The sequence below is a fragment of the Schistocerca cancellata genome, chromosome 2 (genome assembly GCF_023864275.1).
Source record: "Schistocerca cancellata isolate TAMUIC-IGC-003103 chromosome 2, iqSchCanc2.1, whole genome shotgun sequence".
NCBI classification, from domain to species: domain Eukaryota; kingdom Metazoa; phylum Arthropoda; class Insecta; order Orthoptera; family Acrididae; genus Schistocerca; species Schistocerca cancellata.
The window spans coordinates 975,619,051-975,907,408 of record NC_064627.1 but is presented as its reverse complement, the minus strand read 5'-3'; the positions used below and the strand labels follow the sequence as shown (position 1 = coordinate 975,907,408).

At 41.8% G+C, this 288,358-nt stretch overlaps 3 protein-coding genes and 1 non-coding gene across 4 annotated transcripts; 2 read left to right on the top strand and 2 right to left on the bottom strand.

Annotated features, from left to right (window-relative positions):
- Positions 1-45,501: 45,501 nt before the first annotated feature.
- Positions 45,502-49,862, bottom strand: LOC126162951 (ankyrin repeat and BTB/POZ domain-containing protein 1). Its single transcript, XM_049919786.1, has one exon. The coding sequence runs from the start codon at positions 49,537-49,539 to the stop codon at positions 48,148-48,150; it is 1,392 nt and encodes a 463-aa protein (XP_049775743.1). The 5' UTR covers positions 49,540-49,862; the 3' UTR covers positions 45,502-48,147.
- A 127-nt stretch (positions 49,863-49,989) lies between these two features.
- Positions 49,990-95,665, top strand: LOC126162952 (26S proteasome non-ATPase regulatory subunit 7). The gene is made up of 5 exons (XM_049919787.1): positions 49,990-50,226; positions 75,635-75,727; positions 85,289-85,467; positions 85,689-85,892; positions 94,867-95,665. The coding sequence occupies exons 1-5, from the start codon at positions 50,052-50,054 to the stop codon at positions 95,170-95,172; spliced, it is 957 nt and encodes a 318-aa protein (XP_049775744.1). The 5' UTR covers positions 49,990-50,051; the 3' UTR covers positions 95,173-95,665.
- Positions 95,666-116,144: 20,479 nt separating this feature from the next.
- Positions 116,145-287,756, bottom strand: LOC126160280 (protein artichoke). Its single transcript, XM_049916897.1, has 14 exons — positions 287,509-287,756; positions 267,675-267,984; positions 254,622-254,992; positions 234,257-234,425; positions 214,368-214,685; positions 200,613-200,831; positions 185,423-185,706; positions 172,862-173,041; positions 162,506-162,685; positions 140,945-141,177; positions 129,762-129,946; positions 118,732-119,080; positions 117,395-118,648; positions 116,145-117,305 (listed from the first exon to the last, which is right to left on the bottom strand). Exons 1-14 carry the CDS (start codon positions 287,754-287,756, stop codon positions 116,848-116,850), a joined length of 4,758 nt encoding a protein of 1,585 aa, XP_049772854.1. The 3' UTR covers positions 116,145-116,847.
- On the top strand, positions 163,828-163,900 carry Trnaa-cgc (transfer RNA alanine (anticodon CGC)). The gene has a single exon. It is a non-coding gene; the product is annotated as a tRNA-Ala (tRNA).
- Positions 287,757-288,358: the final 602 nt, after the last annotated feature.

Here is a 288,358-nt window from a genome sequence, read left to right as displayed (position 1 = left end):
ACTCTGCTGCAGAGTGAAAATCTCATTCTGACAACCTGCAGTTGTCTGTACCCAAAATGTTGGGTCAGTAGCGAAACCTGGAAATTTGGTACCAAGCTGGGATGTGTTTTGTTTCAAAGAAAAGAATTATGATTGTTCTAAAGAAGTGTTTTCATTTAAGTTTTACTTGTGACATGATGTAAAATGTTGTGACATGCGCTTTTTGACACACTTTTCAGTGCACTTTCTAACACATTTTTCAGTAATATAAAACACAAAGGGGACACTTTCTTACTGCAGTCACACTTTGTTACTTAAAAACATAAAACATTCTAACCAAGTACTGATTACCTTAGCCACACACCAGATGAGAGGCACGGTAAATAACATTTTGGATACCGCTAAGTTAGCAAAGCTGATCGACGAATGAAGCATAACTAGCGGCAGTTGGAATGTTTGCAATCACTAAACTTTTTTTTCAGCATCTGAAGACAAACTTTTATCTTGTGTAATATTCATAGGCACTGGTTTATCTTCATTGTTGTGAAAGGGTCATTGAACGCACCAAACAACAGTGTTCTGCAGTTGGGCCCCCTTTGAATGGAGCCACTTAGACCCATTGCACACACAGCGGATTTTTCTGCAGTGGTCAATTGACCGTCGCTGCCGTTCCAACTGTACCGTACTGAAGGTAGTTTAAAGCTTCCACATTAAGTTAAAAAAAAAGAACGAGACGCAAATTTACCGTTGACCGCCACTGCCCAAGTAATGGCGTGTGTGACCCAATGCACATTTACACACAAGGCGGATTCATCCTGTCAGTGGGCAGGTAGCCGCTCCTTCAGGATGGCCCGAGCAGGCACACGGGGACAAAGGCTTGCTGGTTATTGGGAGCTCCAACGTTAGGCGGGTGATGGAGCCCCTTAGAGAAATAGCGTACAGGGCTGGAAAGAATTCCAATGTGCACTTGGTTTGTCTGCCGGGGGGCCTCATCCAAGATGTGGAGGCGGCCTTGCCTGTGGCAATCAAGCATATGGGGTGCAGTCGTCTGCAAGTAGTTGCTCACGTTGGCACCAATGATGCCTGTCACTTGCGTTCTGAGGCGATCGTCAGTTCGTACAGGCGGCTGGCGGATTTGGTGAAGACCGCTGGCCTCGCACACGGGGTGCAAGCAGATCTCTCTATTAGCAGCACCGTTCCCAGAGTGGATCGGGGTCCTTTGGTTTGGAGCCAAGTGGAGGGTCTCAACTAGAGCCTTCATCGACTCTGTGACGGTCTTGGTTGCAGATTTCTAGACTTGTGCTATTGGATGGGGAATTGTAGGACGCCCCTAGATAAGTCAGGGGTGCACTACACAAAGGAACTGGCTACTCGAGTAGCAGAGTACTTGTGGGGTGCACATGGGTTTTTTTTAGGCTAGGCAGTAGTGCGAGGTGTCCTGATGAACACTCACCAGTCGACGTGCAGGCAGGGAAATCAGGACATGCTCAGTGTAAGACACTTCAGCTATCAAGATATTAGCAGTAAATTTTCAGAGTGTTCGGAATAAAGTTCCTGAATTTACTGCCCTCGAGGAGGCGTGTGGCGCGCAAATTATTGGTTCAAATGGCTCTGAGCACTATGGGCCTTGACATCTGAGGTCATCAGCCCCCTAGAACGTAGAACTACTTAAACCTAACTAACCTAAGGACATCACACACATCCATACCCGAGGCAGGATTCGAACCTGCGACCGTAGGGGCCGCGCGGTTCCAGACTGAAGCGCCTAGAACCGCTTGGCCATTCCGGCCGGCGCGCAAATTATTCTTGGGACTGAGGCCTGGTTGAAACCTGAGATAGGAAGTTCTGAAATATTTAGTGAGGGTTGGAATGTGTATCGGAATAACAGATTAGACACCGTAGGAGGTGGTGTCTTCATTGCAGTTGACAAAAATATTGTGTCTACTGAGGTAGAAGTAGAGTGTGATTGTGAAGTTATCTGGACACGTTTAACAGGGCTAGGAGAAATAAAGTTAATTGTTGGGTGTTATTACCGGCCACCAGGTTCCACTGTGACAATTCTAGAATCATTCAAAGGGAGTCTACACTCTGTATCGCAGAAGTACCCGGATCATGCTATATTAGTCAGAGGCGACTTCAACCTACCTAGTATAGACTGGGATGTCTATGGATTCATTACAGGTGGTACAGACAAGCCGTCATGTGAATTACTTTTGAACACATTATCTGAAAACTGTCTTGAGCAGCTAAATCAACAGCCAATGCGTAATGGAAATATTTTAGATTTGGTAGCCACGAACAGACCAGACCTCATCGATGGTGTCAGTGTTAAGACAGGGATTAGTGATCATGATGTTGTCATTACGACTATGGTTACGAAAGTTAAAAATACAGTCAGGATGGCTAGGAGAGTATTCTTCCTAGAAAGAGCAAATGAGCATCCCACTTAGTAAATGAATCGACTTTATTTGCTTCCGGTACGATGGACGTGGAAGAATTATGAGCAAATTTTAAACACATTGTAAATCATGCATTAGAAAAGTATGTGCCGAAAAAGTAGGTTACAGACGGAAAAAACCCCCAGTTCTACACACTTTAACCTTGCTGGGGAAAACAGACCAGATCATATGAACAGTATTTTACTCGACAGACAGACTAATTTATCGCCTTGGGCTCAGGCTCTGGGTTAGAAAAAAACCATTGTTGACGAATTTGTGTTACAGAATCAAACTAATGCATGGGGAAAGGAATCAAGTGACGAGAAATCTTTTTCAGATGACTGTGAAGATATGCAGCCTTTGCCCTTTTGCTACTGGCACAAGTGGAAAATGAAAATTATAAAGTAAAGTGGTAGGGTACATTTGCTTGATGCAACTTACAAAATAATGAAGTATACATTCTATTATTTTTCATAGTAGTGAAAGCTAGTGTACGCTATTTAGTGGTTGGGATATGCTTTGTTGAGGTATAAAATTTTGCAGTGGTAGAGCTTGTCACAGCTTTGTGGTCTACAATGAGTTTTACATATACACAATAACACAAGGAAAGATAATTATGCTGACAGAGGCTTGGTGGCTTCAAAAATTTTAAAACTGAACAACAAATAAGTACTGTGGCTTCAAAAGATTAAAGTTACTTTGCCTCATTGGCCTGAGAACAGTCTATCAATTTATAAAACATTTATACCGTGGCTCTGGGCACTATGGCCTTAAAAAAGCTTCTAATTCTAAAGAAATTTTTGATAATGAATACAATTGATGCCACTAGTCTCAAAAATTTACAATATATTAAGGATTGCGAGTGTTACACCTTTATATATGATTTTATTTAAATTACATATGGATCTGACTTGAGATCCATGGCCAGAAAAATTTATTATAAAAATGCACAGCTCATTAATAGAATGAGATTTTCACTCTGCAGCGGAGTGTGCGCTGATATGAAACTTCCTGGCAGATTAAAACTGTGTGCCCGACCGAGACTCGAACTCGGGACCTTTGCCTTTCGCGGGCAAGTGCTCTACCAACTGAGCTACCGAAGCACGACTCACGCCCGGTACTCACAGCTTAAGTTTGGAAGGTAGGAGACGAGGTACTGGCAGAATTAAAGCTGTGAGTACCGGGCGTGAGTCGTGCTTCGGTAGCTCAGTTGGTAGAGCACTTGCCCGCGAAAGGCAAAGGTCCCGAGTTCGAGTCTCGGTCGGGCACACAGTTTTAATCTGCCAGGAAGTTTCATATCAGCGCACACTCCGCTGCAGAGTGAAAATCTCATTCTGGAAACATCCCCCAGGCTGTGGCTAAGCCATGTCTCCGCAATATCCTTTCTTTCAGGAGTGCTAGTTCTGCAAGTTTCGCAGGAGAGCTTCTGTAAAGTTTGGAAGGTAGGAGACGAGGTACTGGCAGAATTAAAGCTGTGAGTACCGGGCGTGAGTCGTGCTTCGGTAGCTCAGTTGGTAGAGCACTTGCCCGCGAAAGGCAAAGGTCCCGAGTTCGAGTCTCGGTCGGGCACACAGTTTTAATCTGCCAGGAAGTTTCATATCAGCGCACACTCCGCTGCAGAGTGAAAATCTCATTCTGGAAACATCCCCCAGGCTGTGGCTAAGCCATGTCTCCGCAATATCCTTTCTTTCAGGAGTGCTAGTTCTGCAAGTTTCGCAGGAGAGCTTCTGTAAAGTTTGGAAGGTAGGAGACGAGGTACTGGCAGAATTAAAGCTGTGAGTACCGGGCGTGAGTCGTGCTTCGGTAGCTCAGTTGGTAGAGCACTTGCCCGCGAAAGGCAAAGGTCCCGAGTTCGAGTCTCGGTCGGGCACACAGTTTTAATCTGCCAGGAAGTTTCAGCTCATTAATAGTTACGATGAAATTCAGCAAGAGAGGAATGTGCTTTAGTAGGATAACCACAGTTAGTAAGTATACAAAAGTGGTGGATAAAGTGCAGTTTCATTAGTAAAATTCTTATACAGTCATTGAGGCACCCTCCAATCAACTGCTGTAACAGTAATGGAAGCAGTTGTACTCCCTTATTTACAAATTGTTTTTTTATCTCGCATCTTCTCTGTCTTTTACCTTCCCTTTCCAGTTTAGAATGTTTATTTTTAATAAAAATAATTATGTTCATAGGATTATCCTGAAACATTCAATAATCACTAAAATGTTTTACACTGATGCCCTCATACAGTATAAGTTATTCTAATCATTAAAATTAAAAGTGAAATAAATACTTCATTGCCATACCTGGATTTGACTCCATATTATCTCTATTTGTACATTTGTTAATAACTTTTGCACATGGGATGTGTTATTGCTGCAAAAATCTTTTAATCATTAGGGCATAAATTTTCATCGAACGTTCGTCACATCTCCTGAGAACAGTACATACAACAATATAAGTTAATTTATACATTTTTTGACTCCTGGACATACGTACCTTTACGTGATGAGGCGTGTAACCAAACTACTCTACCCTAAAAGTCTCCCAGTGCCTCTCCCTAACAGCACTTAACAAAAGCTCAGCGCCTGTACGCGTCCGATTTCGATGCTCTCTGGCTGCCGATAATAACCGCTCAGCACATTTCGCTACTGACTATAGACCTCTGTAGTAACATGCGAGACCTCCTTATTGGGCAAATAAATCCAATTTATCTTCCAATGCACTCCTGAAAATACTGCCACAGACGGTTCAATATCGCCAGAAAGTCGTCCACACAATTCTTTCTTTCTTTCTTTCTTCTTCTTCTTCTTCTTCTTACCTTCGCCCAAGGCTATAGGCATTATTACTTACTGAACAAATTTCTTGAGGAGCGAAATGTGTCGTTTGATTTCAGATTTTCGACTTATGATAGTCTCAGCCCCCGCAACAGTACTGTGGATAATTTTCCAGATTCGTTATGGCCCACAGCACGCATGGAAAAACTTATGGTTGATAAATCTACTTTTTTATAACCTTTTCCTTGTTTTCAGTAATTCTTTATCGTTCAGAAATGTCTCCAACACATCGCTCACTGGTTATTTCATAGCGGCTCATCACCTGAAACAATACAGGGTGTATCAAAAAGAATCATCTGATTTGGCACGTCTGTACTTCTGAAACTAATAAACATATATGAATTTTGTTTTTTGACGAATGGGAAACTTAAAAAGCTTTCAATACCTTTACATAGGTGTTCAGATGCCCTTTAGAGATGCACAGTGTATGTCAATGCTGTATTTAAATTATTCCACATTGCAGCTAGTGTGTCTTGAGTTACAGCTTCCACAGCTGCTGTTATGCGACATCTCAGTTCATTCACTGTTGCTGGTAACGGAGGCACACAAACAGCGTTTTTCATAAATCCCCACAAGAAATAATCACATACAGTCAGGTTCGGTGACCTTGGAGGCCAGTAACGAAAGCTGAATCATTTGGTCCAGTGCGACCAATCCATCTTTCAGTATTCCTATGATTTAAAAATTCCAGCCCTTCCAGATCCCTGTTGGGAAATGAAGTCGTTTGAGGCAGTCTCTAACTGTGGGAAAAGAAAGTTCTCAAGCATATCAAGATATGTGCTTCCTGTAACAGTTTTCTCGACAAAGAAAACGGGACCATACACCTTTTTCTATAAAAATGCACAAAACACATTAAATTTTGGATAGTCCTTCTCATGCTGTACAAATTCAAGCGGTTGTTCCGTACCACATACTCTCACATTATTACGTTCACCTTTCCATTTAAATGGAATGTTGCCTCGTCACTAAACACTAAGCGTGGAAGAAAACTCTCATCCTCCATCTTGCCAGGAACAAAATTACAGAACTCCACTTGGTGTGGCTTTGTCACCTTCACGAAGAGCTTGCAGTAGCTGAATTTTGTATGGCTTCATCTGTAAACGTCGACGCAACACACGCTACACAGACGCCAGGGGCATGTTGAGCAGTCGAGCTGCATGGCGAACATATTTCTGCAGACTCCTTGTGAAACTATGGCGGATGCGTTCGGCGTCCATGTCAGACACTCGGGGCGGCCCAGCGATTTGCCTTTACAAGAACAACCCGTTTCTCGAAATTCTTCATGCCATCGTCTAAGGCTCTGTGCTGTAGGAGGATCCACACCATATCTAGTACGAAAGTCACGCTGAACAGTTATTACTGACCCGCACTGGGCAAAACGTAGAACACAAAGCACTTTCTGTTGTCCCGACACCATATTTACTAGAACTGAAGTGGGCACATACTATTCCTACCTAGCGGGAATCATGTAAAACTCGCGAGTTTCCTCTTTCCAACAGTATGTCGTTCACGCATATATCTCAAATAACATAATAGTTACGATTTTTTAAAATCGGATGATTCTTTTTGATACCCTCTGTATTTATTTTCTGCAGACACCTACATATCCACTTTCTAATGCTCATAGCCTCCTTTAGTGCACTCGGATTTTATGGCAACTCATCAAATCAAACAAATCTTTATTTTCTGCGTTCATATGCTAATTTTTCAGTGTTCACGACTTCTTGCATTGCACATCCAGTGCTCAAAATGCTTTGTATATTCACCTATCGCAGTTACAGTCTACAAAATACTTCCTGGCTACTTAATTTCTAGACTCACGCTAACTACAACTTTTTTATTTACAAAGAAAATTCCGGCTTTTGCATTTCTTCTAATAGGAAAGTCAGATACTTGGCCATCGGCCAGTTTCGCCTCATCAGACTACAATTACACGCTGACGAAGAGAATACAGCAACTGTCATAACGCAGTATCCCAGAAACTTGGCTCAGTGCAAGAGAGGTCCAAATAAATGAACATGTCTCTAGGATTATCTGCAGACAATCGACCTTTTCTGAGAAAACGACAGTCAAAGTTTTTGCTTATTTTGACTCCTCTTCCACTGAGTTAAATGTCTGGGAAATCGCGTTATGGCAGTCGCTGTGTTCTCCTTGTGAAACTTACAACGTTCTCTGTGGAAGAATTCCGTTTTTATATCTGATTTTCTTTCAGTTGTACTCTACTGCATCCCACTGGCTGATTTCGACAGCTGAAACAAGTATGCGGGTGGAGAGACCTGTCAATAATTCACCAACATTTCTGTACACCAAAACTATGCGGTTCTTCGTATTTTCGTTACTAAATAATTCGCTCTCTCCTGGAAATTCACCTGACATTACACCAAATTTCTTACGGCAAAAAACCAATTAGTTTGCGAAATTTACATGAAGCATTAATACTGGTTCCATCTGTCATTTAGTCATTATAGGTCCCACCGCTCTTTCTGGTAACTGAACAGGCATAGCCTCAACAATTTGTTTAACTCAATCTCCATGACAGTAGTATAACAGGAAGAGAATGAGGACAGAATGTGTCACTAATGACGTCATTGATGACGTGAATGACGAGTCATGGGATTTCCCTAGCCCCACGCTGACTCAGAAAGGGCAGCTGCCTATGTATAAAATGGTGGGAATTCAAATTTTGGTGAGAAATTAAAAATTTTCGCAGCAGATTAAAAAACAGATCAATTGTGCTCGTGTGGGATTAGGGCTCTTGTCGTAAGATTGAGTTGACAGGAAATTCAATATGAAAATTATGCATTGTCGTTCTGGATGACTTGGAATAACGGGACCGGCTCTATGACTTCACAGTCCAAGACTTGGATTACTGGGACAGGCTCGGTGATGTCAGAACACATATGGCAATGCAAGATAGCCGACCAAGATAAAATATGGCTGACACAGCATGTCTGACTTGGAATACTGGCACAGGCTCTGTGATGTCAAAATCCAAGAATTGAAACACTGGGACAGGCTCTGTGACATCAGAATACAATATGAATGACCTAAATAAAATATGGCCAACACAATCCAGCCGATCTGGATAAAACATGGCTGAGATGGAAATCTTCTGCAGTCTTAGTATGTCACAACCAACCTAGAATAGTGGAGGTAGAAATCTAAGATTGGCATCAGTCTAATTATGGTATCTGAATATAAGAATGGCTGACATGGAATACTGGCCCAGAGCTGGAATACTGACTCTGGTTCTATGATGCGACAATCTTGCTCAGACTTGTTGTGCTATTTGTAACAGTGTAGAATTCTGGCATACTGCCCTGACTCGAGATACTGGGACAGGTTCCATGGCATAAGTCACATTCTAGAATACTGGCAGTACAATATCTGAGACAGAGGATGTATGTGCAGGTCCAGCCCTGTGACCTTTCCTCCTTGGCTATCATTCACTCAGAGGTGTATCGTCACTGCTTCTCCTAACTCTAAGTTTGGTTATTTTCACTTTATATCTTTAAGACCACACTGGGAGCGAAAGGATCTCACTGAGAGGCGTGTGGTTACTTACAGAATTCATCCATATTGCTCCTTCTACCTCCAGTTCCTCTAACTCGGCCTGGACTCGTACCAGCGACAGTTTCAACCACCTCATGCGAAGTGGAGGACAACGCTGCACCAACACACCTTGTCCTAAGTTTAACTCCACATGTGCTATGTTTAAAACAACTGCAATGAGTAGGAGATTAAAACTTTATTTTTGTTTAAGCAAACAAAGAACTACTGCGATCACGAAGTTTGTGGCTCAGGAATCTGCTCATGAACACCAAGAGCTGTCACCACCCACCAACACTGATGTCGGAAGTCAGTGTCCCAGCGCTCGCCATGCTATGTAAGACACGAGGGCACTGAGTCCAAGTGATGGGAAACATAAAAACAGTTGTACTTTAACTCAAGTGGCACGTAATGGGTAACTGCAGTGGGAATGAGACGAATGCAGGGTTTTACAAGGACCAGAGGGTTGCTCCAGCCAAGATTGCTCAATAAGGAATGAGAGAGGAATGTTACAACAGCTAGTGAGAAGCACCAATAATGTATAACCCACACTTACATACATACTTTCTGGATGGAAATTGAAAATCAAGAGATGCACATTCGTATTCAACCAAAAAAAGTTCATGTACCATGGTTGTAAAATTCACCACAAAATACAATGTGTCGAATGGGCAGTAGTTATTTACCGACAATAATATAACTAACACCACATAACTGTCAAATACGTGAACTTATATGCAGAAGTTATGTGGTGTCCACAACTGAGAATGAAACACGTTTACACTTCTTTACAACTCAAATCAAACTCATTAAAACGTAGGAATATAGACGATGGGAAACAGTGACACCTTACAGGAGTAAGAGACTGTACCCTTCTTATCCATGGTGTTTTACCGTGAAACACTGAACTGCCACCACCAGCAGAGTGCAGCGCGAACTGGTGGCAGATGACAGTATCAGGCATTGCACCACAGTGCATCCTGTCAGCACTGCAAGCGAATAGAACCCTCACTTATTCGTGTAACGGGGAAGGATGGCGCTCTCAGCATACTGAAGGCATGACTCATGCAGTACAGCAGGGAGCACTCGTGGCAGGCACTGACGGCCAGCAATCTGCAGGCCAACACACGGCTGCGTGAGACAGCCACTGGATTTGCCATCATGTCACAGAACTTTTGTGGTATATACCGATCTTCAGCTGCCTCGATAGGATTTCCAAACGGCGACAGGCATCATACATACAACAAGTCACTGAGTTTTCATGTCAATTTTATGGTGAAATCAACAAATAACGGTATCGAAAGTTACGCTATCCCAGGCTGTGAACGAACAGTGTGAACCTCCTACCTTTAAGAACAAGATACTATCTAAATGTTCTGTATTTTTCTCATGTTGCAACATCTTGGAACTCAACTTTAAAAATTTATTGTGTTGGTCCACTTCTTTTCAGTGTCGCAATTCTTCGTTAAATGGATTAGACAAGCTCTTGATAGGCTGAAAGGCATGGAATACATGTTGTTACTTTTTCTCCAGAGAGGACATAAGTCGCTCTCCAAAACTGAATAGCAACTAAAACTAGCGATATAGACTTTTGGTTTTATGAATCAACTCGATGTACTTCGCACATGACATTTTACATTATTTATTTATTTATTTATTTACACCTCAAGTTCCGTAGGACCAAATTGAGGAGCAAATCTCCAAGGTCACGGAACGTATCAGTAGACGAAATTACAACATAAAACTAATAACAGATAAAGATAAATGTTTATGAATCCGAAAAAAATCAGTCCATAAGTTTATGTAAATGCAATCAACAATATAAAAAGAATCAGCTTAATTTTTCAAGGAACTCCTCGACAGCATAGAAGCAGTGACCCATGAGGAAACTCTTCAGCCTGCCGGAGTGGCCAAGCGGTTCTAGGCGGTTCAGTCTGGAACTGCGCAACCGCTACGGCCGCAGGTTCGAATCCTGCCTCGGGCATGGATGTGTGTCATGTCCGTAGGTTAGTTAGGTTTAAGTAGTTCTAAGTTCTAGGGGACTGATGACCTCCGATGTTAAGTCCCATAGTGCTCAGAGCCATTTTTGAAACTCTTCAGTTTCGACTTGAAAGGACGTGGATTACTGCTAGGATTTTTTAATTAGGGTGGTAGCTTACTGAAAATGGATGCAGCAGTGTACTGCACACCTTTCTGCACAAGAGTTAAGGAAGTCCAGTCCAAGTGCAGGTTTGATTTTTGATGAGTATTAACTGAGTGAAAGCTGCTTATTCTTGGGCATAAGCTATATTGTTAACAAGAAACGACAGTAAGGGATTTGTATATTTAGAGGCCAATGTCAAAATACTCAGACTCGTGAACAGGGTTCATGAACTTACACTACTTATTGCCCAAACCGCCCATTTTCTGAACCAAAATTATCCTTTTAGAATGGTAGGAGTTACCCCAAAATATTATACCATATGACATAAGTGACTGAAAGTAAGTAAAGTAAACTCATTTTCGTGTCGAATGATCACTTATGTCATATATCATTGAAATAGTAAAAATGGCAGCATTAAGTCTTTGAACAAGATCCTGAATGTGGGCTTTTCATAACAGCTTACTATCTATCTGAACACCTAGAAATTTAAACCATTCAGTTTCACTAATCATATGACCATTCTGTGAAATTAAAACATCGGGTTTTGTTGAATTATGTGTTATAAACTATAAAAACTAAGTCTTACTGTGATTTACCGTTAGTTTATTTTCTACAAGCCATGTACTTAGGTCATGAACTGCACTATCTGAAACCGAACCAATGTAGCACACAACATTATTTACTACCAAGCTAGTGTCATCAGCAAACAAAAATATTTTAGAGTTACCTGTAATACTAGAGGGCAGATCATTTTTATAAATAAGGATCAGGAATGGCCCCAACACTGATCCCTGGGTCACCTCCCACTTGACCATACCCCACATCACAACTATTCTCCACCTTGTGAATAATGACCTTTTGCTGTCTGTTGCTAAAGTAAGAGGTGAACCAATTTGAGCTATTCCCCGTATTCCATAATGTCCAACTTCTGGAACAATATTTTGTGATCAACACAATCATATGCCTTAGTTAAATAAAAAAATATGCCAAGCGTTCGAAACCTATTGTTTAACGCATCCAGTACTCGCAGAGAAAAGAAAATATAGCGTTTTCAGTTGTTAAACAACTTCTAAAGCCGAACTGTACATTTGATAGCAAATCGTGTGATATAACATGATCAATTGTCCTTACATACATAGCCTTTTCAATAACTTTTGCAAACACTGATGGCATAGAAATAAGTCTAAAATTATCTACATTATCCCTTTCTCCCTTTTTATAAAGCAGCTTTGTTACTGAGTACTTTAATTGTTCCAGAAACTGACCACTCATAAAGGAAAAATTACAAATATGTCTAAATACAGTGCTAACATGTGCAACACAGTACTTTCCACCCTTAGTCTTTAGTGATTTAATTATTGAGGTAATCTCCCCCTTGTCTGTACCACAGAGGAGTATTTCAGACATCGGTCCCAGAAAGGCATTTGCCAAGATAGTTATATGATTCCCTGTAGAAACTAAATTTTTATTTAATTCACCAGCAATGCTCAGAAAATGATTGTTGAATACTGTACATATGTCTGATTTATCAGTAACAGAAATATTTTTACTGTGAACTGACTTTATATCATTGACCTTGTGCTGCTCACCAGTCACTCCCTTCACAACTGACCATAAGGTTTTAATTTTATCCTATGAATTTACTATTCTATTTCCATATGCCTTCCTAATAACATTTTTAAGCACCTTACAATACTGTTTGTAATGGGCTACTGTAGCTGGATTGTGATTACTTCTAACATATTGATATAATTCCCACTTTGTTCTACAAGATATCCTTATCCCACTAGTCAGCCACCCTGGCTGCCTATTAGTGCTAGTAACCTGTTACAACGTTCTAATGGAAAGTAACTCTCAAAGAGCATGAGAAATGTGTTAAGGAAAACATTATATTTATCATCTATGTTTTCGGCACTATAAACATCCTGCCACTCTTGTTCCTTGACAAGGTTTAAAAAAACTCTATATTGCTGTTGGATTAACTTTCCTACATAGTTTGTAATTATATGTGGCATTTGTAAGAGTACTAAAGCCTTTTAGTGTTAAAATTTGTGCATCATGGTCTGAAAGGCCATTCACCCTTTTATTAACAGAATGCCCATCTGGTAATGAAGAATGAATAAAAATATTGTCTATGGCTGGGCTACTGTTCCCCTGCACCCTAGTTGGATAAAACACAGTCTGCATCAGATCATATGAATTTATGAGACCTATCGACATCCTTTTTCTTGCACCATCATAAACAAAATTTATATTATGTCACCACATAAATTTAATTTCTGGTACTTCCTACAAAGTGAATCAAGTACCCTCTTTAGCTTGAGCAGAAATGCTCTGAAGTCAGAGTTAGGGGACCTATAAACAACATCAATTAGAAGTTTAGTTTAACTAAATTCAAGTGCCCCTGCACAACATATAAATATCTGTTCAGTGTTCAGATTCGTAAAACGGGTGTAGTTCTGACGTATGGTGATACTGTCCACTGAATTATCAAGTCAAGGTATTCACATTTCTGCTATAGACCGAACCTCTACAACTTGGAAGCTGAACGTTCCAAGCTGAATGTTAAATATACATTTCTGATGAGCAGTGCAATTTTTGAATCTGTAGACTATTTTTTCCTCTTTCTTTAAAATCAGGTGGCAGTGCAGAACACATAATGTGAAAGTGCTGATTGTAATTTAAGGCCATCGAACAGTCTATAAATATACATCCCTCTAGCCATCTAGCAAGATCCACACACAGAGGCCACAAACATTAAGAGGATTAAATTACAACCTTAGACGCCAAATACAACATTGATTCTGTCTGACACAACCCATTTATAGGTTCCCGAAGGTGTTGACAGCAATTGATTATGAAATTCGTATCCGATTACAGTTCAGAAACTGTGGTATGTTCACATCATCTCCTATACAATGACGATAAATTTATGTGACGAAACAGCGACGTCTTACGAGAATAATACTCTGTTCACTTCTAATCCATTACATTTCAACACGAAAAACACTCAACAGACCACAGCACAACATGTATTTAACAACTATCAGAAATCAGGAACGCTAATTTTGTTTTCCAACTAATACTGAGAACGAAATATAATAGTTTTGAGATACGCCTTTCATAGACTGAGCGTCTCCATAGCGATCCATATTGCGGAGTACATGTCGCATAGGTTCACCACAATTGAACACTTGAAGTTTCTTGAAAAAACACTTGTTCATTCTGTTACTGCTCCCTAGGCATGTGGAACAGCAGAAGGGTTCAAACCACTCATCTCTCTCTCTTTTTCTCTCTCAACGACCATGTCTACAAAACATCCATCCTCCTAGAGGTGGACCGTTTCTTTCTTACACACGACATTTCACCACAAAATACAGTTGCCAGACCACAGTGTTCCCTGTAGTTAACATCTGCCAGCAGTCAGGAACGCTAATTTTGAGTCCTAACAAATACTTGACAACATAATCGAAGAGTGTTTAAGATATGACAACCACAGATTGAGTTTCTCCATAACGATCTATGCTGCAGAGTCACACAGGTTACTTGGCAGGGGCACATATATATTCTCTGGATGCTACATATGCAGGTGCAATAGCAGAAGGGGTCGACTAGCAGCAAGAATCCAAGTCTTGGCAAATTGTCATTGGCACTGGCTCTATAACATCACAATACAGCTCAGACATGTTGGGCTATTTATTGTTGGCGTTGAGCTTTACCATGAAGTTATCGACAGGCACAGTGTGTGTGGTCACATTGCCATGGAGATCAGTGGAGGTTGATGTGTTGGTGGTGGAAGGGTAGTCTTTAAGCATCTATGCCAGATTCAAGCACTTTGTCAATACTGTGGTGGGTTTGTGTTGAGAAGTATGTCGAAGGTTATGTGTGATGCATTTTAGTACCTCTTGTGGGCTCATATAAGGAGGCTGCAAAGCAGGCCGTATAGTATACTCATGGGACATGATTTGAGTGCAATCCGCAAGCGCTTTTTGGATGAAAATCTTAGGGGGCTTGAGGTTGTGGAGGCGGAATTTTCAGGCAGGCAATAAACAGAGTGTTCAGAATAAAGTTCCTGAATTTACTGCCCTCCAGGAAGCGTGTGGCGCGCAAATTATTGGTTCAAATGGCTCTGAGCACTATGGGACTTAACATCTGAGGTCATCAGCCCCCTATAACGTAGAACTACTTAAACCTAACCAACCTAAGGACATCACACACATCCATGCCCGTGGCAGGATTCGAACCTGCGACCGTAGCAGTCACGCGGTTCCTGACTGTAGCGCTTAGAACAGCTCGGCCACTCCGGCCGGCTATCTAGCTGTTGTGCTTCCACAAACTCGCGAAAATCGATTTGTGTGGAGATAACATTGATGCATGGTAAGTAATCGGTGACAACGTCATCTGCCACCCTTAGGTGATGTACTTCTGTAAAGAACTGTGCAATGTAGTTGAGGTGTTGAGAACGTCTCAGGTGTAAGACTTATGGCGGCCGCTGTAGCTAATTAATAGTCTACATTCAGCATCATCCTTAAACTGGTAAATTGTGTCATACACCACAAGGAGTTCACAGTTGTAAGCTGACCGTTTGCTTTGTGAGGTGGTGAGTTTCTGGGAAAAGAATCTGAGTGGTTCTTGGATACCTGTACCTCTTGCTGGTGGAATCCACTGAAGGTGAAGTCATTTGCATAAACTGTTACTGACAATTGCACGTAAGGGAGTGGATGTGTTAAGGTTGTCACATGGGTTAGGAAGTCTTCTGTTTCTTCGAAATCTGTCTGGATGTCAGCAGTCCACTGCAGTTTACTTTGACATTGGTGTTTATGCCTTTAGTGCCTCTGTTAGTGGGGCCTGTATGGTGGTGCAAGTAGAAATTTATCATCCCCAGGATAATTCTTGGACATCTTAGGGATGTGGCAGTTCATGAATGAGCTCTGTTCATTGTGATGCTGGGCAGATGCCCAAGGTGTTAAGTACATGTCCCGGGAAGATAACTTCGGCTTGTCATAATTGACTTTTTTTGTCCTTCTAATGACATTGTTTTCAGAAAGAACACTGAAAACTCGTTTGAAGTGATTTTCATCAGTAGTGGATAAAGAGGGTTCTGGCGCAACTTTGATATAAAATTGATATAAAATTAATTCTGCAAATTATTTAATTGATTAATTAACTACTCTGACCCCCTGATGATGTCATGGGTTTTCCTCAGCCGGTATGTTGTTCTCCCTCAGGGAACTTCCTGCCCCCTCCTCTCCCCTTGTCCACGACATAATCCAAGATGGCAGCCTAAGGAAAATGGCGGGAAATTCTCTAAGTCTATGTTGAGCTGCTTGTCTGTGAAGACCTCATGACGGTAGGCTAATATAGCATACATAAGACACTGTTAAGTATGTAGTTTATTCATTTCTGAAATCGCAATTTCCCTCAAAATTGATGATGGGGTTTAAACAATTCAGATGATGTTAAACAAATGCAGTACGTTTTTATTCCAATAGTGTAAAGAAAGATGTAATTGTACTGCCACAGATTGCACTAAACATTTCTGAAAATTTTTCTCACACATGCTCCGACACCAGAGTCGTGCCCGCTGGAAGGAGCTATATGCCAGGGTCCAACATGAGCAGCCACAGGGCTGCGCTAAGCACTTCCTGTCGTGTGGGAAATACCCCAGCCTTCTGCCTACCTGGTGCACTCCTTTCCTTGTGGCACAAGGATTCCCTATGTCTTTGGACATGAACTGCTTCAGGAGTTATTAAATCTGGTGTTTAAGCAATGTGCAGAATATTGTCACACACATCTTTTGGAGATGTCACAAAACTCTGCAAATACTGCTGCTTCAGAGGATGTGCCATAGGAAATATTACTTAACAACTCGCTTCACAATTTGAATATATCACAAAACTACTACTCAAAACGCACCTGTACACAAAGCAATGATAGAACTGTAGTTGGAGCTGTGACAATCCTCAGACTCTGGAATAACATAGATATTTACTTTCTAAGCTATGTCAATGAGAAATGACTCATCAATCGTGAACTAATTTACCGATCCCGAATCGATTTCATCTGCAAGATCCAATTTCACACGTCAAAACGACGACATTTGGAAGTCGAAATAAATATTTCTGTAATTCTAAATAGGACGCTCACCAGTATTGGAGTTTTGACTGCTTGTTTGAACACACTGTCAGAGAGAGAAAAATTTCTGAGTCCTATAGCTGCTGTGTTGTTCATCACTTTTATGAAACGCTGAGTGGGCTTAGTTCATATTTGCCACTGGAGTCAGGGATGTTAATGCTCTTATTTTGTATTTCCATCACTTTTCGAAGCACGCTGGTGTCTAAGCACAGACAGGAAAATCAGAACAATTACATATCTGAAAGTTCATGACATACTTCGAAACCCACAACAGAGCGTGAAAAAAATGTGAATAACTGACCTACAGACGAAAAAAATGACTTGAATTTTCGATGTTGTACAACTGCTGGTCTGTTCTAAAGTCACAATGCAGACGTCATGGAACTTTCCGTAGATACCTTGCCTCTGTCTTGTTTGAACCAGCTCTGACCCCCTGCACAAAGTTTTTCCAGTCATGGAACTTCCTGTGCATGTGCCATTCTGATAAATTCTTACTGAATTTAACCGCCAAATTGCTGTTGCCAGCATGGAAGCACTGTCTGCCACTTTCTACAGACGGACAAATTACGAGAATTTCAGAAAACTGTTTTGTACAGATAGAAAAACATACAGCAGTCATATTACACTGATAGTTAAACCTGGCAAAAGTGGTCTACAGATGATAAAATACGGAAACTATTACACTGCTCTGTTACTGTTGAGGAAAGTTTCAATTTTTCGGTGTGAAACCTATCACCGCAAACGATTGTACCACTGTACCATATCGTTGTAGTAAACACAATTCGTTTCCTGCACCAAACAAAATCATCACAACTGCATCCTACATATAGCTATCGACCACCAGACACTCCTACATATACAGCAAAAACAGACAGATCCCAAAAAATCGTAAGCTCATGCACCATATATACTTGCAGCACTAGATATTTCCTGCAGGGTCGGTCAGTATTCCACCATGGCCGACAGCCACGAAGCAACTGCCCCGGCACACGCTGGCCTAATGCAAGATAAGAGCGCCCTCTGTAGACAGCAGTCTCTCTCTGAACTGAATAAAGGCTGGGCTGGATCCCCTGGCACAAAGGCGTCAGCTAACGGTACTGCTTCTGGTCTGGCCTGCTTGCTACTGTGGTTTTTGCAATGAGTTGCGATCATCTCCAGAGTCTGGGATCACATGAACATTTACATTCCGAGCAATTACTTCACCGAACTCGAAACCGATATCAGCAGCAATATCCCAATTTACACGCCAAAAAACAACACATTTATGATACTTTTATGCTGAAGTCATTGTATAGCATACGAAAATTATCAGAGTTTGATGTATTTTCACATGGTTTGTCAGTATATCATACCATTTACGCGATTTTTCTCGATATCAACCACTTAGCATATGCTGTCGATCGCTTGTACAGTATATTCCGAAGATAAAGAGTGGAAATTGTATCTCTGAAAACCCAAAACCTTAGTGAGATCCTTATGTGGGATGTACTGCAAACCACTCAGTAACTACAAACTTATCTCACTGCAAAGACCTTTATGGGAAAACTCGAAAATAGAGGAAACAAGATCCACTCGTATTTTTTTAACGAATACTGATGCCAGTGATATAACAGATTCCAGATCATCCTTGTACGTTACAAAGTCAACTAAGGTTTTGATATTTGTAACTGTATGTCTTTCTCATGTCTAAAGAACCAGCAAATATCTCTTCCAACTGTTTTACAGCATCTAGTTGCAAACAACACACCTCACAATCGATGTTCTCTCCACCAAACTACGATGGGAAACACGTAAAATTATGGTACAAGCAGTCAATCAGTCAATTTACATTTGAGGGAGTACTTGTCGAGCACAAACACTTGTCATATTGAATCTTCTCAAATATCCACATAAAAATCAGAGAATACTCCCAACACACGTGATCATGAAGGCTGTCCAACACATACTGAGTATTAGTTCGCTATTCACCTACCTTAGATGGCGACACATTAGGTAAGCTGCACTTTTGTACCCCGCATGTCCAGTTCGGGTGGCTGAGCAATGACTCGTACCTTAAGCCGGAAATGTTAATTCGTTCCAGCCACTTGTTACCTCGACACGTGGCCTGTGTGTCAAACACTGTTGTCCTAGGAAATCAGGCACATATTTATCACTGTAATTATAATTAAATATTATGAATGCAGCCCCAATCTGGTGACATTCGACAATGAGTAAAGTATCGGAAACACCGAAACTTCCTGGCAGATTAAAACTGTGTGCCAGACCGAGACTCGAACTCGAGACCTTTGCCTTTCGCGGGCAAGTGCTCTACCATCTGAGTTACCAAAGCACGACTCACGCCCTGTCCTCACAGCTTTACTTCTGCCAATATCTCGTATATCGGAAATACCCATTCCTGACAGCTGTGACTCTGGAAATATCAATATTCTCCTTAAAACTCTGCACAATATCTATGTAAAATCTTTCATACCCCTTACAGCTATCGATGCGCTGAAATCGTGATTTTCCACGTCAAATCGATACGCACCTTACAGTCGAACATACTACATAGTCAGTTTCTACGTTCTGTGATCACACCCCAACACATACTTTATAAGCTGCTGATGACAGGCAATCTACCACACATCCACTACAAAGTATAATACTTCGCCAATAACTGAATGCTGATGACACCAAACAATTCTGAGCGAAAATCTGCAGTGGATGGACATGCATCTTGCGAGTGGTACCATTGTGTTTCACGAAGAAAAACGTTATCGTTTTGTAAACAACCACGTATGAATAACCGATTGCAACGACTAATAACCTGTCACCCTGCGTAAAAAGTGATCTTGGTTCTACAGATGCACTACAGTCTCGCTAACGATATCCATGTTAAAAACTATATAAGCTTTATAAACTGAGGTATGGTATTGCTTCCGAATGAAGTGGTCTTCAGCACAAATACCGCGACATTGAATGTAGACAGTGATCGCTGAGGTATGTGTAAAGACTGGAAGCATAGGTGCATGTTGCCACAAGCTCGTAATAAGATCACCCTTTGCACTGAATTCATTAAGGAAAGTTATATTATGCCGACATTTGTAACTTCCTCATGCTTCCAATATATATTTCTCACAGTAATATTTGTAACGCATTCTATCTCAAAGCCACGTATGAAATGTAACAGAGGTTCTGTGATATATCCACTGGGTTATGGTCGAAATAGGATGGTGGTTGACTGAGATGATCATATATAGTAGATGATATGCTGTGTGACGAATCACTTTAAAAATGCAACACTAGACTTAAGTTATAAGAAATGTACAAAATCCTATGACCAGTACACTGGGTTTTCAGGTTTTGCTACTGCATTGCGTTGCATTTCCAAACTACAGTCAGGTACTGCAGACTGAAGGCGATCTGCCACCCTCAGCGTGCATTCATGTCTATCACCCAAACATTCTCTCTATCCTCATCATTTTGTACTGTCCAACATAAAAAACTACGAGCTATAAAAATTCGTTAATATCATGTGGTATAAACTTGATATTACCATGTACCTCTCTTCTGTTATATCAAAAACAAATACTATCTGCACTGACATTGAGCACATGTGACGATTCTATTAGATGTACAGGTGTTGGCCTACAAGAGCAAGTGGGCAGTGATCAAAGTCGCCTGCACAACCAGTGTAAAGTTTTGTTGCCTGTACTTTAGGACAATATTTCACAGACTATCAGTCACAAGAGAGGGTCCCTGTGTTGTTCTTTCATAATCAGCTGGATACAATGTTTTTCTGCTGTAACACATCGAGGCAGTGTATGATTACAGCTTTGTGCACCACTATCATTTTTTTCCACCATGACTTCGAGGTTTGTGTCAGGTGTTATACCAACATTAACATGTTTTGATCCACTGGCTCTGACAGAAAGCTGGCCATTGCATGATGTAAACCATGCTGCTCACACAACACCCAGGATGGTTGAAATAAGAGAGAGAGGTGATGTTTCTGATTGTCACAGCTTATGGAAACTGGAAGACTTCGTGGCATTGTGGAGCGTTTCCAAACAGCTGCTCGAAGGTGATGACTTCAACATTTAATCTCATCTTCCACAGTGACGGCGTGGCAGATGTCTCAGTGTTCCATTTTGAAGAGCTTTGATTCCTCTTATTGCACCTATGTACATGATCACTGTTATGTTGCTGGCCAACCCCAGAATATGTTGCTCCCACCAAGACTCTCTCCATCTCAAACAAGTGGTGTCAGTCAATCATTATGTGGTAATCAACAATGTACCAGTGGATGGATAGGATAGAAAAGACACCATTGATATGAGAGGAGGTGCTGTAATAAGCACCACAATTGATAGTGCGATCAATTTTAGCAATCTTACCAGCTTTCCATAATTTGAACGCCAACTAGTGACACAGCAGCATGCTACCCAATGTCTGTACCGTAGCTAAACCACCTCTCCACTACCTTGTGAGTACCATATAACACAAATGTAATTAGAAGACTGTGCAATACATCCATTCATGGTTAATTCTCGGACGTAAAGTATACCAGACAGTGTCCTTTACCATACAGTTAGCTTATCTAAATATTTCTAGTACTTTGATCACAGTGCAAAATTTATGAATATGATTGGCCATCATTCTATATGTGGATGTGAGTCATAGTGTATTCTCGTCTTCATAGGATAAAGTTGGAGATTGAAAGATGTCCGCATGTTATCCTTGAGCAGCCAACCCTGCAACACTGTCGCCAATTTAATTTGAAACTGACCAGAAATAGGAGGGTGCGATACCTGCCAAATTTCACATCTTGCGAAGGAACAGAGTGAGCTGAGTCTGTAACTGCTGTTTAACAAAGATTGTTTCTCACAATCTCATGGCAGCCATCCAAGAACACAAGATATCTCCAAATACATACAATAATGATGAGGTTAGCACCCCTTATCAGTGGATATGAGAGTATTGTGATGACATAACAGACTGTTAAGAAGAAAAGTGTGGTTTATGCATGATGGAGCTCCAGTTGGATGGAGTTTTACATAAATCAACTGTGCTATCAATTCTGAAGTACTGTTCTAGTGGCTGGGGCCAGCACTAGAAGGTATTGGGAAGAGAGGAATGATTGTAGAACATAAACACATGCACTCCTAAAGCTACACGATTCTGCACTTAAACATGTTGTTAAGCTAAATCCATACGGTTTCCGAAATTATTAGTCAAGCAGAGTGTAAGGCTCATGATATTGTAATGCAGGACATACACTGAAGCACTAAAGAAACTGGTATAGGTATGCGTATTCAAATACAAAGATATGTAAACAGGCAGAATAGAGCGCTGCAAAAAACAAATGTCTGGCGCAGTTGCTAGTTCGGTTACGGCTGCTACAATGGAAGATCATCAAGATTTAAGTGAGTTTGACTGTGGTGTTATAGTCAGCGCTTGAGCAATGGGACACAGCATCTCTGAGGTAGCGATGAAGTGGGGTTTTTCCCATACAGCCATTTCATGAATGTCCCATGAATATCAGGAATCTGGTAAAACATCAAATCTCCAACACTGCTGTGGTTGGTAAAAGATTCTGCAAGAACAGGAAGATCCTGCAGTAGCAGGACCACTGATGACTGAAGAGAATCATTCAACATGGCAAAGTGCAATCCTTCTGCAAACTGCTGCAGATTTCAATGCTGGGCCATCAACAAAGGTCAGTGTGCAAACCATTCAACAAATCATCATTGATATGGGCTTTCGGAGCCAAAGACCCACTTATGTACCCTTGATGAGTGCATGACACAAAGCTTTACACCTCATCTGGGCCCGTCAACACCAACATTGGACTGCTGATGACTGGAAATATGTTGCCTGGTCAGATAATCTCCTTTCAAATTGTTACGAGTGGATGGACATGAACAACCTCATGAATGCATGGACCCTGCATGTCAGCAGAGGACTGTTCAAGCTGGTGAAGGCTCTGTAACAGTGTGACACGTGCAGCTGGAGTGATATGGGACTGGTGACACATACGTAAGCATCCTGTTTGACCACCTGCATCGATTGTGCATTCCGACTTTGGCAATTCCAGCAGGACAATGCGACACCCCGCACATCCGGAATTTCTACAGTGGTTTCAGGAACACACTTCTGAGTATAAACACTTCCGGTAGTCACCAAATACTCCAGATATGAACATTATTGAGCATATCTAAGATGCCTTTCAATGAGCTATTCAGTAAAGAACTCCACCCTCCTGTACTCTTACAGATTTATGGATATCCCTGCAGGATTTATGGTGTCAATTCCCTCCAGCACTACTTCAGACATTATCAAGTCTATGCCACGTCGTGTTGTGGGGCTTCTGCGTGCTCATGGGGGCCCTACATGATATTAGACGTGTGTACCAGTTTCTTTGGCTCTTCAGTGTATATGTCAAACATCTGCCATACATCCACCCTGCAGCTTTTCTATCCCACTCACTACAGTGACAAATTTAAGATGTATAACTGCTTCCTAATACACCAAAGAAAAACATAGATTCTTTGTGACACATGCACAATATAGCTTCCCAGGGGCATATAGCACCCACTGTTACATCCAATAATGGTTCAGAAATTATACTACTCTCTCATCTGTCCTAGAAAATGATTGTCAGCAATATAACATTTCTCTCACAAGGAAACAGACAGATGCATAGCAACAGTGTTTGACATGTGAAATTACATGTCATGCTGCACTAACTCCATAAATAAGACAACTGCCAATCAAATGTATACATAGGGTGTGCAGAAGCTCACAAACACTTGCCACTAATTTACAATCACTGCAGTTGAAACTGAAGACTCAATTTATGTGCAAGGTGTGGGAGAGAAATGGCGTACTTCACATACATCATTGTTCATCTAGAGGAGGGTGTTGAAATAGGTTTTCCATGAATGAACACGACTGATCACACTTGCCGGAAGTCCTCTTCTGACTGTTATATGGAGATGTTTGCTGTTAATGACTGCAGTTAGATAACGCTCTACGTCACACACAATTGTATACTAGTTCACTGCGAGTTATACCATGCAACTGATGCACACTAGAGAACAATGGGAAAAAATGGTTAAATATCTGATAAATGAACTGCAGCAACATCTCCCTCTCTCTAGAATGTATCGTCAGTCTACCATTAAATCATACTCATTGCAACCCCCCTCAATCCACAACTCCATCTACTTTTTATTATCCTTTAACACAGATCAATGTCAGTTTAGAGGTACCCACCAGGTTAGCCGAGAGTGCAAACTCACTGCTTCCTGGACTCGGAGTAGGCGCGCCGGCCCCGGATCGAATCCGCCTGGCGGATTAACGACGAGGGCCGATGTGCTGGCCAGCCTGGATGTGGTTTTTAGGGAGTTTTACACATCCCGCTAGGTGAATACCGGCCTGGTCTCCATGTTCCGCCTCAGTTACATGGCTTGCAGACATCTGAACACTTTCGCACTATTCCATGGATTACACTTGACGCAGACAGTTGGGTTACACTAACTCCGTCCTGGGACGTACGGGGTGGTGGCAGGAAGAGCATCCGGCCACCCCTTAAACATTAACACGCCAAATCTGATTAACAATGGCTGACCCTGTGTAACTGCAGGACAAGGCTCAAGCAATTAAAGAGAGAGAGAGAGGAGAAGAAGTCAGTTTAGAGGCAAATGGTTCAATTTGTGAAGCGAATATTTCCTGTGGCACATCTTCTAAAGAAGCAGCATTTGCAGAGTTTTACGACATCTTCAAGATATGTGTTGCACAATATTCCGCTTAAAAACCAAATTTAATAGCTCCTGAAGCAGTTCGTGTTCAGTGACAAGGGGTATATGTGTGCCATAAGGACAGAAAGAGCATCAGGGAGGCAGAAGGGTGGGGTATTTCCCACACGACAGGAAATGCTTAACGCAGCCCTACAGCTCCCGCATGTTGGACCCTGACTGGTGCCACAAGCCCAGTGCATGGCTCTTTCCAACAGGTGTGACTCCAGTAGACAGAGTGCACGAGAAAGTTTTTCAAATATGTTTAGTGTGATCTGTGACAGTGTAATTACATGGTTCCTTTTACTATTGGAATTAAAAAAAAAAAGTACTGCAATAGTTTAACACTGTCTAAATTGTTTAAACACCAGCATCAATTTCGAGGTGTATTGCAATTTCAGAAACAAATAAACAATATTCTTAAACAAACACTACATTAGCCTACCATTATGAGGTTCTCCCAGCCCAGCAGCTTGACGCAGACTGAGCAAATTTCCCACCATTTTTCCCCAGACTGCCATCTTGGATTATGTCATGGGAGGGGAGGTGGATGGGAGTTCCCTGAGGGGACCTACACACCCACTGTGGAAAACCCATGATGTTATCAGGGATGTTGATAATTTGTTGATAAATTAATTAATTTGATAAAAATAGTGCACCACAACTCGCTTTGTCCCACTACTTGCGTGGGTGTCGTTATGTTCCAAGATGAGGATGTCACCCAGGTAAGCATAGCAAAAGAACAGCTTGAATAGGATACTGTCTGAAAACCATCACCATAGCTGCGCATTTGAGCCATATGGCATAGAAAGATATTCGGGCAGTCTGAACAGTGTAATGACAGCTGTCTTTGAACATCTTCTGGCACCTGATGATAAGCTTGTTTACAGTTCAGGCTACTGATGCACCCACAAGATAGTTAGTAAAGTGCTGGATATTGGAGTCAGATAACTATCAATGACAGTGCATACATTAAGGACTCTGTAGTTACACGTAAGTGTAAAGTACCATCTTTCTTCAGTGCAAGTCTGCCTGGTGAAGCCCATGGGTTGTCTGAGGGGTCAAATTATTTCTGCTTTTAGTAGTTCATTGACCATTGTTTTCACTTTGTGGAGTATGTGTGGGGGAAGCCAGCATGGTTTGTGTTGGTCCATGGTCCCAGTGTCGGATGACCTGGTGTACAATACTGTTTATGATAGCACAATGAGTGAGACACTTGTGGAAGGCCTGCAGTTGTGGACTGGATGTGGTTGGGTTGGAGTGCACTTGTGTGAGGAATGTGTTACCAACCTTATTGGTATGCAAAGGTTGCATAGGCGGTGGCACTTTCCACAATGCAGGTGGAGGCATGCTGTGGCTGTGTTGTGGCTGCATGGTGAAGTCATCAGCCGCTAGCACTGGTTATAGGTCTTGCAGATGAAGCTGTGCTGTGGCAAGTTCATAGGACTTTTTTGTATTGCCAGTCATAGTGTTTCATTATCCTCTTGGAGATGTAACGACTAAACAGGTTTTAATGTAATTAAACTGGTTTCGTTGAATTTGTTCGAGCATGTTGACACATTTGAGGAGATGACTGTTTCAGTACTTTGTCACTACAAGGAGATCTGTACTTCTGAGGAACGATCTGGCCAGTGGCACTGGAAACTACATGGCCAGTGCTGCATTGATGTTGTGTGTCACTGGAAAAATCCAGTAGTAACCCATAATAGTGGAGGAAATCAGCTAAGCATGGGTTTTCTAAACTCTGTGATTTGAAAGTTCCAGACAGATGTCGTTCCTGACTCCAGATCAGAGGTGCACGTTTTGGAGCCATGAGTAGTGATTGAGAATTGTTCACGGCATGAAGCTGCACAGATGTTTTGCTGTAGGCTGTAGTGGTTAGGTCAGGGGGTGCTCCACTAACATCTCAGCCTCAATTGATTTAGTAGTATTGCAGTCCAAGTTGATACAAGATATAGAGTCTGCCAGTATTCCATGTTGAAGATGCACAGAGTGAGCCATTGACACTTGGAACAAAGTGACTTGCATGGTAATTGTGAATCAGTGCACCTACTATAAGCTGCATGAATCATTTTGGGTGGTCGCAGGGCAAGCAATAGTTACACTCGGTGGCACCAATCTGTGCATGATGCCAGCAGTAGCATGGGATGGTCGCCAGTGGGATGCAGCTGCCAGCAGCTTGTTTATTTGTCCTAGCTGTGTGGGGGTAACTGTCTCGGGCAGAGGTTAGAATATCACTGTCGGCAGCAGTTGGATGGGGTCAGAACTCTTCAGCAGACACAGGGAGCAGTGCATAACACGGCTAATTCTGTTGGCTGCATGTGGTGGTATTGTTGTCAACAAAATTGTTACTCTGTCTATAGTGCATAATGGCAAAAACTGTATCTGCTAATATGAATTTATGATGTAGTAGTTCCCACTCATTGGTAATCATGAGAACTTGTACGAAGGACGAAAGTTTTTCTACGCATAATGTCCACATTAATTAAAGAGTCAACTGATGTTTGTGGTCAGCACCATAGTTGAAACAATGTTCTGTTTGTTAAACGTTCATTGTATTTTACTTGTCACAATTGCTCCTCGTGTGTCCTGGACAGATACTGCAGGAATACTGATTTTGCATTTGAATATTTACTGTCTGCTGATGTGCCAAGATGATATCACTAATCACTTCTGCGTGTTCACTGAGATCGGTGACGAATGTGACAAATTTATCTGCATCACTCATGATGATGTGGATGGCGAGCATGCTATCCACTGACAAACTATTGGAAGTGCTGATCCAGGCAGAAAGGCAGAAGTTTGGGTTGGATGCCAAATCATGAGGAGTTGAAACTGGTGTTTCGTTGAACCTATGGCCACAGGAGGTTTGCAGTGGTGGTGGTGGAGGTGAAAGTCCTATTACCATACACAGTGCAGCTGCTAACACAAGTGTATACCGCAGCATTGCACTCACAGACATACGTTGTGAACTGCAATGCATAAATGCCACACGTCGTGCATTGTGGTGTAGTATCCAGCTTGTTATTTATCAGCCATGACTCCTGATTGTCGCAGGTCATCAATGTAGGTCCAAATGCTATAGGTATCATATGACACATACATGACATGATGCAGTACAAGAATACACTTTACTTAAGTACACTAGAACACAATAAAACAGTAGTATCTGTCCTACACAAAAGCACGAAATTCACTGTCTGAGCACACAGCTGAGCCAACGATTGTCCAGTGTGTAGTGGAATCACTTGTTAGCAATGTTACATTCCCAGATTCTTATAGGTGTGCTCACAACAGAAAAGACTGGCAAAGTAACAGAAACAGATCAAGCAGTGGTCTCAGATCCCTCAGCACATGAAGTAATATTCATGCCCAACTTCATGCACCCCCAAACCTGAAACTGCGTAACATAACATATACGAATGTTAAGCATATAGATTGTGACACTCCAACAGCCAACTGGTCAAAAAAATGTGATGGCATCAAATAATTAAGAGCACCCACAATTGATGGCAAAAATCAGTGTTCTTAAGCCCATGGTCTTCTTGATTCTCACTATTTCTATTGTTAACACTACATAAGATACTTTCCTTTTCCTTTATGAGTTTGCTTGTCTATTGGTTACTCTCATCGGTGTCACTTACGTGATTTTTCTTTTGTGTATAATCACCTATTTTCTTATTTAGTGGGTCCAGACCCTCAACAATAGTTAACATCATTGACACATGTCCAGATCTCTTTCCTAACATAATATGGAAATCTATAGACTAATACTTCTTGACAATGTCTCTCTTCTGAGGGCTAATATTTTAATCTAGGGAGATGCCACTCAATATACTTTTTATACATTCTGCATGTAATACTTAAGATATAATAATTCTGATGTCAGTTCTTCCTGTTTGCTTATCGACCAGTACTTAAAGTACTGGTTAATTTAAAATTGCTGAAAATTATCCCATGATGTGAATTCCTCCAAATGGGCAGTTCCACATTCTGCGTAACCCACCAGGTAACTAGGTCTAAAATCTATTTCTCTTAGTCCTCCCTTTTTTTTTTTTTTTTGGTAATGATCTGGAAAATAGCCTTAAAAATTGGTGGGATGATCTTCAACTTATCATTTGAATTTAGGAAATTGTTTTAATAAATTCATTTCTGTCTCAAATTGCAGTTTTTCTACCAAATCATCTGGCATTTCATTACATTCTAGTTTGGTCATTTGTAATTTTTCCCACAACCTTTAAAACTCTTTCATTTTACTTCTATGTCACCCACAAAATTAGCTGTAGCACTGGCAGATTCTACATTTCCCTGTACTTGTAGCCACTCTTCCAAATTAGTCAGTGCGTGCTGAGCACAGAGTGTTTCGCTAAATCCTCCGCCCTGTTCCAGCACCTCTAGCTGTCCTCACATATTTGAGATCTTATCATTTAATATCCTATCCATTGTGTATTTCTTAGAAGTGCTCAATTACTTTGTTTCTTACTAGGTTACATAGTTTATTTACTTTAGTCTGTAGCTCCTTAAGCAAATGTGATATTATTGTTTATAAGCTAGAAATCTTATCACCTTGTGTAATAATGTTAGAATGTAATTATGTTTTAGTAGTTTTAATCTTGGTCATCAAATCCTCTAGTTTCACAAATATGGCCATTACATTCCCTTCCATACTTCAGGTGACAGCAGGCATGCAATACTGACCAAAATAAATATTTTGTTTATGAAAATATTTAAAAAAATGACACTTCATATCTACCCCTCTACGACAATTCAGTCCTTTGGGGGTTTAAACACAAAGCATATGAAATCTGTTCTGGGATGAGTAAAGCTCACTGGATGATGAAAACAGCTCCCTGCTTTACAATGCTAGCAATCAGCATACATGATGTGGTGTGTTCGTGAGCTACGCTGCAGATGGTGTGCGAGGATGAGCTGTGTCTTAATGATCATCAGTTGCTGTAGCGGCATCATGAACTGCTGAGTTAATTGTAGCCCTCTCACCCAAAACAGGAAATCTTCTTAATTAGATGACGAAATCTTTTACTGCCATGTCTAATTTGACTTGAACTCTGCCTTATCTACTGTTGTTGTCTGAGTTACTATGGACAACAAATTATAATCTCGAACTTCAATTTTTAGTTCAATTATCTTAAATTCTTCTTTTAGATACTATTTAAACTTACTTGTTTTTTTTGTACTTCAGTTTATTATGCTACACCACATACATTTATTCTTCCTTATTGATCATTGTTGACGTCGGTCGTCCTTCATAATGATATATTTTTGGCAAGTTGTTTTGAGAAATTTTGCATAAAATCTTCTTATTCTCTCTTTTTTTAGCAGCTCTAATCCATGTCCTGCACATCGGTTGCTATAATGGAATGGAACAAGGATGATTTTTTTGGTATGGCAACAATCTTACATTTTCTGTGAGTGATCTGTAACTCTTTCGTGTTAGTAACTTTATTTATTACATTTTTCTCTGTCGCTTTCTTGATGTTTGCTGAGGTGGGCCTGCTAGTCAGTTCCATCCATGGCACAACAGTCTTCACTGGACTTTGCCTGCTTGAGCATGAAGGGTTGCTGAAGGAGAGTGTTCATTGTCTTTCAAGCTACCTGAATGGCGTAAACAGCTGAACTTTAATTCGCACTTTCTCTTACAAGAACAATCTTGTATACAAAATGGGTTGACAGACCTTGATGTTGCTTTAATAAGATCAAGACAAGTAGTAGTCTCTACACAAGAAGCTCACACAGCAGGTGAAGACACTCACTCGCTGTACCACTTTAGGGACATGATGGGTTCAAGACGTTCTCCCATCTGCACATATCGTACTAGTGTCTCCCACAGTGTGATGTCCCAACCATTACTTACTACTAAACATCACAAACTATCCTTTGTTTTCATCAAGCCTGGAAGTGGGACCTGACATTTCATAAAAATGTCATGTCAAATTTCAAGTCCTGTACCCCTGGCAGGCTACCAAAGATGTGCCTCTACTCTTATCTGTAAAACTACCTCCCTGTAATTTTTTCTACACAAATTTTATACAAAGATTCAGTAAAATAAAGCATTATTGAAAAAATGTTAATTAAATTAACTGCACTGATATAAAACATTGCACATAACAAATTTACAAAAAGTTATAATAACTAAATTGCGAATCATATAACCTTCTAAAAAAACTGAAATTTAAAAAGTAAATACTACTGTTTACGGACCTACTGTACGCTGATTTTAGTATTATGTATAATGAAGAGGAGATTCGTCCACTTCCAGAAACTGAATATTCTTATAATTTTACTTTGCATTCCTCACCTATTTAGTGTTCTATCTACAAGATAATCCAATTCATCTGCTTTCACCAATAATTGAATATCTTTTATAATCTTTTATAATTTGGTGAAACTGTGTTCACAATACAGTCGCTGCCATTGTTATACATATCCTCAAGTGACACACATGTTAGATATAGAAGAAAAATTTCAGCAGGCATATATAGAATACAAAGACACAAATACAGACATTAGACCATTCTTGCATAGACCGCCAAATAACCCACAAGTCGAAGCAACAATAAAAACTATCAACACAATCATACACAACAAAATAAATGAAAACACAACTATGGAAAAGTTACAACTACTGGTTTATATAGGAGCACTCACTACACTAAATATACACACTAGGCAGAGATCAGAACCAACCAACACACAGAAGAAACCCACAAAACCAGCATCGCAACACAGGCTACAGATCAGAATAGAAATACTGAGAAAAGACATCGGACAGCTAACACAATTTATAAGAAATGAAATGTCAGAAAAAAAATGAAAAAGGTTAGGTAAAATCTCACAACAAGAAGCAATAGAGCAATTAGATGAAAAGAAGCAGAAATTACAAGCATTGGCCAAACAACTTAGAAGATACAAAAAAAGTGAAAATAGAAGGAAACAGAACCAAACATTCAACACAAACCAAAAGAAATTTTACCAGACAATAGATAACACACACATTAAAATAGACAATCCACCAAACATAACAGACATGGAACACTTCTGGAGCAACATATGGTCAAACCCGGTACAACATAACAGGCATGCATGGTGGATACAAGATGATACCACAAATGCCTGAAGTGATAATTTTGCAACATGAAGTCACCCAAGCAATTAATTCTACTCACAATTGGAAAGCCCCTGGAAAAGATAAAATAGCAAATTTCTGGCTAAAGAAGTTCACCTCGACACATTCACATCAAACTAAATTATTTAACAGTTACATTGCAGACCCATACACATTCCCTGATATACTTACACATGGAATAACTTATCTGAAACCTAAAGATCAAGCAGACACAGCAAACCCAGCTAAATATCGCCCCATAACATGCCTACCAACAATATACAAAATATTAACTTCAGTCATTACACAGAAATTAATGACACATACAACACAGAACAAAATTATAAATGAAGAACAAAAAGGCTGTTGCAAAGGAGCACGAGGATGTAAAGAGCAACTGATAATAGATGCAGAGGTGACATATCAAGCTAAAACTAAACAAAGGTCACTACACTACGCATACACTGATTACCAAAAAGCTTTTGATAGTGTACCCCACTCATGGTTACTACAAATATTTGAAATATACACAGTAGATCCTAAATTGATACAGTTCCTAAACATAGTAATGAAAAATTGGAAAACCACACTTAATATCCAAACAAATTCAAATAATATCACATCACAGCCAATACAGATTAAGCGTGGAATATACCAAGGAGACTCATTAAGTCCTTTCTGGTTCTGCCTTGCTCTGAACCCACTATCCAAAATGCTAAATAATACAAATTATGGATACAATATTACTGGAACATACCAACACAAAATCACACATTTGCTATACATGGATGATTTAAAACTACTGACAGCAACAACTCAACCAATTACTAAAGATAACAGAAGTATTCAGCAATGATATAAATATGGCTTTTGGAACAGACAAATGTAAGAAAAATAGCATAGTCAAGGGAAAACACACTAAACTACATATTGGATAAGCACAGCGACTGCATAGAAGCGATGGAAAAAACAGATGCCTATAAATACCTAGGATACAGACAAAAAATAGGAATAGATAATACAAATATTAAAGAAGAACTAAAAGAAAAATATAGACAAAGACTAACAAAAATACTGAAAACAGAATTGACAGCAAGAAACAAGACAAAAGCTATAAATACTTATGCTATACCAATATTGACCTACTCATTTGGAGTAGTGAAATGGAGTAACACAGACCTAGAAGCACTCAATACACTTACATGATCACAATGACACAAATATAGAATACATCACATACATTCAGCAAAGAAAGATTCACATTAAGCAGAAAGGAAGGAGGAAGGGGATTTATCGACATAAAAAACCTACATTATGGACAGGTAGACAATTTAAGAAAATTCTTTTAAGAACGAGCAGAAACTAGCAAAATACACAAAGCAATCACTCATATAAATACATCGGCTACACCACTGCAATTTCATAACCACTTCTACAACCCTTTAGATCACATAACATCAACAGATACAAAGAAAGTAAATTGGAAAAAGAAAACACTACATGGCAAGCACCCGTATCATCTAACACAGCCACACATCGATCAAGACGCATCCAACACATGGCTAAGAAAAGGCAATATATACAGTGAGACGGAAGGATTCATGATTGCAATACAGGATCAAACAATAAACACCAGATATTACAGCAAGCATATTATTAAAGATCCCAATACCACAACAGATAAATGCAGACTTTGCAAACAACAAATAGAAACAGTAGATCACATCACAAGTGGATGTACAATACTAGCAAATACAGAATACCCCAGAAGACATGACAATGTAGCAAAAATAATACATCAACAGCTTGCCTTACAACATAAACTTATAAAACAACACGTTCCCACATACATGTATGCACCACAAAATGTACTAGAGAATGATGAATACAAATTATACTGGAACAGAACCATTATAACAGATAAAACACCGCCACATAACAAACCTGACATCATACTTACCAATAAAAAGAAGAAATTAACACAACTAATCGAAATATCCATACCCAATACAACAAATATACAAAAGAAAACAGGAGAAAAAATGGAAAAATACATCCAACTGGCTGAGGAAGTCAAGGACATGTGGCATCAGGATAAAGTTGACATTATACCAATTATACTATCAACTACAGGAGTCATACCACACAATATCCACCAGTACATCAATGCAATACAGCTACATCCAAACTTACATGTAAAACTACAGAAATCCGTAATTATTGATACATGTTCAATTACCCGAAAGTTCCTAAATGCAATATAACATATACTGTACAGTTAAAAGGAAGTGACGCTTGATCAAGGTCTGCGTCACCTTCCATTTTTAACTAGACATAACGTCTGAGACAGGAAAGAGAAATAGAAATAATAATAATAATAATAATAGTAGCAGTAGTAGTAATACAGTACTCAAAGCAACAGTCACATATGCAAGTGAAACACTCTCATTGAATCAAAAACTAGATTTACAAGAAATCAAGAAAGTAGAGAGAAAGATTATGAGAAAAATTCTGGGACCACAATACACACAAGATGGATACAGTCTGCAAACCATCCAGACAACATAAAAAGTATCAAACATGAAAACTGACATCAGAAAGAGAGAAATGAAGTTCTATGGACACCTAGACAGATTGCCTGAAAACAAGTGGCAGTGGCAAGATGGTGGCTAGTGTTGATACACATAGTGTTCATGCGAAAAAAAGTGAAAATTACACCGATAAAAACAGCGTGAGCACGAATTGTAGTGATGAAATCAGAAAGTTAAATGACCGTGTAAGTAGTCTGCAACTAACCATTAATACTCTGATGAGCGAAGTAAAAAAACTTACGTCCGGAAAGTGTGAACCTACATCAAACTTGCCTCACAGTAACCACGAAATTCCAGGCAAAGTGAAAAACAAAGTGCCTCATTCTCAACGAAGGTTATTGTATGAGCCTAATATTGCGTTTACAAGCAGGTTCAGTGTGCAATCAACCGTGCAAGATAAGAAACATTGTGCATGTGATAAAACTAAATTCCGAGCTGAATATGAAACTACAAATACGCGGAGTGATACATCCAAAAGAATGCCTAACAACTCACTTACTGTTATGAAAGGAAATGAAACTGAAAGACCTGAACACTTGCGTGACCCAAATATCAAGTATTTGTCCAGCACCGATACTAAATTGTTTGGCCATAATGACGGTGGGCCTTCTAAACATGCAGAGAAACCTAAACAAAGAAAAGTAGTTTTGATGGCAGACAGTCATGGTCATGGATTTGCTCGCCTTCTCAACGGTCAGTCCAGTTAACAAACAATCACTTACATAAAGCCTGGTGCTTCTATGTCGGAAATTTACAATCATGTACAATCCACAGACGTTGCTGACTTATCCTCTGAAGACTTTGTCGTGCTAATTGGTGGGTCAAATGACGTATATAAAAACGAAACCCACAAAGCAAAACAAGAACTAAAAAGGTGCTTAGGACAGTTGTCACACACAAATGTTTTAGTGCTGAACATTCCACATCGGCATGACTTACCATCTTGGTCATGTGTAAATAAAGAAATAATCAATGCCAACCAACAAATTTCATTACTTTGCAAACATTTCAGAAATGTAGAACTCGTAAATGTTAACAATATTGGGTGCAGATTCCACACATTACATGGATTGCACGTTAACAACATGGGGAAAAAACTGCTCGTCAGAAAAATTGAAGAAATTATCATCAAGAGGCATCAAACACTCAAAAGCAAAATCATCCTGGATTGGCCCCCCAAATATTCAAAGGAAACAACGCCAGCAAGACCTCACTCACCAACATCAACAACAAAAGAAGGAACTAGGTGCCTCCAATATTCAGGCACAGCAACAACAATGAATGCAGTAACAACTCTACCAATTGCAGACCCAGCTCTAACACCAGCAGTAGGAGCAGCAGCTGAACAACTACCAGGGGAGCCAGACACAGAAGAAAATTCTGCTGCAGATGATAATAGAAGAATAGGTGCAGTCGGGAAAAGAAAAGCAGTACTTCCAGCACACCTGAATGATTTTTTATTGACAAGGTAAAGGTAAGTGATCAATTAAATATGCCAAAGTCTTACAATATGCCAAAGCCTAACAAACCCTTTAATTTCATGCTGATTCATCAAAATATCCAATCATTGCTAAACAAATTAAGTGAAGTTGAAATTTTATGTACTGATGAGCTAAAAAACGTTTCTGTAATGTGTATAACTGAACACTGGCTGCCTAAAGATGCAATGTCAGTCACAAAACTTGCAGACTTCAATCTTTCATCATGATTTTCTATAATTACATCCAGTCATGGAGGGTCATGTATATTTGTTAAAAGTGGCATTGATTATTGTAACATAAAACCCATTGAACTGTTAGCTGAAGAAAAAATTTTTGAAGTATCTGCAGTTGAACTCTCTGCATTAAAATTAATAATCATCTGTGTATATAGGAGCCCTGATGAGAAATTAAATGATTTCTGTCATCAACTAGAAGCAACTTTAAATACTATAAAAAACTTCAACAAAACAGTGATCATATGTGGAGATTTTAATATTGATTTTCAAGAAATCTCAAAAGACCAGCAAAGCTTGATGACCCTACTGGAAACATATAACATAAAAGCCACCATAGACTCTCCTACAAGAGTTACACCAACAACTAGCTCAACAATTGATCAGATATTAATAAACACATATGTAAATCACAATTTCTGTGCCGGAAATCTTACTACTGGCTTCAGTGATCACTATGCGCAGTTTATTGCTTTGCACACCCCAAGTGAAACAACTGAGAAAGAAGAACTTGTAAAAGAAGCAAGGAAATTCACTAACAAACCAATAAACCTTTTTGTACAGAGACTAAGTGAAGAAACTTGGTATGAAGTGTATACTTGTGAAAATACTAACAAAAAGTATGAAAAATTCATGGAAATCTTCATGTCATACTTTGAAGCTGCATTTCCATTAAAAAAGCAAAAATGTCAACCTAACTTCAAAAAGAACAAATGGATTACAACAGGTATTAGAATATCTTGTGCAGAGAAAAGAAGATTACACGATATAGCAAAGACACAGAACATGCCTCATGAATTTCATTTGTACCTGAAGAATTACAAGAGGATCCTCAAAAATGTTGTAAGGAAAGCTAAAACAATGGCAAATGACAAATACATTGAAAATTAAAAAAAAACAAATCTAAAGCTATATGGGAAGTTATAAAAAATCAAACAACAAGTGAAACTAAACAACATAAAAATATGAACTTATGTTATGAAGGACAAATGATTTCTTGCCCAACAAAAATTGCAGGGACCTTCAACAAATATTTTGCAAATATAAGTGAACAGTTGGTGAGTGGACTGGAAGAACACAACAAAATATCACCTCCATCATGCAATAGTGTGAGAAATGTGTCTACATCTTTGTTCCTTTCACCCACAAATTCTGAAGAAATTTTATTAGTTATAAAAACCTTGAGAACAGGGTACTCATGTGGAATTGATGGAATACTAGATGCAATTATTAAAAAATGCTGTCTTGCCTTAGCTGAACCCTTGACACATTTGTGCAACAGCTCACTGGCATCAGGAACCTTCCCTTCATGCTTAAAAACAGCAAAGCTGAAACCACTGTTCAAAAAAGGAAACCCAGAATGTGTTTCAAATTATAGACCAATAGCCCTACTGCCTGTATTTTCAAAAATTTTAGAAAAAGTTTTTTATAAGAGATTGTCTGATTTCCTGAATAAAAATAAAATTCTCTCTCCTTTAGGAAAGGCTATTCAACTGAAAGTGCAAATTTGAATTTCTTAATGAAATCTATACTAAACTGGATGCAAGTGAGTTTGTGACGGACATATGTCCTGATTTATCTAAAGGTTTTGACGTCTTTGACCATAATGCCCTACTGCAGAAGCTTGACCAGTTAGGAATTAGAGGTATTCCAATGAGTGGCTCAAGATATACCTATGTGGTTGCAAACAGGTGGTTGAAGTGCAATATACTGACCATAACAAAATCAGCTACTACTATTCAGGATATGAAAATGTGAAATATAGTGTCCCTCAAGGATCAGTATTAGGACCCATTCTGTTTCTCCTCTATGTCAATGATCTTATGTACAACAAGTATTGCAAAACTACCCTCCAATTTGCAGACAATACGAGCTTCCTTATTAGTGGTAAAACAGAAGAAAAACTAAAAGACTCCGCTATCCAAACAATGAACAGTGTAGAACAGTGGTTCAGCTATAACAAGCTAATTATAAACAAATAAAAGACAGTAGCACTGAACTTCTATAATGTAAAAGGAAGACACCACCCAAACATATAAATAGAACTTAGGGACAGAGTTCTTGAAAGTGTTGACAGCACTAAATTTCTGGGACTCTGGATCCAGAATAACAAAAAATGGAGGTACACATTGAATATTTGCAAAGAAAACTAAGCAAAACCTGTTACATGATACGGATCTTAAAAACTTGTTGCAGCAAAGCCAGCCTGTTAAATGTATACTACTCCTATGTGCATTCTGTAATTAAATATGGCATAATCTTCTGGGGCAATACAACAACAAATATTAAACTTTTCAGGATGCAAAAGAAAATACTAAGAATTATTGAAGGGGTAAACAATACGAAATCATGCAGACCCATATTCAAAAAACTGTCAGTTCTTCCTCTTCCTTGCATTTTTATCTACGAAACATCAGTTTTCATCAAACAATATATCGACAGACACCCAGATATCTTATTAAAAAATGAAGATATACATGCACACAATACAAGGAAAAAATCTGACCTTCATATGAAACAGGTGAGAACATCATTGTGCCAAAAAGGCACATTACATACTGGGATAAAGATTTTCAATAATCTATCTAAACATATTAAATCAATAAGTAAACTCTGTAGTTTTAAGGCTGAAGTAAAGGCATATTTAATTGATCATTGCTTTTACAGTCTGACAGAATATATAAAAGCCAAACAACAAAAATAAAGATGCATTATTAATATTCTACTTTGTATGTTGCCTGTAATGTTTGTTGTATTTATGAATCTGTGCTAAATTACTTCAATATCTAGTCCTTAGCATTGCAATACAAACTGTATTTTATCTTGTAAATACCTAACCACGTCCAATATCCTTGTATATATTCTATACATATAGGATTTGAAGGACTAAATAAAATAAATAAATAAAACCAAATGAAACTTAATGGCAGATTAAAACTGTGTGCCGGACCGAGACTCTAGCTCGGACCAAAGGTCCCGAGTTCGAGTCTCGGTCCGGCCCACAGTTTTAATCTGCCAGGAAGTTTCATATCAGCGCACACTCTGCTACAGAGTGAAAATCTCATTCTGGAAACAAACTAAATGTCTATTGGACTATGTGACATCCTTTAAAGCATCAATAACTTGGGTAACTGAAGTTAAGAAATGTTTGACAAAAGCAAAAATTGACATAACAAACACATCAGACAGGGATACATTCAGAGGTAAAATTGATAAGTTGAAGTTTTTTCCAGAGATGGAACCAAAAGCATATTGACCGAAGTGGAGAAAAGATAGAAACAAAACCTTTGGGGAGAAAATGAAGAAATACTGGGCAAATGAGAAGAACACTACAAAAGATTGAAAACCACCTGCTTATCGTTCTCCATGGGCACATTTGCTAATGCTAATAATAATAATAATAATAATAATAATAAAAGGTTTATCAATGATCCAGGGTTCATACTGAATTAAAAAAAAGGACTTTTAAGCACCTTCTCTTTACTGACAATAGTTGTAGTAATGTCAAGAGTACAATAAACATGCACAAATTGATAATAACTTCAAAATACTATCACTACAATAAAATTCAGTAGTATCAACTTCATTGAATTTAGGCACATTCTTTTAAAAACTTACCAACAATATACTTCACTGCATGTCTGCTTGATCTTTGATAAATGTTTTTCTTATTAAAGTAAGTATATCACACTTTATAGTACTATCTGCAGTTTCTGTCACACAAAAATGCAGAAAAGTAATTCCAAATGTGTAAATTTCAATGAAATTGAGAAGGAATTGTCAATAAGAAACGCTTATAAGCACTAAAAAATAAATTAAAAAAGGCCACAGTACAGATAAAAAACAGGAGATCATAAAACATTTTTAAGTTCATCAGTTTTTTGCTTAATCTGGCTGTCTGATGCTTGAACCACTGTTTATTTTCATGAGCCTTTTTCCTTAGTACATTGGACTGTGAGCAGTATGAAATGTCCTTGTTTTTTCTGCAACCTCTGAAAGTTCATCAGCTGATTTGTGCAGTGAAGAAATGTCAGAATCAAGGCGCATTGTTTTCTGCTTTAAACCTTCCAAATCCTGTTGCAATCTTTGCTTTCTTTCTGATAGTGTCTAGGTCGTCTGCATCTGTTTTTGCACCTCAAGCCATGTATTTTTTTTCCTTGCAGAAGAAGTAGATGTCAACAAATCCTTAGTAATTTGTATATTTTGCACTCTCCCACAAAATTTAAGGTGGTCTTTAACTTGTTGAAAAGCAACATTGGATCTTACTTTCAAATTACGTAGTTCTAGTCTTGATGATTGAGAATCCACTTTCTACTGTTGCCTGATCATGTGAACAGATTAAATTCTTCTTGCAAACCTTGCAGATTTCTTTGAAACCTCTTGAATACATATTCTTGTACCGGAAGTCATCTAATCTCGAAATTTTAACATCAAAATCTCTACATTCTTGATATGGAATTTGCTGTACAAAATCTCCAAACTCCGATATGGGGACTCACAATTTTCCACCAAAATGTGGTCACTTTCAACCAGACTAGTTACTATTCATTTCATCTTTTTCTTGCATCCATCTTTATTTTAAAAAATAACATTTTGATCACGAAAGGCTGAATTACATACAAAGGAATATTGTAATGAAGATTTTTCAAGAATACTTTTAACCATTTCCATAGTAAATGACTGTGCTTCATGTTTTAAGGTTAGAACATCTTTCTTGGTAATCTTTTCCTCCTTAACCATGCTATACAAAATTTTATATCCAATAAAACATAAACTTACTCTACTTAATTCATCGAGTGAAATGGTTCCATTTCGTAAGTAGCAAGCTTATCTGAGGAATCAATTTTCTTGGCGTATTCTTTCTTCAGTAGGCCTATATGAAAATTGCGAAGACAACGGTTTACTAATTTTGTGAGGTCATTTGCGGGCCATGACAACAGAAGGTTGGCGTTATATTTTTACTAACCTATTCTTTACCACTGATGAAACAATCTTATATGAATTTGAAGTTGGTTTGGTAATTTTCCCCTTTTATGCATTAGAAAGAAACAGAGAAATGTTGCCCAAAATTTTCAGAGCCCTCAGACTGCAGGATTTAACCACCTAAGGTGGCAAAATTTCAGGCCTACTTTCTTTGAATTTCAAAGTTCCGTGTATGTTTTGCAGACAAGTCATGAAATAAATAGTGGAAACTTTTGAAGAAAATAACTATGTTCCAATCACAAGTTTGAGCACCGTTTTCAAAAGAATGATGTAGGGTATGTAAGATGCAGGAGTCTAATTCCAATAATTTCTTCTCATGATCTTGTTTCATATTCTTCTGCAGCATACGAGGCGTGTTTATTAAATAAGTACCATTTTGAAATTAAAAAAAGACGTGCTAAGATATCTAAATAATTTTCAGCAAATAAACAATGTTTTCAGCCTTCAGTTGCAAGGTAATTTTATTCGTTTACCCAGGTTTCGACTCCAGTAATGGAATCTTCTTCAGAACCTATATATTAAACCACATATGGACATATATTACTCACTAAAATGCCTTATCAGTCTAAAGACTGAATAATGAAGAAATTGTGATACTTACAACAATGAAATTATTTTGTGAGCCAAACACTGGCCATATCACAGATTAAAAATTAAAACATTAAAGACGCATAATCATAAGATTATGTCAGTCAAAATTAAAACCATTAGGGCGAACGTAGACGGAGCTGCGCCGGCCATAAATCAGGACCACACGTAAGCGGCTCGAAAACTAGGCGTCGTGAGCCGTTACGCGGCGAGGCTCGGCCGCGGCCAAGCGCATGCGCAAGCGCGAGAGACAAACTGTCTCAAAATTACTTAGAGCAAATATACATATAAATAAAATGTAACTGAAAGCTGTCTTACAATTGGACATACCTATCTATTGGTATAGCAACATTAAACAATTTACCTGAGAACAAACTACAAAGCCAAGGTATAAATTTTTTTTTTTTTTTTTTTTTTTTTTTTTTTTTTTTTTTACAGTAACTAACAATTAGTGTCAAAACCATGCGTGCTGAGCATAAAATGTCTTTAACATAAAAAGGCCTTAGCAACTATGTGTCATTACAAAGCATATAAGGAAATACAAAGACACACATGTACAATCACATTATAATAAAGGGACAAAGCAGATAGGGAAACAGCATCGGCCATTCGAGGCAGACTGTGGGTCAATTTCACTGAAGTAAAGGTTGAAATCCTTCGAAATAACTTCTATTCTTTAATTGCAGCTGATCATTAAGTAAGTTGTCCCTATCAATACTAAGATGTTTAAAAATTTGCAATTCTTCAAGGGTGTCTAGCCTGCATCCCTTTACTTCATTATGCAAAAGCTCTGCGTCTTTTAGAGGCTTAGGAGCATGCGCCTTTTGGACCAGATGTTCAGCAAATGTAGATCCTCGAGTTCCATCACCGCTTTTTGTCGGCAGGTGCTCTTTAAACCTAACAGACAGGGCCCTTCCTGTCTGGCCAATGTAATAAGAAGGACATTCAGCACACGTGATTTTATATACACCTGACAGCGATGATTTATCATTACCTTTATCCAGAGAATGAACTAGGTTCTTTTTGAGGTTGTTAGTGGTAGAGTATGAAACTTTACACCCTAGGTTTTTTAATAAACGACCTACCTTATAGGATATGTTACCTATAAAGGGAACTGATATGTATTTCGTTGCCTGGTGTTGATTGTGAGTATCTGAACTGGAAAGGGTGGTAGTCTTCTTTCGCGTTTTTTTATTGAACAACTTTCTCACTATACTGGGATTGTATCCATTATTCTGAGCGATGTTTTCGAGGACTTTTAATTCGTTTTGTAAGTTGATTGGCGAAAGCGGAATGGAAAGAGCTCGATGGATACTCGAGTGAAAAAAGGCCATTTTTTTTTTTTTTTTTTTTTTTTTTTTTTTTTTTTTTTTTTTTTTTGGGCCTGAGGATGGGTGGAATCAGCTGGGATGATGATGTCGGAATAGGTTGCTTTCCGAAAAATTTTGAAATCTATTTTGTTGCCAATAATGGATAGCGTCAGATCGAGATAGTCTAAGGTCCTATCAGCTGTCTGATTTTCTTGTGTGAAACTGATTTTTTCATGTAGGTTATTGAAAGTGGTAAATAACAGTTCTAGCTCTTCATGGGAACCTTCAAACACAAACAGCAAGTCATCTACATATCTCGCATAGAATATTATATTATTTGCCAAATCTGGATAATTCCGAAAAAACATCTGTTCTATTGAGTTTATAAAAATATCTGACATGATACCAGCTAACGGGCTGCCCATAGCTAGACCACAGGGTTGCGAATATATTTTATTATTGAAAGAGAAATAATTGTACTTGAGGGTGGTGCGTAACAGAACCATTAGTTCATCGATCTCAGGGGCCGATAATTTTTTATGGTATCGCAAATTGGTTTCTATAATGTCCATCGTCTGTTCAACAGGCACATTGGTGTATAAATTTTTAATATCAAATGATACGAGTTTTGTGATGTCAGAACAGGCTAAAGTTTTAAGTTTGTTGGCCACGTCTACCGAATTTTTGACGGAGAAATTTTTTTCAAACACAAAATTCTCTTTCAATTTACGGTGCAGGAACTTAGCTAGTTTGTGGTATGCACTTTTGGTACTGTCAACGATCGGCCGGATGGGGTGGGAAATTTTATGAACCTTAAACTGGCTTCTCAAAATAGGTGGTTTCGGATTCATGTTTATAAGGCATTTTTTATAAAACTCGCCGATTAACTTTTTTGTACCGCTAAGAGCCGACCTTATCTCTTTTTGGATCACGGGTGTGGGGTCCACCTCGATTGGCACGATGCCATTTTCCTCAAAAAACATTTCCGTTTTACGGATGTATTCGCTTTTGTGGGCGATAATTAGGGAATTGCCTTTATCGGCCTTAGTTATCAGTGCTTCATTATTTTTAAGCTTAAGATTAATGCTCTTCAACGTTTGATGTACAGTAGAAACAGGATTTTGAACAGAGTAATCTTTTTGGACAATTCTGGAGTCGAAACCTGGGTAAACGAATAAAATTACCTTGCAACTGAAGGCTGAAAACATTGTTTATTTGCTGTACATTTCACAGTTGCTGACACGCTGCAATATGTTAAAGATTTCTAAATAATTTTATTTTTACATAAAATCCTGATGTATCTCCTTGCTGCTTTTGTGATGGCTTCAGAATTTGTGCCAATTTTACATTTTCAAGTGCACTTGCAAAAACAGATATTAATGCCTACACAAACTATTTTCCTGACCCTAAATGAAAATGTCAATTCTGGAGAGCAGCGTTCTCACCATTAAAGTAATGCTTACGAGATGAGAATGCATGCAACAACATTTTGCAGTTATCTTCATCTGGATGCAAATTAAAACAGTTTTTGCTCTTGTCAGCTCAATAAAACAAGCTCATGGAGACACATTTTTCCACAAAAAGTAAGTTCATGTCTCCAAAATTTATTCTATTAGGAAGTTCCAAGACTTCAAACATCAATAAATTACACATCCTCTTAGGCATTGCACAATACGAGTTTTTCTGAAAGACTGCAAGGCAACAAGAAAGGTGAGTGCTAAACAGAGCACACACACTACTGATGTTCTACATGCCATGGACAGAGAAACACCCACATGTCACACGTTGACCATATGTATGGCAAGGTTTCTGGTATATCTTGTATCCACGTCATTGCATCATGTCTTACAATGTTAGTAGTGCACCTCTTAGAGCAGACATTATCACGTACTTCATCTTGTCTTGTGGTCTCCGGAAGCACTTAAGTTATGGTATAAGTATACAATCCTCTTAAAAAATTGTTCAATAAACTGTATATCTTTCACATAGTACTAGCCAGTGTTCACCTTTTAATCTCGCTGTAAGACAAGGTTTGAGATGAAGTTAGCTTGTAACATAGTACAGTTAAGGGTGCGCATTTGTAAATCAGTGTGGATAAAAAGTTTAAGATATCCATTTACAGTGCAATGTTCTTCGAGATTGCTGTCTCATCTTTGTAAACAGTGTATAAAAAACAATATCCTATACGCTGTTCACTACCTATCCTCTCCTATTCTCATTTAACACATGTGTGTATATATGACTTATGTTTGTGTTGTTGAAGTTGATTGGATCTACACCACTGTAAAATGATTTTTACACACGCAAATTACCAATAAAACATGAAGAATATAAAACACTAAAGTGCTGTATGTGGGATAGCAGAAAACCACTGTTGTTTTTTTTAAAAACAAACTCTGGATGTTTTATAATCAATTCTACACATTTCTCCATACAGTACATCCACAGTGCCATGTAGACGTACTGAGCAGCTACTCAAATGAGATGTAGTGACTCCAAGATGTGGGAACCTGACACCCCTCCATACTGCATCCAACTGATGCCACAAAGCAGAAGATGACACAGTAGCCAGTAAGCACTGGATGGCCCATTATGGTCAGAATGCACACCTGGTATATTTCTGACATGCATTACTTCTTTCATCTATGGCAATGCTTGGTGCAAGTGAAACACATCAAGCTGCATGGTGGTTTGGATTACATTTCGCATTGTAGATGATTACATAAATAAATTCAAAGATAAAGAAGCAAGTGCATGGAAATTCTATTCTTATGAAAGCAGCACAATGTTAAAAACCAACCTCCAGACTGAGGTCAGCTTATCTCTTACAAGCATTTTTGTCCTCCTTTCAATCCTTTTGTGAAGTATTTACATTTCTTCATTTATAGTCTGTTTTATTGTTCTTGTTTTTCTACCATCTTTGAATTGCATACATATCTCTTGTATGCATTTCACACAGCATCACTGATCTGATCTAATTAGGCCACAAAATAGCAGGACACTTTACCATTAAAAAACTACGAAGAGAACCCCCTGCTTGGTTTTCAATAGTTTGTCCTCGATTCGTGTATATAATATGCATCAAAATATTGTATTAAATATGGTGTGAATGTAAACATTAGGCTATGCTATTTGAAATTCACATTTGTTGGCTTTGCCAACTAACAACCACGTTATTACCTTTCAACCCGACCTACACAGGCTATGCTACAGATTGGTCTGTCACCACAACCAAGATTTCAGAGAGGATCCAATATCACATCCTAGTCCAATTTGCCTTATTGTGATACAACAATTGCATCTTTTATCCCTTTGTGTGAAGGCCCAACTGTTTTTCTACCTCTGAAAAATGACTTCGTGCACATGTCCCTCAACATCTTGTGGTGAGTAGCAATCTATCCTGTTTCACATGGTTGTTATTTCAACCCCCGATTTTTCACTATTTAAAATCGAGAAAAATTATTATTTTTTCATTACATGTGTTACAGTTATTTCCACGACATACCATAATTCATATCAGTTGAGAGACATGCTAGAAAAGTTGTAACAGATCCAAATCCACTTAAGTGCAGAAATAGCAGAAAGAGGTGTGTGTATGTAAATTTTCTACTTGTTTACCAACACATGAAACAACATTGCTACAAACATTCACTATACAAACAATATTGCTAATAGCAGGCACTATTAGATAGACACGGAATTAAAAAAAGGACTTTGCAAAACAGCAAGTTTTTGTGCAAATTGCCTGTACCAACTGTTTTTCAAACCAAAATAATGTATTCCTAGCTGATCTCGCCAACAAGCAGCCCATTTAAAGCCACATGTCTACTACTGACAGAAACAAAAATGGCATAGGAGTTGGGGAAACTGGTTTTGCTGTATATCAGTAAAACTTAATGGGATACAGATTACAATATATTGTCCACTGAAAGTTTTGGGGTGTGCACGGTAACAGCTTCACATAAGCCACTGAAATTATAATGAGGTGACAAATAATATTCAATTTGTGAAAAGTACAGGTGGTGAAAAATAACATGGGAGAATTACTAGGTACGTCATCAGACATGTCAAAATCAAGATTGGTGAAATTTTCCATGAAGAATTTGATCACAACATAGAGATTATCGGAGGCGGTGATCTGCTATGGAAAAAGTTTCTATTGAAAATGTTCCCATTATTTCTTCTAACTTCTTAGACTTCGCACTTATGTGATGTGATTCAGTTGGTCGTTGTTACAGCAAACATTCAATTCTGTACAGCTGTTGCTGTGTGTTAGATATACGGAATAAAGTCATCAACTTTGACCAGTGATGCAGGAAACATGCAACAAACAGCATAAACAACGTGGTGACTATAACATTATATCAGTTGTGATTTTTTTCGAATGGGCTAAGCTACGATTCTTCTGTCAACACAACCAGGTTCTTTTTAACATTTGCTGGCTTCACCAACTCTCAACCACACTGCTATCTTCCAACTTAACCTAGACCTTGGGCAAAGGTACAGATCAGTCTGTCAACACAACCTGGGGTTGCGTGCCCCCCCCCCCCCCCCCCTACATTCATTGACTTTGCCAACTAACAACAAAACTGTGAATAGACACACCAAAATGTGCCTTCAACATTATCTCACTGGCCAAAGCTGATTCGTATTGAATATTCCTCTTGACCCAAGATATTAATTGTACAATGCTGAGAAACTTAAAAGAATCATCACTGCATTGAATTACAGGCAGTTTATAACCAGTACACTGAAAATTTCAAGCAAATGAAAGTTAAAGGAAACTACATAATGAGCATCCCTCTTTTTCTGGAATGCTTTGCAGAATACTTAAAACAGGGTGATGGAATCAATTTATCCACATCTGCTCAGATTTAGATGAAAAGCTTGACTGATCCACATTAGTTTATTTCAAATTAAAAATATCAACATGTTTTATAAAATAAAAATCAACAAACAAAACAACAGATACAGTTGATAACAATGACTTTGATTATGCATCCAGCCCCAAGGTTTCAAGCAATTCATCAATTTCCTTCAACTTGTTATTTGCTTCAATTGTTTCACTGATACTGGCAATGTGTGAGGTGATATGGTACCTGATGTCATCAACAATAGAAATACTGTCCGTCTCTTGTCGATGTTGAATATCCAATGCATCTTGTAAAATCATCTGATGTAATGATTTATTATTCCGCATTGTGTAAATGTTCTGTGCAATGAATTTTGCACACTGGTCTTCAAGTTGTGGTAAGCCAAGCAAACGTGCTGTGTGTAAGTATGCCATCACACATTCTGGGTTCAAATACTGACCCAACAATGCTGCGCAAGACTTTTTTAGACCTGGTAACAAATACATGTCAGCAGCATGTAGAAGATCCAATAAAAGGTCAGGAGGAACATTGACAGCATTGGTATATATATAATACAATACTGCTGCAAGGACTTCCACAGGCACTCCATTAATTCTTATCACTGGAACATCAAACTCGGTATCAATATTCACTTCATTGAAATGATCCTTTCTCACTAAGGTGCTAAAATACTCACTCCGGCCACACACAAACAATTTATGACAATAAAATGAACGCCCGTCAACGTATAAACACAAATCAGCAAAGTTTTGCGGTTCATAACAGCTTACAACGTCATCAGCCATTCTTCCAAAGTCTTCTTGAAGTTGACCGGTAAGCTCAGACGATTCTAACACAATAACTTTGACATGCATACCTGGTTTGACATATTCAGAAGAAGTAACTTTTTTAAGTGCTTTCTTCAGCTCTTCTTCCAGGACAAACAGCTTGCAATTGGAACTCAGAAGAATACAATCATCCACAGAGTCCAGGTGGGTTTCTAAACGTCCTGTGTACAAGTATTGTATCAGTGCTCTAAAAGCGTTCGACTTTACTAAACTGTTCTTAATAGTCACAACTTGTCGATCTTGCCATTTGGCTCTAAACTTGTCGCAAAAGTATGCTGATCTTGAGGAAAGTATACATTTGTGCAAATGAAACTCTTCGTCGTGAACAACAAATGTTACATCGCTGTATTCACTACACTGCAACAGGCGGCGCAAGAATTCGTCATAATAATCACGTCGCATCGTACGACTGGACAGAACTCTGTAACTTCGTAGCTTTTCAGATATTTCGTCAGTAAGTGCTGCATAAACACAACGCTCTCCATCAAAAGTATTGGCATCACAATGAGCACCATTCATTAGCAACAAGTCAACCACCTGACTGTGACCACACAGACAAGCATAATATAACGGTGTACTATCCCATTCGTCTCTAACATTTGGATTGATGTCAGTGTTTTCTAGTAAGTACTTCACTCGCGTTGCATTTCCTTGTTTACAACATCTGAACAGTTCTTCTCTCATTATCAATACGTTATATTTACTACAAACATCACTGTAAACTACACACTGTCTATCTTCCTCCTCCGATCTACTTTGACGTCAATGAAGTCAAGTGCGCATAACATCGCATTGTCAGCAGGTGTAGAACTCTAAATGACATTATTATGCTAATTTAAGAATATTTGAATGAAGTTTTGGAAACAGAGAAGTAAAGTACGTAGAATAACCTACACCAAACTGTTCTGCTCGGAATAAATTTACAGAATATAATTTACCCCTCACTATATGAAAATCGCTGGTTCAGATAAACTATGGACTACGTAAGATAATTTCAGTACTTAGAAGACAGATATTAATGTTTCTCCGGCACATATGTGCTTTTTTTAAGAAAGAAGAAAATACATTAATAATTTCAGTATACTTAGTTAACACTGACGTTGCATTTATATGAAAATGACCCAATCGCTGTACTACTCTCATCAAAGCAGAGACAGTGGTTTCTGTGGATTCATGGTTGGCGTAACGCATTCGAAATGCCGAGTCAAGAAATAGTAACCTCAAAAGTAGTAGTACACCCATTAGTGTTACTAAGTGTTGTGGACCATTTTAATCGAATGGGAAAAATTGGAAACCAGGAGAGAGTGGTGGGTGTGTTATTAGGATCATGGAGAGCGAAAGGAGTTCTCGACGTCTCCAATAGCTTTGCAGGTTAGTCATCTAATTGTAAGAAACTTGTACTGAAAGAAGTAATGAGGCCTATGATAGCAGTCATTATTATCTAGTGAAGGATCGGAGAAATAAGAGTGCGTAGAGGAATAACAAACTGCGTGTAGATACGATTCAAAAAAGTTGTCAGAATTGACCTACTGCTTACGCTTACAGTTATTGTAGGCGTCTGGAACGCTTTCTGTTCTGTTCAATCACTGGCAATCAGTTTGCTGCTTCCTCAGTCCGGTAAGGGGTAGGATGTTGCTTTCATTGCACATGTAAGCCGCAGATGTTCTTGAGTTTTGTAAGAGAGATACTCCAGTTGGTTGAGTAACGTGAAACCAAGGAACGACTTTGTCATATTACAACAGTGGCATACTATTTAAGTGGCATCACACGCTGTATCTAATGTTCTGTTTTCGATTTTAGTTTGTAGACCTAAATATTACACACAAACTATTAGTTCCGTTCCTAATTTCTTTTAGAAAACCGTAATACTTTCATTTATAACACTCAGCTGCGATTGGAATTGATTTATTGCTTCTTGAACCAGTGAAAGTAAATTAAAGCTTCCTGCTGGAAAGGGACATTATCAGTGGACCCGGCTCTAGAATTTTGCGACCTGACTACGTTAATCACAAATTTTTCCACGGGCGATGGAATCGTTTGTATTGTTTTCCGTAACCTGACGACCACAAACAAAAATGACTCTAGTCTTGGAAATTCGTTCTTTGACGGGCATTATCAACTGTTCCATGTGGACACACAGTAGCATATCAGTGACACAGATGGGATTATGAGAGAAAGGGGAAGTACACTATTGCATATGGGCTGTTTTGATATTTTAAAGGTGTATATTAAGCTGTCATATGAATCACCAGTATCTAAGTATTTCAGTTGTAATCTTAGGCTAGGACGTACATTATTTAATAACAACTCGAAATGTATAGCTTTCATTCAGGGAAAAAATTATATAGGCCTATATAATTTATGAATAGGCCCAAGTTCTGATTTAGATTTAAGATATTTTGCCCCACCACAATGCTCCCCACATTTTAAAAAAAGTTCATCCATGAGTGTTGTTTCTTCCTCTTCTTCTGGTGATCAATTTGCAGTAAAATAAATGCTAAATGTGTGATGACTGGTAAATCCTCTTGTTCCCTGTTAATATCAACTGGTGAAATTTTAGCTAAAAGACACCTTAAAACAACAAAATGAGAGCAGCCTTGACAAGTTGTCAGAACCACTGCAATTCCACAGGCCAAAACAGTTGCCCCAGTCTCTTGATTAATTAAGGATGAGAGGAGGCACGCAGATGCGTTGGCAACCGACATCAGTTGGCTGTTGTTCGTTGGCTTTCAGTGACATCCTGTGTATGCATCTTAAGACTCTGAAGTGCAGGGTCAACTGCTGTCTCGTCTGGCTCTTCAAATCATGGGGCCACATGTGCCACACCTAGTGTTGTTTCAGGTGTTACTGTTTTGCCATTGACAACGTAGTTTATTGGAGATGGCTATACAAGACCTCACTGGGAGATAAAACATTCTTCTCCAACTTCATGAGTGGGGACTACACAGGTGGCTGCCTCTCTTTATTCAATTCCTCCTCGAGTACAGTCGCTTCTGCTATCTCGTTGTTGATTGCTTGTCTGACAGCTCTGTTCAGGAGATTGTAGTCTCCGAAGGCAGTATACTCAGTTTCCCACTGTTTGCAGTTTTTTTCAGTGCACTCTGCAGTCAAAAGCCCATTAGAAGTTCTTTGTTTGTGAATGATTTTGTGATCTAATTCTTCCTCTGATCTTAAAATGATAATGAGGCAACCTCAGCTCATCTTGGATCAATAAAACTGGTTTTAGGTTCTCACTTGAGAAGACTGCATGCATTAACTTTAACCACACAGAGCAAAGTGGCACACTGGTTAGCACACTGGACTCGCATTCAGGAGGGCAGCAGTTCAACCCCGAAACTAGCCATTCTGGTTTATATTTTCTGTGATTTCCCTAAATTGCTTCAGGCAAATGCCGAGATGGTTCCATTGAAAGGGTATGGTCAACTGCCTTCCTCATCCTCTAATCTTATGGGACCATCACTTCGCTGTTTGGTCCCCTCCTCCGAATCAACCAACAACTTTAACCATCCTACCCACAAGAGATCATAATATGGGACACTGTTGCAAATTTTAAGGATGTGTGTTGTTATGCCTCAGTGATAGGTGCGGGGAGCTGATAGGTCCCGCCTCCTGCAGTGTAATAGGGTATTTGTCAACTCGCAGTTAGATTGTGGCAGTGTGGTTTATAGATCAGCCCGTATTTGCTATGCTGTCAATCATGAGGGCAATTGGATACTGACAGGAGCATTTGGACCAGATTAGATTAGATTAGTTTTTTGCTCCATAGATCTGTGCTGAGGAGATCCGGGTGGATGTGGAACATGTCAAGTTTTTTATTTTTTTTATTCTTTTTATAGCTGAAATAACAATACTAATAGTATGAATATATACAATACATCATTTGTTTCTATTAAAAAATTTGTCAATGGAGTAGGAGTTGGCCACTAGTAAGTTTGCTGGCAAATTATTGAAGATGAGTGTTCCTGAGTAGTGGACCCCTTTTTGAACTAAAGTAAGTGCTTTTAAGTCCTTGTGCAGATCATTTTTGTTCCTGGTATTGTATGTATGAACTGAGCTGTTTGTTAGAAAAAGAGATATATTATTTAGGACAAATTTCATTAAGGAGTAAATATACTGAGAGGCAGTAGTTAGTGTACCCAGTTCTTTGAAGAGGTTTTTACATGACGTCCGTGAATTTACTCCACAAATAATACGTATTACACACTTTTGGACTCTGAAAACTTTTGTTTGACTTCAAGAGTTACCCCAAAATATTATACCATACGACATCATGGAATGAAAGTAGGCAAAGTATGCAAGCTTTTTCATTTTTATGTCACCTACGTCAGCTAACACTCGAATTGCAAATACATATTTGTTAAGGCGTTTCTGCAGTTCTGTGGTGTCCTCCTCCCAACTGAATTTATTATCAAGTTGTAATCCCAGGAATTTAAGACTGTCAACCTCTTCTATCTGCTCTTCTTCATACTTTATGCATATGCTGGGTGGAAACCTCTTAGAAGTTCTGAATTGCGTAGTGTGAGTCTTTTTGAAGTTTAATGTCAGTGAGTTGTCTTTAAACCATTTATTAATATCATTAGCAGATCTTTCTAGAACTACACTTGACATACTATTTATTGCAATACTTGTCATCTGCAAACAAAATGAACTCTGCTTCTGGCAGTGTAACTGATGAGAGTTCATTAATGTACACAAGAAAAAGCAATGGCCCTAAGATGGATCCTTGTGGGACACCACATGTAATTTCTTCCCATTCTGATGATGACTGATGACTTAATTCACTAGTCCCTTGCACTGACACCCTTTGTTTCCAGTTAGCGAGGTATGACTTGAACCATTTTGCAGCACTGCCCGTGACATGATAGAATTTTAATGTATTTAAGAGGATGTTGTGGTTCACACAATCAAATGCCTTTGATAAATCACAGAAAATACCTGCTGCTTGTAATTTGTTATTTAATGAGTTAAGTACATTTTCACTGTAGGTGTAAATAGCCTTCTCGATATCAGAACCCTTCAGGAATCCAAACTGTGTTCTTGATAATATGTTATTTGTGGTCAGATGGTTGAGAAGCTGCCTGTACATTACTTTTTCTAAACTTTTTGAGAATGCTGGCAAAAGTCAAATCGGTCTGTAGTTTGATGGTGGTATCTCTTTATCCCCTTTCTTGAATAGAGGCTTAACATCTGCATATTTTAGCCAGTCAGGAAATGTCCCAGTTATAATTGACTGGTTACACAAGTAACTTAGAATTGTACTAAACTCACAAAGAGCATGACTTAATTAACTTTGTTGATATTTCATTGTATCCACTAGAATGCTTTGTTTTTAAAGATTTTGTTATGGAAGTTATTTCTTTTGGTGAAGTGAGTGACATATTCATGTACCTGAAGCTATTTGTAAAGGCTAGTTTCAGATATTTAAGGGCATTATTTACTGATCCTGACAATCCCATTCTATAAGTAACAGATATAAAGTACTTGTTAAATAGATTTGCCACACTATGCCCATCGGTTACTAATGTGTCATCTACCCTTAATGCTATTTGCTCCTGTTCCTTTCTGGTTCTACCAGTCTCCTCTTTCACTATATCCCATATTGTTTTTATTTTGTTCCCTGACATTGCTGTCTTCTTCTCGTAGTGCATTTGTTTAGATGTCTGAATTACTTTTTTTAATATTTTACAGTATTCCTTGTATTTAACTAAATCATCAGCATTGGAGCTATTCTTTGTCGACAGATAAATTTTCCTTTTTGTCTTACAGGAAATCTTTATTCCTTGTGTAATCCATGGTTTTATTATAGACATCTGTTTTATTTGAGTAACTTTAAGAGGAAAACAGTTTTCAAACATGCTACTGACATTGTTCATGAATGTGTTATATTTTTCATTCATGTCATGAGCATTATAAACATCTTTCCAGTTCATATCTTTGAGCAGTTTTCTGAAACACTCAATTTTTGGTTGACTGACTACTCTCCTGTACTCAGATCTAGCAGTCTTGATAATCTGCTTAGAATTTACATCTAAAACAAGGAGCTGCATGTCATGATCTGATAGTCCATTTATTACAGGTTTTATGATATGATTTTGTTCCTTTGATTTGTCTATAAAAATGTTATCAATGGCTGTCCTTGAGGATTTAGTGATCCTAGTTGGAAAGTTTACAGTGTTAGTTAGGTTGAAAGACATTACTAACTGCAGTAAATGTTTACAGGAAGATTGCATTAGAAAATCTGTATTAAAGTCACCAGCAATCAAAATTTCTTTGTTTCTTCCTGTTAAATAACCCAAAAGAGCTTCTAGATGATTTATGTATAGATTATAATTTCCTGCAGGTGCTTGGTAAATAGTTACTATTATATAGGATCTGTTATGGAACTCTACTTCTGTTGCACATGCTTCTAGATGCTGCTCTAAACAGAATTTATTAATGTTTAATGTTCTTGAATTTATGGCAGTTTTTAATAAATGTGGCAACTCCTCCTCCATCCATATCTACTCTGCAGAAGTGGGAGGCTAGCTTAAATCCTGAAATGTCTAACATATCTAGCCCAGTTCAGAGTCTGTGTTTTCACCACTCTGGATTTGTTGGCGCCTCCTTTTGAGTTGAATGTGCCGGTCCATCCCAGTTTTTAGTGGCTGCTCAGGAATTACCCCAGTGTGACAAAGTCGTAGGATAAATGCTAACAACTGCCTCATGGATCTGGTTATGTTGGATCGCTGATTACACAGCTAGGGACGGAAAAAATTGCCATCTTGTCATCTCTAATTGCCAAAAGTAATTTTAATCCTGATGCAGTACAAGAAAACTTATACTCCAGTTTATGTTTCCTTAAATTTTAAGTATGTCCACTGTTTTATTGTTGTTTGTGTGGATGGATCCCAAGGAAATGCTCTTGATTGTATAGCTGTTTTTCCGGGTAGGGTTTTCCAAGTCACCTTCCACAATTTAATAATTATGAGGCAGATTTATAGGATATTATGATGGCATCATAGTACAAAGTTTCTCATCTGTTCTGAATCTGACAATGCACTGAAAGTGGTCTGCCAAATACACCCAATAGACAAATTAATTCGGCTCATCCATAATTCTTTAAAGTGGCACCAACAGTGAGGCAAGGAGGTGGTCTTTTGCTGGGTATCTGGACACTTTGAGATACAGGGAAATGACATAATTGACAAAGCAACCAAAGAAGCATGTCGGGATGATGATGTATGTCGATGTACTGTCCCCCTGTATGCTTTCATCTCATTATCTGACAGAAGAACCATGCATAACTGCAAGACTGAATAGTTGGAGGTGGCAGATGACAAACTGCAATCATTCAGTTAGACCACACAGGCATGGTGAACTTTATGCCAGCCACACCAGTGGAAGAGGTGCTGCTCACCACACTGTGTATAGGAGATAGCCCTTTAGCACATGGTTTCCTCATCCAGCATGAGTGTTTTGATTAGATTGATGCAGGGAAACAAAAACAGTCCTCTTAGCCCACTGTTACCCACATGGAAATTGAGTTTATTGTTCGGTTTCGTAGCCCGTGATTCTAGCTGGTGCCCTTAAACAGTTGCAGGAGACTCTTTCCTAGTTGATTATTAGACATGATTCCTTCATGATTTATCAACCAAAATATTCTGTATCTTTTGCCATCTAGTGCTTTGCATTGGAAGATTAGGTGTGGTGTAGTTTCACCTTCTTCATAACATAGTCTATTCATAGGGGCGTCTTCCTCTGCACCCATCATGTATAAGTGTTTCTTAAAGTTCCCATGGTAAATCATAGGTTCTATCATGAGTTTAATTTGTCTCCTGTTCAAGTCCAGGATTGCAGACCTTCTCTTAAAATATGGCCCTGGTTTATTTAGTGTGGGATGGTTTTGTTTTTGGATCTTAGTCTAATATTCTATATGCTGCCTCCTGATCCAGCCATGTGCCTGTCCTGGCCAGTCTATCAGCATGTTCATTGCCACTAATTCCTGAGTGACCAGAGACTCACAGCAGGTGTACCCTGTTGCTTTCCCCTAGTCTCACAAGGGCTTTGTGGCATTCTGCAGTGATCTTTAATCTCGTTGCAGGGGCTGATAGAGATTTCAGAGCTACTTGGCTGTCTGAATAAATCTAGATGCTGCAACCTCCATAGTGCATACACAAATTCTGCTTGGCGCACACTCCACCAGGAACACTGTGGCCAGTTTCCTTAAAGACAATGCTCTCTCTGTTCTAGGCTGTATCTTGTATATTCCAGCACCAGCTCCTTCATCCGTTTTTGACCTGTCAGTGAACCAGACTGTCTCTTGAATGTTGTGGTTTGTTCTTCCACTGCTCCTTTTTTTTCCAATTATTACACTGAAAGGTTTATTGAAGCAGCTGGAAGTTATTGTACAGCCAGCCAGCATTTCCCTGACCATTCCTATATTTACCACACTCACTATATTGGTGAGAGATTCTTGATATCCTGAAGGTATCCATTTACTCTCACTTCGTAACCTGCATGCTCCTGCCACTGTCTCCACTGTAAGCCAAAGATGTAATGGGACATGTTCAGTGTGGTCTCCATTCCAGCACTGTATTTGATGCTAATTCCACCAGTTGTAGCTAAGCAGGCCAGTCTCTGCATGTTGCCAAGCTCCTCAAGTCACTTCCTGTTCTACTTTGTTCCACCTGCGGATTGAGCGTCATCTCTTTCTGGGCCGGCTGCGGAGGCCGAGCGGTTCTAGGCACTTCATTTGGGAACTACGTGGCTGCTACGGTCACAGGTTCGAATCTTGCCTCGGGCATGGATGTGTGTGATGTCCGTTGGTTAGTTCTAGGTTTAAGTTGTTCTAAGTCTAGGGGACTGATGACCTCAGATGTTTAGTCCTATAGTGCTTAGAGCCTTTTGAATCACTTTTTTCTCTGTCTGGTGACCATCATGGTCTTGCAGTGGCTGTGGTGTCTTTGTATTATTGCTCCTCTAGTACTGTTGTTGCTGAGTGTTGCCTACAGGGTGCCATACGAAAGGCACAGTCATTGTCTCTCACCCACATCTTATGATTTTCAACCACCAAGACCTGTGTCGTGCACTTCTGTCGCCATTGTATGCCCACCCACACCCAGAGCTTTACCTAGACAATCAATTACTGCTTGTAGTTAAGACACCACTTTCAAATCTTAGATTCCCACTAGCTGAGATGCAGATCACTCTACTCTTCTGTGGCTCTACAAAGCCCTGATTTTCTCCTGCCTTGATTATGGAAGTCTTGCGTATGGTTCAGCATCACCCTCAGCATTGCAGATACTGGACCACATTCATCATTGTGGGGTCCAACATGCAATAGGAGCCTTCCGAACTAGTTCTGTCAACAGTCTACTACTCGAGGCTGGAGTCCTTCCGTTACCTGTCAGGTGCCACAGCTAAATTACACTATATGCGTTAATAGCTTCCCAAGCATCCCAATTACTGTGTCCTTTTCCATGGAAGGGAACTCAATTTCCCACAACAGGGACCTAGAATTGGGTTTACAATTGCTGAATGCCTCCAGTCTGTTTGGAACTGCAACTTCCTCCACTGTTGCCATTGGTCAGGGAGACATAGCATCTACCCTAATGGTTTGTGCCATGACCTCAGATTTGCCTCAGTCTCCTTTGCTCCAAAAGATTCCATTGACCCCACAAATTTTCACCGCCTGTTCTTGGTTGTCTTTGAGAAGTATCCAGGTCTGGAAGCAGTACTCACCAGTGGCTCAACAGTCGAAACAGGCATTGCATACACACATGCACAGTATAGTGAATTCCACTGTCTGCCAAATGGCTGCAGTGTCTTCACTACTGTATTGATGGCCATTAAATTAGCCCTTAGCCATGTTCGTTCTTGCACTGGCAAGAGCATACTCTGTAGTGATTGCCTGAGCAGCCTTCAGCCTATAGACCAGTGCTACTCTCCTCACCCATAGGTTATGGCTATCCAGGATCTTATCTCCTTGACCTTGAGCAAACTGGGCAGACAGCCATTTTCGTTTGGACCTCTGGTCATGTTTTGATTTCAGGAAAAGAATGAGCTGACAGGTTGACCAAGCTGGCCACCAGGATGCTGATTGTGGAAAAGGGGGTTCCAGAGCTGGATCTTCAGATATTCATATGCCATAGATTGCTCGAAGTTTGGAACTAGGAATGATCTGCCCTGATCTCCCCAAACAAATTGAAGACAATTAAGGAGACCATGAACATGTGGCAGTCTTCCCTGTGTACTTCTCGCAGGGAATCCACCATCCTCTGTAGACTCCGCATTGGTCACACTTGACTGACCCATTACCACATTCTCAGACATGAAGAGAACTCTCACTGCCATTGCAGAGCTTGCCTGACGGTAACCCATGTACTCATAGACTGTCCTAATTTGGCTGCTTTCAGATGGCTTCTGAATCTTACAGATATGCTCCATCCGGTGCAAGCTGACGCTAACTTTGCTGACTTTGTTTTATGTTTTGCCCATGAAGATGGTTTCTATTCATTCCGGTAAGTTAGGGCTTTTTTGAGTCATTGACTGCCTATGGCATGGGTGTGGCACATCCCCTCCCCAGCTCTCCCTCCACCCCATCACCCCACCCCCATCCTTAGCAGCCCTTGCTGTGTGGCCCAGCCTACCCTCTGCCCTTTCCACCTTCTTAATCTCTCTATTCTTTTTCATTTCTTTGTTTTAAAGCCTCATCTTGACAGATCTATTAACAACTTATCTGTGCTGTTTTCATTTTCTTCTGGGCTTTATCTCTATTTTTTATTGTGTTGGTTATGCTTAGGCTTTCCAGGATTTGCCTTTTGCCTCCTTCCTTTGATGACTACTCCTGGTTTGCTACTTACTGATGACCCTGCGGTTTAGTCCCATTCATTCCAAACCAACCAACCATCCGTGGCCGCAGCTTGATCCTGGTGGCCCCTGAAGCTCCAGATCGCACCACACAATGTGTCTCAGGACCTGTGTGTCTTGATACCATACCCTCTCATCCTCCCTGGTCCCTTCATTCCCTCACGTTATTCTGGCAGCATGATTCTCTAGCGAAATTGTAGCAGTTTTTCCACCACATGGCTGCACTAGGACATCTCTTATGCTCCTCCCCTGCTTTCTGCATTGCCCTTCAAGAAACATAGTTTGCAGGAACTTCTGCCCTTCTTGGCTACCGGAGATATGTTAGGAATCGTGCCTATTGTGATAAGGTGTCAGGTAGAGTTTGCATATGTCTTTATATAGTGAACTTGGGCCTCTTGATACAAATGTGGAGACTGTGGCTTTTAGGATAAGAGCATTCAGGATTTTACCATCTGTTATGTTTGTCTCCCTTGCGATGATGGAGTACCTCACAGTGTATTGTCTACCTTGGTTTCTCAGCTCCCCCAACCTTTCCTAATTTTGGGCAACTTCAATGTCCATAACTCTTTGTGGGGTGGAACCACGGATACTGTCTGTGATAAATACATCAAAAACTTACTGGGAGATCTCAACCTCTGTCTCTTGATTATTGGTGCCTCCACTCCCTTCATTGTGGCACATGGAACCTATTTGACTAATGATCTTTCAATTGCAGCTCTGGTCTTCTCCCATCCATCCACTGGAGAGTCCACAATGACCTGTGTTGTAGCAACCGTATTTTCAGGACGCACCCTCAGCATCACTCCCCTGGCTGCCCACGTAGACGGGCTGTCCACAATGCTGACTGAGATCTTTCGTCTCTACTGTTCTGTACTACCTGCTAAATGGAAGCATTGATGAGGTTGTCCAGAATGCAGCAGCTGCTGTTCTGTCTGCAGACAGTTTGGTGATCCACTATTCTTCAGTACCCCCCAGGGGGTCCACAATTCTTCTGTGGATACGTGCGTGGCGAGCACGGGGCCCCGAGCCATTGCAGCCTTCTTTCTCTCCAAGGCTGCATTTCCTTTCCCTTCCCCTCCTTGCTCCTTTCCCCTCTCCCTCTCCTCTCCCTGTCTTGGTGTCCTTGCTTATGTTGGCCCCGCTATCCTCCTGGTTCTGTTGGTTTTCTAATTCGGCTTTGTTGCATAATCATCTCCTCCTTTTGGCATTCCTTGGTCCCCCTCTGGGGTTTGACCTCCATTACAAAATTTCTCCTCCGTAGTGTGAGCCATTTGGGGAAGAGCACCTTACCTAGTGTCTCCGACGTGCGTCCTCCTAGTACATTCCATCTTTTCTTTCACGTTGTTGTCTGATGCTAGGGTGCATAGCCAGCACGGTAGCCAGCCTGTGTGGTGGGGTCGCTATGTACCCTTTTGGTTGAGCCCCCTGAATACACAGAGATCACACTTCTGATACCTGAGCTGTGACCTCCTCATGCATGCCTTGGAGTGGTTGCTCATCCTCCTGGAGCATCGGAACTCCCGGCAATGGCCGCCGTGCCAGACGGCCCTTGCTGTGGCTGGGTGGCGCCCGTGAGGAGAGCGCCTGATTGGAGTGGGTGGTATCAGGCCGGACGCTATGCAAATGAAACACATACGGGTCCAGAACTCTGGCCATTCTTCTGCGGCCGTCTCTCTGCGTGGAACTGATTCCTCAAGTGCTGCTTCTCTTGCCCCGTCGGCCATCCCTTCCATGGCTACCCCCTGGGAAGAGGGTCAGGCCCATCGGCTAGGGGAAAAACCTTTCCCCCGTTACCTAGTTTGCACCAGGACTGATGGAGATACTTTCACCAATACCAAACCTTTATTCTTTGTGGAACACATTGAAGACAAGTTTGGCGATGTGGACTCCCTGAGCAAGATGTGGTCAGGTTCGTTGCTGATAAAAACTGCTTCAGCTGCCCAATCTGCGGCCCTTCGTGCCTGTACCCATCTTGGCACAATACCTGTGTCCATTACCCCCCCACCAGTCTCTAAATATGGTACAAGGTGTGATTTTTCACAGGGACCTCATCCTTCAGACTGATGAGGAACTTCGGGACAATCTCGGACGGCGGGGTGTTCACTTTGTTCGGCGTGTTCAGAAGGGTCCTAAAGACAATCGTATTGATACTGGTGCCTTTATCCTGGCCTTTGAAGGGGATACCCTCCCTGAGAAAGTTAAGATTATGGTCTATCGTGATGTGAAGCCGTACATCCCACCTCCTATGAGGTGTTTTAAGTGCTTGCGTTTTGGACACATGTCTTCCCGCTGTTCACAGGCCCCTCTCTGTGGTGACTGTGGACATCCACTCCATGAGGGGAGTCCCCTGTGTTCCCCCTCCTGTCTGTGTAAATTGTCATGGTAGTCATTCTCCACGTTCACCAGATTGCCCAGTATATAAGAAGGAAAAAAAGATACAGGAGTACAAGTCCCTCGATCGTTTAACCTACACAGAGGCCCGTAAGAAATATGCAAGACTCCACCCTGTGTCCATGACATCTAGTTACGCCTTGGTTACGTCTTCACCCCTTCCTCCCCCTTCCTTACCCCCATCCCGGACCCCTATCCTCCTCCCCACCCCTGCGGCTCCCACACCTTCTCCTATGGGCGCTGCTCCCCCTCCCCAGCCGGAGAAGTGTCCCACTCCTTCGGCGTCTGCTGGTCAAGGGCGCCTCTCCCGGGATGCCCCTTCTGGGCACCTTCCAGGCCAAAGGTCTGCTGCCGTGCAACGACCGCGAGATCCGCGGTCTGTCGGCCCCCAGGTCGCCTGGTCTCTTTCTGTTCCTGATCTTGCTGCAGCTGGCTCCTTCATGCCACACAGCCCTCCTCGATCGCAGCCTGAACGGAAGAAGAAACATAAGTCCCGGGACAAAGAGCCTCTGGTGTCACCGGAGGTCCCTTCCCTGACTTCACAACCGGATTCTGACCTGTCGTTCATGGATGTCGCCCCCTCCTTGTCGGTGACGGGTGGGGACCCGGCGGTATGACTGGATTTAAAGTGTTCAGCCCCCATTTAAACCATCATTCTGTGGTTCTCCAATGGAATTGTAATGGATACTATCGCCACCTTCTGGAATTGAAATCCCTTCTTTCGTCCTACTCTGCAGCTTGTGTGGTTCTCCAGGAATCTCATTTTACTGATGCTCACTCACCGACCCTCCGTGGTTTCCGTGTTTTCTGTCGAAATCGGGTCAGACCTCTGCGGGCTTCTGGTGGCGTTTGTACATTGGTCCGTACAGACATTGCTAGCACGTGGATTCCTCTTCAAAATACATTGGAAGCGGTTGCTGTTAGGGTCCACTTTGACTCTGCAATCACAGTTTGCAATCTTTATCTCCTTCCTGACAGGACTCTTACACCTGCTACCTTAACCGCCCTTCTTCAGCAACTCCCTCCTCCCTTCCTCCTCCTCAGGGATTTTAATGCTCATCATCCTTTGTGGGGCAGTGCCTTTCCATCTAGAAGAGGTCTTCTTATAGACCAATTTATTGCAGACCACGACTTGTGCCTTCTTAATGATGGCTCCCCTACTCATTTCAGTGCCGGTCATGGTACCTTTTCTGCCATTGATCTTTCTCTTTCTTCTCCCTCTCTCCTCCCTTCATTACACTGGTCGCCACACGACGACCTTTGTGATAGTGACCATTTCCCGTTGATTATCACGCTCCCTTCCCGCTCCCCGATGGACAGGTTGCCTCGTTGGTCTTTCCAACGCGCCGATTGGCCTCTATACACTGCACAGGTTGCGTTTTCTTCCTCTTTGTCGGGTTGTATTGATGACGTCCTACGTGACGTGTCTGACGCGATTGTTCGCGCTGCTAGCCTTGCTGTCCCGCGCTCATCTGGACTATTTCATCGCCGGCAAGTCCTGTGGTGGAGTACGGTTATTGCTATTGCCATCCGTGATCGCCGTCGAGCTTTGCAACACTTTAAGAGGCACCCATCTGTAGCCAGCCTTACTACCTTTAAAAGCCTTTGCGCTAAAGCCCGTTATTTAATCAAACAGAGCAAGCGGATATGTTGGGAACGATTCATTTCTTCCCTTGGTTCTACTGTCCCTCTGTCACGGGTATGGGCTACACTTCGCTCTCTCCAAGGTTGCCATCGGCAGTCCACCCTCGCAGGCCTTCACCTCTCGGATGGCATTTGTACGGACCCATTAGTTCTTGCAGAACATCTAGTGATCCATTTTGCAGTGGCATCAGCGTCAGCCTCCTATCCAGCTGCTTTCCTTCATCAAAAAAAGCGGGCTGAAGCTTCCACCTTATGTTTCACCCCTTGTGAGTCAGAATCTTACAACGAACCTTTTACTGAATGGGAATTTCTTTCTGCTCTATCTTCTTCTCATGATACGGCCCCTGGCCCAGATTCCATTCATAACCAACTGCTTCAACATCTCAGTGCTCCACAACAGCAACATCTTCTTCGGGTGTTTAACCGTATCTGGCTCCAGGCTGACTTCCCTTCTTAGTGGAGGGATAGCATTGTGGTTCCTGTCCTTAAGCCTGGTAAGAGCCCCCTATCTGTTGACAGCTATCGGCCAATTAGTTTGACCAATGTTGTTTGTAAGTTACTTGAACGGATGATAGCCCGTCGGCTCAATTGGGTCCTCGAATCTCGGGATCTATTGTCCCCTTACCAGTGTGGCTTTCGAGAGGGACGGTCTCCAATCGATCATTTACTCCACTTGGAATCCGCAGTCCGGCAGGCTTTTTCCCAGCGCCGCCATTTGGTTGTAGTGTTTTTTTACCTTCGCAAGGCCTATGACATGGCCTGGCGCCATCACATCTTACTTACCCTTCATCAGTGGGGTCTTCGGGGCCCACTCCCGATTTTTATCCGCCAGTTCCTGATCCATCGGTCATTCAGAGTCCGAGTTGGTACTGCTTTTAGTTCTCCACGGACCCAGGAGACGGGCATCCCACAGGGTTCTGTCTTGAGTGTCCTTCTTTTCCTCATTGCTGTCGATGGACTTGTGGCCTCTGTCGGTCCCTTGGTCGCCCCTGCCCTGTATGTGGATGATTTCTGCATTTGTTAGTTCCTCCTCGATGGCATCTGCAGAACGGCAGCTCCAGGTAGCTATACGGCGTGCCTCTGCATGGACCCTCTCACACGGGTTTCAATTCTCTCCTTTAAAATCGCGAGTGGTCCACTTCTGTCGCCGTACTATGATCCACCCTGATCCAGAGCTCTATCTCGCTGCACAAAGATTGCCTGTGGTACCACAGTTTCGTTTCTTGGGTCTTCTTTTCGACAACAAGCTCACTTGGCTACCCCATATCAGACTCCTGAAGGTAGGATGTTTCCGTAAACTCAATGTCCTTCGCTTCCTTGCCCACTCCTCTTGGGGTGCGGACCATTCCCTCCTCCTCCGTCTTTATCGTGCTCTAGTTCTGTCTCGCTTGGACTATGGTTGTCAAGTTTATGGTTCAGCTGCTCCTTCCACACTGCACGTGCCGGATCCAGTCCACCATCGTGGTATCCGTTTGGCCACCGGTGCCTTCCCTACTAGCCCTGTTGATAGTCTCCTGGTTGAAGCTGGGATCCCCCCCCCTTTCTGTTCGGCGGTCCCAGCTTCTGGTGTCTTATGCACTCAGTATCCGTTCCTCTCCCACTCATCCTTCCTATTCTATCCTGTTCCCAGACCATGGACGTCGCCCACCTGACTCCCGGCCCTCGGGCGGGTTTACCAGTTGGGCTGCGCCTTGCGTCTCTTTGCCGTGATTTTCAGCTTCCTTCTTTGTCCTGTCTTCCTCGCTCCCTCCCCTCTACCCCTCCTTGGTTAGTTCCTCGGCCACGAATTCGGATGGATCTCCGGCGAGGACTGAAAGATTCCATCCCCCCGGTGGTGTTCCGTTCCTTTTTCCGCCAAATTTTATGGGAGTTTCGGGATGCTGTTGTTTTCTACACTGATGGCTCTAAATCTGCTGATCATGTGGGGTATGCCTTCACGTCCTCTGTCGGAACGGAAAATCATCTGCTGCCACCTACATGTGGGGTGTTTACTGTGGAATTGATGGCAATTTCCCAGGCCCTTACCTTTATTAAACAGTCCCAACACAACCACGTTTTGTTATGTACGGACTCGATGAGTGGCCTTCTTGCTATTGACCGGTGTTTTTCACGCCATCCCTTGGTCTCTGCCATCCATGACCATCTTGCTGATATTCACCGTGCTGCTTGTTCCATTGACTTCCTTTGGGTCCCTGGCCATGTGGGTATCCTGGGTAATGAGCTCGCTGATCGTTTGGCTGGGGGAGCAGTCACTTACCCCGTTTTCTGTAACCCCTCCTGCAGCGGATTTACGGCTTCAAATCAAATCCCACTTCGCACAGTCATGGGCCACTTCTTGGGAGGCTACTCCCCTGTCTAATAAACTTCGTGGGTATCCCGGGTAATGAGCTCACTGATCGTTTGGCCGGGGGAGCAGTCACTTACCCCCCATTTTCTGTAACCCCTCCTGCAGCGGATTTACGGCTTCACATCAAATCCCACTTCGCAGTCATGGGCCACTTCTTGGGAGGCTACTCTCCTGTCTAATAAACTTCGTGCAATTAAGGTGACACCAGGCCCGTGGCGTTCTTCCTTTCGCCTCTCCCGAAAGGACTCGACCACACTGTGTCGTCTCCGCATTGGCCATACCAGGCTGACCATGGTTTTCTTTTGCGTGATGAGCCACCCCCACTATGTGGTTGTGGAGCCTTCCAGTCAGTAGCTCACATTTTGGTTGAATGCCCCCTTCTTTTGGCTCTGCGTGCTAAGTATAGGCTCCCCAACACTTTACCTTTGATGTTGGCTGACGATTCCCGGATGGTCTCTCTGGTTCTCGGTTTCCTCCGGGAAAGTGGTTTTTATTCTCAGTTTTAAGGTTTTTAATCTCTCTCTGGTGTTGGGGCAGGGTGGTGAGTGTTTGGGTGTCTCCCACTGTAAGCAGTGTTAGGAGATTCCCGATTCCCCTCCCTGACCGAAATCCTCTTTTCTTCCCCTTTTACTCTGTTTTTACCCCTTTTTTTAAGGCTTGGTTAGTCTTTCTATTCGCATACGTACTTTCTACATTCTAGCAGTTGTACCTTTTACGTCACAGGTGGTCTTGCCTATGCTGCTTCAGCATAGTGTTGGGTTCGTTCTCTTGCCGACTTCCCTCATTTTGTTTTTTACCAATGACAACATGACTGCCCTTTTACGTTTTTACCTTTTTCCATTTTATTTTTCTGACTTTACTGCGAAGTCCCATTAGCGGAATGGAGCCTATTTGAAACAAGGGACTGATGACCTTGCTGTTTGGTCCCTTAAACCTCAAACAACCAACCAACCAACTATTCTTCAGTATCCCCCCATCGGAAGGTAGTACCTTGGTGGACCTTGGAAATCACTGAGGGCCATTAGAGATCATAGGTGGGCTCTCTAATGCCATAAGCAGCATCCAGCAATTGAGCACCTCATTGCCTTTAAACGGCTCTGTGCTTGGGTCCGCCATTTAATAAAACTATGGAAGCAAGAATGCTAGGAATGGTACATTTCAACCATTGGACCACGTATACCTCCATCACAGGTCTGGGCAAAGATCAGATGCCTTTATAGACACCAGGCCTCTGCAGGTGTTCGGTATTTCATTGTACGGTGTTGTTTTCACTGACACAGGTGACATAGCCAAACATTTTGCTTTGCATTATGTTTGCACCTCTACATTTTGAACTATGTAGCCCTATAATGCTCCATTCAGTGAGTGATAATTTTTCAGTACCCTAGCTCTCTGCCCTGATATAGCCCCAGGATCAGACCAAATCCACAACCAAATGCTCAAACATCTATCACTGGATTATCACTGTCACCTCCTTACCATCTTCAACCATATCTGGAGTGAGGGTGAGGTCCAGCCTCAGTGGCGAGAAAGCACTGTTGTCCTAGTCCTGAAACTGGGTAAGCATCCCTTAGAGAGGGACAGCTATTGTCCAGTTAGTCTCACCAATGGTCTCTGTAAGTTGCTCAAACACATGATGAACCAGTGGCTGCATTAGCTTCTTAGGTCTCGGGTAATTTGGTTTTCCTAGAGTTACCCATCCAGACAGCTGTTGAGCGATGTCAGTGCCGTATTGTTCTCTTCTTCAACCTGCAAAAGGCTTATGACATCACAAAGTGACACTACATTTTGTTACCTTACGTGAGTGGGGTCTCCAGTGCATGCTTTCAATTTTTGTCCAGAGCTTCTTGTCACAATGTACTTTCTGGTTTCAAGTTGGTACTTCCCACAGTACCTCCCATATCCAAGAGAATGGGGCCCCACAGGGCTCTGTATTAAGTGTTCCTCTCCTTTTAGTGGCCATCAATGGTCAAGCAGTAGCTGTGGGGTCTTCCGTGTTACCCTCACTGTATGCCGACAATTACTGCTTTTACTGTTGTTCCTTGAGTGTCAGTGTAACTGAATGCAGCCTGCAGGGTGCCACTTGAAAGGTGCAGTCATTGGCCCTCACCCATAGCTTTCAGTTTTCCACCACAGAGACGTGCATCATGCACTTCTGTCACCATTGTACTGTTTGTCCAGCTAGAACTTTACCTCAACAGCCAATTACTGAATGTGGTGGAGACATATCGCTTTTTGGGACTGGTCTTCAGTGCCTGGGTGACATGGCTTCCACTCCCCCTCCTCTTCACCAACTTAATAAGGTGCTGGCTACACCTTAATACACTTCACTGCCTCAGTAACACTATCTGGGATGCAGACAGCACTATCCTTCTGCAGCTTTACAAAGCCCCGATCCTGTCCCATCTTGATTATGGAAGTCTGGCATGTGGTTGGGCATTGGCCCCAGCATTGCAGTCACTGGACCTGATACATCAATGTGGGGTCCGACTGCCACAAGAGTCTGTACAACTAACCCTGTGAACAGCCTGCTTGTGGAGGCTGGGTCCCTCACTACTGATTAAGTGCCAACAACGTGGTCTTTCGTCATCTGTTCCGTACTGTCCTCAATGCATTTCTGTGTTTAGAAGGGGTGTACACTGATGGCTCAATGGTCGAAGGATGAAGTGGTTCTGCATACAAACATGCAAGGTGCAATGAACTATGCTCCCTGTCGAATGGATGCAGTGTCTTCACTGCTAAATTGTGGACATCAAACAAGCCCTTGGCCATTCTCATTCTTGCACTGGCAAGATGCTTCTAATCTGCAGTGAGCTCCTTATGCAGCCTTCAGGCTATAGGCCACTGCTACCCCGTCACCCATTAGTCATGACTATCCAGGATTTTCTTTCTGACCACCATAAAGCTGGACGGCTGGTTGTGTTTGTTTGGATCCCTAGATGTTTTGGGATCGTAGGGAATGAACATGCTGACCACTTGGCAAAGCTAGCTACGAGGATACCGATTTTGGAAATGGTTCTCCCAGAACTGGACCTTCAGTCGACCCTCTGCCGTCAATTGCTGGAGGTCTGGAACTCGGAATTGTCCGCTCTGGACTCCCCAAATAAACCAAGGGCAATAAAGGAGATCACGACCATGAGCATTCTTCCATTGTGCTTCTCGCATGGAATCTGCTGTCCTTTGTCTTCTATGCACGGACCATACTTGGCTGACCCATGGCCACATTCTCCGATGTGAGGAACCAGTTTACTGCCTATGTAGTGCTCGCCTGACGGTAGCCCACATTGTACTAGACAGCTTAAATTTGGCTGCTTTTCAGTGATATCTTAACCTACCTGACACAATACCTATGGCGCTAGTGGACGATGCCTAAGCGGCTTACCTTGTTTTATGTTTCACATGCAAAGGTGGTTTCTACTCGTCTCTGTGAGATGGAACACTTTGACCTCATTGACCGCCTAAGGGGTTGGAGGGGCAACCCTTGCTCCATGGCCTGGCTTGGCCCCTACTGTTTCCACCTGCTTTTTCTCCTTATTCTTTTATATTTGCTGTTGTTAATGTTTTATCTTTCCTAAAATGTTATTATCCTATCTGTGCTGCTAATTTTTTTCAGTAACAGACCATGAGGCAGTGCTGGTGAGATGCAGAGGGTGTGTCTCGCACTGCCTGCCATGCTCCAGTGACCTTCAACTGCATTCTGAGCAGAGTGGCTCATCCAGCATATGCCCTCTACTTCCCTCATACTTCTCCTTGATTTTATCTATATGATCTCACAGTTTCGTCTCTCTCAACTCCAACAACCAACCAATCTTAATATCTAAATGGTGTCTGTGGTGAACATAACTGCCTGCAAACATGTACTGCCATGCTGTTAGTGTACCCGTCTTCATTCACAAGATATGCTGGTTTCAATTAATTTTCCAATTAAAATTTCTCACATAGAGTAATTATTAAAGTTATGATCATGAAAGTAGCTCCGTCCATGTGTCGTAACAAGACAACAAATTGAGTGCTCGATGTCTTTGGGGGATGCATATTTTAAAAGTTATTAATCACTCAGTGCATTAGTTATATTAAAATCTATTTGAGTCTGTATCTCAAGCAATGGAAAGTCCAGGGTGTAATGTGACAATATAATAAAAAGCATAGTTGCCACATCTACATCTACACAATTACTCTGCTGTTCACAATAAAATGCCAGGCAGATGGTTCAGTGAACCACCTTCAAGCTGTCTTCCTACTGTTCCACTCTCGAATGGTGCGTGGGAAAAATGAGCACTTAAATTTTCTGTGCGAGCCCTGATTTCTCTTATTTTATTGTGATGATCATTTCTCCCTATGTACGTGGGTGTCAAAAGAATGTTTTCGCAATTGGAGGAGATTTTTTAGTGATTTCCACTCCAATTCACATATCGTGTGTGGCACTATCTCCCCTGTTTTGCGATAGAATGGGGTGGACAAGTAGTCTTTTTAGTAGACCTGTTGCACCTTCTAAGTGTTCTGCCAATGAATCGCAGTTTTTGGTTTTCTCTATCCACAACATTATCTATGTTATTGTTCCAGTTTAGGTTATTTATAATTGTAATCCCTAAGTATTTAGTTGAATTTACAGCCTTAAGATTTGTGTGACTTATTGCGTAACCAAAATTTAGTGGATTTCTTTTAGTACTCTTGTGAATAACTTCACACTTTTCTTTATTCAGTGTCAATTGCTACTTTTCGCATGATACACATATCTTAACTAATCATTTTGCAATTCTTTTGGTCATCTGATGACTTTACAAGATGGTAAATGACAGCATCATATGCAAGCAATCTAAGAGGGCTCACAGCCATCCTGATTCAGGTTTTCCGTGATTTCCCTAAATCGTTTCAGGCAAATGCCGGGATGGTTCCTTTCAAAGGGCACGGCCAATTTCCTTCCCCATCCGTCCCTAACCCGAGCTAGCGCTCCGTCTCTAATGACCTCGTTGTCGACGGGACGTTAACCAACAGTAACAGTGAACCTTTGCTGCATTCACTATTTCATCTCTCAGAGCTATCCATTCATCTTCTACTGCATTCCTTTCCTATGTTTCAGTCAATCATTGCCCAATGTTCCCTTTGAAACTCTCAACAACCTCTGCTTCTTTCAGTATATCCAGGTCTCAGCTCCTTAATTTCCTGCCCTTTTTCCCCATATTCTTCAATTTTGATCTGCAGCTCATAACCAATAAATTGTGGTCAGAGTCCATATCTGCCCCTGGAAATGTCTTAAAATTTAAAATCTGGTTCCAAAATCTTTGTCTTACCAATCTCAAACTTTCCAGTATCTCTAGGTCTCTACAACATATGACATTCTTTCATGATTCTTAAATGAAGTGTTTGTGGTGATTAAATTATTCTCGTCATCGTTCATTGCTTTCCCCGGGTCCATATTCTCTTACTATTTTTGTTTCCCTTCCTCTGCCTACTACCGAATTTCAGTCGCCCATCACAGTTAAGTTTTACTCTCCCTTAACTACCTGAATAATTTCTTTTATCTCTTCACACATTCTTTCAATATCTTCATCCATGGAGCTTGTTGGTATATAAACTTGTAGTACTTTGATGGTAGCCACGATCCACCACAGTTTGTTTCTATTTTGGTTGTGATAATGTGTTCACTATGATGCTCGTAGTAACTTACCCGCATTCCTATTTTCTTGTTAATTGTTAGATCTACTGCAGCATTATGTCCACTATTATTTTTATTAATAAATTGGTACTCATCTGACCAGAAGTCCTGTTCCTCCTGCCACTGACCTCCTCTAATTCCCACTACATAGAAATTCAACCCGTCTACTTCCCTTTTAAAATTTTCTAATCTATCTACCCAATTCAGGGATCTAACAATCAGTAGAGTGACAGTTTTATTTTTACTGATTATGACATCCTTCTGAGTAGGCTCTGCCAGAGGACCTGAATGGAAGACTACTTTACCTTCCGAATATTTTACCCAAGAGAATACCATCATCATTTAGCCATACAGTAGAGCTGCATGTCGTTGAGAAAAGTAATGACTGTAGTTTCACCTTGCTTTTAGCCATATGCAGTACCTCCACAGCAAGGCCACACTGGCTGAACTGCGAGACCATATCATCCAATTATCCATATTGTTGTCCTGCAGCTACAGAAAAGTTGCATACCCCCTCCTCCCCCTTCCTCCCTTTCAGGAATCACATATTTGCTTGGGCTCTGCACAGAGACCCCTCCACTGTGGTTGCACTTACAGTACAGCTATCTGTTTTACAGAGGCACACAAGTCACTCCACTGTGGCAATGTCTGCTGTTTGTGGGATAGTGTTAAAATTTATGAGAAAGAAAATTCAGTCAAGAAAATTATAAAATTATGAGACTGACTGCCGGTCATTACTTACCTTCAGGAGTTGAAATTAGTGCTGCTGATGTTACACATACTTTAAAGCACATGGCACTGTTCTACTGTTGGAACTTTAGTTTGTTCATCAGAGAAAAGAAAAGGATATCTTAGAGAAGGCTGTAAAGGAACGGCTGGTCACTCAAACCCTAGGATGCGAGGGAACCACCAGTTATGCTCTGTCTCTTATTCATAAAATTTTTGTACCGAATTAATACTCCATTATTTTGGAAACTGGATCTGGTACATCACTACTCCTCTGGCAATATTTTGACTAAAAACCAAAACCACCCTTTCATTACCAGAGTGAGTGATATCAATTCAACACTGCAAATGATTGTTGAAAATTCATTGTGTTAGCCTACCCATCCTAAAGGTTTGTATGCCATCTCTGGTTGGCCAGAACTAGGTGAAATGGATGAGAGAGAAGGTGTTGAGTTGGAGAGGGTTCTCATCAGCCCTGCATGTCACCTTCCTGGATGTTGGCTACTTCCTCTCTGATGGATCCACTTACACCCCTCTGTCCACATTAAACCAACCACTAACTGTTACTGCATTTTGACAGTTGCCATCCTGTCCACACCAAAAAATCCGTCCTATACAGCTAGAGTCCAGTTCATGAAGATATCGTCAATGAATCTGAACCAGACCAGGAGTTTGGGGTTTTGTTCATGGCCCATAAACAGTTTGGCATAGGAGGGTGCCATGCTGGTACTCATGGCTGTGTCATGGATTTTTTTAACACCTTCCATTGAAGGAGAAGTAGTAGTGTTAGAATATATTTAGTAATTTGTATGAGGAATGAGAGAGTAGGTTTTGAGTATGAAGGACATTGGGAGAGCTCATGCTAAGGAGCTGTAAGACAATGGGCTTGAGGGATACTGGTGTATAAAGAAGTGTCAACAACAGTGATGAATAAGGGTCCAGGAAGTCAAGAGGTGGGTATGGTGGAGAACTGGTTAGTGTATTTGATATGGGGGGCTAGACTTTGGGCATTCATTAGAGGTGTTGCTCAATGAGGGCCGAAATTCTTCCATGTAGAAGGTGGGTGTGCAGGGTATCATGGGGTGAGGAGGGAAATGTATACAGCCTTCCAAAGCTACACACCCCTGGTCTGGTTCAGATTTGTTTACATCTTCGTGATCTAGACTCGGGGCCAAGACGCCCTATCCTCATTATTTTACAACCTCAATTCCTTCTCTCCCATCCTCTTCACCAGTTCTTCCACAACTCAGTGTGCCACCTTCCTGGACATTGACCACCTCTCTGTTGGCTCCGTCCACACATCTGTCCACATTAAACCACCAACAGTACTTCTTTTCAATGTCTGCCGTCCCTTCCACACCAAAAACCCTCCCGTACAACCTGGCAACCCTGGGATGGTGTATCTACAGTGATAAGGAAGTCCTTGTCCAATATGCTGAAGGTCTCACAAAGGACTTCCCAGACCTAGTCTGCAAGCAGATTTCCCATACTCTGTCCCCACACACCCTCGATCCTCCCACCACCCCAAGAATAAGACACAAAGGAGCACCCTACTGCTGCTGGTTTCTATTTTAGGTTTTTTACTGTTTCTTAAGTCCCGGACTGGGCACTAATGACCGTAGCAGTTTTGCGCCCAAAAACCACAAAAAAAAGAGCACCCCTCTTTGTCACCCAATACTGCCCCAGACTGGAACAACTGAACCACATCCTTCGTCAGTGCTTTAATTACAAGTATCTGTCATCATGCCCTGAAATGAGTGACATTCTACCCAAGATCCTTCCCATCCCTCCAAATGTTGTGTTCCATTGCCCAACCTCCACAGCAGCCTAGTCCATCCCTATGCCCACTCCCAATCCCAGCCCCTTGCCCCAGGGATCATATCCCTGTGGAAACGCAGGTGCGAGATCTGCCCATTCCACCCACCCAGCACTTCGCACTCCAGTCCTGGCACAGGCTTGCCCTACCCAACCATAGGCTGGGCCACCTGTGAAAGTAGCCACGTCATATACCAGCTCTGCTGCAATTGTTGCACAGCTTTTTATATTAGTATAACTATCAATTAGCTGTCCTCCGGGATGAGTGGCCACTGCCCAACTGTGGCCAAGAGCAAAGTCGTCCACCTTGTGGCGCAACATGCATATTAGGGTCACATGGTTGATTGCAATGGCTGCTTCACAACCCGACCCATCTCGATCCTCCCCTCTGAACTGCTGTGCAGTTAGGAGTTATCCTTACACCACATTCTCCACTCTGGAAATTATCCTGGCCTCCACCTATTGTAATGTACTGTCCACACACCTTCCATCCAACAGTTTCTGCCCCCTCTGTCCTATCACTTCCTCCCAGTTCACATCCCCTTATTCTCACTGTGTCACTTTGCTATTGCACCTGCCTTTCTTTTCCCCTTCTATCCCCTCTCCTTTTTTGGTCCCCATCCTCCCCCGTCTCTCCTCCATAGCCGCCCAATGCTGCAAGTGGCACCATTGTTCTGCCATCATCTAGTCCCTGCACACTCCACCATGCAGTGCTGACTTCTCTCCCCCCCACCCATACGGTTCTATCCCTCCCCATTGCCCTTCCACTTACCCCTTCGCCTTCCCCGCCCCGCTGCAGTTTGGTTCTCTGTACACCAGTGACAAAGTTGCATTCTGGCTGGAGTTGTCAGAGATAGAGGTCGTGTGTGTGCTATGTGTGCTTACTCATGTAAATGTGAGAGTGTTTTCCTTTCTGAAGAAGGTTTTCATTGAAAGTTCAAATGTGTAACAGTTTTTTTGTCTTGTCTGTCCGCAACTCGACTTTTCAATCTTTATGGTGAGCAGCAATCTATTCTTTTCGTCACATTGTTGATATTCCAACCTGGGCTTTCCATTGTTTAATGGTTAACAATATGTATACCACATATTTGTCTACAGACTGTAAAAATAACATTTTTGAGAAAAGTTTCCACTTTGGTTTATTATGTTTTACAGTGAATGTAACTTTTGAGAACAGTCTTTCAGATGCTGACAATGTGGCTACATGGCTCAAATATTTAAGTTTTATAATAACCCTAATGTTAGGACTGTTTCTGTTAAGGTTTGCAAATTATTCTTTTCTTTTGATATTTTGTAAAAATTCTTTACAAAGCAAACATTTATTTTCATGAAAACTGAACTCTTGATTTCAGTTCCATTTGATGAAGATGAAAAGGACAAATCCGTCTGGTTCCTTGATCATGATTACCTGGAGAACATGTACGGCATGTTCAAGAAAGTTAATGGTGAGCGCATGTTAAAAATAGTTGAGTCCTTGCAGACAAACTTATTTGTAGTTTAAAAATTGGCATTGACATTTTATTTGTCTGTTTACGTATCTCATAAATTTACTGTTTTTGTTTGCTCTTACAAGAACATAGTATAGGCAGCAAACTATCTTTTTCCATTTATTTATTTGTGGCATGTTAAATGTAATTAGGTATCTAGCCTGCACTCTGTATTCTTATTAAACAACCTGAAGTTTGTATGTCTTTCAGTTTCAGTTGGTGAATTTTTAATGTGCTCAATTGTACCTTTGTCATGAAACACTAAATGGCTATAGTTAGAAGGATAGTTATTTATTTATTTATTTATTTAGTTAGTTTCATGTTTCATTGACCATTGCTATGGTAAATTGTAATGATATGAAACAAATCATTTTACATCCAAATCACAAATTATTTTGTAAATATACTTACTAGCTGATCATTCACAGGTATGGTTATTATTATTATTGTTATTGTAGAAATTTTTGTAAAGAATTGAAGGTATTGTCCAAGAGAGAATTTTTCAGTTTTACTGTCTGTCAAACATTTTACGAGGTGTGTGTGTGAAGGAAAGGGACTGATGCTGCCTCAGAATAAGTACACATCCACCAAAGATAGCAACCAAATAACTGTGAACTGTGAAGCCTTTTCAGTAGTATCCAGCATCTCTGGTGTCTGTTGTAGACATATCAGTGTGGTTGGGGCCTTTGTGTGAAAGCTGTTATTTTATTTTGTGGGAAAGTCACACCTTGTATATCACTGGTTAAGAGACCAGAAATATTAGTTGCTGCATTGTGCACCCCTTTTTGTACTAAAGACGCCCTTAATGTGGTGTAATGAGAATCATTTTTTTCCTGGTAGTGTAATCAGTATATCATTGTTCATTTTGAACTGCAGTGGGTTATTTACAATTAACTTTGTGAGAGAATAAACAGTTACTGTGAAGCAGTAGTCAAAATGCCTAACTCCTTAAACAGATGGCTAAAGATGATTGCGGGTGAGTGCCACATAATATTCTTACAGCACAGATTTAAGTATGTGGCTTTTTTTAGGAGTTCCAAAATGTGCCTTTTCCAGTGTAAGTACTCATCAATAGGGACGTCTTAAGAGTTTTGAAGTTTCGATGCAGTTTATTATTTCCTATCATTGGTGTAGCATCCCTATATGTGCTGAACCTGAATATCTTGTGATTTTAAAAATTGAGGGTGTGAGATATTGCTTTATGTATGCTCAGATTATTACAATACTAGGGTCATCTGCAAAAAGAACTACTTTAATTCTGCTTGTTGTATATTAGATGGAAGATTGTTTATCATTTTGAGGAAGAATATCAGACCTAAGATTGAGCTTTTGGAACCTCATACATGATTTCTCCCTGTTCAGAATAATGTCCTTGGACTATATTGATTGAATTACTAAGTACAACTTCCTTAATTATGTTGATTAGATATGACTTTATACACTAGTCAGCTATACCATCAATCTCACAAAACCTCAGTTTGTCTAACAGAGTATTGTGGTTCACACAGCCAAATGCCTGAGATAGGTTTCAAAAAATACCAACTGGTGCAATTTTGTCATTTAATACTTATAAAATTTGGTGAGTAACATATAAACAGCTCTCTCAACAGAGCAACTCTTCTGTAATAAAAAAAACTGTGATTTACTGACAAGGGAACCTCTCCATCGCACCCTCCTCAGATTTAGTTAGAAGTTGGCACAGTGGATAGGCCTTGAAAAACTGAACACAGATCAATAGAGAAAACAGGAAGAAGTTGTGTGGAACTATTAAAAAAAACGCAAAATATACAAACTGAGTAGTCCATGCGCAGGATAGGCAACATCAAGGAATATGTGAGCTCAGGAGCGCCGTGGTCCCGTGGTTAGCGTGAGCAACTGCGGAATGAGAGGTCCTTAGTTCAAGTCTACCCTCGAGTGAAAAGTTTAATTTTTTGTCTTCCGACAATTATCAAAGTTCAGGCACTTACACATAATCAACTTCGCTCTCCAAAATTCCAGGACATGTTCAGGTTTGCTTGGATATATGCAGGATTTGACGGACTACACACGGAAAAATTTGAAAACATTAAAAACATATGTTTTGACACAGTACAGGGGAAACTGTGTGACTGTGAAACTGTTGCATTCATTTGTTGCAGTTTATGTGACAAACTCTTATGTTTTCATCACTTTTTTGGGAGTGATTATCACATCCACAAGAAAACCTAAATCGGGAAAGGTAGAAGAATCTTTTTACCCATTCGCCAAGTGTACAAGTTAGGTGGGTCGACAACATATTCCTGTCATGTGGAGCACATGCCATCACCAGTGTCGTACAGAATATATCAGACGTGTTTTCCTGTGGAGGAATCTGTTGACCTATGACCTTGCGATCAAATGTTTTCGGTTCCCACTGGAGAGGCACGCCCTTTCGTCTACTAATCGCACGGTTTTGTGGTGCGGTCGCAAAACACAGACACTAAACTTATTACAATGAACAGAGACATCAATGAATCAACGGACAGATCGTAACTTTGTGAAAATAAAGAAATTAAAATTTTCACTAGAGGGAAGACTTGAACCAAGGACCTCTCGTTCGGCAGGTGCTCACGCTAACCACGGGACCACGGGGCTCCTGAGCTCAGAACTTCCTTGATGTTGCCTATGCTGCGTTTGGACTACTCAGTTTGTATATTTTGCTTTTTTTTCATAGTTCCACACAACTTCTTCCTATTTTCTCGATTGATCTGTGTTCAGTTTTTCAAGGCCTATCCACTGTGTCAACTTATAACTAAATCTGAGGGGGGTGCGATGGGGAGGTTCCCTTGTGAGGATATTATTGCTGCTCAGGTGAGATACTAGTCTAGAATACATCACCTTCTCAAAAATTTTGGAAAAATATGTCAGTAGTGAAACAAGTTGGTAGTTATTGTCATTTCTCCAATCCTATTTCGTATAGAAGGGTTTAACGATGACATAGTTCAATCTCTCTGGAAAAATGGCCTGAGTCAGTGATGCATTACATATTTCAGATAACACATGGCTCATGATATGGGAACAAATCTTCAGTGTTCTATAGAAAACACCACCAAATCCAGATGGTCATTTATTTTTGAGTTAATATATAATTTACTAAATTTCAAGAGGAGAACTTGGTGAGACATTCAGATGATAAAATTTTTTTTAAAGTTGCTTTTCCGACATACTGCAGTAATTTTTCCCTCACACTATTTGGCCCAGTATTTTCTACTAGGTGTAAGAAATGATTGTTAAATACATTTGTTACCTGTGATACATCATTTGTAGCCCTTCTATTTAATTCAGTAGTGATGTTATCCTATTCCATGGATAGTTGTCCTGTCTCTCTGCCTTAAATCTGTTGTCGGACTTGCTGATTTCGGACATATTGTGCATGTTCCTTGACTTTTTATAACTTTGCTTAGCAATCTTAAGTAGTTTTTGTAGTGTGCAACTACTACGGGCTCTTGTCTTTTTCTTGCCAATAGAACCCTTTCCCTTACACAAGAAAGTGCTGAGGAGTAATGTCTCCAAATTTTTATGTGAAAACTCTAAAGCTTTTTCAATAAAACAAATGTTATTAACATTCTACATAATTATTCCTCATGTCTACATACGTACTTCTCAACATGGTCACCCTGGCAACACACATTTCTCCCAGCGAGACCAGTTTTTATACCTTCACTGTAGAATGTTTGACTTTGTTGACAGAGCCACAACCTTATCTGTGCCACACTGCTTCATAGCTATCAAATTGAAATCCTCAAAGGTGTTCTTTAAGTTTTGGAAACAGATGAAAATAGGATGGGCCCAAGTCGGGGCTGTATGGAAGATAATCAATGGCAGTGAACCCAAGGCATTGGGTTGTAGCAGATGTTGCAGCACTTGTGTGGTCAGGTTTTGTTATGCTGAAGTAGAGGGTGCTCCATGTGTGGATGAAGTGGATGAACTCTTCGAATTTGGAACTGTATTACAGAATGCTGTTACTCGCCAGCATAGTTAAGTTACACACAGACATGTTACCCACTAAAATCCAGAGCCCTCTAGCCACAGAGCACTAAAAGTCTTGCAGTAGCGATATGCACATATACGGATGGTAGTAGTATCACATGCACAAGGTATAAAAGGGTACTGCATTGGTGGAGCTGTCATTTGTACTCAGGTGTTTGATGTGAAAAGGTTTTTGACGTGGTCATGGCTGCATAATGGGAATTACCAGACTTTTAACATGGAAAGGTAGTTTGAGCTAGAAGCATAGGGCATTCCATTTTGGAAATTGTTAGGGAATTCATTATTTCCAGATCAACAGCGTCAATAGTGTGCTGAGAATACCACATTTCAAGAATTACCTCTCACCACGGACAGTGGAGCAGCTGACAGGCTTCACTTAACAACTGAGAGCAGTAATGTTTGTGTAAAATTGTCAGTGCTAACAGATACTGCCTGAAATAACTGCAGAAATCAATGTGGGCTGTACAGCAAATGCATCAGTTAGGACAGTGCAATGAAATTTGGCATTAATGGGCTGACATGAGTGGCTTTGCTAACAGCACATCACCTGCACTGCCTCTCCTGGGCTTATGACCATATTGTTTGGACAGTCAGGTGAGTCCTGGTTTCAGTTGGTAAGAGCTGATAGTAGAGTTAGATTGTGGCACAGACGTCACAAAGCCATGCACCCAGGTTGTCAACAGGTTCTGTGCAAACTGATGGCTCCATAATGATGTGGGCTTTGTTTATTTAGAATGGGCTGGGTCACTGACTGGAAACAGTTGTTATTTTCGGCTACTTGGAAACCATTTGCAGTCACTCATGGACTTCATTTTCCCGAACAGCAAATGAAATTTTTATGGATGACAATGCTCCATGTCACTGGCCCACAATTGGTTTCAAGAACATCCTGGACATTTGAGCGAATGATTTGGTTGCCCAGATCACCCGATATGAATCCCATTGAACATTTATGGGATGTAATCGAGAAGTCAATTTGTTCACAAAATCCTGCTTCAGAAACACCTCCGCAATTATGGAAGGCTCAATATTTCCACAGGGGACTTCCAACAACTTTGGAGTCCATGCCATGTCAAGTTGCAGCTTTACACTGGGCAAAAGGAGATCCAACAAGATATTTGGAAGTGTCCAATTAATTTTGTCACCTCATTGTATGTAGAAAATGAGGAATAAAGATGTAGAATGTTAATAACATTTGTTTTATTTAAAAAGCCTTAAGTGTTTTCACCTCTAGTGATCCATGGTTGTATACATGGCTGTTCAGTGCCCTTTTGGATTAGCTTATGCAGAAATCTATTTTCAAATAATTGTATGAATTCATAACGGAATAGATTAAATTTAATGGCAGCATTTGGGTCATTATAAATTTCATCCCAGGTCATCCTGTGTGAAGTATTCGTAAAATGTTTGTTGTGGAATCATTATTGTAACTGATTTCCACTGAGGAGTATCATTACTGCAGTATATTATTTATCCTAACTGTGCATCATGCTCCCCCTGTGGTATTGGGGGGCTAGAATAGACCCACGACCAGTCTTTGCCAGTCATACGAGGCAACTAATAGGAGTCTTTCTAATTAGTCATGTTTTTACCCTTATATTTTGATTATTCTTTGGACTTCTGAAGGTTTTCACTCTCTTTTGTTTTTTATTTAATGCTTTTCCCTCGCCTTTTTTTGGCTGGTCCCCATTTTGGTGTTTGACCTCCACTTTCCAAATTTTATAGAAGTGCTGTTCGTTTGGGGAAGACTGCCTTACTGAGGTGCATTAACTCTCCACTGTGCATTGTTATCTTCTGCATCTACCCCATCACGTGGATCTATCTTTGCACCAGAAATCCAGCATGGTAACCAGTGAGCAGCTACCCTGTCAGGTGGTCTTTGCCTTGGTGGGGTGATGCCCACAGGGAGAGCCCCTGATTGGAGTGAGTGCCAATATAGCGTATGATCGACAACGAAACTTAATGGTGGCCATGACAACATGCCTGTCGCTGCTGTCAGGAGCAGTGATTTACAGATTGCTGAGTTCTTGGTTTCTTTCCATACTGACAGTGAATCTTTCGCTAAAACAGAGCCACTGTTTTTTTGTTGAAAATATGGAAAATCAGTTTGGGGCGGTTGCTGCAATAGTGAAGATGAGAAACGGATCTTTTCTGATCAAAGTATGGATTGCCTACCTATCACGGCCTGTGTCGAGATAAGAGATATACTAGCCACCATTTCTCCTCCTAACAAGCTCAGTAGATTCAAGGTGTTACGTTCCATCGATACCAAACACAACAACATGAAGAGCTGTGCGCTAATCTGGCGCAACGTGGAGTCCATTTTGTTCGCCATATCTGGACGGGACCCAAGGATAATAGAGTAGGCACTGGAGCTTTTATCCTTGCCTTCGAAGGCAACATTTTGCTTGATAAGCTTAAGGTCATGGTTCACAAGTGTGATGTCAGGCTTTATTTTCCTCCTGTGGTGAGATGTTTCAGGTGCTAAAGGTTCGGACACATTTCCTCCGCCTGTACTAATGAGGCTACGTGTAGAGCATGTGGACGGGCGTCCAATGAGACAGCCTTTGTGGCCACCTCCCCACCCCAATTGTGTAAACTGTCAGGAACTGCACCCTCCTCTTTCACCGCAATGCTGTTTTCAAGAGGGAGAAGGAAATTCACAAGTATGAAATGCCAGACCACCTGTCTTATCAAGATGCAAAGAAAAAGTTTGAAATACTGATTTGGTCTAAAATTTTGAGACTTTTGTCACAGTCCATACCTCACTCAATGACAAGGTCTCGCACGACACCTCAGGGCCCTGGTCATATTCCAGGGCCTGTCCTATAGTTGGGAGAGGGAATTCAGCCAGCAGAACTATCTTAAGAATTTCTGCAGAAAAAAAAATTAACAAACATTAAGGATGTTCCAAAATTCCTGGAAACACACTGGCCAAATAGAAAGAGAGGGAAAAAAATAAAGTATCTAGGGGCGATAATCCGAGAAAATGCTTTGGAAAAATCTGCAATAGCGGAAAGGTTACATAAAGTGGAAAAAGCATGTGGTGTCACCAAAGACCTCTATAATAAAAAATGCCTATCCAAAAATGCAAAAATAAGGTGTAACAGCACAGTAGTGAAGCCAGAATGCCTATATGCAAGTGAATGCCTGGCATTAAACTATAACTTAGATAAATTAGGAGTATGAGAAAGGCAGTTTATAAGGAAAAGATAAGGCCCACAAAACACAGCAGAAAGTTGGAAATTACGAATAATGCTGACATATACCAAAATATAGAAAATATTTCATACATAATGAGAAAAAGACGACTTATGTTCTTTTGACATTTATTTTGAATGCAAGACAGTAGATTAACTAGTAAGATTGTCAAATACTTGTGAAGTCCCCAAGAAGTGTAGACAATGAACAAAAAAAGAATTTAGAAAGAAGCAATATAAAAACGGAAGACATAAACAGAGAAGCCTTTTGGGAAAAAGTATTGAAAATGGAAGGACTGCAAAAAGAATGGTTCAAAATGGTGTGAAGACTTAAAGGAGAAACACAGCAAACAGATGGAAAGCATGCTGCTAGAAAAGAAAATAACAAAGAATGAAGGGTTGAAATTAGAATGTGGTCTTCAGATGGCTTATTAAGCCACTTTGGTACAAAATGAGATTGAATTAATTGCGCTATTGGTACATCTACAAAATCATATATAAATAGCTACAGAATCTCTCTCTCTCTCTCTCTCTCTCTCTCTCTCTCTCTCTCTCTCTCTCTCTGTGTGTGTGTGTGTGTGTGTGTGTGTGTGTGTGTGTGTGTGTGTGTGTGTGTTTTTACAGGTGTTCACTATCATAACAATTTATCAACTTTTAATAGGTTTGTCAAATATTTGACTATGTAGGGCACTGTATGTTTGAGAGAAGTTTCAGTTGAAAGCAGATTTGGCATGATGGTGGACATTGCTTGTGTTGATGTTTTGCCATGCATGGTTAGCAAATAAAGAGTTTTATTACAGTTTATCTCACAGTATCATAAGTTGTCACAACTATGGAAACTGCAATCAACATAAAAACAATATAGCACTGGCAGTTACCAAAGTGATTGAGATGTTGCACCCTTCCCAGCCATATATTACACAGGAAGAGGTCAAGAAGAAAATTAATATCCTATGCACAGCATTAAAGTGGAAGTGCAATAAAATAAAAAATAAGATCTATAGTTCTTCCACAAATTAGGTATATGTTCCCACACTGTGGTACTTCAATGAACTGTCATTAGAAGACCAAGTGGAGGACCATACTTATGTCGTCTTTTTCAATGTGAGGGCAAGTTGACTCAATTGTTAAAAATTTGACTGTACATTTGGAGAAAATTGATGTAATAATCGTGTTCTGAGCGTAATTTTTTCCTTAGCTTTTTTTTTTCAGTTTTCTTTTTTGTACAAAGTACTAAAGTCAGCGCAAGAAATGTTTTGTCTGGATTAGTGGCCATTCCAACTACTGTCAAAATACTTCAGACACAAACAGTGTCTGTATAAATGCAGAGTCTCGCAGCGATAACATTGAATAAAATGTCCTCTGGTTTCCAACCGCGTCAATGGGTTAAAACTACACGAGCTTTCGGCCGAGCACTCCTTGGCCATTGTCAAGTGTTATGACTGCCTGTGGGCTGTCGGTGCGCACTTATATACGCTAGCTGCCGGCTGTGATGTCACTGGTGCCCGTGACGTTGCCATATATGGGCACGTTTTGAGTCGGCGTTCGATGTGCCCTCTTTGACCGCGCGATTGCTGGATCCCACGCAGCGCTGAGCTGTAAGCCGCCGTCTCTATTCGGGGTGTTTGTGGTAATTTTTATTGTAATAGCTTCCTGTATTAAACTGTCCCAGAAGCCGTTAGTGCGAGCCACGACAGAGGTATCGTCAAATTTTATGTGGTGACCGTTTTCTAATGCGTGCTCAGCTAACGCAGATTTCTCTGGATAGCGTAGGCGATAATACCTCTCATGTTCTTTCCGGCGATCGCACGGTTGAAGAGAGCACATCCAACGCTGACTCAAAACGTGCCCGTATATGGCAATGCCACGGGCACCTGTGACATCACAGCCGGCAGCTAGCGTATATAAGGGCGCACCGACAGCCCACTGGCAGTCGTAACACTTGACAGTGGCCGAGGAGTGCTTGGCCGAAAGCTCATGTAGTTTTAACCGATTGACGCGGTTGGAAACCCGAGAACATTTTATTCACAAACAGTGTCTGTTTCAAAAATGAGGTTAAATTGACAAACTTTGTTGGTACATATACAGGCTCGTTTGACAAACTTGTGGATAGAAAAAAGTGACTTTGACAAGCTTGTGTGATTGTGTACTGGCTGCATTAACGTCTTAAAAGTCTAAGGAAAAGAACTATTGGCATTGAACAATGTTCCTGTATTACACAAGCTTTTGCTTTGTTCAAAAATTTGGTTCATTAAATAAGCAGTCAACAATATTTACATGACAAATTTTATTTTTCTAAATCTCTTTACAGCTAGGGAGAAGATTGTTGGGTGGTACCATACTGGACCCAAGCTACATAGAAATGATGTTGCAATCAATGAACTCATTCGGCGTTACTGCCCAAATTCTGTCCTTGTGATAATTGATGCAAAGCCAAAAGATCTGGGTCTCCCAACAGAAGCATATCGTGCTATTGAAGAGGTTCATGATGTAAGTAGGAACACTAAAGTATGAAGTGATATGTTTCAGGGAATATAAATTTAATATTAATACAGTTAGAAACGTGTGTGTAATGATTTTTTTTTATTACTGATATACTTACATCACAGAGGAAATCATTGATATAAATTAATTTTAAGTAGCATAGCAATTATAATGTGGCAAACTGTCTGATGCAACAATATTACTATTTTATTAACAATTCTTTCAAGGATGGTTCTCCAACATCCAAAACATTTGAGCATGTTCCAAGTGAAATAGGTGCAGAGGAAGCTGAAGAAGTTGGTGTGGAACATTTGTTAAGAGACATTAAGGATACCACCGTGGGCACACTTTCACAACGAATTACTAATCAGCTCCTTGGACTAAAGGGACTACACTCTCAGTTGCGAGAGATACGTAATTACCTAACCCAGGTATGTGTGCCTAAATTTTATCGAACTGTGACTATCGTCTTTGCTTTAGATTTGTAGCATCACACTAAACTCGCATGATATCTGACTAGCAGGCTTTTCCTGACTAGCAGGCTTGACCGTGCAAATGTCACTTGATCTGTTTGATGCTTCAAAAAGTAAGACTTTTTCACCAACTTGTCTTAATTTTTTTCTTGTTATGTACGTGTGGGGTTCTCTCATATGGGTTTTCCTTCTTCACAGTAAATTTAAATCTCAACTGTAGTTGTCCTCTGGGCCTCTGTTTCTTTGTTGTATCTCATTATATGGAACTTGATTGATATTTGTTTGTCACTTGTTGTTGTTATAGAAGTTAGTGTATAACTGTGAAGTATATTATCAAAAAATCATTTATCTGAAAGGACGAACCATTGTTCCACAGAACCTCTGGTGTCCTGGCCCATTGACTTTGAAAACCCACTAGAGATCATGGAACTCTACCTAGGCTTCTAGGCAGAGCTGCTACAACCATAGGCACTAGCATGTCTTGTCACAATGCCACACACAATCTTCTGGCCAATTGAAGCTCACAGTCACCCTAATAAGTTCTGCCAAGCAGTGACATGGGTCTCAGTGGTGTATTTGCATTGCTATCATTTCATTATCGTAACACACCATTGGTGTTCTGTCTCCCCTTCTGCTACAGCTAACGTTTTCTCGTTCTGGATTACTTATTGGATTTCATCTATAGTACAATCACCAATTGTCCATTTTCCTCGTTGTTTGTTTGTGATCTGCTGCTGATGTCCCAAGATTGGTCAGTCCAGCCTCATTGGGTTTCTTTTAAGTTGTTCAGACATTTGGTCGAATCTGTAGCAATAATTGGTGATAAGGTAAAAGGTTAACAGAGTACCACAGAAGCAAGGCATGTGAAACTCTTGGAACAGCAGTGACTGTAACTGCAGCAGCAGTTACAATAATAATTCCAGCAGTAGTTTCAGCAACAATATCAGCAGCAAAATGAGTTACCCCATCAAAAAATCTAGCTTGTGAAGGATTAGCTGCAGATACAGGGTACCCACACAATACAGGCAGTGGTCACTTAACAGGTGGAGAGCCAAACATTCTCATTTTCCAACATTTAATGACGCTAAAGAAGATTGGGACACACATTTATAGTCGCTGGAACATCACTTTACTGCCTTTCATGTTGCTGACGACAGTCTGTAATTAGCACTTTCTTTGTCTTTAGCTTTGCAGAGATGTTTTTCTTTCTTAAGACATCATCTTCTCTCTCAAATCCAGGTGATCTCAAGTTCGAGGAAATGTGCATGTTAGTTTGTAATTATTGTTTGCAGAGATTCCCTGTGGTCACATTGTGACTCGAACTTCATCAATACCTCATATAACCTGGACATTCATATTGTTTCTGGTTGACTGATTTTTAAACTAGATGACCTATCATTGGAAGATATTTTGACAATTGCATACTTGTTTGAAATCGCACAAGCCGAAAATGAGTTCCTCATGGCCTGGCTCAAAGTATCAACCGTCCTTATAACACACTGTTCCCCAGGAATGTAAAATGCCAATAAATTACTTCAAAGACAGGACACCATGATTAATCAGTATCAGATTTATTAGTTGCTTCTGAAAAACCAGTTGTGCCCTGTTAGCAAATGGGGACTTCAGTCATCCCTAGACTGCCTCGCGGCTTACCCATCTGCATAATGTCTGGATAGTTGGGTACACTGCACCTATTGTGGAAAAGCCAGTCGCCATAAATAGTCAGAGAAGTCAGAGTTAGTTCCTTACATGCTTCAAGGAACAATGTCTAAACTTCAGGCAGTAGTACCCACCAGGCTATCCTTTCATGAACGAGCTCTATGTAAATGTCACAGTTGAGAACAAGACATAGGTTACCAGATGGTTACAGTTTTCTTGGTAGTCCTTCAAATGCCTGCTCGACTAGGTTCTCGAGGATTAACCCCACACTCCTGTAAGTTGGCAGTACATGGTGACAGTTCTGTTTTCATCTAGAGTCAAGTCACACCAGCTCAACCTGCAAGCACTATTTGTTCTCAATAAACATGCAACCAGAAACATTTTCGGTCTGGATGTAGTTTGCGTTCTCCATCAATGAGGAAGTACATGTTGCCTCTGATGTGGTACTCTCCATGAACATGACAACCTGTAAGCTGCATTTGTGCCTCTGTTCAAATCTGGCCAGGGGTGTGCCACAGATTTCCAGGCTTAGATATCTAGATGCAACATGGCCCATTCCAATCTCCATATGAATGGCTTTTAGGCAGGAACTCTGTCAAGTCCACAGGGCTGGGGTGATTGCTGTTAAAACAAGCACTGGGGCCACATTCCTGTTTATAGGTAAGAAACTCAGTGGCTCCCTTCGGCTATGTGGTGACTCTAAATTGACAGTCAGTGCTCAGGCACAAGTAGAAACCTACACCTTACCACACCCAGAAGACCTCACAGAGCTTTTCAAAGGAGAATAGTTTCCTAAGATCGACCTAGCAGACAAATATTTGCAAGTCCAAGTAGATGAGGAAACACAAAACATCATAGTTGTTCATACCCCCTCCCGTTTGTGCTAACACTTGACTTTTAGGATATCTTCCAATCGTGCAATATCTGAGAGATACCTGGAACAATTAACCTTGTCCATTTGTGCCTGCACAAACCATCTGAACAACTTAATTGTCACAGGAGCTACATGGTAAGAACACCTATGAAGCATTTTGCACACTATTTATTACATTACGTGATACATTGCTGAAGGGCTACTTAGACAAAAGTTAGTCTTTCGGAGAGCAAGTTGAATACCTCAGGCACATGCTAAACAGGTACCCTATTGCAGTGTAGCAGTTATCACTCCCGTCACCTGCACTCTAAATGAACTATATTCAAAGTCCTTCCCACAAGTGGCCCATACCATGCAACTGCTAAACCAGTTGCAGAAGAAACTTTTTCAGTACACACGATTGCTGCTTGTGAACATGTCTTCACACAGTTAAAGCATACACTGCACTTAGCAACCTTGCACCATTTTCACCATTGTGTTGACTGGTTCACACTGCAGAGGCCACTCCATATGGCATTGGTGCAATGGTGGCACATATCAGACAATGACTGTACTGAACAACTCATCACCTTTCTGTCAAAGATGCTGGTACATGCAAAAAAAAAAAAAAAAAAAAAAAAAAACCTACTCACAGGTAGAAAAAGATATGTTAGTGATTGTCCTTACAGTGTAGTAGTTCCATGTATACCTGTTTGGGACTTAAGTTCATTATGATCATGGACCGTAAACCACTGGTAGTGCTATTGACTTAGTCTTCTAAACTGAACAGCACTATGCCTCCAACATTACGTGGTACAATTATACAATTAGGTAAAACCCTACAGCACAATACACACATGGGAACACTCTATCTCGCCTTCCTGTGGGACCAGAAGGTATTATGTTTCCACATTGATGCGGAAAGGACAGACCTTGGAAGAATTTCCTTAACAGCTGCATCAGTTGCTGCAGTCACGCACCCCGACTCAATATTACCATAAGCCATGCATTATGTACTCCACGGGTGGCCCCACATACATTTCAAACACAAATCAAGAGCTCCAGACCTGGTACCACTGTGTTGCAACCGCAGCCATCCTTTGGCTACAGGTTTTACAATTACTTCGTGGCCACTAGGGAATGTTGTGGATGAAAGCTCTAGTGATATGAGGCTCTTACTGGCCAAACTTAAACAGGGACTTGGAAACAATGGTGTGAAGCTGCTCGGCTTGAGCTCAGCATCAGGCAGCATACCTGTCCCCATTTGTGGGCTTAATGCTCATATATGTTAAGTATGGAGTCAGCCACAATCTCTTTTAGTTCAGATTCTAGCTATTGAAGGCCTTGCCTGAACTATAATATTGGACAGTAGGTTTCAGACAATTGAGGACATCAATTAGTTGGCCATTTCACCCACCCTCCAATTGCAAAGCAGAGCATATGGTGCAAACATTTAAGCAGCGAATGTTGAAAGCAGTGTGAACTACCACCACTATCACCAACATCTCCACCACAACAGCAGAACTGATACTGTTCCTGAGTATGTACAGGACAACCACCACCCAGGACTAGTGTCTTGTGGAACTCCTCTGTGGGAGATGACCACAAATGTTCCTCCATCTTCTGGTACCAGGAACCGGGACCTGGCAGTCAGGGTGCTGCTCACTGGGAACAGTAATATGGGCGCACTCCTGTGGAGAAAGATGTACAGACACTGTAACAGTCTGCTACAAAATGGAGAGATAAATTAAGGATTAAATGTGAATTTTGTGTTTTGCTTCAAATTTGTTAAACTTTTTTGCCAGTATTGTTGTAAATAGTAGCGGATGATTACTTAGCTTCGTCTTTTGTTTCGTAGTTGGGGTGACTGTTAAAATTTTTCTTCAGTGTAGATAAATTAAGATAGAATTTACAGGATGTCATACGTGCACTTTAACGAAGTTTTAGACTGAATTTTGTCCGTTTTCAGGCTGTATTAAATTCTAACACCTCTCAGGTATATCAGTCCTGACAATCAAACTTGCTCCACATGCTACTTAACTGAAATAACTTGAACTAACACACTCCCATACCAACTCAATTGTACTAACTCCATATGTAATAACTTGTACTAATTTGCTTGGGCTCAGGCACCTGGTTATTCATAAAGGTAACAATGGCAGTTCTTTACAAACGTTTATACATTTAAAAATTTTAATGAAATACAATAGCACATTTTACATTAAACTGTGTTACAAGTTAATGAACAATATAATCAGAACACACAGATTAATTACACAGTCATGAAATATGTGATGTTTGCTTCAGAAAAAAACAGTTATAATCAGAAATATTATTTCTAATTACAGATGTATATGTTGAGTGTAAATATGAAATGATAAGATTTACTTCTATATGTGTCATCCTATATCATAATTTAGTTACTTTTAGTGTAAAAATTGTTTCAAATTACTTTTGAATCAGAAAATACAAATATGCATTCATTTTTAGTCCTTAAATTTTCACCTAAGGAGTATCTGAATAATAATAAACTGTTATATTCATAATTAAACATCGTAAGTAAAGGGCAAAAACATAAACTTTCATGTTTGACTGTAAACCAAAATGTGGCTAATGTAGTTTCCAAGGCAAAGAATTGATCTCTTTATTATGATGTGTCTGAATCTGCCACATTACAACACCAATAATTCTGGTGAATGCTCTTGGCCAGTCCATGATGTCAGTTCAGACACTGAAGGGTTGTTTGGAACAACATCATACAAACCAACTCTATCCATGCTTGCCACCAACAGTGATACACCCTAACCAGAAAGCCCACCATTGCCAGTCCCATGACTTCATAGATTTGACTTGTGCCTAAGAAAACCAGACACTTTTTCATTGGACACAGACATGGAGATCTCTTTGCACTCTGTTATCACAGCCAACAACACCAGCATCACCACATCCAAGCATAATGTCAGACTTTCCCACTTCCTTGCTCCAGTCTGTGGATTTAAGTGCAAGACACTATCTGTACCACCAGTTCACCTTGTGAAACATTGCCCATGACACATCCAATTGTACACACCCATTCAAGGGGGGAGATATGATACTCTTGCCCAACAACTTTGAAAAAGCCCATTGGAAAGCATGGAAATTTTTACATTGGCAACTAGGCTGAACTGTTACAGCCATAAGCGCTACTAGTGCCTGTTGTGGTGCTACCCACTGTATTTCACCAGCCAGTTTTAGCAGTACTAAAATTACCACCATGCACTGATATGGGACTAAGTGGTGCATTTGCTTCGCTGTTGTTTCATTGTCATAACGCACCATTGCTGTCTCAGGTTATCACTCTACAGATCATTCTTTGCACTATTTATCTATAGTGCCATCTCCATTCAGCCAGTTTCCTCATTGTATTTCTTTCTGTTCACACTTGGCAATCCACTGTTGATGGCTCCAGATCAGCCAGTCCAGCTCATGGCGTTTCTTTTAACTCGTTCCCGACATTTGATCAAATATTTGTCATAGTAGAACAAACAGTGATGCGTAAGGTCTGATCAAGAAACACTGTTTCAATTGATTTTACAGTGTCAGTTGCTTTACTAATAGTAAATACACACTACACTGCCTTTTACTTTGCTTCCATACTTTTTGGTTTTGAGAACAAATTTCAAGAAAAAATGTCTCACATATAAAGGGCTTTTCTTGATGCAAGCTGTTGTTTTAACTTAAGTAATGCTGCTGCTGCCGCCGCCATTGCTGCTGCTGCTGCTACTACTACTACTACTACTACTACTACTACTACTACTACTAAAAGTATTACCTAGCAAACCAAACTGAAGACCTGGCAAGAGTGACAGCACTGCCATGTTTATGCTGGAGAAACAGGGAGTGGAGGCTGTACAAGCATACTCTACAGTATCCTTAAAAATGGAGCATTGCCACATACTACTCATCTGTACATTAGTATCTAACACAGCACGACAAATTTAGACGGACACTTTTGTTTTACAATAGTCTTGACACCCACAGAATAATATGTTCGAATTCGCAATTTGTTTGATTAAACCACTTGTCACTTTAAATATGCCTCATGTTTTCTTGAAAATGTAGTGTAGTTTCCTTTTTTTAAACTGTCGCTTTGTTCATAACTGTTCATTCTGACAAATGTTTTCTACTCAGTACCTCCAAGCCAATTGATCAATTAATATTTCGTTCTTCCATAAGTTAAAGAGAGTTCTTTTGTCCAGTTTTCACCCCTCTTTTGTCCGTCAAACTTTAGCAGAAAACCAGCGACGTTATTTTGATCCGAGGTCATTTGGTCTATGCCAGTTTCTACTCAATAATTTTATTTGGTAATTTATAAAGTAATTTCTTTTTGTTACAGAAAAATCTTTCCACTACGTAATTATTTTCAACATGCACCTGACTGCATAATTATTCTTCCTATGGTTTTGGTATTAAATTATTCCTTGTACAACTCTCCATTAAGTAAATATGATGTTTTCCTTGTAGGCTGTAAATAGGAAATCAAAATATATTTTCAGCTTATTTCTTTTGGTAATCTGTTTCAAACCTGCTTTGGGGTAGACAACAAAAGAAAGTATTTTTAAATGTAACTTTTTTCCCACCTACTGCACGTACACTTGAATACTACAGTATTCCCCAACTTAAACTATTCTTGGCCTTTCCTAAAAATAAGAAATAAAGGTAGTTTTTGCCAAGACCAGTTTTACCCTATTTCTTAAATACTGAAGCAAAAACACATCAACTTCTGGTGTCGATGTCTCACAACTTGTTGGTATCTCCAATTAATTGGGTAAAAATCATGGTGCATGCTCAAAGCAGTCTTTTTTTAAGTAGTAAGTACTATTGTTCTTGGCTTCCTATGGTTCCACAGTATGTACTTGCAAATTGAAAAGATTTTTGTGTATGGGGTTTAGTATTGGACACTTCCTACATCTCAGACAATTCGGCAAACATTAACAATAGCAACCATTTTGCCATCCAAATACCACCAAGTCTACTTTAGCACTTGGTCACCTACTACCACAATACTAAAAGAAAAAGCAACCACCATTCTCATACACACAGTGCTGCATAAGGATTAGCTACCAATTCTGGATAGTGATTTATACAATTATTTACTGAATAACTTTCCCTTAAACACACAACCAGGCCTGTTGAAGATGTAGTTAACTTTGTGGTAACTGATGATCACTATTTCCTCGTCAGTATGGTATTCCATTGCCCAGATTTGATATTGCTGTTATAAGTAATGATTTTCTCTCTTTTCCCATAATCTTGGAGAAACAAAAGAAACTGTAAAATACATTAATTTGAACTAGACTACTAAGTACAGAAATCTGTTTCCAGCTATACTCCAAAGAAAACACTTCTCTATTACTGATTAGATTACATACCTTGCTGATCAACACACCTTGTCAACTCCAAACCAAAAACTCTGCTGTTAAAAGAACACTGATCCTGGGTACAAGCTACAAAAGAATAAGGGATCAGCATTTTTGCACTTTTTAAAAATTAGTAATTGTATATAATGACTGGCTGTTTTCCTTACAACAAACTTTGATGCTGTAAGAACATATTCCAACTTGTTTCATTCTTTGTTAATTCAAAGAGGCTGGAGGCTCCTGATGCCCTGTAAACATGTGCAACATTGTAATAGCAATGTAATGAAAAGGATAGTTGCTACTCATATAGCACAGATGCTGAGTCGCAGAAAGGCACAACATAAAGACTGTCAGAAAGTCAGCTTTCGGTCAACAAGACATTTGTCAAAAATACAGTATACACACACACACACACACACACACACACACACACACACACACACACGGTGAGTAGCAACTATCCTTTTCATTATGTTATTGCATTCCATCCTGGATTTTTCAGCATTATAATAAAATTTTCATATTAATTCATAATTACAATTCACATTATGTAAACAACAAAATTATTATTATTATTATTATTAAGTTTAACCTTTATCTATATGTAAACTTGTGCAACACCTGTTGTACGGGACTTATTATTCTCTTTTTGATCCATCAAAATTACCGTTCAGTTCGTATTTTCTTGCAGAGTTGGTATTTCCATGTATTGTTCATAAAATCACTAAAATTGATGCCTAATAATGTATGTAACTCTCCCTGTTTCCTAAGCCTCACCAGTTCTGTTTTCTCATCCTTCTACCTTTCCCTTTAACCCATCTGTTGGAAGGAGCCATTGGCTTTGAAAGCTTGTCCATTTCTATATCTTTTGTATGTGTTTTCCCTTGCCACCATGTGGTGAGTTGATCTTTTATCTAGCCATGTAATATATCCATACCATCATATAGACCCATTTCTTTGTTAGGTTTTAACAGTTTTAGAAATTATGGATTTAATCTCATGTACATTTTCTCTCCCACAGGTTGTTCAGGGGACTCTCCCAATTAATCACCAGATAGTCTACCAGTTACAAGACATTTTCAATTTGCTTCCAGACATAAGCCATGGAAATTTTGTGAATTCTTTATATGTGAAGACAAATGATCAGATGTTAGTTGTATATCTTGCAGCTCTAATACGTTCAATCATAGCACTTCACAATCTTATCAACAATAAGCTAACCAACAGAGATGCAGAAAAGAAGGAAGGTAAAAAAGATGATGTGAAAGACAAGGATAAGAAAGATGAGAAGAGCAAGGAAGATAGCAAAACGGAAAGTAAAAAGTGATGTTTGTAGACTTAGTGTTGATGAATATTTTGTTTGTCAACCACTTTGAATTGTATAGGACAAGTGTTCTCATGTGTTGACATGCAAGACTACAAACTCGCCAATACTTAAAACTGAGTGACATTTCAGTAGTGTCGCATAACTGCTATTAGCATCGTGTGTGTTATAACACTATGAAGAGATTAAAAGTCCAACATTTTGCTATTTATTTTATAACTAAATGTTTTGGATGTTCTGGCAGATTTTAGTTGATGAACCTTGGTGAGTGAAGCTAACATACCTTTGTTAACTTTTTAATGTTTGATATGACTAAAATATAACATCATTCACTATGTATTTTTGCAGGCTGATGGTTCCCAGTAAATGATCTCTGAAAAAGTTTGTTCATTTTGTGTCTATTCTGGACCTCTGTAAATTGTATTACTGTTTGCACTGTTAAAAATAATGACATTTAATAAAGAAGATCTATGAATTTGTACAAGTTAAATTAAAACTGTATGTAATATTTATTAGTATTCTCAAACCTGAATCCTACAGCAATTTTTAGCATGTGCCACAAAGTAAAAGTGAATGGAATTACAGTAATTCCTTGCTATATTTGGACAAATGTGTTGAAAATGTTGCTGTAATTTAGGCTGAAGTTTACTGCTCACTGCTGCTCTTTGTGCAGTGTAGAGTAGATCATTATTTGAGGTTGTAGACAGCAAATGGGATGACACCCGTATGCCAGAAAATATGAACTGCTCACATGATTGATATAAGTAATATTTTTGCACTTACTTCTAATGTAGAAACAGTCATTAAGGCTTTAATATGAAATAAGAGATATTGATTGTTGTGATACTGATCTGTAACTTAACCTGAGATCTATGTTAGGTTGAAAGTTGTTAGTTTTATACGCCATGTGTGAAGCAAGTGATATGAACAAACTGAAAACATAAATTAATAGAAGTATGACTGCCAAAGATTGCTGTGGGCCATCCACATGTTATGATGATAATTTATGTCCCGGTTGGAATATCAAAAATTACAAAAAGGAAAGATCATTACCCACTGTAAAGATGACACATTAAGTAGCAGAGAGGCACAACGAAAAGACTATAACACACAGAACTTTCAGCCATATCCTTCTTCACAAAGGAAGGTGAGGGGTGCATGACTGCACGCGCCCCCCCCTCCCCCCCCCCCCCCCCCACACACACACACACACACACACACACACACAAAACAGCTGTCTTTGGGTGTCGTGGCCAGACTGCTTTTTTGTTGTCTGTTTTCAACTCAGTGTGTCATTTTTAAGATGAGTAGCACTCTGTTTTCTTTTCTTTCTTTCCTTCTATTTACCCCAGAAAAAGATATATTCCTTTGCTCCCCGACGTTGACTTACTGGTGCTTAGACCATTAGTATTGCCAGGTTGTTGTCACGTTAGAAACTAATAGTTTACTTTTTAGCGATCTAAATAAAATCTCTTACACCATGTATACTGGATCATCCTAATTCCTAAGATTGTTCACAACAAACACTACCTCACATGCTTAAATATAATTGCTAAGTAGACTAGGCTTTCTCCTGGATGGCCTGGTAACAGGTTTGGATAAAATGTCTTATTCTGTGATGTATGAAGGCCATTGACAATAGTAGGTCTTTGCCTTTTCTATACCAGGTGATCAAAAAGTCAGTATAAATTTGAAAACTGAATAAATCACGGAATAATGTAGATAGAGAGGTACAAATTGACACACATGCTTGGAATGACATGGGGTTTTATTAGAACCAAAAAAATACAAACGTTCCAAAAATGTCCGACAGATGGCGCTTAATCTGATCAGAATAGCAATAATTAGCATAACAAAGTAAGACAAAGCAAAATGGTGTTCTTTATAAGAAATGCTCAATATGTCCACCATCATTCCTCAACAATAGCTGTAGTTGAGGAATAATCTTGTGAACAGCACTGTAAAGCATGTCTGGAGTTATGGTGAGGCATTGGTGTCAGATGTTGTCTTTCAGCATCCCTAGAGATTTCGGTCGATCACGATACTCTTGCGACTTCAGGTAAACCAAAAGCCAATAATCGCACAGACTGAGGTCTGGGGACCTGGGAGGCCAAGCATGATGAAAGTGGCGGCTGAGCAAACGATCATCACCAAACAACGTGCGCAAGAGATCTTTCACATGTCTAGCAATATTTTATTTTATATTATTTATTTATTTTTTGTTCTAATAAAACCCCATGTCATTCCAAGCGTGTGTGTCAATTTTTACCTCTCTATCTACATTATTCCGTGATTTATTAAGTTTTAAAATTTATACTGACTTTTTGATCAGCCGGTATATAAACATATAGGTGTCATGTGAGTGGGTTGCAAGTTGGGTTCACTGCATGTTTGCCTCTTCTTGTTCAATTTGATATCTTGAATGCCTTTTTGTAGTATTCTATTGCAACCATTGTATCTTCAGCCAGGTAAGTGACTCTCCAAAAATGCTTTGTTTTCTGTGAATATACATTAACAGTATGAGTCACCGAAATTAATAAAATTGTTCTGCTCAAGTTCGACTAAATTTGTGGGTGAATTCCTAGCCTTGTTTAGAAACCTCTAACTTTCTACTACAGTGTTTCTCCTCATGAAATGTATTCATGGACATGACTGAGAAGTTAATATTCCTCTTCTGGGTGCTGCAGGAGTCAATAAACGTATTGACGTCATAGACTTCTTCAGGTAACATCATCACATGCTTGCAAATGCAGAAGCTATTTTATTTCCTCTGTGACCAGCAATACCGTATTTACTCGAATCTAAGCCGCACTTTTTTTCCGGTTTTCGTAATCCAAAAAACCGCCTGCGGCTTAGAATCGAGTGCAAAGCAAGCGGAAGTTATGAAAAATGTTGGTACGTGCCACCACTACTAACTTCTGCCGTCCAATATATGTAGCGCTACGCAGGCATGCTTTGTAGGCACAAAGATAAATACTGGCGCCAAAACCTCTGCGTCAGTAAATAATTTTTTAAAAACAAGTGGAAGACGAGGTTTTTTTCTCCGCCGCGAGTTTCGACCACTGCATTTTCATACATTATCCAATGAAGTAAATACAAATTCCGTATTGTTCATCTTCGAATGTAGCACAATTTCAGTGTACTACGAAAATATGACTGGCAAGGCTATTTGGGATGTTTGTCAATATTACGTTCTGAATTTTGTCCTATCTGTGAGAAGAGATGGTTGCTAATAGGAACCTGATGAAATTTGAATCACATACAGTATTCTCTTCACCATAAGAATAATACGAATATAAACATTTTGCCATGTATTCTTTCGTGTTTGCTGCTATATCATTTAAATCCTGTCTGCCTAATAAACCACGAAACTAGAGTGAGACAACAGCAAACGCGGAAGAATATACGTATCGTCTCATGTTTATATTCGTATTATTCTTATGCCTAATAGTGATACAGCCAGAAATGAAGCACGGCAAGTGACTTAGATTTTTAAATCTAAGATGACTCTAATTTCTGTGCAGAATTTGATGTAATAAAGAAGCGGCCGCAAAGATTTTCAAACGGAGAAAAATTTTCGCCTAACTCTCGTTCAGAACATGTTCTATCATACGCAGTCTATTATTTGATTCTTGTTGATCATTATCAAAGAAAGCAGCAGTGTAAGTAACAACAAATAGCAGTCTTGTCATTGTTTCGCTTATGAGACGATTCCTCTCTCTTTTCTTTATTGTACGTGGCGGTAGCGCGCACAAAAGCAAGCCATGCCGTGAGCCGCGACAGGCCGTAAACACGCACTATCAGAATGCGCCAAACAATGCATGACACAGTGCAGTAATGCATTTTCAGCTTAAGAGTGACGCAAACATAACAAAGAAAACAGCATTTATCAGATCAAAGCAAAATAAGCAATCTATTCAAACCAGACGAAGCACGTGAAAAAGGAAGGGTACCCGTATAAATACAGACGGAGTGCCTGACGCTTAGCAATGGCTACGTGGTAAAGATTAACTGCTAAGCTTATGACTGGAACCAAACTACTGTAGCTGTATCGTCATTCATTCGACCTAAATTGTGTCTCATATTACAATGGACCAACTTTGTTTCGATTTGGAGGTGCGGCCTAAAACTTTTCTCTCCCCTTGAATTTAGAGTCTCAAATTTCAGGTGCGGCTTAGATTCTGGAATTTTTTTTTTTCCTTTATTTCGAGTCAAATTTTTCAGGTGCGGCTTAGATTCGAGTGCGGCTTAGATTCGAGTAAATACGGTAGTTTCATCAAACATATAACAATGAGCAGATTGTGATTAGTTACAGTGTCCACAATGACCATTTATAGAAAGCTGGCCCCCCTGTATAAAAGGGGTGTTGGTAAACAATTTCTCTTTGTCGATCTTCAGCTCATAGCTAGATTCTGCTAAATGTAGTGAATTTTATTTTCTTCCATTATTTTAGTTTTTTCTTCCTCATTGCCAGTTTTTAGCTGAAGTTCCTACATGTCCCATTTCTCGCAAGGATCATTCTTGGCCCAATGGAATGACATTAAAATTTTTGACAAATATTTGATGATAAAAAGTCTCATGTTTACAATGTAGGAAATGAGAGATTGCTACTTACCATAAAGAGGACATGTGAAGTTGCAGAGAAGCATGAGGTAAGGGATTAAGAGCAGGAGTTGTGTGTCGTCCATCCTTACAGAACCCCTGCTCCCAATCTCTTACCTCATGGCTCATACCCCTGTAATAGACCTAGATGTAAGACCTGTCCCATACATCCTCCCACCACCAGCTACTCCAGTCCAGTCACTAACAGCCCATCAAAGGCAGGGCTAACAGTGAAACCAGTCCTGTAGTCTACAAGCTAAGCTGCAACCACTGTGCTGCATTCTGTGTAGGGATGACAACCAACAAGCTGTCTGTCCACATGAATGGCCACTGACAAACTGTGGCTAAGAAACAAGTGGACCACCCTGTTGCTGAACATGCTGCCAAACATGATACCCCTCATCTCAGTGATTGCTTCACAGCCTGTGCCATATGGATCCTTTACACCAACACCGGCTTTTCTGAATTGCACAGGTGGGGACTTTCCCTGCAATACATCCTATGTTCCCGTAACCCTCCTGGCCTCAACCTTCATTAGTCACTGTCTTCATACATCCAGCCCCTTCCCTGCTCCCATTCTTACACTACACAGTTGTCATTACACCACCACACCCAGCCTTTTTTTATTTATTTGATTTATTTATTTATTTCTCTCCTTTTCCGCTACTTCCCCCCCCCCCCCCCACCCCCTCCCCACCACTCCCCTGCCTGCCGCCCAACCTGCAGCATTTCACTGTCCACCATCCCCACCATACTATCCCTCTCCCTCCCTGCTCCAGCCTTCAGCTTTCCCCCCCACCCAGTCACCAGTCCCATCATGCACTGGTGCTGCTGCTCGCAGTGTGGTTTCAGTTGCCCGAGTCTGCAGTCGTGATTGCGAGTTGCATTTGTGTGTGTGTGTGTGTGTGTGTGTGTGTGTGTTGTGTGTTGTGTGTGTGTGTGTGTGTGTGTGTGTGTGTGTGTGTGTGTGTGTGTGTACTGTTGACAAAGGCCATCGGCCAAAAGCTTTAAGTGTAAATATCTTTTGTTGTTTCTATCTGCGACTCAGCATCTCCACTATATGGTGAGTAGCAACTTTCCTTCTCATAATATTATTACATTCCATCCTGGATTTCCCATTGTTTGGTTATACTAGATAGTGATAATGGCAACAATGAAAATGACATCATTCCTCTGTGTGGAAGAGAGTGCAGAGATTTAAGTAGATTTTTTCCACATGCATTACCTGCATTAGTGTTATTAGTAACTCATATCTTAATTCCATGTAGTGTTAGGGCATTTTGCATTTTGTGCACAAAATACCCCCCCCCCCTCCCCCCCCAGGTATGCACATGTCTGCACTTTGTGATTCATAAGAACCATTGGGGAGGGCCCGTATAACTTTGAGATATCCTGTTGTTGCTGCTTGTGACGTAGTGGGGACCTGCTTGGCCTTTAGTTTTCAGACCATCAAGGAGGGAAGTGCACGAGCACTATCCAGCGACCTACCTCTGCTTGTGCTTCTCCTCACACATCTCCCCCTCCACCCTGTTACAACCCATAAACACAGTTTATCCCTTAATATGGCTCTATTGTACTTAGATGTGGCACACACATTAAATATTTCTTTTTAACCCACTTCATTCAAAAACAATTATTTTATAGTGTTAGAACCCTATTTTTAATAGTCTGCAATTTTCCATCCCCTGCAATGCAGAAACTATTAGTCCTAGAGGAAAAAATGAGTAGGAAATTTAATACGATCTAATTTTGCAGTGGGAAACATTTTCGCTAGAAACCACAGATTCGAGGGAAACATAAAGTGAACTTGAAACCCACCCCACTTCTCGTGCCCCACTGGTCACGATTTTTAATATGTTGTTCAGGACAATCCCTCCTAGCATGTGCAAAAATGTGTGACTACACAGTTTTTTCCCACACTTTTTCCTCGTTGACTGCATTAAACTTTGATGAGCAATAGTAGGTGGCTTAAAAACTCGGAAAATTTTACTGGCAATGTTTTGGAGAGCTGCATCAAAGGAGTCTTCAAAGTAAGGTCACAACAATTGTCTCATTCATTTGACAATTTTTGTTTGATCTCTTTTGTTCAAAATACTTCTCTCTTTCATTTTATGTAACAGTATAAAAATGCAACAAGCCAGACTAAGTGGTCAAAATTGTGTAATTTTAAATGATGAATGACCCAGATTGGAAGATGTTATCCTGAGATTGTCGCAATGCAGGTCATTTTCTTCGCAGTACCTCAAACGATTGTTTTATTAATTAAAAGTGGTAATGCTGGATACCTATGGTATAAATTGTTTTTACATTGGTTGTTAAATCTTAGATTTTTTACAAACTGTTTAAGCCTATATTGTAATATCCTGCGAACACTTGGTACTTGTGGCAGGAGTTTTTCCTGAGGTTCTGTCGTGTCAGTAACTTTCAAAATTATTGAACAAATGAAACAATGCTCACAAAAATAAGTAATACGACTAAAGAGATTTTTCTCAATACATGATGATTGGTCAGCTGATCAAAAACAAGGTGTACACTTTACTACAATCATTCAGCCCACAGTTAAGGAATTATAGTTGCTTTTGGGTGCCTCTTGTACAGGCATCTTACAGTGAAATTTGAGCTCCAATTTTACAAAACATGTGAAACATCAAATCTATATATATTCATATTCCTCATGGTGACTGCAATACATTTAGGTTGCTCTATGGTACTACAGTCCTGTCTCTACTGTTATCCGTGGAACTGAGTGCAGGGTGATGTGTCCTCGCCCTGCTTCCCACAACTCTTCTGCAAAACAGTAGAGGGAAAATATTCAAGTAGCACTAGCTTTTCATGTTAGCTGTGCTTACTAATTTTACCATCAATGAGGGTGTGGCAGAACTGCCAGAAAATATTAATATCTTTGCTTGTTTGTACTTCATTTTACTTACTTTGGTTGTTGACTAGTTGGTGTGAGACATTCGCCATGACTTACCGTGATTGTCGAAAGCTATTTCCTTGTGTTTTGATTTATCTTGTGCCAATAAAAATATTACATAGTGAAAGTAAATGGTGTTTTCTGTGTTTATAAGTGTAACACTCACCATAAGGGGAATAGTGGCTAAAGATCAGATACAATAATTTGCAGTTATGAAAACCAATGATGGGACCATGAAAGGCCACTTTCAAATTGTTGAGGTGAGATAAAGTAATGTAATGCTCTCTGGATTTGGTGTGGGTTCTCCATTGGCGAGAAAACATACTAGTAAACGTAAAGAACCACTTTGCTTTTGTAATGTTGTTCTACGAAGAACTGACAGAAGACTGTTAACATGAGAAAACATACTGTTGTACAATGCCTGTTGTGACATCTATTTTGTAAAACAATTTTTCTACTCATTTCTTTTTCTTTCCTTCTGCCAGCTTCTTCTTCTTCTTCTTCTTCTTCTTCTTCTTCTTCTTCTTCCTCTAGTTATATTGAGGTACGTTTATTACATTCTTCTTAAAACATTTTGGTAAAAATACAGGTAACCTTAACTGTAGACAAGAGTAGTCACGAATTTCTCATCACAATAAATAACACTCGTTTTTATATTTTGTCATCTTCAGCAAATAAAAATTCATTAAACATTTTCTATTCTAAAAGTATCTCCGGTTTTTGACTGTATGAGAAGCATGTACTGGACTTGAGACCATATGTTATTTTGTTTGTTTGAAATTTTGTGTTCAAAGAGTTTCTGGTATTCGTGCTATTTTTTATAGCAGTTATCTCACTATCAGTGGTGCTGATGCAATGAGACTGAAGTAGTTGTTCCATTACCTGTCAGGTGATTATGGCTGTATAACTAATGACACCGCAAAACTGTTGCATTGTGCAGGAGTTATCTGCTTGTAACTTTTCTAGAACTGGCATTTACATCTTTTGTTATAATAATTCTTTTATGTGAATGGTGCAGTGTTTTAAACATTGTGGCTTTCCCTAACACATTGACTGCCATGATGGTGCTGACGGTCACAGAAGAGCCTCATATCTGAGCTTTGTGTCTGGCAGTGAAACATCCATAATTACGCATACGGCAGTCAACGTTTTAAACTAGCTGTTTACTAAATGAATAGCATTGAAGAATACTCTTCACCATTTCTTAGCTGGATTTGTGACTTGTGAATCAGGGATTCTCCTTGATCAGCTTTGTCAGCCCACTGTTACTGTAAACTCCAGTCATGCTTCAGTGACCATCATTTGGCCTGAGAAAAGTTAGGTGTGTGTGTGTGTGTGTGTGTGTGTGTGTGTGTGTGTGTGGGAGATCTCAGTTTAAAAATGGTTCAAATGGCTCTGAGCACTATGGGACTAAACTGCTGAGGTCATTAGTCCCCTATAACTTAGAACTAGTTAAACCTAACTAACCTAAGGACATCACTTACATCCATGCCCGAGGCAGGATTCGAACCTGCGACCGTAGTGGTCTCGCAGTTCCAGACTGCAGCACCTAGAACCGCACGGCAACTTCGGCCGGCGATCTCAGTTTACCCAGGTTCACTAGGTAGATAGAATTCTCTAAAAGTAAATCCTTTTTGCTCAAAGTGAGTAATATTCAGAGTGAGTGGGTGGTCTAGTTGGATAAGTTTTGGGGCACCTGTTTGACTCCACGTTTTAGGTTACTCAGATGTGGGGGTTTGCCCGGGGAAACATCCAAAAATGTTCAAATGAGTGTGAATTCCTAAGGGACCAAAGTGCTGAGTTCATTGGTCCCTAGACTTACACACTACTTTAACTTATGCTAACAAGAAGTTTACCATCCATAGTTGTTAATGGCACCAGAAAAAGTAGACATCAAATAGCTAAAGAAAATATCCTCTTTCCATATGTACAACAAATTTCAAATCCTCATGCTTGAATTACATAAGCATGTAAAACAGCTTTAATTCGAGCAAAGGTGATTTAACATACTAACATAATACACTTACATCTTCATGAAGGCACGAATGTAAATTACTACTCAGTGTGTAATTAAAAAAAAAAACTTTGAACAGCAACCCCCCCCCCCTCTCTCTCTCTCTCTGATGATGCCCATCACACACACACACACACACACACACACACACACACACACACACACACATATGCACAACCTTATGCATGTAAGAGTACTGAGAAAAGGTTTGTATTCATTATTCATTCATTTCTATTTCCCAAAGAGGACCAGAAGTGTAATAAAAAATAAACCAATGTTCAAAATACAGAAACTGAAACCAACCTTATAGGAAACATTTACAACTGCTAATGAGAGGCTCAAAAATGGGACAAGTAATGTATACAAAATCATATAGATTCCTTTAGCTTGTTGCATGACCACCTCAGTCTACTGCAGCAGTAGAGAAAGATGGGGAAGGAAGGACATTGATAGTACTTTGTTTAACTTGGTATATGGTAAGGTGATTTAAGGTACTGAGAAAGAAATAAAGCTCTTGAGCTAAACAAGGAGTCTTTTCCTATCTCTTCGGGATCCATACTTCAAGTTATGCAACTCAAAGACTGCAATCATGTTGCTTTAAAAAGGGCTGAAAGCTGGGTTGCTGCTTTGTCACTGATGTACATCACTTTTTGCCCACCTTACTAACCACTCTTGCAATGCGTGTAATTATACCTAGATCAGTATAGCATGGTGATTGAGAGTCCAGTACAGGAATGGCCAATGATGTTGGTTCACATTTGTCTGCACACTCGATATGACTGCAGTAGCAACAACTGGATGTTTTCATTCTGACTGTTCTGGACACATTCACTTGCTTCCCATTAACATGCAGTGTTGGGATTGCTTAGCAGGGTGGTAATTATTTACTTACCAGCATCCTTTCGAAAGTGTTTGAGTACATTCTGTTGCATAAAATAAACAAGCCATGCAGAAAAACAATGCAAACAACAAAAAAGAATTGTGATTTGTCTGTTACTGACAGCAAGTGTTGCTTGCAACTGACTGTAGCAATTGGAAGATGAGGTAACATAGCAATAGCACAACGATGAACAGGATGGAAGACATAGCAGAGTTCATTCTCTGAGTAGCTGTTGGTATGGTAGCTTTCCTGCACACAAGTAGCTGTGAATCACTTTGTTATTCATATCTATCTATAAATGAGACATTGATAAAATGGTCAGATTCATACTTGTGTGTGTTTCACATCCATTCTCCTCCTCCTCCTCCTCCTCCTCTAAACCACTTTGAGTAAATGCTGTAATGGTATGACCGATTTCTTCCCCAGGCATTGTTAATTTGAACTAATGTTCGATGTGTCTAATTATCTTGACACCGAAAGTACATTAAACTCTTAATCTTTCTTATTTTCAAGCAGTGTGTGTGTGTTACATAACTGTGTGCATGATTTATGTACCAGCAAACAACTAATCAATAACTACTCCAGCCTCCCATTATTTAAAAATAATTGTAAAGAAGCAGTCAGCTGGAAAGTTAAAAGTTACTTTGAATGCTATAGTGCATGATTAGGCAAGGCCCTAGTGCAGGGGGCAGGAAAAATAGTTTCAATGTGGACTTTGCCTCTTTGTTGTGGGTTCAGAGTGGTATTCTTTCTATACATCTGACTTAAAGCAAGAAACTGAAAATTCGTACTAATTCTAAAGGAAATTAAAAACATGTTATTTGATAATGCTCCTACAAATAACAGTTGTGGCATAGAAATGCAAGAGGCAGACAACCATGTTGAAAATGAATGGTAGTACTGCATAAAGGCTGGACTGGTCACTAATCAGAGAGTTATATTTCAAAATTAGAATGACAGAGACTGCTTATGATTGTTATGTAGACATCTTGTAACCTTTATGCCTATGTGCAGCATGTTGCTCCTGGGCCTCTGAAAATTGCTAAATTCAAAATACATCATATTATGAGCAATAAAGTCATTCTAATTTTGAAATATGACTTTTTGGATAGCAACCAGTCCAGCCTTTATGCAGTACTACTGTTCACTGCTACAAATCTTATTTCTACATTCAAGGATTGAGGAGTCCACTTAGCTGCATTGTAAGTGGTAATGCTCATAGTAAACAGCACTCTTCCTAATGGCAAACAGCTGTCGTATTACTCATGAAGGTGTTAAGGTATAGCTCTGAAATTCCTTCACCAAAGAAGAAGAAGTTAAATATTCTTGAATTCAAATCTGTAACAACTGATTTAGAAGGATATATCTTTGGTGTAGCAAAGTAGTTTAAATCACTTAATAAAGGCAAGGCTCCCGGTCCAGATCGTATATCAGTCAGGTTTCTTTCAGAGTATGCTGATACAAAAGCCTCATACTTAGATATCATATACAACAGCTCACTTGTCGGAAGATCTGTACCTAAGGGCTAGAAGGTTGTACAAGTCCTACCAATACCCATAAAGGAAAAAGGAATAATCCACCGAATTACAGACCCATATCACTAATGTTGATTTGCAGTAGGATTTTGGAACATAAACTGTGTCCGAATATGACGAGTTGTCTTGAAGAGAGCGATTTATTGACAAACAGCCAACACTGATTCAGAAAATATTGTTTTTGTGAAACTCAACTAGTCTCTATTCTCACAAAGGAATGAGTGCTATCGACAGGGGATGTCAAATTGATTTCATATTTTTGGATTTCCGGAAGGCTCTTGACATTGTTCATCACAAGTGACTTGTAATCAAATTGCATCCCTAAGGAGTATCGTCTCAGTTATTCGATTGGATTTGTAATTTCCTGTCAGTAAGGTCACAGTTTGTATTAATGAACAGAAAGTCATCAAGTAAAGCAGAAATAATATCTGATGTGCCCCATGGAAGTGTTATAGGCCCTCTGCTGTTCCTGGGGTACATAAACAAGTTTAGGAGACAAACTGAGCAGCCCTCTTAGATTGTTTGCAGGGGATGCTGTCATTTATCTTCTTGGAAAGTCATCAGATGACCAGACAAATTGCAAAATGGTTTAGAAAAGATATCTGTATGTTGCAAAAAAGTGGCAGTTGACTCTAAATAATGAAAAGTGTGAAGTCACCCACTTGAGTACCAAAAGAAATCCAATGAATTTCAGTTGCATGATAAATCACACAAATCTAAAGGCTATAAATTCAAAGAAATACTTAGTGATTACAATTATGAATAACTTAAACTGGAAATATCGCATAGATAATATTGTGGGGAAAGCAAACTGAAGACTCTGATTTATTGGCAGAACACTCAAATAATGCAACAGATCCTTTAAAGAGACTCTTACATTACAATTGTCTGTCCTGTTCTGGAGTATTATCGTGCAATATGGGACCCACATCAGATAGGGTTGATGAAGGACATTGAAAAGCTCATTTTGTATTATTGTGAAATAGGGGGGAGAGTGCTACAGATATAGTACGCGAATTTGGGTGGCAATCCTTAAAGCAAAGATGATTTTTTGTTGTGGCAGGATCTTCTTACGAGATTCCAATCGCCAGCTTTGTCCACAGAGTGTGAAAATATTTTGTTGGTGCCCACCTACATAGGGAGGAATGACCATCATAAGAAAAGGATTCAGAGCTTGCACAGAAAGATTGAAGTTTTAATTTTTCCATGCACTGTTCAAGAGTGGAAAGGTAGAGAAAGAGCTTGAAGGTGGTTCGGTAAACCCTTTGCCGGGCACTTAATTGTGAATTGCAGACTTATCATGTAGATGCAGATAGGTAGGAAATATACAACTACTCAATATAAGTGAGGAAGAAGCAGCTTTTTTCAAGGTTGTGACTTCCTGTTAATTTTCTTATATTAAACTTAGCTTGAGTAAGCACTTTTGTATGTTAAACTTAACTTGAGTAAACACAGATAATTGATACTCATAGTTGTTTGATAATAGTTACTGCAGTTTTAACAGCTGATTCACTTTTTTAATGTATACACTGACCCATTGCACAGATCTCTCTCTCTCTCTCTCTCTCTCTCTCTCTCTCTCTCTCTCTCTCTCCCCTTCTCAAAGCACCACCAGAGTAATGACAGTAAAAACCCAAGGTCTGACCACAGTTGGAATCTCAAACCTTATGTGAGAGCTAGTTGAAACTTCTCCAGGAAAAGAGATGATGTAGGGATTTTACTGTTTGAGAATAAATGCCTTTAATCTTAGAAGTTGGGGCATGTCAACATAGCAGCAAAGTTTCTATCTGCCAGTGTCCTTTGTTCATTCACCAACTTTCACATGAACTGTTCTGTTACGTGTGATAAATGATCTGCAGGTGGGCGAACTGGATGTAGTATCTCAAATTGGGTAGACTATGCCACAAGTTGGTTCAGCAAGATACTTTTGCAGAACTCCACAAACTTGGAGACTGTATGCACACCTGTCTTTTTGTGGAATGATGGAAGTTTATCTAAAATAGGGACCTTGCCTCCCAATAGCCTTTTTACCAAATGTGATCTTTATGTCTACCGACTATTTTTCTCCCCTGCCGCTCCTTCCATTAACGTGCTAACTATTCTGAGAACCCATAACTCAGTTCGCTCCACCTGCAACACTTTGATCCTATGAAGTTCCCAATGTGTACTGAGCCCGTTGATGCAGTGGCTAAGGTGTGTGACACATACTTCGAATAAAGTGGGTTTCAGGTCTGTGTCCAGTCCTCCTAATATAGGTTTGCTGTAGTTTCCTTTTATCAGTACAGGTGATTGCTTAAATGGTTCATTAACTGGACCAGTTACTTTCTTCCTCCATCCCAGGCTGTTCCAAAGCTGCTCTAACGGACATGAGCCTCCGTCAGTTCACCCACGGGCAGATTGTTTGGGCAAGATTCAGTATCGGGGATGGGCATAAAATGGATCCTTCTATTGTCCACCAGACTCGTCTACTGATGTAACTGAAAATTTTAGAGAAACCTCAGTTCACTTGTACCTAAGCCCCACAGTCACACTGTAATCATTGGTGGAGACTGTAATCATCCAACAATTAAATGCAAAAATTACAGTTTTGTTAGTGGTCGGCGTGATGAGATATCCGGTGAAACAGTACTGAATGCCTTCTCAGAAAACTACCTAGAACAGATAGAAACCCCACTCATGATGGAAACATATTGGATCTAATGGCAACAAATACACTTGACCCCTTTGAGGATGCCCACATTGAAACTGGTTTCAGTGACCGTGATGTGATTGTGACAGCAATGATTACCAAAGTACAAAGGACAACTAAAGCAAACAGAAAGGTATATATGTTCGCAAACTAGATTTAAAAAAAAATCAGTAGTGTCATATCTCAACAAGGAACTTGAAACTTTCAGCACAGTTCAGGAGGATGTAGAGGAACCCTGGCTCAAGTTTAAAAGAATAGTTAACCACACACTGGATAGATATGTACCCAGTAGAACAACCCATAATGCGAGAGAACCTCATGGCATGAATGCACTGAAAAGAAATTTCTGAAGAAACATATATTATCGCATAATGGGAGTAAAACAAAACATAGGGCTACAGATAGAGAGATGATGAATCAAAAACATTTGGCTGTCAAAAGAGCAATGTGTGATGCCTTCAGTGATTACCATAGCAGAATATGGTCAAATTATCTTTCACAGAACCCAAAGAACTTTTGGTCATATGTAAAGGCAATTAGTGGAGCCAAAGTAAGTGTGTGTTCCCTAGCGACTGAGACAGGAATTGAAATTGAGGGTAGCAAAGCCAAAGCTGAAATGCTTAACTTGTTTTCAAATGTTCCTTTACAGAGGAAAATCCATAAGAGTTGCCCCAGTTTAATCCTTGCAACAATGAAAAGATGAATGAAATAAGTATTAGTGTCAGTCGTGTCGAGAGAGAGCTGAAATCGTTAAAACTGAACAGAGCTTCAGGTCTCGATGGAATCCCTGTCAGATTCTATATTGAATTTGTGGCTGAGTTGGCCCCTCTTTATCTATCATAGATCCCTTGAAGAAAGAACTGTGCCCAGTTCATGGAAAAAATCACAGGTCACACCCATTTACAAGAAGTGTAGTAGAAGTGATTCATGAAACTACCACACAATATCCTAGACATTTGTTGTAGAATCTTAGAACATATTCTGGGCTCAAACATAATGAGGTATATTGAACAGAATGATGTCCTCCATGCCAACCAGCATAGATCTGAAAACATGACTCATGTGAAACTCAACTTGAACCTTTCTCACATAACATATTGAAAATCTGGGATCAAGGCAATCAGGTAGATACAGAAAGATACAGAATTTCTCGATTTGCAAATAGCACTTGACTCAAAACTGCACCTATGCTTTTATCAAAAGGACAGTCATATGAGATATCAAGTGAAATTTGTGAGTGGATTCAGGATTTTTTTGTAGGGAGGATGCACCAAGTTACCTTGGATGGAGAATCATTGACAGATGTAGAAGTAACTTCAGGTGTGCCTCAGAGAAGTGTGTTCAGGCCACTGCTGTTCATGTTGTATATTAATGACCTTGAGGACAATATTAATAGTAACCTCAGGCTTTTTGCAGATGATGCATTTATCTATAATTAACTATTATCTAAAAGAAGCTGCATAAATATTCAGTCAGATCTTGGTAAGACTTCAGAATGGTGCAGAGATTGCCAACTCACTTTAAATTTTTGGAAATGTAAAATTGCGCACTTCAAAAACAAAAAAAACCTAGTATCCTATGACTATAATGTCAATGAGTCATAGTCGGAATTGACCAACTCGTACAAGTACCTGGGTGTAACACTCTGTAGGGATATAAAATGGAATGATCACATAGGCTCAGTTAGCAGTAAAGCAGGTGGTAGACTTCAGTTTACTGGTGGAATACTGGGGAAGTGCAATCAGTCTACAAAGGAGGTTGCTTACAAATCACTCACATGACCCACCCTAGAATATTGTTCAAATGTGTGTGGCCTGTACCAAATAAGACTAATGGGATATTGAACATATACAGAGAAGGGCAGCATGAATGGTTACCGGTTGTTGTTGTTGGGTTTTTTTTTTTTTTTTTTTTTGTTTTTTTTTTTTTTTTTTTTAAAAAAAATCCTTGGGAGAGTGCCACAGAGATACTTTTGGAACTGAACTATCCTAAGAAAGTCTATTAACAAAGTGTCAAGAACTGGCTTTAAATGGTGACTCTAGGAGTATACTACTACTCCGTATTGCTCACACAGGGTTCATGAGAATAAGATTAGAGTAATTACTGCATGCACAACGGCATTCAATCATTCATTCTTCCTATGCTCCATATGTGAATCGAACAGCAAGAAACCCTAATAACTGATACAGTGAGACATACCGTCTACCATGCACCTCACGGCGGTTTGTAGAGTATAGATGTAGATGTGCATGTAGTGTACATTATCCTCATTGCATGCAATCTGCGCATTTGTGAACTCACTTGCTACCCTTGCCCATGGCCAATTGGTAAAGGCAGTAAAGTCGCGTAGGCTATGGCCTAGCTATGTGGCTGTTAATGCTTCAACTGTTTTCCCACCCCTGTCCACTGCTGCCTGTGGGTACCTGATTGCCACATTTAACTTTCATACATCATTATTCTCCAAATATGCAGTTTCATTGACTTCTTGAAGCATGTCCGTATTCAATATCTGATTTATTGGAGAAAGCTTATTTTATTAGCACTATTATTATTCTGTTTCCCTTCTTATTGTGGCCACCTCATGTTTAACAAGTAACAGTTTCCTCTTCTCTCTATTCTTCTTCACTTATCTATTATTTTTGTGTACCTCCACATCAGTTTGTGAACTAAATTAAACTTATCATTGTATTCAACAGTTTTTATAAGATGCGTTCAGTTTCAGCAGAAAGGAATAGGTAAGTTATGAACCTTGACATTTGTATCGAATCTGTTTTTACTTCTACTTCTGCTGTAGAATTTTCTTTTATTTTGTGTATCGTTCTTCAACATTAAACAAGAATACTGGTAACAAGTTGAGTCCTAGCTTTTCGTTCTTTTAAACTCAGACTTGACTGCCTTGATTTTCCAGATAGTTTTACGAATTAAGTATGTGCAGGCACTCTCGCGCGCGCGCGTGTGTGTGTGTGTGTGTGTGTGTGTGTGTGTGTTTTTTGTACCACAGCCTGAGATAAGATTCATTTCAAATTTTAGCAAGCTTTCTTTCCATAAACAAGACACACCAAGTTGTAGACAGGCACAATTAAGACACTTACATAAGGCTTTCACCCATAGCCTTGAACAGTAAACACACACACACACACACACACACACACACACACAAAAAAAAAACTTCCAACTCCAGTATCTCGGGTCGGAATGCAACTATCATATGAGATGCATGCAGCAATATGGAGGGGACGAGGAAGGGGAAGGGATAATAGTGTACGGGTGGGGAGAGAGACAGGCACTGTCTGGTGGAGTGTGCAGGGACTAGACTGCCAACAGGAGTAGCGTCAGGAAGTTGTGGGGCAGGGAGGTGGGGAAAAAGTGAGCAAAAACGGAGAGGAGTGGGGAAAGACAGGTGGGTGTGTTGTCAGAGGGCTGCAGATAAGCAGTGTGGGAGATGAGAATGGGGAGGAAACGATATGACAGAGAGGCTGGAAACTGTTGGTTGAAGGGTGTGGAGACAGTATGTTACTGTAGGTTGAGCCAGAATAATTGCGGGAGTGGAGAATGTGTTGTAAGGATAACTCCCATCTGCGAAGTGTGTAAACATTTATGGTGGAGGGAAGGATCCAGATGGCTCGAGTAGTGAAGCAGCCATTGAAATCAATCTGCCACAGGGTGGTCTACTTTGCTCTTGACCATAGTTTGGCAGTGGCCGTTCATCCTGGTGGACAGCCACTTGGTTGTCACACCAATATAAAAAGATGTGCAACGATTGGAGCAGAGCTGGTAAATGACATGGCTGCTTTCACAGGTGACCCGGCCCCATAATGGGATAGTATAAACCTATGACAGGACTGGAACAGGAAGTGCTGGGTGGATGGATTGAGTAGGTATTGCACCTAGGTCTTGTTCAGGGATATGATCCTTGTGGCAAGTGGTTGGAATTGGGAGTGTCATAGGGATGGACTAAGATGTTGTGGAGGTTGGATGGGCAATAGAAAACCACTTTAGGAGGCATGGGAAATATATTAGGTAGGGTGCCCCTCATTTCAGGCCATGATGATAGGTAATTAAAACCTTGGTGAAGGATGTGATTCATTTGTTCCAGTCCGAAATGGTACTGGGTGATGAAGGGGACACTCCTCTGTGGCTAGTTCTTGCAGGTGGTTGGAGGATTGGGGTGTGAGGGGAAATGGCATGGGAGACCTGTTTTTAGACTAGGCCTGGGGGTAGTGCCTGCCTGCAGCCTTGGTGAGACCCTCAGCATACTGAGCAAGGGAGTTTTTGTCACTGCAGATACACCATCCCTGGGTGGCCAAACTTATGGGAGGGATTTTTTGGTGTGAAAGGAATGACAGCTGTCAAAATGCAGTTACTGATGGTGCATTTAATGTTGACAGAGGTGTGAATGGAGCCATCAGAGAGGAGGAGGTCAACATTTAGGGAGGTGGTATGCTGGGTTGAAGAGTACCATGTGAAGTGGATGAGTGAGAAGGTATTGAGGTTGTGAAGGAATGAAGATAAGATGTCTTAGCCTTGAGTCCAGACCATGAAGATATCACCAATGAACCTGAAACAGGTTAGGGATTTGGTGTTTTGGGAGACCTAGGAAGGTCTCCTCTGGATGCCCCATGAAAACGTTGGCATAATAGGGTGCCATGCAGGTGCCCATGGCTGTGCCATGGATTTGTTTATATGCCTTCCCTTCAAATGAGAAGTAGTTGTGAGTTAGGATAAAGTTAGCAAGGTGTATGAGGAATGAGGTAGTGGGTTTGGAGTCTGAAGGATGTTGGGAAAGGTAGTGTTCAATAGCAGTAAGACCATTGGCATGAGGGATGTTGGTGTATGGGGAGGTGATGTCAACAGTGATCGTCAGTGAAGGAAGTGGTTGGTATCTTTGACATGGAAGGCTATTTTACGGGCAGTTGGTTGGAGGAGTTGGTCAATGAAGGCTGAAATTCTTTCAGTGGGGGCACAATAACCAGCCACAATGGTTTGTCCAGGGTTGTTGGGTTTGTGGATTTTGGAGAGTATGTAGAAGGTGGGTGGGCAGGATGACATAGGGGTGATGAGGGAAATGGATTCAGGGGAATGTTCTGAAGACAAGTGACAAGACTGGAAAAGAATGTGTTAGGATGATGCACACTTACTTAACCATACTCTTCTTCCTCTGTCACTGCCTTAATCCCATTTTCACCCTAACAGTATTATACTGTGTGTGTGTGTGTGTGTGAGAGAGAGAGAGAGAGAGAGAGAGAGGTGAGGAATAGTATGCCACTAACGTTAGATATTGTGGGCCAAAAATCAGTTTCAAGTTATGTCTATGGAATTTATTAAAAGCTTCTACTTACTGTAAGTGTAACTTAGTTGCTCAATAGATATCTAAAAGATTAAAACCAAATATTTTGATTTGAACTCTGATCTTGTCCTCAGTGCCTTACTTTTGTTTATGAATTGAGTGGATAGTTGAAATGAATTGAACAGGGTGTGAAACAAACCGTCAAAAGTAACTAAATGTTTTATGTTACTGAATGTTTTATGTATATAATATTTCCTTTTTTGGTAATTTGCTTTGTACTTTGCATTATTTGGTAGATAGTAGCACTTGTCAAAGTACAAATGCACTGGTACACACAAAAGTTAGTGAAGGATAAGTATGACTGTCATTTTCGCAGATTACGGAAGCAACATTATTCTTGTGGAAACAGAAAATTCAGCTAGGAAAGAGATATATTGGTTTCTTATTTAAGATGCAGTGGGCTCCATTTTCCACAATTATTAGTACAGTTACTTTGCACCACAATTTAAAAGCAATAATAATGCCCATGACAGAAAATGAGCTTATTAACTCAGTTTATCTCTCATGGAATTTGACAGATTATAGCTCTATTCTTATTTGAAAAAGTCCACATTAAGCACCTAACCTGCTGTTTTCTTGTCACTTAAGAGAATGCAGTATTTCAATTTGGATATAGAATAACATTGTAACCAAGCGTAGGACAAACAATAGAATATGCATTTTAATTTCTGAATTATTGAACAATGATGTTTTGTTAAGGACCTAGAGAACTGTATGTTTTCGTTAATGTAGCTATCAAAACCCACTCTTTTTTTTTAAGATAAGGATAATATGCATGTTGCATACACAGTTTTCAGTTTTGTATTTACACACCATTTTGATTGTGCTTCAAGTCACATTGATATTCATAATGTTTTCTGGTTAAAGTATCCACTCACAACCTGATGTGACTTTTTGTTGGATTATCTCAAGTGCACTACAAACCAGCAATATAATGTGTATACAGAGGTTGTAATAGGATTCGTACTGTAGAAATATCAATAACTCCAGAGTATTTATGGAAAAAGGTATATGCCAACAACACTGTCATACTAAGCATGTTCTATTGTACATATTGTAGCACATTAAGTTTAATGTCATTATAATAAATTTTTTTATATAAACAATGTACACTGCCTTCTCGGTAGAAGATATTTCATGCTCCGACCTGTTGTATAAACTCATAGGAACTAAACCAGAGAATGAACTCTTCAGTTTTAATGGACAATTATGTTAAGACTGCAGTTACAATTTATATTAAATTATTAAGCAAAATGCCTGGCCTTTTAGGTTGTTCTTTCACTTCCAGCTCTGTTCTCTGACTCTGATTCTTGGCAGATGTTGTTCCCAAACTAATGTTGCTACTGTATGAAGAAAAGCTCACTGGTATCACCTTTTATACAAATTACTGTCCATAGACTAGATTACAGTTGTGAAAGTGCCTCTTTGCACTTTTGAAATATTAAATTAATGCTAAACATGATATAAAACACCATAAAAATATCATCATAAAGTAAAGATATAAAGCTATACTAGCACACAAGCAAGTAGTGGAGTTCCTTATATATTCACATTCCTTTTGTTATTCATCTGCCATAGCTTTGTTTTGCAATGGCTTTAATTTTATTTTGTACATAGCTTCTTTTTTACTTAGAAATAATTTTTTCTATTGGAAATTTGTCTCTGTGTAGAATGTCTGAGATCACACACTCTCCTCACATAATATGCACTGTCATTAGAATCAGAACAAGGATAGATGTTTTAACCCGTGGTTGTTGGTTAGTCATACGTCTTCTTCCATGACCGACATAGGGTTCCAGCTCAGTATTATTGTAGTTTCTGAAGTACCAGTCTATGGAACTATTGTGTCTCCACACAGTCTCTGCTGGTGGTCTGACTGCAGGAGGATCTTCTGCAGATCTGGGATTTGTGTTTGGTTCAGGTCCTCGAAGGTAATCTTCTACTGGCTCAGGACCTGGAGATAACTGAGGTGGTGTTAAGACTTTTGTGATAGTGGATTTCCCTGTAGGTGGCCTCGATGGCTCTTGTGGAATCAGTAGACTTGACAATGAAGATGGCGCTTGCAAAATTTTCACTGTATCTTCCGAAGTATCAGCTGCAATTGAGAGGCCACCTTGCAATGGCTGCAGTGTATTCCTTGTAGTTGTTGAACCTGTGCAGCACAACAAAACAGAGATGTAATACATAAAGAGGTTTAGAACATTTGAAAATTTGAACAATCTGTAATTATTTTCAGTTTACCTGGTGTTGAGGTTGTAGTTTGAGAAGTATTATTATAGTGCCCTGTTGCAAATGTCTCAGTCAAAAATTTTGCCATATTTAAAACCACTGCTGTTTGGTTATTATCAGCCATTAGGTCATGCTGTTTTATTGATGAATGTTGAGATTTCTTCTGAATATTACTTGGGGTTCCAAAATGTGATGGTACAGATGTCTGTTGTAATACTTGCTGGCTGTAATTCACTTCCTTCGATAAAAGAGCATGATTGTCAGAGGTATTTGAACTTAGCGTAATATGTCTTTGGTTTGGCAATGAAGTATTAACGTGAGTGTAAGTCACTAACTGGCTGTCTTTTTCACTGAACTCAGACTTGCTTGATAAAAGTCCTTTTGTTAGAGGAAAGTTGCTGATAATTGTGAGTGGATCCATAAAATCTGGTTTAAGTGGAAGTTCAGGGTTGATATTTTCTCCTGATTTAAACTCTGTTACCTTCTTCATTTCATTATCATCAGCTGGGAGCATCTGTTTTTGACTAATGAATTTCTTATCTTCTTGTGTCTGTGGTAATGTTATTTTCTTTTCCATGTGACTTGTAACTGATATGTTTCGTTGTGAGATCAAAGTATTATTAGGAACTTGCTGAGAAGTGAGATTAATTGTTGTATTATTTGTTTTTAAATGAATACTAGGTAATATTTCTCTCATTTCTTGTTTGAGTTGTGGGTTAGCAATTGGTGTGAAGCCACCAGATTCTGGCAACATTGGTATGAAGCCACCGTTTTGTATTTGTGGTGCTGTTGGTGGTGGTATGTGCACTTTCCCTCTTGCCCCAACAAATCTCACCTCTGCAGGACCTGAGTCTGCTTTCCTTGATGAACCCCACAGTCCTCCAAGGCTAAGGCTTGGTAGAGGAATCCCAAAAAATGTTATACCACTAGTACTTGGGGGCACATGCTGTGGTATTTTTATTGGAACAATATCATCAGTACTTGTCTTGTTTCTCTTATTTTGTGTGCCTGCATAAAATGTTGGTGTGTCACCAGATATATAGTGTGAAGACAGACTATCATCTTGATTGGTAAAACCAGGAGTTAAGGTGTTTATATTTGTAGAGGTAGCTGAGAGGCTTGCATTATTTTCTGTATTATTCATATCTTCATACTGGTATTCTACAAAATCATCATAAAAGTATCCAGAATCTTGAGGCAAAGGATGCGGCTCTTGTGTAGGGGAATTTTCAACCCAAGTAGACAATACTTGAGATGTTCCTTGCACTGAAATATAAAAATACTCATAAGAATAACAGAAAAAACAGCAGTAATACATTTTAAATACTAATGAGGAAGATAATATTTACCAGAATTCCCAGCTGTCAGTTCACTGTCACATCCTGGTGCAAATTTTTCAGTTATTTGTTCGCCCTTACATTCTTGGCGTGACAGCCTTGCATCCTTTAGCAATGAACCATCAGAACAATACAAATCACTTCCAGGTGCTTCTCTCATCCAATTCTGAAGCCAAAGTGAGTTGCAGGTACACGAGATGGGATTACCAGCTATATCAAGCACAGCAAAATTGCTCCTTAGCTTTTTAAAAGTTGGTTCTGGAAATGATGTCATTTTATTGTTTCTGAGGCTGAGGAAGCGAAGCCTTGGCATTTCATTGAAGGGCGATCCTTGTATCGCACATATTCTGTTGTTGTCCATCTGAAACAAGTGTATTTGTTAACATGTATACTGCTTACTAGTAGCATCTGTTTTATAGCTATATGAAATAGCATAAAGAAAAAACATTCTTTTTTTCCTGTTTTACAAATTTGTTTTTTTCTGAAGTTTACGCTCAAGGAGCTTTGTGGCATAAGCTCTAATATATATTACCTGTGTTTTACCTCAGCCATATCCTATACACAGATGACTGAAAGACAGTTTACATGTATAGTGGAAGCTGAGGAAGCATAGGTGGCAATTTAAAACAATGACGGATTGAAGCCCCAGTTACTCTGAATAGGGGCTTAGAGATAAGGAGTAGAGAAGGAATGTGATAGAAGTTGTTGAGAGGAACACCACCAGTGACCATATAATATGATACAAACACAAAATCTGTGAGAAATAAAAATTGAAGTAATGGAATCCTGGCTGAAGAAAACTCAGTTGTCCAATGCATTCAGTTTCTTCTCTAGTTAGTGCCTTTCCCTTGTTTGACATTTTTGTAATTTTTCTTTTTTTATGATCTTTATGTACTTCACCTAAATTCTGATTTATTTCATCTGCTTCTTTTTTCCCCTATAACATTCAAAAGAGAAACTCTGACCCTGAAGGCTGGGGATTTTTTTGTTTTATATTGTTTGTAGTTTTTTACCATTTTTGCTGTTCTTTAGTTCCATTTTTCTAAGTATTTGCATCATAGTTTAATTAGTTTAATTTGCTGCATGGCATCACCTCCAATTGTTGAAGAATAAAATATGGCAATACTGTTTGGAAAAGACTGGAACCTAAGTACTGTAAAAAGAAGGCTAATATGATATCGGACACTTTGCATTGCATTTTGAGTATTTATAAAACACAACTGAAAAACTCTCAGTAAATTTAAATACTGATTATTGAGATGAGATGCACTGGACATAAATTATATCAGGACATAGTGCCACCATATTGCATAATCTTACTTATGAATATTGAAATGTGTGTGGGAGTTATACTTCATGACATGGACATGAGTCAAGTATACTTACTGTACTGCAGTGTGTCAGAATGAAGCACTGGTATCAAGCAAAGGGTTTTAGCTGGAGTGTGTGTGAGTGAGTGAGTGAGTGAACAACATAAAATATGAAACACTCTATTGTGCTAAAGTATTGCAATGTTAAAAATCTTGACTGATTAGAATAATGTCTGCACACTGTGTTACTGTTTTGCATTTCTAGTCTACAGATCATTTGTTGTGCATTTCTTCTTTTTTACATTTCTTACTTCTCCTCTACAGTGCAGGCTTCCCCCATGCATATTGGCCAATGAGTGTTACATAATTTGAAGACTTGTTGTTCTCACAGCCAAACATGCAAATGACTGCTGTGCTGAAACCTGCCACTATCTTGGATCTGGCACTTATTTTTATCCTGGGTTCTGTTTCTCTTGTACATTATCCTTATTTTCAAATACAGTATTTTACTTTCCCTGACCAGCCCTATCATGAATCCTTGCTCATTTTACTTCTGCCATATCAGATAATTCAAAATTGTCCTAATCCAGTCCCACTATACCTTCTGAAATTCTACCTAATTCTCGGTATTCCTCCCACTAGACACACCATAAAAATTGTTAACTTTGGCTACCAACCATCATTTCAGAAACATCTTCCTCTTCTGGTTCCACCAGTTCCTGACCCTCACCAACTTTGTCCTACACAGTTACATCATCCACCACAGGCATTGCTTAACTGCCTCTGCCCCTTTTGAAAAATCATTTTGCTATGTCGTGGTTGTTTCCTTCATTTCCTCTCATAGATAAAGACCTTTCTCCTCCAACAGCCAGAACAACAGCACCAACACCATCTGAGAAAGCAATCTTATTTACTTATTTCCTACATGCACATCCCCCTTCATTCTTATCAAATTCCCTACCCCTTCCCTTACCCACAACTACATTCATAATTCTGAGTGGCTTGCTGATCCTACCTGGTCTTCCAAGTTGCCAGAAACTTTCTTCACATACCATAAAATATGAAACACACTACTACCAAATAGCCTCCCTAGTGTCTTTATGGTGGTTTCAATATGTTCTGAGTATGATTCCTGTATCTCTATACCCTGATAATGTTACCACGGCCTTTATAAGCAGGCAATGTCATGCCTAACCAGAGCAAAAACTCCTATGAGTTAAATAAATTTGTTGCTACTGCCAACCAGCTGCTCTCCTTAACACACAATTATCACCTATGCTGCAAAAATTCAACCACAACATTTGCCTTGACTTCCAGTATCTCTTGTCATGCCTTATGATTAGCGATTGTTCTAAAGGCAGTTTTTTTCATCATAAAGAGTATATCCATCAGTGATCAGCTTCACTGAAGTGCACAGTCCAGTGCTCCTGCCATTTGGGGATTGCCCAATTCTTTGCCAGAGCAAACTTTTAAAGGGCCAGGGAAACTCTCCGGATGGTATTGTTTGTATCAGAGGTGTGTGGTACAACATCTCTTTCTTGTTGTGACTCTCCTGCAGTGAAGTAACTGTGCAATGATTTTGGTAAATGTCTTAGGTCAATCCTGCAAACTTCACTTGCCACTATGTCTACACTTCTCTCAGATGAACTCGTGGCCTATTTCAGTTTCTGGAATGCTGGGCTAGTGTGTGTAAAATTATCCAGATTTATTTATTTGCACCAAAAGCATCAAACTCCAGCATGCAAAATGCATATGTAATAGCACTTATAAACTAATTGCTAACTAAAAATATCAAGACAATAGTACATTTTCATGATATAGTCTGCAATGGTATTGAGTGTTTCATACTTTGTTGAACTCCACGTGAATGACAATGTGGAATAAGACCTTTTCTTCATATTGTCTTTTGACCTTGCTCTGAGCCTGTTCAGAGTTTTCAAAACAGGCCATTCTTCAGTGAAACTAGCAGCTAGATTTTCTGATGGTGTCATCCAATGGTGTTCAGACATCATCTTCCACGTAGATAATCAAACACATGAATACTGGTCAATGTTATGTGTTGCCCTCATGAAACTTTTCCTGGATGCCAGTCTTTAAGGAGGAGGATGGTGACCATATAATCTTAGGATTTCACACATCCACTAATGAGTATACACAACTCATTAAGAGTGATATCCACTTGCTTAGCATGGGCAGAATTCTAACAAGCAGGGCTAACATATTCACCTGCTGCATAACACGAAGGTAAAGCTGTAGTTTTAACTGTCACACCTCAGTATTTTTCTGTAATTTTGCACAATATGTTGTTTTTGGCAGATACTTTTTCTTTTATATTTAGCCAGTGCTGCTTGAAAGTTGATGCACAGTCAAGAGTGACCTCTAGATATTTGGCCTGGAAACTGCATTCCAGCTGCACTCCTCTCCAAGTAACTCAAAGTTTCTTGACAACTTTCCTGCTCCTCCGATCATATCCCCACATTTGTGATTTGATGGGATTTGATTTTAATTGGTTCTTACAGCAGCACACAAAGTTTTATCTTTGCTGATGATATCACCCTCTCCTCCCAGAGCGAGACCTATGAGCAAGTGTAACTGAATCTTAATGCTGCTTTGGAGGAGTTAGATAAATACAACTCCTCCAAAGTAGCATTAAGATTTAGTTACACCTGTTCAAAGGTCTCACTCTGGGAGGAGGAGGAGAGGGCAAGATCATCAGCATAGATAAAACTTTGTCTAATACTGTAAGAACCAATTAAATAAATACTAACTCCTCCAAAGCAGCACTAAGATTTAGTTCCACCTGTTCAAAGGTCTTACTTTGGGAGGAGAGGGTGAGATCATCAGTCTAGATGAAACTTCATGTGTTATTAGGCAGGGGTTGATTGTTGGTATAAATATTAAATAATAGAGGCACCAAGACACTGCCCTGTGGTAACACATTCTTTTGAACCCTCTGTTGACCTAGAAATTCTACGGAAAATGTATTTTGAAGGATATCTTGCATCATTTGTGTAAGATGGTAATCATTATTTCATAGATTTTGTGCAGAAACATTAGATGGTTGATTGTGTTGTAAGTTGCCGTTAGATCAATAATTGCTTTCCTGGTGACCTTTCTTGTCTCTAAACTGTCTTCAGTATGCTGGGTTAGATTTAATATCAATGCAGTGCACTTTCTGAATCTAAATCCAGCTTGCTGTAGGATTAAGTGGTATTCAGCTGCTTCTGAAAGTCTATTATGGATAATTTGTTCAAAGATCGGTGACTCCTTAGGTCATCAGCCAGCTTGCATTGTTTCAGATTTGCAACTACTTGAAATTCCCTACATAACTTTGTGATCTGGCATGTACTGAAACAGTTATTGAAGAAACATAGGGGAGCAAATTGTATGTTTTTGCACCAAAATGTTTTATTTGTTCAACTCTGATATCATTTTGGCCAGCAGGTTTATGAAATTTAGCATGGGATATTGCCCACTCCAAATATTCTTGAGTAAACACTGAGGAAGATCACTGATTTCCTCTTCCAGTGTTGTGCATGTAACCATTTGATCAGCAGAAATACTGGCATGTACAGATTTCTTGGTTGAATCAGTATTTAATCTCCTCAGCAGTCTTCATGCTTTTAGACTACATCCTGACATATCTGATTCTTCCATGAGTTATACCCAATTCCCTCTTTTGATGTGGGTGATTAAATTGTTAAGTGTTGTTTCCTGGCTTCATGATCTTCTAAAAAAAGTTGTTGTTGTTTTGTGCTTGGAGTAAGCTTCTGTATGTGATTGATTCTGAAAGGTCAAAGGCTAGCCATCCATGAGCATTTCTGTACCATTTCAACAAAGTGATCATACGATTCTGGTAAGGGGACTACTTCAGATTCTGGTGTAGGGGCTACTTCAGTTATCTCCTGATCCAGATGCAGATGTAGATCTAATGACGAACTTACAGCCTATTTCTATTTTGTTCTGACAACTGCAAAACAGTTGGGCCTAGCTATTTCACTTTGTGCCCTTATTTCCATATAGGCATTCCCTATTTCTGTATAGGCATTTCTTTTAAAAAAAAATTAAACTCTATTCTTATGAAAAAACAGCAGGAGCAAAGATTTTTGTATCCTTGATGCAGGTTGTAGTTTGATTTGTAGTCTCAGTTATTGGAACACTCCTAGTAGCAACAATAACTGAAAATGCTGCAGGAAGTTCAGCTACAACAAACATGTTCTAAATAAGATCGCAATGCTGTTACTGATTGTGTGTGTGTGTGTGTGTTGACAATGGTCCATCTTTTCCATTATATCCCTTTCTTTCCAAGATATGTGTGAAGACTGAGACATATATGCACAGTGGATTATGCTCCACTTCAAAGCTTAACAGGTACAAGGGGATTTCAAAAAGTAAGTTGCTCATTATTATGGCAGACCAAGTAACATTTTTTGAATGCTGTACTACTCTTTAAAGTGACACAGATACATTACACAATTTTCCAACATAATTACCAAGTCTCTGTAAACCCCATTCAAAAAATTGTACCAATTCTTCAATTCCCTGATAATAGAAATCTGCTCTTTGGCCACAGAGCCATTCGAGAACCATTGTGTGAACATTCTCGTCATTGGAAAATCCTTTTCTCCCAGATGTTCTGTCCATTTGCTGAAAAGATGGTAATCACATGATGCAATATCTGATCTTCCTGATCACCATCACTCATATATGCAGCTTGGACAAATTGTTGGCACGATTTCATTACAGCTGCATGCAACATTGCATTTGGTCCATATAATACCAGAATTTCATGGTGAATCAGTGTGGAATTTAGACCTTTTGCCAGTAAGAATCATACTGTCCTGTGTACTTCAATTTTGGAATATGTTTCCAGTTGTTGTGCCATTTCAGTTGCACACTATGATGTGCATGTTATCCATATGACAGATGAACTGCATCTGCAGGAAACCTGGAACATGTACTCTCTTCTGCCAATGTGTCACTCTTGTTGTGCAAAGGACTTAGCATGGGATGCCATGTGTAATGTAATTTCTGAAGTCCTACTTGCTTAAGCTGAATGCAAAACAAATAATTTTTCCTGTCTTGAGCATATCAGAAACTTCTGAATTGTCAAAGAAGGTAGCTCCACAGTTGAACCACGAGTGTTATCTTTCAACTACATTTTTGCAATGCGTAGTTCATATTAAAGCAAGAGGTGCCACATTATTGCAACCAAGCTAGAATTTTACTATTTACACCAGGAGACCAGAAAAACCGTATTTGCAACCCAACAGGTATTCTAGTCCTGGGTGTCAAGAGGAGACACCTACTCTCTTATAAACAATTTTGTTGTCCCTTCCAGTCCCAATGGAGAAATAGATCAGGAAGCCTTACATTTAGAGGACCCTGCAGTTAACAAGGCAATGGCTACAGCCCACACATTCAGTGTGTCTCAAATGCAGACCAACAATTTGAATATTTACCTGAGATGGCAGAAGTACATTTTATACCAGTACAGTGTACACAGTCCAATAATCCTAAACTTTGATGTTGCCCATTGTCATTTTAGCATTGTTCAATACTTCCAACAGTGCCATGTTGACAAACAGCTGCTTCCAAAACCTCCTGCATTCTTTCTCGGAAAGTTTTAGACAACATAAATGAACATCCTGTCCACACACATTCACTATAAGCATTCTGTACATCTAGCAAGACCACTTAGCGATTGTTTGCCTCGCTCAGGCCGAGCACTTAATTGCAGAAACAGAAAAAAATGCTGATGCAAGTAAACAGTATAAAAGCTCTTGGTGAGTTGGTCATCCCACATAAGTTTCACTTTATTCTGGATATATAAGAAATACAGGTACAATTTAGTCTGCATGAGGGCAACAACATTCCTCACACAAACCTAGAAATGCATCATCGTTTGAGACCTCCACCACTATCAAGTGTTTGCCATTTAGTCACACACAAAACCAACCAATTCCAAGCTAAGGATAATTTGCTGCTTATAGGCAAGTCACACTTGCTATTTAAGTCATATCTACAAACAGTTCCACACCCAAGAAACCTTTGAACTTCATGCTTTAAATCTGTTTGGATTTGTAATTAAGGATTCAGTATTTTCATTTCTGATTTTTTTCTTTAAGTCCATAATCAACTCATAATCTGTGCTCAGTTACACCACCATTCCGTGAATCAAGGAACTATTAGCAAATTTAGCAAGGGGTGAATATTTCTCCAAAGCAGATTTGGCCTACACCTGTCTAGAGCTTTTGCTTGATGAATATTCGCAAAACGCAATGGTGATAAATAAATCATTTGGCTTTTCACATTGCTCTAGTGCCTATCTTTTGGCAAAGCCCGACCACTGTCTATTTTCCAAAGATATTTGTAATAATATTAACCGAATTTTCTATAACAATGAAAACAATCAATTATATATATGTGTGTGTGTGTGTGTGTGTGTGTGTGTGTGTGTGTTGTGTGTGTGTGTGTGTGTGTGTGTGTGCGCGCGCGCGCCAGTGTATACCTGTCCTTTTTCCCCCATAAGGTAAGTCTTTCCGCTCCCGGGATTGGAATGACTCCTTACCCTCTCTCTTAAAACCCACATCCTTTCGTCTTTCCCTCTCCTTCCCTCTTTCCTGATGAAGCAACCTTGTGTTGTGAAAGCCTGAAATTTGCGTGTGTGTTTGTGTGTTCTTTATTGTGTCTATCTACCAGTGCTTTCTTGTTTGGTAAGTCACAGCATCTTTGTTTTTTATATATATTTTTCCCATGTGGAATGTTTCCCTCTATTATATTCAAATTATTTAATTGGATAGATGAAAAATCTACTCACCAAGCGGCAGCAGAACACGCACATAAAGACTGTTGTGATTGGCAAGTTTTTTCAGGCAGCAGGATTGAAGGGGAAGGAAGAAGGGTGAAGGAAAAGGACTGGAGAGGTCTAGAAAAAGGGGTAGATTTTGGGAAAGTCACCCAGAACCATGGGTTAGGGGAGACCGTACTTACCCGTACAGTGAGTCTCTTCTGACCCGCGGTTCTGGGTGACTTTCCCAAAATCTACCCCTTTTTCTAGACCTCTCCAGTCCTTTTCCTTCACCCTTCTTCCTTCCCCTTCAACCCTTCTGCCTGAAGAAGGAGCCACTGGCTCCAAAAGCTTGCCAATCATAATAGTATTTTCTTGTTTATTCTGCCGCCACTTGGTAACTGAGTTTTTTGTTGTTGCTTGATAGGACATACTCACTATCAAACAGGAAACATGCCTAATGTTCTGCAAATTATATTTATTTGGTCATGAACCTGCCTTTGGCTTCTTAGAACATTGTCAGATGACAACTGAATTTTGCAAACATGGATAAAATGATGTGTGACTTACATAGGCATTATTTATACAGAACACGCAAAAATGATGACACATAGAATGCTTACATAGGAAAGTATCACATTTGTATGGCACAAAGAAACAGTTACATTTAACTAAAAAAGAAAAATAAAGCTCTTTTATGTGGAGATACATTTAACAAAAAATTTAAAAAAATGTATTTACAATTTTAATGCAATATTTGTACAACTAAAACTTAATTTAACTGAACAGAAAAAAGGAAATTGAATTTCACCATTTAATGCTAAGCTGGCATTCTATGTATATTGATTTCAAGTATTTCCAGTAGGATCATCTTTCTGCTTTTTTAAACAGAATTTAAAACATCACAATCTATATCATATGGTTGGTTTTCTGTTAAGATGTTTGGCCAAGGTTCAATCTTTTTAATCTTCAGCTTCTCTTATGTTCAGGTAATCCAACTGCCACCACACTACCTGAACGAACCACATATACTTTTCCAGTGTGCTTGCATATGCTTTAGTACACACTACTTTGCATGAAGGTTTGTAGTTTGTCTTTACTGTTGAATAAAAATGTTGATATGCTGTCTGTATTATAAAATTCAGGTTTGTAGTTGTGAGAGTTACTTTTTTGTGATATTAACTGAAATTTGGCCAACATATGGAATGATGTGTGTCCCTGTTGATCATCATACAGAAGTGGTGTAATTTATGCATTTCTTTTTTCATGGTATATTATCAATCAGGGCAGAGATGTAGCCATAACTGAATAGTTTGATGGTCTGTAAATATGTTTGAAATGCAGATTCATATAATTTAACAGATAATAGGCAATGCACTGTCAAATAGCAATCTACATATCTGTGCTGGTGTGGATGCTCAAAGCTTCACGGATTGCTGTATCTATAGCTATTGTTTTTCCGTACTTTTAAAATGACTCATGTAAGTAATTCTGTCCTGCACTAATTATCTAGATGAAGTCACTGAAAGCAATGCTGAAGAAAATCACAAATCTAAGGGCACTGTTCACTGAGCTCAAATCAGTTGGCCTGAAATAAAACTTCCTGTAAACTACATGTTTCAGACTAGCATTGAATTCTTAGGCCACATCCAGGATCAGCTTGGGACCACACAAGCAACTTATTATTTGCCCCTGCCCGTTTTCCCCTCATACATTTTCACCTGTATCAGTTTTCGCTATGAATTGTGATACACATTGTATACAAATGGTGCCTCTAGCACCTGTCCCAGTTTGGTGCCCCAAGCGGTGATTTGTGTCGCTTGGACCTTAAACTGGCCCTGGCGACAGCCATCTATCACACTAGAGCATTTGGTTGCAAATGATAATCTGTGAAACATAAAAGAAGGGCAGTCAATTTTGGGGAAAATCAATTATTACTAGCAATTCATTCCCAAAGCAGCAGAAATCGCACACTCATTAAATACACTGCAAAAGAAAGGTGTATCTTTCTTAGCATCACACGTAGGAACTATTACACATGGAAAACAACTTGTGCTCACAATTGATGATGCTTTACAATATGGTAACAGAGCCATATTAGCATACAAAATTGTAATGATGCAGAATACCTGATCAAGTGTGTCTCCAAAATTTTAACTTCTGTACAGCTAAACTATTCACGAAATAGAAAGGAGGCCCTAACCATTTTTTGTACCCCTAAGAAATTCCAAGTTTTCTTATACAAAAATAAATTTCACTTGGTCACCAACCATAAGCTGCTATCCACACTTTTTGTCTGTCACTCGTGGCTTCCAGCAAAAACAGCCCAAAGAATAAAGAGTTTTTACACTCGCAGTATGGTTTTATAAAGGGAAATATCACCAAACATAAACCATTCTTAAAGGTACATTCGAGATTCATTGCACTCTAGCAAAAGAAACACTCAGCTTCTTGGCCTAGGAAGTTTCAGTGACAAGATATGTTGATAAAGTCTATAAACTTTTTTTCAAAATTTATGTATCTTTTATGAAGTTAAGAATAAATTAGCTGACATAATTTGAGGGAAAATGTACCAATACAGAAAACTTTACCATTCACACCCCACATATGACAATCAATTTGGTTTTGAATTTTTATGAATCCTGGATGCAAGAAGAAATGCTGTGTGTGTCTCCATTTTTAAAAGCCTACAGGTTTAATGACTGTCACATTAAATTAAGAATCCTAGTCACACTCTAATATGGGTGAGCTTAAGCAACTAACTGTAATGCTACTTAAGAGAGAATCGTAAGTTACATCTAAGTGCATCGCAATCTCAGTCTAATGAAAAACCACTGCTTCAACAATAAATATTGCACTACTAATGCAGCTAATTATTTCTGATTACAGCTTTTGCAGCACATAGAAAACTATTAAATTCTTATTGTATTGCTCTTTTATACCTTGAGTTCAACTAGCCAATCCATTCCAGTTAATGAACCTCCAGGAATATGTGACAATTGATTGTTACTGAGGTCAAGGACCTCAAGAGACTTCAGTCCCTTAATACCAGCTCTCTCTAGACCAGTCAGAGCATTGTGGCTCAGGTTCAACAGCAACAGGTGAGGTGCTCCGTATATTGCTTCATCTGGAATGTACAACATAAAAAAATAGGGTTACTCATCACACATTGAAAATTGTAAGCCTTTGTAAGATTTCAAAATGTTGGAGTCTCAAGACCTTACTGAAGCTATGATGAAGTGTGTCACACAATATGTCAACAATGACATCTATACTTTGCTTTCTGAGATCAGCATTGGTGATTTAATGGAGTCGTCATTATTATTATTATTATGAGATAAGGCTAAAAACAGAGAAAAGGGTGGTAGAAATTGTTCACAAAGTAAGTAAAAAGTCACCCAGGATTTTAGTTCATTGAGGACACAACACCATAAAATGAGAGGGAAATCATTTCATTTTCTTGCTTTCTTGCCTTATGTCTACCTAGCCTATGATTGATGGTCAACAGTTGATACCATTTTTTAAATAGTTTAGCATAGGGAACTGGAAGCTTTTATAATTCGTTTTTGAATGAGATATGATATGGATGGATATTGCATGGCTTCAAGCTGGTATGGTGTTTGGGCATTTGCATTATTATTACGAGTTGCGATGCTTGTGGGGTTTTGTTTTTGTTCTGTGATTCAGTGTCCTGGGCTGGAGCAGCGAGGTCCACCTTTGAGTAAGGAGCATGCCATGACAATGCTTATGATATCACAGTGAAGAGAAGAAGTTGACAGAAGTGTCAATTAAATCATTCTTTCATGGACGTGTCAAACTGAATGAACAAGCAATATTACCTGTTACTAATGGTTATAATACTGAAAGCTGGAATACAATATAACCATTTGTTAAAAGGAGTGTGGTGTATTCCTTTGTAACAAACCTGAAATTACTTGAAGACTCTGTTTCTAGTACAAGTACAACTCCAACAGAAATGAAATCTATATGGATGGCACCTGCCACAAAGATTTATTCATAGATGCAGCAGTTCAGAATTTCAAGATAGCAGTAAATCTGAAACCGAATGCACAGTTATATAAAAAACAAATATTGCACCAGGTTAATTTGGGACCACACTATTAAATGGGCATGTAAAATTCTGCTTTAAAAATAATTTTGTTCATAATGGTAAAGAAACTGGCACTTTCAATCAACACTAGGCATCACCTGAAAGATGTGGTCAGCAGTGTCTGTTTCGACTGACTCCAGTTACATATAAAGGAGAACAGTGCATTACCTGGGAACAGTGCATTACCTTAATCTATGTATCTTAGGAGACAATGAGTCATAAGAATGAATTTTCACTATACAGTGGAGTGTGTGCTGATTTGAAAGTTCTTGGCAGATTAAAACTGTGTGCCAGACCAGGACTGAAACCTATTAGTTTTTGTGTGGTCAGCATTGCAGAATATGTGCTGGATGACTGGGTGAAGAGCACCTAATTCAGGGATGTATTTATGTTTGAAATTAGGATATTTTTTAGAATTCTGCTACAGAGAGATATAAGTGATTAATTCTGTTGATCAATTGAGTTGCCCTCCCTGTAACTAGGAGCGGGTACCTGTGCTATCAATTTTTTCGTAAGAAATACACCATAAACTGTGTTTATTTAAGGATTAACTAACATGAAAATTTTAAAAGAATTTGATGAGTAACCTATTAGAGCACTGGTGAGTTTCTCAACCGTTTATTGACAGTGTGATTCATAAGGAGAGGAGGACTGAGTGTTGGCATCATTCCACTTACTATGGACATATCTACCCTTTTGCTAAGTCTTGAGTAGCTTGTAGTATAACATCTAATCACATTTAAATGATGATAAATTATGTTTAGCTTTTAATTTTTATTTTAGTGGTACATAAATCGAAATACAAAATAAACACTGTGAAGGACAGAAAGGTAGGGCAAAATGGTATGAAAACGCAATTAATATGGAGTTGGGTCAAATTTAGCATCCAAAACTGTCTGAATATTCCTTAGGAAAATAAAAATTCTGAATGGTGGTCCACATAGTTTTATACCAATTGCCGCAAAGAAAGTGTTACAACTGCTTGAGAGATTCAGATTAACAATATTCAAAGAAGACATTATTTCATACTCTAGTTCACCAAACCAGTCATAGGCATTTCAGTCATATGAATGGAGTCATTTTCATTTTGAAAGACACAATACCATATTTGGCACAATGTCTGTGCCACTGAATGAAGCTGGTCACCTAACATGGTTCCACAGACAACTGTTACCTTTCCTTTCAGTATAATCTTAGTACCCACTGCAAATAGTGACGACTGCACAGTCAATTTACAGAGCTTCTGCACTGCTACAGAACTGAAATAAGGCAAACTCAATTGCACACTTTCTCTGACATTCTTTGTCATTTTCCATTGGTCAATCCCACAAGTATTGCTTGTCAGTCTAGGACCTTAATGGTTAATAGAGGATATAAAGAAGATCCAAAGTTGAGTGTTACATTTCATCTAGTGTTCATTTAGTAAACACGGTCTCATGGAGACACTCAAACTTCAGTGGCAGACACTACCACAGAGGCATCATGGAGAAGTTTACCATTAAAATTCTGAAAGCAGTTATTCTAAGAAGAGTCCTGTGATTCTTTACTTCATTTCACATAAATCTTACAAAATGACCATTATAGGAAAAATCAAAAGAATTACACCAGAGATGGAGCCTTACTCACACTTGATCTTCCCATAATTGTTTTCATTGCACAAGTGGTATCTGATCCAGTCTCTTGTGCACCATGGGGAAAAATATTTTGGTGCTTGTTGGGTCTTTGAATGGGGCTGTTATGTTGGTTAGGTGTACAGAGGCCAATACAAAGAGAGAACTTAATATTTTCAAGACAGCCAGAACTCAGTTTTTTGGTAAATTTTCCACTTGCAAGCGGCACACCACTTGTTATCCATTTGGAAGCCTAGCAACTTCATACATAAACTAGGTATGCAGAGTAGATTGCTTGTATAGCATTAAAAGTAGTAATGTTTTGTTCAAATGAATAAACTGGCATAGCATGCTCTCATTAAGATGTAGCTGTATTAATATTGAAGGTGATCCATGTGAAGAATTTCCCTGAACTACAGCCATGGATGAAACAACTGTGGTAGTGCACAAAATGTTACTGAATTATCAGAGATTAAAGGCATAAGGAGTAGTTCACACCGTAAGCACCTCAGGAAAAAAAAGTATGGTACGTGTTGAATGTAAATTAAATATCAGAAAGCTTTATGGAAGATAAATGCTGCATTTTTTTTTCAATATTGAAAATCATTTAGTGCAAAAATGCTTTCTTCTGCAAGATCAGGAGTGCTTTAAGAAGAGTTTAACTGATTTCATGCTTCAGTTTGTGAATGACTTCTGGAACCACCACTTCACACCATCAATGAAACAGCACTCAAAGCAGTAAATGGAAACAGGTAACCCACAACAAAAAAATATGAATCCTTTTTAATTTGCCAGAAAGTTTGTAGCCAGTGATTTCTGGGATTCTAAAGGTATTTTACTGATTATTTTGCAAAGGGTAAAACAACCACAGGTACACATGCAATTTTTTTGCACCAGCCGGATGACAAACATACATTGAGAAGAATTGTAAGAGCAATTGTGGCATCGATAGTTCATATCGAGCACGAGACTTAATATCTGTGAACTCTAAGTGTTCTGTCGAGCCTCCATCTTAACTTTACTTTAGTCAGTTCTTTGTTATACTTTATTCTGTACGGACGCAGCGTCAAGTGTAAATATATACGAGCTATGACATATATGGGAATTAAGTTTTCTATATCCCGATTACTGATCCTGTTCCCACAGTGGTGACCCTGCAGTTCGTTTGTGTTGCACCTCTTCTGCGCAGACGTTTATGCAATAGGTTATATGCACTATGCAATGACCACGCCAAACAATGCCTTGTTCGAAGATATGGAAGCACAACTTTGCTCACTGAGTTTGGTCGTTTCTTCACCCCCAGCTACTTACAAAGAGCTACGCCATTTCCTCGGGACCATCAAGTACTATCATCACCATCTGCCTTCCGCCGCCGCTGTTCAGGCACCCCTGACGGACGCGCTATCAGGCAAACAAACTTCCGGTATCAAACCCATCCCTTGGACTGCTCCATAGCTAGAGGCCTTCTAGGCTCTGAAGACTTCTTTAGCTCACACTGTGACACTGACCCACTCCGACCCCTCGGCTGAGTTATTCATCACTACGGAGACCAGCGACATCGCAGTGGGGGCAGTGTTGCAACAACGCAAGGGTGACACAGTATCTCCCCTTCATTTCTTCTCCAAGAAACTATCTACGGCTCAAAGAAAATATTCTGCATTCGATAGAGAGCTCCTTGCTGTTTACAAGGCAATCAAACATTTCCGCCCCGACGTCGAGAGACATTCGTTTTTCGTCCTCACCGATCACAAACCACTGGCAGAAGCGTTCTGCAACCCACCTGAGGACCCATCCCCTCGAAATTACTGCCACTTTGACCTGGTTCCTCAAATCACAATGGACGTCCATTACATCAAGGGTGCGGTTAACGTCACTGCGGATTTCTTCTCATGGATCAGTGCTGTTTCCCGCATTGTTGATCTTTCCGATCTGGCCTCCCTCCAAACTTCTGATGAAGATTCTCAGGCTTTCCTACGAGACCCACAAACATCACTTGTTTTCACAAAGGCTAAATTTCCTGGCATTTCTGACGAGGTGTGGTGTGATTCTTTGACCAGCACCATACACCCTTTGCTCCCACCTGGGCTGCGCCGACAGGTTTTCGATGCCCTGCATAACGTAGCCCACCCGGGTGTTCAAGCCACCACACATCTCTTGTCAGAATGTTTTGTTTGGAAGAATATCAAATGGGACTGTCAAACCTGGGCACGCAACTGCATCACTTGCCAGCACAACAAGATCAGCCACCACACCTCTCCGCCTCTGGGCAAGTTCGACATTCCCGCAGGACGGTTCCGTCATGTACATATTGATCTGATGGGGCCTCTTCCTCCTTCGGAGGGCCATAGATGTATCTCATCAACTAGCTCTCTCTGGGTCAAGGCTGTCCCCCTCCCTAACATACCTGCCGAGACGGTAGCTAAGGCTTTCATTGGTTCGTGGATCGCTCGTTTCGGGTGCCCAACCACTATCACCACTGATCAGTGTCGACAGTTCGAATCCGCCCTTTTCACCATCCTCTGCAATATTTGTGGTATTAAAAAAATTACACACTACCGCCTATCACCCACAAAGCAATGGGTTGCTGGAGAGATGGCACTGCACCCTCAAGACGGCCCTTCGATACCATGACTGTCTCTGGTTGGAAGGGCTCCCATGGGTGCTACTTGTTTTTTTTTTTTTTTTTTTTTTTCTGTTGTGGTTTTAGGGCGCAAAACTTCTATGGTCATTAGCGCCCAATTGGGTGCTACTTGGTCTACACTCAACCTATAAACCTGACCTACAGGGGACTATATCCACATTTGTTTTCGGTGAAAATCCAATCCTACCAAGGGAACTTATTCTTCCCCAGGTTAGCGAGGATCTTCCCCCCTCGCCAGATTTCGTTAGCCGGATGCGCACGCATTTTCAACAAATGCATTTTATCTTGGCCCCTACAAGGTCCTGCGGCGGGGGGACATGACTTTTAATATCATGATTAAAGATCACACACAGACAGTTTTTCTGCATCACCTGAAACTGGCTTTCATCGACCCTGATGGTCTCACACCACCGCAGTCGGACTCTGCTGATGATCCATCCTTGATCGAGAATGAAGACGTGCTCCTATCAACCTCACCACACACCTCTTCTGCTGAAGACTGTTCTCCACCGTTCGCTAGTTTCCCGACCTTGCCCCCTGTTTCACCCTGCGCAGGTTTCATGCCCTCACCTCCAACATCGGAGACACACACACACACACACACACACCTACTATCAGTTTGTCCTGCAGCGTGCCACCACATCAAGTGAACGACGTTTTTATAGTGACGTTTGACGACTGAGTGCTCATTCTTTTGACAGATACCGAGGTCCTGCCATTGGACGGTCCCTTTCACATCAACATTGCACACAACCTCACACTCCCACGTGAGTGTGACCGAGCATCTCTATGTGCTTTCATCCACTTAAAAGGGCCACACACACCTCCACTATGCTGTTGACCGCCCTGCCCACTTATTCCTGGGCCGGCCGCCGTCTCATCCAGCCACGGTGGCTGACTGACTATGAAGTGGACCTGCTTCTCGCCACTCTGCCTGCACAACCCACCTCGTTTGGGATGGAAGTACCTGTGGTGCACCTGCCTACACACACGATTTCCACCGACATCGACGCCTGCACGCCCTCACCCTTGGACATCTCTAGTACTCCGTACTGGGGTGGGGGGGCTGTGTGGCATCGATAGTTCGCATCGAACTCGAAACTTAATATCTGTGAACTCTAAGTGCTCTGTCAAGCCTCCATCTCAACTTTACTTTAGTCAGTTCTTTGTTATACTTCATTCTGTACGGATGCGTTGTCAAGTGTAAATATATACGAGCTACGACATATATGGGAATTATGTTTTCTATATCCTGATTACCGATCCCGTTCCCATACAATAATCATAATTAGAAAAATGTATCCACATGAATAGTGCTTTGATTGATATGCTACCCATAGCCTGCTATCCCTCTCCCTTTCCTGCCCTGCTCTGGATTGCTGCCTCTGTTCAACACAGTTGCACTCTGGCCAGAGCAGCCAGACAGAATGGTTACATGTGCACGAGATGTGTTTCCTTTCTGAAGAAGGCTTTGGTTGAAAGTTCAGTGCATAACAGTCTCTCATTGTGCCTGTCTGCAACTCAATGTGTCATGTTTATGGTGAGTAGTAATCTATCCTTTTCATGATACTGTTAAGATTACATGACAGCAATACACAGACATTTTTCAGAACGACGCTTCAGGGATAGAATATATTCTACTCGCCTGAAAAAAATTGTTGGACAAAGTACATTGCCTTAAATTGGACTACCTCTAAAAATATTTAACTTTTTATTAAAATGATGTTCTTTTAGTGGCAGAACAAGAATTTTTCATTTTTCCCATGTATACCAGCGTGTATACATTAGCTTGTCAAGTACCTTTAGGCTGTATATTTACTATATTAATGAAATGACCTACTATACTAATATCCATAAGTTAAGGGATACTGGTGATTCATGAAGCAAAACAATAATGTGTGCTCTAAAAGGTGCTAAGACAACACTGTAACATTGACACAGGGTTATATTGTATACAATATATACTGTACCATAAGACTGACTATGATCCATAGCTGACATTTACCTTGTGTGGCATCAGCCTATTGATGGCGTACAAAATGTCAGAGTGGTGCGTGACACTGATACATGGAAATTCAGGAAGTAGTTACTAGCCAAACTGTGGATCAGACAGTCCACCCTGGCTAGCAGTGACACCTTCACTTCTTGGAGAAGAATCTTTTGGAGGTCAGAAACAGTCTCTGGTGGCTGTGTTAGGCCCGGAATACCTTTACATTGAGCATACCATGCATTTTCAATAACTTTTAAGTCTGAGGAGCATGCTGCTTATTCTAGATGTGTGATGTCTTTATGATTCAGGTACTTGCCCACCATTTTGTAGTCAGGGTTTGTTTTCCTGAAACAGAACATGTGTCCACACACACCACGAAAAGGTCCACAGAGCATTGTAAGGTAGCATACCTGATAACTGCAGCTATTACAGTGCCCCTAAGAAACATATGCAGTGTAGTGTATGTCCTTAACATGATGTTGGCACTTAATTGTAAGGTGTGTTGAGAGGGGGAAGGGGGTAGTAGGATTTACCATGTGAAAAGGTGGTTAGAATTGAAACATCCTGCCAGATTAAAACTGTGTGTCAGATCAAGACTCGAATCTGGTCCACAGAAGAGATTCTGTGAATTTTGGAAGGTAGGAGACGAGGTAGTGTCAGAATTGAAGCTGTGAGGGCGGATCGTGAGTCATGCTTGGGTAGCTCAGTGGTAGAGTGAAAGGCAAAGGTCCTGAGTTCGAGTCTCGGTCCAGCACACAGTTTTAATCTTCCAGGAAGTTTAATATCAGCGTACACTCCACTGCAGAGTGAAAATCTCATTCTGGAAACATCCCCCAGGCTGTGGCTAAGCCATGTCTCCGCAATATCCTGTCTTCCAGGAGTGCTAGTTCTGCAAGGTTCGCAGAAGAGCTTCTGTGAAGTTTGGAAGGTAGGAGATGAGGTACTGACAAAATTGAAGCTGTGTGGGCAGGTCGTGAGTTGTGCTTGGGTAACTCAGTGGTAGAGCACTTGCCCGCGAAAGGCAAAGGTCCTGAGTTTGAGTCTTGGTCCGGTACACAGTTTTTATCTGCCAGGAAGTTTCACATCAGCGCATGCTCTACTGCAGAGTGAAAATCTCATTCTGGAAACACCCCCAGGCTGTGGCTAAGCCATGTCTCTGCAATATCATCTTCCAGGAGTGCTAGTTCTGCAAGGTTTGCAGAAGAGCTTCTGTGAAGTTTGGAAGGTAGGAGACGAGGTAGTGGCAGAACTGAAGCTGTGAGGGTGGGTCGTGAGTTGTGCTTGAGTAGCTCAGTGGTAGAACACTTCCCCATGAATGGCAAAGGTTCTGAGTTCAAGTCTTGGTCCAGCACACAGTTTTAATCTGCCAGAATGTTTCATATCAGTGCACAATCTGCTGCAGAGTGAAAAATCTCATTGTGATTAGAATTACTAATCAGATTAAACTATGCTCCATCTGCGAATAAGTCAAAACACTTCATCACTATTCCTACATCCACTCCTAGCAAGTGAATCTTTATTTATATCTGTCAGCCCCAAGAGCTAATGGTTTCTGATAATTTGAAGGATTCGTGATTTGGGCCATTGCAGACATACTTGTAAAGGAATGCCCTTTATAAATGGAATGATGGCAAAGATTTCTCTTTGGATCACACACAAGTTCCATGTGTGTGTATGGATTTGGACTGCACATCTTACTGTGTTGTTTACTCCTTTGCAAGAGCTTGAAAAAGTTTATTTTATACTACACTGATATTGCTATTTAAAATTAAATTTATTTTATTGTGAACACAGAAAAACTCTAGAAGCACCAGTTTTTACTGTGTGTTAAAGAAGTATCATAAAAGTTTATAGGCATGTATGTGGATCTTCTTTTTTAAAATTTTATTTTATTTAAAATACCAATAAATAAATGCATGATACAGCTGTAAATCTCTTGCAAAAGAGTAGGAATCACAGCAAGATGTGTGATTCAAACTTACATATTCAAATGTCGACTGTGATTTGAACACAAGTGCTGTATCACTTAGACACTGCCCCTGCTGTTAAGGATTTTCTCCACTAATATATGTGCAGTGCATCAAAATAATTTGTTCAATTTCTTGGCAACTGTTAAGTTATGGACTCGATATACATAACAAAATTTTCTTGTTTTCAAGTGGTCTGATAATTCTACCTGGTCCTTGATCACAGCTGTGTCATGATCGTTATGGAAAATGGTTTCATAGTGACATAACACTCTCACAGGAGCTGCTTTTGTGTAATCTCCAACCAGTATACTAACCTCATCGAATTTTGTGGGTTGCAGGATCCTACTGCTCCTTGTAAGTCTGCTTACAGAAATGTGACTGCACTGAGAGTTAGTCTTAAAGCTTTTCACCTAAAAAAATTGAGTGCTTTTGCAATTACATGTTTGCAATTTTCTGGTACACACTGAAATCTCTGCGCCAAGGCACCATAGGATGCCACTGGAGGAGCCAAAGCAATATGGCACAGCCCATTGATAAAGTGGTGTATCCTGTGCAAATTCGTTTTGTGCATTTGAAGGGAAACAACAGTGTAACAACCCATGCTGAGTTGGTGGACAGATACAGCAACATGTATCCTCATATGCCGCAGTAGTTAGCTGGCACAGACACTTCCAGTGTGGTCAGACAAGTCTTAATGATGAAGAAATAAGTAGAGTAGCAGATCATGTCTGTGAAGAACCAGGAATCACAAGAGGGCTGCAGGCCCTGCTGCTTGAAGATTGGGGTATCACAATAAATATGATAGTGAAAAAAGTGGGCGTAAGATGGATTTGTATTCAACATATCACATAACATTTCGAATATGATAAGATCACTGCCTACTGGGTTATGGGACTGCTCATGCTCATTCAAATAGTTTGACACCCATTTTAAAAGTAGTGGAAAACTGAGGTAGCAGCGGAAATGAACAGCAGAAGTGTTGGATCTATGTCAGGGAATTCCAGATGATGTATTTAGCCACCTAATCACCACAGATAAGTGCTGGGTGTATCACTATGACCTTAAACAAAAGGAGCAAAGCAGGCAATCAGATTGTGTGACCACCAAAAAAGACGAGGACCAAATCATCATCGAACAAGGTGATGCAGAGCCTTTTTTGAAACTGTCACAATGTGGTGCTAACAGATTATGCTCATGAGGGGAAAACTGTCACAAGAGCATGCTATCAAAACCTTCTATTGAGCTTGTGGGAGCCTGTCAAGCATTTTTGCTCACGATGACTCTCTAGCTCATTTTGCAAAAGACACATAATACATACTGCTATCAAATTTTGTCTCATTCTGCATATTCTCCTGACATAGCATCCAAGACTTCTTTGCCTTTCATTGGATGAGGGAACCAGTGCATGGCAGGTATTTACAGAGTGAAGATGAGATGTTTGTTGAGGCAGAACATTTCCTGAACTGCCAAAATGCAGTCTTCTGCAATCAAGGTCTCCACCAAGTCATTCATTGTTGGGAAGAATACCTTGCACTGAAGCGTGAACATGTAGAGAAAGACTTATACCATCTGCCTATTTAATGATTGCAGCTTGATTATTTTTCTGAGGTGCTGATTAAAACTGTATGACTAGCCCTCATACTTTTGTATTTACAAAGTAATGGTCCTCTGTGAGAGTCATTTGGTACATAAGTGTCCCATGGTGACCGTGGCATCCAATGATGGCCCTCCCTCAATATCTAAGGGTTGCCTTGCGTGGGCAAGTGGAACCGTTTGCCTGACACACACTTAACACAGACTTACCAGCTATGTCGGAGAGGGAGTTCTCCTGCAGCTCAGCTGAACGCAGCTGTGGGAGGTCAGCCATGGCAGCACGTGGCAACTGCTGCAAGCGGTTGTGCGCCAGGCGCACGGCTCGCAGCTGCGGCAGGTCAGACAGCGCACCTGTCTCCACGCTCTCCAGCCAGTTGTTCTCCAGGTCCAGCAGTGACAGACGCGGAAGCCCACTGAATGCCCCAGTACGCAGCAATGTCAGTCTGCAACCGTGAGTTGGGCTCATGCCAAGGGCAATTTAGGTTATGCAGATCAAAGTCCAGAGCTAATCAAACAGAATAGATTGGTTCCAAACAATTGTGATATCCAAGACCTTACATTCAAATAACAATGATCAGTTTATTTGATTAAGGAATATTAATGCACAGTGGGTGTATGCATTGGTGAAACTTAGGTAAATAGCAGCCAGAGCAAAATTCAAGAGTGTAGAGTGCACAAGAAATAGGTTAGTGTCTACCTGCAGAGATGGTGCAGTATGGAAGGGGGCAACAGCAGTGATGGGGGCTCCACTGTGAACAAATATGGTGTAGTAAGGAAAGAGTAGTTTGAATATGAAGCTTAAATATAAGATTTTCTGCACCTTCTTCCATGTCTAATGTAGTGAATCCTTTGGGAAGTACTTGTAGCTATGTTTTACCTTCCTTCTTTATTATCTTTTTTTGTGCATGTGGAGTAGCTAGAGGTTCTTGCAACACTTTCAAGTACACTTTCCAGGTTCCGTTTTTGAAATAAATTTAATGGCATTGTATGCATTTGATACAAAGAGCTTTACCCATACGTACAGTGCAAGTAGACTGCAGTATCAAGCTACGTAGTGAAAAGAGAGCAACGAGAAAACTTGAAGTGGTCATCCCTTCAAAACAAAGGGATGGACTCCAGGTACACTACCCCTCCCACCATTCTTCCCCCATGCATCAGCACTAGTTATGCCAGAACAAATTTTGACTTTGTGCCTACCCCCTCCCATCTCCTTTTTCCACATGCCAATGCCTCCCCACACCTTGCTTGTATAATCCTCAGTGAGGCTGTTAATTTATTTATTGGTACGAAAACAGCTTTGTAATGAAATAAAAAGTACACATCTCAACAATCTTTTTTGTGTGATATAATCAAAAACAGGGAACAACACCTGGACACATTGCTTGCAACAATAATGGGATTCCTTTTTTTGTTGTCTTGTTTCCTGTCACTGCAAAGCCATAATAAACAAAACAACAAATGCCAAATTTAATCTTTACAGTTTAGTTGCTTTGGCATACTTGGCCTTATGAATGTGTCTTTATCTAGTAGATGAGAACAATAAACAAATGTCTCTGTACAAAGGAAAGGTAGCTGCTATGGAACTATTGCACAACACAGTCCAATCTGAATCTCCTCATGAACATGTTTCATACATCTCTGCTGTCTGTTCATTTTAGTGCCCTCCAATCCATTCCTTACGATTACTACTTTCCCCTCCAACACCATCCTTCCACCCTTCCTTTTCTATACCTCTCCCTCATTGTTTTCTCCTGTCAGAAAACTACACCCTAATGGAAATAGTGTGCAGGCCACGTGCCCCGGCCTCCGTACTCCAGTCATTCCACTGAATTTATGTGACATGTAAATGTAATAAATGATAACAACACTTGTGTTTAAATGTTAAGCACTGCCAGGAAAAGAGTAAACTGCAACAAAATAAGGTGAGCATCCCTGCAAATGACTAAAGGCTCTTTTATACCATTTGTGTGGGAAAGGAGTATCCCATACTTAGAAAAGGTATGTGGTTAACAAAATGCATTACATCCACAATATCTCAGTTGGGTTTGTATGTTCACTGTGAGCAATATCAAGCCTCTTGCTGAAGTTGAAAAATGTCATGTACAGATGTGTGTTCACAGCTTTGTTCATGTGATGTTGCATGTATTTTAAGCGGGCACTTATTTTACTTTCATTTGAGATAATTCAATAGATGGCCACATACTGGGACACCAGCAAAGTAAGAGATGGTGTCTGCAGTCCAAGGCCACTTCAGCCAGGGGTTTTAATTTTTGTCTTTGTCTACAGTTGGGAGCTAATGAGCTGGTTTCCCTAATTCACATGAAGTGGATTTTTGGGAATATTCACAATCCACAATTTTTTTCATTTATTTCTTCCAGTCCAACCTGCCATTAACAACAGTGTACTGTTACAAACAAAATTTACATTTAAGTAAATAATCGTAATAATCACTTTTAATATGCCTTATTATACACTATAAAGCTTTCTTCATAAACCTGCTTTTGTACAACACATGCTCATTTTTGATGTAGAGATATTCCAGTAACATTGGCTAATCTCCCAGTAACACAAAATTGGAAATAATAGAAATTCACTGTCAGAAGGCAGCTTTTATGAGAGAGATGTTATTCACCTGAGAAGGGGAATAAACTCTCTGTCTGAACAGGTCCCACAAGGGCCCAATATTACTGATGGACCACCAAGTCATCTTGAGCTGACAGGCATCATCAGATGTGGATGCAGTGGGGTGGAGGGTGTGGTGGGGGTTGGGGGAGGTGTCAGCTCACTGCTCTTCCAATTGTTATCAGCATTTGTGACCTGGTGGTGCTACTATTCAGTCAAGTAGCTCCTTAATTGGCATCACGAGGCTGAATGCAACTCAGTATGTCAACAGTGCATGGTGACCCAGATGGTCACTCATTCATGTGCCAACCATGCCAGATGGTGCTTAACTTCATTGATCGGATAGCAATTGGTGAATCTGCTGCAGCACAGCCATTTATGGAGAAAGGAAATGACATATGAGAAATTAATAAAGGAACTAAATTTCCTAATTGAGTCAGTGATCATTGCGGATTTTTAGAATAAAGGCATCTAGTTACCTTCATGTATTTTTGAATTTTGTTTATTATGTCTTTTCAGTTACTGACATCACCAGATCTATAATTAAGAGTAAAGTAAGTTAAGAATGAGAAGTGTTAAATATATGTTACCAGTTGACAAAATAAACCATTAAGAAATTCACCAATGAAAACAGAGAATTCATTAAACAAAATTCAGCATCAATTGCAATAAAACCTTTGTCTTAGTGGGGCATTAACAGTTAACCTGAGTCAAAAGTTTCCTGAAATACAGATGCTAGCTGAGAGGTAGCACAAGTGGGGAATATGTTTCCTCCATTTTTCAGGTCATATACATATAAAATTGAAGTGCTGGTGTCAGAGGTGACAAATAAATGCAATCAAATATCTAAAAAAAGGTAACACTTTATTAACTTTATTTACACTATGTACACTTAATAATTGAGTTATACATATTTTTGTATAGCTGTATATTCTTCTGTGGGGTGAGTTATGTACAAAGAGAGTAATGTTCTTGGACTGTAACAAATAATCTTGAAACCTGATACACTTATGTAAGTCTCAGAATATTAGTAATATTTAGCAGCATTGTGCTGTCTTGATGTAATATCCTCACTGCATGCAACGTTGATTGGCCAGCGCTTCTTTCTAAGCAACCACATCCTGAGCTCAGCCACAGATTGGTTAGTGCTTATATAAACTTATCAACATGAGTATGGAGGACTATTTATTACAATCAAGAACTTTCCTCTCTTCATATAGAACTCAGTATCACAGCAGAACCTATAGCTATACAAAGATATGTATAACTCAATTATTAGGAATACATAGTGTAAATAAATTTATTACTGTGTTTTCTTTTTGTAGATGTTTGACTGTGTTTATTGGCCGTCTCCACTACCAAAACAACAGACATTAACCGGCAACAGTTGATTTTTTTCTGTTCAACTGGCAACAAGTCTGATTTTTACACATTTTGGTGCCATGTCTGGTGCTTGAGTCGGCAATGTCTGGCAAATTGGATTTTTTTCATAATTTTTTATGTGTGGAATCCATACCTACTCCAAATGTCTTGCACTTGTGTATGCAATGCCAACTTCTAGAAATCAATCACTCCCTAAACTTATTCAGTTTCAGAGCCAAGACATTATCTCGTTGCTTACTGCTATTGGCAGATGTATGTATGCACAACAAACTCAGCCAACTGTAATGACTGAAGCACATAATGCAATCAGTCAGGTGCCGCCACCTCCACCCTTCCGTTCTTTTGACGCACAACATGAGGAATGGCTGGAGTAGTGCCTAACACATCAGATGAATAACAATGTTCTTTCAAGTAACTGAAGCTCATGAAGTTCAAGATTTTGCTGAAAGTGACATAACATGCCTGTTGTTGCAACACTGACTGCAGACAGCTCAAATTGGCTCAAGTTTCGCTGGGCACACAACTGCTGCCACGAGCAATGGGATAAACACAGCACAACATAATGAGATTTTCTCTCTGCAGTGGAGTGTGTGCTGATATGAAACTTCCTGGCATTCTCTAATTTTTCACAATACCTTTGTCTTTCAGTTTCTCAAAGTTAATGTACTCTCTCTTCTGTCCTTTCCAGGTTCTTTACAATTTAACTAGAACCTCAGCTACTACTGCTATATGATCTGAATAAATATCTGCTCCTGGATAACTATTGACACTCTTTAAGCAATTTTGGTATCTTTGTTGTGTGATTATGTAATCAATTTGATATCTTTTGTTGTCAAATTGAGATATCCAAGTACACTGTCGTCTTTTGTAGTTATCAAATAGAGTATTTCCAACTACCATGAAATTTTCATTGCAGTTTTCCAACAATCTTTGTCCTCTCTCATTTCTTTCTCCCAGTCCAAATTTTCCCAGAGCTTTTCCTTCTGGTCCTTCACCAATTACCGCATTCCAATCACCCATTACAACAACACATGCATTTCTTTTTTCTCTCTTTTCGCTAAGTTTTCTACCTTCTCAAAACATTCTTCTATTTCTTCATCTGAATGATTACTTGTTGGACTACAGACCTGGATGATAACTAAGACTTTCTTTTTCCCTTTCAGTCTCATCATCATTATTCTTCCATTAACATATTCAACCTTGATAATCTTGTCCTTCAGTCTTTTACCTATCAAAATTCCAACCCCATACATTAATTTTATCTTCAACCGAATAGTACAATTGGAAATCGGCACTTTCTAGTTCTCCACGACCACCCCATGCTCAACCACACCCAGGAGAGAACAGATAGGCGAAAAGAGAATTGAAGGCTTTTACAAGTGTGGAAACTGTCCGTTGTGGTAGATGAAGAAACTGATGTTGATTTGAAAGACATACAGGATCCAATATTGGAATCAGCATATGACAGAGCTTTGTAATCCAACAAGGTACAAGGGATAGACAAAAATCTTTCAGAATTTGTGAAATCATTGGGTGAAGTGGCAACCCATGATTACTCAAGTTATTGGATAAAATCTGTGCAAATGGACACAGACCGTCAGACTGCCAGAAGAATATCATCAGCACAATCCCTAAGACATAAAGTTAGCATCAAAGCAGACGATCACACATTAGACGAAGTAAAGTAATTGTCAAAACTTGGAGATAAGCAAACAGACTACCACAGACGAAGAGGGCATTCTTTAGTAAAAGACAATTCCTAGTATCAAATATATGCACTAACTAGAGGAAGAAATTTCTGAGAATGCATGTTGTGAGCACAGCTTTGTATGCAAGTGAATCATGGGCTGGTGGAAAACCAGAAAAGAAGAGAATCAAAGTGTTTGAGATGTGGTGTTAGAGAAGGATGCTGAACATTGTCTGGTAAGATAAGAAATGAGGAGATCCTCTGCAGACTCGGTAAGGAAAGGAATACGTGGGAAAAAAAGAACAGACAGGATGATATGCAAGTGTTAAGACATAAGGGTAACTTCCATGGTACTATACGGAGTCGTAGAAGGCAAAAACTGTTGGGGAGACAGAGATAGGAACATATCCAACGAATAATCTAGGATGTTGGACATCAAACGTTGGAATATGACAAACATGCATTGTTCCAGTTCATGCTATTGTACTTGGGGGGCGGGGGCCAATTTAATCTGCAAACTATACCATCAGAAAGTCATACGATTTAAATTGGCGCCATGGGCAGCCATTCACGAATATTGTTATTAACATCTTTTCTGAATTCTTAGTTGAATAATTAGTTAGAAAAACGAATCGTGGGGGCAACGTCTTCGATCCTCTAGCAACTGAAAGACCCAAACTTTTAGAATCAATTAATGTATAGGAGGGAATAAGTGACCATAAAGCTTTTATAGCTGCTAAAATTGGAAGTAAAAATAATCTTAACAGGTTATGGGCCCAGATCGCGCACGAAAAGCAGTGAAGTGTTTTGTTTTTGTTCTCCCGTGAATTTATAACAAATAACGTGAATTTTCCCGTTAATTTTGAGTGTGTTCAACGGAAATGGCAGCTAGCGTTGGTGATTATAAAATACATGTGGACAAGCTTGAAGCACCTGAAGACTGGGCGAAATGGAAGAGGCATATATTGATGTTGTTGCGTGCATATGCGCTTGAAGACATCGTCACAGGTATGTACAAGTGTCCTGAAGGGGGCGAAGATGCGACCGCCGAAAAAAGGGCGGCACATTACCAGTGGATGAAAGACGATGCAAAAGCGGCTAGTTTATTAGCAAGTGCGCTGGGGAAGTCAGTAGCCGAACTCGTTTTAACATGCACTCATGCTAGTGTAATTTGGGACAAATTACGTGCGCGGTTCGAACTTAGCAGTACGCAACGACTGAACATGTTGATAAGAGTCATTTTTTCGTGTTCAACGTGACGATAAATAGGATATTAGCACTCACGTCGCGAAATTGCAGAAACTTTTGGTGGACTTGAACGACAAACTGCAGATGCACGAAGAAAATGTTTTGTCTGAAAGAATCTTTAATGGCCGAGTTTTATCCAAGCTAGGCAAAGAATATGACAACTTTAAAGACTTGTGGGACACAATTCTGTCCGAAAATCAAAGTGTGAATCTTCTGATTGTAAAATTGTGCACCATTGAATTGCGTGATCAAAGTATGGTTGAATCAGCGAAATAAACGTGACAATAGTGAAAAATCGAAAAAGAATATGGAACGTGCAAAACGAAAATTTGCATGCCATAAATGTAGGCAGGTAGGGCATTGGGCATCAGAGTGTTCAATGAAAAAGTTAGATAAAAATATTCGCATCAGTCAGTCTGAAAAGAATGTCGCATTTTTGGCACATGTTTTTGGTGCCTCAGTCCATAATGGTTTTGAAGTCGACAGTAGGTATTTCGATAGCGGTGCTACAAATCACATCACTGCAAATAAACAATATTTTGTGTCTTATAGAAAATTTACTGTTCCTGAAAAGATTTCAATTGGGAAAAGAGGTGTGAGCATGTTGGCTCATGGACAGGGAACGGTGAAAATTCAGATTCAGTTGAATAATTCCACAGATAATGCTGAACTGAGAGAAGTGCTTTATGTTCCTGAAGCAAGTGCTCACGTGTTCTCTGTGAAAGCAGCTGCACGAAAAGGGTTCTGCACAAGACTTGATGACAAAAGTGTCCACATTGAAGACAAAGTAACTGGTGAAACAAAGATGACTGGTCATGTCAATCATGGTCTCTATGTTCTTGACATACGTGTATTTAAACAATCCCAACCAGTTCAAGTGAACATGGTGACATCGTCAGATACGCTGCAAATTTATCATGAGAGATCTGGCCACCAACACAAACAACATGTGAAAAGTGTTTTGAAGCAGAGGAACATCTATGTGGAAGGGTGCAAAGAAGAATTTTGTGATGGATGTGAAGTGGGTAAAACGCATAGATTGCCATTCAGGACTCGAATGAATCGACCAATGGTTACTGGTGAACAATTCCATGCTGACGTAAATGGACTTTTGACTGTAGAATCTCTTGGAAAAACTCGTTACTATGTATGTTATAAAGGTGAATTAAGCAAATTTCGAAAAATATCTTCCTGAAGCAGAAGAGTGAAGTCAGCAGTTCTTGAATGAAGCGAAGACGTATGGTCATATTATTAAAACAGTTCTGGAGTGATGGAGGAAAAGAATTTTACAACAAGAAGGTCTCGGAATTGCTTGCAAACAGAGGCATCGAGCACTGCATCACCTCATCTTACACACCACAGCAATATGGTGTTGCCGAAAGAGAAAACCGAACTATTGTGGAATGTGCAAGTTCTAAGTTTAACCCTAGTAAAGTACCAAAAGAACTATGGACGGAAGCATTAAATACTGCTACATACTTTTTGAATCGCACTGGGAAGTTCTGTACTGAAAACAAACCTCCATATGAACCGTGGTATGGACGACCAGTAGGCAACCTGACTCATCTGAGAATCTTTGGAATGTGCATGTAAACAAGAATTTTCGCACAAAGTTTGACGACAACGCTGTGCATGGCCATCCAGCTGGATATGTGAATGACAGAGATGGCTTCAGGGTCTGGATTCCATCTCAGGGGAAGGTTGTGCTAAGCCATGATGTGAAATTTAAGGCTGAAATTGTATGCAATCTGCAGACCAATGTTACTGAATTTGAAGTTGCTCAGGATGAAACCATTAGACAAAGTGAACCTAATGAGACTTCTGGTGAGGAAAAGGAATCAGTAAATGTCACCCATAACAAAAGGACAGCAGGATTAAGTGAGGAGGAAGAAGATTTAGACACAATGTCAAGTTCCAGAGGAAGTAAAGGTTTCAGTGAGAAGCGAAGAAGCAAACGTGAGAAGAAAAAAACAGAATGGATGACCAGTGGAGATTGTGTACATGGCTGGAACCCCTATAATCAGGGATAAGGATCCAAGCTCTTATACTGAAGCTTTGCAGCCTAGCAATAAAGTTCAATGGCTGGAGGCTATTCATGAAGAAATGAAGTCCCTCAAAGACAATAGTACTTTGGTATTAGTTGAGCACCCAAGTGATACACAGGTTTTGCAGAATCATTGGGCCTTGTGTAAGAAAACTGCAAAAAATGAGAATGTATGTTTCAAGGGTCGACTTGTGACCAGAGGACACGTACAAAGGCAGGGAACTGAGTATGGAGATACATTCAGCCCTGTTGCATGCTATGGTACAATTCGTACACTGTTGGCAGTAGCTGCTGCACAGAAAATGAAACTCGACCAGTTTGACATCAAAACAGCTTTTCTCAATGGTGTACTAGAAGAAGATGTATACATGGAATAACCTGAAAGTTTTGAAGATGATACGGGACGTGTATGTTTACTGAAGAAAAGTCTGTATGGTCTCAAGCAGGCACCACATTGTTGGAACAAGCATTTTATAGGCTTCATGAACAAAGCTGGATTTGAAAATAGTAGGGCTGATCCGCGTCTCTTCTATCGTCGGAGCGACAAAAATTGTTTGTGGTTGCAATCTATGTTGATGACGGAAGTGTTGAAGTTGGAGTTTCATACAACTAGAGGATCTCAACAGCTTTTTAGGTATGAAGATACAGCAAAATGAAGAGGGGTCAATAGCAATTAATCAAGAGGACTATACAATGGAAATTCTGAAGAGATTTGGAATGGATGAAGCTAATGGAGTTTCTACTCCAATTGTACGTGAAGAAAGTGATATCAAGGAGAAGATCACAGCCAAAGTTCCTTATCGTGAAGCGGTGGGATGTCTGATGTTTTTGACTACAGTCTCCCATCCGGATATTGCTTTTGCAGTGAACAAAGCGGCTAGAGTCATGGAAGATCTTACTGTTGAAGACTGGAATCGAGTGAAAAGAATGTTTAAATACCTGAAGAATACGATCTTTTGGAATGATTTACAAGAACAGTGCGGTTTGTTTAGAAGTCTACAGTGATGCTGACTATGCTGGTGATAAGGACATAAGGCGTTCAACAATAGGTGTTGTTGCAACACTCTCCCATGGGGCTGTATCATGGACCAGTCAATTACAAAAGACAGTGGCAACATCCACTATGGAAGCAGAAGTAATATCAGCCAGTGAAGGAGCAAAGGAGTTGCTCTGGCTGAAAAGGTTGCAGTATGAACTGATTGGAACATCCAAACAACTGACGCCTCCCACACTCTATGTTGACAATGCAAGTACAGTGAAGTTATCTAAAAATCCAATGTATCATCGAAAGTCGAAGCACATTGAAGTCCACCACTTTTACGTCAGAGAGAGAGAGATTTTTGAATGGGGATCTTGGATTAGAACACATTGACGGGACATATCAACTAGCTGATCTTCTAACCAAGGCATTGGAAACGGTCTGATTCGAGATGCTGTGTGAAGGAATTGGAGTGCAGAAGATTAAATCCGTGTGACATTTAGTGTTTTTTTATCGTATTTTTTTTTGGGGGCTTAACAATAGCAGTAATGACCAGATGTGTTAGTGTTGAGAAGGAAGAAAATATTTTTACTTAGCGAGAGTGACAGGAAACACCCTGGAGATAATCTGAACAATCAGCATCTCTGTGACGAAAACATGTAGCATAAACGGATAAAATTCGAAAGCATTGTACTACTGTCTAATATGCTATCACTAAACATTGTTATTTCACGTCTTCCATGTTACTGGTACTTCGAAAAGCGCTAGTTTTTCAACTTTCGATAAACACTTTTTTCGTCGTCATTGAGCGTACAGTATCTGAGACTTGGACGAAAACATTTCTAGAAGAAAAGATGTCGATCATTAAAATGTGTTTTCAATACATCACAGAAAGTGTCGAAAAACCTAGTTGGTAAGTGAATATCACCATTTACGTTTTATGGTAATCGCATGTTTGTTGTTGTTGTTGCGGTCTTCTGTCCTGAGACTGGTTTGATGCAGCTCTCCATGTACTCTATCCTGTGCAAGCTTCTTCATCTCCCAGTACCTACTGCAACCTACATCCTTCTGAATCTGCTTAGTGTATTCATCCCTTGGTCTCCCTCTACCATTTTTGCCCTCGACAGTTCCCTCCAATACTAAATTGGTGATCCCTTAATGCTTGAGAACATGTCCTATCAACCGATCCCTTCTTCTAGTCAAGTTGTCCCACAAACTCCTCTTCTCTCCAATTCTATTCAATATCTCACCATTAGTTATGTGATCCACCCATCTAATCTTCAGCATTCTTCTGTAGCACCACATTTCTTTCTCCTGATAAGACGTCCTCTTGAGTAGCCCCTCCCGGAGATCCGAATGGGGGACTATTTTACCTCCGGAATATTTTACCCAAGAGAACGCCATCATCATTTGACCATACAGTAAAGTGCATGCCCTCGGGAAAAATTACGGCTGTAGTTTCCCCTTGCTTTCAGCCGTTCGCAGTATCAGTACAGCAAGGCCGTTTTGGTTAGTGTTACAAGGCCAGGTCCGTCAATCATCCAGACTGTTGCCCCTGCAACTACTGAAAAGGCTGCTGCCCCTCTTCATGAACCACACGTTTGGCCTCTCAGCAGATACCCCTCCGTTGTGGTTGCACCTACGGTACGGCTATCTGTATCGCTGAGGCACGCAAGCCTCCCCACCAACGACAAGGTTCGTGGTTCATGCGGGAGATCGCATGTTTAATGCCAGTCAATTTTGTACTTTTCATTCAATTTTTCCACTATCCAGTCTCATTGTTACAGTTATTTGTCATTACAATCTGGATTTTGTTGCTCAGCTGTCGAAAAGTTGTGTTTTCTGACGAGTCATTTACCACTGCTAAATGGCATGGCAGCAGGGGAGGCGTCGATCCTCAGGTGACCACTATGTAGTTACTTTCGCGAGTGGAATTCAGCGCTACGTCTGAATGTTTTATTTGTGATGACAGTGTTATGGCTGTGGAAGATCTGACATGGTGAAGGAAAATGCATATAAACGTTTATTGAAAGACGAGAGTCCACAGCTCGTGGTCTCGCGGTAGCGTTCTCGCTTCCCGAGCACGGGGTCCCGGGTTCGATTCCCGGCGGGGTCAGGGATTTTCTCTACCTTGTGATGACTGGGTGTTGTGTGACGTCCTTAGGTTAGTTACGTTTAAGTAGTTCTGAGTTCTAGCGGACTGGTGACCATAAATGTGAAGTCCCATAGTGCTCAGAGCCATTGGAACCAATTTAAGACGAGAAAGGATGGTAAACATGTTGTTTTTGAACTTTGTTGGTTTTCATGAAAAGCACAGGAAATCTTATTAAGAGGATCGTGTGCTAGAGCGGGTACGGTGGAAAATGAATCTCACATTTATCGATCGTCAGCAGAAAAAATTTACATTAAAACAAACTGTTTTGTGAGGAAACGGCATCACAGGATTACGTGAAAAATGAGGAGAAGAAACCGAATTTTAGTAAACAAACGTTATTCCTGACAGTACAACGACATTTTCAAAATCGATAATGGAAATGGCGACAAAACGGAATAATGACTGGCGCACTCAGATAAGGTTTCGGGTAGGACACATTTAAGATCTTCTTGTTGGTGAAGGTAATTGCGCGTAAAGGTTTTTCGAATCTGATGTTGCAATTCACAGTATTGATGGGCGACGAGAAGTTGAACATTTAGATGCAAATGAAGATGAATGGCAGGTCGCACTCGTAAGACATTCTGAAGAATTATAGTGGATATTTTCCAAGCTTCGAGGCGAAACAAAAACTGCTATTCTAAATTTTCTTTTAAGAGCTGTCATTCGTTGGAAAAATAAATCGGCAATAGAAAATGAGTAATGCTTTCGAAACTCAGGCTATTCTACTTTACTTGACTATAAGGCCAGAATCAAAGACCAACAAAGGAACACAACTGAATGGTTGAACCGGCTCCTGAATTCTGCTGGACATTAAATCACGAGTTTACGAAGTGGACACTATCTTCCTTCAGACACATTCTTGTATAATATTCAAACTGACGTCCAGGATTATTAAAATTACTCCTTAGAATGGTCATTTGTCCAAAAACTAAAGGCTGTTCGAAGCTAAAGACGATAACCAACTGTCTTTCACATTGTTACTTCAGCTGAAAGACCCATTTCCTAATTTCGATACACAACTAGATTTTGAGAAAATGGTACATAAAAGTATAGACCAAGAGATCTTGTAGATGTGGTATCAGCTTTTGAAGTAACCCTATAATATCAGACAGCTCGAGTACCCAATATGCAAAAAGCAGTAGAAACTCTCAAGACAGTTTTTTTATTGGGTTTGTGTTCAACATTGTGGGCGTCGATATTGACGAAATTCATAATAAACGTAACTAGTACCCATGCAAACAAACTCCGTCAATTGTTTAATTTTATTCTGTTAATGTTATTGTTTCAAAACTTGCCCTGAGGCATGTGATATACATTAAATTGATAAATGGCGATGTTTACTACCAGGTAGGTTTTTTCACTTTCTTAAACTTTCTGAAAACTCATTTTGATCACGGTTGTCAACTTTAACTGGAGCTGCAACCGGACAACTTAAAAATGGATTACTATTATAATTATATTACTGTTATTATTTTTATTCACAACACATTACGCAATACATACATTATATCTGCAACAACAGGAAGCATGCATTTATTTAACACTGTACTCACTGTTAGTACTGCAAATTCAGCCATTTCTGCGAGCCTCCAGTTTCTTTGCTAGTTATATTTTGAAGTTATACTTCACTTCTAGCTTCACACCTTCAACAAGTTCTTTCCCGTTGTCGGATTTGACAAATTTAGCAAATTCAGCACGTTTCATACGACAGTTAAAATTTACAAATAGTTCCGTTTTCCCCATTTCCACTTTCAGCCTGTTTCTTTCATTGCTCCAGATATTTAGCAACACACTGAAAATCCGCTCTTCAAACGCAATGGACGGTGGCATTGTTAGCACATGTTGAACAACTTTCAGCAAATTACATGCTTGGCGTCTCTCAAAAAAATATCACCCATTTGTTTGAAATGTCTGAATCTGGTAAGTTCTTAATGATTGGCAAGACGTCATTCAGTGCACATATTTAAGAAAATAGTTCATCTCCTTCTATAAGTATGTTGAAATAATCTGTAAGTAAGTTTCATTATGTTCTCCATTTTAAGGGGCTCTTCATGATTTAATTGGTTCAAATGGCTCTGAGCACTATGGGACTTAACTGCTAAGGTCATCAGTCCCCTAGAACTTAGAACTACTTAAACCTAACTAACCTAAGGACATCACACACATCCATGCCCGAGGCAGGATTCGAACCTGCGACTGTAGCAGTCGCGCGGTTCCAGACTGTAGCGCCTAGAACCACTCGGCCACTCCGGCCGGCCCATGATTTAATTGAAAGCTAAGCTTGAAAATTGAATCTTCACAGACGCCAGACCATTTTTCTAGATATTCCAGAACCCTAGTATAGGCTCGTTGGGCATCTCTGACGAATTTTGCTTGTCCATATTGTGGACATTTTTCCATCCCTTGTAATACGTTAAATGCGAAGAAATTATTGCTTGGCCTATTAAGAATTTCTGTATGCAACTTCAGGAATACAGAACACATAATGACTTTCCATATATTTTATAGTTGTCTAAATAAATGCATAACATTGTGGACAAAATAAATGTAAATCTCTGGAGTGTTATTTCATCGTCCACTTCACTGTTTTCTTCATGGGCTACGAATGTCCAAATAAGTTTGGCAGTATTGTCCTCACCCTGCCTTAGAAAATAGACCTTCAACAATGGCCAGTTCTAGACCAATCTATCTATGGCAGAAAAAAGAGTCAAAAAGCGTGTAGGAACATGCCGGAGCAGTGTAAGTGCTCTGACTGTAGGAACTCAAAAAAGTTCTTCAGCTCACTCACCTTCATAGTGCTTGAAGAAACCTCATTAAATACTTTAACCACTAACGATTCATCAATGTATGACAGTATTTTTAGTTCATGTTTCGCAGTATTTGCCTGTGACAATGCCTGTGGTGCTTCAAACCTTTTTTTCATCACGAAAACAGACTGGTTTTTCCCGGAATTGACGAAACAGTTGTCCACACCATAAGCAACTACTGTCGTTGCGATCCTGAAAGACCAGTCTTAATCATCCTCTCTTTAAGCTTCTTGGCTATAGAAGTTGATGTTTCGTCAGCGTCCTCGTAAAAATCTACAACAGCCGAAGTTGTCCTGTTTCTTGGTCGCAGTACCGTATAGCAATCTGGAAATAATTTCATATTTCCTTTTTTGAAGCATCACACGCAATCTCATTAAACTTTGACAAAACACAGTATATACAGTTCCACACAGTAAATGGAATGACACCATTAATAAATATAGACTTCGATCAGAAATCGGTAGCAAAGGTAGAATATTCAAAATTTCTAGGTGCATGCATTGATTAGGGGTTGAACTGGATAAAACACACTGAAGATCAGCTGAAACGTTTGAGTTCAGTTCTAGTTTACGTGGAATAGTGAAATTTAGCAAGCAACAAGCTTTCACAGTAAAAGCGAAGGAAAAAATCCGACAAGTGTTAATTTCTAATTATATCACACGAAAAAATTTTTTTGACGACAGTAATCCGACAATCTGGCTGTCCATGTGTTAATACCGCTTTTTCTCAGGAACGGGTGGACACATTAAGTTGAAATTGATGTCATACTAAGGTCTATGGCCCCTTAGCGTTGTAGAAACTTAAGCTTCTTAGTCAATGCAAACAAAAGATATGGCCATTTGTCTCACATATTTTGATACTCGCAAACTCACTCTTCAAAGAGTTCTTATGGGGCAGCGCAACGTACAAGTCCATTTTGAAAAATGAAGAAACCGCAGGACAGTTGCTTGATCCACGATCTTTTATTGCGTACACCAGCGGTTTCGGAACACTTAAAGATTCACCATCTCATGTAAAAAATAAAATCACTTAATCAACTGAGGTTATGCTCACCCTATTGTTGTCATGGAACCAAAGGTTCCGTATCGGAAGAGTAAAAGGGACAAATATTCCGTAACAACCGTTCCTCCGTGCTGAGCGACCAGAAACGCAAACACGAAAACTATGTTAATAATAAATATTAGCCGTGAGTTGTTTGATTCCATGACAACACTGGGTGAGTATGACCTCAGATGATTAACTGATTTTATTTTTTTACACCAGATGATGGAACTTTAAGTATTCGGAAACCGATCGAGTACGCAATAAAAGATTGTAGATTAAGCTACTGTCCTGCGGTTTCTTTATTTTTGAAAATCACTCTTCAAAATCTAATCTAATCTGTTGGCGTAGAATCATGAAATGTGTCAAGAAGCTCGGTTTTGCAATTGAAACGTAACAGCCCATTTAGATTCACTTAAAACATACATTCTCCAGCTGAATTCGGAATTACACATGCATACAAAATATGTAACTTGTGTAGAAAAAATTATAACTGCAAAAGTAACTGTTTGATTTCATTTACCTCATAGTATAGAAGCTCTGTAAATGAAGGGAACATTTTCCATGAAGGGAGTCTCAAGTAATTAACGAGATATGTAAATGCATTATTGTAATTACGTATTAGAGAAATTATTCTCGAATAGTATCACAAATACGACCCAACGTAGAACTGTACTTGCTGTTCTGGAGTAAACATACGTTTATATATGTATTTTCAGTTTTTATATGTTAATTTTAATTGTTAGTTAATCAAAAACTGATTCTAAACAATGCCGCCGATTGTTCGGGATTGCTTGGAATATGTATATAGGGGTAGCCATATTGGCATAGGAAGTCAGTCTGGTTTTGGTTTTTGAGCAGTGAGCATGTAGCTGTTCCATTTGTATTGTATTGTTTACTTCTGAAATGATGCTTTGATTTTGTTTTGAAAGTATAATAAATATATCGAAACATTATACAAGATTAAGTATTAATTTAACGTTATAGTTAAACTTACAGTGACTATTAATGGATTCAGGACGACGACTGCGGCAGATCATGAGTAACTATGAGTAACCCCATTATTACCCGCGCCCGGTTGGCTGTGCGGTCTAACGCACGGCTTTCCGGACTGGGAAGGAGCGGCTGGTCCCCGGCACGAATTGGCCCGGCGGATTTGTGTCGAGGACCGGTGAATCGGCTAGTCTGTGGATGGTTTTTAGGCGGTTTTCCATCTGCCTCGGCGAATGCGGGCTGTTTCCCCTTATTCCACCTCAGTTACACTATGTCGGCGATTGCTGCGCAAACAAGTTCTCCACGTACGTGTACACTACCATTACTCTACCACGCAAACATAGGGGTTACACTCGTCTGGTGTAAGACGTTCCCTGGGGGGCCCACCGGGGGCCGAACCGCACAATAACCCTGGGTTCGGTGTGGGGCGGCGGAGGGGTGAAGTGGACTGTGATAGTCATAGTGGGGTTGCGGACCACTGCGGCTGCGGCGGGGACGGAGCCTCTCTGTCGTTTCTAGGTCCCCGGTTAACATACAATACAATACAATACAATACAACCCCATTATTAAGTAAAAACAATACGAGGTATTGTTGAAGGGAAAGTGCGAGTATTAGTTGAGGACCCATTGGATGAAAATCATTGTGGGTTTAGGCCTCTTAGAGGTTGTCAGGACCAGATCTTCAGCTTACGGCAAATAATGGAGAAGTGTTATGAGTGGAACAGGGAATTGTATCTATGCTTTATAGATCTAGAAAAGGCATATGACCGGGTTCCTAGGAGGAAGTTATTGTCTGTTCTACAAGATTATGGAATAGGAGGCAAACTTTTGCAAGCAATTAAAGGTCTTTACATGGATAGCCAGGCAGCAGTTAGAGTTGACGGTAAATTGAGTTCATGGTTCAGAGTAGTTTCAGGGGTAAGACAAGGCTGCAACCTGTCTCCACTGTTGTTCATATTATTTATGGATCATATGTTGAAAACAATAGACTGGCTGGGTGAGATTAAGATATGTGAACACAAAATAAGCAGTCTTGCATATGCGGACGACTTAGTTGTGATGGCAGATTCGATTGAAAGTTTGCAAAGTAATATTTCAGAGCTAGATCAGAAATGTAAGGACTATGGTATGAAGATTAGCATCTCCAAAACAAAAGTAATGTCAGTGGGAAAGAAATATAAACGGATTGAGTGCCAAATAGGAGGAACAAAGTTAGAACAGGTTTACAGTTTCAAGTACTTAGGATGCATATTCTCACAGGATGGCAATATAGTGAAAGAACTGGAAGCGAGGTGTAACAAAGCTAATGCAGTGAGCGCTCAGCTACGATCTAATCTCTTCTGCAAGAAGGAAGTCAGTACCAAGACTAAGTTATCTGTGCACCGTTCAATCTTTCGACCAACTTTGTTGTATGGGAGCGAAAGCTGGGTGGATTCAGGCTACCTTATCAACAAGGTTGAGGTTACGGATATGAAAGTAGCTAGGATGATTGCAGGTACTAGTAGATGGGAACAATGGCAGGAGGGTGTGCACAATGAGGAAATCAAAGAAAAACTGGGAATGAACTCTATAGATGTAGCAGTCAGGGCGAACAGGCTTAGATGGTGGGGTCATGTTACACGCATGGGAGAAGCAAGGTTACCCAAGAGACTCATGGGTTCAGCAGTAGAGGGTAGGAGGAGTCGGGGCAGACCGAGGAGAAGGTACCTGGTTTCGGTTAAGAATGATTTTGAAGTAATATGTTTAACATCAGAAGAGGCACCAAAGTTAGCACTGAATAGGGGATCATGGAGGAACTGTATAAGGGGTGCTATGCTCCAGACTGAACGCTGAAAGGCATAATCAGTCTTAAATTATGATGATGATGATGAACAATACGAGTAATTAAGTTACGTTTTACAGTATAAGTAAAGGAAAAAATCCCAAAATTTTTTATTTGTAATTATATCACACAAATTTTTTTGGTCATTCTCGAAAGTGTTGGAATTTCTCGAACCCATATCTTGCTAGACTGTATCGAAGATGATGATGATGACGATGATGACGTCCCATACTGCTTGACAGAGCGTAGGGGACGATGCGGGAAGCCCACACCAGGCGTACTAGGCAAGATCCTAGTGGAGGTGGTTTGCCATTGCCTTCCTCCGACCGTAATGGGGATGAATGATGATGATGATGAAGACGACACAACAACACCCAGTCATCTCGAGGCAGGTGAAAATCCCCGACCGCGCCGGGACTCGAACCCGGGACCCCGTGCTCAGGAAGCGAGAACGCTACCGCGAGACCTAATGTCAGTAAGAGGCAAAAAATAGCAGAGATCCTCGATTCCAGGGATGAGTGAAGTATCTGTGTCCATAATTAAGTTTATACAGAACTCTCAGGGCGCGAATCCAACTCACACTTATCTGGATTTCTTAAAAAATACTTTACAGTGCGTCTTAGTAGCTACAATTTTTACGTTGTGTTTCCTTTGGTGTATTCCTCCTGTATACAAAATTTCAGGGCATGTGTCGACTTGTCGGATTGAACCGATCAATCGTCACTGTCAGTGACACTTGAGTACTTACCACAGTCTGACATAACAGTCGCGACATTTCGCCTCGATTTTGTTGCCTACCGCGCCAGCAGCGCCCCATGTGCCCAGTAACCTAAACTGTGAGTTCGGCGCGATCGTGAAACTGAATAGTGGTTGTTTATTTTGATTTCTACAATGGTTTTTACAAACGGGAGCGTTTGTAGCGCAATAAGTTGCAGCAACAACAGGAAGAAGACACCACAGCCGTCTTTTTTTTAGATTTCCTAAGGATCCTGAAAGGTGTATAACGTCGAGTTACTACACTGTATCGTCAGGATTCACTTACAAACTACGTGTGTATTAATGATTAATGTTTCGTTTTAGGAGCAGAAAATGGCTAGTTAATAGCAGACAAGAAGACCTTATGAAAAAAGATCCAGTTTACTTGTATAATAATATTAGGTTTTGTTCGCTACATTTCGAATAAAACCAGCCCATGAACGCAGACAGCCGGCCGAAGTGGCCGAGCGGTTAAAGGCGCTACAGTCTGGAACCGGACGACCGCTACGGTCGCAGGTTCGAATCCTGCCTCGGGCATGGATGTGTGTGATGTCCTTAGGTTAGTTAGGTTTAAGTAGTTCTAAGTTCTAGGGGACTTATGACCACAGCAGTTGAGTCCCATAGTGCTCAGAGCCATTTGAACCATTTGAACGCAGACAATAATAAACTCTTGTGGAATGCAGTACCCACACTGTTTGACATCCCAAATAAGCTGCCTATACTGACGATGAAGAGGAAACTGCCACAAAGATTCGACAATCCATCTAAATCAATAAAACAGTCCTATGACACAGAAGCAGCCAGGTCAACTCTCCATGTATCAGTGCCAGATTCGTGTGAATCGTCAACACAGACGTGCTTTGGCGATGAAGTGGTTAGATGAAGTGTGTTACAAAAGCGTGTGAAGTGTCAGAATGTTCAGATCGCTAGACTTAGTGCAAAACTATTACAGGAAAAGGAAAGTGCCTACAGACAGCGACAGAAACTGTATCAGAAGGATCAAGTGAACAAGGACAAACGAATGTTGAAGTCTGTAGGTATGTATTTCATTCACTTCTGTTGTTAGTCACTTAATTTCCCTTGCTCCCTTCGTGTGATGACATTATTTTGTTAGCACTGTGTTCACTGACAGACTGTTTGAAAATTATTCAAATATTCGGTTTTGCGTGAAATGTAATGTAATCAGCTCATTATCAAGTTTTCAACATATTTCTCCCACTATTTGGCAGTTGGTTGTCACACTTATGTTAGAATAATATAAAGATGAAGGTCGCACTTGTGGCAACAGGCGACAATGACAAACACAGTAGGCCTACAGAACGAAAAATGAGCTGTCGATCGATTTCGCATGTAGAGGTACATCTCTGTGCTTCTTACGTGTGAATCTGTGTGTTTATATTCTTTTGATATCAACGTGGTAAGTCGCAATTCTATCCAACGTCACAAGTGTTTCTTCACGAATGTGTTATAGCTTGCCACTCGATTAATGGTTTTTGTCCATACTTGCGTGCCGGCCGCAGTGGCCGGGCGGCTCTAGGCGCTACAGTCTGGAACCGCGCCACCGCTACGGTCGCAGGTTCGAATCCTGCCTCGGGCATGGATGTGTGTGATGTCCTTAGGTTAGTTAGGTTTAAGTAGTTCTAAGTTCTAGGGGACTGATGACCAAAGAAGTTAAAAATGGTTCAAATGGCTCTGAGCACTATGGGACTTAACATCTATGGTCATCAGTCCCCTAGAACTTAGAACTACTTAAACCTAACTAACCTAAGGACAGCACACAACACCCAGCCATCACGAGGCAGAGAAAATCCCTGACCCCGCCGAGAATCGAACCCGGGAACCCGAGCGTGGGAAGCGAGAACGCTACCGCACGACCACGAGATGCGCCAAAGAAGTTAAGTCCCATAGTGCTCAGAGCCCATACTTGCGCTTATTTTAGAATCATTTTTAGGCACATATATGCTTTCTGATACTACACAAACCCTTGGAGGCAAGAATATAACTCAAATATTTCGTAAATTACGTAGGAAATTGATTCAAAACAAACATTATGCTTTCGACGCGTCTGACGTTTATCTTACTCGCCGCTTGGAGCGCTAGTGTCGCTCCATCTGTCAAACGGTAACAACTTTTACAGCAGTGAGTGTCGCGACTGTTACGTTAGACTGTGGTACTTAACGGTAGATGCCGGCCATCGCTAGTGGAGAGGTAGACGGGCAGGTTGGCAGGCCTACCTGTTGCGCGCGAGGCTGAGTTCGGTGAGCGCGGGCAGCCCTGCGGCGGTGAGCCCCTGCGCGGGCAGCGCCACCAGCCGGTTGTGGCTGGCGTCGAGGGCGCGCAGCGACGGGAGCCGCGCCACCGCCTCCGGCAGCTCCTCCAGCACGTTGTGCGACATGTCCAGCGTCTCCAGGTCCCTGCCACCAACAGCACGGCCGTAAGGAAGCACTCGTCTCCACACACACACACACACACACACACACACACACACACACACACAAATCATTGCGAGGTGGATCAGATTTATTTATTTATCGTGTGCCATTTTTACAAATCACTTTAATAAAGCTTCATAAGTCAACATATAGGCTACAGATATAGTTAATTAAACCATCAGTCATATTCAGGAAGTCCTAAAATTGGCCTGTGTAAGCACTTAGTGAACATGTATCCATTACACTGCTGTGTCAGAAGTGATGGGGTACCTTCTAATATTATGTCGGATCTCCTTTTGCCCGGCGTAATGGAGCAGCTCACCACGGCATGGACTCACGATGTCTTTGAAAGTCTCCTGCAGAAATACTGAGCCATGCTACCTCTATAGCCGTCCATACCCGCCAAAATGTTGCTAGTGCTGGATTTTGTGCGCGAACTGACCCTTCGATTGTGTCTCATAAGTGTTTGACAGGATTCGTGTCCAGAGATCTGAGTGGCCAAATCATTCGCTCTAACTGTCCAGAATGTGCTTCAAACCAATCACGAACGGTTGTGGGACGGTGACACGAGGCATTGCCATCTATAAAAATTCCATCATTGTTTGGGAATGTGAAGTCCATAAATGACTGCAAATGGCCTCCAAGTAGACTAACGTAAAGGAGGACCTAGTTCATTCCATGTAAACGCGGTGCACACCATTGTGGAGCCACCACCAACTTGCACAGAGCCTTGTTGACGCCTTGGGTCCACGGCTTCGTAGGGTCTGCGCCACACTCGAAATCTTCGTACCAACTAAAATCGTGACTCGCCTGGCCAGGCCACGGATTTCCATCCGTCTAAGGTCCAACTTACGTAGCTACGAGTTCAGGAGAGACGACGCAGGCGATGTTGTGCTGTTAGGAAAGGCACTCGCGACGGTCGTCTGCTGCCATAGTCCATGAACGCCAAATTTCGCCGCACTGTCCTAACGGATACGTTCGTCGTACGTCCCTCATTCATGTCTGTTGTTACGTTACTTAGTGTTGCTTGTCTGTTAGCACTGACAACTTCATGTCCGCAGCTCGTGGTCGTGCGGTAGCGTTCTCGCTTCCCACGCCCGGGTTCGATTCCCGGCGGGGTCACGAGCGAGGTGGCGCAGTGGTTAGCGCACTGGACTCGCATTCGGGAGGACGACGGTTCAATCCCGTCTCCGGCCACCCTGATTTAGGTTTTCCGTGATTTCCCTAAATCGTTTCAGGCAAATGCCGGGATGGATCCTTTGAAAGGGCACGGCCGATTTGCTTCCCAATCCTTCCCTAACCCGAGCTTGCGCTCCGTCTCTAATGACCTCGTTGTCGACGGGACGTTAAACACTAACCACCACCACCACCCGGCGGGGTCAGGGATTTTCTCTGCCTCGTCATGACTGGGTGTTGTGTGCTGTCCTTAGGTTAGTTAGGTTTAAGTAGTTCTAAGTTCTAGAGGAGTGATGACCATAGATGTTAAGTCCCATAGTGCTCAGAGCCATTTGAACCATTTTTTTTGACAACTTCATGCAAACGCAGCTGTTCAGTCACTAAGTAAAGCCCATCAGCCACTGCCTTGACCTTGGTGAGAGGTAATTCCTGCAATATGGTATTCTTCGCACACTCTTGACACTGTGGATCGCGGAATATTGAATTCGCTAACGAGTTCCGAAATGGAATGTTCCATGCGTCTAGTTCCAAATACACTCCTGGAAATTGAAATAAGAACACCGTGAATTCATTGTCCCAGGAAGGGGAAACTTTATTGACACATTCCTGGGGTCAGATACATCACATGATCACACTGACAGAACCACAGGCACATAGACACAGGCAACAGAGCATGCACAATGTCGGCACTAGTACAGTGTATATCCACCTTTCGCAGCAATGCAGGCTGCTATTCTCCCATGGAGACGATCGTAGAGATGCTGGATGTAGTCCTGTGGAACGGCTTGCCATGCCATTTCCACCTGGCGCCTCAGTTGGACCAGCGTTCGTGCTGGACGTGCAGACCGCGTGAGACGACGCTTCATCCAGTCCCAAACATGCTCAATGGGGGACAGATCCGGAGATCTTGCTGGCCAGGGTAGTTGACTTACACCTTCTAGAGCACGTTGGGTGGCACGGGATACATGCGGACGTGCATTGTCCTGTTGGAACAGCAAGTTCCCTTGCCGGTCTAGGAATGGTAGAACGATGGGTTCGATGACGGTTTGGATGTACCGTGCACTATTCAGTGTCCCCTCGACGATCACCAGTGGTGTACGGCCAGTGTAGGAGATCGCTCCCCACACCATGATGCCGGGTGTTGGCCCTGTGTGCCTCGGTCGTATGCAGTCCTGATTGTGGCGCTCACCTGCACGGCGCCAAACACGCATACGACCATCATTGGCACCAAGGCAGAAGCGACTCTCATCGCTGAAGACGACACGTCTCCATTCGTCCCTCCATTCACGCCTGTCGCGACACCACTGGAGGCGGGCTGCACGATGTTGGGGCGTGAGCGGAAGACGGCCTAACGGTGTGCGGGACCGTAGCCCAGCTTCATGGAGAAGGTTGCGAATGGTCCTCGCCGATACCCCAGGAGCAACAGTGTCCCTAATTTGCTGGGAAGTGGCGGTGCGGTCCCCTACGGCACTGCGTAGGATCCTACGGTCTTGGCGTGCATCCGTGCGTCGCTGCGGTCCGGTCCCAGGTCGACGGGTACGTGCACCTTCCGCCGACCACTGGCGACAACATCGATGTACTGTGGAGACCTCACGCCCCACGTGTTGAGCAATTCGGCGGTACGTCCACCCGGCCTCCCGCATGCCCACTATACGCCCTCGCTCAAAGTCCGTCAACTGCACATACGGTTCACGTCCACGCTGTCGCGGCATGCTACCAGTGTTAAAGACTGCGATGGAGCTCCGTATGCCACGGCAAACTGGCTGACACTGACGGCGGCGGTGCACAAATGCTGCGCATCTAGCGCCATTCGACGGCCAACACCGCGGTTCCTGGTGTGTCCGCTGTGCCGTGCGTGTGATCATTGCTTGTACAGCCCTCTCGCAGTGTCCAGAACAAGTATGGTGGGTCTGACACACCGGTGTCAATGTGTTCTTTTTTCCATTTCCAGGAGTGTACTATTCCGCATTCAAAGTCTGTTAATTCCCGTTGTGCGGCCACAATCACGTCGAAAACCTCTTCGCATGACTCACTTGAGTATAAATGTATATACGCATATGGCTATCTCATGGCCTTTTTGTCCGCCTCCGGTAGCTGACTGGGCCCGGGTTCGAGTCCTGGCTGGGTCGGAGACTTTCTCCGCTCAGGGACTGGGTGTTGTGTTGTTCTAATCAACCTCATTTCATCCCCATCGACGCGCAAGTCGCCGAAGTGGCGTCAGATCGAAAGACTTGCACCCGGCGAACGGTCTACCCGACGGGAGGCCCTAGTCACACGAAAAAAGAGACCTTTTTCAACACAGTGCTTACCACTGGTAGTTAGATGGTGAGAGTGGTCCTACTCGTGTCTGAAGTCATGCACATTGCGTTATTTAGTTTGATGTCTGTTTTCTTGTGTGGGAGCTATTAATGCAGATCGGACAACTGCTGCTGAATAAACCAGAGCTAAAGCTGTTCTTCGTAACGTACATGACGGAGAGCACTATTTGGTGGCATATAGATTCTGTACGATGTTATTTCAGGTACAGAATTTTGCAGCTGTCCTGCTCAGGTGTTCCTTGTAGCTTAATGTTCTTCCAAAGTAACTCCTAGATACTTAGGACTTTCATTGTAAGTTAAGGTGACACTGCTGAAAGGAATTGTAAGTTCCCTGTTAGCAACTTTTTTGTTCAGGGTATAACATGGAAGGTCTGTCTTAGTTCAACTAGGCTGCGGACACCATTTTCGCAAATAGTTCCCATTGCAACAAGATCATTTATTAGAGTATCTACTGCCTTTATGGACTTATTCAAATTGTCAGACACAATGATTGCAGCTTTATAAATGGATTGTCGACTGGTTACTAAATTTTAGTTGCATGTCATTAATCAAAAAAGTTACTGTGGTACCATACTCAGGAAATGAGTACAGCGGAGTAGATACACGGATCTTGCATTGCAACTCTTGGCAATGTCCCAGTCAAGGTGATTAGCTGTTGCGTTCCTCTGTCCTGTTGGTAAGTATCAAGTGTGTCTGTATCTTGTATCGACTGTGACGAGAGCGTGTCTATTGTAGTATTGGGTTTATGTTGTTCTGGATGAAGAGATGGGAGAGGATGAAACCCAGTGAGCACATACCCTATTGCTCTCGAATATAACGGGGTTGCCGAGCTTAAAGTCCCCATCCGACGAACGGATCACTATCAACATTGTCACATGCATTCTCTTCATGAGACACTATGGAATGGTTAGGAATTTAATCCAGGACATTGGCACAGGCGTGCATTAGCGATCTCAGTTATGGAGGCGGGTGTATCATAATAGGAATATAAAAACTTATCAAATTGACAAAAACATTGCTAAACGTCCATAATATGGACTCTTCTTTTCCATAATATCGGCATTATTCTTGTAACTTTGCCATCTACGGACGAAGATGCATCGATAGCAGAGACCTTGGACATTGTACACTACGTGATCAAAACTATCCGGACACCTGACTGATAATGACTTACAGGTTCGTGGCGTCCCCCATCGGTAATGCTGGAATTCAATATGGTGTTGGCCTTGATGACACTTTCCACTCTCGCAGGCATATGTTCAATCGAGTGCTGGAAGATTTCTTGGCAGCCCATTCTTCACGGAGTGCTGCACTGAGGAGAGGTATCAATGACAGGCGATGAGGCCTGGCACGAAGTCGGCGTTCCAAAAGATCCCAAAGGTGGTCTATAGGATTCAGGTCAGGACTCTGTGCAGGCCAGTCCATTACAGGGATGTTATTGTTGTGTAACCACTCCGCCACAGGCCGTGCGTTATGAACAGTTGCTCGATCGTGTTGAAAGATACAATCGCCATCCCGAATTGCTCTTCAACAGTGGGAAGCAAGGAGGTGCTTAAAACATCAATGTAGGCCTGTGCTGTCATAGTGCCACGCAAAACAACAAGGGGTGCATGAAACACACGACCACACCGTAAAACCACCGCCTCCGAATTTTACTGTTGACACTGCACACGCTGGCAGATGACGTTGACCGGGCATTCGCCATACCCACACCCTGCCATCGGATTGCCACATTGTGTACCGTGATTCGTCGTCACTCCACACCACGTTTTTCCATTGTTCAATCGTACACTGTTTATGCTTCTTACACCAAGCGAGGCGTCGTTTTGCATTTACCGGCGTGATGTGTGGCTTATGAGCAGCCGCTCGACCATGAAATCCAAGATTTCTCACATCCCGCCTAACTGTCATAGTACTTGCTGTACGAGGTGCATTCAAGTTCTAAGGCCTCCGATTTTTTTTCTCCAGACTGGAAAGAGATAGAAACATGCGCATTGTTTTAAAATGAAGCCGCATTCATTGTCAATACGTCCCAGAGATGGCAGCACCATACGGCAGATGGAATTTTACCACCAGCGGCGAGAATGAGAACTGTTTTAAATACTTAAAATGGCGACGTTTTCCTTACTTGAACAGCATGCAATCATTCGTTTTCAGAATTTGCGTGGTGTGAAACCAATTGAAATTCATCGATAGCTGAAGGAGACATGTGGTGATGGAGTTATGGATGTGTCGAAAGTGCGTTCGTGGGTGCGACAGTTTAATGAAGGCAGAACATCGTGTGACAACAAACTGAAACAACCTCGGGCTCGCACAAGCCGGTCTGACGACATGATCGAGAAAGTGGAGAGAATTGTTTTGGGGGATCGCCGAATGACTGTTGAACAAATCGCCTCCAGAGTTGGCATTTCTGTGGGTTCTGTGCACACAATCCTGCATGACGACCTGAAAATGCGAAAAGTGTCATCCAGGTGGGTGCCACGAATGCTGACAGACGACCACATGGCTGCCCGTGTGGCATGTTGCCAAGCAATGTTGACGCGCAACGACAGCATGAATGGGACTTTCTTTTCGTCGGTTGTGACAATGGATGAGACGTGGATGCCATTTTTCAATCCAGAAACACAGCGCCAGTCAGCTCAATGGAAGCACACAGATTCGCCGCCACCAAAAAACTTTCGGGAAACCGCCAGTGCTGAAAAAATGATGGTGTCCATGTTCTGGGACAGCGAGGGCGTAATCCTTACCCATTGCGTTCCAAAGGGCACTACGGTAACAGTTGCATCCTACGAAAATGTTTTGAAGAACAAATTCCTTCCTGCACTGCAACAAAAAAGTCCGGGAAGGGCTGCGCGTGTGCTGTTTCACCAAGACAACGCACCCGCACATCGAGCTAACGTTACGCAACAGTTTCTTCGTGATAACAACTTTGAAGTGATTCCTCACGCTCCCTACTCACCTGACCTGGCTCCTAGTGACTTTTGGCTTTTTCCAACAATGAAAGACACTCGCCGTGGCCGCACATTCACCAGCCGTGCTGCTATTGCCTCAGCGATTTTCCAGTGGTCAAAACAGACTCCTAAAGAAGCCTTCGCCGCTGCCATGGAATCATGGCATCAGCGTTGTGAAAAATGTGTACGTCTGCAGGGCGATTACGTCTAGAAGTAACGCCAGTTTCATCGATTTCGGGTCAGTAGTTAATTAGAAAAAAAAATCGGAGGCCTTAGAACTTGAATGCACCTCGTAGATTCTGTTGCAGTTTGGCATTCCTGTGTGATGGTCCGGATAGACGTCTGCCTATAACGTATTACGACCTCTTCAACCGTCGGCGGTCTCTGTTAGTCAACAGGCGAGGCCGGCCTACACGCTTTTGTGCTGTACGTGTCCCTTCACGTTTCCACTTCACTATCACATCCGAAACAGGGGACCTAGGGATGTTACGGAGTGTGGAAATCACGCGTACAGACATATGACACAAGTGACACCCAATCACCTGGCCACGTTCGAAGTCCGTGAGTTCTGCGGAGCGCCCCATTCTGCTCTTACAAGATGTCTAATGACTACTGAGGTCGCTGATATGGAGTACCTGGTAATAGCCGCCAGCACAAAGCACCTAATATGAAAGACGTATGTTTTTTGGGGGTGTCCGGATACTGTTGATCACATAGTATAGATTTCGCAGCTGTGTCACAAGCGGCGGAAACTACACTACTGGCCATTAAAATTGCTACACCACGAAGATGACGTGCTACAGACGCGAAATTTAACCGACAGGAAGAAGATGCTGTGATGTGCAAATGATTAGCTTTTCAGAGCATTCACACAAGGTTGGCGCCGATGGCGACACCTACAACGTGCTGACATGAGGAAAGTTTCCAACCGATTTTTCATACACAAACAGCAGTTGACCGGCGTTGCCTGGTGAAACGTTGTTGTGATGTCTCGTGTAAGGAGGGGAAATGCGTACCATCACGTTTCCGACGTTGATAAAGGTCGGATTGTAGCCTAGCGCGATTGCGGTTTATTGTATCGTGACATTGCTACTCGCATTGGTCGCGATCCAATGACTGTTAGCAGAACATGGAATCGGTGGGTTCAGGAGGGTAATACGGAACGCCGTGCTGGTTCCCAACGGCGTCGTATCACTAGCAGTCGAGATGACGTGCATTTTATCCGCATGTCTGTAACGGATCGTGCAGCCACGTCTCGATCCCTGAGTCAACAGATGGGGATGTTTGCAAGACCACAACCATCTGCACGAACAGTTCGACGACGTTTGCAGCATCACAGACTATCAGCTCGGAGACCATGCGTGCGGTTACCCCTGACGCTGCGTCACAGACAGGAGTGCCTGCGATGGTGTACCCAACGATGAACCTGGGTGCACGAATGGCAAAACGTAATTTTTTCGGATGAATCCAGGTTCTGTTTCCAGCATCATGATGGTCGCATCCGTGTTTGGCGATGTCGTGGTGAACGCACATTGGAAGCGTGTGTTCGTCATCGCCATACTGGCGTATCACCCGGCGTGATGATATGGGGTGCCATTGGTTACACATCTCGGTCACCTCTTGTTCGCATTGACCGCACTTTGAACAGTGGACGTTACATTTCAGATGTGTTATGACTCGTAGCTCTACCCTTCATTCGATCCCCGTGAAACCCTAAATTTCAGCAGGATAATGCACGACGGCATGTTGCAGGTTCTGTACGGGCCTTACTGGATACAGAAAATGTTCGACTGCTGCCCTGGCCATCACATTCTCCAGATCTCATTTCGTTCTCGAGTTATTGGGTTTTATATCCGCTGAATAGTCGCTGAATAGTCACTTTTCGGAAACTATTTGGTGAAAATATTTGGTTTATCACACCTTACCGTCTGATATCTTTGCTCAAATGAGGACTAAATTTGTTTTTGTTATATGCCATAGCTACTGCGCTGTACCAAATTAATAAAACATTGCGCAAAATATTAAAGATTTTGCAGAGGTAAAAACATATTGCTTAAATTTTCAATATGGTTGATTTTGGTTCAAACGTATCAGTAAATTATGCTGAACGTATATTTAAAATTGAGAGCAGAATGGGATGTCATTGCGTTCTCGAGTTATTGGGTTTTATATCCGCTGAGTAGTCGCGCGTCACATGTCCATTCACGTCTCTCTGCACTGAGAATCATGTGGTCATAACTATCATCATACCTCACAAACGATTCAAGATATCGAAACGACATTTTTTTTTTCAAATGATAGCACATATGCTGTATGATAAATACATTATTTTTTTTTATTTATCGAGATATGTAAGGAACTCATTTGCAGCGGAGGCCCATAGCATTGCAGGAAAATATGAGTAGCACGCAGATACACGTTCACAGCAACCGGGCAATGCCGTAGCAGGACGTGTACACACGTCCACAGCAGCGAAAGGGTTAACATGTTGTTGTGGTCTTCAGTCCAGAGACTGGTTTGATGCAGCTCTCCATGCTACTCTATCCTGTGCAAGCTTCGTCATCTCCCAGTACCTACTGCAACCTACATCCTTCTGAATCAGTTTAGTGTATTCATCCCTTGGTCTCCCTCTACGATTTTTACCCTCCACGCTGCCCTCCAATACTAAATTGGTGATCCCTTGATGCCTCAGAACATGTCCTACCAACCGAGACCCTTCTTCTAGTCAAGTTGTGCCACAAACTTCTCTTCTTCCCAATTCTATTCAATACCTCTTCATTAGTTATGTGATCTACCCATCTAATCTTCAGCACTCTTCTGTAGCACCACATTTCGAAAGCATCTATTCTCTTCTTGTCCAAACTATTTATCGTCCACGTTTCACTTCCATACGTGGCTACACTCCATACAAGTACTTTCAGAAACGGCTTCCTGACACTTAAATCTATACTCGATGTTAACAAATTCCTCTTCTTCAGAAACGCTTTCCTTGCCATTGCCAGTCTACATTTTATATCATCTCTACTTCGACCTTCATCAGTTATTATACTCCCCAACTAGAAAAACTCCTTTACTACTTGAAGTGTCTCATTTCCTAATCTAATTCCCTCAGCATCACCCGACTTAATTCGATTACATTCCATTATCCTCGTTTTGCTTTTGTCGATGTTAATCTCTTATATCCTCCTTTCAAGACACTGTCCATTCCGTTCAGCTGCTCTTTCAGATCCTTTGCTGTCTCTGACAGAATTGCAATGTCATTGGCGAACCATTCTTCTCCATGGATTTTAATTACTACTCCGAATTTTTCTTTTGTTTCCTTTACTGCTTGCTCAATATACAGATTGAATAACATCGGAGAGAGGCTACAACCCTGTCTCACTCCCTTCCCAACCACTGCTTCCCTTTCGTGCCCCTCGACTCTTATAACTGCCATCTGGTTTCTGTACAAATTGTAAACAGCCTTTCACTCCCTGTATTTTACCCCTGCCACCTTCAGAATTTGAAAGAGAGTATTCCAGTCCACATTGTCAAAAGCTTTCTCTAAGTCTACAAATGTTAGAAACGTAGGTTTGCCTTTCCTTAATCTAGTTTCTAAGATAAGTCGTAGGGACAGTATTGCCTCACATGTTTCATAGAAGGTGGATATTAACATTTTCCAGTCTGGTCACACAAAGGCTGTTACTGTGATTGCCAGGAAGCTTGCAGCGCACCTGGTGTCTGCGAGCGCGTCCTCGTCGACGGCGGCGATGTGGTTCCTGCTGAGGTCGCAGTGGCGCAGCAGTCGGGCGCCGCGCAACATGGCGGCCGGCACGTGCTGCAGGCGGTTGCCGCGCAGCTGCAGGGAGCGCAGCTGCCGCGCGGCGCCGCCCAGCGACTCCACACTCACCAACCTGTGTAATCATATACCTTCAGCGTCACTTCTCTTCCTAACTGTCAGTATATCTCATCTTCAAGGGTTACCGTTTACTAATTATGAGGGCCGGACAATAAGTAAAAACAATTTTTTCTCCTCCTTAGCAACAGTAATATGACTAATCTCACTGTTGCAATTGTGCATTAGCTGTATTGGCCCAGATAAAAGCTGTAAGAGGGGGGTCCCAAAAGTAACTGGAATCGTAATGCTGCACATCGTGTACTTGTAGTAGCAGGTTGCGCCGCCAGAGGGTTATAGTAGGAGCTCTGCTGAGTCATTCTGCCACGCGGCGTCACCCAACAGTGAGAAGTATGGTTTCTTTGGCAGTTCTTTGAGTGTGCGCACAGTGCAGAAGTGACACGATGAAATGGCTAGTTCTTACGAACAATGTGCGGCAGTGAAGTCTTGTTTCTCGCTCGGCAAGAACGTAGCAGAAACTGTTGCGATGATTCAGACAGCCTACAAAGACCGTGCTCTTAGTAAAACGCAAGTGTACGAATGGTTTTCTCGGTTTAAAAAGGGAGAAATGGTGGTTGAAAATCAGACCCATTCTGGTCGACCTTCAGCTGCACGAAGTGAAGGCAACATCGACAAAATCCGTGATCTCATAAGTGAAGATCGACGCAGAACAATCGACCGACTCGAGAACTTGTCTGGGTTGTCCTGAAGCTCAATTCAGCGCATCTTGACCATCGATTTGGGGATGTGAAGAGTGGCAGGAAAACTTGTGCCGAAGCTCCTTACCGGAGATCAAAGGGATCGTCGCGTTCGAGCCTGTCTCGAAATGAAGGACGCATTCAAAGATGATCCACATTTTTTCAACAAAATCATTACAGGTCATGAGTCATGGTGGTATGGGTACGACCCAGAAAGTAAACAACAGTCATCACAATGGAAGTCACTGGCTCATCTCGACCAAAAAAAGCTTGACAAGGGAAATAGAATGTGAAAACTATGTTGGTATGTTTTTTTTGACATAAAAGGGATCGTACAGTCTGAATTTGTCCCTGAAAACCAGACAGTAAACCAAAAATTCTATCTGGAGGTTATGAAACGGCTTCGCAGCAGTTTGTCGCGAAAACGTCTGGCTTTGTGGGATTCTGGCGTGTGGTTCCTGCATCACGACAACGTTCCCACGCACACGGCTCTCAGCGTTCGCCAGTTTTTGGGCTCAACGAAGATGACTACCTTGACCCAGGTGCCCTATTAGCCGGATTTAGCACCCTCGGACTTCTTCCTATTCCCGAGACTTGAGAGGGAAGAGACTTGAGAGGGTAGCGTGTTGCAGATATGGAAGACGTAAAATGCCGTGTCATGAAAGTGCTAGCAGGTATCAAAGAGGACGAATTTAAAAGGTGCTTCGAACACTGGAATGGACGTTTGGACAAGTGTATTAATGCTATTTTGTCGAAAGTCGACATGTTGAGAAACGTGGCTGTTGTACTTAAGGTTTATAATTTATATAAAAAACAGCTACCAGCCACATGTATGGTTTAGAAAGGTTTATTATCTTCAGACCATGACCTGTTTCGGATTTATCTTTACAAATCCATCTTCAGATGGCAGATTACAAGCGTTCTTAGTTGGACCCAGTTTTGTTTATGTTATTCATTTGCTGCACTGGGAAAGAAAAGAAATATTTTTGTTGTCATATCGGTGATGGTATTTTTACGATAGATTTACTTCTTTTACAAGATCTAATTGCTCAGAGATGGTTTTTATAAACATTAGTAAACTTGCAGGTTAGTGTACTTACGAGCTATGTAGTTCTGCCTGACGAAATATTCGTGCGTTTATGTTTTCGAACGCAAGCTTGATAAACTTTTCAATGTGCACTATGTGAGTGCTATTCCAGTCTATGGATGTCACTTTTAACCTCATCATCTTAATTGACACGCAGCACACACGAATAACGTTTACAAAACGTGGCCCAGCTTCACATTACAAACGAGAACAATATTTGCAAAGAGCTTACAGTCATAACAATGTTAACTTACAGATGCTGTATAGTCGATATGGGTACAGTAAAATATCTCTTTGCTATTGTATGAAATTAATCTAAAACGGAATAAATAAAATTACATCAAAATAAGATTACAAACATTATATGTAGTACAGAGTTACTGTGTGTTACTAATTAGTTGTTACAATAGTAGGGGATAAATTCTAATATATGACATAATATACAATGCACATGTTTTCATTATGCAATTTTTCAATGACATAAAAACAGTTTTTGGGGCCTGTGCTGAATGTGTTTGATGGGATATTGGGCTTAAGCTATTTAAAAAAAAAAGTAAAAGTTTCTTCAATGTTATTTAAGAAGGGGGTGTTAACTGACTCTGTCTGTTCATTCAAAATGAGATCAGGGTACCTGTTTTTATGTGTATGAATCTCAATCTCCTCTAGGAGATTCAATGTGAAACCTTTGTCTTTGAGGTGTAATATCTGCAGGTTGTTTTCTATATTCTCAACTGTATGATTGTTTTCTGCAAGATGGGTGGCAAAAGCAGATTTGCTTAGGTTTTTCAGACGTAGGGCATCAAGGTGTTCCTTGAATCTTGTTTCAAAAGCTCTACCTGTTTGGCCTATGTAGAATTTAGGACAGTTGTTACACTTTAGTTTATAAATTCCAGATCTTTTATGGGGTATGCTATTGTGTGGGAGTGAGTATATGACTCTTTGTTGGAGTTTGTTATTGGTAGAGAAACTAATTATGACATTCTTCTTCTTGAATAAGTTGGAAATTTTATATGAAAGTGGGCCTATATATGGTAGGGCTACATATTTTACTGATTTTTTGTCTTTCATAGTTATTGTGGCTGTTGCTTGTTGCAAGGACTTATTGCTAGCAATTTTTACTTTAGTTTTTTGAGATAGTGTGTCTATTATTGAAGCATCATAGCCATTATTTTGGGCAATTGATTTGATTATGCTGATTTCTTTGTGCTGTTCAGTGGGGGTGAGGGGGACTTTATGCATACGATGTAGCATTGACCGGAAATTAGCCATCTTATGTTGATTCGGGTGGCAGGATGTGTTACTGATGGTAACATCTGTAGTTGTTGGCTTTCGAAAGATACCAAAATGGTGTTTGTTATTTATGTTTGATATTTTGAGATCCAGAAAATTGATGCTATTATTTATTTCATGCTCCACTGTAAATTTGATGTTGTTGTGTAATTTGCTGAGATCTTCAGCTAAGGCATCAATTTCACTGCTGTTACCATCAAAAAGTAATAGAGTGTCATCTACGTATCTCTTGTAGTAAATTATTTTACTGTTCATTTGCTTATTGGATGAGAAGAACTTTTGCTCAAGATGGTTAATGTAAATATCGGCTAATAATCCAGCAAGACTGCTACCCATTGCAAGGCCATCATTTTGTTTAAAGACTTTATTATTGAAGGTGAAGTAATTATTAGACAAAATGAGTGTGAGGATCTCTATTAACTCATATATTTCTGGTAGATTGATCTTTTTGTGTTTTAAAAGGTTACTTTTTATTACGTTAATTGTTTCATCTATTGGGATGTTGGTGTATAGGTTTACAATATCTAATGAGGCAAATCTAGCTGTTGGTGGTATGTGGATGTCTTTGATATGTTCTATAAGGTCTGTTGTGTTTTTAACTGTATAACTATGTTCGAACGTGTAGTAAGTGGTAAGGAGATCCTTTAATTTTCTGCTTATGTAGTATGCTGGGCTGTTTCTTGAGTTCAGAACAGGGCGTATGGGGGAATTTTCTTTGTGGATCTTAGGCTGTGACCGAAGTTTCGGTGCAGTTGGATTCATAGTAATGCAGTCCCGAATTTCATATTTATTTAAAAGGGATTCAACACTGTTGAGTAATTTACGAAGTTTAGCTTGAAATTTTGCTGTGGGGTCTGATTCTAGTTCTGTGAAGTTATTGGACTGAAAAAATTCAAGAGTTTTTTGAATGTATTCTGATTCATATAAAACAACAACTGAATTTCCTTTATCAGCCTTTACCATGAGAGCTTTGTTAGCAGTAAGTTTATCATTGATATCTTTGAGAATTTTTTGTTCATTATTAATTATATTATTTTTTGAAAGCATGTGTTTAGTGATGAGTTTGTTGGCTTTATATGCCAACACATTTTTCTCATTAGACTTAAGTTTGGCAGTGTCACATGCCAGTTTTGTAGCTGCTATTAGGTCTTTTATGTTCTTATTAGTTAATCTTGGGGCAATATTATGCTTGAAGCCTTTATCTAAGAGGTTAAGTTCATTGGGATTGAAAGAAATATCTGTTGTGTTTACCACTCTGTTATAAAATATGTGCTTCTGCTGTTCACCAATGTTAAGTGGTTCCTTTAGTTTGAGTTGAATGAGGGATTTTAACTTCTTCTTGTGCCTAGAGGAGATTTGTTGTTGTTCTCTGCTAAGAGCATGATTAATATGGTGTGTTACATATATGAACTGTAGAGGTGTGAGACTATTTCCTAATTGTAAATGCAGCTTGTACATAGATTTATTCAGCTTATCTTTCTTCTTATATTGTAATTTGATTTCTGTTTTTATCCAAATAGTTTCACATTTTACTTTAGCAAGCTTGGCAGCTTTTGTTTGACTATTGACCTTAACTTTAACATAATTTGGGGTTACTTTTTCTAACAGACATCTTTTGCTGAATTTTATGTTGTTAATTGTTTTCATTACATCAATCTTACATTTTTTGAATGCATGTACCATTCTCATTACCTGGCTAGGTAAGCTTAACGCTATTTTGTCGAAAGTCGACATGTTGAGAAACGTGGCTGTTGTACTTAAGGTTTATAATTTATATAAAAAACAGCTACCAGCCACAATACATGTCCTAAATTCTACATAGGCCAAACAGGTAGAGCTTTTGAAACAAGATTCAAGGAACACCTTGATGCCCTACGTCTGAAAAACCTAAGCAAATCTGCTTTTGCCACCCATCTTGCAGAAAACAATCATACAGTTGAGAATATAGAAAACAACCTGCAAATATTACACCTCAAAGACAAAGGTTTCACATTGAATCTCCTAGAGGAGATTGAGATTCATACACATAAAAACAGGTACCCTGATCTCATTTTGAATGAACAGACAGAGTCAGTTAACACCCCCTTCTTAAATAACTTTGAAGAAACTTTTACTTTTTTTTTAAATAACTTAAGCCCAATATCCCATCAAACACATTCAGCACAGGCCCCAAAAACTGTTTTTATGTCATTGAAAAATTGCATAATGAAAACATGTGCATTGTATATTATGTCATATATTAGAATTTATCCCCTACTATTGTAACAACTAATTAGTAACACACAGTAACTCTGTACTACATATAATGTTTGTAATCTTATTTTGATGTAATTTTATTTATTCCGTTTTAGATTAATTTCATACAATAGCAAAGAGATATTTTACTGTACCCATATCGACTATACAGCATCTGTAAGTTAACATTGTTATGACTGTAAGCTCTTTGCAAATATTGTTCTCGTTTGTAATGTGAAGCTGGGCCACGTTTTGTAAACGTTATTCGTGTGTGCTGCGTGTCAATTAAGATGATGAGGTTAAAAGTGACATCCATAGACTGGAATAGCACTCACATAGTGCACATTGAAAAGTTTATCAAGCTTGCGTTCGAAAACATAAACGCACGAATATTTCGTCAGGCAGAACTACATAGCTCGTAAGTACACTAACCTGCAAGTTTACTAATGTTTATAGAAACCATCTCTGAGCAATTAGATCTTGTAAAAGAAGTAAATCTATCGTAAAAATACCATCACCGATATGACAACAAAAATATTTCTTTTCTTTCCCAGTGCAGCAAATGAATAACATAAACAAAACTGGGTCCAACTAAGAACGCTTGTAATCTGCCATCTGAAGATGGATTTGTAAAGATAAATCCGAAACCGGTCATGGTCTGAAGATAATAAACCTTTCTAAACCATACATGTGGCTGGTAGCTGTTTTTTATATAAATTATAAACCTTAAGTGTATTAATGCTAATGGAGAGTACTTTGAAGGAGATTAAGGTTGTATTTGAAAACAATAAAGTATATACTTTCTAGAAAGAAATTCTGGTTATTTTTGGGTCGCCCCACGTATTTGTAGTGATTTCAGAGTATTTTATTTTGAGTGCCATGTTGTCCGTTGTACCAAGGACAAAATTAGAGGAATCATTTGTTTTTGGTACTCTGAATAGAGTAAAAAATATAGATATTATTGATAGAATGCAGCTGTAGTATGTTAATAGCCGTCTTAAATTAGTTAATGAAATATGTATAAGTCGATAAATTCCTTTGAAACTGCAGTTGCATCTGTCTGTGGAAAATATCGTTCAGGTAAGAGCCAAAGAAACTGGTACACCTGCCCAACATCGTGTAGGGCCCGCGCGTGCACGCAGAACCGCCGCAACACGACATTGTATGGACTCGACTAATGTCTGAAGTAGTGCTGGAGGGAACTGACATCATGAATCCTGCAGGGCTGTCCATAAATCCATAAGACTACGAGGTGGTGGAGATCTTGCCTGAACAGCACTTTGCAAGGCATCCCAGATATGCTCAATAATGTTCATGTCTGGGGAGTTTGGTGGCCAGCAGAAGTGTCTAAACTCAGGAGAGTGTTCCTGGAGCCACTCTGTAGCAATTCTGGTCGTGTGGGATGGCGCATTGTCCTGTTGGAATTGCCAAACTCCGTCGGATTGCACAATGGACATGAGTGAATGCAGGTGATCAGACAGGATGCTTAGATACAAGTCACCTGTCAGAGTCGTATCTAGACGTAACAGGGGTCCCATATCACTCCTATGCACATGCGCCACACCATTACAGAGCCTCCACCAGCTTGAACAGTCCCCTGCTGGCATGCAGGGTCCATGGATTCATGAGGTTGTCTCTATACCTGTACACATCCATCCATTCGATACAATTTGATACGAGACTCGTCCGACCAGGCAATATGTTTCCAGTCATCAACAGTCCAATGTCGGTGTTGACAGGCCCGGCGAGGTGTAAAGCTTTGTGCCATGCAGTCATCAAGAGTGCACAAGTGGGACTTTGGCTCCCAAAGCTCATATCGATGATGTTTCACTGAATAGTTCACACGTCGACACTTGTTCATGGCCCAGCATTGAAATCTGCAGCAATTTGGGGAAGGGTTGCACTTCTGTTACGTTGAACGACTCTCTTCAGTCGTCATTGGTCCTGTTCTCGCACGATCTTTTTCCAGTCGCAGCGGTGTTGGAGATTTGATGTTTTACCGGATTCCTCATATTCCGGGTACACTCGTGAAATGGTCGTACGGGAAAATGCCCACTTCATCGCTACCTCGGAGATGCTGTATCCCATCGATCGTGCGCCGACTATAACGCTACGTTGAAACTCACTTAAATCTTGATAACCTGCCAATGTAGGAGCAGTAACCGATCTAACAACTGCGCCAGAGACTTGTCCTATACAGGCGTTGCCGACCGCAGCGCCGTATTCTGCCCGTTTACATATCTCTGTATTAGAATACTCGTGCCTATACCAGTTTCTTTGGCGCTTCAGTGTAATTTAGTCATGGCAGGGTCCTCACTCATGATAAAAGAAATAAGTTTTCCACACTGGTTGTTCGGTTTTATTTTTATTTCGCATACTACATCGTTTCGGTACTGTAGCCATTCTCAAGTAAAATGTGTTACCCGTTAAAGACAACTGCCACCCACTTCAAAAAACTGAAAGTAGCACCAAGAAAGCCGAAACAATAATTCGTGATGATCATATTGCCAAAACTGATGATAATGAATGCGAGTTGAACATTAGTCACGTTTCATCATTTTCCATCATCCTTGAATCTCTAAGCTATCACAGAGCTTGTGCTTATTGGGTAACATGTCAACTGACGAACAGAAACAGTGTCAAAATCACATTTAAGGTGATTGAAGAAGAAAACGTTCTCTCACACAGCAACCGTTGATGAACTCTGAGTTCATAACCAAGAACCACACATTAAGCAATAGAGCACGGTGGGAAAACAACCATTTTCGTCTACAGCGAAAAAATTCAGTAGCAAAGCTTCTGCTAGTAAGTTAATGATTACAGTGTTTTGGGGTATGAACGGAGCATTGCTGATTCATTACACTCTAAAAACTTACAGAGTGAATAATCACAGCTTGTGTGAGTTACTGCGAGATCTGAAACACAATATAAAACAGAAGGCAGAAAGAAGCTTATTTTAATGGTGCGATTTTGTTTCAAAATGATCTATGCCCTCACACATCTCGAAAAAAAAATCAGTTCATTCAAAATCTTGGCCGCACGGTCTCAGGCGTCTTGTCACGGTTCTTGCGGCTCCTCCCGCCGGAGGTCCGAGTCCTCCCTCGGACGTGTGTGTGTGTTTGTTGTCCTCAGCGTAAGTTAGTTTAAGTTAGCTTAATTAGTGTGTAAGCCTAGGGACCGATGATCTCAGCAGTTTGATCCCATAGCACCTTACCACAAATTTACAAAATTTCATTCAAAATCTTGGTCTGGAGCTGTTGGAGCATCTGCCACACACTCCTGGCATAGTCATATTCTTGATTTGACGATGGCGCACCTCTGTGAATCCAAGCTAATCCAGATGAGGAGGTTGTGGAGTCAGTGCAAGAGTGAATCTGCACAGTGCTACATAGCTGCTTCCAGGATGTACTTAAGAAGCTTCTCAAGAGATGGCCCAAGTGCATAAAGACTGAGATAGATTATGGAGGGAAATGATGTTATATGTAATATTGTTTTCCCAATAAAATGTTTCTTTAAAAATTCTTAATTTTTTGACTTGCTCTTATATATCTCATTATGTGACTGACTGTGTCCAAGTACGAACTGTTGTTTGCTTCAACAATTATAACTAAAAGTGCGGAAGATCTCATTTTTCTGGTATTACAGAGTTTATTCTTTGAGAAATATTTTCCGCTCTGAAATAACGAATTTGAAATTTTACTTCCATTCCGTCTCATGTTTATTCGTACAACAAGGTAATCCTGTAGTAAACTGATTTCAGATCACTATGCAATTAATCATATTACATAACTGTGCTCCAGGCACAATTCAGAAACAATCAAAGGAAACAATGATGCTGTATAATGACAAAACTACTGAAGATTGTAAGGAATGCTTAAAAATTGTGACTGGGTTGAAGTTTATTATAAGCTTAATGACAGCTCTAAATTCAAAGTATTTCTGAATGTATTTGTATACATTTTTTAAAGTAGTTTCCCTAAAAAGATAACTAAATGTAATAATGGCAAGTCATTAAAGATACCTCGGATCACTACAAGTATCAGAGACTCTTCACAAAAAAAAGACTTGTCCAAAATAGCCAGAACAGATAATCACCCACAAATACATTCATATAATAAATAGTACTGTAACATATTACTCAAAGATGTAAAAAATCTAGGAGCATGCATGTTTTATCTGAAATTGACATATCAGACAAACAGTTAAATCAATATGGAATTCTGTTAAAAGGGAGACAGAGAGAGAAGCCACAGAAGATTGTGTTATTTTTGTTAAAGAGAATGGGGGCGTTGTAAAAATTGTCCAGTTGTAGCAGCTATTTTTAATAAATACTTTTTAAAAATAGGTGAGAAAATTGGTGCAAACAATTCAGAGAGAAAGCAAAACAGTACTCGAAATAAGCAAATAATCAATGCCTGATTGAGTGCTTACTTACGAAATAGAATGCAGAAAGTTACCTCCAGGCTGTTCCAGTAACGCAAAGAGGGACGCCACATCAACTGCTTGGGGAGAAATTATGAAGAGAATTCCGCAGGTTCGATCGTTGGCCCACTAGTGATCTGGACTTATGTTTACCATCTGCCATTTCATTTACATGGCTAAGAACAGGACTAATTGTTTCGCCCTCTTTGAAGATGATACAAGCTCCGTTGTAAAGCTAAGCAGGGAAGTATGAACAGAAAAGGCAGCAAATGATGTTTTTGTGAAAGTTACTGAAAGGTTTTGTACAAATGGGCTAGTTTTAAACTTTGAAAAATGTGCTTCATCTGGTTTTACAACGTCTAAAATATCCCACAACGTATTAACATACAATACGATGGTTGTCCGTAAAATAAGGTTCCCATTGCGTTACAGTTCAGAAAAGCGCTGTTACGATGGATCCCGAGTTTCTGTAGTGTACCGCGGTTTCCCCACTCCAAATCCCCTCCATAGCGAGCTGCCTGCGGAGCTCAGTCTTGGCTTGGCAGCCGTACGTGTTGGATCTCCCCCTCGCTTCGCTCGCTAGGTGTGAGCTGCGCTCAGTGATCCGTTTCCTGTCTGCAAATAACATTGCGCCGGCAGAAATCCATTCCCAGCTATGCGAAATCTATGGAGACAAGTGTATGAGCGTACAACATGTGCGCAAATGGTGCAGAGAGTTCGAGAACGAGCGTACTGACGTCCATGATGAGGAGCATTCCGGACGGCCGTCAGTTTCTGACAAAACAATCGCAAAAGTGGAGGCAGCGGTGCTCTCAGATCGAAGAGTGACGGCTGGTGAGCTCTCCGAAGTGATCCATGATGTCAGCAAAACCTCTATTGACAAGATTTTGACGGAGCATCTAAGGTATGCTAGGGTTTGCGCGAGGTGGGTGTCAAGAATGTTGAACGAAGAGCACAAACGTCAACGCGTTGAAGCGGCTCAAGAGCTTCTTCAAGATCACGGAACTCATGGCGAGGAATACCCCGACTCCATCGTCACAGGAGACGAGACTTGGGTGCACTACCGCACACTCGAAACCAAAGAACAGTCGAAACAATGGGAGCACCCAGAGTCCCCGAGATCGCGAAAATTCAAACAAACGCAAAGTGTCGACCAAGTGATGGCAACAGTGTTTTGGGACAAGAAGGGGGTCTTGTTGTGCGAGTTCTTGCCCACCGGTACAACAGTCAACGCTGGCGGGCACTGCAAGACACTGTAAAAATTGCGCAGTGTAATTCAAAACAAGAGGAGGGGTACGCTGTCCAAGGGAGTGCGTTTGCATCAGGATAACACTCGACCGCACACCGCTAAAGCCACTAACGAGCTCATCGCAAAATTTGGATGGGGTATTGTCAAACACCAACCCTACAGCCCGGACTCCCCCCCAAGTGACTATCTTCTCTTCCCTGACCTGGCTGGAACGCATTTCGGCGATAGAGAAGAGCTGGAAGAAGCGGTTCTCAGGTATCTGCGCGGCTTGGTGGCAGATTTTTTTGATTCGGGCATTCAAAAGCTCGTGTACCGCATGCAAAAATGTATTGATCTCAGTGGCGACTATGTAGAAAAATAGGTTAAAGTCTGAACTTTCCAAAAATGTACGCATTCATGAAATAAATATGTTTTACTCTGTGAAAAGAAATTGGGAACCTTATTTTATGGACACCCCTCGTACCCAAAAGAAGTAAAAAATAAAGTAGAAAATTGTAAGTTAATAGGGATGATGATGATGACGAGGAGTCCCATACTTCTTTACAGAGCGTAGGGGAGCGACGCGGGAGACCCGTGCCACCTTACTAGGCAAGGTCCTAGTGGAGGTGGTTTGCCATTGCCTTCCTCCGACCGTAATGGGGATGAATGATGATGACGAAGACAATACAACAACACGCAGTCATCTCGAGGCAGGAAAAATCCCTGACCCCGCTGGGAATCGAACCCGGGACGCCGTGCTCGGGAAGTGGAAACGCTACCGCGAGACCACGAGCTGCGGATAAATGTTGATAAAAACTGAAACTGGGAAAACCATTAAGTAGACCTGCTAAATGTTTCTGTTTGGCCGCTTTCGCCATAAGGAACTATGTCCTACCCTGACGCTTGGAATAAGACTTTGAATGACGTCAGTCAATGGTAAATGAACTCAAAAATATTTAGGTGTATATAAAAATCGTATACGACGACGGTTTCATTGGAGTTCCAGCCAGGGCAATTTAAAGTATTACATGAAAAATAACGAAATGTGATGAATAAATTTCCGACAAATGGAATTCCTCGAAAAATAAAAGTTTGTGTTGACATCTTCGAAATCTAATGTAATAGATCAAAACGGTTTTCAGATTTATAAATCAGCACGAGTAATTGTGTTACAAAAAATGAAAACAATGTCAGATATGTACAGCTTGAATGAATTTTCCACTTTGGAGTAGAGTACGCACTGAAATGAAACTTCCTGGCAGGTTAAAACTGCGTACTGGGCTCGAGTCCTGGTCCAGGACACACTTTTAATCTGCTAGGAAGTTTCTTACGTGCAGCTTGTTTATCAGTGTGAACAGCGTTGATCTCAATATGGACAGAGGCTAAACTTCAGTTCTTCTACACCACTAACAGTGAAATAACTTTGCTGACGGATCTCACCGATTATCGTGCAGGTCGAGCTCCTCGAGGCTGGCGAGGGCGTCCAGATCTGTGCCGCGCAGGTGCTGCAGCAGGTTCTGGCCCAGGTGGAGCTTGCGCAGGTGGGGCAGCCGCCGCATGTCGGGCATGCCGGAGAGGGCGTTCGCGGTGAGGTCTAGGCTGCGCAGCGCGGGCAGCGCCAGAGCCGGCATCGACGACAGCTGGTTGCTGGCGGCGTGCAGGTGCTCCAGGCCCTGCGGCAGCTGCGCAGGGAGCTCCAGCAGTCGGTTCCTGGCCATGTCCACCTGCGCCACAACCAACAAACTATAACAGTGACAGGCTATTATTATTATTATTATTTATTATGCCGCCAGAAAAATAATTACTATGCCATTTTAGAGCTTTCAGTTTAGCTTGTAAGATGTGTATATTTCTATCGTCTATTGCCAAACCACAATTTATGAAAGATGTTTGTATTTTATCAATAGGATTAAGTAGGGATAATTAATATTTGTCATTTTGGAAATAATTGTGGTAGCAGGGAATGTCTGCACCAAAGTATTGTTGGCTGGAAAGACCGCACATCGGTATAATTTTAAAAAGGGCGAGAGAGACCGCGTATGGATATATTTTAAGAAAAGAGCTGGAAAGACCGCGCATTGATACATTTTGTAATGGTAGCAGGGATTGTCTGCACCAGAAAGCATTGTTGGCGGGAGAGACCGCACTTTAGCGTTCCTAGGAAGTCAGTAGTAAGCGAGATGTGAAGCGAGTCAGTAGCAGGTCTGAAGCGAGAGAGCCGGCCGCGGTGGTCTCGCGGTTCTAGGCGCGCAGTCCGGAACCGCGCGACTGCTACGGTCGCAGGTTCGAATCCTGCCTCGGGCATGGATGTGTGTGATGTCCTTAGGTTAGTTAGGTTTAAGTAGTTCTAAGTTCTAGGGGACTGATGACCACAGCTGTTAAGTCCCATAGTGCTCAGAGCCATTTGAACCATTTTTTTGAAGCAAGAGGTTGAGAGGAGCGGTGTGCCTGCCAGCCACCAGCTATGATTTACAAGAGATTATAAACGGATGTACAGAGACATCAGCTAACTATTATCTTAAGAGGAACTAATATTATTGATTTTTTTTGTTTTTTGTTTTAAGAAAGTTAAGACTACTGAAGGTATGTTTGCGCAATGCTAGTTGTAAGATTATTGTAACAAGTAAGTCCCATTTGAACGTTTGTAAAATCATTTCATTGCCAACAGTAAATATTTGAAGAATCGTTTTCAGAATATAATTAAATTTTGCCAGCAATATTGCATTACTGATCATAATCCAGCCCAAAACGATGAACGTAAAACTTTGCAAAATTTTACTATTGTCAAGAAAAAGTTTAACTATGAATTACGTAACTTCAGACAAAATAATTAAAGAATAACGTCAGTTTTGATATCAAAGAATAACGTCAGATTTGGTAATAAATACAGCGACTTATTATGACAGCCCACCAGCAGCTAATGAGAATAGTAAAACAGGAAGTATATTCATGTCGTAGTTCGATGTAGCAGTCAGATGGCGATCCAGTTACAGTAAAAAAGGTAAGGAACAGTTTCGGGTTATTGCAGGTTACGTCTGAGGGGCACGACGACGACACATTCTATGTTTCGTCGAAATAATCAGTAAATCACTTTTAATAAGCAGCATTTAAATTTGTATTATTATTGAGAAAGAGATTTAATTTCAAAGGGAAGATTTCATTTGTTATTATTAAGCAGGAGATAGAAATCCTAAGGGAAGGTTTCATAGGTTGTTGTAGAAGGGAAGGTTGCATAACAAAAGAGATATAGAGGAGACGGGATGGTTTCAAGCTCAAGCTTCGTTGTTGCAACAGTGTATATGGGGCACATGAAAAGTTTATATTTACAGATCAAGAGCACAAACGGTTATGAGATACCAGGTATCGATCCATGCTGAAACACCCATATTCGTATGTGGTGTAGCTTCCGCAGGTCGCAATGCAGACGTTGGCTCTGGCATCCGGTCGATCATGTAGATGGCGAATACTGTCCTAGGATATGCAATGCCACACCTGCTCTACCTGTTCATATAGTTCTGCAAGAGTTGTTGGCCTATCAGTTGCACGAGTCATTCTCATCCCCTCATATCCCACATGTGCTTGATTGGAGACAAGTCTGGAGATCGTGCTGCCTTGCAGAGCATGTTCTCCCTCCAGAAACGCCAAATGTGAAAGAGAGTTGAAGCTTGTCACGCCCCATACTATAAGACCTAGGGTGTGGCCAGCGTGTCTCGGACGAACACACTCCGCGAGGCAGTGCTCACTAGGTCTAAGTAGTACGTGCAAACGACTATCATTTGTGTGCTGACAGAATCTGCTTACATCGCTAAAGCACATGGCATGTCATTCTACCTTTCAAGTGATCCTATAATAGCACCAGCCCTGCACATCAATGCTGCGGTGTGAGTGGGACACGAGCTAGAGATGTGCGCGCCCACAGTCCCATAGCTAATAACTGGTTCGCAACAGGTCATGCTGACATGCCTGAGCTCATAAGCCCTCTTGTCTGTGTTGTGGTAGCTGTACCATCTGCCACTGCTGCTCTTACATTACGACTTTCCTGGCGGCCGTCTGTGCTACTTGGATGTCAAAAACCTTGTCTACTGGTATAAGAATGTTCACGCGACCACTGATACCAACATCGTTGCACAACTGATGTAGCACATCCAACTTGTGTGGCACTTCTTCTAAAGGACCATACCGCCACTCGAAAGGCCACAATCTGACCCCTTTCTTCAGTCAGGAACCACGCGACCGAGACGGTCGCAGGTTCGAATCCTGCCTCGGACATGGATGTGTGTGATGCCCTTAGGTTAGTTTAGGTTTAAGTAGTTCTAAGCTCCAGGGAACTGATGACCTCAGATATTAAGTCCCATAGTGCTCAGAGCCATTTGAACCATTTGACCCCTTTCAAACTCGTCCATTTGGCTGTAGGAAACATGACTGTGTCTCTGTCTGCTTACTTCAAACGTTTGCACCACAATGAGCCTTCTCGTGGTGACCATTCTCTATTAAAGGGTTGACAAAGACAGCTAAGCCACTGCACTTTGTGTTGCCAGACGACGTCGAAATCATTGGCAGTACCTCAACTATCCCATAGGTAGAGTACGCTGTCATCAGATCAAAATGGACGTCGTCTTTCCAGGCGTACTATTTTTTTTCCTAGCAGCGTCTTATTATGTATTCTGCCTGAAGACAGGTCTTGATTTAGATGCTCTTCATGACTTTTACTGCTCTCTTCATGTCCACATAGTTTTCACTCCCAACATTTTGTATCTTCTCCATCCTTTCATTTCTAAATCTAAGTCTACTTCTACACTCAGCAAGCAACCTTACTGCGTGTGGCAGAGGGTACTTTGCACACCAGTGTCATTTCCACCTTGTCCTGTTCCTGTCGCGAATGGTTCGCAAGAAGAACGATTGCTGGTAGCTCTCTGTGTGGGCTCGAATCCCTCTAATTTTATCTCCACAGTCTTTTTGCGAGATCTGCATAGGAGGAAGAAATATACTAGCTGGAATGTATGCTCTCAGAACTGTAAAAATAGACCACAGTGTGATGCAAAACGCCTCTCTTGCAATGTCTGCCACTGGAATTGGCTGAATATCTCCATGACTTTTCACGCTTACAAAATGAAGCTGTGACGAAACATGTTCCTCTCCTTTAGATCTTCTCTGTTTCCTTTATAATTCGTATTTTGTACAGATCCCAGACTGACGATCAATATACAAGTATTGGCCCTCTATCGATTGACTACATTTCCAGAGGATTCTTCCAATGAATCTAAGTCTGGCGTCTGCCTTTCCTACGATTAATTTTGCGTCAAATAATCGCTCCATATGCATAATTCTAGATATTTTATGTAAGTAGATGATCCAATGATCGTTCCAATGATCGTTCTCGTCCCACACACCAATCCTTCCATTGCATTCACCATCAAACAGTCCCGTCAGACTGTTTTTCTTTCTTTTTCTCATAAATTAAAAAACTCATCTCCTCCCTCCTATCATTTCCAGCACCTATTCATTAGTCATTCTCCGTACACTATCATAAACCTATAGTGTGTTTTTACAAAATTCATACTATTTCACAAGACTATATTTCCCACATTAATTATGATAGAAACCTGGGTGAAACTTAGTTTGTATACTGAAACAACAAGTTAACGTTGGTGGCAGTTGTAAGTTGCTGGTAGGGGTCTTCCTGGTGCAGCTGTCTCTTGTGGAGATTTAAGTGCTATATTTCTGCGTGTCATTTGACCTATTGATGCTGAGTTGGATTTTTGTTTTGTTGTTGTTGAGTTTATCGACGCAAGTTGTTTGGAGCTATGTGGAGGTTTTGCGTGAACTGTCAGCGGTGTATATATTCTAGACCAACGATCGGATTTCGGAACTTTTCTGAAACTAAATTGCTTTAATTATTGACACTGGTGTAGTGAAACTTAAACCTTGTCTCACAGGTGAAAGCTAGGCTGGCGACACTTATTTAGACTGATTTTACAGCTGTAGTCGACATCAACACTTGACTCTGTTCAATAAAACATACAACGTTTACATATCTTACACATTCACAACATTTTAATTTTTGCCTGAAACAACGTTTTCGACGAAGGACGATGTCCAATAAGTAAATTAATATGGTTCCAATCTCCCGGTTCCGACCAATGTTTTCGGAATGTTTTCCTTGGTTGTAAGGCGGATACTGGAACTGGTAGGCTTCTCCTATTTATTTCCAACTGAGGTTCCCCATTTGCCCGGGTATCAGCTCGTCTGATAATTAACTGAAGAGAAACGCGACTCCTTATGGACCTGGTCTCGAACAGCTCGCTACATTCCTAGGAGTGGAGAATGAGATGAGTAGCTGCAGAAGAGCTGACAATTAATCCAGGATCGCCAATCAAATTTTTCGATTGAATCTGCGATGCATAGCTACGTTGTTTAATTTGTATCTCGCACCGCACATACTGTAGGAAAGAGTGCGTGACTTCTGACGCGAAGTAACGGGAGTTCTGAGGATGGACGAAAGGAACATTTCACAGTGTCGACGAAAAATGTCAGTTTATTTCGATACCAACAGAATTTTTATATTTTTACTTTCCTTTGTCCATTCAGTAGGATGGTCTAATGCAATGTCGCTGAAGAGTATCAACATACGATATTTACGAGGTGCATTCAAGTTCTAAGGCCTCCGATTTTTATTCTAATTAACTACTCACCCGAAATCGATGAAACTGGCGTTACTTCTCGATGTAATCGCCCTGCAGACGTACACATATTTCACAACGCTGACGCCATGATTCCATGGCAGCGGCGAAGGCTTCTTTAGGAGTCTGTTTTGACCGCTGGAAAATCGCTGAGGCAATAGCAGCACGGCTGGTGAATGTGCGGCCACGGAGAGTGCCTTTCATTGTTGGAAAAAGCCAAAAGTCGCTAGGAGCCAGGTCAGGTGAGTAGGGAGCGTGAGGAATCACTTCAAAGTTGTTATCGCGAAGAAACTGTTGCGTAACGTTAGCTCGATGTGCAGGTGCATTGTCTTGGTGAAACAGCACACGCGCAGCCCTTCCCGAACGTTTTTGTTGCAGTGCAGGAAGGAATTTGTTCTTCAAAACATTTTCGTAGGATGCACCTGTTACCGTAGAGCCCTTTGGAACGCAATGGGTAAGGATTACGCCCTCGCTGTCCCAGAACATGGACACCATCATTTTTTCAGCACTGGTGGTTACCCGAAATTTTTTTGGTGGCGGTGAATCTGTGTGCTTCCATTGAGCTGACTGGCGCTTTGTTTCTGGATTGAAAAATGGCATCCACTTCTCATCCATTGTCACAACCGACGAAAAGAAAGTCCCATTCATGCTGTCATTGCGCGTCAACATTGCTTGGCAACATGCCACACGGGCAGCCGTGTGGTCGTCCGTCAGTATTCGTGGCACCCACCTGGATGACACTTTTCGCATTTTCAGGTCGTCATGGAGGATTGTGTACACAGAACCCACAGAAATGCCAACTCTGGAGGCGATCTGTTCAACAGTCATTCGGCGATCCCCCAAAACAATTCTGTCCACTTTCTCGAGCAAGTCGTCAGACCGGCTTGTGCGAGCCCGAGGTTGTTTCGGTTTGTTGTCACATGATGTTCTGCCTTCATTAAACTGTCGCACCCACGAACGCACTTTCGACACATCCATAACTCCATCACCACATGCCTCCTTCAACTGTCGATGAATTTCAATTGGTTTCACACCACGCAAATTCAGAAAACGTCGCCATTTTAAGTATTTAAAACAGTTCTCATTCTCGCCGCTGGCGGTAAAATTCCATCTGCCGTATGGTGCTGCCATCTCTGGGACGTATTGACAATGAACGTGGCCTCATTTTTAAACAATGTGCATGTTTCTATCTCTTTCCAGTCTGGAGAAAAAAAATCGGAGGCCTTAGAACTTGAATGCACCTCGTAGTGTAGCTGATGCAAATCGCAAATTCTAATGGAGTTAATTCATAAACTCTTTTTGTCACATCTGCATCTACATTTATACTTTTGCAAACAACTGCGAAGTACATGGCAGAGGGTGCTTCTCACTGTACTGTATGGGCGATCGAAAATTTTCTGTTTGAGGGCGCTGCTGCAGCGTATATTTAACGTAGCGTGGCTCCTATGCGGGTATATGAACACCGACATGCAGGCAAGGGATTAGCGCGGCACTCATCTCTTTCCGATGTGCGTGCGGGAAGTGACGAAACGTGAACTATGACGACTTTATTAGCAAATGCATCCAAACAGAACCAACATGCTGTTTTTCTTTCCTTGGCTTCTAAAGGACAAACACCAGCAGATATCCATCGGAGAATGAAGAATGTGCTTGGGGCAGTATGTCTGTCGATAATCACCGTTGTGGAACGGTGCGTCAAGTTTCGTGCTGGTTACGATTCGACCCCTTATCGCAAATGTCGTAATGCAGGAGCTAGGCCAACTCCAGTAGGAGACACTTTGGCACCTGCCCTATAGTCCGGATCTCTCCCCTTGCGATTATCACTCCTTTACTCCCTTATAAAACGTTTTAAAGGTCGACGATTTATGTCGGACGAGGATGTGCAGCAGGCAGCTACGGACTTGTTCACGTAGCAGGACACGGTGTTTTAGTAAATGAGTATCTTCAGCCTGGTGCGTCGGTGCGATGATGACCTTAATGCTCACGACGATTTTACCCGACTGGGATTCCGATTCTGGACGGCACGGTCTTGGAACGAAAAGTTTTTGATCACCCCTTATGTGTATTAGGGTTTCATTAGAACACCCTAATTTTCAGCGAAGGAGCTGTTTTATAAGAACGTAGGCTTCCGTGGCCGGTGTCATAGTGATTAAATTTCTTCTGGGTATTATGCCACGTCATTGCTAAAAGTTAACTACAATAATAAACTAAAACCGACGTTTCGGCCGAATTGCAACGGCCTTCCTCAGGGCACGATCGGTTTTGCATGGGAATAGATGCTTCTATTTATTACAGACTATCGATGTCTGACGTCACTGTTGTAAAACTTTTAATTGTGTCCCAGTTTACTTGCACAAAGATATAAAGTTCACACATGAGACTTAAAACAATGCTGCCTTGCCATTTCTGGATGTGGAAGTATACAGAGCTGCCGAAGGTAAACTGGGACACAAAGTGTACCGGAAACCAACGCACACTAATCAGTACCTGCACGCGGAGAGCCACCACCACCCAGCTCAAAAGTATTCTGTCCTGCATACGTTAACTGCCCGAGTCTACCGGATAAGCGATGGAAATAACATCAAAGAAGAATTAAAGGAGCTACAACCGCTATGATGACAACATCATAAGAAAGGTAGCTAAAACCAAAGGGAACAGAATACGAGAAGGCAAAGAAGAGAAGCTTCCACTGGTACACTTACTATATGCGTCAGTGAACGGCTAGGCAACGTCCTCCGCCGACGTGGTTTCAAACCGATATTCCGAAGCAGTCACAGGGTCCACGAAATGATAGGTTCCTCCAAGGATGTAGTCAACAATCTTAACACTGCAGGTGTTTACGAACTACGGTGTGAGTGCGGAGCTGCCTACATAGGAGAAACAGGGAGACCTGTCAGCTTACGAGTAGCAGAACACGAACGCTATGTACGATTTCAACAACATAATAAATCGGCGATAGCGGAACACCACCGTGACTGTGGACAACCTGTCAGGTTCCAGGAGGCCCGAGTACTGGCGAAAGAATCGTGGATGCGAGAACGAAAAATACGGGAGGCGATCGAAATTATTAAGCAGCCTGACAGCATCAACAGAGAAGATGGCTACAAACTCCCGGCGTCCTGGCTGCCGGCCATCCCAGTCCAACGGGCCGCGAGCGGTCGCGGGGCAGAAGCTACACGGGACACGGGCGTATCTGCACAAGCAGCTGTAGAGCAACTGTCAGTCCACTTCCGCGCACACCAGGAGGAAAACTTGCCGACCAGAAGCCGAACGTTGATTGGCGGACAGCTACCAATCGTTGACGACATGGACATCCACTAATAGCCTCTTTCGTTCCATCTTCCCTTACGTCATGACTAGCCAATCATATTAGAGGGTCAATTAAAACTTTTACAACAGTGACACCGAGCGAGGTGGCGCAGTGGTTAGACACTGGACTCGCATTCGGGGGGACGACGGTTCAATCCCGCGTCCGGCCATCTTGTTTAGGTTTTCCGTGATTTCCCTAAATCACCACAGGCCAATGCCGGGATGGTTCCTCTGAAAGGGCACGGCCGACTTCCTTCCCCATCCTTCCCTAATCCGATGAGACCGATGACCACGCTGTCTGGTCTCCTTCCCCAAACCAACCAACAACAGTGATGTCAGACATCGATAGTCTGCAATAAATAGAAGCACCTATCCCCATGCAAAACCAGTCGTGCCCTGAGGAAAGCCGTTGCAATTCGGCCGAAATGTCGGTTTTAGTGTATTATTGTAGCTAGTTTTTTTAGCAATGACGCAGCTGTGTTATGTGGCGATCTTATTAATAAAGATACTTAAAAATGGAGTAGAAGCAGTGTTCAGGAATTTAAGAAATTCTGTCCATCTTGACTGGGAAGATGGTGTTTATCCCAGTAAGGAAAATGTATATAGACAACATGTCCGTCGCTTCATATTCACAGAGCGACGGATTTCACGGGCGCGGATACTTGAGAGGTTAAGCTCTGTACGTAGAATGTTCCTACAAGTTGACATACATGCATTTACGGTATATAATGTCATCAGGCATATTCGTCTGTTGAGTGTAGAACTTCTTGAAGTGGGATGTTTTGGAGACATGTAGTAGCACTCAGTTCATTTATAACTGTCGAGAGGCGAGGTATTGCGTATTTCATAATTGGAAATTTGCGGTAAGGTCTTACGGCACCAAACTGCTGAGGTAATCGGTCCCTAAGTTTACACACTACTTAATCTAACTTAAACTAACTTACGCTAAGGACAACACACACACACACACCGATGCCCGAGAGAGAACTCGAACCTCCGACGGGGGGAGCCGCGCGGACCGTGACAAGGCGCCCCTGACCGGTCGGCTACCCCGCGCGCACGTATTTCATATTTGAGTGACTTTTGTCAGTCCATGTTAGTTATGCAGTAATACAGATTTTAATGAAAGTGTAATTTTTCCGTAACTTTATTTAAAAACTCATAAAATGAAAGAACTAATTTCTTCTGTAACATCTTTTACGTAATTGGAACGTTCATTAAACTGAATTTCACAATGTATTTTGCAGATCAATTTGAAGTTTCATCCATTACCTTTGCATTGACAACTTTGGCAGACATATGCTTTGTAGTGTAGTCTATTACATCTTACAACTCATGGCGAATGGGCATTCTTTGAGAGAACTCATGGAGAGTAGACGTGATATGAGGGTGTTTAATTTTCTTATGTAAAAAATGAGTCATTAATGAAAAATGAGATTGAAGATTGCTATTTGTTTAGATACAGGTGACCAGTAAATCAATCTTAAAAGTGGATGTCAATGATCTAAAAACGAATTACACCACCTGACAAAACATGTGAAGCACCCAGAAGAAACCGGCAGAAGTCAATGTAACTTCGCACATGCACACACCATCGGGGACTACGTAAATAATTTGAGATGCAATTCTCTGTGACATGTAGAACGGACACTAGAGTGCATTGGTGTTGTTCCTCTTTGGTGTTATTACCAGGCCTCCTGGTGTATATAAAGAGCATGAGCAGTCTCACATATTGAGTGACTTCTGTGGAGAATATGGAGATGCCACGTACGCATGTTGAGACAGCACTGTCAGCACCTGACAGTTTGAAAGCGGCCTCAGTGTGGCCTCCATTTGGCCATCTGGTCTAAGAGTGCATCCAGCCTTGTGAAGCCTTTGGATGTGGCAGTGCCCAATGAGGGACTGCACGGGAACGTGATGGTAGGCGTTCTTGTCGTCAAGGTTCCGATCGTCCAAGTGTGACCTCCACGAGGGAGGGTTCCCGCACTGTGCACCGAACACATCGTAACCCCTTCGCATTTGCGTCTGACTTCCGAAAACAGTTAGTGGGCACCCTGTAACAATGTGTGCCGTCCCGCACCGTTGAGCAGAGACTGGCAGCAGCCAGACTATGGAATAACTGCCCACGCGTAGGCTGCCGTCAACACCTCAACACAAACGGCTGCGTTTGGAGTGGTGCTGTGACAGAGAAGCATGAACTGCTTACGAATGGCGCCACACTGTTTTCAGCGATAAACCGTGGTTCTGCACTACCCTGGATGACTATCATTGCTGAGTATGACAGTGATCTGGGGAGAGGTCCCATTCTTCCATTGTTTTGGAGAGGCACAGCGGTGGTACTACTGACGTCATGGTGGGGGGTCAGATCACGACTGGTAGTGATCGAGGGAATTCTGACAGCACAATCGTATGTCATGGACATCGTGTGTCCTCATGTGTCACCTGTCATACGACGGTATCATGGTGCCATTTTTCAATAGAACAATGTTCGTCTCTACATGGACGTATCCCTATGAACTGTCCACGTGATGCTGAACTATTATTGATCCAGCAAGAGCCCCAGATTTGTCACCAACAGAACATCTGTGGGACCAACTTGGACATCAACTCAGTCCAAGTTCCATTACTCATGATACAGAAGAATAGTTAACAACATTCGTGGGCCAGCTTGCTTCAGGACAGGATATGGCGGTTTTATGGTACCCCTCCCAACCGAATCATTGCGTGTGTCCCAGCCAGATGTAGAACTACATCATAGTGATGAGTGGGCCAATATTTCCAAGATATTTGTAAATTTGACTCGCTTTTGTAATCACTGAAATGTCATCACATACCCTCTCAGCTTGCGAAGTTTCATTTCGTTTTTCTCTCCTTCTGAGCCCTTCACTATTTTTGTCAGGCAGTGTATAAGTCATTTGCTTTTTCATAGGGCAGGATATTTCACAGGTGCAGCTAAACTGGGAAGCTATACGAAGAATTAAATTGTATACGTAAAGTGTTCCTACAGGTTGACATACCTACATAATTTACGTTGAGTATTGTTATCAGGGGTATCCATCTGTTCAATGTAGGACTTCTGGAAGCGGTATATCGGTCTATTCATCTATTGTTTTCGAGACGTGAGGTATAAGTTAGCTCATTTATAATTGTTGAGAGTTGAGATATTGCATATTTAATATCGGAATGTGTTTTCGTCATCCTTGTTAATTTTGTAATAATACAGAGTTTAATGAAAGCGTAATTCTTCTATAATTTTATTTGAATACTGATTAATCGAAAGAACTAATTCGTTTTGTAAGATCAGATATTTATTCGGAATATTTGAAATTATTATACTGAGTTACACAATGTATTGTATAGATCAATTTGAAGTTTTATCTACTGTCTTTGCTTTCCTGCTAACTTTGGCAGACATCCACTGTAATGTAGTCAATTAGAAGTTATGGCAAATGAAATTTCTTGGAGAGAACTCATGGAGAGCGGACGTAATATGGAGATGATTAATTTTCGTAAATAAAAAATGAGTAATTTTTGAAAAATGTGTTTAAAAAAAGTTATGTTTTGAAATACCAGCGACCAATGAGTCAATCTTGAAAGTGGGTGTCAAGGATCTGAGAACGAATTATAATGGAAATTAAGCAATGAAATCATACTGTCTCACTGCAAAGGATAAGTAATTTTTTTTATTTGGGCTTAATTGCATCCATAATACACAATGTTTTTCGAAATCCTGCAGCTGTGACGATAATGATTTAAATAATAAAATACTCTTTTTCCACGTGCAGCACAACACATTTCAGGAATTTATTGTCAGTCTCAAGTTTTTGGGAATTCACAATAGTATTGTGTGAGTCGTCTGCATGTACGTAATTTTGCGTTTTTTCCCTACAATCGTCATAAAGTATAGTCAGTCCTTCATTGAACAGAAATTCTGACATCTACCATTCACACTTCTTGTTTAAGATAAATCTTTTACTGTGTTATGATTTAACGTAAACTAACAGTGTGAGTGATGTATTCCATATGTGTGAATTTGTGTGTAATGAAGGAGGCTCAAGAATATTAAAACACGGCTACAGACAGAAGGACGCACATCAACACACACACAAACTTCACATCCAATGCTAATGTAAGCTCCCACAGCACCTGAAAACGGGAATACATTTTCCAAAGTACGTACTACGCATCAGAAAATGCATCTGAAACATGAGGGGAGAGTTCTACTCCTGGAGGATAGCGTGCCTAGGAACACATGATGTTTCCTGGTCGGTGTTTCAATCTAGCGGCTGATTTTAGAAACCCATGGAGGAATGCGTGCTGGAAACCGCCGCAAGCAGTTTCCGGCATTCTGGATTGTTTTTAATTTTTTAATTTTATTTAAATTTTTTGTTTTGAGAGATGAGATGGTGTTTTGTGGAGCTTTTGTGGATTTTACGAAATCTACATATTTAAGTGCTTTGTAATGTATATTTAAGCTATTTGGATGATATTGATAGTTTTCCAGTTACAGCGTTCTTTGGTGAGTAACTGTACATTTTAAAAAATAGTTACATAACATGTGGACAGTTAGTCATGTTTTATCATTCAATCGTGCCCCATCTTATACCTTGAAATGCAGGGAAGTCTTCTACCATGGAATACGTAATGTTTGCATGCAAGCGGACTGAGTTTCTTTGATAACTTAAGATTTTCCCTGTGGTGAAAATCGCAGTTTATGTCAGCTGCCAATAGCTTCTGTTTCAAAATATTTTAACATGTGATTTCTTCTTGATAATACTTCTTCTTGACTTGATTTCACTGATTATTGACGTGTAAGAAGAGTAATAGTGTAACACATAGACCACTAAATACATGTTGACAAGAATTATGCCAATTGCAGCACTTTAATTTTAAATGGAATATTTGTTCCCGGGTACATGACCATGTTGTACCTTGGAAGAGTTTTACATTTGGAAGATCATTACTTTTCCAGAATAATTCCATAAAAAGACTACAGCACACATAACGTGAACGCTATCGTTTCAAGATGGAATACGAAAATTCAGGATAAGTCAAAAAGGACTTTACAACTTTGGAATGATATAGAAATTTATTTAGATAACTTACAGAACCGGGAAATATGTCATTTTGTAGCAAAGAACCTCAAGTTTGATTCACGTAATGCATGAGTACCCCATTCCGCCATCAGGAGCGCCAGCATAGTGCACATTTAAATGTATGCTGTCACTGGTATTGTGTATCTGGATATGCTTGAAAACTTTTTATTCCACAGATCGCTAAAGCAGACCGAGATGAGACGGTATACTACCATCAAGACGGTGCACCACCTCATTTCATCACGGAAGATGGAGGTTTCCTCGATAATCTTTCCAGGGCGGTGGTTTGGCCACAAAGGGCAAGTCGCATTGCCATCTCGCTCCGAGCACTTGACACCACTGTATTTTTTTTTTTTTTTTTTTTGTATTTCATTAAAGAACCTGTGTAAGTTCCTCCCCTACCAAACAATTTATCCGATCTGAAAAATCGAATCTGCGTTGCCATTGCAGAAGCTACGTCCGATTTTTTGCAATGATTGTGGTAAGAGACTGATTGCCAGTGAGTTCCCTGAATGAGATTTTCACTCTGCAGCGGAGTGTGCGCTGATATGAAACTTCTTGGCAGATTAAAACTGAGTGACGGACCGAGACTCGAACTCGGGACCTTTGACTTTCGAAGGCAAGTGCTCTACGAATTGAGCTACCCAAGCACGACTCACGCCCCGTGCTCACAGCTTTACTTCCGCCAGTACCTCGTCTCCTACCTTCCAAACTTTACAGAAGCTCCCTGCGAACCACGCAGGACTAGCACTCCTGAAAGAAAGGATATTGCGGAGACATGGCTTAGCCACTGTGTAGGGGATGTTTCCAGGATGAGATGTTGACTCTGCAGCGGAGTGTACACTGATATGAAACTTCCTGGCAGATTAAAACTGTGTGCCGGACCGAGACTCGAACTCGGGACCTTTGCCTTTGCCGGCAAGTACTCTACGAACTGAGCTACCCAAGCACGACTCGCGCCCCGCAGCTTTATTTCCGCCAGTACCTCGTCTCCTACCTGTGCTGTGAGGATAGACGAGGTACTGGCGGAAGTAAAGCTGTGAGGACGGGGCGCGAGTCGTGCTTGGGTAGCTCAGTTGGTAGAGCACTTGCCTGTGAAAGGCAAAGGTCCCAAGTTCGAGTCTCGGTCCGGCACACACTTTTAATCTGCCAGGAAGTTTCATGCTGGTGAGTTATGCGCCACTTCACAAATAGTAGTCACATCGAGCCAAAATGACACTTGACACTTATGTGAAACGTGAGGTTGTTTGCTACAAAATGACACATCTATCGATTCTGTAAGTTTTCTCAACAAATTTCTCTATCATTCCAAAGTTGTAAAGTCCTTTTTGACTTATCCTGTATACTACGTGGATGACTAGAGGCGAAAGTCTGAACAGTGTTCCAAAGTACGGCACTCTCCCTTACTTTATTATTTAAATCAAAATTTCTCTGTTGTAATTCCATTTTACTTAGTTAATATATTTTAGATAACATGCATGGATACAGTACACAGTTTGCTTACTTAGCCCCTGATGGCGAAACTTGGATGTAAGAGCTACTTACCTCGAAGAGCATGTTGAGGTTGCGGAAGGTGACCGGGTGGATGTGGACGAGCGCGTTGCCGGACAGGTTGACGCTCTCGAGCTGCGGGGTGTCCAGGAAGCACGTGGGGTCGACGTCGGCGATCATGTTACCGCTGACGTCGAGCCGCCGCAGCGCCGGCAGGTTGGCCAGCAGCCGCTCGTCCAGCCGCGGGAAGAAGTTGAAGGACAGGTCGAGGCCCTGCGGCACCACAAGTCACGTCAGATCTGAAAGCTGTCCCACACTCGCACGGGGCATTCGTGGCAACGCCAGACACTTGAAATACTGCGACCGTTTGCGTGGAGGTGGTGATGGGAGTGGGTGTGGAGGTTCAGGTAAACAAGTAGCTTCTGTCTTCCTAGATTTCCAGATGATTTCAGTGGGTGAGAGTTCTGGAGAATGTGGTGACCAGGGCAACAGTCTAGCACCCTCAGAGTCGAGTTAGGTGAGAGCATCCCGGGCAACATGTGGGCTTGTCATGCTATTGAAAGATAATGTGTGCAGCCTCTGGACTTCATGGCATTGAGAGTGGCTTTTCTGAACCCATCGCGTCTACACTACTGGAAAAAATATTAGTACACCTTTTTCGAGGTTTCCAATTCACTCAAGATTTATTGTCGCAACAGTGCTTATGGAGTACATGAAATCTTTACATTTGCAGATGAATAGCACAAGTGATTGTGAAGTGCCAGGTATCGACCAATGCTGAAACACCCATATTAGTACGTAGTGTAGCCCCCACAGGCAGCAGTACAGGCGCTGACTCTGCCATCTAGTCCATTGTACAGCTGGCGAATACTCTCCTGGGATACGTTACTCCACGCCTCCTTGACGAGGTCACGTAGTTCTGCAAGAGTCGTTGCTTGATGAGTCGCCTCAGTCACTTCAGGTACCATCATATCCCACACGTGCTAAATTTGAGAAACGTCCAGAGATCATGTTGGCCAGCGAAGTTGCTGCACGTCTTGAGCTCGTTGAGTTTCGTGGGCAGTGTGTGGACGATACTAAAATGTAGACTTTCACGGCCGGAAATACCATGTCCATTATAATTATCCGGGTTGTTACGCCGTGGTCGGTTGATGAATTCTGTGTCGATTCCCAACGTTTCGTCTCCTTGACGAGGTCACGTAGTTCTGCAAGAGTTGTTGCTTGATGAGTCGCCTCAGTCACTTCAGGTACCATCATATCCCAAACGTGCTAAATTTGAGAAACGTCCAGAGATCATGTTGGCCAGCGAAGTTGCTGCACGTCTTGAGCTCGTTGAGTTTCGTGGGCAGTGTGTGGACGATACTAAAATGTAGACTTTCACGGCCGGAAATATCTTGTCCATTATAATTATCCGGGTTGTTACGCCGTGGTCGGTTGATGAATTCTGTGTCGATTCCCAACGTTTCGTCTCCTTGACGAGGTCACGTAGTTCTGCAAGAGTTGTTGCTTGATGAGTCGCCTCAGTCACTTCAGGTACCATCATATCCCAAACGTGCTAAATTTGAGAAACGTCCAGAGATCATGTTGGCCAGCGAAGTTGCTGCACGTCTTGAGCTCGTTGAGTTTCGTGGGCAGTGTGTGGACGATACTAAAATGTAGACTTTCACGGCCGGAAATATCATGTCCATTATAATTATCCGGGCTGTTATGCCGTGGTCGGTTGATGAATTCTGTGTCGATTCCCAACGTTTCGTCTCCGACGAAATAAAACGTGCGTTGAGGCACCCACGCAGAAATCATAGTGACGTACAGGCTACTGCAAATCTAAGGTTTTCCTGCCGTTTGTTAAAAATGTAACGGAAAGAATAGGGAGGATCTTGACGAAGCGGAATATTATCGTAATTTACAAGCCCACCAGGAAGATACAGGAATACCTTAAGCCTGCCAAGGACGCTCGCAAACCACTGGAAAAAGCTGGAGTGTATAGGATCCCATGTAGCTGTGGTGATGTTTATGTGGGTACCCCCAAAAGAACTGTTTCTAAACGTTTGGAAGAGCATAAGGGAAATTGCAGAAGAGGAGAAACGGAACGATCAGCTGTTGCGGAGCATGCTTTCCAGCCAGGGAACCACAATATTCGTTTCGAGGAGACGCAAGTACTAGCTGCCACAAGCGGATATTACGAAAGGCTCTACAGGGAGGCAATCGAAATCGCTAAACACCCTAATAATTTCAACCGTAAGGAGGAGGGTGTGAAATTAAACGGCATATGGATGGCGGTGTTAAAGAAGATGTGTACCACCCGCCCACTACTGGGTGATGGCAACGGCGATCGACGGCGACGGACAGCGGCCAATTGCACTGACGTTTTCAAAACACGTGACGTCACGCCGCGGCGTGGGAGCGCGCGGACACAGAATTTAGCGGCAGTCAGTAGCGAGCCAGTGGGTGTGTTGGACCTTCCATTGAGCTACGGACCTCCTCGAAGATGTCTCCCGCAGTCGGAGACGAAACGTTGGGAATCGACACAGAATTCATCAGCCGACCACGGCATAACAGCCCGGATAATTATAATGGAACGTGTGTGGACGAGCATTATCCTGTTGTAACATTACCTTCCTGTTGCAGGAACGGCAAAAGGACGAGTCCAACAGCATTCTGCAGGTACCGAGTGCTGGTTAGCTTCCCCTCCAGAAACACCAAAGGTGAACGAGAGTTGTAGCTTGTCGCAGCCCACACCATAAGGTTTGGGGTGGAGCCAGGATGTCTTGTACGAATGCACTTTACGAGACAGCGCTCACCACGTCTAGGTCGCGTTCACAAACGACCATAACTTGCATGCAGGCAGAATCTGCTTTCATCGCTGAAGACCAAGGCACGCCATTCCGTCTTCCAAGTGATTCTCTGACAGCACCAACCCACCCGTGTGCGTCAGTGCTGTGGCGTGAGTGATAGACGAGCTAGAGGTATGCGTGATCTGCCGCTGCTGAGCCTTTGCAACACGACGATCTGCGCTGTGTGGACGTCCAGAACCTCGTCTACAGGTGTGAGAATGTTCACGTGACCGCTGATTTATCGTAAACCCACACACACTGATTTGTATTTAAATTCGTCCAGCTGCCATCACCCATCGCAAAACAATGAGTGTACTTAAAACACTTGTACACCGAGCTCATGTAGTGTCAGATGCAGATAGTTTGCCTGAAGAGCTTGCCCATCTGAAGAGGGTTTTCAAAGAGAATGGATATTCTACCCGGAAAATTAGCAAGGCACTTGCAATTAAGCCAAAGAAACAGGGAGTGGAGAAAGAAGAGAGCACGTCTACTAAATCTTTAGCTTTTCTTCCCTTTGCTGGCAATATTTCCTTCAAAATTGCAAGAATCCTCCACGGTTTCGAAGTGAAAGTAGTTTTACGTCCACCATCGAAGATTTCCGACCTGCTGGGATCAGTGAAAGACGATCTGGTATTGCGGATGGCGGGAATTTATAAAATACCTTGTCAGTGTGGCATGTCATATATAGGACAAACATTGCGAACAGTAGAAGAACGTTGCACCGAACATCAGCGCTGTACTCGCCTTTTGCAACCTAGCAAGTCTGCAATTGCTGAGCGCTGCATTTCCACTGGACACTCAATGGAGTATGACAAGACAACAATTTTGGCCACAGCAACATCCTTTTGGGACTCCGTCATAAAAGAATCAGTGGAAATTCGCATGACAGACAATCTTATCAACCGTGACAATGGCTACCAGTTTGATAATGCGTGGAACCCCATCATCTCTAAGATCTGCTCCAGACCAAGGCGTCAGAGTACTCCGATGGCCGCGGCAGTTGACAACGCCGAAGACAGCTGAGTTCTGCAGTTCCACCAGCGAGGTTGCTGCTGGCGGGCGGTGTGGTTCGTCTCTCCATATGATTTTGACGCGTGCGCGGAATACTAGCTTCACGCTATATATTACGGAACGGAGGGCGTCTTCGTCAGTCTTCGATGGCGCACCGGACGATGGCTGGCAGTTGTCCAGTCGAAATATCGTGGATGGAAGCTAACGACGACCGGCTGCAAGCCCGAAATCTTTTGATTAACCAGCATCGTCGCACAACTGACGCAGCACGTCCGAGCTGTGTCTCATTTCTCTGAAAGAACCATCTAGCCACTCGGAAGGCTACAAAAAAAAAAAAAAAAAAAAAAAACCCTTGAAACTTGCTCATTTGGCTGTAGGAAGCACGAGTGCGTCTCCATGTCGTGGCTGCCTGTTTGCTTCATACGTCTGCACCACACTGACCCTTATGGCTGTGAACATTCCCTACTAGAGAGTAGACACAGATGGCGCTCTGGAAACTATGCCACTACGCTGTACGTTGGCAGACGACGTTGAAATCATTATCACTAAATCTTCTATCCCCACAGGTACCGTATGCCGTCATCGGATCAAAATCGACATATTTCCATGTGTATTAATTTTTTTTTCTGCCAGTATATATTCACATGGTGGTTATGGGAACTCGAGCAACCCGAGCTGCATCTGCACAGAACGATTAACTGCGGTATCGATAGGCCAAGACCGTGCTGGTATCGAAATCTGACACGTGCTGGTAAACGCTTCTCCTTCTTACACAAAGCAGAATATGATCTTTTAAGAAACAACCAACATTCACATCCGATTTCTGGATGATAAACACGTAATCTTTCGTTCTATAGAGGATGTAGGTGGCATTACTCCTACTTAATATATGTGGCAGTGTTGAAGTGCTAATACGAGGTGCATCCAGAAATTTAGCTCTAACTCGAGAGTTAAACTGGCAATGAATAGAAGCTCCATCCGCCCCTGGTAGCTGAGTGGCCAGCGCGACGGAATATCATGCCTAACGGCCCGGATTCGATTCCCGGCTGGGTCGGTACTTTTGTCCGCTCGGGGACTGGGTGTTCTGTTGTCCTTATCATCATCATTTCATCGCCATCGACACGCAAGTCGCCCAGGTGGCGTCAACTCGTAAGACTTGCACCAGGCGAACGGTCTGCCCGCCCGGAGGCCCTAGCGACACGGCATTTCCATTCCCAATATAAACGCCTATTTTCGGATGAAATATTGTTAAGTTGCGGGAATAACTGCCTTGATTTCTGATTTTCACGACCATATCAGCTTCGAATCAATTGCACCAATACTGCTCGGACTAGAAAATCGGACTTCCTAAATGAAACAGTAGACAGGATCTGAATAATTACTACAATTAGTAACGATTTCAGTGAGCCAGCCGAAATGGTGGCTAAACAGACATCGTGCAAGCCGGTTATTCGCCTTCGCACAATCAGACTGACCTGCATTTCCACTGTAAAACCTGTCAATAACATAGCAACAGTAACAGTCGTACAAATGAAAATAACGTGACATAGGTTTTAAGCAAAAATGAATATTAGTCTCAGTTAGAGAAACGTACATTGATGCATGCGTCTTAACAGATTGCAAGTAGGAGGAGGAAAGGTTAAAAGGTAAGAACATGTGAAGTATGTCAGATGTTCAGACGTGTGTGAAATCGTATGGGACTTAACTGCTAAGGTCATCAGTCCCTAAGCTTACACACTACTTAAACTAAATTATCCTAAGGACGAACACACACACCCATGCCCGAGGGAGGACTCGAACCTCCCCCGGGACCAGCCGCACAGTCCATGACTGCAGCGCCTCAGACCGCTCGGCTAATCCCATGCGGCGAAGTATGTCAAACAGAAGACAGATATTATTTTGCAGCGATAACATTATCTAAACTGATTACTCCAAACTTTACGCATTATGACTGCACGTCTCATATACAAGCGTTTTTTCTTAATCATAAATAACACATTTATAGTCAGACTATTATATTTGCTCTAAAATAAAATAGTTTTATTAAAACAAGATAAAAGGAAGAAAATTACTAATATGTCGTTAGAAAGTAAGTTCGGATGACGGAGAAAATAAAAAAAAATCACTAAGTAAGATGCATTTATTGGAATATTTACGCATATTCAATAGGTACTTCTTAATATAGTCACCGCCATTGCTAAGGCATTTATCGTAACGGTGCACCATCGATTGTATTCCCATGTCGTAGGAGTCTGATGGCATTGTCCGGAGCCATAAGTCACTTCAGCGTCGTTGTGGAATCGTTTGGAAAACGCTTCATGAGACGGAAGAAATGAAAGTCTCTTGGGACGAGGTTGTGGCTGTTTGGTGGATGGTCAAAGATCTCCCGTCCAAACTGATTCAGCGCCTTGCGTGTGGCATTAGCTGTACGGGGTCTTGAATTATCATGCACAAGCGTAATGTCTCTTGTCAACATCACACGTCTCTTGTTCTGGATCGCCCTTCTCAGATTTTTCAGCATTTCCGTTATCCCCTCAAGATAAGGAAACTCGCACAGGACACCACGTTGATCCCGGAAGACAGTGCACATGATTTTTCTTTTTGATAGAGACTGTCTGCTTGAATTTTGTCTTCACAGGGAAACCACAATGTCGGCAATGCGTAGACTGTTGTTTTGTTTCTGGTGTGGCATACGACACCCATGTTTCGTCTAGAGTGACAACATGGCCGAGAAACTCGTCACCTATGTCTGCGTACCTCTGTAGGAATGTCAGTGGTGCGGCCAGACTTTTGGTTTTGTGTTCGTCGGTCAGTTGCCTTGCTACCCATCTCGTTTACAGTTACAAAAATCAAGTCACTGGGAGAACAGCGAGCGAGACATCTGGGGAAACGGACATAGAGTTCTGAAACTGTGAAGCACCGATTTGCTTGCCGCACACTTTCCATCAGTTCTGGTGGAACCAGGGGCGGTCGGCTGCTACGGCCCTCGTCGTGAATGTTGGTTCGTTCTTCAGCGAATTGCCTCACCATCGTCTGACGATACCGTCACTAATACTGTCGTGCCCACGCATGCGGCCCAATTGGCTATGGTTCTGTACTGGAGATTGATTCTGAGAGGGCAAGAATCGGATAACTGCATGAACCTCGCAGTCGGCGGGAGACAAAGCCATTTGGCCCTAGCACTGTGCGGTAACGACGGGGGTCACAAGACTGAAACTACACTGCATTATTCCCACCTAACTCCTCTCTAGTCCCGCGCATGCGCATTCCTATTCGACTATTCATTACATCGCTGAATGCGATCGGATCGTACTTTCTGCATTCACCTCGTGATTTGTATCTCCGAAGATGTAGTACGCTTTATGCCAATTTGTTGTTTGTTGCACGCTGCCTTCATGATGTAGCAATTTCAGTAGCTAGCAGAGTACATAAACGATTTATCAATAGCACTATACGATTTTTCGCTCACGTTACTGTTGTTGCATGGATTGCTGGATGGTCGAATTGAAATGCAGAAAAACTTGGACAAAAGCTTTACTGGTGCAATGAAATGCGGCTCTCTTTAAATGTGGATAAATGGAGAAAGTACACGATTGTAACATTAGTGATGAGCAACTTGAGCGTTTCGCATGGTATAAGTATTCAGCGGTAATACTAAAAAGCGATATGAGATACGATGAACAAATCGAGTGAAAAACTTTGATTTTTGGAACGGTTCTGGGAAAATGCAATGTATCAGTAAAGGAAATCGTATACAAGACGTTACGGCGACCAGTTACAGAAGACGATATAGATCTTGCTAAATTTTGTTGGATACATTTAAGGAATCTGTATTCGAAGAAGACTGCGCAACTGTTATGCTGCCATTGTCATACGAATACATCTAGCGTAGTGGTCTTAGGAATGAGAAAAGAGAGATTAGGACACGCAGAGAGGAGTACAGTCATTTTCCCTTCTCTTACTACGTGAGTTGAATAGGACAGAAAAACGATAATATTGTTATAGTGCACCCTCGCCGTGCATTGTACACAGCGACGTACGGAGTAAATAAGGAGGTGTAGATTTAGATGTAGATGCAGCATCTATCCAAGCTGTGTATAACATTTCTTACGTGTAACTCCATCATGTATATGAATGTAAGAAGTAGATGAGGAGTATAGTGTTATGTCTTTGTTTTTATGAATGCGCGTCAAATAAAAGGATGACTGCCGAGTTCAATTTCCTCATGTTATGGTTGGATCACGAACACGAGGATCATAGGTTTTCAGTTACTAAGATATTCAGAAGATCTTTAAGTTTTAAAGCAGAACTCTGATGCACATTTTTCAGTTATTATCTGTACCGTACACTATCAACCTGCTCAGCCGAGAAGGATAGATTCTGCTAACGGTAACATCTACAGAGTATTTGAATTGCCAGTTTTCATGCTTTCCACAATCAAATACACTTTAAAAACAACAGCAACAGTCGTAAATACACTGAGCTGACAAAAGTCATGGGATACCTTCTAAAATCGAGTCGGGCCTCCTTGTGGCCTTCGTAGTGCAACAACTCGACTTGGGATGGATTCAACAAGTCGTTGGCAGTTCCCTCCGCAAATAATGACCCATTCTGCCTCAATAGCCACCCAGAACTGCGAAAGAATTGCCGCTACAGGATTTTTTTACACAAACTGACCTTTCGATTATGTCTCGTAAATATTCGATACGATTCATGTCTGCCGATCTGGGCGTCCAAAGAATTCGCTCGAATTGTCCAGAATGTTCTTCAAACCAATTACGAACAATTGTGGCCCGGTGACATGGTACATGGTCACTCATAAAAATTCCATCGTTGCTTGGTAACTTGAACTCCATGAATCGTTGCAGATGGTCTCCAAGTAGCCGAACGTAATCATTTCCAGACAATGATGGGCTTAGTTGGACCAGAGGATCCAGTTCATTCCATGTAAACGCAGCACATACCATTATGGAACCACCACCAGTTTGCGCAGTGCCTTGAAACACATTGGGTAGTGAATGAGCGAGCGCTCTGGACAAGGAAGACACTATTGGCCACAACATCAACCGGCAAATTACAACTGGAGCCAAGGCAAACTTTTAACTTCTGTGTGTAAGTTAATTCACACTAAGCTCCTATCTCCTTTCGTATAGTAGGCATAGTCTTGTGAAATCGGATGCTTCTTCCTGAAAGATCCTTTATAATAACTGTACGGGGCCATGGATTCGATTTCAGGTACTGCCAGAGATTTTTCCTTGGCGATGGGGAATGAAACAGAATATGCCACTTGAGGAGCTGTCTGAATACGTAGCAGCACCAGGTCTGCCAACCGACAATGGCCGGGAGAGCGGTTTCTGAACCCACACGCTCCATAGCGCATCTTGATTATGCCATTGGCTGAAGGATGACACGGCGGTCGATCGGGATAGAATGGCCTGTCTGTGGTCAGAACAGTGATGCTTATAAGTGTATGGGAAGAAAAACTGTCCTCATAAAACCGGAATTAATACCAACAACCACAACTATCAAACAGGAACAAACACAGTTGACAAAACGAAACACATCGCATTAATATCAGCCTACTTCTAACCGAACAAAACGGGCATTGATATAACAGATGAAACAGGCGATCTGATCACTCGGAGTAAACATGATAAACCATTACTTATTGCACGGAGACTTAAACTGCACTGAGCGAGGTGGCGCAGTGGTTAGCACACAGGACTCGCATTCGGGAGGACGACGGTTCAATCCCGCGTCCGGCCATCCTGATTTAGGTTTCCCGTGATTTCCCTAAATCGCTCCAGGCAAATGCCGGTGTGGTTCCTTTGAAAGGGCACGGCCGACTTCCTTCCCCGTCCTTCCCTAATCCGATGAGACCGATGACCTCGCTGTTTGGTCTCTTCCCCCAAAACATCCCAACCCAACTTAAACTGCAGAATGGATATACAAAACTACAAAGGGGGAAAAATAGACTTTGTAACCTTAAGGGGAGCAACCATAGATAGTTTTAACACCTATCTGGACAGCGAACGACACATTACTTCGGAAAGATATCTCTTTGGAAATACGTATCCAGGGAGAATGGCGAAAAGCACAAGAAAAGGAGGAACAAGCACTTTCGAGCACAAGAGACTTCGGGAAAATGGAAGCAAAATCACACGATATAAAACAAATTGAAATGCTAATAAACAACGCGTGCCTGGAGGAAGCAACAGAAGCGTTAGAACTCCTAAGACAAGCCGCCGATCGCAGGAACAAAAGAAGAGCCAAAAAATGGTTCGACGTGGAGTGTTACGGGATAAGAAAAGATCTACTAGGAAGCCTACGCCAACTAAAACGGTCGCAGAGAACCCTACACCCCTCAGGACTTGCGTCAAAAAACTATATATGAATAAGAAAACTCTTAAAGAAAAGAAGAGAGCATTCTGAGAAAGAGAAGGAAATAAAGTAGTGGAGGAAGCCACAAGGGACCCAGAAAACGAGCCGAAACGCATTACGTCAGTGTGAAAGATTGGGAGACGCAGTTCGACAACATACCGAACAAGGAAAGATTAAAAGGCAGACCGGATGGTAGATAGGAACCGGTTCCGTTGGCCACCGAAGAGGTCAAAGATACCGTTAGCAGAACCATGACCAAAAAAGCTGCAGGCCCTGACAGACTGTTTAGTGAAATTGTAAAAAACACAGCCAAAATACTAACGCCCATGTGAACAGAGCTGTACAATAAGTGCAGAGAACAGCCTCCTTTCCACAACAGTAGAGACAATCAATAACAAAAGCTCTATATGACGGGAAAGGCGACCCTCCCCCCCCCCCCCCCCCCCAAGGACCCTAGCAAATACAGAGTGTTAGCACTAGAAAACTTATCTTTGAAAATATTCGCAAAAATAATACCGGAGCGATTGAAGCCAACATTCTAGGCGCGCAGTCCGGAACCGCGCGACTGCTACGGTCGCAGGTTCGAATCCTGCCTCGGGCATGGATGTGTATGATGTCCTTAGGTTAGTTAGGTTTAAGTAGTTCTAAGTTCTAGGGGACTAATGACCTCAGAAGTTAAGTCCCATAGTGCTCAGAGCCATTTTGAACACTTTCCCGAAAGTCAAATGGGAATCAGGAAAGAAAGATCAACTCTGACCTCAACAGAGCTTCTGCTAAAGAGCATACGGGAAGCCCTTGAAAGTAGAGAAAAGTTTTATGTAGTATTTATAGACTTCAAAAAAGCATTTGACTTTATGAATAAAAGTTAGTAACAGAAAACAAAAACTAGTGGGAACCCCAAGTGAAAAGACCATATGAACACAAATCATAATCGCAGTACTGCAACAGAAAGAAATAACGGTGTCGGTCATCCTCTCCCTATCACAGCCGATATACCAATCAAATGGGGAACTTCAGGGAGACCCATCGAGTCCTCTGTTATTATCTTTGAAGCGGAAGAAGTAGTAAGAATATCCCAAGGGAGAGTGTAGTCTCATACACACATGCACACATGCAGATGATATTGTAACAGGCTCAACGGAAATTACAAAGCAACAAGAAACGATAAATGATTTGGAAGACTGGTGTGGCAAACACGCCTTCGAAATAAATGTTGTTAAACCCGAAATGTTGGTGCTCAGAAACGGAGGAAGAGCACCCGCATCGGCTGAGATCCTCATACAGAAGAGAAAAGAAAACTGAAAATCGGAGCAGACTTCAAGTACCTAGGGTTCATGACAGAAACAAGTGCAAAATGTTTCACAAAACATGTAACAGGGAAAGCAATTTAACGAATATTGGTTATCCAAGAAACAGAACACAGTAGATACCTCGGCGTAGAGACCGCAATGGCACTATTCAGAGTCAGAATCTCGCCAGTACTAACGTACGGCTTAGAAATCATCGGACTACATCTCACAGTGAAAAATCTAACGAGACTAGGACGAGTAAAGGCGACCTATATCAAGAGCGCGATTGGGGGTGTCCATAAGTACGATTCAGACTAATATATCTGCTGGCGAGGAAATCCTTCCTCATTGAAGACCTAGGAACGAACCTGATGCTCCCAAAACCAGCACTTCGGAAAGTCTACTAAAAACGTATGAAGAGAAAAAGGGTAGACATGCCTCCAGAATTATGTAGTACAGGCACCATCGCTGATCAAACACGGACAAAGGACAACTTCTAAATGAGACACGTGATCACCAGAATGGCAGTCCATGATTTCCACGGCTGTATTTGCAATACCACAAACCAAATGCAGTGTACGAGAGTGAACTGTGTCATCAAATATGCAATAGTTACCACATAGAACACTGTACGAAAAGGACACGATCAATAAATGACTATGCAAACCACAATCTATAAAATTTCTAATTTAGTGTATTATTCTAATTGTACTTTGAACTTGTGTGGCTAATTGACTGCAACAAACGTATTATTGATATTATTATTACACTACTGGCCATTAAAATTACTACACCACGAAGATGACGTGCTACCGACGCGAAATGTAACCCACAGGAAGAAGATGCTGTGTTGTGCAAATGATTAGCTTTTCAGAGCATTCACACAAGGTTGGCGCCGGTGGCGACACCTACAAAGTGCTGACATGAGGAAAGTTTCCAACCGATTTCTCACACACAAAAAGCAGTTGACCGGCGTTGCCTGGTGAAACGTTGTTGTGATGCCTCGTGTAAGGAGGAGAAATGCGTACCAACACGTTTCAGACTTTGATGAAGGTCGGGTTGTAGCCTATCGCGATTGCGATTTATCGTATCGCGACATTGCTGGTCGCGTTGGTCGAGATCCAATGACTGTTAGCAGAATATGGAATCGGTGGGTTCAGGAGGGTAATACGGAACGCCGTGCTGGATCCCAACGGCCTCGTATCTCTAGCAGTCGAGATGACAGGCATCTTATCCGCATGGCTGTAACGGATCGTGCAGCCACGTCTCGATCCCAGAGTCAACAGATGGGGACGTTTGCAAGACAACAAACATCTGCCGAACAGTTCGACGACGTTTGCAGCATCACAGACTATCAGCACGGAGACCATGGCTCCGGTTACCCTTGACGCTGCGTCACAGACAGGAGCGCCTGCGATGGTGTACTCAACGACGAACCTGGGTGCACGAATGGCAAAACCTCATTTTTTCACATGAATCCAGGTTCTGTTTACAGCAACATGATGGTCGCATCTGTGTTTGGAGACATCGCGGTGACCGCACATTGGAAGCGTGTATTCGTCATCGCCATACTGGCGTATCACCCGGCGTGATGATATGGGGTGCCATTGGTTACACGTCTCGGTCACCTCTTGTTCGCATTGACCGCACTTTGAACAGTGGACGTTACATTTCAGATGTGTTACGAACCGTGGCTCTACCCTTCATTCTATCCCTGCGAAACCCTCCATTTCAGCAGGATAATGCACGACCGCATGTTGCAGGTCCTGTACGGGCCTTTCTGGATACAGAAAATGTTCGTCTGCTGCCCTGGCCAGCACATTCTCCAGATCTCTCACCAATTGAAAACGTCTGGCCAATGGTGGCCGAGCAACTGGGTCGTCACAATACACCAGTCACTACTCTTGATGAACCATGGTATCTTGTTGAAGCTGCATGGGTAGCTGTACGTGTACGCACCATCCAAGCTCTGTTTGACTCAATGTCCAGGTGTATCAATTATTATGGCCAGAGGTGGTTGTTCTGGGTACCGATTTCTCAGGATCTATGCACCCAAATTGTGTGAAAATGTAATGACATGTCAGTTCTAGTATAATATATTTGTCCAATGAATACCCGATTATCATCTGCATTTCTTCTTGGTGTAGGAATTTTAATGGCCAGTAGTGTAATTATTTTTATTATTATAAATGTATTCTATCCGACTGGCTCCGTATCATAGAGCGACATCACGTGCACGTCACGTGCACTGAGGGTGCAGATAAGTAACTCCAGTGAGGAGGACAGGTGCGCACCTTGAGTGCGGGCAGGTCCCAGAAGGGGGCGTCGACGGCGCCGGCCAGCGAGTTGTTGCGCAGGCGCAGCTCTCGCAGCGCGGGCAGGGCGCGCAGCGCGCCGCGGTGCAGCCGGCGCAGCCCGTTGCGCTCGAGGTGCAGCTGCTCGAGCGCGCCGTGGCCGTGCAGCGCGCCGCCTTCCAGCTCCGACACGCGGTTGCCGCTCGCGTCCAGGAAGCGCAGCCGCGGCAGCTGCGACAGCGCCGACCGCAGCTCGCTCGCCGACGACAGCTGGTTGCCCTCCAGGTACAGCTCCTCCACGCCCGCCTTCCCCGAGCCCTACTCGAAAAACGAATCCCTGCATCACCCGATAGTGTCGAAATACATTCTAACATATCCAAATCAGTAAAATGTCGTCTGTTTCTCCTCTGTGTTCCTCAGATGGTAAGAAGTTGTATGTAAAAGTTACCAAAATTTTCTTCATCTTCCTCCAGACCTTATCCTGTTTCTCCACAGGGTTGGTATGTCGATTCAGATTTGTCTATGTGTGTGGTAGTGAGCTGTAAGATGCCCTTCCCGACGCCACCACTTTCCACTGAGACAAAACGTATGTACCCCATCTAGTGTTATCTCAGGCACAAGTATGAGAACGTTTTCTAAATGTTTACTAATCATGTAACTTAGGTGGCACTCGGGTATCAGTCAGTATTTACCTAGTTGGATGTGGGAACCCACCAAAAAACTACCTCCAAACTGGTCGCTACACTGAGTCTGGTATCGAGCCACGCGAAAGTCGAATGCCTGCCGGAACAAACGGATCTCGTTGACCGACGGAGGGTAGTGTCGCCGCAGCACTGCACTCGCCTAGTGAGTGCGCCACTGCCGTGCCACGTGAATACACCGGCCAATAACGTCACTTGCAGTCAGAATAAAAGCGCCACACATCCACCCCTCACTCTCTTCGCGACCCCAGCGAACACCTTATCCTCAGTGTCTTCTTCCCCTCCCTCACCATTACCTGTGCCACCATCTATGTCCTCTCCGCTGCTCCTCTTCCCTACGACTTCATCTCCCACATTGAACGAACCTTCTCCACCTATGTCATTGCCGCTTACATCAGCATCCGTTGCCACTCCCCTGCTGCCCTTTGGCAGTGGCATCAATTCCTCCGAACGATCCGAGGTGACCGTGTCCCCTCCCCCACCACACACATCCCAAAAGGGACACCACCCCCGACGTTGTCATTGCCTCCACCAACCTCCTCGGGCGTATCACTGTCGACATCCTTTACACCACAGGTAGCAACCACCTCCCCGTCCTTCTCACCGTAACATCTGCTCCCCACACCCCTCCGGCTCCCCACCCTGCACCCCCTCCAAGGTAGTCCACAACTACCATTGTGCTAACTGGGTTGCCTACCAGGAATCCATTGCTACCCAGTTCGAAAGCCACCCTCTTGCCTATCACCATCCTGATGACATCATCCATGCCTTGCCCTTCAGCAGACCATTACTGACGCCATGGAGGCCCGTGTTCCTACCAAAATCATCCACCCCCACTGTCCTACTCTCCCTCTGTGGGCTGTCCTCCTCCACATATCCTGCCACCTCTGTCGCTCCTTCCTGTGCACTCATGACAGGGATACACTCCAACTCCACTGGCAAATACAGCGACATGCCTGGAACTTTATTACAGCAAAGAAACACCAGGACCTGTGCCAGACTGTACACGACTCACTGCCACCCTCCCTATCAACTCCACCAAGTACTGGACGCCTTCCATCGCCTTTCTGGTTCCCATTCTGCACCCCATTACCCCCTTCTCCATAACGACCACTCCCTTCCCAACAACCTCAGTAAGGCCAACAACTTTGCTTCCCACCTTTCCGAGGTATTCTCCATCCCTGATGATCCCCACTTTGATTATTCTCTTTTCCCCACCGTCATGGAACGTGCTAATACCTCAGTCACTCCACTTACTCCTAGTCTATAGTACTTGGGGCAGTTGCCCCCCTGACAGAGAGTGTCCCTCTCCTTCCTGACTGTCCTTGCCAATCTATACATCATTCTCTCTACTGGCTTCTACCCTGACCTGTGGAAGACCTCCCACATCCTCTTACTCCTCAAACCCAACAAACTCCCATTGGTTGCCTCTTCCCATCATCCCATCTGCCTCACCTCCATCTTCAGTAAGGTCCTCTGCCATCGTATCCATTGCCACCTCAATCAATACCACCTCATCCACCTTATCTAGTGTGGTTACCAACCCTCTTTCTCTGCTGAAGACCAACTCCTTAACCATGTTCACCCTCTTTCCTTCCAACTTAACTCCCATCGCTCCACCATATTTGTTTCCCTCAATCTCCAAAATGCCTATCACTGCGTGTGGCATCTCCGTCTCCTCTTTAAACTATAAACCTACTCCCTGCCTATCAGTTTTGTCCGTTTGGTCGCTTTCTTCCTCTCACACCATTCTTCCTATGTCAGCCTCCACGACACCAACTCCTGCCTCTTTTATCCCACTGCTGGCGTTCCCCAGGGCTCTGTCCTCTCCCCTTTCCTCCATCTCCTGTACACTGCAGATATGCCCAAGCCACCCCACCTTCCACCTCCTCCAATATGCTGATGACACCACTTTATAGCTCTCTATCCTACTCTTCAACGGTCGCAGTGCACCCTCGAAACCCACCTTGACCAGTTCACCAGTTCACCACTTGGTGTAACCAATGGCTCCTTCATATCTATCCCTCCAAAACCCAGGCAATCATCATAGGCTGCACCACCCGCTCCTTCTGTCTCCATGATTTCTACCTCGCCATTTATGGTCGTCCCATCCAGCGCACTCCCCTACCCTTAGATACTCGACTGTCACCTCACCTCTACCCCTCATCTTCTTACCATCCAGCAGAAAGCCTATTCCTGCCTCCACCTCCTGAAACTCCTGTCTGGCTGGACATGGGGATTGCATCCTTGCACCATCCTCCACACCTACAAATCCCTCAACCGCCCTATCCTCTGTTAAACCAGCGTTGCCTGGACCTCTGCCCCCCCCCCCCCCCCCACTTTTATAAGGCTCTCCAAATCCTCGAACACCATGCACTCCATCTTGCCTTCTGTATCCACCTTCCTTCCCCCACATGATTCGTGTATGACCTCATCTCCTCCCCCAGCTCTTCCTTTTTCTCCAACATTTCTGCATCCTTTACACTGTCCATATGCTTGATTCCCACCCACCACCTGGTTTCCTCCTTCCTCTCCACCATCTGCCCATTGCTGCACCACTGTCACTGTATCTCTCCCTCTCTCCACCTCCACACTTTCCATCTCCTTCAAGCCGTCCGGTGTGGCCAAGCGGTTCTAGGTGCTTCAGGCTGGAACCACGCGACCGCTATGGTCGCAGGTTCGAATCCTGCCTCGGGCATGGATGTGTGTGATGTCCTTAGGTTAGTTAGGTTTAAGTAGTTCTAAGTTCTAGCGGACTGATGACCTCAGCAGTTAAGTCCCATAGTGCTCAGAGCCATTTGAACCATCTCCTTCATCAGGGCAATTTCCAGCACCTCCCCCTCCCAGATGTTGAACTTTGCTGTGACATCTACCCTTCCTACCAACTATAGCCTGGCCTTGTTCCCCCCCTCGCCAGGGCCCCCTTTTTTCCTCTCACCTCATTGTCCCAGAGCGGATTTCCCTCCTTCCCCCTGAGCCCATGGACCCCTTCCTCGGCTGTTTTCTCTCCTGTATCTTTCCTCCCCAGCCCTCCTTCGTCGCGCCCCCACCTCATCCCCCTTTCTCTCCCCTCCTTCCCACCTCCTTTTGCCTTCTCCCTTATCCCCCTCCCCTGGCAGATCCTCCAAGGTTTTTACTCATTATGAAGTGTGCTGTGTTTGTGTTGTGTTCGGTGCCGTTATACAGTGTCATCAAGTGATGTGGTTTTAATTGTGTGCTCGACCTGTATATAGTCCACGATTGTTCGTGTGCGTTGTGTCGAAAGTTGGAGCACTTCGTTGTAGCCTGAACTGTTATTGCCTTGTTTTTGTTGTGTCGGGTCCACCATTCTTCCGCCTGTTGCTCGACTCTGGAATGGGTTTGAGTGCCGACTGCAGGAGGTCTCCCAGCCTTACGTTGTCATCGTTTCTCGGCTGTTCTCTGACGTGTGAACTGGTATCCGGCGACTCGCAGATATAGCACTGACCCTCGTCGTTAATTCACCGGAAGAATACTGTCTGGGTTCTGTGGAACCACCCCCCCCCCCCCCCCTGCATGTCATGAAAATGGGTGCTTTAACACACTTACCTAAAAGTGCCTTAAATATATTAATAATTAATTAAAGTTATTATGTCTTACCTAAGCCTTGTTCTGCACCATCACCTTCAAGTTTGTCATCTTGGAAGCGGGTAGAGTGGTAGCAATGTTCCTTCCACTTTTTAAATGTGTCCTGGAAGTGTTTCTTTGTTAGCATGTTTAGTATTCTCTGCAATTCCACTTTAATCTCTTCCTGAATATAAAATCTTTGCCCCTTCAGCTTGATTTTTATCTCGCGCTTTTAGTACATACTTCCTGTATAATGTAGTTGTATGCAGCCAGGCACTACCATGGTGGAGTACCCTGTAGTTTGTAATCCACTTCTTCGGACATTTTCTCTCATCTCCTCCCTCAAATGTAGTAGAAAATATAACAACTCATTACTGACCGTATGACCACGAGAGTCAAATGATCAATCCTGACACTTAAAAAAAAACATTAAATAGCATTTTAACGTTATTTTTCATTTGGTCTTTATTTTTATGTTAAGTGATTCTTCCAACTCTTATTTGTAAAACAACTTCATAATTATAAATGGAAACACATTTTTAATTTCCTTAACCGATTTTCGACTTGGAAAGTGCAACAGTCGTGAACAACCACACGGGAATGGCCGGAGAAGTATTTACAATAATCACGTCGCAGATTTGCAGACAAGTGCTGGCACGCCTGATAACTTTTGATATGCAGAAGAAATCAGACGTGCCAGCACTTGTCTGCAAATCTGCGACGTGATTATTGCAAATACGAGGGTTGTTTTTTCAAGTAAGGGCCGTTTTTATTTTTAAAAAAAGATACAAAAACAGAATGAGATTTTCACTCTGCAGCGGAGTGTAGGAGACGAGGTACTGGCAGAAGTAAAGCTGTGAGTCCGGGCGTGAGTCGTGCTTCGGTATCTCAGTTGGTAGAGCACTTGCCCGCGAAAGGCAAAGGTCCCGAGTTCGAGTCTCGGTCGGGCACACAGTTTTAATCTGCCAGGAAGTTTCAGATGCAAATACTTTTGTAAAAAAAACTTTTATTTTCTAATTCTACACACTTTTACCTATTTTTCTACATAGTTGCCTTGTTTATTTAAGCCCTTGTCATACCGTACAACTAAGTTTTTAATTCCCTCTTCAAAGAATTCGGCCGCCTGCTCCGACAGCCAAGAGTTCACGTCCGCTTTCACTTCATCGTCGTCATTGAAGTGCTGCCCGCCGAGATGGTGTTTCAGGTACCGGAAAAGGTGAAAATCGCTAGGAGCAAGGTCGGGGCTGTATGGTGCATGGTCCAAAACTTCCCAGCCAAAAGAATCAATCAAATCCCGAGTCTTTTGAGAGGTGTGAGGCCTAGCGTTATCGTGCAGGAGCAAAACTCCTTTTGTCAGCATGCTGCGCCTTTTGTTTTGAATTGCTCTGCGGAGCTTCTTTAGAGTTGCACAGTAGGCATCTGAGTTGATTGTCGTTCCTCGTGGCATAAAGTCCACTAGCAAAACACCGCGCCGGTCCCAGAACACTGTTGCCATAATCTTGCGCTTTGACAGCGTCTGTTTGGCTTTGACCTTGACGGGTGAGGTTGTGTGTCGCCATTCCATCGATTGTCGCTTGCTTTCGGGAGTGATATGGGGTACCCATCTCCAGTGACAATTTGATTCAACATGTCATCCCCTTCTTCCTCGTAACGAATCAAAAAGTCCAATGAAGTGGCAAATCTCTTCCCTTTGTGGTGCTCTGTGAGGAGTCTGGGTACCACCGAGAACACAGTTTCTTAAAGTTTAGGTTTTCAGACACAATTTTGTACAAAACCGATGTTGAAACTTGTGGAAATTCCAAAGAGAGAGTGGAAATTGTGGATTTTCTGTCCTCACGAATCTTTGTTTCGACTGCAGCCACCAAATCATCAGTGATCACAGAGGGCCGGCCTGAGCGTTCTTCGTCATGGACGTTTTGACGGCCATTTTTAAACTCTTTAACCCATTGACGCAATTTACCTTCACTCATTGCATTCAAGCCATAAACTTTTGTTAACTGACGATGAATTTCTGCAGCTGATAGGCTTCTCGCGGTCAAAAAACGTATCACTGACCGTATCTCACACGCGGCGGGCGATTCATAAATCGTAAACATTATAAAGTATCACAGCGATGCGCACACGTCAGCTACAGAGCTGCAACTTGCATCAATGTGAACGGGAAGGATGCCGGCAAGTGGGGCGGTGGCTTGTTGCGGCGTTCGCGCGAACTACGGGACTATACGCGCGAACGGCCCTTACTTAAAAAACAACCCTCGTACTTCTCCGGCCATTCCCACGTGACGGATTTCCGAGAGCATCGCGGAATTATTCGAAGTGTACTCGTCTCATTTCGTGCGTCAGCACAAGGAAGGATTAATTGCCTTAATTTGGTATAAATAATACTAACAACTGTCGCCTGTACGGCGTTATTGAGGGCGGAACTGACTGTTGTTACTTCTTCCTTGCCGGAGCGTGGAAAGCTTCCTTAAATGCATTACTGATTATTTCTTAACCTAGAAGACCGCTGGGTTATGAGTTCACACGAGAGGAACCCAACAGCCCTGATACAGCTGTGTCACAGGAAACCTCAACCCGACCATCAGAGGCTCATCGGTTAAGGTAAGAACAGTCTGCAGCGCACCCGGCGAGTGATCCTGACAGGCAATTCCCGGTACGGAACTGTACTCGGCGGGACTCACAGAAGGAGCGTTGATGTTTCTTCTCTTTGTTCATACGTGTCAATTCGAGCTTCTGGTTTCGCCTCTCGGTTTCTCCCACGTTAACACGGGCGGCTGTTGTTGCAGTTCGCTGCATGATTATGGCTTTAAGAATAAGTAGGAAAGACCGGAGCGGAAGGGCCCGCCTAACGTTTTGGAGGTCTCAGTGAACAAAAAAATAATTAGAGAAATTAGGAGCTGTTTATTCAGGCATTTTTGTAATAAAATTTGCAGATGAAGTTAAAACAAATTAATATATTTCGTTCGTTATATCAATAAACTAAATTACTGTGTTCAAGTGCGTGCTGCCCCGTGCACGAAACAAAACGGACTACGTTATTTTCTTTTACTTTCTTCGATGACGCATCCTTACAAGTAAACCGGGTTTCCACGTTCTTAATATCTACGTCAGCAGACGAGTTATAAGCCCACTGCCTGCACTTCTTCCTGAAATTTAAGTCAGGATGACGAGCCAGAAATCCAAGGACCCAGTTTCTGCAGCCAGTTTCGTTTCATTGTAGAATGGGTGCAGCCACCCGTTTCGTTGTTCGAGTTGATACGCTAATCGGCGCAGTTCTTTCTTTGTCATACCAAGACGTCGCTTTTGTAGATCCTTAAGATATTTGACAAGTTCTAGCTCTTGCTCCTTATTGAAAACACACCGATTTTCTGCATGTTTTGTCAGCTGTTGAAAGGGGAGTGTCTTTTTGTGTTTTTAGGTATCGTTTTAAAGTAGTCAAAGGCATGACAAATTGTTTCGATGCTTTTTCATGGTTCATCGTTTTATTAATTATCGATTCAGCAGCTTGTTCCATGTTTTTCGTGGACCAGTTTTGTCTCTTCTTTTTCCGTACATAATGACGTACCATCTGCAAACGAGAAAGGCAAACCATGCAGACGTGTTCAAATTATTAGACTAAAGACATTTTTTCCAAAACTTTAAATTTGTTACATATTTACATTCACATACAGATTACATTTGTACATTCAATAATTTGTATGCATGCCTTTGTTCTTAATCAACATTTTTATCCTCTTTGGCATAGTTTTTATTAATTTTTCACATGACATTTTAATATTATTGTCATGGTACCAGCTTTCCTCTAGTTTCTCCATGAGATCATGTTTGCTGGTTATTTTAAATTTCCTTATCCTCTGGTTCACAACAGCCCATAAATTTTCAATTGGGTTCATATTAGGCCCTTTCCTTGGCCAGGGCAATACTTTCAGTTGCTTTTCTTCCAAGTACTTGGTTTTCTGGCAAGGTGCCCCATCATGCATAAAAGTGGCATATTTATTAGGAAACCATTCATTTATTTGGGTGAAAAGTTCCTTTTCAAGAATTTCTTTATATTGTTCTTGCCTGATTGTCCATTCAACAATGTGTAATCTGTGAGGACCTTTCAAGGACATCATACTCCATACCATAACGGAAGTTGGATGCTTCACACATTGCTACACACACTCAGCTTTGAACCGTTCTCCAGGTCTGCGACAACATACTGGCTGCTTTCTTCCATCACAGTGAAAACAGATTCATCACCGAAGCATACCTGAAGCATGTGCACAAACTTGGAAGTTAGAAAAGTTGGGAAGAGTAGCTTAGGAGACCTCAACAGTCCCAAAATTCAAATGTACGTTTCTTCAGTATCAATAAAACATCACAATTTCAAGCCAAAACTCCTAACTTTAGAGATCAGACCCATTTAATTTAACATATCATTGCACATTCCTTAGCCCAGTTCACTCCTGAAGTTGTTTAGCCTACTGCGATCTTTTGGGTTTCATGGTAGGTGTGATTTTCTGTTTTTTCCTTGGTCGGCATACCTTTAAACCACCTTCAAACAATCTCTTCCTCACTGTCACAGGCGATACTTCAACACAGAAACATTTCAGGTGACGGCTCATGCATGTAGAAGTAAGTTTACGGTTCGTTGTCGCCATGTTTGTAAGTCTTCTCATTGTTCTAGGACTGATTTTTCTTTTACATCCACGTTTTCCTTTCCTGTTTGGCTTGTATTCACCACCTTTCTGCATTGAAAGTTTGATTCTGCTGACAGTTTTCTGTGATATTCTCATTCTGTCAGCAGTTTTTTGCTGTGTATAACGATTTTCATCAAGAAGTCCTACCACAGCCGAAACTTTCCGAGGTGAAACATCTTTTGTCTTCTCCATAACCTCACTTTCTTTGGAAAGTCCACGATTTGTTCCTATAGCTAAAACCATGCAAGTTCACAAGGTATATAATGTGTTGTAAAAGTAGCAAGAAGTTAGGTCTACTGAAATAAATAACAAGCTGAAGTATGCCACAGAAACATAAAACATTACTGTAAACACAGTTTCAAAGCATGTACACAGACAACTAACACCAACACAATTTGGAGGGAAAATTACAAATATTACCAAATGATAAAAATTCAGTGATCTGTGAGTTGCTTGGTAAGGACATTACCTGTCATCAGTCAAACCATTAAAACAAACCAATTATTACACTTTTCTCTTTTATTTTTACACCAGAAAACTTAAGAGTATCAAAAATAATCGTTTACTGTAATAATTTGAACACGTCTGTAATTCTTCAAATAAAGAATAAAAGGCGACAGGGGAGGAACGGACTATATGATTAGAACATTCAGCCCCAAACGTGTATCATTGAGAAAATATTCAGTAACCACCATAAACAATTTTTTTCAACTGTATTGTATACAAAGATAGTTAAGAACGTGCTGATTTAAGTGGACTAAACGTTGATTGTGAAGAAAAGAATATGACAGACTTACCTTGTTAAAAATGACCAGGGCAGTTATAACAGAACAGCGAATTCGCTCACTCTTATAGGCAGACTGCACAACTCACGCGCGACGACAGTTGCAATCTTACTAAACCTTAACAGACATTGGTTTGTTAAACACTTGTCAGTCTGAGGGCACCCTAGCGCCTCCTAGACGAAATTAGACGACCGAGACTGTTGTGCCCCGGTAGTCAATTCCGCTTCGGTCTCCCCTAGGTACTCAAAGCCGTTGAATCAAGTGTCGGAGAAAGCATCGACCAGCCCCAAGGGTAAGAGGACTGCCTTTGCATAAAGCTTGCGCAGACAGAAATAGGAGTAACGGGCGGTCATACGACCTCATGAAGATTCCATCGTTAGGTCTTCGGATGTCGTGGTCTAAGCCGAAGCTGTAGCAGCGCCCAGCGGGGCACAAGCGTGATGAGTTGGAAATAATTCCGATTTAATGCTTACCATCGCTTCTGAGTACTCCTAATATTTTGTAACACCAAAGGCTGAACTAACATTAACAGGGCCTGGCTGGTCCAAGCTACCCAAGCGGTTACTTGGAGCACCAACCTGAGAGGGACACCAGATGCACCCAACAGAAAAATTTGTATACTAGGCATATCATAATTAATAGTGCTAATTGACATACGTGAAAGTGTACGATATGAGAAGTCAAAACGTTGCAGTAAGTCTGGGTTTGTGAGATAATTGCGAATGTATGGTTAAAGGCTCCACTAACTTACGTATCAAATGTAATTGAAGTGAAAATTTTCCGATTAATCTCTGATCTAACTGGCTCAGATTTCACCCAAGGCCTGCCTTAACGAGAAATACAAAACTACTTTAGCACATTACATACTACAATTTATGTTCCACATGTCATCCTCACGTGACTTTATTAATAGAATGTTTCTCTTTGGTATCACACACAAATTTGGGGTTTTTCTTTTCCGGTCATACCATATTTACCAATTTTCAACTCCTTTCAGGGCAATTTTTCTAAAATGTACCTACGTACTGGTGATTTCACAAGTAATGTACAACTTACACAGTTAAACAATGTCTTATGTCTGAAACGTCAGTTTAAAATTAGATGATTTTTTGTTTCATTTCCGCCCCAAATGCTTTTCTTCTGGGCAACCTCGGAGTTAGCTAAAAGACTGACGACACTTATTTCGCGTTGCTGGATGTTCCATCACTTTCCGTGATAATAAGAAGCTTTTAATGTTCTTTATTATTACTCTCTTGAAGTGGACTTTCGAGCTCCAAGGAGGTTCGTAAGTCTGTTCCAATGTACTTTCTTTATCCACTAATTTATGATATCTGTTTTATTTAATCTTGTTGTACGAGGAAACGAGGAATTTGTATCAATGGCTTGATACTCATTCGGTAACCCCGAGGTACTGAGCGCGTCTAGTATGTTTCTAATTTGGTCAAGTCGTTCGTGTACTGTAGTTGTCCGCTTTTTTATCAAATTTTCTGTTGTTCCCAAGTACTCTCTGTCAGTAAGTCCCTTACTGTGACACGACTGGTTACTGTCAGGATCCATCTAAGACACTTGTTCTGTGCTATTCGTATTTTCTTCCTTTGCGTTTCCCTAGCCAGACACCAAGAGACTTTGGTGTATAATTCTTTTGACTCGATACAATCGCACTTTGGTGTGGGCTGGAAGCTTCGTACTTACAAACATGAGAAACATTTTTCCCATCCCTGAGGCCTCGTGCCAGGGGTTTTGTACATGATTATGAAATAAAAGTTGTCTCTCCATAGTCACGGCCAAATATTTAACTTTTTGGCTCCATAGGAAGTTCTGTCCTTGTAGATTTAATATTTGGACTAAGTTCGCCGTTGAATTTAAAGTATCAGTCTCAGTTTTCTAGTCGTGTTCCTTCATCCTTGCTTAAGTGAAACACCTTGCACATCTGTTGCTGGGTATATCCACTCGTTTCGATTATCCTTTTCAACTGTTCGAATTCATCCTGCGTAGAATCCTTATCGGAGACATTGTTCGAAGCATGCGCTTTAGGTGTAACGACATCTTTGGCTTATGAAGTGCGGTGGCAAATGCTGGCTTAATGTCCGACTGTACCATCAATTTCACGAACGATAATGTCCATAAACTGGCGGCAGACATCGTTTTCTATTTCGATGGGAGTTGAATACTTCTATAAGATAGGCTATAAATGCTCCAAAAACCAATGCAATTTACCCTTCTCGTGAGACAATAACACGAATGTGTCGTGGAAGAGATTAGTCTTTAACGTTCCGTCGACAACAAGGTCATTAGGAACGAGCACAAGTTCGGATTAGGGAAGAATGGGGAAGGAAATCGGCCGTGCTCTTTGAAAGGAACCATCCCAGAATTTGCCTGAAGCGATTATCGAAATCAAGGAAAACCTAAATCAGGATGGTCGGACACGGGTTTTGCATTGTGTCACTTCGTTCGGTGAATGTATCATCCACACATCTGCATAAGATCATTGCTTTAAAATTTGGCGAGTCTAATGATTTCTCTTCGACGTCTTCCGTAAATCAGTCTTCCAGATTACAACCCCAATCACAATGATGCTCCAGATGCCTAACATACAATTACCACGTCACCCAACACTGTAAGAACAAGCCCACATTTCCTCACTGTAAAGTCAATTGTCTCCTGAACCAATGTTCGATTCTACAACCTCCACACATGTGTAACACCTGCAACCTAACTTATCCAGTCTACTCTTATAAATACAAAGCACTGTCCCATCAATCCTGAATTAACAGTACCCATCGGCACTGCTGATGTATCACTACACTCGCTACCAGAAATATAATTCGATTCGCAGTCACAGTTGTGCAAAACATCCGCCCGTTTGACCGCCACAGTATACCCAAACGAATTGGAACGGCATCTCTTCACATAATACTGCTTAATGTCACAGCCTCATCCTCTCAGAACCAGTCCCACTACACATGTTCCTGTCTAGTTCCCATTGACTAATTCAAATCTTATCCCATACTGCACAACATATATATTCTACCGCATTTACCCCTCGACCCTCTCAAAATTCATGGCGCAGTCCTATTTCACAAGGCCAACCCTTGCAGTACGTACCTGGATGAATCACTTCCCCCATCGACACTCTCATACCAGCCCCGAAACCACATCTCACTTCCTTCTCCATCCCACAATTTAATTCGACTGTTACCCGTAAATGGCAATGGAGCCACGGAAAACGACTTCCAGTTGAACTACAGCAGCTCAAATACCAAAACTATCAATATCATTATCATTCCAACTCCATCAGACAACCGTCACCCAGATCGACATCATCCGACTGAATCAATAAAATTCGCACATTTTTGCCATCCTATTGTACTTTAAATCCAGCCTTATTGTAATCATTGGCTGTACAGCTGAAAGGCAGGCACTTAGCTGCTGCCAGCTCTCTCCTTCTTTTGTGGGAGTGAAATAACAGTAAGGAAAAAAATTGTTGTCAGGCTCTTGCCTCTCTCCAAAGTTGGCCGGAAGATATTTGGTCGTAATAACAAAGGGAGAGCTCGAATTTGCACGGCTGCAGGGAAGAAATTTAAGGATTAATTTTCCAGGGTGCTGATTTATCATTTTCAGACTTCAAAATATAGTAGATTGTTGCGTATTTTCGTAGCGTTTTTGTTTTGCATGTTGATATTCCGGTTGCTATGGGTTTATTTACCGATTGTCATTTTTTATTTGTAGTTCACTGTTGCTATGCGAGTTTACATATTGTTATTTTGTCATTTGGAGATAGTGAGTGGAGCTGTCGTCGATAGAAAGTGGTGTGCCAAGTGGAGAAATAGGAACATTTTCTCCATATTCTTCTGTTTGAGTTCCGTAGCGAGGTGATAGCAGCCGAGGCATCCGGAAACATTTGCGCCATGTATGGAGAAAATGCCACTGGACAGAGCAGGGAAAAAATGGTTTTATTGTTTTAAGGAGAATAGTTTTGACATTAGTGACTCTCCACATTCAGGAAGGCCTTAGGGGTTTGACAAGGATCGTTTAGACCCATTAATCCACAATTATCCGTCAGGGTACTCTACAACTGACAAATGTGATGAATTGTGATCATTTCACCGTCGTGCGACATCTGCATGCAGTGGGGAAGGTTCAAAAATCGGGTGTATGGTTACAGCAACCTTTAAGCCAAAATCACAAAAATCAACAAATGACCACTTGTGCATTTCAACCTGATTGTCATCAATTGGCTTGTGAACAACACTGACCATTGCTATCCTGTATCGTTACTGGTGACGAGAAATGGTGTCTTTATGATAACACATGGAAAAGAAAGGAATGATTGACCCCAAACAAAGCACCAACTCCCGACAATGACCTGTGTGGATCCACAAGAGATAATAATATGCATCTGGTGGAAGCGCGACTGTGTGATGTAACCCAAATTACTTACCCGAGGTGTAACCATCAATGCTGAAATTTATCGTCAACATATGAGACATCTTGCAGACGTAGTCCAAGAGTAACGACCCGGAAGACTGCGAAAAGTGATGCTATTCCACGACAGAGCGCTCCCCCGTTCTGTTAAATTGACGAAAAACACTACACAGGAATTTGGATTGGAAGAAATTCCGCACGCACTTTATTCATCTGATCTTTTGCCCCAGGATTTTCACCTTTCCGCTCTCTATCGAACAACTTACGAGGAACTTCCTTTCTCGATGAAAATGCGCTCCGAACATGACTCGTCTCAGAACTAAGTGATTTTTACAGTCACGGAATCGAAAAGTTTTTCCAGCCTTGGCAGACTGTTGTAAATAGTGAGGAGAATATATCATTAATAACAGGGGCATCAGGTATGGCGTATCCCCGAATAAATAATATGTCTTTGATTACTAAAGTCTCTGTTACGAGTGTCTGCTGTGTTTATTAAACTTATGAAAAAAACGCTACGAACCTAACCAACCCAGTACATGAAAAACTGAAAAAAGATTTGACCTATTTCTAAAATACAGGGTGTACATAAAGTCTGGCAACACTTTCAATTATTTATTGCACAAGAACTGAACAATGTACTGACATATGTCATTTTGAAGAGAAACCCTGAAAGTTTTTTTTTTTCATGTGTACCGCCACAGCGTAGTTTGGTAATTTGCCGATAGTCAGCGCTAGTCGCAAACATGGCGAGTTCAGGCGCGGAGCGAGCTTTCTGTGTGTTGGAGTTCGACAAAAACAAGTGTTGCAGCAACGGCTGATGCCTCAAATGCAATCGGACTCTCCGTTCATCTTTCAGCAGGATGGGGCTCCATCCCATTTTCATTGTGAAGTTCGTGGGTACCTGAACACGGAGCTATCGCATCGATGGATCGGCCGTGCTACAGAAGGGGTCAGGTGTTTCATGAAATGGCCTCCCCGATCACCACATCTCACTCCGTGTGACTTTTTCCTGTGCTGACACATTAAAGATCTGGTGTATGTACCGCCTCTAAAACGTGATGTAGCAGAGCTCCGGGAGAGAATACGGGAAGCGACTGCCACTGTCGACGATGCCATGCTGGGACGGGTATGGCAAGAATTCGATTACCGTATTGACGTCTGCCAGGTCACTCATGGTTGGCACATCAAATGTATTTATGACATCTGTACAATGTTTAGTTCTTGCGCAATAAATTGAAAGCGTTGCCCGACTTTATGTACACCTTGTATGAAGCAAAGGTATAGGAACAAATGAAATGAATAAAAATGTCGTTTGATAGTCCTAAAAAGTGGTTGGTTTCGTATGGAAGTTGACTGGAAGACTGTACTGTAGGTACTGGAAATTCCGTGTTAGGTTCCACTGAGACGCCAGCGTGGCACAGGCGCTAAGCCTGGTTTACAAGACGACATTGGGTTGCGCCACTCGTTGCGTGGAATGAGTTGCACGCAACTGGTTTCATATTTGGCTGTAGACATCACTATACACTTAAGTTTCGTCGTTTTGTGGGTTCCTGAGTCGTGTCTGAAATGAAAGTTTTGGCAGCTGCACTTCGCACGAGTTGTGACGGAGTTAAAGCTTGTTGCGTGGAATCGCTGCATAAGAAAAAAATAAGAAACGTGCTTCGATTCGTGACTGGCTGAAGAAAAGACGTCAGCTCGGTTGCTTAGCATACTTGCTGAAATAATTTATAACGGAAGATCCAAGAAGATCTTTTAATTATGATAGAATGTCACCAGAACTGGTCATGCTTCTACTAAGTAGAGTTAATTATGCGATAAGGAATAAAGATACTGTAATGCATGAAGAACTGTCGCCAGAACTGAAATTACATACAATATTGCGTGCGTTGCAATCGAGACACTGGGCATGCTATAAGATACGGTTTTAGTTAGTGATGACGCTTTTTCATCAACAGCAATAATTATTAACATTAACAGTAATAATTATTAACATTAGCAACAATAATTATTCGAAGCAAGCTTGAAGATAGATCTGTACAGTGGCAACATTTCAAAATTCTAACATATGTGAATGGGGAGCACTGCAGCGACGTTTTAAATAGATGAATATTAAATAAAGAATGCAGCTTCTTGAATTTGTATAGCCTTCCCTCCTGTCAACAATATTCCTTAACAAAGAGTTGGCCAACTGAACAATGGGATTTTAGTCTTGTAGACGAGAGCATTGCTACAGCTAGAATCACACTTGTTTGTATTTTTCTTAATTCAGTTATATATGTGCTCCTAACTCAATAAATTTTGCCCTACAGCTCAGATATTGTCAAACCATCTATGTTATAATCACACATGGTGGTCTCAATGGCAGCAATATGTTGCTTATTTTTGTAATCAGCATCACTGAAATCCCACAGACACCTATGCGAGGCATAGATATCAAAGAAGCGAACGTTATTCTTCGTTTCCCACTTCATATTTCAGTTTGTCTACACTACGAACTCACACAACCTCAAAACTCGTGGAACTAGTGTCGCCAAAGTTGGAACACGCTAAAAGTGTTTACACTACTGGCCATTAAAATTGCTACACCACGAAGATGACATGCTACCGACGCGAAATGTAACCGACAGGAAGAAGATGCTGTGTTGTGCAAATGATTAGCTTTTCAGAGCGTTCACACAAGGTTGGTGCCGGTGGCGACACCTACAACGTGCTGACATGAGGAACGTTTCCAACCGATTTCTCATACACAAACAGCAGTTCACTGGCGTTGCCTGGTGAAACGTTGTTGTGATGCTTCGTGTAAGGAGGAGAAATGCGTACCAACACTTTTCCGACTTTGATAAAAGTCAGATTGTAGCCTATCGCGATTGTGGTTTGTCGTATCGCGACATGGCTTCTCACTTTGGTCGAGATCCAATGACTGTTAGCAGAATATGGAATAGGTGGGCTCAGGAGGGTAATACGGAACGCCGTGCTGGATCCCAACGGCCTCGTATCACTAGCAGTCGAGATGACAGGCATCTTATCCACGTGGCTATAACGGATCGTGCAGCCACGTCTCGTTCCCTGAGTCAAAAGATGGGGACGTTTGCAAGACAAAACCATCTGCACGAACAGTTCGACGACGTTTGCAGCAGCACGGACTATCCGCTCGGAGATCACGGCTGCGGTTACTCTTGAAGCTGCATCACAGACAGGAGCTGCAGTCATGCACTGTGCGGCTGATCCCGGCGAAGGTACGAGTCCTCCCTCGGACAAGGATGAGTGTGTTTGTTCTTAGGATAATTTAGGTAAAGTAGTGTGTAAGCTTAGGGAATGATGACCTTAGCATTTAAGTCCCATAAATTTTCCGACTCATTTGAACAGACAGGAGCGCCTGCGATGGTGTACTCAGGGACGAACCTGGGTGTACGAATGGCAAAACGTCATTTTTTCAGATGAATCCAGATTCTGTTTACAGCATCATGATGGTCGCATCCGTGTTTGGCGACATCGCGGTGAACGCACAATGGAAGCGTGTATTCGTCATCGCCATACTGGCGTATCACCCGGCGTGATGGTATGAGGTGCCATTGGTTACATGTGTCGGTCACCTCTTGTTCGCATTGACGGCACTTTGAACAGTGGACGTTACACTTAAGATGTGTTACGACCCGTGGCTCTATCCTACATTGGATCCCTGCGAAACCCTACATTTCAGCATGACAATGCACGACCGCATGTTGCAGGTCCTGTACAGGCCTTTCTGGATACAGAAAATGTTCGACTGCTACCCTGGCCAGCACATTCTCCAGATGTCTCACCAATTGAAAACGTCTGGCCGAGCAACTGGCTCGTCATAATACGGCAGTCACTACTCTTGACGAACCGTGGTATCGTGTTGAAGCTGCATGGACAGCTGTACCTGTACACGCCATCCAAGCTCTGTTGACTCAATGCCCAGGCATATCGAGGCCGTTATTACGGCCAGAGGTGGTCGTTCTGGGTACTGATTTCTCAGGATCTATCCACCCGAATTGCGTGAAAATGTAATCACATGTCAGTTGCAGTATAATGTGTTTGTCCAATGAATACCCGTTTATCATCTGCATTTCTTCTTGGTGTAGCAACTTTAATGGTCAGAAGTGTAGTTTCACCAACGAGTTGGCCAAACGCGCGGTGCGCACGCGCAGTGGCCGGTAGCGCAGTTGCGTGGAACCTAGTGTCGTCGTGTAAACTATAGTCTGTCGGTAAACTGAAGAGCGAACTAGCTAGTCCCCTCTCTACTAACCCAGCTGCGTCAGAAGGCGCTTCTACAGGCGGTTTGACAACGCAGTGCCGGCCCTGCCGCGGCGCGCGATTTAAATCTGTGTCGACGCCGTGTACAGATACGTCCCGGCTGCGTTCATTTTTAGACAAATGTATTAAGACCATAAGGAATACAAAAAACGATACCTTCTTCCGAAACACAATATTGTAGAGTAAATATTATTAAGATAAGAATGGAAGTCAGGATTATACTACAAACATAGAAGCGAATGCCTGTTCAAGTGAATGTATTGTATGTTCCTCTATTGCTATTCGTAAAACGAAACCCATATAATGCAATCAATCTGTAGAAATTAAGGCTTGTTTTTACTTTGTGTTTCCACTGAAAGGTAGATGTTTTCTTTGAAGGACTGCATTGAAACTTAACAATTTTTGCAACACGAGCAGTGTTTAAAAAGTAAGAAGAAATTTATAATTTTGCATGTTGTATTAGTCCGATTTGCACTACTTTTTGTCACTGTTTTCGTAAACATGTCTCAAAAGTATGTGTACGATGTTATGCATATTGGGTATTTACTCTGTTGTGAGCTGTCAAAAAGATTACATGTGTTTTGGTAGAATCAACGATTATTTGTTTTGTATAAAAATAGATTAGAGAATCTGTAATAAATTTTGTTATAGGGATGGAATGAAGTGAATGAAATTTTTAGAAATGTAAATATTGCTTATGGTGAGCCTGTTATAAGTGAACCAAGGGCATACAAGTGGTATAAACATTTCAAAGCAGGCCTTAAAGGACAGCGGTTTTACAAGCGTGGATGAGATTAAAAATGCATAGTTAAGAGACCTATAAACTACCCCGAAGAAACAGTTCCTAAACAATTTCGGAAATTGGAAAAAGCACTGGCACTAGTGTATAGTATGTAATGGGGAATATTTTGTAGAGGATAACATTGCTGTAGATTAACAAATAAAGTTCTTATCAAAAAATAAAACTTAATACGTGAACGCATCTGGAATGTCAAGCTTTTGAATTCCAGAATCCACATACATGTTTCGAAGAAAATTTCAGCAGTGTTTAGAATAGCTATTGCGCACAAATTTCAAGCAATATGTCTCAGAATCAGGTGAGGAGTGACCGAGACAGAGAGTTTGTGTTCCACAAGCATCAAAGGTTTTACATGATTTAGAAACTATCTATAACGATCGGTTTCTTTTCAAGATTATTAGTATTCCTTCACTGACACTGGCAACTAAAATCATACGAACAGAAACGACGTATATCGCTGCACGCCGATCTACACCTCTTTAGACAGGTAACGGGCAACTGATTTTGGGTGCCCCTGTAGGCCAGTGGCAGAGTTCTTCCGGGAAAGGGCACTTCCGCCACCAAAAGCGCTGCTCGCTCTTGAGTTTACAGATAGACTACAGGCCTGACGCAGTGCTCTGCGGGCGCGCCGTACCTGCAGGAAGGCCTCCGGGTGAATGCGGCGCAGCAGGTTGCGGCTGAGGTCGAGCACCCGCAGAGCGGGCACTCGGTGGAACGCCCCGCGCTGCACCTCCTCGATGCGGTTGTCGGCCAGCCGCAGCTCGCGCAGAGACGGCAGCTCCACGAACGTCGCCTCGCCCAGTCTGGCGGCCCAAACCACGTCTCAGTTTCTCAGTCTTACAACTTGAGGATCGTACACAAATTCATCCAGGTACGCAACGCAGTAGAGAAGTAAAGCGTGCACTATCTGATCAGAAGTATCCAGACCCAAGGGAGTAAAGGCGTGATAATCGCAAGGGGAGGGATCAGGACTATAGGGCGGGTGCCGAAGTGTCTCCTACTGGACTTGGCCTAGCTCCTGCTTTACGACATTTGCGATAAGGGGTCGAATCGTAACCAGCACGAAACTTGACGCACAAGTCCACAAACGGTGATTATCGTCAGACATGCTGCCCCAAGCACATTCTTCGTTCTCCGATGGATATCTTCTGGTGTTTGTCCTTTAGAAACCAAGGAAAGAAAAACAGCACGTTGGTTCCGCTTGGATGCATTTGCTAATAACGTCGCCATATTTCACGTTTCCGCATTTACCGCACGCGCGGTGGAAAGAGGTTAGTGCCGCGCTGATCCCTTTTTTTTTTTTTCTTTATTGATTTTCAATTCCCCCCGAAGGGGGCGGGCTGGCAGCAGCTTAGTACGCTGCTCTACAGCCTACAGACTTTGTTTTTAAAAACGGAAGAAGAAAAGAAACAAGAAAAACAGGCGATAAAACGGTGACTTAAAGTGTAAAATGGCGGAAAAATGCGGAAAGTTAAAACAGAAAGCAAAAGGGGTTGGCAATGTTTATAAAAGACACAGGAATCAGACAAATAACATAGTACACACACAATTAAAAAACATGGCGACAGTCTGGTTTCTGTTCTCAAGAGATGGAAAGCACACCCAGCGACAGTATGATGGCCGTTCGCAACACTTCCCAAAAAACACAACACGGAACACTCACTGTAAAACACTGCACAAAAATGGCGGCACAAAGATGAGAATCCCGAGCCAAAGGCAGATGGGGGGGGGGAGACCTGGAGGAGTAAAACAAGGAGGGAGGAGAGGAAAAAGCGAAAGGGGGGAGAAGACTCGTAAGGGGGGAGAGGGGCAGGGCAGACGTGAGAGGGAATGGGAAAAGGCAGAGGAGGGAAATGCAAAAGGACTCAGGGGAGAGAATGGGGCAAAGAGAGGGGAGGTGGGGAAAAAAAAAGAGGATGGAAGGGGGGAGAGGGAGTCCAGGAAAAGGACAGAGGAAAGGAGGGGGAGTGAGGATCAGAGTTGATAGGAGGGATAAATGGAGGGAGAGAGGGCATCATTCGGGAGGGGGAGTTGATGGAAGCCACCTTGGGAAAGGAGATGAAGGGGGTAGAGATGGAGAGTAGGGGGTCACAACAGTGAAGACGTGGCAGGGGGCGGGGATGGGAGAGGAACAACCAGGGGCTGAGGGAGATCAAGGCGGCGGGAGGTGTAGAGGATGCGGATATGTTCGAGGAATAGGAGCAGATTGGGGAATGGAACATCCCTTTCCTACATGTCGTGCTTATATATCCGCATAGGAGCCACGCTGCGTTAAAAATGCGCTGCAGCAGCGCCCTCTAACGGAAACCTTTTTTACAATGTTAGTTATAATCCGTCTTCATTGCAAAAATGTTTATCACATGACCGGTTTCGGTTCCTCTAGAACCATCTTCAGATCTGAAACGATAATGATACGAATTTACTATTTCACAAATGCAAACCCTTTTCATCCTATCCGATCAACATCAAATGTACCAGAACATACCGGCAGTTTCGGTTACAGGAGTAACCTGTCCACACACAGCAACCTTCACATGCTGCGTCTCATAAAATTGGTTGGCAGAATGCACGTCATTTATATCAATTCTAAAACTATTACCAACAGGTGGCGTCTGGTACATTTGTTACATTATATATGCACATACTGTATTAAGTAGATTTTTGTAATTTACTTTTATCTCTAAAAATACTTAATTAAAATCTATAGACGTCAAGGTTAAAACTGTACTTGTCTAAATTAAAATACACAATAAAATTATCATTTTTGTACGATCTATAACAAAGGGCGATTTCTATATCCGTGGCGCTGATGTAGACTTGTTTTCCTCCATGGTCTGCTTCCGTGGTTCCTGCTATTTCGGTGTTGTGCCGCGAGCCGTTCAGACGTCTGATGTCCATCGCCGTGGGTAAGGCGGCCGTGCAGCCGTGCAGGAGGGCCCCGTCGACGACGATAGGTGAAGAAGCCGGAAGATGCGTGCAGCGCCTAACGTCGTCGACGGGGCCCTCCTGCACGGCTGCACGGCCGCCTTACCCACGGCGATGGACATCAGACGACTTAACGGCTCGCAGCACAGCACCGAAATAGCAGGAACCACCGGATAGGATGAAAAAGGTTTGCATCTACATCTACATCAACATCCATACTCCGCAAGCCACCTCACGGTGTGTGGCGGAGGGTACCTTGAGTACCTCTATCGGTTCTCCCTTCTATTCTAGTCTCGTATTGTTCGTCGAAAGAAAAATTGTCGGTATGCCTCTGTGTGGGCTCTAATCTCTCTGATTTTATCCTCATGGTCTCTTCGCGAGATATACTTTGGAGGGAGCAATATACTGCTTGACTCCTCGGTGAAGGTAAGTTCTCGAAACATCAACAAAAGCCCGTACCGAGCTACTGAACGTCTCTCCTGCAGAGTCTTCCACTGGAGTTTATCTATCATCTCCGTAACGCTTTCGCGGTTACTAAATGATCCTGTAACGAAGCGTGCTGCTCTCCGTTGGATCTTCTCTATCTCTTCTATCAACCCTATCTGGTACAGATCCCACACTGCTGAGCAGTATTCAAGCAGTGGGCGAACAAGCGTACTGTAACCTACTTCCTTTGTTTTCGGATTGCATTTCCTTAGGATTCTTCCAATGAATCTCAGTCTGGCATCTGCTTTACCGATGATCAACTTCATATGATCATTCCATTTTAAATCGCTCCTAATGCGTACTCCCACATAATTTAAGGAATTAACTGCTTCCAGTTGCTGACCTGCTATTTCGTAGCTAAATGATAAGGGATCTATTTTTCTATGTATTCGCAGCACATTACACTTGTCTACATGGAGATTCAATTGCCATTCCCTGCACTACGCGTCAATTCATTGCAGAGCCTCTTGCATTTCAGTAAAATTTTCCATTGTTACAACCTCTCGATACACCACAGCATCATCTGTAAAAACCCTCAGTGAATTTCCGATGTCATCCACAAGGTCATTTATGTATATTGTGAATAGCAACGGTCCTATGACACTCCCCTGCGGCACACCTGAAATCACTCTTACTTCGGATGACTTCTCTCCATTGAGAATGACAAGCTGCGTCCTGTTATCTAGGAACTCTTCAATCCAATCACACAATTGGTCTGTTAGTCCATATGCTCTTACTTTGTTCATTAAACGACTGTGGGGAACTGTATCGAACGCCTTGCGAAAGTCAAGAAACACGGGATCTACCTGGGAATCCGTGTCTATGGCTCTCTGAGCCTCGTGGACGAATAGCGCGAGCTGGGTTTCACACGATCGTCTTTTTCGAAAACCATGCTGATTCCTACAGAGTATATTTCTAGTCTCCAGAAAAGTCATTACACTCGAACATGTCACAAGAGGTCTATCTGCCAGTATAAAAAGAGGCGGGGAGTATTGTGCTGTTGGTAGAGAAGCAGTAACAGCAGAATGCGTCTGTCGGGAGGGCTCATTGGCGTCCAACGTGGACTAGTCATTAAATGTCACCTGAGAAACAAATCCGTCAGGGGCATTTCGAATCTTCTAAAGCTGTCCAAGTCGACTGCTGGTAATGTGGCTGTGCAGTTTAAACGCGAAGGAACACCCACAGTAAAATCAAGATCAGGCGGACGTCAAGAAACGATCTGGTTGATAGTATTGACGATGATGCTGTAGTAGCATCACACGAAAGTTGTGAACAAATCAATGAGGATTTGCAGAAAATAAATGCGTGGTGTAATGACTAGCAGTTATCTCTCAATATTAGTAAGTGTAACATATTGCGTATAAAAAGGCGAAAATCCCCATTAATGTATGAGTACAAAATAAATGTCCAGTCTTTGGAAGAGGTAACATCCGTCAAGTATCTGGGTGTGACTATTGGAAATGGTCTCAAATGAAATGATCAGATCACACAAGTAACGGGTAAGGCGAACTGTAGATTGCAGTTTATTGGTAGAATCCTGAAGCGATGCAGTCCTTCAACAAAGGAAATAGCTTACAATACGTTAGTTCGTCCAGTCTTGGAGTGTTGTTCGTCTGTATGGGACCCTTGCCAGTTCGGCCTGATTCAAAAAATTGAGAAGGTCCAAAGAAGAGCGCCAAGATTCGTGACTGGTACATTTAGCCATCGCGAGAGCGTTACAAATATCATAGAAAGTTTGAAGTGGGACACACTTGCAGATAGACGACGCGCTAAACAGAAGGGGCTGCTCACTAAATTCCAAAATCCAATCTTCACCGAGGATGTGGAGCATATATTATTACCACCAACTTTCAAATCGCGTAATGATTAGCATTCAAAGATAAGGGAAATAATAGCTCGTACTGAGGCGTTCAGACAGTCGTTTTTCCCTCGTGCGATCCGCGAGTGGAACAGAGGGGGGGGGGGGGGGAGGGGCGGGGGAGGGGGAATATGAGTTTGGCCCGAATTGTCCCCTCCGTCACACACGGCTTGGTGGCTAGCGGAATATATATGTAGATGCAAGAGAAATTGATGGACAGCGGCTGTCGAGCATTGTGAAGGGTGGTTGTAAGAAGTCGCATGAAATCAGTGGAAGCAGCTGTAAAGTGCTCGTGAGTTCCAAAGCGCTAAAAGAGCTACTAGCAGTGCAGCTAGCGTAGGAGTAAAAAAGAATGGGTGCAATAATCGAACAGCTCACCAAAAGTCACGCTTTTCTGTAGGCAATACAAAGTGACACTTGATATGGTGTAAAGAGCGACACCACTGGAGAGTGGCTGACTGGAAACCAGTGATTCTGAGTGATGAAACACGTCGTACACTGTCACAACCCAATGGAAAGGTTTGGGTTTGGCGAATGCCTGGAGAACGTTGTCTGCCAGCGTGTGTAATGCCCACAGTGAAGCGCGGAGCAGGGGGTGTTATTGGTACGAGTGCGTTTTTGTGAGGGTGTGATGCCCTAAGTCCACTTAAGAAAACGCTGAATGCAGAAAGATATTGGCGGGAGCAATGTCAAGCTGGAACCACACTCAAGTCCAAATCTGAAGGGCGGGTCGTCACCTAAGCACAGCACTTAGAACTGAAAGAACGTATATTACTGACCCAACTACAGCCAGATCAGTAGTCAATTTCTGGAAGGAGAGTACAGCTAAAACTGTGTGCCGGCCCGAGACTCGAACTCGGGACCTTTGCCTTTCGCGGGCGTGCTAGTTCTGCAAGGTTCGCAGAAGAGCTTCTGTGAAGTTTGGAAGGTAGGAGATGAGGTACTGACGGAATTGAAGCTGTGAGGGCGGATCGCGAGTCATGCTTGGGTAGCTCAGTGGTAGAGAACTTGCCCGCGAAAGGCAAAGATCCCGAGTTCGAGTCTCGGTCCGGCATACAGTTTTAATCTGTCAGGAAGTTTCATATCAGCGCACACTTCGCTGCAGAGTGAAAATCTCATTCTGGAGAGTGCAGCTACTTATACAACCATCGAATATTCCAGAATTCTGATGTTTATACAAACATTGACTATTCCAAAAGATATAAAAATTACAAACATTAGATATTTCAACAACATACATTCCAGAAACGATAAACAAGTGGTCGTCGGGTTTGAACCAGCTGCCTGCAGTACGCCAATCAGCAAAGCTGACTACTACGTCGCACTGCGTCCTCTATAGCTCCTCGCATTTCTCCCTTTCGTGCAGAAACAACGACCTGCTGTTTCAGAATTTCTCATTGGAGACGACTAAAGCACCCTGGATCTAGATGTTGCCAGTGGTTCCCTGTATGGCGGCGCCGGTGGATCCTCCCGTACTGATCTTGTTGTTACATCATCTTCATTGTGATGAGCATCGAAAGTTGCACTTCCCACAGAAGATTCGTGATCGTCGAGCGGGTCTTCAGTTTCCTTGAACTTCCCAACGTCGTTCCGCGCATCTGGACTGAAGTAGAGACGAAGGATACGATATGGCCCAAAGTAGGGCTTTGATAACTTCTCTGATAGTCCTGCTTTCCACAGAGGCATAAAAACCCACAACAAGTGTCTTGAACTGTATTTCATTGATCAGTGCTTGGCTTTATAGAGGCCTCAGCCCTTCTTCTGGGCGCCCAGGGTCCGTATGCAAACTTGCGGTCTTTCTTCTTCGTCCTGGTAATCAGATGTTTCACACAGTCATCATGAGTATCATCTGGTTGAAAAAGTAACATTGCTCGAGTGTCGTATTTTTCCTTCGCGACCAAGGCGATGTCAAGCCCATAATGCACTGATTCGATGAGTTATATACGAATGTCACGATGTGCGATATAATTTCCCAATTCTGTGAGGCTATTCGTCTGTGGATAGTAGGTAGTTGTCACCCTGCGGGTGATTTCACAACTTGAAATTACCTCTCATACCAGTCTCTGTGGCAAAAATTTTGCACGATCAGGGTGCTCCACGCCTCAAAATGATGTGTTCTGCTAGATACTTTGCAATTTCCGGAGTTTTGGCAGTCGGCACAGCTTTAGTGATAGCACAGTGGGTTAGTCAGTGCAGACATCCCTCGATTTCCAGTTTGGTGAAATGACACTGCTATAGGCAGGATTGGTAAAAGATGTTCCAGAGGTAACTGTGGCATGTACTGTGGTCGTTGGCATTCCTTACAGTGACTCATATAGTGTTTACCGCAGCGGTAGAGACCTCGCCAGTGATACGTGCATCTGATGCTGGTTAGAATCTTCACAAACGGCAGGTGAACAGATGTTGGAATGTCTTCCAAACACATCAGGATAGCTGGCTGGAGATGACCTAGAATGATGAGCAACCATTTCTGCCCCATTGGACCATAGTTACTATTATACAACGCTCCATCTATTAACTAGAATTTCCCCTTGGTCAGCTGCTCCTTACTCAAGGCTTGTATGGTTTGCAGTAGTGGTGGATCTTCCCTTTGTTCAACACTCAGGTCATTTGATGCAGCGATGATTGAAATTTCGTCCATGCTTACGTGTTCCATCAAAGATTTCCTTGACAGGCAGTCACCGCTCTTGTGTTTGCGTCTCGTTTTGTATAACACTGTGATGTCATATTCCTGAACCCTCTGTGCCCATCTCACCACTCGACCTGACGGATCTTTCAGAATAGTCCGGCAGCATAAGGAATGGTGGTCCATTACAAGGATGAATGGTTTCCCAAGTAAATATGGCTGGATTAGCTAATAGCCCAAAAGACTACAAGGCATTCTTTCTCCGTTTTAGTGTAGTTTGTATCGAATGTGGAGAGTACTGTGGAAGCAAGAGCTATTATCCTTTCAGCAATTTCCTAAATTTGTTTTAGAGTTGCCACTATTCCAAAACTGCTACACTGGTGTAACGTTCTGTCTTGGCATTCTCTGGAGAAGATGTTAGCGCATTCATAAGGATAAGGAAGGATCTTTTTTCCAGGAAAATTTGGCGTCTCCCTACAGTACTTCTTTCAAGGGATATAGCTTCGTATGTAAGTCCATTAGGAATCGCCAGTGGTATGAGCACGCTCCAAGAAAACTTCTCAAATCACGAAAGTGCCGGAAAGGTGGACAATGTGTGATTGCTCTTATTTTCTCTGGGTCGGGATAGACTCTGACGACATTAAGAAGGTGTCACAAGATTTTTATTTCTTGGGTGATGAAGAGGCGCTCTCTCTGTTGAGGCAGAGAATTGCAGTTTGAACACACTTCAGCACAGTTAGCAGGTGCCTTAGATGTCCTTCAAACGTCTTTCAAGTAACGACAGTGTCATCCAAACAGCAAAGACACAATGCCTATCTAAAGTGTAGAAGCAGGTTGTCCGTCATACCTTTTGATGTGGCTGGAGCATTACCCAGTCCTAATGGTTTAACTTTAAACTCATAGAGGCCGTCAGGGGCTATGAAGGCAGTTTTTTCCCAGTCAACTTCATCAACCTCGATTTGCCAGTTGCCTGTCTGCATGTCCATAGTGGAGTAATACTTTGCTCCTTTCAAGCATTCCAGAGTGTCATCAATGCGCAGCAATGGGTTGATATCTTCCCTCGTGATTTTATTTAGTTGTTTGTAGTCGATGCAGAAACGCCATTGCCGAGCTTCAGCCTCCTAAAGGCCACAGGAGAGGACCAGGCGCTCTCTGAAGGTGCAGTGATGTGGTCTTCCAGCATCTTCACCACTTCCTCACGGATTATCCATCGTTCAGGTGGTGACACACTACATGAGCCCTGGCTAATTGGTGGATGATACCAGTTTGATATGGTGCCTAATCATGGACCGCTTGGTCTGTCTTTTCTTCACTCCATATTGGAAAGGATCTGAAAACTGATGCAGAGTGGCTATTGCTCACCGACATTGTTCCTAGGCCAGGCCAGATATTATTCGCTGCCAGACAGCAGTTTCCTCCACAGCATTTCCTGTAGTAGTAGCAGAGCATGATTTTTCGTCGATGACACTAAGCTGTCCTCACTAGACTTGCTCGATTGTCCGTTTGCATATACCTTTTGGGGTGAGTTGTGGCTGCTAGTGAAAATTTGTGATCCAAAATTCACCTTGAGCCTTGGATTTCTTTTGTGAGCCTGAGTAGCCTTCTGCAATCGGAAAAAGCTTCATAGTTTATCTGAGCATCTTGACTGGTGACTGGAACTCGTCTCTTTGATGATGGTGGGATGACAATTCAATGACAAACAACCGCCCAGAGCAATCTTCGTTATGCGCGCTTTTTGGAACAGCTTCATTGGTCTGGAGCTCTGATCTTTCACAGTCTATGATGTCTTGAGATGCTCTCAAGATGTACCATCTGAGAATAACATTATGACAGGATTCCGCTAAAACGATACATTCGAAATGCTGCGTTCTGTCATAGATATTCTTGAGACACATGTTCCTGTTGGCTGGATGTATATCCCATTTGCGACTTTTACACAATCGCATTCGTATCACAGAATCAATGCGCAGCAGTGTGTTGACATCTTTCCTCACGATTTTATTCAGTTGTCTATCGTCGATGCATAAACGCTGTGTGTCGACCTTCAGCCTCCTAAAGGCCGCTGGAGAGGACCAGGTGACAAGAGACATCCAACATTACACGAAAAAGAAGCGCCTTAGTCGATTAGCGCCCGGGATGGTTTGCTGTTGATGACGTCAGTGAGATTTCCTGTCATCTTGGTAGCTGTCGTTCAGGGAGGATTTTCATCTGTGGGGGCCTCACCTCCATAAATGGTCGCCTCGCCTAGTTTTCCTGAATTCAGTGGTTAGGAGAAAGGCTGGTACCTCTGTGTGGCGACGTGGAACAGCTGCGGCGTGTTGTGGAGTAACCTCGTCCAGAGTATGGGAATGACCATCGGACCACAGGTCGACAATAATCGTGTGAAGTTGATTGGTGGAGTAGGACCGTTGTGATGGTTGACGTGTTGCGTCGTAATAATCTTCGAACACTCGTCTTTGGTCTCTACAGTATTGCACAAGCGTCCAGGGTATCCACAGCGAAAATAGACTAGCGTGTGTGTTCTTATAAGGAACGTTGTACTTGGTGAAGAAGTGGATTGTACCTGTGTTGGTCAGATGCTGGGTTGTCGTTTAATGGTGGCAGTGTAAATGCGAGATGGTCAAGATCATTCTTCGTGGTGCATTCATCGGATGGTGTAGATTGGTGTCAAAGTCCGATACACCTCTTTTTCAACATGCTCTGTTAACTCCTGTCCTATTGAATCGATCTTTCAAGGCTGGTAGCTCTTGTGAACCTGGCCCGACATTTCTGGCTGCCATGCACTGCTGTACCTTAAAGTCTTAGCCTACTATCTGGTACATGATATAGACGAGGTCTTGGTGGTCTCCTACAACTGCCGTAAGGACTACATTTGGCAGCTCGTCATAACTCTTCTGTCCGACTCTTTTTCTGTTACATTTCCTCCACTTGATGAAAACTTCTGTCGTTATGACGTCCTTTACAAAAAGAGCTAGTACGTATCTTCTGCAGCTCCTATCATTAGGTGTGAGATTTTGTTGGCTCCTGTCATTTTAGTATTCATGATATGGTATAGAGCCAAAACATTGTGCAAGTACGACTGTGCTGTTTATTCATGACGCTGGGCTCTGTTCTTCAGTTGTTCTGACCCCTAAGTGGACTTCCTATTGTTTGTCGCCAAACGTTTTTGTCATTTCGGCCTGGAATTCGTCCCAGCTACTGAGATTATTTTCGTTGTGCTTGAACCATTATTTGGTTGTGACGTTCAAGTAAAAGTACACATTTGCTGAACAGATCATATCATTCCACCTGTTGTATTTGGCGACTCGGTCGAATCCTTTCAGCCATATCGTAGGGTCTTTGCCAGCGTCTCCAGAAAATACAGTTAGATGCCTGATGTGGAGCTGACTTATTGCTGACTTGGAATCCACTGGTCTCTTGAATATATCGTGGAAAAGATGTTCAGCTTGTTTCCGCTTTTGTCCGTACAGACGACGGCTTTTACATTACCTAATTGGAACCATGGTGATGTAATTATTTTGGAGTACCCAACATCTTCACCAAACAATGTCACGTCGAAACCACAATCAAGTCCAAATCCGGACGCAGGGTCGTCAGTGAAGCACAGCACTTAAAACTGAAAGCACGTATATTACTGTTTATACAGCCATCAAATATTTCACAAAGCTGATTTTTACCCAAACATCGAATACATCGAATATTCCAGAAAATGCAAACATTACTAACATTAGATATTTCAAGAACATTTCAGAAGTGATAAACACGAAATAATAAATAATTCCTGGTGATCTGGTTTGGACTGGCGAGTCGCCGCACGCCAACCAGCAATACTAACCACTACGACTCACTGTGTCAGCCATAGCTCGCGGCAAGAAGAACCCATTTTCGAGCCTTGTATACTGAGTACAGTAGATGAAGAGGTCAGAGGTGATAACTGTAACAGTATGACAACGCACCCAGTCATAATGGTTTGTGGACAACAACATTCCTGCCATGGATTGGCCTGCCTGGAACAGACTAGGGATGAGTGAGAACATCGACTTCGCTTCAGACCCCAGTGTTCCACATCGCTACCTTCTCTGGTATGGCTCTTGAGGAAGAATGGGCTGCCACTTCTCCACAGACATACACACACTTTATTGAAAGTATTCTCAGCAGAATACAAGCAATCATAAAGGCGAAGGGCTAATGCACCCGACACTAATGTCCTTAAATAGGTTTCTGTAAACTTTTGATCAGGTAGTGTATATACACTCATGCTCATAAATTACGGATAATGCTGATACATGGCGAAACAACGCTCTGGTGGGCGGTTTCTGGGTTTAAATCACCTCGGGGTATGACCGTGCGGTGCATTTGGCCTGCGGTCGTCGCACGGTGGCGCTGGCAGCAGTCCACATACGCAGAGGTGTGTTGGTGCATGTCAGAGGACGGTGCAGCGAGTAAGTGTGCCGACGTTTTCAGACGTGCTAATGGTGACTGTGTGTTGAAAATGGCTCAAAGAATGACGTTATGAGAGACAGAATACTAGGGCGACTGAAGGCTGGTCAAACACAGCAGGTCACAGCACAGGCCCTCCGTGTGCCACAAAGTGTGATCTCAAGATTATGGCAACGATTCCAGCAGACAGGAAACGTGTCCAGGCGCTACAGTACGGGACGTCCACAATGTACAACACCACAAGAAGACCGATGTCTCACCATAAGTGCCCGCAGACGGCCACGGAGTACTGCAGGTAGCCTTGCTCGGGACCTTACTGCAGCCACTAGAACAGTTGTCTCCAGACAAGCAGTCTACAGACGACTGAACAGACATGGTTTATTCGCCCGGAGACCTGCAAGGTGCATTCCACTGACCCCTGGTCACAGGAGAGCTCGTAAAGCCTGGTGTCAAGAACACGGTATATGGTCATTGGAACAGTGGTCCCAGGTTATGTTCACGGACGAGCCGGCCGCGGTGGCCGTGCGGTTCCAGGCGCTTCAGTCCGGAACCGCGAACTGCTACGGTCGCAGGTTCGAATCTCGCCTAGGGCGTGGATGTGTGTGGTATCCTTAGGTTAGTTAGGTTTAAGTAGTACTAAGTTCTATGTGACTGATGACCTCCAATGTTAAGTCCCATAGTGCTCAGAACCATTTTTATATTCACGGACGAGTACAGGTATAGTCTGAACAGTGATTCTCGCCGCGTTTTCATATGGCGTGAACCAGGAAACAGATACCAACCCCTTAATGTCGTTGAAAGGGACACGTATGGAGGTCGTGGTTTGATGGTGTGGGGTGGGATTATGATTGGTGCACCTACACCCCTGCATGTGTTTGACAGAGGGACTGTAATAGGTCAGGTGTATCGGGACGTCATTTTGCACCAGTATGTCCGCCTTTTTAGGAGTGCAGTGGGTCCCACCTTCCTCCTGATGGATGATAACGCTCGGCCCTACCGAGCTGCTATCGTGGATGAGTACCTTGAAACAGAAGATATGAGGCGAATGGAGTGGCCTGCCTGTTCTCCAGACCTAAACCCCATCGAGCACGTCTAGGATGCTCTCGGTCGACGTATCGCTGCACGTCTTCAAACCCCTACGACACTTCAGGAGCTCCGATAGGCACTGGTGCAAGACTGGCAGGCTACACCCCAGCAGCTGCTCGACCACCTGATCCAGAGCATGCCAACCTGCTGTGCGGCCTGTGTACGTGTGCATGATGATCATATCCCATACTGATGTAGGGGTACATGCGCAGGAAACAGTGGCGTTTTGTAGCACATGTGTTTCGGGACGGTTTTCTCGTCTTATCACCAATACCGTGGACTTACAGATCTTTGTCGTGTGTGTTCCCTATGAGCCTATGCTATTAGCGCCAGTTTCGTGTAGTGCCACGGTGTGTGGCACCACATTCTGCAATTATCCTTAATTTATGAGCATGAGTGTATAATGCAGAGAGTCTATAGGAAGAGAATTTATTAATGATTGATTTTAATTTAGGTGTTAAGACGCCCTTTCTGGTGGTATTTGTAGCTTTATACAGAAGTGAAACATGGACATAAATGGATCAGTAAAGAAGAAAAATATTAAGTTTTGAAATGTCTTGGTACTTAAGAGTGCTGAAGAGTAGACGAATAGGTTGGATAGCTAATGAGGAGCTACTGAATCTAACTTTGGGGTAAAGAAATTAGCAGCACAACAGGATTAAGAGAAAGAATCATTGGTAGGCTACACATCCTTGTGCGTCAAGGAACAGTCAATTTTCTAATCAAAGGAAGTGTGTGCGTGTGTGCCTTTGTGTGTGTGTGTGGGAGGGGGGGAGGGGGAATAAAATTATAGAAGGAGGTCTAGGCTTGACGTTTGTTAAAATTACTATCTGAAATGGATGTAGGTTGTAGTAGTTACGCAGAGATGGACAGTCATGCACAGTAATGTTTGTTCTTTGGGGCCTGCAGTACAAAATATGTCTTGCAGTGGCATGATTACGATAATGATATGCTAGTTACAGTGCTCTTTAAATGAGTTTTACTACGTAAAGTACGATGGGCTCATATGTGACCTATTGCCATTGTCGGGTGTTCTTACACGTAATATCTATCACTGCTGCCATACGGCTCAGAAATTTATTTGTTCTTCTTGGAAATCAATTAGTTGTTCGCATACTTATTTCATTGTCATATTACTGCTGTTGACTTGTACCAGGTATGTGAATTAAAACAAAAATATCGTTAATTCGTATCGATATCATACCAAATGTAGTGGCCTTTTGTGAAATATCGATATCTGTGTGTCAGTTATTTAGATTGGTGTTTGAAACTAAAGAAAAATGTCAAAGTGCACGCTCCAGTCATTTCAGGAAATGGAGAAATATTTTCCGACTACAAGCACATGTTGTCTGTCAACAAACGTTCACTCACTTTCGATAATCCCTGATTACTAACTGCCATGCACTGAATTGCTCTATCGTGATTATACAACAATTTTTGTACATCTTCAAAGAATGAGATTTCTGAAAGAAAAACATAGCAATTGCAAATTAATTATACTTTTTGCTGAAAAGTTATGTCCCCGAGAGGAGTCTGGGCATCTGTAACGAATTTCTTTTGCGTTTTGAGCATGTGGGAGATGGGTTCCTTAACAACATGCGACAGGTGATAAAGGCTGGGTTCAGAATTTTGACCCCAAACACACGAGAGCGTCGTTGGAGTTGCGTCAAAAGGATAACAAACGCCAAAAAAGTTCAAGTCCATGCCATCTGCAGGCAAAGTTGTGCTCACAGTGTTGAGGGATGTTCGAGGTTTGGTGCATTTGGAACTCATGCAAGGTACTACGAGACCTTCAGAAAACTGAAAGCACATACTCGAAGAATTTACCCACACATGGAGCACCCTCTGCTTCAGCATGACAATGTCTGACCACACGCGAGTGCTGCGATATCTGCAACAGTCTGAAGCCTTCGGCTCACTGTCATCGACAATACTACATACAATTGCAACTGGCCCAATCTGATTTTCACGTGTTTCTAATAGTTAAAGAATACCTACTAGGACTTCACTTCGATAGTGACAAAGCGGTGCAACCAGAGATGAGGCTGCGGCTCTGTCAACAGTGTCAAACCAGAATTAGAGTGATGGTATCAACAAACTGCTCTCTTGTGGAGGGAAATGTATTCCTTGCTAGCGTCATTATGTTAAGAAATAAATATGAGGACATGAGGAGTAAAGATTTATAATCTTAATTACTTTCGTTTTATTTGTAAAATTTTAAAAGTTTTCATATCAAAAATTCAGAGGCATTACTTTTGAGCAAACCATCATATACAGTTTTCTTTGCTGGAGATCGTTATGCAAGTCACTTTATCTCTCTACAAGATATACAGGGTGAGTCGTGTAAGACGTAACACCCCCTTTATTCCGGGGGCGATTGCACGTATCAGCCTGCGGTTTTCGGCGAATCATAGCGGATTATGGGGCACATACGTTGGTACATACACAATAATCACAACGTTTATATTGACCGAGATAATGACGCAATTACATGTTTTTTTTTTTTTTTTTTTTTTTTAAATGGGACGCTATACTTTTTTTACCATCATTCGAACGCTCTGGAAAAGACGCGTATAGTGATGTAACGCATGTTGCTATTGTGATTCAAACTTTGCTTAAAAGAGGGCGGATGAGGATTTACCTACGTAGCGTAGGCCGTGCATGCTGCACAGAGCACGGCAACTCGGCCTGCGGGTCGCGCGAGGAGGCGTGTTTACAGTCTGCAGCCGCTTCCGACCGCCTCGACCTTCAATCGTACAATATTTCCCAGCGTCTTTTAAGCGAAGTTTGAATCACAATAGCAACATGCGTTACATCACTATACGCGTCTTTTCCAGAGCGTTAGAATGATGGTAAAAAAAGTATAGCGTCCCATTAAAAAAAAAAACATGTAATTGCGTCATTATCTCGGTCAATATAAACGTTGTGATTATTGTGCATGTACCAAACTATGTGCCCCATAGTCCGCTATGATCCGCCGAACACCGCTTGTCCGATATGTGCAATCGCCAACGGAATAATGGGGGTGTTACGTCTTACGCGACTCACCATGTATATATAAATTTTTAGGTCATTTTATCGATATTTTCAGGTCATAGTAGTGATAATTTTCCAGGTATTTAGGTCTTAAAAATCCTGGCCCTGAAGTTGTAGGTCCTTTTTCACATTTGTAAACTAAATAAATTCTCACCAGGGGCAGCTTCCCATACTTCTTGAAGTTTTCCAAGCACATCGAATATTCCATCACATTTCGGGCATGCAGATAATATTAATTCCAATACTTTGGCTGACAACCTTATGGCCTTTCTCAGGGTGAGTAACTTGCAAGAGCTTTAAAATACTTTACACAGTTCTTTTTCTTTCTTTCTTTTGCTTGTGCCGTTTTTCCCGCGGATACTCAGAGTTGACATGGTTAATCGGATGTGGCAATGTTAGTTGAAGGGGTGGCCGGATGCCTTTCCTGCCGCCACCCCGTACCCCCTGGGAAGGCATTAGTGTACCCCAACTGTCTGCGACTAGTGTAATCCATGGAATAGTGCGAAAGTCTTCAGATGTCTGCGAGCCGTGGAACTGAGGTGGGATGTGGGGACCAGACCGGTATTGACCTAGGGGAATGTGGAAAACCGCCTAAAAACCACATCCAGGCTGGCCGGCACACCGGCCCTCATCGGTAATCCGCCAGGCGGATTCGATCTGGGGCCGGCGCGCCTACCCGAGTCCAGGAAGCAGCGCGTTGTGCGCTCGGCTAACCTGGCGGCTTTAAAATACTTTACACAGTATTGTGAAGTAAATAAGCTTGTGCATACTCTCTGTTAATAACAAATGATTTACCAACAAAAATACTTGAAGTGCCTCCCTCAATTATGATTTTTCTAGATTTAAAAGAAATGTCTGACAATGTAAACTGGAAAACAGGATAAAAGAAATGGGTCGTGAAAGGTTGTGTTAAGTTGTACAGAACTCACACTGCAGTCATAATAGTTGAAGGAAATGAAAAGGAGGCAGTAATTGAGAAATGTGTGAGCCAGGTTTGTTGTCTATTCCCTATATTATTCAATCTGTACATTGAGCAAGCAGTAATAGAAAACATGGAAAAATTTGGAAAGGGAATAGAAGTCAGGTAGCAGACACAAAAACTTAGACACTCCTGATGACCCTGTAGTTCTGTCAGAGATGGCAAAGGACTTGGAAGATCAGTTGATTGAAATGGGTAGTGTATTGAAACGTGGGTACGAGAGCAGAGTAAAAAAATTAAAACAAGGATGATGGAATGTAGTCGAATTAAATGAGGTATTGTTGAGGGAACTGAATTAGGAAATGAGACAGTAAAGGCAGTGGATTAGATTAGATTAGATTAGATTAGTACTTGTTCCATAGATCATGAATACGACACTTCGTAATGATGTGGAACGTGTCTGGTTAATAAAAGGTGTCTATACAAGATAGTACATTACACAAAATATTACATGACACTCAATACTTTTAATTTTTTTGTGAGGGTAGGGAAATTACCCACTTACTATATCCAAAAATTCATCTAATGAGTAGAAGGAGTTGCCATTAAGAAATTCTTTTAATTTCCTTTTAAATGCTATATGGCAATCTGTCAGACTTTTGATGCTATTAGGTAAGTGACCAAAGACTTTTGTGGCAGCATAATTTACCCCCTTATGAGCTAAAGTTAGATTTAACCTTGAGTAGTGAAGATCATCCTTTCTCCTAGTGTTGTAGCCATGTTCACTGCTATTACTTTTGAATTCGTTCGGATTGTCAATAACAAATTTCATAAGTGAATATATATATTGTAAGGCTACAGTGAAGATCTCTAGCTCTTTAAATAAGTGTCTGCAGGATGATCTTGGATGAGCTCCAGCAGTTATTCTGATTACACGCTTTTGTGCAATGAACACTCTCTTACTCAATGATGAGTTACCCGAGGATATGATGCCATACGAAAGCAGAGTTTGAAAATAGGCGTGGTAAGCTAATTTACTCAGATGTATATTGCCAAAATTTGCAATGACCCCAATAGCATACGTAGCTGAACTCAAACGTTCCAGCAGATCCACAGTGTGTTTTTTCCAGTTCAACCCCTCAACAATGCATACACCTAGAAATTTTGAATACGATACCTTAGCTACCGATTTCTGATCGAAGTTTATATTTATTAATGGTGTCATTCCATTTACTGTGTGGAACTGTATATACTGTGTTTTGTCAACGTTTAATGAGAGCCCATTTGCAGAGACCCACTTAATGATTTTCTAAAAAACATCGTTTACAATTTGAGCAGTTAAAATTTCAGCAGTTAATTCGTGTCTGTCAGGTGTGATAGCTATTCTTGTATCATCGGCAAAAAGGAACCATCTTTGCATCTTCGTGAATATAGGATGGCAAGTCATTAATACATATTAAGAACAGAATATTGAATATTGAATTTAATTGATGAAAGGAGAAAATATAAAAATGCAGTAAATGAAGCAGGCAAAAAGGAATACAAACGTCTCAAAAATGATATCGACAGGAAGTGCAAACTGGCTAATCAGGGATGGCTAGAGGACAAATGTAAGGATGTAGAGGCCTATCTCAGTAGGCATAAAATAGATACTGCTTACAGGAAAATTAAAGAGACCTTTGCAGAAAAGAGAACCACTTGTATGAATATCAAGAGCTCAGATGGAAACCCAGTTCTAAGCAAAGAAGGGAAAGCAGAAAGGTGGAAGGAGTATATAGAGGGTCTATACAAGGGCGATGTAGTTGAGGACAATATTATGGAAATGGAAGAGGATGTAGATGAAGATGAAATGGGAGATATGATACTGCCTGAAGAGTTTGACGGAGCACTGAAACACCTGAGTCGAAACAAGTCACAGCTGCAAAATACTAACGCGAATTCTTTACAGACGAATGGAAAAACTGGTAGAAGCCGACCTCAGGGGAGGATCAGTTTGGATTCCGTAGAAATGTTGGAACACGTGAGGCAATAATGACCCTACGACTTATCTTAGAAGAAAGATTAAGGAAAGACAAACCTACGTTTCTAGCATTTGTAGACTTAGAGAAAGCTTTTGACAATGTTGATTGGAATATTCTCTTTCAAATTCTGAAGGTGGCAGGGGTAAAATACAGGAGCGAAAGGCTATTTACAATTTGTACGGAAACCAGATGGCAGTTATAAGAGTGGAGGGGTATGAAAGGGAATCAGTGGTTGGGAAGGGTGTGAGACAGGGTTGTAGCCTATCCCTGATGTTATTCAATCTGTATACTGAGCAAGCAATAAAGGAAACAAAAGAAAAGTTCAGAGTAGGTATTAAAATCTTTGGAGAAAAAATAAAAACTTTGAAGTTCGCTGGTGACATTGTAATTCTGTCAGAGACAGCAAGGGACTTGGAAGAGCAGTTGAATGGAATGGATGGTGTCTTGAAGGGAGGATATAAGATGAACATCAACAAAAGAAAAACGAGGATAATGGAATGTAGTCGAATTAATTCGGGTGATTTTGAGGGAATTAGATTAGGAAATGAGACACTTAAAGTGGTAAAGGAGTTTTGCTATTTGGGGAGCAAAATAACTCATGATGGTCGAAGTAGAGAGGATATAAAATGTAGACTGGCAACGGCAAGGAAAGCGTTTCTGAAGAAGAAAAATTTGTTAACATCGAGTATAGATTTAAGTGTCTGGAAGTAGTTTCTGAAAGTATTTGTGTGGAGTGTAGCCATGTATGGAAGTGAAACATGGACGATAAATAGTTAGGACAAGAAGAGATTAGAAGCTTTCGAAATGTGGTGCTACAGAAGAATGCTGAAGATTAGATGGGTAGATCACATAACTAATGAGGAGGTATTGAATAGAATTGGGGAGAAGAGGAGTTTATGGCACAACTTGACTAGAAGAAGGGATCGGTTGGTAGGACATGTTCTCAGGCATCAAGGGATCACAAATTTAGCATTGGAGGGTAGCGTGGAGGGTAAAAATCGAAGAGGGAGACCAAGAGATGAACACACTAAGCAGATTCAGAGGGATGTAGGTTGCAGTAAGTACTGGGAGATGAAGAAGGTTGCACAGGATAGAGTAGCATGGAGAGCTGCTTCTAATCAGACTCAGGACTGAAGACCACAACAACAACAACAAGAACAGCAGAGGACCGAATACCGATCCTTGCAGCACCCCATTCTCGATTGTTCCCAAATTTGAGGAATCAGCAGTTTTTTTGCGTATTATGTGAACTGTATGGGTTTTATTGTTTGCGTAGAAAAACAAGTGGTGACAGTCGAAGTAGAGGAAGAAAATATTTTGTTAATAAGAGAAATACGTTAACAATGGAAGCAAATTTCTGAAGGTAATTGTTTGGGGTGTGGTCTTATGTGGAAATGAAACACAGATGAGAAACAGTACAGGCAATAAGTAAGAGTACCACGGGAGAGTAGCACGGGGAACTGCATCAAAGCAGTCTTTGTACTGAGGATCACGACAACTATAACGTCACCAAAGCGTTGGCGAGATCCAGAACAAGAGTACAATTGGGGACTGTGGTGGCCTCGGGAGCAGGATTGCAGCTGCAGCGCGCAGTCGACTCACCGGTCGAAGAGGTTGCGGTCGAGCACGAGCGTGTCGAGCGCGGGCAGCGCCCTGGCTGCGCGGCCGACCAGCGCGGCGTCCTGCAGCCGGTTGTCTGCGAGAAGCAGGCGGCGCAGCGCGGGCGCGCCGGCCAGGGAGCGCGCGTGCAGCCAGCGCAGGCCGCACGCCGTCACGTTGAGCGTGTGCAGGCGCGGCAGCGCGCCCAGCGAGCGCTCCTCCAGCCGCGACAGCCGCGGCGCGCCCGACACCTGCAGCTCCGACAGCGCCGGCAGCCCCGACACCTGCAGCTGCTCCAGCGCCGGGCACTCCAGCGACACGTAGTGCAGCCGCGGCAGCCCCGACAGCTGCGGCACCCGCCGCACGCCGCCCGCCTGTCCCACAACAGGATACACCTTCTAACGTATCGTTTCCTGGCTGCACGCTCCTAACGGTGGCCCTCCGCAACCGACGACCTATGCATGTGCCGACGTTAACACCACAAGCCAAGCAAGATCATAAGATATGGAATAGAGCCACTGTGGTACAACAACCGAGTTAGAAAACTGCTGCGGAAGCAAAGGGAACTTCACAGCAAACATAAACATAGCCAGAGCCTTGCAGACAAACAGAAATTACGCGAAGCGAAATGTAGTGTGAGGAGGCGTTCAATGAATTCGAAAGTAAAGTTCTATGTACCAACTTGGCACAAAATCCTAAGAAACTTTGGTCTTATGTCAAAGCGGTAGGTGGATCAAAACAAAATGTCCACACACTCTGTGACCAAAATGGTACTGAAACAGAGGATGACAGACTAAAGGCCGAAACGCTAAATGTCTTTTTCCAAAGCTGTTTCACAGAGGAAGACTGCACTGTAGTTCCTCCTCTAGATTGTCGCACAAATGACAAAATGGTAGATATCGAAATAGATGACAGACGAATAGGTAACCAATTAAAATCGCTCTAATGAGGAAAGGCTGCTGGACCTGATGGGATACCAGTTCGATTTTACACAGAGTACGCGAAGGAACTTGCCCCCCTTCTTGCAGCGGTGTACCGTAGGTCTCTAGAAGAGTGTAGCGTTCCAAAGGATTGGAAAAGGGCACATGGTCATCCCCGTTTTCAAGAAGGGACGTCGAACAGATGTGCAGAACTATAGACCTATATTTCTAACGTCGATCAGTTGTAGAATTTTGGAACACGTATTATGTTCGAGTATAATGACTTTTCTGGAGACTAGAAATCTACTCTGTAGGAATCAGCATGGGTTTCAAAAAAGACGGTCGTGTGAAACCCAGCTCGCGCTATTCGTCCACGAGACTCAGAGGGCCATAGACAGGGGTTCACAGGTAGATGCTGTGTTTCTTGACTTCCGCGAGGCGTTCGATAGAGTGATTTCAGGTGTGCCGCAGAGGAGTGTCATAGGATCGTTGCTATTCACAATATACATAAATGACCTTGTCGATGACATCCGAAGTTCACTGAGGCTTTTTGTGGATGATGCTGTGGTATATCGAGAGGTTGTAAGCATGGAAAATTGTACTGAAATGCAGGAGGATCTGCGGCGAATTGACACATGGTGCAGGGAATGGCAATTGAATCTCCATGTAGACAAGTGTAATGTGTTGCCAATACATAGAAAAATTGATCCCTTATCATTTAGCTACGAAATAGCAGGTCAGCAACTGGAAGCAGTTAATTCCATAAATTATGTGGGAGTACGCATTAGGAGCGATTTAAAATGGAATGATCATATAAAGTTGATCATCGGTAAAGCAGATGCCAGACTGAGATTCATTGGAAGAATCCTAAGGAAATGCAATCCGAAAACAAAGGAAGTAGGTTACAGTACGCTTGTTCGCCCACTGCTTGAATACTGCTCAGCAGTGTGGGATCCGTACCAGATAGGGTTGATAGAAGAGATAGAGAAGATCCAACGGAGAGCAGCGCGCTTCGTTACAGGATCATTTAGTAATCGCGAAAGCGTTACAGAGATGATAGATAAACTCCAGTGGAAGAGTCTGCAGGAGAGATGCTCAGTAGCTCGGTACGAGCTTTTGTTAAAGTTTCGAGAACATACCTCCACCAAAGAATCAAGCAGTATATTGCTCCCTCCTACGTATATCTCGCGAAGAGACCATGAGGATAAAATCAGAGAGATTAGAACCCACACAGAAGCATACCGACAATCCTTCTTTCCACGATCAATACGAGACTGGAATAGAAGGGAGAACCAATAGAGGCACTCAGGGTACCCTCCGCCACACACCGTCAGGTGGCTTGCAGAGTATGGATGTAGATGTAGATGAACATCGGCAACTAAGACTGAAATACCCACATGACCGTCAGTACTGGACGCTGGAGCAATGGCAGAGAATTGTATCGTCTGATGAATCCCAATACCTTTTCCGTCGTACCGATGGGGGAAGCGAATCTGTCGTCCTCCGGGGGAACAGCTCGTCGACACCTGTGCTGCGGGACAGAGACGAGCTGGCGACGGATCCATTATGCTCTGGGTATCATTCACATGGGCTTTCATGGGTCCAGTGGAGGTCGTGCAAGCCACAATGACGGCCAAAGAGTATCGTACACTGGTTGCAGACCACCTACACCCCTTCGTGATGATCACTTTTCCCGACAGCAGTGGCATTTTTCAGCAAGATAATGCGCCATATTCCAAGGCCAGGAGTGTGATGGAGTGGCTGGAGGAAAACAGTGGCGAATTTCAATTGATGTGCTGGCCCCCAACTCGCCGGATCTGTACTCGATCGAACATAACTGGAATGTGATTGAATCTAGCGTCAGAGTTCGTGGCACCCCTCCCCGGAATTTACGGGAATTAGGTGACCTGTGTGTGCATATGTGGTGCCAACTCCCTCCAGCGACGTACCAGGGCCTCATTGCTTCCATGTCAGGACGCGTCGCTGCTGTTACCTGTGCCCAATGTTGACATACTGGCTATTAGGTTGTTCTGGCTAAACAGTATATATACTACGGTTGGAGCTTTAATAGTGGCAACTATTTCTTTATGCTGTGTTAGCTAAAGCTGGACTCCAGTATAAGGGGAAAGAGATTTCCTCTAGCGCAGAGATGATTGGCTGATCTATCCTAGTCTTTCCAAACAGGTTGTGTTTGATACTTAGAGGCTCAGCGGTTTTTCTACAATGACAGATGTTTCCAAGCATCTGTTGGCAATATACTTTTAAAAAGTCCGGTAGGAACCAACATCTTGGAGAAGAGTGGATGAAATTGCCTGCATGTGGTTCCTGAGTCTGGTTGGCCGAAATGCTAGAACGTTAAATAATTTCCTGGATCCACTGGGAGCTCGTGAAATTGAGAAAACAGTTTCCACTGTCCTGGGTGTTGGAATTGTGAGCTCTCTGCAGTGATGATTCGATTACTGATTTCTCTGTCTGGAGACTAAGTCTTTCATGAAGTACAGAAGTGAGAATTATGAAGGGCGTCTCAATTAGGTGTATGTGGCGTGTTCAACTGTTTTCCAGTTTTTGTACCAGAGTATTATGGTTTAGAGAATGTGCATAGAAATTGTAGGTAGAGTCCTCAAACTGGGTTGTGGAGCCAAGTAGTTTGCTGCACAGTAAAGTGTTAGAGAATGAGGCAGTCTTGTGAAGGCTTAATTAAAGCTAATAAATTGTATTTCTTTTAAACTTCATTCTCGTTTTCTGTGAAGATTGTTGTTGAGAGTTGCTAGCAGACAATTAGAGGTAATGGATGAAATGTTAGAAGCTTATGCATTCCAGTCCAGTTGTTGAATCTCGTAGGCTTCCAGAGAGTAGTTAGATATCTTCCAGGCTTTTAACTATTGACTTTGGAATAGTGACAAGTTTAAAGGCTGTTAGACTGGTCAAAGCTACGCTGCCGACCCTTTTATAGATATGCTAGTGCAGAGAAATAATTCTAGTTCTCCAAAAAAAGCTTCTGACTAAATCCGCAAAGCTGTAGGTCATTTAATTCGACTCACATGCCGCTAATAGCTAAAATATTACCAATTTTTCAAAAGGTATTTGTTTCCATAGCTGCGATGAAACATACCACAATCAGTTTTGTGTTACAGCTTGACACAAACTATAGAGGTCACTGCCATGAATCGCATAGCACATGGAAAGAAAGTTCGATGTTAAGTCAACGAAAAAACGTAGTAGATAGCGAACGTTTAATTGCAACTACCCTGAACTAATATCAGTACAATAACAAAAATCTGAGTCGTCTTAAACAAGAATGCACACAGTTTCAGATAGCAAGTTGTCTTGACACATTACAAGATTATTTTTTTTATTTTTGGAGAACTGATGTGAATCGTCAAGTACATTTTCAGAATGAGTTACAAATGGTTGTACTGAAAGATGGTAAATGAAATAATATAAACATAACACATAATGTAATACAAGCATAAGAGATTGCTTAAAACAGAATATGGGAATGTTTAAGAAAACGAACTAAAATTTCTTTTTTGTTTTATTTTGGATATTTGTAAGACAACAAAACAATGAGAGTTGCTGATTCATAGTTCTTGTTGATGGAAATGCAGTCTCTTAATATTGTAAAGAAACCAAAAAGACAGATATGATTATCGTCATGGCTACAGGGAACAACAACTTCCCATCAACCATATATTATAATTTTGAAGAAATAATTTTTAAACAACAACTTTTCGTTTCTCAGTGAAAATATGATGATTTGATGAACCACAGAATATCACTGTGACCTATGGAAAGTTTGTTTGCAACAATTACTATATTATTGAAACTGTAATTTGCTTGAGTTATGGTCTTACTTTAGTCTGAAAAATTTCTGGTGGAGGTTGGTATATGAGTATGAACTCTGGCAGAAAACTATATTGCATTGAAAGAAATAAGAATACTGTAAGAGATACCTGAAAATGTTCAAGATTCTGTGATATGTGAGTTACATAATAATTTTCTGTATCTGAGATTTAAGGAACTGTATTTTTGTTTTGTTTTGTATGATTAAGGATAACAGATTGACATCATGTTTGAAATTTTAATTAACATGGAATAATATATGTGCCTTTGATTCATGACTGGAGAAAACCTAGTGGGGCATTCAAAGGAAAAGAGGAAGTAAACGTAAAATTTTATACACATGTATATATGTCTGTATTTTTAACAGAGTATTAAAGTGACCTCAATTGCAACTAAAATTGAAATTCAATAAAGGTAAGAAGTCAGTAGACATCAAAATAAAGCTAGTATTTGAGATAATTTTTTTTCAGTCGATCACTACATCTTGGTACATGTTTGGCTGTGCAGAATGCGTTCCACTGTTTCAGTCACATTGCACTTACATGATCAGACATGTGACAATTAATTCGACATTCCAGTTTAGCGACGTCTATTGTGATACTCCACTTACTATCATTGAGCAAACCGGAAATTTTTTATTGTTTTTTCAGTACTGAGACTGTGATATTGAGCTACTGTCAATATAATGATAACTTACATGAAGAGTTCTGAAGTAACCAACCTAGTCGCATAATACAATCACTAGATGAAAACTTAGTTAATCTCAAGTACATAGATTAAATTTATCATGTGCAGCCATAAATATTAAAGTCACACACAGCTTTAAGTAATGTGTTCGCTTGTTTGCATTGTTTAGGGTCGAGAAGTCATGGGTTAGATATCCCTCCAACTGAATCGCCAAGCTCAGCTAACGCTTCTTCTTCAAGTGTAGTGGTCACTTGTTAACACTAAGAACTGTTAGATACTCATATTTATCATGGATAAAAGAGATATTATACAATCACAGCTACAAATCAAAATCAATGTACAGAAAAGCGAGTAAATGGTGGCATTCAGATATCTGTCTCAATAGCTAAACACAAATTGCCGATAAAGCTGACAGGCCAGGATTCTTTTCTGTTATGGGCCAACAGCTATCCCCATCTGACATGTTTACAGCGACCCCTGGAACAATATCTGTTGCAGATGGAATGGTCACACATATACTATTGCTGCCACTCTCTAAGTTGGTTACCATATTGTTGTAGTGGGGGGGGGGGGTGTCGTTTCACTGGATGGTTGCACTAGAGGGTGACACACTGCCTGACAAAAGAGTGAAGCACTCAGAAAAGGAGGAGGAAACAAACGGAACTCCAGACACTGAGAAGGTATGCGATGCATTTCAGTGATTATGAAATCTTATCGAATTTACAAAGAACTTTCCATTTTGAGCCTACTTAGCAGTATGATGTAGCATCCCTTCTGGCCTGGCTGTATGCGCTGATTCGTTTGGGAAGGCCATCATGAAGCTGTTATATCCTCTCTCTTGATGCAAGCTGATCCACAACTGTTGTAACTAATCCTTGATATCCTTGATACCAGCCCTGGGAGGTCCCACAAATGTTCTACTGGGGACAGATCTTGGGTCCTTACTGACCATAGGAGTGTCTTAACATGACGCAGACAGTTCATAGAGACATGTGCCATATGTGGATGAGCATTATGCTGTTGAAAAATGGCACCACAGTACTGACACATGAGCGGTAAAAGATTAGGATGCAGGATGTCCACGCCCTACAATAATTTTGTCGTCAGAGTTCCCTCATTCACTGCCAATCACGACTTGAAGTCAAACCCAATGGCTTCCCACACCAAGAGGCCAGGAGTAACTCTTCATCATCAAAACATTGGAAGAATAGGACTTCTCTCCAGGTCATCATCATACCTGTTAATGATGGTTATCTGGGGTAGTGGAGAATCGCGATTCATCACTGAAAACAATGCAGTGACATTCATCAGCAGCCTTTGCTTCCCAATTGTGGTACCACTCGAAACACAACCGTTTGGGTTGTGGTGTTAACGGAAAGCTACGCATTGGACGAAAATTCCCTAATCTGACTGCTGCTAGTTTCCAATCAATTATGTGAGATGTCACAGATCGTTGCAGGGAGTCCATTACTTGTTCCCAGATGAAACATGCCACTGAGAAGGAGTTAAGATTCGCTTGATGCGCAGTATTGTGACGTTCCTTATGGTGATTAGGTGTGGTCGACTGAAACATTGACGGTGAGTATACCTGTCCTCACGTTCCCATGCAGTTCAACATCAGGCTACTGTCACGTCCGAATGCTCTACAAACCTCAATATTTCACAATTCGAACAGCTGGTCCTGTTCCCATGCAATCAAACACTGTCACAGTTAAATGCCCCAAAAATCTGGACGTTGGACGATTCGACTAGCCATTCTAATGCAGATCCACAAAGAGGCCTTCTTCGAACTCTGTCAGGTACTGATAACGCTTTCTCTTACGAGTATGCAGCATCTCCATGTCCTTCACAGTGATCATTCAATGCCTGACCTGTTCACACCTCTTATATTCCTGACTAAGTCTGCCAACAACACCAAACCTGAAAAGTGCTAATGCACGCTGGTGGCCATGCCATCTGGTACAGAGAATTGCAACTCTAATCAGTTACATAGCTACCAATGATGTATATGTGTATGAAGTTACCGGAACGTCAAACCTTGTCTCCTTGGTCCTTCGCTTTTTTGTCATGCAGATTAATTCAAGAATCATTTTTCTGCCCATTTTATGAACTTGGCAGCTGTTTGAGCGTTAGCTAGTTTCTCATTGGTCCTCAGATAGCTGAATGGCCACCCTTTATGTCCTTCCACTGATGGAATCTCCTAAATAGTACTAGGTATCGAATAAGGGCCATTATATGGCACATCTATGTAGTCATACCTGTTTCTTCTTACTGAAATTCTACATCAACGTAAATACTCCACAAACTACAGTCCACTCCAGAATGTATCGCATATAAGTGTTTTGTCTTCCATTTTTATTTCTTTTACAAATGTGGCAACATGGAACTAATGTTACCAGTTTGTTCTCACACATTCTGTAGTCTCTCTCAACTTCCACATACTTGTAGAAGATTATGACCACGCTATACAGGAAAAAATCAGTCCAGTGTTTCAGAGTCTTTTACGAGCATTCTTAATTCGAGTGTGGTAAAATCAAAATGTAAGGCATAATTTGTCGATGTAGTCTACACTAGAAGAATTTATGGAAACTAAGTCACACTATCAAAGTCTACGAACACACTTTTGTTATCTTGGTCTTATGCATCTTAAACAAGACGTACAGACTTTTAGGTGTGATGGAGAAGGGTAAATGTTTAGATTCAAGACAGAAGACCCCGGTCCAGAAATGACCGAACCGAAAGTTATAAGTGAAAGCCATTCTGACATTTCTGACCACAGAATACATGTACCGGTAGTGTTGTTACTGTGACTGTAGGGTAGATAACTTCCAGAGGTGGTAATATGAACCATAAAAGAAAAAGTCCAGTAAATATTAACTTTCAAATGGATATCTCAAGAACTATGGGAGCTGGTTCAGGAGAAGAGACTCGCTTCACAGTAGCGAAGATGAAAAAGTGCTACTAGCTTTTCAGGCATGCGCTTTAGAGCTCTTATTTCCAGGATATTTGGATATTTTTTGTTGCTTTGGTTCTTACTAACACCAAAAAAAAAAAAAAAGAAAGAAAAGGGAAAACAAAGAGCTTGCAGTAGAAGAGATGGGTTCACTGTATTGAAGATAAACAGGTGCTCACAGCTTTTAAGATATACATTTAGAGTCCAAGTTTACTACATTTTTTTTTCTTCTGATCAGTACTACTGCCTCTGAACGTTACCTTTCCTACAATTTTAGCAACAACAGTTCTAGAACGTGGATTTCACTGTCATAACGGTGTCATAACGGTGTCATAACGGTTTTCGCTTACAACGTTCAGAAAGTGGTTTGAAGAGAGAGAGAATGTGCTATAGTCTGTGAATGTTTCTGTCCAGCCGTGATGTACCTCCAGATGCCCACTGAAATCGAAAGAATTGACAGCTACACATATCTGTTTCGGATACCGTTCTCTGACGTAACTTCTTCCTCTATCTAGAGAACTACCAGCTTTACAGCATGCTATATGCATTTTAATACGAGTGCATTACAGCGATTTTTGTATTCTGACAGCAGGGACATCCCTGGACATCTGCCATTAATTTAGCTGATAATATGAGGTTGAGGTTTTCACATCAGTTGATTTTATACAGAATGTTTGCAAGTTTTAATTGTAAAGTGACAGATTATTTAGTAGATCCTCACAAATAGTGGTTTCATTTTTCAATAGAACCCCATTCGTCAAGATGAAGATATGAAATCATGTGATCCACTTTCCCACATTTCATGGATGAAAGAGTAATTTAAGAGGCACCTAATTATTATGGAAATAATGCCAATGCTAACTACTGTTGAAGCAGTGGAATGGAATGACAGTGCGGAGTAGCATAACACATTCTTAGTGTGTAATATGACATACAGAAACTGTAAGTTTTATTTGCTCTGTTACACGGATGGATACATACGTAGTTATTATCAAGATAATTTAATGGCGTAGAATAGAAGACATGTTTTTACATATTTGTTTCTGTAGCAGTTAACAAATTACCTTCAGACATACGTTCATATTTCTGACATAATCTACATGACATGTTGCACATGTTGTAAAAATTTACAAATGATTCTTCAAACCATTTTATTCAGCCTAATTTATATCATATCACAAGATGTATGACTAATATTTAATAACTGTGGCAAGTTATTTATGCTGTACTCAAAAATTATCCTTTTTTCTCCTATTTACGAACATTATCTTGCGTTTACCACTGTTAAAGGCGGTTGGCGTTTATTTATTAATATTACATTTTGTGGCAAAATGGAAGTTTTCAATTTTTGAACGAAAATGAACACATTTGTCACAATGTTTCATGTAAATAGTATTAATTGTACAGCCACAAATATGTTTCCTGAACAGGGATGATGCCCAAACCGAGTCAAAATGTTGATAAAGAAATGTTTCTGCACATCTGTACTATGTTATAAATGTTTCTGCACAGCTATACTGTGTTTCAGCTAAAATACCTTTTCAGAAACTTGAATTTATTGTAGCGGCAGAAGAACTTTCAAGTTGTAGGGTTTTATCTTGAGGTCCATGTCTGTTGGGGTCAAATACTTACAACTGTTACAGTAACTAGTACATAGATTTTGTAATGTTATTTTGAAGCTAACTGCATCACCATATAGCTTTGTTATTAAAACCAGTACTCAATAGCTATTTTGCATCTGGGATGTGACATATCAATTAATGTGTACTTTCATGCGTGGAATCTGAATCTACCTTTCGGAATGTTTTAACATGTAAAATTTTTCAGTTTTTAAAGGTTCTTTTATTGCTATTCTTTTCTTTACATGTACAATTTCTTAATTCTTTTAGATGAAGAGGTACTCGCTTTGATCAATAATGCAGCAAGGTGCACAACATAACCCACAGGAATGGTGACTATTTACTGACTTGAAAGCAGTTCTCCTCCATAATGACAATTCATTCCCACTGTGCCTGTTGCTTATGCAGTGAAAGAAACTTAAGAAATCTTCGTTCTGCTTCTAGAGGCAATCACTTATAAAGACCATGACTAGCAAACTTTGCTGCGATTTAAGAGCTGTTGCACTCTTTACATTTTTACATGGTGGACTCATGATACACTGTAGTATTTTGTTCCAGTTGGACAGCCATGACGCCGAGGACCACTACACACTCAAGGAAGTCGTCACCGGAAAGGAAAATGTGAGGAACAGTCCTTTGGTTTGGCTTGCTAAAATCATTTTGTCTCTTCTTCATCTCAAGCTGGGCTTTATAGGGAACTCTATAAAAGCTATGGATAGAACAGGCCAGATCTTCAATCATTTGAAAGATAAGTTTCCTAAATTAAATAAAGCCAAATTTGGACCACAACTAAGAAAACTGATGAAAAATGCAACATTTGATAACAAACTCCTAAAAATCAAGTTAGATGCTTGGTCATCTTTCAGAGAAATTGTGAAAGGCTTTTTGGACAACAAGAAATGGACCTATGGCAGCGCCATCTAGCGGGCCAGCCATAGTGCCATCTGGTTTCCCCCTTCAAGCTAGACAAGTTTCGTTCTTTGTAGTTTTTTCGTTTGACCCTTATTTCGTGAGATATTTGGCCCAGTCACGATCAATGAACCACCCTGTGTACAGGGTGTTACAAAAAGGTACGGCCAAACTTTCAGGAAACATTCGTCACACACAAAGAAAGAAAATATGTTATGTGGACATGTGTCCGGAAACGCTTACTTTCCATGTTAGAGCTCATTTTATTACTTCTCTTCAAATCACATTAATCATGGAATGGAAACACACAGCAACAGAACGTACCAGCGTGACTTCAAACACTTTGTTACAGGAAATGTTCAAAATGTCCTCCATTAGCGAGGATACATGCATCCACCCTCTGTCGCATGGAATCCCTGATGCGCTGATGCAGCTCTGGAGAATGGCGTATTGTATCACAGCCATCCACAATACAAGCACCAAGAGTCTCTACATTTGGTACCGGGGTTGCGTAGACAAGAGCTTTCAAATGCCCCCATAAATGAAAGTCAAGAGGTTTGAGGTCAGGAGAGCGTGGAGGCCATGGAATTGGTTCGCCTCTACCAATCCATTGGTCACCAAATCTGTTGTTGAGAAGCGTACGAACACTTCGACTGAAATGTGCAGGAGCTCCATCGTGCATGAACCACATATCGTGTCGTACTTGTAAAGGAACATGTTCTAGCAGCACAGGTAGAGTATCCCGTATGAAATCATGATAACGTGCTCCATTGAGCGTAGGTGGAAGAACATGGGGCCCAATCAAGACATCACCAACAATGCCTGCCCAAACGTTCACAGAAAATCTGTGTTGATGACGTGATTGCACAATTGCGCGCGGATTCTTGTCAGGCCACACATGTTGATTGTGAAAATTTATAATTTGATCACGTTGGAATGAAGCCTCATCCGTAAAGAGAACATTTGCACTGAAATGAGGATTGACACATTGTTGGATGAACCATTCACAGAAGTGCACCCGTGGAGGCCAATCAGCTGCTGATAGTGCCTGCACATACTGTACATGGTACGGAAACAACTGCTTCTCCCGTAGCACTCGCCATACACTGACGTGGTCAACATTACCTTGTACAGCAGCAACTTCTCTGACGCCGACATTAGGGTTATCGTCAACTGCACGAAGAATTGCCTCGTCCATTGCAGGTGTCCTCGTCGTTCTAGGTCTTCCCCAGTCGCGAGTCATAGGCTGGAATATTCCGTGCTCCCTAAGACGCCGATCAATTGCTTCGAACGTCTTCCTGTCGGGACACCTTCGTTCTGGAAATCTGTCTCGATACAAACATACCGCGCCACGGCTATTGCCCCGTGCTAATCCATACATCAAATGGGCATCTGCCAACTCCGCATTTGTAAACATTGCACTGACTGTAAAACCACGTTCGTGATGAACACTAACCTGTTGATGCTACGTACTGATATGCTTGATGCTAGTACTGTAGAGCAATGGGTCGCATGTCAACACAAGCACCGAAGTCAACATTATCTTCCTTCAATTGGGCCAACTGGCGGTGAATCGAGAAAGTACAGTACATACTGACGAAACTAAAATGAGCTCCAACATGGAAATTAAGCGTTTCCGGTCACATGTCCACTAAACTACTTTTCTTTATTTGTGTGTGAGGAATGTTTCCTGAAAGTTTGGCCGTACCTTTTTGTAACACCCTGTATGTGGAGAGTAAACAGTTGTTACTTCATAGGAAATTCTAGTTTTGTATGCTTGAACAGATATGGTAATAATGTAATGAGCGTACGGCACTGGTGGCCGGGAGACCCCTCGCGGGGCGGTCCGGACGCCGCTCCACAAGTTCTTTAACACCACTACGGCGACTTGCGAGTGAATCAGAATGAAATGATGATGAGAGACACACAACACCCAGTCATCTGGAGGCAGGGAAAATCCCTGACCCCACCGGGAATCGAACCTGGGACCCTGTGCGCAGAAAGCGAGAACGCTATCACAAGACCACGAGCTGCAGGCAACAGATATGGTGATTGAAGATTGGTGGCGATAACACTCCCTTTCCTCTGTGTTGCAGAGGTCACAGAAGTTCGGGGCCGAACTTACCTGCACGGTGAGTGCCTCGAGGGAGCGCATGCGGAGGAGCGAGTCGGCAGGCAGGGAGCGCAGCGCGGGCTCGACAAGGAAGAGCTCGAGCAGCGAGTCCTCGAGTCCGCCGAGCCAGGTGGGCGCCACGCGCTCCAGCCCGTTGTCGCGCAGCATGAGGCGCAGCACGCGCAGCGGCGCGAAGGCGCGGCCGGGCAGCGCGGGCAGCGCGTTGCCCTCAAGCACCAGCTCGTCGACCGCGCGCGACCGCAGCTGCCGCGCCGCCGCCTGCAGCGCGCGCACCACGCCCGACACGTCGCTGTGGCTGCACCTGCGGCCAGCCAGGCGGGGCGCTGATCAGCGGCATGACTGGTAGATTTACACTACTGGCCATTAAAACTGCTACACCAAGAAGAAACGCAGATGATAAACGGGTATTCATTAGACAAATATATTATACTAGAACTGACATGTGATTACATTTTCATGCAGTTTGGGTGCATAGATCCTGAGAAATCAGTACCCAGAACAACCACCTCTGGCCGTAATAACGGCCTTGATACGCCTGGGCATTGAGTCAAACAGAGCTTGGTTGGCATGTACAGGTACAGCTGCCCGTGCAGCTTCAACACGATACCACAGTTCATCAAGAGTACTGACTGGCGTATTGCGACGAGCCAGTTGCTCGGCCACCATTGACCACAAGTTTTCAATTGGTGAGAGATCTGGAGTATGTGCTGGCCACGGCAGCAGTCGAACATTTTCTGTATTCAGAAAGGCCCGTACAGGACCTACAATATGCGGTCGTGCATTATCCTGCTGAAATGTAGGGTTTCGCAGGGATCGAATGAAGGGCAGAGCCATGAGTCGTAATACATCTGAAATGTAACGTCCACTGTTCAAAGTGCCATCAATGCGAACATGAAGTGACAGAGACATGTAACCAATGGCACCCCATACCATCACGACGGGTGATACGCCAGTATGGCGATGATGATTACACACTTCCAATGTGCGTTCACCGCGATGTCGCCAAACACAGATGAGACCATCATGATGCTGTAAACAGAACCTGGATTCATTCGAAAAAATGACATTTTGCCGTTCGTGCACCCAGGTTCGTCGTTGAGTACACCATCGCAGGTGCTCCTCTCTGATGCAGCCTCGAGGGTAACCGCAGCCGTGGTCTCCGAGCTGATAGTCCATGCTGCTGCAAACGTCGTCGAACTGTTCGTGCAGATGGTTGTTGTCTTGCAAACGTCCCCATCTGTTGACTCAGGGATCGAGACGTGGCTGTACAATCCGTCACAGCCATGCGGATAAGATGACTGTCATCTCTTCTGCCAGTGATACAAGGCTGTTGGGATCCAGCACAGCGTTCCGTATCACCCTCCTGAACCCACCGATGCCATATTCTGCTAACAGTCATTATATCTCGACCAACGCGAGCAGCAATCTCGTGATACGACAGATCGCAATCGCGATAGGCTACAATCCGACCTTTATCAAAGTCGGAAACGTGATGGTACGCATTTCTCCTCCTTACACGAGGCATCACAACAATGTTTCACCAGGTAACGCCGCTCAACTGCTGTTTGTGTATGAGAAATCGGTTGGAAACTTTCCTCATGTCAGCATGTTGTAGGTTTCGCCACCGGCACCAACCTTGTGTGAATGCTCTGAAAAGCTAATCATTTCCTTATCACAGCATCTTCTTCCTGTTGCTTACATTTCGCGTCTGTAGCACGTCATCTTCGTGATGTAGCAATTTTAATGGCCAGTAGTGTAGCTGAGTGGGCAGTACCTCTGACTTTTACGTAGAGGACCTGGGTTCAATTACTAGTACTGGCAGGGACGTTTACTCAGTGGAAGGACTGCAAAGGGGTCCAGTTAGCCTCCTGATGCTAACTGAGGAGCTAGTGGAAAGCAGACAACTGCTGGCAGAGCATTCTGTTGATCCCATGCCCATCAATACCACATCCGAATGACGCCATATGGCAGAGGATCAAGCAGTGGTCCATTTGCATTGTGCAGTCACTTGGGCCTGATCTTGGAGTTTTTAATTTACTATTACTTTTAGTGAAGATAATTCCAAAAACCAAGCAGTAATTAGATGTTGAAGATACAATAACACATAACTGACTCTGTGTTAATTTGCAGCATAAAACCGAAAGTGCAGGCTTGCACAGCACACAGATATTATGTGTTGCATCTCTCTCTCTGGTACAAAACAGTTCTTGAGTCAAAGTTTCACATGACAGTCTCCTCATGATGAAAGAAACTGTTGCTCACTTGATAAAAATGGAGATTTGTTTTTTTTTTAAAGTGATTGACAGCTGTGAGCCACTGTACCAGTCGTCGATTCTCTCCAGGCCCTCCTGCATTTCTCTACAGTCTTCCAGCATTACGTCCTCCAAATAGATGACAGCACTGTCTGCAAACAGCGTTATGGAGTTTTTAACTCTACGGTTACACGTTATTTCATTTTTTGCAGTTACACTAAATTTTCACCTTTTTTAGCTTAATTCACTTAAACAGTACTCTTTCCTTCACTTTCATCGAAAATAACTCAGAATTGGCCGTTTATGTGCAAACAGCATGTATGCCAACTGACCGAAATCCTGAAAATCGGAAACGTCAGTTACATGATATTGTTCCTTCAGCAACGGCTTATATGATGAACCACCTATCGTTTTTGAGATTTGTAATGAACTACGAGGGCATTGTGGAGTATTCCCGCTTCAACCCTTTACCTTCATGAAGTGCCAATAGGTGCTGGCGCCGTGTCTAGCCTTCTAGATTGCGTCTGTAATGGAAGTGCGTTACATGCAGAGAGCTATCAAGGAATTTTTTTTTGGCAGAATACAGGGACATCACAGATATTCATAGACCCTTGTGGAATGTCTACAGCAACCTGGCAGCGAAGAAAAGCACGGTAAGTAGTTGGGAGAGGTGTTTGTCATCATGGCAATAAGGTGGCGCAAACTTGTCCAGTCTCCTGTGCACAGGCTAGCTGCACACAGTTGTGACTTCTACAATATTGGAATGTGCATACACTCGAAGGATTACAATCATTCCGCTGCACAACTGAACGTTTCTGTTAGTAGTGCTGACTGCTGACACACTCTTCTAGCAGTTGGGGTACACAAAAGTGTGTGCCCACTGGGTCCTTCACTGAATAACAGAAGACCATAACGAGCAATGAAGGACCATCTCTGCGGAACTGCTTGTGCATTACGAGGCTCACTGTGACAAACATTGTCACAGGCGATCAGACGTGAGTTGATCACTGTGACTGGTAAAAAAACGGCAATCAATAGAATGGCAGCACACCACCTCTCCTCCAGAGATAGCCCTCAGCTGGTAAAGTCATGGCGATGGTCTTCTGGGACTCTGAAGGGGTTATTCTGTTCGATGTCCTCCGTCATCAGCTCTGAAGTCTGTTGTGCTCCCCTTAGGAAAACGAAGAAATGACTTCAGTGTGATTGTCACCACAAACATGTGTACGAACTTCGCCTTCTCGATGACAATGCAAGGCCTCACAAAAGTCTGCACACCTGAGAGGAGCTCACAAAACTACATTGGCTTTCCAGGGAGCTAACAACTTATTTATGAGTTAGTGCTTGATTACCACGCTGCAAGCCTACACTTCCACTATACCTTTACCTCTCTGCCTTACCATTGGATGGTCTTACCAATGTAGATTCCACTTGGACCTGGTATATGACGTAGGACCCTAGTTTTCCCTTTCTGGTACTCTCTACAGCTTTCCATTAATAAATACATGGTCCCCAATGTTGGGCTTGATCTGCCACTGCTTTTCCAATTTTTTTCAGAAATGCAGATCGTGCAGTGTAGTTCCCCCAGTACGGTGTCTGTTCCAGCTTTGTGCCTTTCCATCTTAGCAACCTCCCTTTCCAATAAGGCAGTATACCCAAAACCAGCAAGATACCCATTCTACTGTTAGGGCAGTCATCAAGTACCTGAATGGTTGCAGCCCCTACCTACACAGAGATTGCACTGTTGGTGCCTGAGCTAAAACTTCCTTATGTATGCCAGCGTGTATGTGCCCATCATGGCCGGCCGAAGTGGCCGTGCGGTTAAAGGCGCTGCAGTCTGGAACCGCAAGACCGCTACGGTCGCAGGTTCGAATCCTGCCTCGGGCATGGATGTTTGTGATGTCCTTAGGTTAGTTAGGTTTAACTAGTTCTAAGTTCTAGGGGACTAATGACCACAGCAGTTGAGTCCCATAGTGCTCAGAGCCATTTGAGCCATTTGCCCATCATGGCTGGGGCACAGGAACTCCGAGCAACAGATTACTGGCCAGGTAGCCATTACTGAGGCTGGATAGCGTCCATGTGGAGAGCTCCCATTCGTAGTAGGTGGCACTATGCTGGATGACTCACATACAAAGTGGATTAAGCTTTCTCCCACAGGTGGTCATATGGCCCCAGCAATCTCCTCAGGAGAAAAGAAATCGTTCAACGCAGAGAGATAGGACCCCAAAACGTTTCGTTCCCTGGATATGTCCTGGGAGGAACATCTGACTGACTGAAAAGCAGAGACATACTCCCCCCAATACCTGACTTGTACGAGGACAAATGGGGATTCTGTTTTGGCCACAAAACCTTTATTCTTGCTAGAGACTGTAGAGGACAAGTTCAGCCATCTCCAAAATAAAGAATGGGTCACTTTTGGTTAAAACAGCAGACCCTGCTTAGTCACAGGTGTTGCTTGCTTGTAACAAGCTGGTTAGCATTCCAGTGACTATCATCCCCCATAAAAGTCTAAACATGGTTCAAGGCATCATTTTCCATCATGACTTCCTCATGCAGCCTGACGATAAGTGAAAGGCATCTGCTGGAGCACACTTGTAGGTGGCACCAGAATAAGATAAGAATATTAATAAATTACAATGAAACTAGTATACTATAAACGGTAAATGTCTCTGATAGGCTCGATAATTCGGATCACTGACTGTGCGTGACCGCAGAGCCAAAGATACTGCCTTGTTGGTGTAAGAGAGCGCTGGGCGCACAGTTGTAGGTAGCTGTCTGTGAAGAAAAGACGATAGAGTAGGCAGTTTTTGGGGTGTGCTGTGTGAAGCCACCAAGAGTTAGATTAATGTAGGTATGTCATTATTGGTGATCATGGAAGCAGAAGTCTTCATGCAAATAAGGTAAAGATGTTCAATAACTATGATTTCTGAAACTTCCTGGCAGATTAAAACTGTGTGCCCGACCGAGACTCGAAGTCGGGACCTTTGCCTTTCGCGGGCAAGTGCTCTACCATCTGAGCTACCGAAGCACTACTCACGCCCGGTACTCACAGCTTTACTTCTGCCAGTATCTCGTCTCCTACCTTCCAAACTTTACAGAAGCTCTCCTGCGAACCTTGCAGAACTAGCACTCCTGAAAGAAAGGATACTGCGGAAGTCTCATATCAGCGCACACTCCGCTGCAGAGTGAAAATCTCATTCTGGAAACCTCCCCCAGGCTGTGACTAAGCCATGTCTCCGCAGTATCCTTTCTTTCAGGAGTGCTAGTTCTGCAAGGTTCGCAGGAGAGCTTCTGTAAAGTTTGGAAGGTAGGAGACGAGATACTGGCAGAAGAAAAGCAGTGAGTACGGGGCGTGAGTCGTGCTTCGGTAGCTCAGGTGGTAGAGCACTTGCCCGCGAAAGGCAAAGGTCCCGACTTCGAGTCTCGGTCGGGCATACAGTTTTAATCTGCCAGGAAGTTTCATATCATCGCACACTCCGCTGCAGAGTGAAAATCTCATTCTGGAAACCTCCCCCAGGCTGTGGCTAAGCCATGTCTCCGCAGTATCCTTTCTTTCAGGAGTGCTAGTTCTACAAGGTTCGCAGGAGAGCTTCTGTAAAGTATGGAAGGTAGGAGACGAGATACTGGCAGAAGTAAAGCTTTGAGTACCGGCCGTGAGTCGTGCTTCGGTATCTCAGATGGTAGAGCACTTGCCCGCGAAAGGCAAAGATCCCGAGTTCGAGTCTCGGTAGGGCACACAGTTTTAATCTGCCAGGAAGTTTCATATCAGCGCACACTCCACTGCAGAGTGAAAATCTCATTCTGGGAACTATGATTTCTGTTTTTTGCCAGCGCATTAGTATAGACGAGTTGGCTGATAATTTGTGTTGTTGAGTAACCTCAGAATGTACGAAAACTGTTTTGAGAAAAAGACTCATTTTTGTTATGCTTTTAAGATTTGTTAACAGGCTATGTGTAATTTCATGATCTGCATTTATGTTGGATTAATGAAGTTAGATAATACTTGCTGTTTAAATCTCATTGTTTGTGAATCAGTTGTGAGTTCAATTGTCAGATGTTTTTTGAAAACCCAAAGCGAACGTGCAATATGATTTTGCTAAAAAAAATTGAGTCTTAGTAATTCACCATAATCAGTACCGCCTCCCAGTCCAGGTCTTATACTCGTATTTTTTTTAAAGAAGTTGGATTAGGCCGGCCGCGGTGGTCTCGCGGTTCTAGGCGCTCAGTCCGGAATCGCGCGACTGCTACGGTCGCAGGTTCGAATCCTGCCTCGGGCATGGATGTGTGTGATGTCCTTAGGTTAGTTAGGTTTAAGTAGTTCTAAGTTCTACGGGACTGATGACCACAGGTGTCAAGTCCCATAGTGCTCAGAGCCAAAGAAGTTGGATTTCCTTAAATATTCTCGTTTATCAGGCAAATGAATTTTATGTGCTTTTCAAGTATTATGGCCATCATTGCACAATGCTGAGCCTGTAGCTAGCATTATATTTTTTATGAGAGACCAGAACATATCGCGTTCCACCATTGCTGCTCTAGAGGTAAGATAATTTAATTTATTTGTTACGTGCACAGATACCAAAATTATCAGTTTTGAACAGGGCCATATGATTCGCTGCCTAAGGCGGTGAATGTATTTTGCAGTGACTGTATTTCGTTATTGGTATCTGGAGTTGCACTGCCCAATCGATTTGTGTAAAGTTTTGCTAACAATAACACAGAGTGAGCACACCACTTGCAGTTACAACACGCAACACGACATTGGAGATCTGTTTCCATTCCACAGATCAGACTTCATTCAACGTAATCGTAAAGTTTATTACTTAAATCATTTTTAAAGAACGTTACATAAGCTACACGCCAACTTGGAGTGATAGGGCGTGCACTTTGTCTGTCATGTCCTTAGGACCAAACGACAGTAAGGTTGCTACTGGGTCTTCATCTTGGTCTCAGAGGGCTATTAGCTGCCTGAAAAGGTCAAAGTGCTGGTATAGCAATGTAACATGAAACTTTGTACCCCATCCCTCGCATCCCTACGGGGTGTTCCAAATGTATCAAATTCTGGCACGTATCTTCACACTGTGATGCCAGACCAGTCTGTAGGGACTGTGGACGAACGCTGCACGCGAATGTTCCTTGTGCTCCCTCCGCCTCCCCCCCCCCCCCCCCCCTCCTGTCTGTGTCAACTGTGGAGAGTACCATTCTCCCTATTCACTAGATTGCACTGCCTTTCACAGAGAGAAAAAAAATACAAGAACATAAGCCTCTGGACAGAATGACATACCAAGAGGCCAAGAAAAGTATGAGCATCTGCATCCTGCACACATGACAATGTATGCTACAGCCCTCTCTTCAAGCAGTACTCTCCTCGCCCGTTAGGGCTCCTACAGGGAGCCCTCAGGGACATATAACTATGGCTGCCCACCTGACAGTAGGGGGCTCCCTTTCTGCTGCTTCCCCACACCCACTTGGGAGTAATGGTTCTCTACCCACCTGGGATGCCTATCCCCATCCCACAGCCAGAGTTACATCACCCTCGTCTGACTTCTCACGCCACGAAAGGGTCCCTCAGGACACTCCTCTCCAAGGTTTATGTTGGTCAGCAATCGGATACCAGGGCTTCACGATCTAAATCAGTTGCTGAAATTAATTCAGATAATCCCTCCCAGTCATTCAAACCTATTAAAGAAAAGAAAGCAAAAAGAAGTCTTCCAAGACGAAGGAATTCCTGGTGGCCCCCACGCCACCAAATCCAACATGCTCTGCTTTTATTTATTTATTTATGCATTTATTTTACTTGGCAAGATTAGGGCATTCAGGCCCTCTCTTACACCTAACCAGGCAGACTCAGTTTGAACGAATTACAGTTTCTACAGAACATTAAGGACATATAACGTGTTATACAGTATTAATGTTAAAAAAACAGAGATTATAACAATAGTACATTGATAATTATAACAATCAAAAGAATAATTACAACAATCAATAATAATAATAATAATAATAATAATAATAATAATAATAATAGTAATGACTATGTATATGAAAGTAAACATATTTTTCTTTTATGAATGTCAGTCCTTTTGCTAGCTGGGAATTTTCTCGTTATGTTCTTGCAGCTTGTGAGTTATTCTCATCGAGCAGAGACATAAGACGATAGAATGGGGTGAAAGAGATATAGAAGAGGTAGGTAGGTTAGAGGAAGAGAAATAGAATGGTAAAATTCGAAGCTATGATGGAGAGGAGAAAGAAAGAGATGAGAGGGGCACAACAATGGTAGCTATACCGTCCCTAATATGTAAGTTTTGAGTTCCCTCTTGAATGTTGAGTGGTTCTGGATAAGACGCAGATCACAGGGGAGCGCGTTCCATAGTCGTATGGCTGAGATGGAGAATGACACGGAGAAAATTTTTGTGTTATGTAAAGGTACAGCCAAGATGCTAGACGTATCGGATCTGGTATTGCGGTTGTGGAATAATGATAGGTGTTTAATGTGAGAAGATAAGTATTGGGAGCACCAGTGGCTAAGAAATCGATGAAGTAAGCACATCGTGCGGAGATCGCGTGCCATGCTAGCGATCCTGGTGATCCCTGAGGCTCCAGATAGCACAACATAACGTGTCTAAGATCCTCTAAACTAGTGGCAGCAGGTGACCCAGGAACATAGTCTGCCTCTTTGGTCACTTCAATCACTAACAGTATACTGACAGTACGATTCTCCAGTGGAATTGTAGTGGTTTTTTCCACTACCTGGCTGAGTTACAACATCTCTTAAGCTCCTCCTCTGCTTTCTGCATTGCCCTTCAGGAAACTTGGTTTCCAGCAACATGAACCCCTGCCCTTCGTGGCTACTGGAGATATTTGAAGAATCATGCCGATTATGACAGAGTGTCATGTGAAGTTTACACATATGTTCTGAACTCTGTACATAGTGAACTTGTGCCCTTTGATACAACTTTTGAGGCTGTGGTTGTCTGGGTAAGCGCATTTCAGGATTTTACCATCTGTAATATTTACCCTCCGAAAGGTGGAGTGCCTCAGAACGTATTACCTTAATTGGTGTCTCAGCTCCCTCCACCTTTCCTAATCTTGGGTGACTACAATGCCCATAACCCTTGTGGGTTATGGGCCCTGGTAAAGACAATGAAAACTTACAGGCAGGTCTCGACCTCTGTCTCTTAAATAATGATGCCTCTATTCACTTCAGTATGGCCCATTTGCATCCTGGTCTTCTCCTGTCCATTCACTGGAGGATCCACAATGACCTGTGTTATAGCGACAATTTCCAGTCTTCCTGTTCCACCTCCAGCATCACTCCACTGGGCACCTGCCTAGATGGGCTCTCCACAATACTGACTGGGATTCTTTCAACTCCACTGTCGTTCTGAGCTCCCTGCTAAATGGTAGTACTGATGAGGCAAGCAAGAATGTAATAGTAGCCATTCTATCGGCAGCCGACTTAGCGATCCCCTATTATTTGGGATCCACTTTGTCAGAAGGTAGTACCTTAGTGGGCGTCACAAATTGCCGAGCCCATTTGGGAGTGCAGGAGGGCTCTCCAACTCAATAAACGGCATCCATTTATCGAGCACTTCATTACCTTTAAATGGCTCCATGCCCAGGTCTGCCACTTATAAAACGATGGAAGCAAGAATGCTGGGAATGGTACATTTCAACTATTGGATCACGTACAACTCCTTCGCAGGTCTGGGTGAAGATCAGACGCCTTTGTGGACACCAGTCCTCTGCAAGTGTACTTGGTATTTCATTGTACGGTGCTGTTTTCACTGATCCATATGCAATAGTCGCCAATTTGCCTTGCATTATGCTCGGGCCTCTGCATTTGAGAACTATCAATCAGCCTTCATGCCTTGAAACAGCGGATGGAGTGATTGCAATTATCTTTCACTACACAGCACCTATAGTGCTCCATTCACTGAGTGGGGATTCTTCAGTGCCCTAGCCCTTTGCCCTTATACAGCCCAGGGCCAGAGAGCATCCGCAACCAAATGCTCAAACATTTATCAGCGGATTGTCAGCGTCATCGCCTTACCATCTTCAACTGTATCTGCAGCAAGGGTGATTGTGTTGACCACAAAATGTTGCTTCAGAAGTTGGACCTTATGGCATATGGGGAGTAGCTCGCAACTGGTTCACTTGTTACTTTAACAACAGACAGAAATAGGTCCTTATTCACAGTGTTGAGAACAGCTGTGATGTTTGGTCTGAGTAAGGCAGGGTCAAATGGGGGGGGGGGGGGGGGAGTGCCCCAGGGATCAGTGCTGGGGCCACTCCTGTTTCTTATTCATGTAAATGATATGCCATCTAGTATTACAGGTAATTCTAAAATATTTCTGTTTGTTGATGGTAGTAAAGGATGTTGTGTGCAACATTGGCTCGGTTTTAAATAGTACAGTTCATGACCTAAGTTCATGGCTTGTAGAAAATAAACTAACGCTAAATCACAGTAAGACCCAGTTTTTACAGTTTCTGACACACAATTCAACAAAACCTAACGTTTTAATTTCACAGAATGGGCATATGATTAGTGAAACTGAACAGTTCAAATTTCTAGGTGTTCAGATAGATAATAAACTGTCGTGGAAAGCCTACGTTCAGGATCTTGTTCAAAAACTTAATGTTTCCATTTTTACTATTCGAATGGTATCAGAAGCAAGTGATCGTTTGACACGAAAATTAATCTACTTTGCTTATTTTCATTCGCTTATGTTATATGGTATTATGTTTTAGGGTAGCTCTTCCCATTCTCAAAGGATATTTTTGCCTCAGAAACGGGCAGTTCCGTCGATAAGTGGTTTATGTTCGTGAGCCTCTTGTCGACCGCTGTTCACTAGTCTGGGTATTCCGACATTGGCCTCTCAATATACGTGTTCTTTACTGTCATTTCTTATTAACAATATCAGCTTACTCTCAAGAGTTAGCAGCTTTCACTCAGTTAATACTAAGCAGAAATCCAGTCTGCATTTGGATCACACTCCCTTAACTCTTTTGCAGAAAGGTGTACAGTATATTGCTGCATCCATTCTCAATACGCTACCACAAGAATTCAAAAATCTTAGCAATAAGCCACACGCTTTAAAATCGAAACTGAAGAGTTTCCTCATGGGTCACACCTTCTATTCTGTCGAGGAGTTGCTAAAAAATTAAGCTGATTCCTGTATTATATTGTTGATTGCGTTCACTTAAACTAATTGTTTGGCTTTTTTGGATTCACAAACATTTTATTTTATCGGTTATTACTTTTATGTTGTAATGTCATTTACTAACACTTTCCATGACCTTGGATATTTTCTCGTCAGTTTGGTTCTAAGGAACTAGACGCGTAAATAAATAAAGAAATAAAAACAACCTGCTTTCAAAAAAAAGTGTTGCATTATCTTTTGCGGAGGCAACAATAGAAGCCATTGAGGAAGTGATAATGATATAATTCATTTTTGCACATGTTTAAAATATCTTTTGCTGTTAGCTTGCTGACGTGAGGTAACAAACTGAATATTCAAGAAAGTTCAAAACAACCTTAAGAACATATGTTATTAAGGGCTAATTCTGCAAAGTATCTGGTTACCCACGTTCGAGGGTCAAATTCAATGGTAACAACATTGCAAGGAACCACACTGTTACTTTATAAACACCGATATACTTTCGTAAAATTAAGTAAGAGGTAGGGGTTCTGGTAGCCAATTCTTTCCGTTAATTTACGTATTGACTCTTAGCTGATGTCACATTAGTTTCAATCGTACATCATGTCTAAATTTCTAAATGTCCTTTAATTAACTCGAGAGCTACTAATCACGAAATATCTCTCGTTCAACTAACCAGCTGTAATTGCCTCGTATAAGAAATGTTTCGGAACAGCCTTAAAGCCCCTTGCTAGACTAATTCTCGATTATATCGCAAATGACTGCCTCTATCCTTCATTGTTTATGTAGCTTCGCTCCAGAGAAATAAATGTCAAGGAACCATTAAAACAATAGTTCCAATACGGAGAGTAAAACTGTTATACAGACAAGCAATGGAAAGACAGGTAGACTCCTCACCTTGTCGAAAAGAAGAACATTGCTGAAAACGATGGGAAACCGTTCCTCTCTCACCTCTGTCCTCTGGTTTCCTTTTCCATCATTTCGAATTTTCAAATTACAAAAAATGCTTCTGTATGATGTTTAAAAATGAATTGTATTTGAGCGTCCAGTGTTCCCGCTGAACATACTGGAGGGTTTGAATATGAAATGTGTTTTTTTCTGAAAGATGACACTGTTTAAATTTGATAAAAGATTTAAAGAAGTCTGGTATTTAGAATAGTAACTATTTTTGTTCTGCCTGAGTGTTTGTCACATTTATGTTCAACGAAGTGTTCTCAGCTGGAGACTCGTTGAATATGAGTTGCTGCATGAAGAGTTCATTAAATCTCTCTTTCACTCCGACGTTAGTTGGAAAATGGTAACGAGCGTTTGGCGTTATCGGCCGGGAGGCCCCTTACTGGGCAGGTCCGCCCACCTTGGTGCAGGTCTTATTACATTCGACGCCTCATTGGGCGACCTGCGCGATGTTGAAGACAACACAACACCCAGTCCCTGAGTGGAGAAAATCCCCGACCCAGCCTCGAATCGAACCCGCTGACCATTCAGCTATCGGAGAGGACTCCAACGTTAGATAAAAAACAGATAATACCTACGCAACACTATAGATGCCTATGAAATCAGAAGTTGCCTCTTACGGCACATGTTTCAATACAAAGCTAATTGTAAAAATAATGGCAACCTTTTGTTCTGATATGCATAATATATTTAAGGACGTAACGCTGACTGTTCGCGAGCTGTCGTTTGTTTCTGTAAGAATGGCACCTTACGGCTTGTCTGTAATTGGATCTGGGCAGATGCGGACTATCGAGTCAGAAGTCTGTAGACAACCATTGGCCCCATTCCAAGTATAGTAGCGACGTTACTAACTGCGAATATGGCCTCCTTGAGCACTATCGTAGGGTTCTTACTTCTTGTGGAAGAGCCCGAAATCTTTCACAAACAAGAAATAAAAGAGGAAAGTGGTGTCTAACGTTGACGGCGTGGTCATTGGAGACTGAAAACAATCTCTCATTGCGGAAGGAAACTCGTCATGTCCGTTTCAAAGGGACCATCCCAGTATTTACCGGGACAACTATTATTGGACATTAAAACGGAATGTGTCCATTCTTTGCCTTTATGATTGCTTGAACTGTGATGTGTGGTGTGGACACAGTCAATGAGGTGTCTGAATGTATGTGGAGGAACGGTATCCCGTTCTTCAAATGGTTCAAATGGCTCTGAGCACTACGGGGCTTAACGTCTGAGGTCATCAGTCCCGTAGCGGTCGCACGGTTCCAGACTGTAGCGCCTGGAACCGGTCGGCCACGTCGGCCGGCTCCCGTTCTTCCTCACGATCCAAAGCCAGAGAAGATAGCGACGTAAGAGGCTGTGGCCTGGAAAGAAGTTGATGTTCTAACTCATCCCAAAAGAATTCCATTGCGTAGAGATCGGGACTCTGGGCAGGACAGTCCAGTCCATTTGCGGAACGTTACTGTCCCGCAAGTCACTGCCAGACAGATGACAGTATACATTGTCCTGTGATACAGTCATCGTCTTAAATACGGTCCTCTACTGTATGCAGTACACAATGATGTAATACGTGTTCGTGACCTTCCGAATTTAGCATTTTCTTAAGCGTAATAGTGGTACCACAACTTAAGCACGAGAAACATCCCCATACCTCAACAACATATCATCTGTAGTTCTTTGATGACACTATACATGATAGCAGGTAGGGTCCTCCAGGCAATAAGCAATCCCAAATCTTACCTTCGGATTATCACACGGTACAGCGTGATTTGTCATTCCAAATCACCCATTTCCAGTCACCCATTGTCCAGTGGTGTCTCAAGCATCGCTTAGCACTGACTGCAGAAATGCGTGGCTTATGAGGAGCTGCTCCACCATTGTACCCCATTGTTTTTTAATCCCTACGCACAGTCATTGTGTTAGCTGGACTGCTGGTAACACTTTGGCATTAACGAGTAATTCCTTCTGCTGATTTCCTGCGGTTTCTTACAGTCGCCCTCCTCAATTCTCAAAGGTCTACGTGGAGTCTGCGTGGTCTCGGTTTAGCTGCGGTTGTTCCTTCGCGTTTCCACTTCACAGTCACATCACATGACGGACAGTCTACTTTGGCAGCTTTAGACGGGTCGAAATGTCCCTTATGGACCTGTTACTCAGGTGACATCCACTGATTAGTCCGTGTTCGAAATCACTGACTTCTCCTGACCGACCCATTCCGCTATTACTGCTTCTGTACTGTCAGCACAACACTCCCCGCCTTCTTTTATTCTGGAGGGTCAGCCGCTCGTGGCATCTAGTGGTCAATTCTGCATTATATACAGGGTGGTCCATTGATTGTGACCGGGCCAAATATCTCACGAAATAAGTGTCAAACGAAAAAACTACAAAGAACGAAACTTGTCTAGCTTGAAGGGGGAAGCCAGATGGCGCGATGGTTGGCCCGCTAGATGGCCCTGCAATAGGTCAAACGGGTATCAACTGCGTTTTTTTAAAAATAGGAACCCCCATTTTTATTACATATTCGTGTAGTACGTAAAGAAATATGAATGTTTTAGTTGGACCACTGTTTTCGCTTTCTGACAGATGGCGCTGTAATAGTCACAAACATATGGCTCACAATTTTAGACAAACAGTTGGTAACAGGTAGGTTTTTTAAATTAAAATACAGAACGTAGGTATGTTTGAACATTTTATTTCGGTTGTTCCATTATGATACATGTACCTTTGTAAACTTATCATTTCTGAGAACGCATGCTGTTACAGCGTGATTACCTGTAAATCACACATTAATGCAATAAATGCTCAAAATGATGTCCGTCAACCTCAATGCATTTGGCAATACGTGTAGCGACATTCCTCTCAACAGCGAGTAGTTCTCCTTCCGTTTTGTTCGCACATGCATTAACAAAGCGCTGATGCATGTTGTCAGGCGTTGTCGGCGTATCACGATAGCAAATATCCTTCAACTTTCCCCATAGAAAGAAATCCGGGGACGTCAGATCCTGTGAACGTGCGGGCCACGGTATGGTGCTTCGACGACCAATCCACCTGTCATGAAATATGCTGTTCAATACCGCTTCAACCGCACGCGAGCTATGTGCCGGACATCCATCATATTGGAAGTACATCGCCATTCTGTCATGCAGTGAAACATCTTGTAGTAATATCGGTAGAACATTACGTAGGGAATCAGCATACACTGCACCACTCAGAATGCCATCGATAAAATGGGGGCCAATTATCCTTCCTCCCATAATGCCGCACCATACATTAACCCGCCAAGGTCGCTGAAATTCCACTTGTCGCAGCCATCGTGGATTTTCCGTTGCCCAATTGTGCAAATTATGGCGGTTTACGATACCGCTGTTGGTCGTTGGTCAATGACGCTTCGTCGCTAAATAGAACGCGTGCAAAAAATCTGTCATCGTCCCGTAATTCCTCTTGTGCCCAGTGGCAGAACTGTATACGACGTTCAAAGTCGTCGCCATTACGTTCCTGGTGCATAGAAATATGTTACGGATGCAATCGATGTTGATGTAGCATTCTCAACACTGACGTTTTTGAGATTCCCGATTCTCGCGCAATTTGTCTGTTACTGATGTGCGGATTAGCCGCGACAGCAGCTAAAACACCTACTTGGGAATCATCATTTGTTGCAGGTCGTGGTTGACGTTTCACATGTTGCTGAAGACTTCCTGTTTCCTTAAATAACGTAACTATCCGGTGAACGGTCCGGACACTTGGATGATGTCGCCCAGGATACCGAGCAGTATGCATAGCACACGCCCGTTGGGTATTTTGATCACAATAGCCATACATCAACACGAGATTGACCTTTTCCGCAATTGGTAAACGGTCCATTTTAACACGGGTAATGTACCACGAAGCAAATACAGTCCGCACTGGCGGAATGTTACGTGATACCACGTACTTATACGTTTGTGACTATTATAGCGCCATCTACCACAAAGCTAAAAAAGTGGTCCAACTAAAACATTCATATTTCTTTACGTACTACACGAATATGTAATAAAAAATGGGGGTTCCTATTTAAAAAAAAAACGCAGTTGATATCCGTTTGACCTATGGCAACGCCATTTAGCGGGCCAACCGTAGCGCCATCTGGTTTCCCCCTTCAAGCTAGACGAGTTTCGTTCTTTGTAGTCTTTTCGTTTGATGCTTATTTCGTGAGATATTTGGCCCGGTCACTATCAATGGACCACCCTATACAGGTGTCCGGATACTTTTGATCACACAGTACGTTAGCTATTATATCCAATAGGTGTTTGCAACATTTGCGCTATCTGAAGGGAGCGGGAATTTTAGCGTAAAAATTACACGTACAGTATATTACACTGATTTTCATATCTGTTCTACCACCAGAGAGTCATGTTTACACACTGGATAGTCGGTGAAGCTACACCGAGCTAGAGTTAGTTAGTAGGTTAACTTCTAGCCGCTTTAATTACAAATTACGTGCAAGTGGTCACTTACGAAGGTTTAATATTAGTCATTTTTTCAACGGCTCCACCTTAATTCGACACGTTGAGCTGTCGCTGATTTATTTCGTTCTTAAGTTGAAGACCAGTCTCTTTGCATCTAGCTGTTACTCTGTGGAGTACAATGAATTACGTTAGGTATAAGCTAACTTACTTTGCTACTTGGTACATGTCCTGCTCAACTTAAAAGCACATTTATGGCGGTCAAATTAATTTGTCTGCTGCAAAAAAGAGAATTATGTCTATGAATTCTTGATGTAGGACTGAGGAAGAAGTTGCGCTTGCCGCAACGTCATCGCCGAGAAAGTCCACCTTGGACCTATGGGAGTTAGGGCGGCTGCGCGCGATGGATGACAAGTTGCGATCAATAGAAGTAACTACTAAATCGTGACCAACTGCCTTCCAGGCAATTACATGAGATAAAATCTGCTTAACACTTTCTAGAATAAGGCACGGCTTCCTTCTCAGACTTAAAGGCCCGCCAGTTTGTGAGTCCTGTGGTTTTATAACTATAGTTTGCCACAATTTAACTAAATGTACTTGTGTCGTATATATCGTAACAAGAGGGCAGCCCAATTAGCAACCAACCCTCTATTTTAAATGATAGTTAGATACAGTGGCACAAGTTAAGATTTTGTATTGTCTGACTTTCTATCTTAACTGTTAGTCTGCAGATATTTGTTTCGCGGAGGATGGTTGGATTGTACAGTTATTAAGTATATGATCAGCCATCCACAATTTCCGGATTCGCTGCTTCGTGTCTTAAACTTCCTGGTAATCGTATTTTAATAGCACGAGGGACATTCCATATTGATTTTATCTTATTTTTTCCCCATCATTCATGATGCACCATTTGATATTCATTACAGTTATGTATGTCTTTGGTACAACTGTAGGTGGCAGGACAGTCACTAGAAGTGTAATCCCTGTAGAGTGCAGCCCATCTTCCCAACTGCTGTCATTACGTGAGCAGACAACATGGTTCAGGGAGTGGCAACTGACCCTTAACATAGACAAATGTAATGTATTGCGAATGCATAGAAAGAGGAATCCTTTATTGTATGATTATATGATAGCGGAACAAACACTGGTAGCAGTTCTGTAAAATATCTGGGAGTATGCGTACGGAACGATTTGAAGTGGAGGAATGATCATATAAAATTAATTGTTGGTAAGGCGGGTGCCAGGTTGAGATTAATTAGGAGAATCCTTAGAAAATATAGTCCATCAAAAAGGAGGTGGCTTACAAAACACTCGTTCGACCTATACTTGGGTATTGCTCATCAGTGTGGGATCCGTACCGGGAGATAGAGAAGATCCAAAGAAGAGCGGAGCGTTTCGTCACAGAGTTATTTGGTAAGCGTGAAGCGTTACGAAGATGTTTAGCAAACTCAAGTGGCAGACTCTGCAAGAGAGGCGCTCTGCATCGCGGTGTAGCTTGGTGTCCAGGTTTCGAGAGGGTGCGTTTCTGGATGAGGTATCGAATATATTGCTTCCCCCCTACTTATACCTCCCGAGGAGATCACGAATGTAAAATTAGAGAGATTCGAGTGCGCACGGAGGCTTTCAGGCAGTCGTTCTTCCCGCGAACCATACGCGACTGGAAAAGGAAAGGGAGGTAATGACAGTGGCACGTAAAGTGCCCTCTGCCACACACCGTTGGGTGGCTTGCGAAGTACAGATGTAGATGTAGAGTGTGGTCATCAAAAACAGCGCTGGATGACGTGGTTCCTCTGGAAAGAGGGCGCAGACACTGTGCATATTCGCAGGCAGTTGGTGTCAGTGTATGGCGAGTATTCACTCCCACGAAAATTTCTCTTGCAACGTGACAGCACTCGACCCCATACGAGTCGGCAAACGGCGGCTGTCATCGCTGAAATTAGATTCCAGGTAGAGCCGCACCCAACGTATTTTCCTGACTTGCCCCCTTCTCATTGTCACCTACTCGGAGCTATAAAGAAACCTATTTAAGGACATCTTTCCGCAGACTCCCAGGAATTCCGAGCAGCTGTCCCCCCAATGGGTGCGACGGACTCCAGAAAACTGGTTCAAAGAAGACCTACAGAAGTTATAGGTGCAAAGTCAGGAGAATACGGTGGGTGTAGCAGTACCTACAACCTGTTTCAGCGATGGCAGCCATCATTTTCCGACTCGTATGGGGACGAGTGCTGTCGTGTTGCAAGAGCGCATTTCGTAACGGTGTATGCTCTCCACACAATGCCACCAGGCAGCTGTTTACACCCTCCTTCCACAGAAACCACGTCGCTCAGCGCTTTCTTTGACGATCATACTCCATGTTATCCGCTCACGTAATGTCAGCAGTTGGGAAAATGGGTTGTACTCTGCAGGGATTACACTTATAGTTACAGTCCTGCCAGCTTCGTTTAGACTAAAGTTCTGTATACTTGCAGACTGTAATGATGAGATAAATGGCGCACCATGAATGAAGGGAGACAACAAAGTGTAAATCAATATCGAACACTCCTCGTACGTTTTAAGTCAAAGACTTTGTTAACTATTTTCGGTTTTCTATACTTGAGAGTGACTATGCGTACTAATGTGAGAAAGAGTGGGAGAGAGTATATGCGATCTTGTGTAGGTTTTGACGTATCTACATTTTATATGTTTCAACCACATTCATCTCATCATTTGTAAGAGCGCTGATAAAAATTAACAACAAAGGCTTCTGAAACAGTGCGTCTAGAGCACTAGGTGGAAGAAAAACCTAGCGCAGTTGTGTAAAAGAGTAGAATATATTGAAAGCGTTTCAAACGAGGCAGAATAGATGAATGTGAAATTGGGGTTCAATTTTTACAGCTCCCATCCGATTGTTGTTAGAGGAACAGAATGTACAAGGTGATGAGTACGTCCTGACGCAAGTTGTGTGGCACTGATTTCTGGAAATTACAACAGTGGTCTTCAACGATTCCGACGGAGATTATTCCAGCATATTTCTTTACTGATCATTGCTCACGGTAAGTGGTTACTGCCATTGTATTGTTCATTGCTGTTCTCGATACTCCAATTTACGGATGGTCTTCGACGTGCTTGCCCCGAATAATCGAACACGAATGTGACCTCTCGCAAAAGGTCAGAGATCGTGGGCGTTGGCTGCAGGCCGCATCCAGGGCTCGCTCTCCGGGGGTGCGCGATCGATAACAGGGACACGTTCGTAGTGGGCGTCGCACGCCACCACTGTGGCTGCTTTCCTGCCGAAGGCATGGCTGCAACTGCCATAGGTACCGCGGTACAGTTTTGATTTATAGATGTGATGCAACTTTTAAATTTTTATTCTCTGTTTTACACGATACTGTGTTATTTACTTTACCAGGTTAGGAGCTTCCCATTATTACTCTTTACACGTTTTATAGCTTTCATTATTACTCTTTACACGTTTTATGTGGATTTCAAGTAGGAGTGTAATTCCACACAACGTATGTTGGTTCGTGTTATATTCTCAGACTCCCATTTTACCATGCGAAGTAATTATAAGTTTGTTATAAATACACTACTGGCCATTAAAATTGCTACACCAAGAAGAAATGCAGATGATAAACGGGTATTCATTGGACAAATATATTATACTAGAACTGACATGTCACTACATTTTCACGCAATTTGGGTGCATAGATCCTGAGAAATCAGTACCCAGAACAACCACTTCTGGCCGTAATAACGGCCTTGATACTCCTGGGCATTGAGTCAAACAGAGCTTGGACGGCGTGTACAGGTACAGCTGCCCACGCAGCTTCAACACGATACCACAGTTCATCAAGAGTAGTGACTGGTGTTTTGTGACAAGCCAGTTGCTCGGCCACCATTGA

Coding starts and splice junctions, on each gene's coding strand:
- LOC126160280 (XM_049916897.1), bottom strand. CDS start 287,756: ATGCCTTCGGCAGGAAAGCAGCCACAGTGGTGGCGTGCGACGCCCACT. Junction 214,686..234,256: donor ACCCGGAGGCCTTCCTGCAG/GTACGGCGCGCC, acceptor TTTTTCGAGTAG/GGCTCGGGGAAGGCGGGCGT. Junction 185,707..200,612: donor ACCTCAACATGCTCTTCGAG/GTAAGTAGCTCT, acceptor GTTGTGGCGCAG/GTGGACATGGCCAGGAACCG.
- LOC126162951 (XM_049919786.1), bottom strand. CDS start 49,539: ATGAGAGAAGAACTGTTCAGATGTTGTAAACAAGGAAATGCAACGCGA.
- LOC126162952 (XM_049919787.1), top strand. CDS start 50,052: ATGCCGAGTCAAGAAATAGTAACCTCAAAAGTAGTAGTACACCCATTA. Junction 50,227..75,634: donor CGTCTCCAATAGCTTTGCAG/GTTAGTCATCTA, acceptor TCTTGATTTCAG/TTCCATTTGATGAAGATGAA. Junction 85,468..85,688: donor CTATTGAAGAGGTTCATGAT/GTAAGTAGGAAC, acceptor AATTCTTTCAAG/GATGGTTCTCCAACATCCAA.